This window comes from Lygodium microphyllum, chromosome 5, assembly GCF_053477565.2.
Source record: "Lygodium microphyllum isolate KBCC chromosome 5, Lygodium_microphyllum_v1.1.10, whole genome shotgun sequence".
Classification (NCBI taxonomy): Eukaryota; Viridiplantae; Streptophyta; class Polypodiopsida; order Schizaeales; family Lygodiaceae; genus Lygodium; species Lygodium microphyllum.
In genome coordinates this window covers 77686323-77974680 of record NC_141139.1, presented here as the reverse complement: position 1 = coordinate 77974680, position 288358 = coordinate 77686323, and the positions used below count along the sequence as shown (strand labels likewise).

At 41.8% G+C, this 288358-nt stretch overlaps 1 protein-coding gene, 1 long non-coding RNA gene and 4 other non-coding genes across 6 annotated transcripts; 4 read left to right on the top strand and 2 right to left on the bottom strand.

Annotated features, from left to right (window-relative positions):
* Nucleotides 1-33989: 33989 nt before the first annotated feature.
* TRNAL-CAG (transfer RNA leucine (anticodon CAG)) lies at nt 33990-34069 on the top strand. Its single transcript has one exon. It is a non-coding gene; the product is annotated as a tRNA-Leu (tRNA).
* A 3-nt stretch (nt 34070-34072) lies between these two features.
* Nucleotides 34073-34160, top strand: TRNAY-GUA (transfer RNA tyrosine (anticodon GUA)). The gene is given in 2 exon segments: nt 34073-34109; nt 34125-34160. It is a non-coding gene; the product is annotated as a tRNA-Tyr (tRNA).
* A 47038-nt stretch (nt 34161-81198) lies between these two features.
* Nucleotides 81199-81286, bottom strand: TRNAY-GUA (transfer RNA tyrosine (anticodon GUA)). Its single transcript is given in 2 exon segments — nt 81199-81234; nt 81250-81286. It is a non-coding gene; the product is annotated as a tRNA-Tyr (tRNA).
* Nucleotides 81287-81289: 3 nt separating this feature from the next.
* Nucleotides 81290-81369, bottom strand: TRNAL-CAG (transfer RNA leucine (anticodon CAG)). Its single transcript has one exon. It is a non-coding gene; the product is annotated as a tRNA-Leu (tRNA).
* A 41004-nt stretch (nt 81370-122373) lies between these two features.
* On the top strand, nt 122374-270850 carry LOC148036020 (Galactose oxidase/kelch repeat superfamily protein). Its single transcript, XM_087678035.1, has 20 exons — nt 122374-122558; nt 122662-122748; nt 157424-157492; nt 157579-157711; nt 157856-157902; nt 158063-158149; nt 163772-163833; nt 199968-200010; nt 200110-200190; nt 200553-200669; nt 211304-211409; nt 222848-222911; nt 223093-223135; nt 223254-223502; nt 223643-223804; nt 244457-244588; nt 244765-244917; nt 245007-245093; nt 270105-270173; nt 270263-270850. Exons 1-20 carry the CDS (start codon nt 122424-122426, stop codon nt 270368-270370), a joined length of 2034 nt encoding a protein of 677 aa, XP_087534161.1. The 5' UTR covers nt 122374-122423; the 3' UTR covers nt 270371-270850.
* Nucleotides 164139-164844, top strand: LOC148036021 (uncharacterized). The gene is made up of 3 exons (XR_015690980.1): nt 164139-164183; nt 164346-164548; nt 164644-164844. It is a non-coding gene; the product is annotated as an uncharacterized LOC148036021 (long non-coding RNA).
* Nucleotides 270851-288358: the final 17508 nt, after the last annotated feature.

Sequence of the window (288358 nt, the reverse complement as noted above, 5' to 3'; positions counted from 1 at the left end):
GCACAGAGGCTGAGTACAGGGGTGCAGCAATGGCTGCATGTGAGGTAGCTTGGTTGCATAAGCTACTTTATGATATGCATCAGTCTACAGATGGGCCAGTTGTCATTTATTGTGACAACATGAGTAGTATACACTTGGCAAATAACCCAGTCTATCATGCTAGAACAAAGCACATTGAGGTGCATTATCACTATGTGCGAGAGAGGGTTTTACTAGGTCTTATTGATCTAGTTTATGTCAGCACAGAGGATCAGGTAGCTGACATATTCACGAAGGCATTGGGCACAGAGAAGCTGCGCAAGTTCAGAGACCTGCTTGGTGTGCAGGAATTGGGATTGAGCTCGAGGGGGAGTGTTGAGATATCGAGCTCCACTCGTGATACGCCAGGGTGACCGTTGTGTATTTATGTCACCGACTTGTCAGTTGCAGATGTGGTTGGTACACCGCCCCTGAATAATAGCTACATGATAGCTATCCTTATCTACTCTAGTTCATGGCTCAGTTAGTATGCCACCTTAGTTAGTTGAGTTTGGTTTGAGACCCATATCTAGGGTTCTTCTATTTCTTTGTACTTGAGTTCTTTTGGCTTACACAACTAAGAAGAGGAAAACTGTTTTTTCAACCTCCACCCTTGTGTGTCTTCCCCCATTGTGCAAGCAAGAAAGCTTCAAGCGAGACTCCTTCCTTCTCTCCCACAATCTTGACAGTTATATGGATGAGAATCATCCAGACTATGTATGCAATCTTTGCAAGGCCTTGTATGGGGGCTGAAGCAAGTGCCCTGTGCATGCATGGCATGACATGATTGCAAAATACCTTGTCACCATTGGATTTTGTAGAGCACAGATAGGCTGATCACTCACTCTATGTATGTGAGAGTGATACAGGTCTTGTGATTATTACTATCAATATGTATGATTTAATCATTGCTGATGATAGTGAGACGGAGATTGACCATGTGAAGGGTCTCCTCAAGATTGAATTTAAGACAAAGGATTTGGAAGAGATGTGCTATTTTCTCATCATAGAGATAATCAAGACACCAAAGGGTATATGGTTGTCACAAAGATAGTATGTGTTGGATATGTTAAAGAAGTATGATATGGCTAAGTGCAAGCCTATTTCTTACCTTTAGATGTTAATGATAAGCTTAGTACACATAAGGGTGACTTGATTGAGGATGTCACTATGTATGAAAAGATTGTGGGCAACCTTATCTATTTAAGGAGACCTAAACTACACAATTGGATTGGAGATTTAGTGTATGCAACTTCCACGGAAGCCACATTCGGATGCAATGTGGTGCACATTGCGCTATGTCAAGTCCATATTGGACTATGCCTTTTTCTATAATGTAGGTGTGCCATTGGACTTGCATGGTTACACAGATGTAGATTGGGCTATTTCTGATAGGAGATCTACAAGTGATTTTATGTTTTTCTTTGGAAGTATTGCTAATACTTGGAGCAACAAGAAACAACTGATAGTTGCCTTGTCTAGTACAAAGCCAGAGTATAGAGGTATTGCAATTGCAATATGTAAGGTAGCTTGGTTATCATCTACTATGATAACCTTGGTAGCATTCCATTGGCTAAAAACCCAATGTATCATATGCAAACCACATACATAGAGATCCATTACTATTTCATTCAAGAGTGGATTCTGACATGTGATATTGCCTTGGTTTACATCAACATAGAGGATAAGGTTGTTAACATTTTCACCAAGGCATTGGGAGCTGAGGAGCTTCAATGCTTCAAGACTATGCTTGGAGTTTACGAGCTCATGGTAAGATCAAGGGGGGAGTGTTTAGATATCGAACTCTATATGAGCTTGCATCCACTATGCGTATTGGTGATGTGGTAGGATATTATTCACTGGCATGTTAGGTGACCAACATGAGGATACACAAGTGATTCTACAACTAAACTACACCCACATAGTCCATCCTTGGTTATGACACATTCATTGTGCCACCTCTTTTTCCCTTAGCAGATTCACACTTAGTGATGATTGCATGTACATACATTGTGGCACTTCCATATTAATATTTTATCATGTTTTAGACTTGGTTTTTTTGTATGGAAGAAAACAGAAGGAGAAGAAGAAGATTTCACCCCTATCTCTCTATGTTCTCAAGTCTCCATTGCTTTTGTATGTGTACTCTTGAGTTTTTCACCTCACTTCCCCCTTATTTGTTTTTATGTTTTTCCTATGCTAGTTGAGGTTGTTCAAGATTTTGAGCCTAAAGTTGACAATATTGACACATGCATGACACATGCATGCAATGTGTCATCTTATGGATACTTCGCTGACACAAGTCACACCGCAACACTCAACCGTTATACAAATGGGATTCTAATAGTTTGGATACCATGCATCATTCCTCAGCCCTTTGCTCCCCTAAAGTTTGTTCCTTAGATTCCTTTCCATCCTAGGACTTTCTTCTATTCTTGCCTCTAGGCTTGTTCTTAGCCTTCTACACTTGTTCAAAATTTAGGGGATAAGGGGATGGCCGCCCAAAATTTAGGGTTTTGTATATAAAGTTGAAAAGTGAATGAGAAGCTCATTCTTGTGTGTGGCCAAAAGTGGCTCTCCTCTTCTTCTTCTTCTTCTTGCTTGCTTACTTGAGCTTGTGCTTGAGAGAGGGAGTGTGAGAGTGTGAAGGAGTGAGTGTGTGAGGGTAAGGGATCGGGGAGGAGAAGCTCTCCATCTTCTCCTCTCTTCTTCTCTTCTCTTCTCTTCTCTTCTCTTCTCTTCTCTTCTCTTACTCGCGGCAATGGAGATTGGAGCGTGGAGCTTGAGGATGGATCTTGCTTGAAGCTTGCACTTGGATCGTGGAGCTACCGAAGTGCGCGGGAGAGGAGGTAACTCGATCGGCATAGAGGTAAGCTCACTACACCCATAGATATGGATGGCGCGTCGGCTATGTGAGAGGTAGCCATTAGTGCTTGGCTTGGAACGCTTGAAACAATAAGCGGTCAGTGGGTCTTGGCGGTTGAGTGAAAGCTCCCACAATAGATCATGCAAGGGTTTGAGTCATGTCTATGCCAATTGTTAGTCATGGTGGTTTCACACTTTAATGGTTTTACCTTAGTCATATTAGTTCGATATGTAAGGAAATCCTTAGATGCCTCATGAAGTTGTATGCCTCATGAAATGTAGTTTGTAGACAATTGTAAAAACGTGACATGATGACGTAAACTGGTGTCATTCTCATTTTTGGGCTCTTCTTTGATGTTCACGACCTATGTATGATGGATTTTCATTATTGTACAACAGATTTGATAGTTGGCATCATCATTCATTGTGTTTCTATTCTATTTTTAGCATGTTCTTTATGTTCTATCTCATTCTTCGATTATGAGTGCTGAAGTATATGTTATTACGTCTCTATGTGATTATATTTGAGTTTCTATGAGTTCTTGTGTTAATCCTCAAACGAATAAGGTGAAAAATCTAGAAAATTTATAACAAAAGATAAGGCCAAAGCAAAAGTGAAACAGAAGATGAAGGCACGCTAAGAAAAATATGGAAACACAAGAAGTGTAGAAAAGTTCTAAATCAAGGAGAAAGGTGCACAAGAAAAAGCACAAGTCAATACTTTTGTAAAAGAGTACCGGCTGTCACCCGTGTAAATTGTAAAGGTAGATGGGTGGTAGGAAGGAAGCTAGGAAGATAGAAGGATAATGGGAAAAATGGCCTAGGCCAAGGTCAGCCATGTAAAAAAGGGGATAAGAGGATGACCACCCAAAAGGGATTTAGGATTTTGTATATAAAGTTGAAAAGTAAATGAGAATATCATTCTTGTGTGTGGCCAAAAGTGGCTCTTCTCTTCTTCTTATTCTTCTTGTTCTTGCTTGCTTGAGCTTGTGTTTGAGAGTGTGAGGGAGTGAGTGTATGAGGATGAGGGACTATGGTGGAGAAGCTCTCCATCTTCTCCTATCTTCTTCTCTTCTCTTCTCTTGCTTGCAGCAATGGAGCTTGGAGCGTGGAGCTTGAGGATCGAGATCGCTTGAAGCTTGCACTTGGATTGTGGAGCTACTAGAGTGCTTGGGAGAGGAGGAAACTAGATCTAGCATGGAGGTAAGCTCACTACACTCGTAGAGATAGATAGTGCACCGACTATGTGAGAGGTAGCCATTAGTGCTCAGCTTGAAACACTTGAAACAATAAGTACTCTGTGGGTCTTGGCGGTTTTGCCTCTACATTTTGGTTTCATTTCCATGACCAATAGATTCAAGCCTTGAGTGCTTGCGCACTCCGAATCGAGTATTGAAGTAGGGTTTTTCCCGAATTGGTGCTTGAAGTAGATAGGTAGGAAGCAAGGGAGTTTGAAGAGGTATTCGATCTCCTTAGCAAGTAAGTTTTTGGTTTTTTGGATTTGGAAAAGCATTTTGGAGTAGTGTAGATTTTTTCTTTGTGATTTGGATGCATTAGGGTAGGAAAAAACGGAGAAAATAAAGGAAAACAAGCATTAGGGTTTATGTTATCATAATAGAGCAAGAGGGTTTGATTTGTTTGCCGATTTGCATTTTGGAGATTATTTGCTATTTCACGTATATACAACTCTTCTCCTCTATCCGTAGCTTTGATCTGGAGGTGTGTGCTATGTGTCGTGACCTAAGTTGCAAGATTTGATCAATTCATCGTCGTGTCTACCAAAACTGTGCTGCGTTCGGCCCATCTGAGTGATGGCGATTTTGGGCCAAGTCCCAGAATCGACCCTTGGCCCTCTTGTATTCGGCCATTCGGCCCACCACCATTCAAACGCTTAGGACTCGGCCCGGCTGAATCAACCATTCGGCCCATCTTACTCAAACACTTGAAAATTTGGCCCTCAGCCTAACCCCACTCGGGCAAGCTGACATTTGGCCCATCTGAATTCACCATTTGGACCAACTTTGCATTTGGCCCATTTGACTCAACCCTTGGCCTGGTCGATTCGGCCCACTACTATCAACCATTTGGCCCTCAGACAACCATATTCAGACTGACGGAATTTGACATTTAGACCAATTAAATTCGGCCCTTGGCCATTCCGATAGGCCGAATTAGACATTCGGCCCCTCCAATTCAGACCTACTAGGCTGAATTTGGATTTTTTCAAATTTTAACCTATAGACCTTGAAACCGACCCATAGACCATATAAAGCCAAAAGCACATCATAGATCTATCATTGGGTTGAAATCTAGAGTAAGTAGTTCAAAACATGGCTACGAACAACAGTCCTTCAAACTATGCATAGTATTTAGCATAAGGGCCCCCTCCGCACCCCCCAAGTAGGCCGGAGAGAAAATGTGTGCCGTGACGGGTCCTCCAAATTAGATCCTAGTGTAGTAATGGCTCTACACAAGCATAGATTCTCACTTGCAAAACAACAACCAAAAGCCCATACCCGAACAAAGACAAATAGAAACCTTAGAACCTCAATGAGCCAATCTAGCCAACAAGGGCAAAAAAGGCCACACCACAAAAATATGTATATGTTTCATTCGGACTGCATCTAGTCAAAGCGGAATAGAACAACTTCAAGCTACAACTACGAGGATGACTAGAAATGATAGTCTTGATGATAGATGCACCTTGAACAGCACTGCACATATGACCCAAGACATCAGTGGAGAATCCACATCTAGTTGTGTAGTTGGGGACTCAAGGGCATGTATCAAAAGGCTTGAATTTATAAGCCAAGACCCGAAAGATAAAGACATAGTACAACCTGCTTACCTTAGGGTCAAACTTACCACAAAAAGAGAGCATAGCGTCGATGCTCTCATTGATGAAGGAGATGATTTTAATAACTTGACCTATGAAGCATGAACCCTACTAGGCCAACCAGAGCTCACACCAACTTATGCAACTCTTAGTCCTTATATGGGGGAGGGACACCCACAAGCACTTATAGGGAAGTGCAAAATCCTTGTAACTATTGAAACAGAAAGCTTGCCTATCCTATTCCATGTTCCTCCAAATAGTGCTAATGGTGGAAAGGAAACCCTCCTAGGAAGACCCTTCAAAAGGGCAACAAAGTGTGAGGTCGATTATGTAGCATAGATGATACACTTGACACTATTGGGTGTGAGGATAATCACAACCTTTAGTAAGGGTGAACTCATCAAACCTCGAGGGAAAGATAAGGAACATTTTGACATACCACGCAAGCCTAGTAAAGAGATCAAGGATGTTGAATAGAGAGAACCAGTGAGTGTAATGTGCTTGCCTATCAGTTTTCCAAGCACGTCTTAGCGATCCATCAAGAAATGATTCTAAGCGTCGCTGCCCGGCACTCCCACGGAATGTTCCGAGGTTTGTCGCTTAGGGTCTCCCGAGTCCACCTCGAAACAGAACACTCGTGGACTGAACCTACTAGGATCAACATGAGATCTAGGTTTCTAGGGGTCAAGTCTCCTGACAACATTCTAGCATCAGGTTTTGGATATTCTACTTTATACAGGGATACCCAAGCCAAAGCAGACCTAGGCCACACTTGGTTCAAAGAGAATGGGAAATGAGAGGTATGTGTTGCTCAACCTCTCTGCCCATAGGGCATAGTCCCATTCCGATCCCCTAAAATGGCATGAATCGGGTTCTAGCTTAACCATTCCTAAAGGTCGAACGTCGGTAAAAACTTGTGAGAAGCCTCCCAATTCTCTGGGACCACCCTACTGTAGATGCGCCAAGGCTTTGCCCACCCACTTCCCTTGATAGCTTTAGTTTTCTAATTAGGTCCTATCACATTTATGTGTGACATTCAAAATCAGCTTCCTTAATTAAACCTTTTAGGGAATAGGGTTCGTTTGCGTAAGTTACGTCACAGACACGAATACAGAGCAAGCAGTCCTTTGATAAACAAGTTCAAACAGGTTCCTTAAGTTATCTCAAGTTAATCTTTGTCTCCTGCCCATACAGGAGAATTATATATCCCTTCTGTCCAACAGAAGTCCTGGTCCAAATCACATGGCACCATAATTTCTATCCATTAACTAGAATAAGATCTTCCAACGCCCTAGATGTTGGGCTCACGGCAGTCTACATCTCTATTTCAGACTCGACAAGGGGTATCCAGAGCTCCACTGACCCCAAGCAACCTAGGAGTGAGACACACTTTCCGTGGTTTGCCTTTTCACTACTCGACCTTTGTCCCGTGAATGGAGCAGTGCCCTCTCAGGTTGAAACGCGGCGTGACCTTGCAGATGATCCACCCACATAAAATATCCTTCCTTAATTAATCCCTTTAAGAATCAAGCACAATCAAGGCAATCAGCCCTATTATCATCTTCCAAGATAACATTCATTTATTCCCATGGCAACTTGTCATTACAGACCCCTGCCATGCATTTACCATCAAACACAAGCACTTAGAACTATCATCCAGATCACATTTCAACAATTAGTTTAATGCAAAAGCATTTAGGAAGTTATTTGATCAATCAACAAAACAATGGTATCCTTTTCCAAATATTGCAGGAATAGTCGCGATAACCTTTCCATCACGTATTCGCTCTCCCCCCCTTGGGATCAAGAGCAATTCTATGTAAAAATTACTTAACACACTCTACTTTCGACTAAGGCATATGTTAAGGTTTCAAACACAGTACACGACATACTTTCTATAGGTCACTTACATTGTTCGATAACTCAACATTCTTTCCAAAGAGTAGTGGTATTTACTTTGACTCGGTCTTCTCAATCCCTTAAGCTCTCAACTTTCTTTTGGGGGCCAAAGTTGTATTTGGATGTAGCCCAATCCAAATAGGATTGATAATGTAGCGGTTATCAATCGGAACCCAAGACATTCTTAGTCTTCGGCCTTTATGACCATCGTTTGTGATAACTACACATATCATCAAGATCCCAATGATCTAATAGTTTTGAGATTGTATTTCCTTAGGCTAGATTACCTATAATGCAATCTATCAAGCGCGCAAGCTACAACATACTTTCAGTGTGGGGGAAATACCCATCTATTAATTTCACGACAAGGAGAGTTGACAATACCTTGAAATACTATTATGTTGTGTGTGAGTTGTCGCATAGCCTCTAGATACAATTAACTTCTCTTGATACCCGCACTTTGCAACTTTATCTTTCGAATGTAAGAGATGAATCCTATCCCTTCCCATTACCTATTCTTGTGTGGCATCTAATGTACTTCATGTGGAAATAAAAAACAAGCATCTACTACTTTGGAAAATACATCACTTACGACGGGTACCGCAGTTGGATTGGCAGTGATGTCCTCGCACGAGACTCTGTTGCTCATTGAGGGATTGCCATCCGAGCGCAATAATCTCCACTTGGGTGCCATCCCCGATCTCTTTTCTTTTAGACGGGCTTCACACAGGACTTCCGTGTCTTGTAGTCGATTAGCGAGGGCCAGTTGGGGAGCGAGATGAGCTGGTGGTCGAAGGATAATCACGTAGAAACAAGGTATGGGTCCGTGGCCAACTAGAGAGAAGGAACGTGTGTGTACACCCTCTTTCTCTTTCTCTCTTCCTCCCTCTTTCTCACCTTCTCTCTCTCTCTCTCTCTCTCTCTCTCTCTCTCTCTCTCTCTCTCTCTCTCTCTCTCTCTCTCTCTCTCTCTCTCTCTCTCTCTCTTCTTCTTCTCTCTTCTTCTTCTCCTCTCTCTCTCTCTCCCTCTTCTTCTTCTTCTTCTTCTTCTTCTTCTTCTTCTTCTTCTTCTTCTTCTTCTTCTTCTTCTTCTTCTCCCTGCAACATCCCGGTCCCCCTCTAAGGCTTCCTATCCCCCTTTTCCCTTACGATTGGGGGGGGGGAGGGGAGGGGTTTACATAATGGGGGGAAGAGGTGGTATTATTGGAGGAGCATGGTGGAGTAGTGGTGGTGGTGCCACAGCGGACTGGGACAAGTGGTTTGGAGGGGTGGTGGTCTCGGCGTTATCGTCCTCTTCTTCCGCTTCATCATCATCGGCTCCTTCTCCCACCGTTCTGGCATCATCGTCATCTCCATTCCCTTCTCCCCCCTCGCCATCATCATGCTGACTTCCCCTTGACATCATCCTCCTCTCGCCATCACCATCACTTTCACCACCATCTTTTTCCTTCCTTTCCTACGGCGGATGGGGGAAAGGATAATTAAAAATTTTCTCATAATTAAAAGTTTGGGGGGGACTCCTATGTCCGTGGCGAGACGTTACAGTGAACGAGGCCATGCTTGAAATAAGAAGGTTAGGAGACAATGCCAAGGATAGGCTTTGGACTTACAAATATCATAGAAGACTACAAAAGAATCCCAAGTCTTATAGACGAAGGTATCGATGGAGAGCTAGCATAACGCCACGATGGATATCCAAAATGTTGCTATGTGCTCAAGGGTATTACGCATGTAACCGATGGATTTTACACAAAAATAAATCACTTTTCTTGACATTTTTGACTCACCCATGCTTATGCAGCTCGTTAATTGCTATATCCTAGTGCTTCATTGATGCCAGGAGGCATATTCCACGGTGGATTCCGTGAGGTTTTACGGTGGATTCCGTAAACTTAGATGACCGGGGCTCATACACAAAGAGGATTCTTTGTGCGAGAAGTTGATGGGGACGCCTGTCCTTTTCGGGTGTTTCATTAATTTAGTGTGTACATGGGTGATTCCATAGCGGGTGATTCCGCAAAATGCATATTAAATTAATAAACGTTTATGAGTTTAGAGTGCGCACTCGTAATAAATTAAGGTTAGGATTTATTTCTAACCATTTGATTTATTTATGTAGCTGAAGACTGCTAGGTATTCCCTTTTGTCGGTTTAATTGTATTATTTTACTAACGATTGTGAATGCTTCAGTTGATGTGTAGAGATAGCAGCAGTGGCGGAGGAAAGCATTGGAGTTTAGCGGGTATTCGACATTTGGACTATATTTTGATAGGCGCCACGCCTATATTTTGTTATGTCTATAGAGACATTGATTATTGATTATTATTTTGTATGCGCTTATGCGCCCGGATATGTTATTTCTATTTGGACATTAAGATTGGGCATGCCAGACTCTATGGGCACCGTCCATTAGCTTTATTTTCCTATTTTTGTAGAAAGCAAACTCAAAAGCTAAAAGCTTGTTATATTTTTGTAATTGGGCTATTATTGAGCATGAAGATTGGAAATATACATTAAATACATGCTTTGTGAAGCGCTCACACAAGGCATGGGGGAGATTGAACCCAATTTGTCTCTTGCCTCTTGTCGTGCATGCTTTTACATTGTTATTTGTGCAAAAAGGTAGAGTTCTTTGTTCTTAGGGACCTTCCGGGATTCACCACGTGAGCTATCTGCGACCGATCTGCGCACCAGTGGTATCAGAGAGGAGCAGAGATCAAGAGCTTCCAATCGCTACCAATCTCGGGCGAAGGCGGAGCTCCAGGAACAAACGGGCTCTACAGACAATCTCATCGTGAACCGCCGATACAGGCAGACTTCTGGCGATCAAGAGCCCATGTTTCCACTGTCAGATCGCGAAGGACCAGGCTCTGCAGGCGGAGGACCACGCATTCATCTCCATCAACAAGTTGTTGAAAAACAGTAAGCAAACTATTAATCCTCTTCATTAAAAGCTTAATCTTAAGCTTCTAAGCCTTAAAGAAGCTTGAGAAGCTTCATAATTTGAAATCGTGGCCTCAGAAGACCCCCGAAATTTCCGCATGAAGAAAAAACGGACCCCCCCTCACGAAATCGATGCCGCCTGCTAGTCCTTCCTTAAGCTTCATAAGCTTAAGCTTAATCACTTAAGCTTAAGGCTTTCTGCCAAGTTACACAGGTCAGACAAGTCGGCAAACTCCGGGTCTCGCACTTCTGAAGTTAAGTTCCGCAAGTCGACGGTAATCAAGTTCTGCAAGTTCTACAAGTCGGCCTAAGTTCAGCAAGTCAACAACTCTGCAAGTCTGCTAAGTCTGCAACTCTGCAAGTCAGACTAAATCAGAACTGACTAGTGCTTAAAACTCCTAGAAGACTTGTTCGTATGCAAAAACTCTGAACTGGAAAGTTGTTCGCAGCAAGCTGTTCTACCTATCTACAAGTTCGTTGAAGTACTTTCAGCAAACGGAGACAGAAATATTGCAGAATTTCTGAAAATTGAAGAAGAAATACCCACAAATACATAGCCTTGTAACCCCAAATTTGAGCTACGCTCATCCCGCTAACCTGATTTTGAGAGAGAAAGGTTTGTTGAGTTTTACAGGATGACTACCCCACATATGGATGATCCTATGGCTGAAGACGACCTACCTGAGCCTACCATGGAACAAAAGCTGGATCTAATCATGCTACAATTGGAAGAAGAGCGAAGGGCTAGGCAAGCATTGCAAGCGCAATTGACAAAACTCCAAAGAGAATCCACCGATAAAGAAGAACCACAAGCTGAAGATTTGATTCGCCGTACCATCGACGCCACTCTTGAAGCACAAACCATTCGCAAGGAATCCAAGATAAGTAAACGAAGTTTCAAGTTTCGCACTTTCAATGGCATAAGAGAAGGAAAGACTGTTTTATCATTCATTAGCCAGTTTGATGACTATTTCCATGAGGAAACTTATCCCGAAAAAGATAAAATCAAGTGTGTTACTAATCATCTGATAGACAGAGCATCACTTTGGTGGACTGTAGTCCGCAAGAGCATAGAATGTCCTGCTACTTGGGAAGATTTCAAGAAGAAGTTCATGCAAAATTTCCTTCCACCGCAATTTCATGAGAAGGCTATCAAACAATGGGATCTACTTCAACAGTGAGATCGTGAGCCTATTCCACAGTATACAGAGCGTTTTTGGAATGCACTTCTACAGCTACGCATGCTTGAAGACATACCAGAGACGACACATAAGCGAAAGTATATGTCTGGACTTCTTGGGCATTACTACGCTGAAGTGAACATGTTCAAGCCTGCTACCCTTGAAGACGCCATCTCCTTAGCTCACGACACTGAAGATAAGTTACGCGGAAGAGATCGACGACCACAGCAATTCCAAGCCAACGGTAATTATGGATCTAAATAATTCAATTCCAATTTCAGAAGGTTTAATCCAGGTCGTTTCTCATCACCATCTATCCGCAAGAATTGGCCTAAACCACCTGCATTACCATCCACTGTCAATCCAAATTCTAAGCCTATTCCGCAAGCAAATCCAAATGTACCCAGACTTCCAGCCTTTGCAAATAATGTAACCAAAGCCAAGCCAATAGTATGCTACAAGTGTCACCAGCCAGGGCATCTCGCAGCAAATTGTCATTCAAAGAAGCCATCAGCACATATCAACTACCTTGGAGCTATGGATGAAGTCGAGCATGAGGATATGCCGGATTTCACTGAAGAAGAGGATGATATTACTACTACTTCCGACACTTTACCAAGTATGCCTACATCACATTCATTGTTGACTATGAAATGTATGGTGCATGGAAAAGAAAGAACTATCTTGCATGATGACGGTAGTACCCATGACTTTATTTCAGCAAAATTGGTAAAGGAATTGAAATTGCATACAGTACCTACGCATTATCGCATAAAAGCTGCATTTTTAGGCACTAGGTACAATGGCACACAAGAAGTACAAGATTTAGAAATTCAAATTGGTCCATATATTGAAAGAAGAAATTTCTTAGTTGTCCCATTACAGTCAAGCGACATTATTTTAGGAATGCCATGGAGACACCAGTATAATCCAAATATAGATTATTCCACACACACAATGAATATTAATTTTCAAGGAAAATCTATTACATTATATGGTATGCATGCATCTCATATTTTTCCACTGCTTTCGCATACTCAAGCAAAACGTGCACTACGCAAGAATACTAAATCATATCTCATTTGGGTGAATGAATTGCATGCAAAGGAAAATCATCTGCACCCTAGGCATAAGGAATTTCTTGCATATTTTAAGGACTGTTTTGCAGAAGACCTACCACCAGGTTTACCACCATCACGTCCAGAAGACCATAAGATTGATCTAATACCTGGCACACAACCACCTTGCAAAGCACCATATAGGCACAATCAAATAGAGCAAAAAGAAATCCAGAGTCAAGTTGAAGAATTACTAAATAGAGGCCTAATTCGACGTAGCAGTTCTCCATTCGGTGCACCTGTGCTTCTAGTCAAGAAAAAGAATAATACCTATCGTATGTGTATTGACTACCGAGCATTAAATAAGATCACTGTTAAGAATAGGTATCCTATACCTAGAGTTGATGACCTTATGGACAAACTGCAAGGATCTTCTATATTTAGTAAAATTGATCTTAAGTCTGGATATCATCAGGTGAGGCTAGATAGATCTGACATATTTAAGACTGCATTCAGAACACAGTTTGGCCATTACAAATTCTTAGTTATGCCATTCGGATTAACTAATGCACCTGCTACTTTCAGTAGAATGATGAACCGTATCTTTCTAAAATATCAGTATTGTGTGATTGTTTTCTTTGATGATATTTTAGTGTTCAGTCAAAGTGAAAAAGAGCATTATGAGCATTTATCATTAGTTTTTCAATTACTGAAAGAAAATCAATTGTTTGCAAATCTCGAAAAGAGTGAATTCTTTAAGATAGAAATAGAATATTTAGGTCATATTGTATCAAAAGAAGGAATTAAAGTTGATCCTAAGAAAATTGACGCAATATTGCATTGGCTTGTTCCTAAAAATGTACATGAATTACGCTCATTCCTTGGTCTTGCTAGTTTCTATAGGAAGTTTGTACGTAATTTCTCATTACTTGCTTTACCATTAACCAAACTTCTTAAGAAAGGAATTGTTTATCAATGGACTGAAACTCAGCAGAAATCCTTTGATTTACTAAAACGTGCATTAACCAATGCCCCTATTTTACAATTGCCTGACTTTAATAGACCATTCTTTCTAGTTGTGACCGATGCTAGCGGATCAGGAATAGGAGCCGTATTAATGCAAGACAACCATCCAATAGCATATTCTAGTTCTAAACTAAAACCCTCTGAGCTCAAATATTCCACTTATGACAAAGAACTATTAGCAGTTGTACAAGCATTAAAACAATGGAAGCATTATTTAATGGGTTCAGAATTCATGATAAAGACTGACCAGCAAAGCATTAGACATCTACTTAGCCAACCCCAAATTTCTGACCGTCATATCAAATGGGCCTCCTTCATTCAAAGTTTTCATCCTATCATTCAATACCAACCTGGAAAAGAAAATGTAGTTGCTGATGCATTGAGTAGAAGACCTGCAATTAATAATATTTCCATCATATCTTTTGATTCTTTGATTGCTATGAAAGACACATATCACCAGGATATTACTTTTCATTCTGATTGGCAAAAATTAGTTCAAAATAATTTCATTCCTGTTGATTCATTGTCATATAATGATGGATTTATGTTCTTTGAAAAGAGATTGTGTGTTACTATTCCATTCCGATCTTTTGTTTTGAATGAAATTCATTGTCCCCCATATCAAGGTCATAGAGGTATCATATCTACATTACGCATGTTAACTGAAGATTTTTATTGGTCGCATATGGATGCAGATGTATCTAATTTCGTTTCTGAATGTTTGACTTGTCAAAGAATAAAGAGACATCATGGTAAACAGTATGGATTATTAATGCCTTTATCTATTCCATCTAAACCTTGGGAACATATATCTATGGATTTCATTACTGGTTTACCAAATACTAAATCTAACCATGACATGATTTGGACAATTGTAGATAGATTTAGTAAGCAAGCATATTTCATTGCATGTAAGAAAACTTTAACAGCATCACAAGCAGCACAGTTATTTTTGAAAACTGTTTTTACTAACCATGGATTGCCAAAAGTGATTATTTCAGATCGTGATTCTAGATTTTGTAATAATTTTTGGATTACACTGTTTGCAAATCTGGGCACAAAGATTGATTTCTCATCTGCATTTCATCCCGAAACAAATGGACAAACAGAAGCCACAAATAGTACCATTCTAGATCTTTTACGTGCATACACTATCTCTAAACCTCAGACATGGGATACTCATTTACATTTATTACAGTTTGCATACAACAATACACCGCACACATCTACAAAGAAAGCACCTTTTGAAGTTATTTATGGATATATATTATCTACACCTGTTGCATCTTTGTCTAATAGAATTCAGAGTGCTGATGATATTGCTGTTATGCATAATAGTATTTTTGATGAGGTTAAGGATATGATTGCTAAAGCCCAACAATCATATACCAAACAAGCCAACAAGAAAAGACAAGCCATGAATTTCAAAGTTGATGATTATGTTTGGCTTAGAATAGAAAAGCGTAGACTGCAAAGTGTAGATAGACACCCAGTTGTCAAGTTAGCTCCTAGATTCTATGGACCATTTAAAATTATTCATAAGATTAATGACAATGCCTTCAAGTTAGAATTGCCATCTCATTGGAAAATTCATAATACATTTCACATTAGTTTATTGAGACCATTTAGAGGCCAATTACCTATCCACCCTGTTTACGAAAACCCACCTTTACTAGAAGAAGAGACTGAAATACTTGAACCAGAAGCCATCATAGACACTGACTACATGACCACTAGAACTGGCCGAAGGTATTCTAGATATCTAGTAAAATTTAAGAACCATCCTGTAGAGGAAGCACAATGGATGCACGCTAGAGACTTAAATGCTTTCTCCACTCTGTTAGCTCCACATTGAGCTAATAGCAATTGAGGTCAATTGCTATCCCACCCCGGGGGTATGATGCCAGGAGGCATATTCCACGGTGGATTCCGTGCCACGGTGGATTCCGTGAGGTTTTACGGTGGATTCCGTAAACTTAGATGACCGGGGCTCATACACAAAGAGGATTCTTTGTGCGAGAAGTTGATGGGGACGCCTGTCCTTTTCGGGCGTTTCATTAATTTAGTGTGTACATGGGTGATTCCATAGCGGGTGATTCCGCAAAATGCATATTAAATTAATAAACGTTTATGAGTTTAGAGTGTGCACTCGTAATAAATTAAGGTTAGGATTTATTTCTAACCATTTGATTTATTTATGTAGCTGAAGACTGCTAGGTATTCCCTTTTGTCGGTTTAATTGTATTATTTTACTAACGATTGTGAATGCTTCAGTTGATGTGTAGAGATAGCAGCAGTGGCGGAGGAAAGCATTGGAGTTTAGCGGGTATTCGACATTTGGACTATATTTTGATAGGCGCCACGCCTATATTTTGTTATGTCTATAGAGACATTGATTATTGATTATTATTTTGTATGCGCTTATGCGCCCGGATATGTTATTTCTATTTGGACATTAAGATTGGGCGTGCCAGACTCTATGGGCACCGTCCATTAGCTTTATTTTCCTATTTTTGTAGAAAGCAAACTCAAAAGCTAAAAGCTTGTCATATTTTTGTAATTGGACTATTATTGAGCATGAAGATTGGAAATATACATTAAATACATGCTTTGTGAAGCGCTCACACAAGGCATGGGGGAGATTGAACCCAATTTGTCTCTTGCCTCTTGTCGTGCATGCTTTTACATTGTTATTTGTGCAAAAAGGTAGAGTTCTTTGTTCATGGGGACCTTCCGGGATTCACCACGTGAGCTATCTGCAACCGATCTGCGCACCAGTGGTATCAGAGCGGAGCAAAGATCAAGAGCTTCCAATCGCTACCAATCTCGGGCGAAGGCGGAGCTCCAGGAACAAACGGGCTCTACAGACAATCTCATCGCGAACCGTCGATACAGGCAGACTTCTGGCGATCAAGAACCCATGTTTCCACTGTCAGATCGCGAAGGACCAGGCTCTGCAGGCGGAGGACCACGCATTCATCTCCATCAACAAGTTGTTGAAAAACAGTGAGCAAACTCTTAATCCTCTTCATTAAAAGCTTAATCTTAAGCTTCTAAGCCTTAAAGAAGCTTGAGAAGCTTCATAATTTGAAATCGTGGCCTCAGAAGACCCTCGAAATTTCCGCGTGAAGAAAAAACGGACCCCCCCCCTCACGAAATCGACGCCGCCTGCTAGTCCTTCCTTAAGCTTCATAAGCTTAAGCTTAATCACTTAAGCTTAAGGCTTTCTGCAAGTTACACAGGTCAGACAAGTCGGCAAACTCCGGGTCTCGCACTTCTGAAGTTAAGTTCCGCAAGTCGACGGTAATCAAGTTCTGCAAGTTCTACAAGTCGGCCTAAGTTCAGCAAGTCAACAACTCTGCAAGTCTGCTAAGTCTGCAACTCTGCAAGTCAGACTAAATCAGAACTGACAAGTGCTTAAAACTCCTAGAAGACTTGTTCGTATGCAAAAACTCTGAACTGGAAAGTTGTTCGCAGCAAGCTGTTCTACCTATCTACAAGTTCGTTGAAGTACTTTCAGCAAACGGAGACAGAAATATTGCAGAATTTCTGAAAATTGAAGAAGAAATACCCACAAATACATAGCCTTGTAACCCCAAATTTGAGCTACGCTCATCCCGCTAACCTGATTTTGAGAGAGAAAGGTTTGTTGAGTTTTACAGGATGACTACCCCACATATGGATGATCCTATGGCTGAAGACGACCTACCTGAGCCTACCATGGAACAAAAGCTGGATCTAATCATGCTACAATTGGAAGAAGAGCGAAGGGCTAGGCAAGCATTGCAAGCGCAATTGACAAAACTCCAAAGAGAATCCACCGATAAAGAAGAACCACAAGCTGAAGATTTGATTCGCCGTACCATCGACGCCACTCTTGAAGCACAAACCATTCGCAAGGAATCCAAGATAAGTAAACGAAGTTTCAAGTTTCGCACTTTCAATGGCATAAGAGAAGGAAAGACTGTTTTATCATTCATTAGCCAGTTTGATGACTATTTCCATGAGGAAACTTATCCCGAAAAAGATAAAATCAAGTGTGTTACTAATCATCTGATAGACAGAGCATCACTTTGGTGGACTGTAGTCCGCAAGAGCATAGAATGTCCTGCTACTTGGGAAGATTTCAAGAAGAAGTTCATGCAAAATTTCCTTCCACCGCAATTTCATGAGAAGGCTATCAAACAATGGGATCTACTTCAACAGTGAGATCGTGAGCCTATTCCACAGTATACAGAGCGTTTTTGGAATGCACTTCTACAGCTACGCATGCTTGAAGACATACCAGAGACGACACATAAGCGAAAGTATATGTCTGGACTTCTTGGGCATTACTACGCTGAAGTGAACATGTTCAAGCCTGCTACCCTTAAAGACGCCATCTCCTTAGCTCACGACACTGAAGATAAGTTACGCGGAAGAGATCGACGACCACAGCAATTCCAAGCCAACGGTAATTATGGATCTAAATAATTCAATTCCAATTTCAGAAGGTTTAATCCAGGTCGTTTCTCATCACCATCTATCCGCAAGAATTGGCCTAAACCACCTGCATTACCATCCACTGTCAATCCAAATTCTAAGCCTATTCCGCAAGCAAATCCAAATGTACCCAGACTTCCAGCCTTTGCAAATAATGTAACCAAAGCCAAGCCAATAGTATGCTACAAGTGTCACCAGCCAGGGCATCTCGCAGCAAATTGTCATTCAAAGAAGCCATCAGCACATATCAACTACCTTGGAGCTATGGATGAAGTCGAGCATGAGGATATGCCGGATTTCACTGAAGAAGAGGATGATATTACTACTACTTCCGACACTTTACCAAGTATGCCTACATCACATTCATTGTTGACTATGAAATGTATGGTGCATGGAAAAGAAAGAACTATCTTGCATGATGACGGTAGTACCCATGACTTTATTTCAGCAAAATTGGTAAAGGAATTGAAATTGCATACAGTACCTACGCATTATCGCATAAAAGCTGCATTTTTAGGCACTAGGTACAATGGCACACAAGAAGTACAAGATTTAGAAATTCAAATTGGTCCATATATTGAAAGAAGAAATTTCTTAGTTGTCCCATTACAGTCAAGCGACATTATTTTAGGAATGCCATGGAGACACCAGTATAATCCAAATATAGATTATTCCACACACACAATGAATATTAATTTTCAAGGAAAATCTATTACATTATATGGTATGCATGCATCTCATATTTTTCCACTGCTTTCGCATACTCAAGCAAAACGTGCACTACGCAAGAATACTAAATCATATCTCATTTGGGTGAATGAATTGCATGCAAAGGAAAATCATCTGCACCCTAGGCATAAGGAATTTCTTGCATATTTTAAGGACTGTTTTGCAGAAGACCTACCACCAGGTTTACCACCATCACGTCCAGAAGACCATAAGATTGATCTAATACCTGGCACACAACCACCTTGCAAAGCACCATATAGGCACAATCAAATAGAGCAAAAAGAAATCCAGAGTCAAGTTGAAGAATTACTAAATAGAGGCCTAATTCGACGTAGCAGTTCTCCATTCGGTGCACCTGTGCTTCTAGTCAAGAAAAAGAATAATACCTATCGTATGTGTATTGACTACCGAGCATTAAATAAGATCACTGTTAAGAATAGGTATCCTATACCTAGAGTTGATGACCTTATGGACAAACTGCAAGGATCTTCTATATTTAGTAAAATTGATCTTAAGTCTGGATATCATCAGGTGAGGCTAGATAGATCTGACATATTTAAGACTGCATTCAGAACACAGTTTGGCCATTACAAATTCTTAGTTATGCCATTCGGATTAACTAATGCACCTGCTACTTTCAGTAGAATGATGAACCGTATCTTTCTAAAATATCAGTATTGTGTGATTGTTTTCTTTGATGATATTTTAGTGTTCAGTCAAAGTGAAAAAGAGCATTATGAGCATTTATCATTAGTTTTTCAATTACTGAAAGAAAATCAATTGTTTGCAAATCTCGAAAAGAGTGAATTCTTTAAGATAGAAATAGAATATTTAGGTCATATTGTATCAAAAGAAGGAATTAAAGTTGATCCTAAGAAAATTGACGCAATATTGCATTGGCTTGTTCCTAAAAATGTACATGAATTACGCTCATTCCTTGGTCTTGCTAGTTTCTATAGGAAGTTTGTACGTAATTTCTCATTACTTGCTTTACCATTAACCAAACTTCTTAAGAAAGGAATTGTTTATCAATGGACTGAAACTCAGCAGAAATCCTTTGATTTACTAAAACGTGCATTAACCAATGCCCCTATTTTACAATTGCCTGACTTTAATAGACCATTCTTTCTAGTTGTGACCGATGCTAGCGGATCAGGAATAGGAGCCGTATTAATGCAAGACAACCATCCAATAGCATATTCTAGTTCTAAACTAAAACCCTCTGAGCTCAAATATTCCACTTATGACAAAGAACTATTAGCAGTTGTACAAGCATTAAAACAATGGAAGCATTATTTAATGGGTTCAGAATTCATGATAAAGACTGACCAGCAAAGCATTAGACATCTACTTAGCCAACCCCAAATTTCTGACCGTCATATCAAATGGGCCTCCTTCATTCAAAGTTTTCATCCTATCATTCAATACCAACCTGGAAAAGAAAATGTAGTTGCTGATGCATTGAGTAGAAGACCTGCAATTAATAATATTTCCATCATATCTTTTGATTCTTTGATTGCTATGAAAGACACATATCACCAGGATATTACTTTTCATTCTGATTGGCAAAAATTAGTTCAAAATAATTTCATTCCTGTTGATTCATTGTCATATAATGATGGATTTATGTTCTTTGAAAAGAGATTGTGTGTTACTATTCCATTCCGATCTTTTGTTTTGAATGAAATTCATTGTCCCCCATATCAAGGTCATAGAGGTATCATATCTACATTACGCATGTTAACTGAAGATTTTTATTGGTCGCATATGGATGCAGATGTATCTAATTTCGTTTCTGAATGTTTGACTTGTCAAAGAATAAAGAGACATCATGGTAAACAGTATGGATTATTAATGCCTTTATCTATTCCATCTAAACCTTGGGAACATATATCTATGGATTTCATTACTGGTTTACCAAATACTAAATCTAACCATGACATGATTTGGACAATTGTAGATAGATTTAGTAAGCAAGCATATTTCATTGCATGTAAGAAAACTTTAACAGCATCACAAGCAGCACAGTTATTTTTGAAAACTGTTTTTACTAACCATGGATTGCCAAAAGTGATTATTTCAGATCGTGATTCTAGATTTTGTAATAATTTTTGGATTACACTGTTTGCAAATCTGGGCACAAAGATTGATTTCTCATCTGCATTTCATCCCGAAACAAATGGACAAACAGAAGCCACAAATAGTACCATTCTAGATCTTTTACGTGCATACACTATCTCTAAACCTCAGACATGGGATACTCATTTACATTTATTACAGTTTGCATACAACAATACACCGCACACATCTACAAAGAAAGCACCTTTTGAAGTTATTTATGGATATATATTATCTACACCTGTTGCATCTTTGTCTAATAGAATTCAGAGTGCTGATGATATTGCTGTTATGCATAATAGTATTTTTGATGAGGTTAAGGATATGATTGCTAAAGCCCAACAATCATATACCAAACAAGCCAACAAGAAAAGACAAGCCATGAATTTCAAAGTTGATGATTATGTTTGGCTTAGAATAGAAAAGCGTAGACTGCAAAGTGTAGATAGACACCCAGTTGTCAAGTTAGCTCCTAGATTCTATGGACCATTTAAAATTATTCATAAGATTAATGACAATGCCTTCAAGTTAGAATTGCCATCTCATTGGAAAATTCATAATACATTTCACATTAGTTTATTGAGACCATTTAGAGGCCAATTACCTATCCACCCTGTTTACGAAAACCCACCTTTACTAGAAGAAGAGACTGAAATACTTGAACCAGAAGCCATCATAGACACTGACTACATGACCACTAGAACTGGCCGAAGGTATTCTAGATATCTAGTAAAATTTAAGAACCATCCTGTAGAGGAAGCACAATGGATGCACGCTAGAGACTTAAATGCTTTCTCCACTCTGTTAGCTCCACATTGAGCTAATAGCAATTGAGGTCAATTGCTATCCCACCCCGGGGGTATGATGCCAGGAGGCATATTCCACGGTGGATTCCGTGCCACGGTGGATTCCGTGAGGTTTTACGGTGGATTCCGTAAACTTAGATGACCGGGGCTCATACACAAAGAGGATTCTTTGTGCGAGAAGTTGATGGGGACGCCTGTCCTTTTCGGGCGTTTCATTAATTTAGTGTGTACATGGGTGATTCCATAGCGGGTGATTCCGCAAAATGCATATTAAATTAATAAACGTTTATGAGTTTAGAGTGTGCACTCGTAATAAATTAAGGTTAGGATTTATTTCTAACCATTTGATTTATTTATGTAGCTGAAGACTGCTAGGTATTCCCTTTTGTCGGTTTAATTGTATTATTTTACTAACGATTGTGAATGCTTCAGTTGATGTGTAGAGATAGCAGCAGTGGCGGAGGAAAGCATTGGAGTTTAGCGGGTATTCGACATTTGGACTATATTTTGATAGGCGCCACGCCTATATTTTGTTATGTCTATAGAGACATTGATTATTGATTATTATTTTGTATGCGCTTATGCGCCCGGATATGTTATTTCTATTTGGACATTAAGATTGGGCGTGCCAGACTCTATGGGCACCGTCCATTAGCTTTATTTTCCTATTTTTGTAGAAAGCAAACTCAAAAGCTAAAAGCTTGTCATATTTTTGTAATTGGACTATTATTGAGCATGAAGATTGGAAATATACATTAAATACATGCTTTGTGAAGCGCTCACACAAGGCATGGGGGAGATTGAACCCAATTTGTCTCTTGCCTCTTGTCGTGCATGCTTTTACATTGTTATTTGTGCAAAAAGGTAGAGTTCTTTGTTCATGGGGACCTTCCGGGATTCACCACGTGAGCTATCTGCAACCGATCTGCGCACCAGTGGTATCAGAGCGGAGCAAAGATCAAGAGCTTCCAATCGCTACCAATCTCGGGCGAAGGCGGAGCTCCAGGAACAAACGGGCTCTACAGACAATCTCATCGCGAACCGTCGATACAGGCAGACTTCTGGCGATCAAGAACCCATGTTTCCACTGTCAGATCGCGAAGGACCAGGCTCTGCAGGCGGAGGACCACGCATTCATCTCCATCAACAAGTTGTTGAAAAACAGTGAGCAAACTCTTAATCCTCTTCATTAAAAGCTTAATCTTAAGCTTCTAAGCCTTAAAGAAGCTTGAGAAGCTTCATAATTTGAAATCGTGGCCTCAGAAGACCCTCGAAATTTCCGCGTGAAGAAAAAACGGACCCCCCCCCTCACGAAATCGACGCCGCCTGCTAGTCCTTCCTTAAGCTTCATAAGCTTAAGCTTAATCACTTAAGCTTAAGGCTTTCTGCAAGTTACACAGGTCAGACAAGTCGGCAAACTCCGGGTCTCGCACTTCTGAAGTTAAGTTCCGCAAGTCGACGGTAATCAAGTTCTGCAAGTTCTACAAGTCGGCCTAAGTTCAGCAAGTCAACAACTCTGCAAGTCTGCTAAGTCTGCAACTCTGCAAGTCAGACTAAATCAGAACTGACAAGTGCTTAAAACTCCTAGAAGACTTGTTCGTATGCAAAAACTCTGAACTGGAAAGTTGTTCGCAGCAAGCTGTTCTACCTATCTACAAGTTCGTTGAAGTACTTTCAGCAAACGGAGACAGAAATATTGCAGAATTTCTGAAAATTGAAGAAGAAATACCCACAAATACATAGCCTTGTAACCCCAAATTTGAGCTACGCTCATCCCGCTAACCTGATTTTGAGAGAGAAAGGTTTGTTGAGTTTTACAGGATGACTACCCCACATATGGATGATCCTATGGCTGAAGACGACCTACCTGAGCCTACCATGGAACAAAAGCTGGATCTAATCATGCTACAATTGGAAGAAGAGCGAAGGGCTAGGCAAGCATTGCAAGCGCAATTGACAAAACTCCAAAGAGAATCCACCGATAAAGAAGAACCACAAGCTGAAGATTTGATTCGCCGTACCATCGACGCCACTCTTGAAGCACAAACCATTCGCAAGGAATCCAAGATAAGTAAACGAAGTTTCAAGTTTCGCACTTTCAATGGCATAAGAGAAGGAAAGACTGTTTTATCATTCATTAGCCAGTTTGATGACTATTTCCATGAGGAAACTTATCCCGAAAAAGATAAAATCAAGTGTGTTACTAATCATCTGATAGACAGAGCATCACTTTGGTGGACTGTAGTCCGCAAGAGCATAGAATGTCCTGCTACTTGGGAAGATTTCAAGAAGAAGTTCATGCAAAATTTCCTTCCACCGCAATTTCATGAGAAGGCTATCAAACAATGGGATCTACTTCAACAGTGAGATCGTGAGCCTATTCCACAGTATACAGAGCGTTTTTGGAATGCACTTCTACAGCTACGCATGCTTGAAGACATACCAGAGACGACACATAAGCGAAAGTATATGTCTGGACTTCTTGGGCATTACTACGCTGAAGTGAACATGTTCAAGCCTGCTACCCTTAAAGACGCCATCTCCTTAGCTCACGACACTGAAGATAAGTTACGCGGAAGAGATCGACGACCACAGCAATTCCAAGCCAACGGTAATTATGGATCTAAATAATTCAATTCCAATTTCAGAAGGTTTAATCCAGGTCGTTTCTCATCACCATCTATCCGCAAGAATTGGCCTAAACCACCTGCATTACCATCCACTGTCAATCCAAATTCTAAGCCTATTCCGCAAGCAAATCCAAATGTACCCAGACTTCCAGCCTTTGCAAATAATGTAACCAAAGCCAAGCCAATAGTATGCTACAAGTGTCACCAGCCAGGGCATCTCGCAGCAAATTGTCATTCAAAGAAGCCATCAGCACATATCAACTACCTTGGAGCTATGGATGAAGTCGAGCATGAGGATATGCCGGATTTCACTGAAGAAGAGGATGATATTACTACTACTTCCGACACTTTACCAAGTATGCCTACATCACATTCATTGTTGACTATGAAATGTATGGTGCATGGAAAAGAAAGAACTATCTTGCATGATGACGGTAGTACCCATGACTTTATTTCAGCAAAATTGGTAAAGGAATTGAAATTGCATACAGTACCTACGCATTATCGCATAAAAGCTGCATTTTTAGGCACTAGGTACAATGGCACACAAGAAGTACAAGATTTAGAAATTCAAATTGGTCCATATATTGAAAGAAGAAATTTCTTAGTTGTCCCATTACAGTCAAGCGACATTATTTTAGGAATGCCATGGAGACACCAGTATAATCCAAATATAGATTATTCCACACACACAATGAATATTAATTTTCAAGGAAAATCTATTACATTATATGGTATGCATGCATCTCATATTTTTCCACTGCTTTCGCATACTCAAGCAAAACGTGCACTACGCAAGAATACTAAATCATATCTCATTTGGGTGAATGAATTGCATGCAAAGGAAAATCATCTGCACCCTAGGCATAAGGAATTTCTTGCATATTTTAAGGACTGTTTTGCAGAAGACCTACCACCAGGTTTACCACCATCACGTCCAGAAGACCATAAGATTGATCTAATACCTGGCACACAACCACCTTGCAAAGCACCATATAGGCACAATCAAATAGAGCAAAAAGAAATCCAGAGTCAAGTTGAAGAATTACTAAATAGAGGCCTAATTCGACGTAGCAGTTCTCCATTCGGTGCACCTGTGCTTCTAGTCAAGAAAAAGAATAATACCTATCGTATGTGTATTGACTACCGAGCATTAAATAAGATCACTGTTAAGAATAGGTATCCTATACCTAGAGTTGATGACCTTATGGACAAATTGCAAGGATCTTCTATATTTAGTAAAATTGAGCTTAAGTCTGGATATCATCAGGTGAGGCTAGATAGATCTGACATATTTAAGACTGCATTCAGAACACAGTTTGGCCATTACAAATTCTTAGTTATGCCATTCGGATTAACTAATGCACCTGCTACTTTCAGTAGAATGATGAACCGTATCTTTCTAAAATATCAGTATTGTGTGATTGTTTTCTTTGATGATATTTTAGTGTTCAGTCAAAGTGAAAAAGAGCATTATGAGCATTTATCATTAGTTTTTCAATTACTGAAAGAAAATCAATTGTTTGCAAATCCCGAAAAGAGTGAATTCTTTAAGATAGAAATAGAATATTTAGGTCATATTGTATCAAAAGAAGGAATTAAAGTTGATCCTAAGAAAATTGACGCAATATTGCATTGGCCTGTTTCTAAAAATGTACATGAATTACGCTCATTCCTTGGTCTTGCTAGTTTCTATAGGAAGTTTGTACGTAATTTCTCATTACTTGCTTTACCATTAACCAAACTTCTTAAGAAAGGAATTGTTTATCAATGGACTGAAACTCAGCAGAAATCCTTTGATTTACTAAAACGTGCATTAACCAATGCCCCTATTTTACAATTGCCTGACTTTAATAGACCATTCTTTCTAGTTGTGACCGATGCTAGCGGATCAGGAATAGGAGCCGTATTAATGCAAGACAACCATCCAATAGCATATTCTAGTTCTAAACTAAAACCCTCTGAGCTCAAATATTCCACTTATGACAAAGAACTATTAGCAGTTGTACAAGCATTAAAACAATGGAAGCATTATTTAATGGGTTCAGAATTCATGATAAAGACTGACCAGCAAAGCATTAGACATCTACTTAGCCAACCCCAAATTTCTGACCGTCATATCAAATGGGCCTCCTTCATTCAAAGTTTTCATCCTATCATTCAATACCAACCTGGAAAAGAAAATGTAGTTGCTGATGCATTGAGTAGAAGACCTGCAATTAATAATATTTCCATCATATCTTTTGATTCTTTGATTGCTATGAAAGACACATATCACCAGGATATTACTTTTCATTCTGATTGGCAAAAATTAGTTCAAAATAATTTCATTCCTGTTGATTCATTGTCATATAATGATGGATTTATGTTCTTTGAAAAGAGATTGTGTGTTACTATTCCATTCCGATCTTTTGTTTTGAATGAAATTCATTGTCCCCCATATCAAGGTCATAGAGGTATCATATCTACATTACGCATGTTAACTGAAGATTTTTATTGGTCGCATATGGATGCAGATGTATCTAATTTCGTTTCTGAATGTTTGATTTGTCAAAGAATAAAGAGACATCATGGTAAACAGTATGGATTATTAATGCCTTTATCTATTCCATCTAAACCTTGGGAACATATATCTATGGATTTCATTACTGGTTTACCAAATACTAAATCTAACCATGACATGATTTGGACAATTGTAGATAGATTTAGTAAGCAAGCATATTTCATTGCATGTAAGAAAACTTTAACAGCATCACAAGCAGCACAGTTATTTTTGAAAACTGTTTTTACTAACCATGGATTGCCAAAAGTGATTATTTCAGATCGTGATTCTAGATTTTGTAATAATTTTTGGATTACACTGTTTGCAAATCTAGGCACAAAGATTGATTTCTCATCTGCATTTCATCCCGAAACAAATGGACAAACAGAAGCCACAAATAGTACCATTCTAGATCTTTTACGTGCATACACTATCTCTAAACCTCAGACATGGGATACTCATTTACATTTATTACAGTTTGCATACAACAATACACCGCACACATCTACAAAGAAAGCACCTTTTGAAGTTATTTATGGATATAGATTATCTACACCTGTTGCATCTTTGTCTAATAGAATTCAGAGTGCTGATGATATTGCTGTTATGCATAATAGTATTTTTGATGAGGTTAAGGATATGATTGCTAAAGCCCAACAATCATATACCAAACAAGCTAACAAGAAAAGACAAGCCATGAATTGCAAAAGAAGCCATGAATTCTATCCATCATTCAATTGGAAGTGGTAGAAGCCTAATTTACAACATGACAAGAAATTCATAAAGACCAAAAGAAGTGTAAAAAGCTATCTTACGCATATCCTCAGGCTTAATATGTATCTAATGGTACGCACTTTTCAAATCAATGCTGCTAAAAATGGTTGATCCCTACAATCTATCCATGATATCATGGATCCTAGGGATAAAAAAATGTTTCTTAATTTTGATCTTATTCAACATCCAATAGCCAATACACATACACCATGAACCATCCTTCTTTTGTGCCAAAATCATTGGATAACAATAAGTAGATGAGTTGGTTTAAATCAACCCATTTTCTAATAGCTCATTAACTTGGCTCATAATCTCCTCCTATTGGACCACACTTACCCTATATGAACCGCTTATTAAGAGGGATGCTACCAAAAATAAAATGTATGGCATGACACCCTCAGGTATTTCAAGTGGAATCCATCCTTGAAGTGAAAAATAAAAGAAATCATCATACATTTCCAAAAATGCAATGTCATTCTTATTCAACTAGGCACATTTAATTATCACCTTTATCCTTAGAAAGATTTTACCATTACTTTAGATGTGGTAGAAGCTAATAGAACATAGTTAGATTCCCCTTTCAACTTTACATCTAAAATATGGGTCTTTCCCTTATTCTAAAGAGCAATAACTTTGTCATGAGAGTCCATCAAGGCATACTAAGCGATACAACATAACCTTCTAATGCTTCTAGAATAACTCTTCACTATCCACATAACTCTAAATGTGCAAGCAGAAATTTCTAATGAGATGTGTGACAAGCTCTCCATAGCCCTTGCATGGCACACCAAAATCTCCCATAGGTCCCATCTCACCCTCTTCTCAAACTGAGAAGGCTTCTTAGCTAGCTTCTCATCATCATTTTGGATGACTTAGTGAAGTTTCTTCTAAATAGGCCATATCAGAAAGCCAAAGCTTCTAGTATATCTCGTGCACTATTAAACACTTTAGAGTTCACTCCTTTTCTACTTTCATCATAGTCTTTCACTTTGCCCTTTGCTACAAACTTATCATAAATGAGCAGCTCCAAAAAGGGTACATTTGTTGTATTTACATCATGACTAGTACCATAGAGCATTTGCATAACCAATATTCATTCCATGAGCCTCATATACAATGGGCTTAGTAGATGCATTACCAACTTTGTATCCTAGGCATCATGCCAACATTTCCATACATGGGATTTTGCATTTCACTTAACATACTTGGATTCATTGGGCATTGCATTCCATATATTGATTGATGCATACCAAAAGGATTTGGGCCATACATCCCTAAGGAGGGTCCTTGACCAACCAATTGCATGATGGAAAATAGATCCACCATCAAAGTTTCCTAGGTTTCTCACATTGGCACCTATGCCTTGCTAACCAAAACTCATTGGATTGGCACTACTAGTTTGCCCTTGCATTTGTAGTACTTGCCCTATTGGCATCATTTTCTTTTGATCATTGCACACATTATGTGCATCTAGTGTGGCTACGATGGCTTGTGTTTAGGAACCTCATGTAGTCTTGAATCTATAGAATGTGAATTCTTCTTCTTGCCATTATTGTCCTTTGAAGGCTAATTTCATCACAGGATATTTTAATGGCCCACTTAGTGATTGATACTAAAATTCTACATAGATCTATTGGTCATATAAATGTGCAAGTGGTTGAAAGATAAACAATCACGTGGATTTGTGATAGGCTTGCATACATTTAAAGTGGTAATATGTTGAAAGTCTATGAAGCATGTCAATTTGGGAAATTGACACTACATGTATTCCCTTATGATAAACATGTAAGCATGCCTTTGCTTGATGTTGTATATTTAGATGTGTTGGATCCTACAAATATTGTATCCAAATGTGTAAGTATTGTATAGCCTTCATTGATTACCATAGAAGGAAGGTATAGGTGTGTTTCATGAATGAAAAAAGTGAGGAGTTCTCTCACTTTCAAGATTTTAAGAATTTGCTTAAGAAACAAATAGGTGTGCGGATTAAGTTTCTAAGGTTAGATGGAGGGGAACATTTGTCCAATGAGTTCAATACTTTTCTAAAACAGCATGGAACTGAGATGTAGTAGGTATACTTTGCAATAAAATGATGTTGTTGAAAGGAAAAATAGTGTAATAACCCTAGATCTTTTAAATACATATTTCTTCTCTCCCCCCTCTCCCTCGGGTGTACCCTCCGTACAATTCATCTTGGGCTCATCAATTTTCTTCCAACTCTGTGCAATTGTTTTTCTCTGACTAGACATGATTGAGGACAAGGGATAATTTTAGAAGGCCACATGGGAACTAGGCAAATAGGAAAAAAAAAGTAGATAAGGTTAAAAATGTTATACTAAAATAAAAAGAAGCTCCACATGTTAGGACCCTCAGACATGGCTATCCCATCGAATAAAGCAAGACCTTCCCACGTGGAAGGCCTCTCTTCAACGGCTCAATGCGGGGCCAAACATGGCCAACGATATTAATGTCTTAAACATGTGTAACCAAGTATTTCCATCATTATCCACCTAACACATTCTCAATTAAGAAAGGTGAAACAAAAATAATTAAGTTAATTATAAAAATGTGAAAAAAAATAGATGCATCACTATTAAGTAATTACAAGACTATCTTTCAAAAGTCGATTTTTTAAATCAACATTACAATTGTTAAAGTCATAGGGATCCACACACCTGAAGTTACTTATTCAGTTACTAAAAAAAAAATGCCTTTAACATCATAAATGATGAATTAAACAAATATTAATTTATGTTTCCATTGATTCATAACTTGACTTTTAGTTATTCGTGGGTTGTGACTAAAGAGGGCAACCCATTAGAATAGTGTTTTGGAATTTAATTTTATAATCGGAATAGTTACCGTAGGTGGTCTTGATCATACTTCTATTTTAAGGCTCGTACGTATGCAAGGCCATATCATTGCTATTATTGACCACCTAACCTCTTGTTCTATAAATCATAACCTTATGAATGTCATACTTTTGTATTACATTGTCATTTTAGGAATGGCCATTTCCAATGGGATCATAGAGTGTAGATATAAACTACTTAATTTTCATGATTAGACTCATGCTACATGAAGTGGAAAAATGGTTTTGTCCATCTATCGATTAACTTAAATGAAGCCTAAACATCCTGTAATTATTATCCAATCCTTACAATAGGCATAACTGACAATAAGTCATGATTATTCGTGCATGATAAAGTGTGTACAATAGTAAAAGCATGTATTTCTAGCCAATGGGAAGTAGTAACTATAGAAAAGAATTGAGTAATAAAATTTATTCTTGGCTTATTGTGATCACTAAACTAGAAAAGTGGAGTCTTACAAAAGGTATGAATATCCTTTTATCATTTGAAAAAATAAAATAATATTTGAAAAATGACTAATTAGTTATTTCCTTGAGTTTGAAATTTGATTATAAAAATATATCCAAATTTTTATAAAAACTTTTAGTTATGCCCAGGGTCCTAGCCAAAGAACATGCCAATTATTGGATTGAAGCTACTTCTACAACTATTTATATTATAAATAAGACATTCATTGTGCTATAGTGTATGAGGTGATACTAGAGAACAAGTTTATTGACAAGAAACTAGACTTGTAAGTTGTAATATATTAAAGTGTTTAGATGCATTTCATATGTACATGTGCTTGATGAGTTAAGAATGAAGTTGGACCCAAAGGCTGAAAAGTGTATGTTTGTTGACTATTCCGTGAGGACAAGTTTATTGACAAGAAACTAGACTTGTAATATGTTAAAGTGTTTAGATGCATTTCATATGTACATGTGCGTGATGAGTTAAGAATGAAGTTGGACCCAAAGGCTAAAAAGTGTATGTTTGTTGACTATTCCTTGAGGAAAAGTATTGCATGTGCTATAATTTAGTTATATGTGTTAGGGTAAAAGGCCCTTGGGCTTGCCCGTGTACAATGACTACCCATATTCTTTATTCATATATATGAGATAGTGCAATAAGGCTGTTATATCATTCTTGACAGCACTTACATTGTGTGTGCTCTTCTCTCCTGCATCTTCCTCTTCTCCTTCTCCACTGCCATTGCATCCCCTTCAATTGGTATTAGAGCTTTGGATCAAAGTTTGATCGTGGAGCTTGGCACGGCATTACTTCAACCCGGATTGAAAACCTAGAGCTTGGAGCTTCAATGCCAGCCATGGCTTCTTCCCCTCGAAGTAAGATTTCATCTCCTGTCTCTCCCCGGCCCTCATATGCTCTTTGCAGGTGTTTCTTGGCTTCATTAGGCACCTTGTATGCCCCCATTTGCCCCCTTATCCTCAGACTAACCAGTAGGCCCCACTATAGTAGCTCACTTTTTTTTTGCGCCTGTTTTAAAATCTAGCTCAAAATCCTATTTTTTCTCATATCTCGGGCATTCGAAACTCGATTTAAGCAAGATAAGCGTCTAACTTGGGGTTTTGGCATGCTCCAGACACAATGGCGATGTTGGATCTGACAAATTTTGATCACAGAATTTTTTGTAACAGATCTGAGTTTAATTTACAGCAAGAAAATGTCATGCTCTTAGCTTATGTGATGCTCTTGAGGCTTGGTATTTGATGCCCAGATGCTTTGGGGATGTTTGCCCAATGTTTTGAGATGCTTTGGGACTTGGTTTGAGCTTCCATAGCTTGATTTATGCAGGGATTTACTGCTATACATTGTTTGGGCAGGAAGGTTTTATCAGGGAGGACTTATGCATAATGCTCTTTGTTGACATTCAGGTGTCCTGTTGGATGTATTGATGCTTGGTCATCACGGTTTATGCCCAGATATGCTATTTCAGAGATATTGAGCCTTGATTTGGATACGAACACTTCGTTGTTGGATGGGATTTATGCTACCTTGGTTGATAGGTTATTTTACCTCCAGTTTGTTTATGCCTATGGTCTACGGGTGCTCCCGACTACTCGGGATGATATGCTGATGTATTTGGATGATGCCACTTTGATGTTTATGTTCCCTTCTCTTGTAGAACCTTTCTCTTGCCTTACGTGACACATGTTATAGCAGGACTTATTGATGACATATGAAACTCATACGTGAGAATCGGAAATGTTATGTACTTCAATGACCGATACCTGGACTTATTGAAGACATAATTCCGCATGTTGTAAAATTTGGAGAAAAAGAGGATAAATCTAGAATAGTGCAGTTGTTTGAAGGTATCATTCATGAAGACTATTCGTCACAAATTTGGGAGTATGATGTTGTTTTGATGTTCTATGGATGAGATCTAAAGATTTTCAGGCAATTATGGCAGGAAAAAGGATCAAGTATTAATGTGTAGTGTGCCTTATAGCGCATAAAAATGGGCAAGTATTAATGAAGAAGATGGTAGGGAGACGAGGGTTTGGATAAACAAACATTTGAGTTCTATCGAGGTAGGATTTGTCCTAAAGCGCCTCTCATGCAAAAGTAGGTCATGCATCGAGGAAATTTCAACAGGCTAGTGGCCGTGATCGTGTCAGCGCTCCAACTTGTTCTTGCATCCCTTGGTGGTTGCCTTGGCCCAATTAGACTTGCTGCTGCTGCTGCTGCTCGAGTATAGGAATTGGGTGCATCGGCAGCAAGTTGAATCATTGTTCCCTTTTGCAGTGGGATTAGCGGGAAAGAGTTTCAATAGGAGTCTCTATCTATTCGAGAATCCTCCAATCATTAGGGTTCCATTCTCATCAAAATAGGGGAGAATCTTCTATTTTGCAAATCTATTCAGAAACAAAGAATGAGCCCACAACCTATGTGCTCACTCCTAACGAACATCTCATAGCATTCGCTTCCGAGAGATTAAGCCAGCATTTGAAACCATTCATAACGAGCCACCGTCCGCCGCAGAGAACGCGTGCTTTCATTTCCGAGATGAAGTGAACATGCAATACTTTGCCGAGCAAATGCGCCACACGAGAAAACACAAGAGAGAGAGAGAGAGAGAGAGAGAGCCCTTTCCGGGGGAGGCAGCTCCCGTCTCACAGATACATGCCTTGGAGAGTTGTGTGATGGCGATGGACTCTTTGAGGGGGTGAACGCCAGGCCGTGCCGGTTGCCCGCTTGCATCGCGCAGTCAGGATGGCCGAGCGGTCTAAGGCGCCAGTTTCAGGTACTGGTCCGAAAGGGCGTGGGTTCAAATCCCACTCCTGACAAGCCCGACCTTAGCTCAGTTGGTAGAGCGGAGGACTGTAGTGGTCGAACATTGTAATCCTTAGGTCGCTGGTTCGAATCCGGCAGGTCGGATTGTGCTGCACACCCTTTTCCCCCGGGGCCCTCTCATCACCGTGAAAAACAGTTCAGACAATCCTTCGGAAAACGGTTTTATGTGAAACAACTTGCCATACCCTTGACAATAAATAATCGGTGCCAAGTAAGTTATTAGCAAATTAGTGAGCTCCTGCCAAGTCCTGTTTTAGCCACTTATGCGGCTTTGAGCCGGTTCTGTGGCTCCCACATGGACACATAGGTGCACGTGCACATGGAAGCACGAGAGTGCACAAAAGCCTCACTCGCACATGTACACACGGTCCGATTCTCACTGGTCTCACACACTCGCCCTTATTACTATCACATAGACGTAGGTGCGCCCACCGAGGGAGTAGACAGCCTCGCAACATGCTTCTAGGACATAGCCCAACATGCTTCTAGGACATAGCCCAACTTGCCATACCCTTGACAATAAATAATCGGTGCCAAGTAAGTTATTAGCAAATTAGTGAGCTCCTGCCAAGTCCTGTTTTAGCCACTTATGCGGCTTTGAGCCGGTTCTGTGGCTCCCACATGGACACATAGGTGCACGTGCACATGGAAGCACGAGAGTGCACAAAAGCCTCACTCGCACATGTACACACGGTCCGATTCTCACTGGTCTCACACACTCGCCCTTATTACTATCACATAGACGTAGGTGCGCCCACCGAGGGAGTAGACAGCCTCGCAACATGCTTCTAGGACATAGCCCAACTTCTGTAGGCCATTATGGCCCTACGACTACTTAAGGTCTTCACAAGTGCGCCCACACCTAGGTGCACAACATCCTTCTTTCGTCTCACACGCTTAAGGCAAACACCGTCCCATAGGATAGGGTCGTCATAAGGTCATAAAGTAATGTACGGTGCAACGCGCATTAATACTGGCCTTTAGGCATTTCCCTACACATACACGGTCACTCCTCGTGTTAAGTGCATAGAATAGGAAAACGCGCTCCCCCCCAGACACACGTACCAACCCCTTCGCACCCCATTTCCACTCAGGCAGCACAAGTGCACCTTAGGGCGAGCACATCCTTGCTCACACTTAGCACACATAACCACGTACTGCATCCTTAGCTCAACAAGCACACTTAGAGTCACATCAACTCACGGGCTAGGTTAAAACTCCCTTCCCTTAGTCACTCTTTTGAATCTAGGACCCTAGCTGTACTCACTGTCTCACAACACTAGTAAAACCGTTCACTTTGACCCAGGGCACATTTTGCTGCACACCTCCCAGTCCTAACCTAGCGTGCGCTTAGACACTTAATTGGTACACCCTTAGATTATATGTATCCTACTTCGTAGGCACATTCCTTAAACGCAACCTAGAGCTCAATTAGGCCCTCACAAGCCTCGCACAATAGGAACACACCATCTTCATCTCCTAGGTTAGATTCTACTCTGCCTACGCCACACTGACACCGTAGACTTAGGCACTCAACAATAGGTCCAACTATACCAAACTTGGATTTCTTGCATCCCACTTGGGCAAGCCTCTTGCACATTTCTGTGTACATGCACACTCACTTAGGGCGCTTCACTCTTAGACAACCTACATTCCACTATAGATACGGATAGTTCGCACCTTCGGAATCCCTAGGTCACATAGAGCTTTCATACGTAGGATCTTAGGAGCACTTTTAGTTCCATTTGTTCTTGTAGACATGCCTAGGATTCGTGCACTGCATTTAGGGTCATTGAATCTTTAGAAACACCTATTGGACCAAATCCTATCTTAAGTCCACTACATTTTCTCAAAGCACATTAGGATTAGATGCTAGATTCTCACCTCACCTAGCAATTTAAGGTTTTTTTGGTCACTTTGGATCACATCTCCATTTACATATACACATACTAGCCACCACTGTGCAAGGCTGGAGACTACTACATCAATTTTATGATACCCTCAAGTGTGCATAAGACCAAGGATCAAACTCAAAGATGAAAAATTATGCCAACTACTACAAGCAAGCATAACCGTGAACCATAAGTGCCCAAAGATTAATGTAGTTGGGCCAATACCCCCTATCAAAGATTAATGTAGTTGAGCCAATATCCCCTATCAAAGCCAACTTGCTAGGATCTTAGCATAATTTGAACCAAACTAAAGAGAGCCCACGCACTTCATTGACTAAGAAATATTTAGTAACCTTGAGAGAACATCCATCATCAACACAATTGCTTGCATATTAACACAATCAAATTAGAAAACCAATTACTAAGACCTAGAAAATAGAGTGCCATAAGTTGTCAAGCACAAGTACCTTTAATCTCACAAAAATCGGCTAGATTAAGGAAGCCCAAGGGGTCCACAAATATCAAAATCAAGAACTAAAAACAATTCGAGGATAAGACATGGGACAAACAAGCAACAGAAACTTTTGACACATGGGATGACAAACAAGCAACAGAAACTTTTGACACATGGGATGACCTGAACGTGGCATTTCTCACCAAATTTAGGCGTGAAGGTTTTGAAGAGAGGATGTGAGAGGACTTCATGAACTTAAATCTTAAGTCAGTCCTCTAGAGATCGAGTGGAAGCATATATCTCCAGAATAGAATCTATAATACTAAAGAGATGGACCAACCATAACTTGGATAAAGACATCCAAAAGGTGTCAAGAATCGTGTGTGGTGGGGGAACTTGCTCAAGATGCTGCGCCGAACACACACAGAATGCACAAGGAGAAGCTCACTCAAGAGACAAGAAGAGAGATGGAGGCCAACATCAAAGATGACATCCCTACTCACTCTGAACTTACATGTGACATGGTTATAACAGCAATACCCTTTCTGCTCTAAAGAGTATCCAATAAAGACACATTTTTCTGCCTTGGGATCAAGCTTCTTTCGTAGCTCATCTGGCACATGAACATATGCAACACAGCCAAATACCTTCAAGTGTGATACATCAGCCTTCTTGCCAGTAAAGCATTCTTCAGGAGTCATCCCATTAACTACAGCTGTGGGAGTTCTGTTCATAATATAAACAGCAGTATGAACAGCCTCATACCAAAAATGCTTAGGCATATTCTTTTCAGCCATCAAGGCGCGTGCAACTTATGCATGTTTTTCCTTTCTGCAACCCCATTTTGCTGTGGGGTATACCTGCATGTGAACTGTCTCTTTATCCCATGAGACCTCAGAAAATCACTGAACTCATTCGAGAGGTACTCTCCCCCTCCATCTGACCTCAAGCACTTTACTTTCAAGCATGTTCCTCTTTCAACTGCAGCCTTGAAAGTTCTAAAGTGCTCAAACGCTTCACTATTTTCCTTCATAAAATATACCCACAGCTTTCTAGAACAATCATCAATGAATGTGACAAAGTATGAACTGCCTCCAAGAGATACATTTTGTGTAGACCCCCAAATATCTGTATGCACATCAAGGATGTTTCTGCTTACATCTCTGTCATGTGAAAAGGGTTGTCTTGCATGCTTACTAAACTGACATGCTTCGCATACCTTATAAAATTCTGCAACTCTAAATGTAGGCAAACCTGTAACCAACCCTTTGGACGGCATTAATTTCAGCCTTTGTACATTTGCATGTCCAATGCGTTTGTGCCAAATTTCAATATCTGCAAAAACACTTTTTCCTTTAGCATACATAGCAGCATTCATAGTAGAAATTCCATCGTTCAGAGTAAACATGCGTCCAACTCTACTTCCCTTTGCTACCAACCTGCACTTGTCATTGAAGTCTTCTACAAAGCAGCCCTTTGCATTAAATCTGACTTGCAGCCCTTGCTCTACCATTTGACCGACTGACACCAAGTTCTTTGTAATAGATGGCACATGTAATACATCTGAAAGACTCTTTGTCTTACCATCATGCAAGGATAAGGGAACTTTTCCAATATGTGAAATTGGGTGGCATGAATCATCACCCGTCTGCACATAACCTGTATTTTGCAAATCCTACATCTCTCCAAACCATTCTGCATGGCTGGTCATATGATTGGATGCACCTGAATCAACATACCAAATATCATCATGTGTTCCCTTTCCTGTAACAGCATTCAGTATATGCTGCATAACAAACAGATGTTTATTTTTGTCTTCATTCTGTCGTGAAGATGATGCATAGTTTCCTTGCTGCAAATTACCATTGCGAATATAATCTTTCTTAGCATAACATTGGGCTGCAATATGACCTGTTTTGCTACAGTAGTGACACACAATACCAGAGTTGTTAGAACCTGTGTTCTGCCATCCACCTCTTTCTCTAAAGCTCCCCCTGCCTCTAAAGTTACCATGACCTCCTGAAACCTGCATATCGCCAAATTACTGATTCAATCTGTTTTGCTGGTTGTCACTACCACGTCCTGTACCACGGCCTCTTGAAGAGAACCTGCCATGTCCCCTTCCTAAACTGGAGTAGAAAGCTTGGACCTGTTCACCACTTTTTTCAGATGTCTCACTCTGCATGTTGATCTCTTCAGTGATCATAAGGGAGACCAACTCATCAAAATTTGGAAATGGCTTTCTAACATATACAGAAGTTACAAAAGATTTCCAAGAATTTTCATTGTTAAGTCCACCCAAGGTAGACGACATCAAATCATCATCATTGGACATTGCATCAATCACTGCCAATGCATTTGCAATGCTCAAGGACCTTCAGTGCATACTCATTGATAGCATCTTCCCTTTCTTCAATGTATTCAACTCTTGCTTGAGTTGAATCTTTCGTGCCTTTGTATTTACGGAAAACATACTTTCAAGTATGGTCCAAGCTGCATATGAATTCTCTACATTTCTAATATGTCCCAGCATATTATTGTCAATTACTGCAGATAGCCAATGCATGACCTTTTTGTCTTTTGCATTCCATTCCTTCCGTGCCTTTGTCTCTTTTGCAGTTGGAGGATTACTCACCTCTGGCTCCTTTTCTTCACCTGAAATAAACTCGTAGATGCCTTTTTTAAGAAGGAAGTTTGTGACATGGAACTTCCATGAAGGGTAGTTGTTCTTGTCAAGCTTCTCAATGATGGGGTTTCCACTGTTCTCTGCCATTATCACAAAACTGATATCAAACAGCAAGCAAATCTTCTACAATCTTTCACAACACGTGTACAACACTACACCAAGAAACCTTTTTTACTGATTGCTCAATGGCACATGTAATCTACAACCTGTTTGCAAATAAACCTTATGTTTGCTTCTTGCAAACACCTCAAAAATTACAGATTCGCAATCTGTAACATGCACACCCACTTTCGGTCAATACAGTCGAATCATAGTGTACCCTGAAACTGCTGTCCGCAACCTTGCTGCTCTAAAACGGGGCCTGAAATGACCTCGGATGGCCAAAATCTACAGAATACACAACGCTCTTTGCACACACCAAATCTCACTGCAATCTGATATTTTTTTCTCTATCCTGCTTCTGGTGCCTCCACAGGCATTGTCCAAGAGAAAGAGTGGAAGAATGGAAGAGCTTCTTACCCGTGGCTTGCTTACTCGAACCTTGCTTCTTCTCCTTCACTTCAACCTTCGAAATCAGCCTCTCTCAGTGGCGCGGCTCTGATACCATACCAAGAATCGCGTGGTGGGGGGACTTGCTCAAGATGCTACGCCGAACACACACAGAATGCACAAGGAGAAGCTCACTCAAGAGACAAGAAGAGAGATGGAGGCCAAAACGTTTTCTTGCTGGTTTCTTCTTCTTCTTCTTCCACACACTTTACAATGTACACAAGGTATAGATAAGATACAACATAAAGGAAAGTGGCCTACTAAGTCAAACAATGCATAACCGACTACACTAGTCGACTGGCGCTATAACTATGCCAGCTGTAAATAGGTGTAACAACCTGAATATAATAAGTAATGAGTCAATGGCCATGTGAGATTCATAATGACCACCAACGTGCTAAGTGTAGACGTGTGGACCCATCTAACCAGGCGGTCCATCATCAATGTCCGCATGTATTGAGCTTGTCATCTCAACAAAAGGGAGTTTTTCTTAGAGGCCTACAACTAGAAGCTCATAAGTTTGTAGAGTTCAAGGGATCACTCAACTTGCAAGTTGTAATGAAAGATACAAGACTGTATGATGAAGTTGAAGCAAGGTTAATGCTGAACCGAATCCACACTGGCCATAGACAACAATGCCTCAAATGATGGTTCAACCATAACAACAGTGGCATCAAGCAATTCACCCAATGGCAACTCAACAACAACAATGGAAACCTACTAATTGAACTAACAACCAATAGTCCCAATAGGAGCTTTGAATCAGAATTAGAACAGAGGACTATCTAGACCAACCCAACCAATCTATGTAGTGATTATAGAGACTTTCCAAAATCCTAATGTGAGTACTCCAAGCGAAGACAATTTGAAGGACTATTTGTCCAATTTAGTTGCAAGTATCACGAAAATAGTTGATGGATGTGATTACAGAACAACTGCAGATACTAAAACTAAATACCGCCACCAGTATATCAAATACTACAAGAGGTGAAAGAGATGTGATGTGATTGAACACATAGTACACAATCTATGCTATTGAAACCCTCTAAAGTTGGTATTATCAAGACAATGGAACTATGGCGATCCTTAGAAGAATGAATTTTAATACCTTCAAAACTGAATATCTTTTCCTGTGCAGTGGAATGAAAGTCGAATTTAGAGACTGTGAGAAGAAAGAAGTAGAAGAAATGTTGGCAAGAGATTCCTCTAGAGATTGAAGCCCTTCTAATTTCCTATGAGAAGAAAGAAGCAGAAGAAATGTTGGCAAGAAATTCCTCTAGAGATTGAAGCCCTTCTAATTCCCTTCTGTTGAGTATAGACAAACTGGGTGGAACTAACTCCCTAATGAATGATGCGATCAAGATGCAAGCACTAGAATGAATAGAGATGTACGTGAGACTTTCCAAAATCCTACTACGAGTACTCCAAGAGGAGAAAATTTGAAGGACTATTTTTCCAATTCAATTGCAAGAATCAAGAAAGAGCTGATATATGCGATTCTAGAATAGCTACATACATTGAAGGTGAATACCACTAGTATACCCAATACTATAGGAGGTGGAAGAGATGTGATGCAATCGAACACATGGTGTGAAAAGTGTCATTCGACAAGACATTTAGCCATTGAATGTACCTGAAAATCAACTATCCTTGGAGCTTTCTATTTGTATTGTAAAAGAAAGAACCACACAAATAATATCTGCTCTTTAAAGGAGATGCATGAAAGAAGGAAAAAATATGAGGAAGCAAGATTCAACTTGTTGGGAACCAAGATGACAACCCATGCCTCCAACTTAGTGGAATTGGAAGTTGTTGCAATAACACGTGCTAAGAAAAAGGAACCACTTGTCCAAAAAGAAAACAATCCTTCTACCAAAACTGTGAAGTTCAATCTTCCAATAGAGAAACAAAATAATACAAAATAGAACAGTGCAGTACAAAGCAGTTGAGTGCCATAGAAGAATAAAAACAGTTATAGAGACAAGATCAGATTTCCAAGAGATGGAGGATGCAAAAGTACCCCTAGTAATAGAATAAGTTCAGATATTGCTATTGCTAGAAGAAAGAGAAAAGACGAAAGTGGGTGTTACCCCATTTCCTAGTTAGTTGGAGAAGCCTATGGATCCTATTAAAGAGTATAAATTGATCAAAGAATTAGACATCTTCAAACCAAACCTTACATTGTGACAATTGCTAATCCTATCCCCTAGTTGCCAAAAGAATTTTAAAAGTATATTGACAAGAAGACGAGGCCTAAGGATTGCTCCCACAATTGCCACCAAAGATCAATAGGGTCCCAAAGCCAATAAAAGAAGTGGATGTGACAAACACATTCCTGGATCTCGATACCCCAAAGATTGGTGTTTGGATTGAAGGATGTTTTATTGTAGATACATTGATTGATGGCAACTCATCATCAGTGAACATAATGAAGGATGCGACAATGAAGGATCTAGGCCTGCAAGGCATGTAGGCTACACAGTGGCTTATCAAATTGGCAGACTGGAGTAGAATTAAGCCTTTGGGTATTCTCCCATATGTGAAGACAACACTCATGGGATGAGACTATTAGCTAACCTATATGGTAGTGAAACCAAATTCCTATGCGACCTCATATCCTCTACCTACTAAGAAGACCATGGCTTTTTAAAGCAAGAGCATGAATGGATTGGTTCAAAGGGACCATAACCCTAGGCAAAGGATCCAACAAGGTGATAGTGAAGTTGTATTGCTCGTAAAAAGGTAATGGATCTACCACTATTGATGTCTTATCAAACTAGCCCAATGAAGTTACAGATGGTACATTAGTAGATGAAGAAGTTGTAAAACAGATATTTCCTAAGAAAATAGAGGCACAGCTCCTGATAGTAGTATGTATTATAACCCAAATCCCAAAAGAAGAAAAGTCCTTATTGATGGTTGAATACTTGCTATTTGAACTAGGAATGAGTTCTGAAATCACCTTTGATAGTGAGATAGAGGCATGAATATACTACTCTCTCTATGACATGGCCACAGTAGAGCCAGAGTCAGAAGAAACAGTAGATACTGAAGCAAAGCCAGAAGCAAAAGTAGAAGCAGAAGATACTACATAGAGCTTGTTTTTCTTCTATAGAACCCCTATAGAGGCAAAGCCAAAGTCTGAAGAGGACGAAGATGAAAGTCAATATGAAATTTACAAAAGCAAGGTGGAGGAATCTATTCGGTTTGAAGAGGATACTAACAACGAGGACATCCTAGAGGCTTCAGAAGCTTAAGATCGCATGATGTGGGACAAAATCACTCTATATCTTTTGGAGTCGTAAATGAATCACATTATACATAAAATATCTATAAGAAATGGATTAAGAAAAATAATATTTAGCACTAACTCTTGTCACCTTAATTTACCCTTTTCAAGAAAGGACAATGATGATGTACCTTGCCAACAAGCACCAATTTTGCAGCCCAAATAGAACTCAGATGGTTCCTGTTATGTGATATTCTTGGAGGCATCCTCAAAATATGAGTCCTTGAGTCAAGAAGTAATTAACTCTCCCACAAAATCTGAAACCCCCAAGAGCCCTAAAGAGCTAGGCGAGCCCCAAATACCATTTCAACCTAATTCTTACTTCTGATGCTTATCACTCTAGTTGAGGTTCTTCAGGTGGTCTTTGATAAAGTGAAATCTTTAAGAAATTATCAACATTGGTGGCATTCTTTTGTTCTCCAACTATTGCAAAACCCTAGCTATGGTAGTCATGAACTCTTGAGTTTAAGCTTTAGCTTCTCTCAAAGCTTTTGAATATTTCTCATCATTTCAATCTTGAGATTCATCCTTGTGAAGATTCCTTGAAATTGCAAGGATTGAGTAAAATTGTTTAAGATTCAACCTCAAGAGCTTTCATGGAGTCAAGATTTGGGGGGAAACGGGTTCAAGGCTTCAAACTCAATCTATTGAGGCTTCACAATTACTCTCAAGTATTTAGAGTAGGATTGAAGATTATTTCATCAACATTGAGCAACTTGAGGCCTATTCAAGTATTTGGGAGTATTCAAGTCTTCATCGAGCTACACAAAAGGTACTTCTCATCAATTCTTGATCTCTCATATTAATCCTTTTGATTAGCTCCATCCATTTATTGGAGAGATTAAATAATTGATAAATTTAATTAACTTCAATCCCTTCAATGATCAAATTAGCCTATTCATTGATTGTATTGCTCTCTTGAATCAAAGCAAAGATTTAGAAGCCTACTTTAGCATTAGAGTATTGCATTAATTCCATTCTATTGCATCATATGGAATGAGCCGAATATATATATTTAGTTATGCATATCATATTGATTGATTTGAATAGCATGTCTCTGCCATGTTGAGATTCCCAGCAAAGAAAAAAGGTGGATTATGGAGGAGATAGTGGGACAATAGAGAGGTGACCCTCCCTTGCTATTAAAAATCCTAAAGGTTGCAACTAATCGAAGCGGGGAGAACTCTGTCCACCTCCAAGTGATTCGAAGCCCGTGTAGAGATCTTATCATGCCATTTTATCCCTCACACAAGTACCATGTATGGAGGATTGAATATTCAAGTACTCACGAAGATTCAAGCCTCTTGAAGATCAAAACAAGGTAAACCATAGCTATTACAGGACACTGTAGGATATAAAGATGTGATTACAGATACCATCCTTATCATTAGGGTACATGTCCACATATTATATGTTTCCCACAATTCCTATCCAACTTTCCATGGGTTTTGGTAGCCTTTAGATACACCAATTTTTGTTCCATAAGTGGAAACATGGCACTTATAAGTTGAGACAGGGTATAGGAATGGACAATTCAATCACAAAGATTAGATTGTAAATTTTTTAATTTTAAATTTCTTATCATATGTAGTACTCATCTCAAAGAGGGTGTTGTTTGATTCAATTTGAACTAAAATTTTTGAAAATCAGAGTCTCCTAGCTCAAGTTATAGCCGATTTACTAATAGGGGATCTTGTAGGATTGCACTATTATGGCAGGTCACAAAGGGGAGAATAAGTTCTAGGATAAATATGCCCAACAAATTAGACATATATTATTTGAAAATACATCCCAAGAGAGTCCCAAAGATCCTCAATTATAATAAGGAGGACTTAGCACTCTCAATCATATCATGCATGAACATAAAAATAGACATGCTCATAGGCATGCAGAGCTTTTATCAATTGTTAAGCAAATGGTCTTGGCCAACCATCAAAATAAGTGTTCTATTGAAAAATTCATGGATTTAGGATAAATTGGTAGAGTTAAATATACCAATTATGGCTCAACTTTCTCAATGGATGCAAATGCAAATTGGTACCAAGGATGCAAATGGGTACCAATTATGGCTCAACTTTCTCAATGGATGCAAATGCAAATGGGTACCAAGGATGATAGGGAAAAAAATAAATAAAATAGTGGCCCACCAGTACCACTTCAGTCACCTAATCGTAACATTCAAAGTTAGGGAATTATTAGACAAATAGATTTTTTAAATATTTAATATGAAGTGGGAGAAGCTTCACAAAGGAATGATAATTATTTGAGCAACATAAATAGTGCTAATCCACAAGCTTATGGGTTGAATCCTCAAGTTTCTAGGGGTCCTTTACTATTGGGAAGGTTTCAAATTAATTCTCTGCCAATCATGCAACAAAGTATGCATATAAGAATGCAAAAGTTAATGTCCATATCATACTAGTTTTGGTAGATTTAGAAGATGATAATGATGAGGTAAATACACTTATAGTTGTCACTTAAAACAAGGATATTGAGGAGGATGTTATGCAAGAAGAGCGCAAGAATAGGTTCACTATTGAGATGGAATAAATATCCGAGAGGGATCCATGATAAGACACATGCTGCCACTATTTATTCCATCTCAGTGGATGCTAGGATAGGTTCTAAGAGCCCTAATACACTGTGTATGAAGGGTACCACTCATAACAAGGATGTGTTTGTTCTTATAAATAGCGGTAACATGCATAGTTTTGTGAATAAATTAGTTATAGATAGGTTACAATGTTTTTCCATTGATTTACAATGGCATAGAAGAGTTCATGTAGCTAATGGTGAAGAGGAGATCAACACTCTAATGTATCCATACGTTCCCATACAAATTTATGAAGCAAAGGTAAACATGATTACCTTGGAAATGGTATCCATAGATGTTGTACTTGGGTGTGATTAGTTAATGACCCTATGGATTTATGGCAGCTGCACATGGAGTTTTCCATTCATGGCAACTTATCTATCTATAAGGAATCCCTAGTAAATCTAACTTTTAGCTTATCACTATAAAGAAACTCAAGGAGTATAAGAGGCACTCTCAGATTTCTGTTTTACACTTGAATAAAGAGGTTTAATATTAGTTCGAGAATTTAATTGAGTATCTAGCTTTGAAAGCTCTACTTGAGGAGTATAGGGATTTGTTTGACGTGACTATTTCATTACCTTCAAAGAGAGCAATGGATCACTATATATTTGGAGCCACATTCAAAGCCAGTTAATAAGACACCCTACAAATATTCTAAATGTGAGCACAAAGAAGTGGCCAAGAATATCAAGGAGCTTCTAGAGATGGGGCTCATTAAGTCTATTTCTTCAGCATACACTTCTCCAACCTTGTTAGTGAAGAAGAAAGATGGATCCTTCAGGATGTATATTGATTACATGAATCTAAAAAAGATCACAAAGAATAATAGGTATCCAATTCCCAAGGTAGATGATTTGCTTATTGATGAACTCAAGGAGTCTAGGTTCTTTACCAAAATTGACTTGAGATGAGGATATCAATAGATTTTTATGCGAGAGGGTGATGAAGTTAAAACAACCTTTAGGACTAATAGTGGATTATACCATTTCTTGGTGATACCACTGCTCCAACTACCTTCTAGAGTTTGATGAATAAGTTCTTACAACCTTTCCTCTTTCAGTTTGTCCTTATTTTCTTCAATGACATGTTGATTTATAACAAGACACAATAGAATCATTTGTTACATATGAGGAAATTTTTTATGTATTGAGGCATCACAAACTTTTTTCTAGGGAGAAGAAGTGTTCTTTAATGTAGACACATGGAGTACTTAGGCCATATTGCTGGTGAGAAAGGGATATAGATTGATCTTAAGAAGGTATAGTGTATTGGAGATTAGGAAACACCTACCACCACTACTTCACTTAGAGGATTTCTTGTTCTACCATCCTTCCATAACATATTCATTAAGCATTATATGGTTGTAGCAGTTGCTTTAATTGATAGGTCAAAGAATGAAGCCTTCTTTTGGGATGCACTTGTAAATTTTAGCTTCAACCAATTAAAGGAACTTCTTATTTCTACTCTTATTTTGGTATGTCCAAATTTCTCTAAAGAGTTTACCATATACAGTGTGATACTAGTGGCCATAGCATAGGGGCTATAATGCTACAAAAGCATGGAGATAGACTTTGAGAGCCACAAGCTTACGGATAAGTAGATGGCTATGAATGCCTATAACCAAGAGATGTTGACTATTCTTCATGTGACAAAGAAGTCGCAGCATTATTTATATGGTTGACAATTTAGAGTTCAGAGTGATCAAAGGGTCCTAAAGTACTTCCTTAGTAAACAAATCTCACTCCTAAGCAACATAGGTGGGTAGCTAGCTTGCAAAATTATGATTTTGATATCACTCATACAAGGGGTAAGGACAATGTGATAGATGATTCTCTTTCCAAAATGTGGGCATGTAAGATTTTAGCTATGATTGAGCTACATAGTGATTGGATTGAGGAGTTATAGGAGGCTTACCTTTTACATGATGATCTCAACTATGTATTTTATAAAATATAGTAAGGTCTTATGGAGGAAAGCTCACATTATCAGCTAAAAAATGGCCTAATCTAGTTTAACGGTTGGCAAGATTGTTATCCTATCTACTTCTTCTTTTAGGCTGAAAATTATAAAAGAGTTGTAGTCTTCGCCTTAAGATGGACATTTTGGAGTGTTTAAAACCTATGATAAGATCAACAAAATCTTTCACTAGAAAGAATTGTGGAGAGATATAAAGGATTATGTCATGAAGTGTATGCCTTGTTAGAAAAATAAAGATAGCACCCATAAGCTGGGTGGTTTATTATAGCCATGGCATATCCATGAAGGCGAATGGATATATATTACTATGGATCTCATTATTGGCCTACCTACTACCAAAAAGGGATGAAATAGTATCTATATAGTAGTGGATAGACTCACTAAGGCAACCCATTTTATTCGTACCAAGACAAAATTTACTACTTCACATGTGGCTAGTTCATTCATGGAGCAGATCTTTAGATTAGATGGATTACCGCAAGTAATTGTGTATGATGGGAAAACTGAGTTCATGAGTAAGTTTTGGCAAGCGGCATTCAACTCCATGGATACTACGTTGGCTCCTTCTACAGCCTATCATCCGTAGACTAATGGGCTAGACAGAAGGGTAAATAAGTGATTAAAGACTTACATTTACCATTTTTGGGCTGAGTTTGCTTATAATAACTCCACTCATGCTAGTATTGAAGTTTCACCCTTTGAGGCTATGTATACTTACAAGGTGTCCTTACCCATAGTCATTTTCAGTGTGAGAATATCAATTCTCACAGGAAAGAAGAATGGGAAAGAATGCAATCCCTTCTTTAGCAGTATAAGATGTGTTGAGATTCAAGCTCATAGAATCTGGTTAGTTGTTTATCCTAGTTGAATAAGGAAGTTAAGTCATATTGACTTAACCATGATTAGATATAGGTCTTTTTGTGTGAAGTACACAATTGACTTCTGACTATGTGATGATGGAATGGAATGAACTGAAGGGAGCATGTCTGCTACCCTTTCAGCCTGTGCCTTTGTCTCCATCTCTTTCTCTCTAAACTCTAATATGGTATCAGAGCTAATCCCTCAGCACCTCCTAATGATTTTGAAGACAAAGCAGGAATACCAGATTGCTATCGACTCCCTTTGCCTTTCTTGCCTCTTGATCCACCAACAGGTGGTACCTGCTTTTCGGATGAACCTGGAGCTAATGGGGGAGATGAAAGCCTAGGTTTTATCGTAGGTGGAGGTAGAGCTGCTTGTGATACATGAGTCATTTTTTGTTTCTTACGAGAGGCAACAACAGCAGAGCAGAAGCTGGCGCAGGCTCCAAGATTGAAGGAGTATACATCACACTCATGAGCTCATCTTGCATTCTTTGCTCCTTGATCTAATAATAAGTACCATTCGATTCAATGCCCATTACAAACTCCAAATGTTGTGCTTCTGAAATTCTCAACTCTTTTCGTAGGATTGACATGAGATGTTCTTTGGCCCAAGTAATGACTTCAGATTGAGCACTGAAGGCCTGAAGAATAGCAATATATGCATCTTGCTCCAGTTTACGTAGCTGTTGATCTGCAGTTGATCGTCCATACTGTGGACCACCACCCACCCTTCCATTTTCACTCACTCTTCCAGCTTTGAAGTTTTGACTAGGTTGAGCTGGTGGAAGGTCATCGTCGCTGCTATTTGGGGATTGTGAGAAGTTCAATGCTACAGGTGCTTTGGTTTCCCTAGCTCTCAGCCTTCCACGTGAGAAGTAGCTCTAACCAAGGAAGAAATGTGCCACTTTTCTCTGTGGACTATGAAAATAATTCAGCGTGCCATCACATGTGTAGAAGAAACAAGCTGATTTGATGCTGGATGCTGCAAAAATTAAGGAATCACAAGCTCAGGTGATCAAAGTAATCTAGAAGGAAATGTCTTCTGTAGGGAAAAAAAATCAAATATGCACACTGTATGTATTCTTGGGTGTAGTGGCAGGCGAATCTCAGCACGGCTAGATTAACAATATCTCACCTTAGAGATGTTAAACAATGTAGATTAGATGATCTCAGAACGAGTCCCTTCTCAATTGAAGATTACAGTGTAGCTGTTATAAAAATTTACTGAGATTGCCATTCATCTCTGGGCTAAAGTTGCTGGGATGACAAAATTGTTACAAGACAATGGGAAACAATTGTATAAGCTTGCATGGCAGTAGAGGGATAACTCAGGTATTTGTGCAATCTTAGAACTAGGACTATGTTAAATCATTGTGCTGTCAAGATGGTGTGCACAGCAAAGGATGCCACTGACTAAATAGACAAAGCAACTGATTAGTGTGTTGAGAGAGACCGCGGAACAATTAAAACAGCAAGCAAAGAAAGTAGAAGTAGCATTGGCTGCAAATGCACAAGAAATAGTAGAAGAGGACAAAGAAAATGTAAATTTATATTGATGAAAATGCTCCACATCCAATCAAAGATATTGATACTATCTCTATAGAAAGGTTTTCAGCTCCTCTACTGGACACAATCTTCTGGTTGCAAGACCTAAATACTTGAAGTTATTCAAATTGTAAATGTTGTTCAGCTTGAGAAGCTTGATGCATTGTAACTGCAGTTGAATGGAAATAGAAGCACATGTACTGTCTGAAAATGCAATAGTGGCTATTGTTGCAATTTTATGGTAAAAATTGGTTGCACTATAGGTCACTGAAGTATATTGCATACTAGCATTTTGGGAAATTGGCTGATTTTGTAAAGGTGGAATGTTGTGAGCATTAAATGCTCCGTTTTGAACTGATTTACTACAGTTTTTGCATTGGGACTGACTGTTAATAGTTTGTGGCAAGCATATGTGGCATTGGTGCCTAAAGAGTTAGACAAGCATTGGTGCTTTGCCACATGTTTGAAAGTGTATGATATCGGTGTAAATTAGATTTACTGGGTTTTTTTTTTTTGCAAAGCTGAAGACCTTGAAAATGGAAAACAGAGGAGAGAAGGATAATATCACTCAGATAGTTGGTGAGAAGCTGGACTACAACAATTTCGTTCTATGGAAATTTAGGATATTGGGAGGCTATTGGGACCTAGTTACAGGTCTTGAAGATGAGCCCAAGCTACCGGAGGATAGACCTCCAACACAAGATTAGTTAAAGGTGCACATGACTTGGTTGGAAAAGGTCAGCAAGGTCTTGCATTGGTTGTCATTATATGTGTCAGACACAAAGGCTATGCAAATTGCAGACTATACTTCCCCAAAAGCTACTTGGGACTTATTGACGAAGAATTATGGGCATGTCACTCATGCGAGAAAGACACAACTGAAGCAAAAATTCAGCCACATATCCAGGAATGGAAGGTCTATTGAAGACTATGTCAGTGAGATCAGATCCATTGCAAAACAACTAGGCTCAATTGGAGCTGAAGTTGAGGATGATGATTTGGTGGCTACCACCCTCCATGGACTTGGACAGGAGTATAAGCAATTTGATACTTCCATTTCAATGCATTAGGAGCAGCCTGACTTTGATGAACTTGTAGCACTTCTATTGCATGAAGAAGTGAAAACTTGGACTCAATACAAGTTCCAGTGGGTTTTAAAATAGCAAGGACAGTGTCTTCTACTCCAATCAAAGGGGTAGAGGTGGAAGACGAATACCAAATTTTAGAGGAAGAGGTGCTAGAAATGCATATGGAGCCTGTGGACAACAAGCTACTAGATGGAAAAATAGGCAACCTCAAGTAAATAGAGGTGCCTCAAATTCTCATGGAAGAGGAGGCTATTCATCTAGAGGAAGAGGCACTTGGCAGCAGCCTCAAATGAGTCATGGAAAGCAATCAAGTGCAAATAAGGATTGCCATTATTGTGGCAAATACGAACATGTAGCTAAGGATTGCTACAAGAAGAAGAATGATAAGAGAGCAAGAGGGAAGCAACATGGTAATTATGCTTCTTCTAGTGGTATGCAGGAGGATGACAAGTTGTTTGCTATGCAACAAGTGAAGAAAGGGTTGCCTACACAAGGCAAAGCAAATGATATATGGTATATAGACTCGGGGGCATCTAACCACATGACTCCTCATGGAGAGTGGTTTGACACATTAGTAGAAGGTGCTCATGGATATGTTTGCACAGGGGATGATACGCAGCATGACATTACGCATACATGTATTGTTTCCCTGATGATGCATGGTGACAGGAAAAAGAGTCTCTATGACGTGTTACATGTACCCTCCATAACTAAAAACTTGCTTTCTGTGGGACAAATGGCTAAATAGAATCTACAAGTTAGATTCAATAGAGATGGATGCTACATTGAAGAGTATGGTCAAGGATGCAAACTCATTGTTAAAGGCAAAATAAATGGCAGGATGTTTACATTGGATACGAAAATTCCAACATTGAATGCTGCTATGTACACACATGACAATGCTGCAATAAGGGACATTGAGATATGGCATAAAAGGATCGGTCATGTAAATGTTCAAAAGCTAAAGAATATGCAGCATGAGAAAGTTGTACTTGGGCTTCCTAAGGTTCAAGCATGTGGAATTGGGACATGTATGTCAATCTTGTTGATTTGGGAAGCAATCAAGGCTTCCGTTTATGAAACATATAAGCACTACTACTAGACCATTACAGCTCGTACATTCTAATGCATGGGGATCCTCATAGAATGCATCTCTTGGGGGATCACACTACTATGTGTTATTCATAGATGACTATAGTAGGTACACATGGTTGTATGTGCTAAAGCACAAGAGTGATGTCATGGATGCTTTTCAGGACTTCAAGAGACATGTGGAGAAAGAATTGGTTTGCTAAATCTCATGCTTGAGATCTAATAGTGGTGGAGAATATGTCTCTAAAGACTTTGATCACTTCTTGGCAGCTCATGGGATTAAAAGGAAATTGACATGCAGGTATACACCACAACAAAATGGTGTGGTAGAAAGGAAAAATAAGGTGATCATGAAACCGACAAGAGCCATGTTGAATGAGAAAAGCCTACCAAATGCATATTGGGCCAAGGCTGTAATGAGTGTAGTGTATGTCATGAATCGTACACCAATAGCAGGGATACATGAGGTGACTCCTCAGAGGCTTTATGGGATAAAGTCAATTAGCCATCTTAAGGTTTTTGGATGCTTGGCATATGTACATGTTCCAAATGAAAAGAGGAAGACGCTTGATCCAAAGGTAGAAAAGGCAATCTTTATATCATGTCTATCATGCTAGGACTAAGCACATTGAGGTACACTATCACTTTATCAGAGAAAAAGTGATTGCAGGTGACATTGATTTGGTCCATGTGAGGATAGAAGACCAAGTTGCTGATATCTTTACCAAGTCATTAGGTAAAGATAAGTTTGTACACTTTAGAGAGCTACTTGGAGTGAAGTACCCCACTTGAGCTTGAGGGGGAGTGTTGAGATTCAAGCTCATAGACTCTGGTTAGTTGTTTATCCTAGTTGAATAAGGAGGTTAAGTCATACTGACTTAACCATGGCTAGATCTAGGTCTTTTTTTGTGAAGTACACAGTTGACTTCTCACTGTGATGATGGAATGGAATGAGCTAAAGGGAGCATGTCTGCTACCCTTTCTGCCTGTGCCTTTGTCTCCATCTCTTTCTCTCTGAACTCTAATAAGATGAATCTTAAAAAGGACCCAAGATTAAGTGAAGATGTATATTGATGAGAAGAGTTGAACTTTGGAGTTCCAAGAAGGAGAGCTAGTTTTATTGGTTTTATTGAAAGTACCCAAGTCTCATTACTTTACTTTGAAGGATGGATCCAGTAATAAACTTGCTCACATGTTTTATGGACCCTATAAGATCTTGAAGTGCATTGAAGACTTGGCATATAGATTGGAACTAGCCTCTTCTACTAAGATTCATAATGTGATTCATGCTAGCTAGCTCAAACCCTTTTATGGTAATCAAGTTGAAGTAGTTGATGAGCTACCTCCTATGGATGAAGAAGGTCTTATTCAGTACATCCTTGAGGAGATCATAGGCTAGCATGAGAATAAGCTTCTTTCTTGTTCTATCACTAAGTATTTGATCAAATGGAGAGGATTGCCACTTGGGGAAGCTTGTCGGAGTTTAGATTCTATATTAGATGAGTTTCCCTACCTTTGCGATGCATTTGGTTGAGGCATAGTCAATAGTGGAGCTAGTTATGGAGCATACAAGACTTAGATAGCAGTCTATTTTAGAATAATTTGTATTCCATCTAATTTTTAAAAATATGTCACCTACATAGAGTCAAATCACTATTTAATAACTATGTTTTGACATATGGCACACTTCATTTGGATACTTCTATAAGAAGTTATGATAGACTTTGTTCAATAGGGTCTATTCTTACAATAAGCTATTTATTCATTACATAGCTTATTTCTTGAACATTTAAAGGCTTCAATTCTTTTTTAAGACATCCAAATGGTGTATATGGCAAAGAATTTTCTTAATGTCTTCAATTTAGTCAATAAAACTCAAATTCTTCATTCATTTTCTATAATTTATATAGTTGAAATCAGAGTAATACTTTGTTTCATCCATCCTTCTCAACTATTGTATGTTTTTTTTGGGTGAAAAACTTTGGAAAAGGATGGATTGTAAGAAGCTAGGAAAACATATGTTCTAGTGAGAGATCATTGATACCACCTTGTCACACTAACATAGATATAAAAGGTGTGAGACATGTAATTTTTGTTACATTTTGACAATAATAAAAATACGGTCTCTCATCTCACCTCATGGCTCACAGCTTCCATGGCTTCTTTCTCTTCTTTCCTATCTTTCTGGTCTTTCTCTCTCTTTGTCACTTATTCACTCTCCTCTTTTCTCTCTCCTATGTTCTCATTTCTCTCACCTCTCAGCCCTCTTCTTGACAACTAGAACACACAATCAATGGTCTACCAATTACTAGGTTAGACCGTTATACTTCTAAAAGCCAAAGTTTAGTGTTGGAGTCAAACATCTAATATCATGTAGCCTAAGGAATCATGTGCTCCTAGAGGAATCATGCCCTCAGGATACTTTCAATAGAGAAAATGAGTGTGTTTTGGATACTTGATCATCTATACATGCCAAAAGAAAATATCTACACAAAAACTATATGCCAAAAGTGTTAAAAAGTTTGAGCTATAAGAAGCATTTATGAAAGCTAGAACACAAAATAGAACTAGGAACACCATAATTTGATAGTCGTTTGAGAGACTAACAAAGATAAACTCTACAAACATAACTGAAAAACCAAAATGGAGATTTTGGTATGGTCCTAGTATTTTAAGTGAGATGATTTTGATGGGGAAGAGTCTCATTCTTAGTATGGCCAAATTTTTTGTTGTTAGGATATTTCTTGCAAGAATAATCTTATAATTTGTCCATGTTATAGGGTGCACATAAAATTTAGCATTGATGTTTCCAAGAAGATGCATTGATATCTAATAGCAAGTATTCCCTTGATTGAAATTGCATCTATCCCCTAACAATGCCTATTTTTAGCTAATTGAACAATTGCAACTTTGCCTTCTCCATGATGTTTAGGTTCTTCCTTGACAATGCTTGAACTTCAATGGATTTTGAAAAAAAGTGTTTAATAATCTCATTGTGTTTGCCATGCAATGTACATAGAGAAAAATATTTGGAAAATTTGCTAAGCTTTGTCCCAGATGGGCATGTTTCTAGCCACAACTCTCCACAATAGCACATTGAGCTTTTGGGATGGGGTAGCATTGAAGCCTTTCTTCAATCTTTTCTTCCATCTCATCATCATGGCCCTTGATTCTTTTTTCTTCTAGCTTTATGTTGCATTCAAAATCCACCTACCATTTATTTATTGAAAGTCTCCTCATTTCTTCATGACTAGTGTTAGTTTATCATTGTTGTTTATCCAAAATTTAAAGGGTTCCTTCATGATGTTTAGAGACGATTGAGAAAAACATCCTTCTTTTTCATCAAAACCCGCTATATCCAATCTTCATCCTCTTTGTTTAGCCTAAACCTTGCTACAATCTACTATGTAGATAAAATGTTTTGTTGCCTTTTATTCCATAGGCCATTCCAATAGGCTAGGCCTTTATTTTGCAATTTGTGGCTCAACTTGATATTCTCTCACTAGAATGAACCCTCATTCATAGGTTTGATCATTTAGCTAGATGATTTGGCATAGCAAATTATAGCCCTTATTTTTTACATCCATCTTACTAAAAAAAGCCATTCTATTACTTCCTTCCAAGCATTAACAAGTTGGTGAGTCACTTTAGAGACACCAATCTTGATCGTATGCTCATTGTGGAGTAAATCATCTATCCCTATACAATCAATCCACTACTTTCCAAAGAATTTTGCCTTGGACAACCGTCTAGAAACTAAGATTACCCATAGTTGGCATTGTGTGGAACTTTCTTCAGTATTATGAAAGCTAGGCGGACCACTTTTTCCATGAGGGGCTCAATTCTTGCACCTCCCTTTTGCCCCCTAGTGAGGTTATTTGATCCCATGGGAGCCTAGCATTTGGATTCTCCAAAACTCCACAATGCTTTCCTAAAGAGGTCTTCTATATTACTCATTTGTGTAACCATAATTTAGGGGAAAATCATGGTTGGAAGGACAATGATGGAGGAAAGGATAACCTTGAGCATCATGATTTGATCAATAACTTGAAGGGTGCATCTACTCCAGCTCTAATTGTGGCAATCATTTTCTCAAAAAAGTAATCAAAATATTGAACAAGTTAATTTCTACCATAATGGGAGCCCAAAGTAATGGAAGATTCATCCTTTTCCGATTGCATTCAAGCCTAGAGATTGAATCCATTTTTTGAGTGTCATCCCAATTTCTTTTTACTACTGCTTTAGGCACCAACTTGATTATGCTTCACTTTGTACCTCCAAGAGTGCTCCTTTTGCTTGAATTTTATTCCATATTTGATAGAGACGATCCGAGCACACATCCCAAATGTCCAAGTAGAAATCTATTCGGAAGTCATTTGATCTAGGGGTCTTCTCCTTTTTCCTCAGCTTTATTGTATTGTACAATTCATTACACATGAAAGGTCAATCCAAGAAGACAACCACTTTGCATTAATGCAATTTTGGATGATGCATAATAAGTTTTCTACTCATGTGACAATCATAATCAACTTCAAAATGCCTTTTGACAATGGATGACAAGTCTCTCTTGAAGATAACAAAGGTATCTTACTCATTTGAAATTACATTGCCTTCTTCACCCTCTACCATCACCATAACTTCCCTTCTTTGTTTGCTCTTTAAAGCTAACATGCATACCACAATGGTTCTCCCCCATCAATGAGGAGGATTCCACCCTTAGCTATACCTTGTAACCTACAATTCGAGCAAGCTCCCAATCCCTAAGAGAAGCTTCAACATTTTGCAAGAGATAAAGTAATATATCATCAATAGGGTTAAGCATAAGAGAAAAAGAACATGAATTCTACATTACCAAATTGAATTAATCAATCCTCTCCCCATTCGAGCTTGATTTTTCCCATAGCATTTTGACAAGTTGGTGGCCATCCTCATGCAACTTCCCCAAACAATGACCAAGTCACATTCCCTCCTCACATGGAACCATACTTTTGAAACTCCTTCCAAAATGCTTCTTGTGTTTTACAAAGCTAACTTTTAACTTAAATGCCAAAAATCCCTTGTTACACTTTCTAACACATATTAACCTACATGCAATCAACAAAAGGGCGTTATTTGAGAAACTCATGTCATTAAACATGTGGTGCTTTATGTCAGGTGAAGCCCATGTTGCCTCCCCCATCATGTAAAAGTGATCTTGTTTGGCACCCCATGTCAAATCAATGTGCCTATTGTGCCATGTAATTGACATGCATGACTTGTCACTAAAACTAGAGTAGTGATATCCATGTTCACAAAGACCTCTTTATGCCTCTCTCTATCTCAATCATGTTTCTTGCTCCATGCATGGATTTCCATCATGTTTTAGTTGTAAAACATGATCATGTTCTCATACATGGAGTTCCATCATGTTCTAGTTGTAAAACATGCATGGAGTTCCATCATGTTCTAGTTGTAAAACATGATCATGTTCTCATACATGCCTAAAATATTCATATACTTCCATTTAACTTCTCATTTGTGTGAAGCATTGGGAGCCTTCTTCATGCTTGATCACAACGTTTGGCTTCAATTTTCCTTAGCAAGGACTAGGGCTCCTCCTTACCCCCTTTCAAATGAGTTCAAATAAACCAGTATCTAGATAACTTGAAATTTGAAATGAGCTTAGAGCCAACTTAATTTTTGGTATACTTTCAACATCTATTTTGGCCCCCTTAATGAGGGATCACAACTTTTCTTGTGTCTACTGTGTTCAAAGTCCAAGTACTATGTTACTGTCTCAACCTGGGCACAAAGATTGTGGAAGAAGATTAAGCCACATGCTTGGCATGTACTTATTTTGATAGGGTCTTGAGAGCTATTTTTGCTAGCATGAGGAAACTTAATGAAGTTGCCATAATCTTAGTTATAAACATGCATTTACTGGCTTCAAAAAAAAAGTAGCACATGCATAATAAAAATTAGTACAACAAAATGCATTCGCATGCGACACACACACACACGCATGCACGTGCACGCGCGCACGCACGCACGCACGCACGCACCACACACACACACACACACACACACACACACACACACACACACACACACACACACACACACACACACACACACACACACACACACACACACACACACACACACACACACACACACACACACACACACACACACACACACACACACACACACACACAGTCTATATTATATAAGGTGATGTGTTGATACATTTTTCAAATGTGTAACATATTTTATCTATATAAATTATGTATATGTTAACTAGTATATACAAATATATTCATATGTGTTGATATGATATTTATATATAACATATAAATATTAAGCATATAGATTTGTACAATTTTAATATATACAAACCTATATAGCCATGAAGTGGGGATGTTAAATTCAACATATGAGCATTGCATGTTACAAACTCTTACAATAAAATTACAAAGAGAAAAGATATCTGAGTATCCAAAATAAAAATCTTCCTTTAAGCATGTCATCCAAGAAAAAACTTCTTTAAACATGCCAAATAATTGACATTGGAATTTTTGCAAGTCTACACCAATCACAAGATCCTTAAGACACACATGTCATGTATGTTCACAACTTGAAATATGTCTAGACTTGTTGATAGTGTGGTGAGGCCATTAGTCACCACCTTCACAAGGAGTAGAAGGGACTAACTTCTATGAGAAAATATGGATCTAGAGCATAACACTGATTATGGAGGATGGAAGTCAGTAACAAGACTCATAGTGACATAGACAAGAAGACAAACTATTGCTCAAGTGAATTAGGTTCCAAGATGTAGGCTTGGACTCATAAACACAATCTTGAGCTGACCAAGATAGAGAGATAGAATGAAGGACAAAGTACAAATAACATTGCTTGAAAAGTGAACCAAGTACACATCTTTATAGCTTTTCAGCTTCTCCACTCTCCTCACTGTGCATATGGGATTTTAGGACATCTCTTTCTGGATCATACATCATTTGTTATTTCTCAACATCCCCCCTCAAATGATAAGTCCCTACACTTGCTGGCTTTTTCCCCCACTACATGATAACATGGCCTGAGAGACTAGCTCATAGGTAGCCTAGTGTCGAGTTAAAGTTTGAGACTTTACATCTTTGGAAAGGGTTTTTACAAAGCAAATCCACTATGGGAACAAATTCCTTAGAACAATCTGTCAGAGTTGTTGATGGTAGTGAAAGCATCTTCATTCATGAATTGACTTTGGTGGTGGTCATTCTGCATCTATTGTGCTCTTTTCTTGTGGAAACATTCACTAGCAATATGGCCAGTCTTACCACAATAATGACATATCATCCAAATTTTGTTGTCAGTGTTGAATCCTCGACCTCTTCCCTTGGCTCCAGTAGCTCCTTTGGTGTATAAGGAATTTTCCCTTGAGCTAGTCTCTTTTACATCTTTGCTTTTAAATTTTCTTTCTCCATCAAGCAATGAGTGCTCAATGTCTTTGAGTGAGAGACTGGGAACATTACTTAGTGTTGAAACAAGGTTCTCATACGGTTCATGATTAACACTGGCAAGTAGCACTGGTATTGCCTCATCCTCATCAATCTTATTTTTAAGAGTTGCTAGCTGAGTTTTAAGGCTCTTGAACTTATTGATGTGTATAGTCATAGATGAACTGCCTTTTACATCCAACTTATAAAACTGCATAAGTAATTTTACCTTCAAGTTCTTTGCTTGTGTACCAAAGAGTGTGGAAGGAGCCATTTTTCTTTTTGACTAAGAGAACAGGGGATGCATAGGGGGAAGAACTCGGTTCGATAAAACCCATCTCCAGCAACTCCTTGATTTGCTTTGCAACCTCTTCACGCTCACACTTGGAGAGTCTATAGGGGGGTTTGTTCACTGGCTTGGAATGGGGCTAGCTCTAGGTCAAGTGGGTGGTCCACTTGTCTCTTGGGAGGGAGGGATGTAGACATCTGAAATAAGTCATTATATTCCTCAATAAGGCCTACAAGGCAAAGTCATATGATACTGTGGAGGGCTGATCAGGATTGTCCTTATTTAATTGCAAAACAAAGATCTATGAGCATTTCTTAAACTCCCGTCTGAGTTGCTTTGCTGTAATGAGCTGAAAATCAGCATGATCTCAAACTCCCTCTAGGTGGATAGATTGTCCATGCATCATAAACTCCATGTAAAGCTGAGAGAAATCCATAGCAATTTTCCCCAATTGTTTCAGCCAATCACAGCCCAAGACAATATCAATGGGGCCCATATCTAGGGCAATCAGATCAACCAATGCCACATAATTTTCAGCCAGGCATAAGGGAACTGTGGGACATACATGTGTGCTGATTTCTTCTTCTTCGTTTGCTACTTGGACCTTCAAGGGGTGGTCTAATGCCATAGGAATACATTTCAACCGATCAATGGCTGATTTATTGACAAAACGGTGCGTACTTCCACTATCCAAAAGGATAAAAACATGCTTCCCATTGATACTGCCTTGAATGTGAAGGGGACTGGGGCTACGCGAACCTGTCTAAGCATCCAAGGAGATCGAGAAAAGGGAAATGGGAGGTGGGTGGGATGTTAAATCAAGTATCTGTGAGGGCACACAGTCCGGGTCAAAGGGAAAGCCATCCTCTAGGTCATAGAATTGCTCATGATCAACATCCTCCGTGGGCTCAATTTGGTCAATGGCCAAGTCATCCTCCTCATTGTGCCAATCTTCCATGATATACATGCTATGAACTTTGATCTAAGCTGACTTGTTGGGGCATTTGGATGCATGATTAGCAGTGTACTTATCTCCACATTTAAAGCATAGGCCCTTTTCTTTCCGTTCTTTGACAACATCTGGGGAGATGAACCGTTGACTACTGGATCCATGGGAAGGTGATGCAGTGGACTGTTTATTTTCAACATACCGATTTTCAGCCATAGAGCCCGATGCTATCCCAAAAGTGCCCGTTTTTCTTTCAGCATGGAAGGCGGGGTAAGTGGGTACTTTGGGGCTATTATTAGGAATAGAAGAGCCTCGAAAACCACCTCCATATGGGGCTGATCGTGAAGGGATACGGGGAGGTCCAACACCTTGCTGAAAATGCTCATTCTTATGGTAGTTTTTTGCATATCTCTCAACTAGTTCAATTGCATCAAATAGTGTAGTGGGTTTTTGGGCCATGACATCAGCTGATAGACTCGGTTCCAACCCATAGATGTACTTGTGCAATTTAGCATCGTCACTGATGCTTTCCACATACACGGTCAAGTTCATGAATTGATTGGTGTAGTCGCATACAGTGAGGTTACGTTGGTCAAGAGTATACCATCTTCTTGCCAACCGTTCTTTTTCCACAAGGGACACAAAAACTTGGACCATATGCATTTTGAAATCTTCCCAATCAATGAACTGCTGATTCTCCCGATTGATATAGCGCCACCAAGTGTGGGCAAAACCTTCCAAGTGGAGAGAAGCAAAAAGTATTTTTTGCTCATCAGTGCAGGGGAACTTGGACGTCCATTCTTCCAGGTTAGATGGTGAGGGAGATTGCCCATTATACTTTGTGAGAATGACCTTGTCACACAAATCACAGGGACCATGCTGCCCATGAAATCCTTGTTGTCCATGCATCCCGTGGTGGCCATACATGCCTTGCTGTCCATACATCCCTTGTGGTGCATTTAGCTCATGTTGTCCATTATAGCCAGTTGTCCATGATTGCCAGGCTGGCCATTTGTACCATATTGTCCTTGATGGGGATGATTCATATGTCGTGTATGGGGGCTCCTAGGTAGAGCGGGTGAAATTTGACCCAAGGTAGGGGAAGGCCTCAAGTGAATGTTGCCGGCATGGTGGACAAGGGAATTCAATAGGGGCTCATCATGCATATGAGAGGGTTCCCCGATCTCATAGGTAGAAGGGGAAATTCCCTTATGTTGACAGAGGGTGTGATTAAGAAGGATATACAGGTCTGTTTTAGGCATGTCCTCCCGTATATCACCATGGTAATCTTGTGCTGAGCTTGGTTCCTCATTCATGGAGGTCCGAGAGTCTCTGATCTCCCTCTAGAGTTCCTCTTGGGCCTTGCTTTTGCCTTTCTGGCCAGCCATCTGGATGCAGTCCATAGGACTTGCTGTCAGGTGGTTGGTGACCATATCATTGCGGTGTTCCATATGACGGAGCTCATGTTGACAGAGGGTGTGATTAAGAAGGATATACAGGTCTGTTTTAGGCATGTCCTCCCGTATATCACCATGGTAATCTTGTGCTGAGCTTGGTTCCTCATTCATGGAGGTCCGAGAGTCTCTAATCTCCCTCTAGAGTTCCTCTTGGGCCTTGCTTTTGCCTTTCTGGCCAGCCATCTGGATGCAGTCCATAGGACTTGCTGTCAATAAAAAGGGCGTAACTCTTAGTAGGAAACTTCGATTGCTAAGATTTTGGGCTCAGGTTGGAGGGGACAATGGCCTCTTCGAGGTGAGCTATTAGCCTTTATGATAGAAAATTATCAGAATTTTCTGTAGGGGTTTTACAGTGGCTGCCTTGGAGCGGTCTGCAACCTGTCCACAGTGACCCTAGTGCACAAAAATGGGCATAACTTTCACACCGTAACTCCGATTGGGGAGATTTTTGATTCAAACTGGAGGGAACAAAGCCCTCTTCGAGATGAGCTATAGGGTTTACCCTCAGATTCAGGACAGAATTTTTTGCAATTGGATCTTTGTGACAGTCCTGCAGGACTGTGACCAAAAACAATGTTTATCCCTTAGTGCCAATGTCTGATATGGATAGAGAATAGATCAAGGGGCCTGATCTGACACCTCAATAGCATCTTGAGCATACTAAGCATAATCCCAAGCATCATTGCATACCCATAAACTCTGCCATTCATGCATAAATACATTCACTGCCATACATCTCCATTGACTGCATGTACCTCAAGTGGCATACATGGGTGCCATTATCATTGCAGGGTATTCAAGAGGGATCATTGGGGTAGGGAAGTGTGGCTTATGGAAGTACGTGCACTTGCAAACAAGTATTGGGTTCCGGATCATCAGGAGGTGGGCAAAGTTTCCCCCGCGCCGGATTGTGCACCCCTTCAGGGTCTTAAGTGGTAAGGGAGGGTCCCTTTGTCTTACCACCTCGCCTGGCATCGGCCTTTTTCCTCAGCCAAAGTATACATGGCAAACATTTTTACTTAGCAATCAGCATGAGATGCATTGGAAAGGAGACATTGGGCCTTTTCATGAGATGTAAGGAATGATGAGGCTTGGGGTAGGGGTTACCTTGGCAGTCGAGTGACTCACTGGCTGCTACTTACCCAATTTACAATGGCTAATATTCTTCCAAGATCATAAGACAAAGTAGGGGTTAATGTCAGCCATTACAATGAAATCTCAGGAAGAGGTATGAAGCTTGTATGCAATCTTGAATCTCTCCAACAATGGATTAAGCTCAGCAAGTGGCTAAATTGAGAGATTAAGATCAGAGTGGCATACCTCTTTAATGCTTGTGATGACCGTTGAAGCCCGAAACTGTTGAGATATTGAGTTGCACTCGTGATATGCCAGGGTGACTGTTGTGCATTTATATCACCGACTTGTCAGTTGCAGACGCGGTTGGTACACCGCCCATGAATAATAGCTACATGACAGCTATCCTTATCTACTCTAGTTCGTGGCTCAGTTAGTATGCCACCTTAGTTAGTTGAGTTTGGTTTGATACCCATATATAGGGTTCTTCTATTTCTTTGTATGAGAGTTCTTTTTGGCTTACACAACTAAGAAGAGGAAAACTGTTTTCAGCCTCCATCTCTATGTGTATATTCCCCCATTGTGCAAGCAAGAAAGCTACAAGTGAGACTCCTTGCTTCTCTCCCACAATCTTGACATGGTATCAGAGCCTTGTTCGTGGTAAGGAGCTCAAGAAAGCAAGCCAAGCTCACAGTGTTTTGGTAAGAGGAGCAGTGTTGCTTTCATTTTCTGTTTTGGGAGCAGATCTCTGCAGGTAGCACAACCGAAAGTGCAGGAGTGCATTGTCTTAGGTTGAGACGCCCTTCGCGGTGAAGCAAGAGGGTAGTATATGCTGTGGGTGATGGTTTAAGCCCTCGGCGCCCTTGTTTTTTTGATTTGAGGCCATTTCAGGGCCTATTTTGGAGGCGGAAGTTTTCTGCACGCACTTAGGAAAAGGCCCAGTTTTATGCCGTGCAGCCACTGTTCTACAAGTTGATGAAAAGTTACTGTAGAAATTGCATTGTATACTTGTGTGCAGAGACATTGGGAGTTACAGAATCATCCCTGTTGCATGTTAATGCAAAATCGTCACTAGGAAGTGACTGTGTGGTCAAATACCACTTTCGTCAATTTTGCAGATTTGCCTTTGTGAGGCTGAAGCTGTGTTCTTTGCAGTGACAGAATTTTTTGCAGTGTTCTGTAATGGCGTCTGATTCTCTCTCACAGATTGTCACTAAAAAGCTTGACAAGAACAACTTCCAAGCATGGAAGTTTAGAATGACGAATTTCCTTATGGGAAAAGGATATTGGGAATTTGCAGGAAATGAAAAAGAACCAGTTCTTCCTGATGTTCCCAATCAACAGCAAATGCAGGCATTTAAAGCATGGCATGAGAGAGCCAGGAAAGTTATGTACTGACTGTCTATTAGCATTTCAGACTCTATGATTGTGCATATTCAAGATGCAAGTACGAAAGGAGGCATGGGATACTTTGTCAAAAATGTATAGCACAAATACGCAAGCCAGGAAAATGCAGCTCAAGCAAGAGTTGCACAATGTGCAAAGAGAAAGTATGAGCATCAATGACTACCACATGAAGGTGAAGAAGATTGCAGATGCACTTGCTTCCATTGGGTCGCCAGTGGAAGATGATGATTTAGTCTTAGTGACCTTGAATGGTCTAGGAAAGGATTATGCACAGTTCCGAACATCCATTTCCGTCCGTGAAAGATTTCCTGATTTTGAGGAGTTGATTGCTCTTCTAATTTTTGAGGAGCAGAGAAATGGTGGTGCATCTTCTTCAAGAGGAACTTCAAAAGAAGCTGTCTTCTACTCAAATCTTGGAAGAGGTAGAGGCAGAGGTAGAGGAGGCCGATATGGAGGCCGTGGTAGAAATCAGAATATGCAGCAAACTCAAGAAAACTAGTCCTATGGAGGAGGACGTGGTAACTCTAGAGGCAGGGGGAGCCAAAGAGGTCGTGGTGGATGGCAAAGAGGCCAAAATGCAAACAGTAATGTTGAATGCTACTACTGTGGTAAAATGGGTCATATGGCTAAAGACTGCTATAAAAAGCAGAATGACATCATGAATGGAAAACTGCAACAAGGGAATTATGCATCTTCTAGTAGACAAGATGATGACAGAAATGAGCACTTGTTTATGGTGCAGCACATGAACAATTCTGTGACAAGTGCAGAAGAAAGCAATGATGTATGGTATGTTGACTCAGGTGCATCAAACCACATGACAGGTCATGCAGAATGGATGGAGGATGCAAGGAAAATGGAAAAACCAGGATTTGTGGAGACTGGTGATGATACTGCACATCCTATTATGCAGATTGGAAAAATTCCTTTGTCTATGCAGGATGGGAAAAAGAAATACATGTCCGATGTATTTCATGTCCCAAATATCACCAAGAATCTGGTTTCTATTGGTCAAATGGTTGAGCAGGGCTTGCAGGTCAGATTTAATCCTCATAGATGCTTTGATGAGGATATGAAAAATAAAGGTCGCTTGATAGCAAAAGGAAAGAAGAAGGGCAGAATATTTACATTGGATGCAGACATGCCTGAATTGAGTGCAGCAATGTTTGCACATGGGACCGGTGTAGTTGTAGATATTGATATCTGGCATAAACGCATTGGTCATGTTAATGTACAGTGACTTAAATCAATGCAGGCCCAAAATATTGTTGCAGGATTGCCTAAATTCAAGGTTGCAGAAATGCATAAGGTATGTGAAGCCTGTCAGTTTGGAAAATAGGCAAGGAAACCATTTCCTAGACATGTTCAAGAGAGTGAGAAGCCATTGGAATTAATCCACTCTGATGTGTGGACTACTAAAGTTGCATCTCTTGGAGGCTGTCATTATTTTGTCACTTTTATTGATAACTATAGCAAAAAAGTTTGGGTGTATTTTATGAAAATGAAAAGTGAAGTTTTTGGGCATTTCAAAACTCTTAAAGCTATGGTTGAAAAAGAAACAGGCCTGCAAATAAAATGCCTAAGGTCAGATGGAGGGGGAGAGTACCTCTCAAATGAGTTTGCAAGGTTCCTGCAGGAGCATGGCATAAAGTAGCAATATTCATGCAATCATACCCCACAACAAAATGGAGTTGCAGAAAGGAAAAACAGGCATATTGGAGAGGTATCTCGTGCCATGCTCAACGAAAAAGACTTGCCAGATTTTTATTGGGCTGAAGTAGTTGCTACAACAGTCTACATAATGAGCAGGACTCCCACTGCAGCAATACATGGGATGACTCCAGAGGAGAGGTATACTGGTAGGAAACCAGATATTTCTCATTTGAAAATTTTTGGTTGCATTGCCTATGTACATGTGCCAGATGAGTTGAGATCCAAGTTGGATCCAAAAGCTGAGAAGTGCATCTTTATTGGTTACTCTCTGCAGCAAAAAGGGTATAGATGCTATAACCCTTCTACTCGTAAGTTTACAGTGAGCAGAGATGTTGTTTTTGATGAGATGAGTAGTTGGTATAAACCAGTAAATGTTATTGATGATGTAGATGCACAAAAAGGTAATGCTGCACAGAATTCACAGCAGCAGTCACAAAATATTAGTGGACCTCGAGCGTCCTCTAGCAGTGGTTCACATTCTTCGCCATGGACAGGCAGATTGAGATCAGGAGAATCTTCTCAAAGCAATGTAGATAGTAGTATGCAGGTATCACAAAAAGGAAAAGAGAAGGTAGATCAACCCATGTTTGATGTGAATGCAGGTCACTCTTATGTGGATGGTGAATCCAGTGGCTCAGTACAGAGCATTGATGATGAGTTGGGTATTCCTTCTATTGTTACACCTGGAGTAAGGAAGACCAGGGATGTTTTGAGAGCACCTGGGAGTGAACCTACTTTGCGCAGGTCTACGAGAGCTAGATATCCTGTGGATAGGCTAAAATATGATGGATTTACAGCCATTCACTATGCATATATGGTCAAAGTGATACAGGAACCAGAACCCACTTCTTTTGAGCAAGCCATGGGAAAAGAAAAATGGGAGAAAGTCATGGATGAAGAAATGAATGCCTTGGAAGCAAATGCTACATGGGAATTTGTACCTTTGCCTAAAGGTAAGAATGCAATTGGCTGTAAGTGGGTTTATAAGGTGAAGCACAATGCATATGGTTCTGTGAACAGATACAAGGCAAGATTAGTAGTCAAGGGGTATGCACAAACATATGGCATTGACTATGAAGAAACATTCAATCCGGTTGCAAGAATGGCAACTGTAAGAGCAGTCATTGCTATGGCTGCATCAAAGGGATGGTCTTTACATCAGATGGATGTAAAGAATGCCTTCTTGCATGGTGATTTGCAAGAAGAGGTCTATATGGAGCAGCCACCAGGTTATGTGCATGCTGTTCATCCTGAGTTTGTTTGCAGGTTGAAGAAAGCCTTGTATGGCTTGAAGCAAGCACCTAGAGCATGGTCTGACAAGATAGGACAGTATCTTGTCACTCTTGGCTTTCAGATTTCCAAGGCAGATTTCTCACTTTATGTGAGAAAAACAGAGAAAGGTATTATGCTACTTGTAATTTATGTTGATGATTTGATTATGACAGGTGACAGTGATGAAGATATCCTTCATGTGAAAATGCTATTGAAGCAAAAGTTTGAGATGAAGGATTTGGGAGAGCTGCATTATTTCTTGGGCATTGAGGTGATTAGATCACCAAGTGGGATATAGCTCTTGCAGAGGCAGTATGGATTGGACATGCTGTCCAAATATGGGATGACAGGCTGTAAGCCTATTTCAGTTCCTTTGGAGCAGAATGTGAAGCTGAGCACAAATGCAGGTGAGCTTCTGGAAGACCCTACTATGTACAGACGCATAGTAGGAAGCTTGATTTATATGACTATTACCAGGCCAGATTTGAGCTATGCTGTTGGACTGGTAAGTCAGTTTATGCAGGCTCCAAGGAAACCGCATTTGGATGCGGCTAGATGCATACTCAAGTATGTGAAGTCCACATTGTAGTATGGACTATTTTATGAGACTAGAGTTCAAATACAGTTGCATGGATACACTGATGCTGATTGGACTGGTAGCATTTCTGATAGATGATCTACCAGTGGATATGTGTCCTCTTTTGGGAGTGCTGCAGTCACTTGGAGCAGCAAGAAACAGCCTACAGTTGCCTTGTCCAGCACAGAGGCTGAGTACAGGGGTGCAGCAATGGCTGCATGTGAGGTAGCTTGGTTGCATAAGCTACTTTATGATATGCATCAGTCTACAGATGGGCTAGTTGTCATTTATTGTGACAACATGAGTAGTATACACTTGGCAAATAACCCAATCTATCATGCTAGAACAAAGCACATTGAGGTGCATTATCACTATATGCGGGAGAGGGTTTTACTAGGTCTTATTGATCTAGTTTATGTCAGCACAAAGGATCAGGTAGCTGACATATTTACGAAGGCATTGGACGCAGAGAAGCTGCGCAAGTTCAGAGACCTGCTTGGTGTGTAAGAATTGGGATTGAGCTCGAGGGGGAGTGTTGAGATATTGAGCTCTACTCGTGATATGCCAGGGTGACCGTTGTGCATTTATGTCAGTGACTTTACAGTTCAGATGCGGTTGGTACACCGCCCATGAATAATAGCTACATGATAGCTATCCTTATCTACTCTAGTTCGTGGCTCAGTTAGTATGCCACCTTAGTTAGTTGAGTTTGGTTTGAGACCCATATATAGGGTTCTTCTATTTCTTTGTATGAGAGTTCTTTTTGGCTTACACAACTAAGAAGAGGAAAACTATTTTTAGCCTCCATCTCTGTGTGTGTATTCCCCCATTGTGCAAGCAAGAAAGCTACAAGTGAGACTCCTTCCTTCTCTCCCACAATCTTGACAAAATCATCATGATGCCACTTGCTCCATTGATGAAGTCCGGTTGTTGGTTGGGCATCCATGGAAGAGTGCTTCAGCCTTCAAGTGCTCTTGCTAATGAAGAAGGTTCCCAAGTTTATTCCCGAGCTTGAGCTTCAAGGACGGGAAGCTTCAAGTGAAGCTTTCATGGCTGCCCGTAAAGCTTCCATGTATGCTAAGCTCAATGGCTTCATCCGGGCAAGAGGAATCCTTCACGGGCTGAAGGGGTTGTGGGGTTGAGCTCTCCAAGTCAAAGGAAGCTTCAGTTAGGAGAATCCATGGCTGCCCCAAACTGTTTCAAACAGTCCCAACTGCTGTCCACCATGGGAGTTGATTCCCGGGAGCAAGGATGCCAAAGGGGGAGGACCAAGGAGCTGGAGCAGTTCCCCAGAGTGGTAGGGAGGGGAGGGCAACAAGAGGGGAAGTGGCAAGAGGGCTTGGGGGGAGCAGGATAGCCAGCGCAAAATGCGCCGCAAATTGCAGGGCTGTCCTGTAGGCCTCCTGGACAGCAAATCCCCCTAGTTCACCTCTTGATCTGGAGCTTGGGAGGTCACGGATGAGGTCCCGGGGCTATTTGACGTCGGGAGCACCTTCAGATTAAGTTTCTTGGGATTTCTTTAGGCTGGTAGCCATGGCAGCTTGCAGAAGAAGAGAGAGAAAGAGGGTTGAGGCAAAGAGTAACTAAGGTTTTGCCCTCTTCCAACTCCTGGGACTCTAAACTTGGCCTGAAACCCTTAAAATTTGCATGAAAAAAGTGACGACCTGCTATTTTAATCATTTTACCTCCAGATATGTCTGAGTCTCCAATCATAGCTCCTGCTTGCTCCAAAAAGCTGGAGTTAACTGCATTCCTTCTTGCTGTACATGTACATGTAAGCTGAGTAACTAGGGTTTTTGGGATTTGAAAAGGGAGAAAGGGGAAAGAGGAAAAGGACCAAAGCCTGAAGCTTTGATACCACTTGTAATGAAAGAAGCTGAGGAGAGAGAAAGAGAAGAAAAAGAAGAAGGAAGAAGACTAGAAGAGGAGAGAGAAAGAGAGGAAAGAGGAGAGAAAGGAGAAGGAAGCCATGGAAGTTGGAGATGAAGGTGAAGAGTGTGATCTTGATAATAACTGGTTGCCCTAATCTGGGGCTCTTACACCTTAAATACCCTGGTCAGTGTGACGGGGTGTCTAAACCCTAGTCGGTGTGTATCCCACTTATTACACTGCAAATTTGGTGCTTGTTGGCAAGGTACATCATCATTGTCCTTTCTTGAAAAGGGTAAATTAAGGTGACAAGAGTAAGTGCTAAATATTATTTTTCTTAATCCATTTCTTATAGAGATTTTATGTATAATGTGATTCATTTACGAGTCCAAAGGATATAGAGTGATTTTGTCCCACATCATGCAATCTTCAGCTTCTTCTGAAGCCTCTAGGATGTCCTCGTTGTTAGTATCCTCTTCAAACCGAATAGATTCCTCCACCTTGCTTTTATAATCTTCATCTTGACTTTCATCTTTGTCCTCTTCAGACTTTGGCTTTGCCTCTATAGGGGCTCTGCAGAAGAAAAACAGGCTTTATGTAGTATCTGCTGCTTCTACTTTTGCTTCCGGCTTTGCTTCAAGTATCTACTTTTTCTTCTGACTCTAGCTCTACTGTGGCCATGTCATAGAGAGAGTAGTATATTCATGCCTCTATCTCACTATCAAAGGTGATTTCAGAAGTCATTCGTAGTTCAAATAGCAGGTATTCACCCACCAACAATGACTTTTCTTCTTTTGGGATTTGGGTTATAGTACATACTACTATCAGGAGCTGTGCCTCTAATTTCTTAGGAAAGATCTGTTTTACAACTTCTTCATCTACTAATGTACCATATGTAACTTCGTTGGGCTAGTTTGATAAGACATCAATAGTGGTAGATCCATTACCTTTTTACGAGCAATACAACTTCACTATCACCTTGCTGGATCCTTTGCCTAGGGTTATGGTCCCTTTGAGCCAATCCATTCATGCTCTTGCTTTAAAAAGCCATGGTCTTCTTAGTAGGCATAGGATATGAGGTCGCATAGGAATTTGGTTTCACTACCATATAGGTTAGCTAACAATCTCATCCCATGAATGTTGTCTTCACATATGGGAGAATACCCAAAGGCTTAATTCTACTCCAGTCTGCCAGTTTGATAAGCCACTGTGTAGCCTACATGCCTTGCAGGCCTAGATCCTTCATTGTCGCATCCTTCATTATGTTCACTGATGATGAGTTGCCATCAATCAATCTACAATAAAATATTCTTCAATCCAAACACCAATCTTTGGGGTATCGGGATCCAGGAATGTGTTTGTCACATCCACTTCTTTTATTGGCTTTGGGACCCTATTGATCTTTGGTGGCAATTGTGGGAGCAATCCTTAGGCTTGTCTTCTTGTTAATATACTTTTAAATTTCTTTTGGGGCAACTAGGGGATAGGATTAGCAATTGTCAAAATGTAAGGTTTGGTTTGAAGATGTCTAATTCTTTGATCAATTCATACTCTTTGATAGGATCCATAGGCTTCTCCAACTGACTAGGAAATGGGGTAACACCAACTTTCATCTTTTCTCTTTCTTCTAGCAACAGCAATATCTGAACTTATTCTATTACTAGGGGTACTTTTGCATCCTCCATCTCTTGGAAATCCGATCTTGTCTCTATAACTGTTTTTATTCTTCTATGGCACTCGACTGCTTTGTACTACACTGTTCTATTTTGTATTATTTTGTTTCTTTATTGGAAGATTGAACTTCATAGTTTTGGTAGAAGGATTTTTTTCTTTTTGGACAAGTGGTTCCTTTTTCTTAGCACATGTTATTGCAACAACTTCCAGTTCCACCAAGTTGGAGGCATGGGTTGTCATCTTGGTTTCCAACAAGAAGAATCTTGCTTCCTCATATTTTTTCCTTCTTTCATGCATCTCCTTTAAAGAGCAGATATTCTTTGTGTGGTTCTTTCTTAAACAATACAAATAGAAAGCTCCAAGGATAGTTAATGTTCAGGTACATTCAATGGCTAAATTTCCTATCTAATGACACTTTTCACACCATGTGTTCGATTGCATCACATCTCTTCCACCTCCTATAGTATTGGGTATACTAGTGGTATTCACCTTCAATGTATGTAGCTATTCTATAATCACATCTATCAGCTCTTTCTTGATTCTTCAATTCAATTGGAAGAATAGTCCTTCAAATTTTCTCCTCCTGGAGTACTCGTAGTAGGATTTTGGAAAGTCTCACGTACATCTGTATTCATTCTAGTGCTTGCCTCTTGATTGCATCATTCATTAGGGATCAATAGAAGGGAATTAGAAGGGCTTCAATCTCTAGAGGAATTTCTTGCCAATCTTTCTTCTGCTTCTTTCTTCTCATAGGAAATTAGAAGGGCTTCAATCTCTAGAGGAATCTCTTGCCAACATTTCTTCTAGTTCTTTCTTCTCACAGTCTCTAAATTCGACTTTCATTCCACTGCACAGGAAAAGATATTCAGTTTTGAAGGTATTAAAATTCATTCTTCTAAGGATCGCCATAGTTCCATTGTCTTGATAAGACCAACTTTAGAGGGTTTCAATAGCATAGATTGTGTACTATGTGTTCAATCACATCACATCTCTTTCACCTCTTATAGTATTTGATATGCTGGTGGCGGTATTCAATTTTAGTATCTACAATTGTTCTGTAATCACATCCATCAACTATTTTCGTGATACTTGCAACTAAATTGGACAAATAGTCCTTCAAATTGTCTCCGCTTGGAGTACTCACATTAGGATTTTGGAAAGTCTCTATAATCACTACATAGATTGGTTGGGTTGGTCTGGATAGTCCTCTGTTCTAATTCTGATTCAAAGCTCCTATTGGGACTATTGGTTGTTAGTTCAATTAGTAGGTTTCCATTGTTGTTATTGAGTTGCCATTGGGTGAATTGCTTGATGCCACTGTTGTTGTGGTTGAACCATCATTTGAGGCATTGTTGTCTATGGCCAGTGTGGATTTGGTTCAGCGGCGGCAACCTTGCTTCAACTTCATCATACAGTCTTGTATCTTTCATTACAGCTTGCAAGTTGAGTGATCCCCTCAACTCCACAAACTTATGAACTTCTAGTTATAGGCCTCTAAGAAAAGCTCCCTTTTGTTGAGATGACAAGCTCAACACATGCGGACATTGATGATGGACCGCCTGGTTAGATGGGTCCACACGTCTACACTTAGCACGTCGGTGGTCATTATGACTCTCACATGGCCATTGACTCATTACTTATTATATTCAGGTTGTTACACCTATTTACAGCTGGCATAGTTATAGCGCCAGTCGACTAGTGTAGTCGATTATGCATTGTTTGACTTAGTAGGCCACTTTTCTTTATGTTGTATCTTATCTATACCTTGTGCACATTGTAAAGTGTGTGGAAGAAGAAGAAGAAAAAACCAGCCAGAAGTAGGGTAGAGCAAAAAATATCAAATTGCAGTGAGATTTAGTGTGCGCAAAGAGCGCTGTGTACTCTATAGATTTTGGCCATCCAAGGTCATTTCAGGCCCTGTTTTAGAGCCGCAAGGTTGCGGACAGCAGTTTCAAGGTACACTATGATTCAACTGTATTGACCGAAAGTGGGTGTACAGGTTACAGATTGCGAATCTGTAATTTTTGAGGTGTTTGCAAGAAGCAAACATAAGGTTTATTTGTAAACGGGTTGCAGATTACATGTGCTATTGAGTAGTGAAAAAGGTTGCTTGGTGTAGTGTTGTGCACGTGTTGTGAAAGATTGCAGAAGATTTGCTTGCTGTTTGGTATCAGTTTTGTGATAATGGCAGAGAACAGTGGAAACCCCATCATTGAGAAGCTCGACAAGAACAACTACCCTTCATGGAAGTTCCATGTCACAAACTTCCTTGTTGGAAAAGGCCTCTACGAGTTTGTTTTAGGTGAAGAAAAGGAGCCAGAGGTGAGTGATCCTCCAACTGCAGAAGAGACAAAGGCACAGAAGGAATGGAATGCAAAAGACAAAAAGGTCATGTATTGGTTGTCTGCAGTAATTGACAATAATATGTTGGGACATATTAGAAATGCAGAGAATTCATATGCAACTTGGACCATACTTGAAAGTATCTTTTCCGTAAATACAAAGGCATGAAAGATTCAACTCAAGCAAGAGTTAAATACATTGAAGAAAGGGAAGATGTCTATCAATGAGTATGCACTGAAGGTAAGGAGCATTGCAGATGCCTTGGCAGCGATTGATGCAATGCCCGATGATGATGATTTGATATCGTCTATCTTGGGTGGACTTAACAATGAAAAGGCTTGGAAGTCTTTTGTAACTTTCGTATATGTCAGAAAGCCATTTCCAGATTTCGATGAGTTGGTCTCCCTTATGATCACTGAAGAGATCAACATGCAGAGTGAGACATCTGAAAAAAGTGGTGAACAGGTCCAAGCTTTCTACTCTAGTTTAGGAAGGGGACATGGTAGGTTCTCTTCAAGAGGCCGTGGTACAGGACGTGGTAGTGATAACCAGCAAAATAGATTGAATCAGTAATTTGGCGATATGTAGGTTTCAGGAGGTCATGGTAACTTTAGAGGCAGGGGGAGCTTTAGAGGAAGAGGTGGATGTCAGAACACAGGTTCTAACAACTCTAGTATTGTGTGTCACTACTGTAGCAAAACAGGTCATATTGCAGCCCAATGTTTTGCTAAGAAAGATGATATTCGCAGTGGTAAGTTGCAGCAAGGAAACTATGCATCGTCTTTACGACAGAATGAAGACAAAAATGAACGTCTGTTTGTTATGCAGCATATGCTGAATGCTGTTATAGGAAAGGGAACACATTATGATATTTGGTATGTTGATTTAGGTGCATCCAATCATATGACCAGCCATGCAGAATGGTTTGGAGAGATGCAGGATTTGTAAAATACAAGTTATGTGCAGACGGGTGATGATTCATGCCACCTAATTTCACATATTGAAAAAGTTCCCTTATCCTTGCATGATGGTAAGACAAAGAGTCTTTCAGATGTATTACATGTGCCATCTATTACAAAGAACGTGGTGTCAGTCGGTCAGATGGTAGAACAAGGGCTGCAAGTCAAATTTAATGCAAAGGGATGCTTTGTAGAAGACTTCAATGACAAGTGCAGGTTGGTTGCAAAGGGAAGTAGAGTTGGACGTATGTTTACTCTGGATGATGGAATTCCTACTATGAATGCTGCTATGTATGCTAAAGAAAAAGGTGTTTTTGCAGATATTGAAATTTGGCACAAACGCATTGGACATGCAAATGTACAAAGGCGAAAATTAATGCAGTCCAAAGGGTTGGTTACAGGTTTGCCTACATTTAGAGTTGTAGCATTTCATAAGGTATGCGAAGCATGTTAGTTTGGTAAGCAGGCAAGACAACCCTTTTCACATGACAGAGATGTAAGCAGAAACATCCTTGATGTTGTGCATACAGATATTTGGGGGTCTACACAAAATGTATCTCTTGGAGGCACTTCATACTTTGTCACATTCATTGATGATTGTTCTAGAAAGCTGTGGGTATATTTTATGAAGGAAAAGAGTGAAGCGTTTGAGCACTTTAGAACTTTCAAGGCTGTAGTTGAAAGAGAAACATGCTTGAAAGTAAAGTGCTTGAGGTCAGATGGAGGGGGAGAGTACCTCTCGAATGAGTTTAGTGATTTTCTGAGGTCTCATGGGATAAAGAGACAGTTCACATGCAAGTATACCCCACAGCAAAATGGGGTTGCAGAAAGGAAAAACGAGCATAAGTTGCATGCGCCTTGATGGCTGAAAAGAATATGCCTAAGCATTTTTTGTATGAGGCTGTTCATACTGCTGTTTATATTATGAACAAAACTCCCACAGCTGAAGTTCATGGGATGAATCCTGAAGAATTCTTACTGGCAAGTAGGCTGATGTATCGCACTTGAAGGTATTTGGCTGTGTTGCATATGTTCATGTGCCAGATGAGCTACGGAAGAAGCTTGATCCAAAGGCAGAAAAATGTGTCTTTATTGGATACTCTTTAGAGCAGAAAGGGTATCGTTGTTATAACCATGTCACATGTAAGTTCAGAGTGAGTAGGGATGTCATCTTTGATGAAATGAGCAGGTTATATGCATCTAGTGGTGATGCATTGGATGTTGATGATGATCATGACACTCATGTGCAGGATGAAAAGCAAGAATCACGGACTCTTAGTGGACCAGAGACATCATTTGGTAGTCCATGGTCTGGGAGACTAAGGAGTGGCTCTACATCTTCAGGTGCATCTAGTAGCACTACAGGTAAAGACAAAGGAAAGAATAAAGTGTCAGATGGCATTGATGCAGTTCTTGATGGAGACTCCAGTGGCTCAGAGAGCTTGGATGATGAGCTTGGTATTCCTTCTCTCAGGACACCAGGTGTACAGAGAGCTCATAATAATGTAAAGGCTCCATTGAGTGATCCGGTGGTACGCAGATCTAGCAGGGTCAGATACCTTGTTAAAAGATTTGGTTTTGAGGGTTATGCAGCTCACCATTATGCTTATATGGTGAAACTAGTTGAGGATGTTGAGCCCACTTGTTTTGAGAATGTTGTTGGTCATACTCATTGGGATGCAGCAATGGATGAGGAGATGGCTGCATTAGATGCCAATAAGACTTGGGATCTAGTATCATTGCTGAAGGGCAAGAAAGCTATTGGATGTAAGTGGGTTTATAAGATTAAGCACAATGCAAATGGTTCTATTAGTAGATACAAAGCTAGGCTGGTTGCAAAAGGCTATGCCCAGACATATGGCATAGATCATGAAGAAACCTTCAGTCTAGTTGCTAGGATGGCAACTATCAAATATGTGATTTCTTTGGAAGCAGCCAAAGATTGGAGGTTGCAGCAAATGGATGTGAAGAATGCCTTCTTGCATGGTGATTTGCAGGAAGAAGTGTATATGGATCAACCAGCAGGTTATGAAGATTTAGAGCATCCTACGTATGTGTGCAGGTTGAAGAATGCGCTCTATGGGCTCAAGCAAGCACCTAGAGAATGGTCTGACAAGATCAGAGAGTATCTTGTCAATATTGGCTTTTATATTTCTGATGCTGATCACTCACTTTATGTGAGAAAGGGAGATGCAGGTTTGGTCATCATAGTCATCTATGTGGATGACTTGATTATTACAGGTGATAGTGATAGTGGGATTGCTGAAGTCAAGGACTTTTTGAAGAAGAAGTTTGAGATGAAGGATTTAGGTGAGCTAAGGTACTTGCTTGGCATTGAGGTGATCAGATGTGATGATGATATATAGCTCTCCCAAAGACAGTATGGCTTGGATACGTTGTCCAAGTATGGTATGACAGCATGCAAACCACTTTCAGTCCCGTTGGAGTAGAATGTAAAGTTGAGTGCTGATGTTGGGGATGAGATAGAAGACCCTACTATGTTCAGGAGGATAGTGGGGAGTTTGATCTACATGACCATTACAAGGCCAGACTTGAGCTACGTTGTTGGTCTTGTGAGTCAGTTTATGCAAGTACCTAGAAAGCCACATTTGGATGTAGTCAGACGCATATTGAGATATGTGAAGTCCAAATTACATTATGGACTTTTCTATGAGGCAGGTACAGATGTACAAGTGTTTGGATACACAGATGCAGATTGGGCTGGTAGTATGTCTGATAGAAGATCTACTAGCGGATACATGTTCTCTCTTGGTAGTGCAACAGTTACTTGGAGCAGCAAAAAGCAACCTACAGTTGCTTTGTCGAGTACAGAGGCTAAGTATAGAGGTGCTGCTGCAGCAGCATGTGAGGTAGTATGGCTACAAAATTTATTGGATGATTTAGATGTGCAGGTGGAAGGTCCATTTGTCATTTATTGTGACAACATGAGCAGTATACAGTTGGCTAAGAACACAGTGTTCCATGCCAGAACAAAACATATTGAGGTACACTACCACTTTGTGAGAGAGAAGGTACTAGCAGGTGAGATTGACTTGGTGTATGTCAGCACACAGGATCAGATAGCTGACATCTTCACGAAGGCATTGGGTACAGAGAAGCTTCAAAAGTTTCGAAGCTTACTTGGAGTTGCAGAGATGCAGTTGAGCTTGAGGGGGAGAGTTGAGATTACAAGCTCAACTCATGCGGACATTGACGATGGACTGCCTGGTTAGATGAATCCACATGTCTACACTTAGCACGTCGGTGGTCATTATGACTCTCACATGGCCATTGACTCATTACTTATTATATTCAGGTTGTTACACCTATTTACAACTGGCATAGTTATAGCGCCAGTCGACTAGTGTAGTCGGTTATGCATTGTTTGACTTAGTAGACCACTTTCCTTTATGTTGTATCTTATCTATACCTTGTGCACATTGTAAAGTGTGTGGAAGAAGAAGAAGAAACCAGTAAGAAAATGTTTTGGCCTCCATCTCTCTTCTTGTCTCTTGAGTGAGCTTCTCCTTGTGCATTCTGTGTGTGTTCGGCGCAGCATCTTGAGCAAGTCCCCCCACCACACGCGATTCTTGACACCTTTTGGATGTCTTTATCCAAGTTATGGTTGGTCCATCTCTTTAGTATTATAGATTCTATTCTGGAGATATATGCTTCCACTCGGTCTCTAGAGGACTGACTTAAGATTTAAGTTCATGAAGTCCTCTCACATCCTCTCTTCAAAACCTTCACGCCTAAATTTGGTGAGAAATGCCACGTTCAGGTCATCCCATGTGTCAAAAGTTTATGTTGCTTGTTTGTCATACCATTGAAACGTCCTATCTTTAAAAGTGACGAGGAATATCACCAACCAATGCTTTGGGATTCTGGCATTATTGGCTACGCACGCTACTATAAACTTGCAAGTTGAGTGATCTCCTCAACTCCACAAACTTATGATTGTAGGCCTCTAAGAAAAACTCCCTTCTGGATGTCTTATCCTCGAATTGTTTTTAGTTCTTGATTTTGATATTTGTGGACCCCTTGGGCTTCCTTAATCTAGCCGATTTTTGTGAGATTAAAGGTACTTGTGCTTGACAACTTATGGCACTCTATTTTCTAGGTCTTAGTAATTGGTTTTCTAATTTGATTGTGTTAATATGCAAGCAATTGTGTTGATGATGGATGTTCTCTCAAGGTTACTAAATATTTCTTAGTCAATGAAGTGCGTGGGCTCTCTTTAGTTTGGTTCAAATTATGCTAAGATCCTAGCAAGTTGGCTTTGATAGGGGATATTGGCTCAACTACATTAATCTTTGATAGGGGGTATTGGCCCAACTACATTAATCTTTGGGCACTTATGGTTCACGGTTATGCTTGCTTGTAGTAGTTGGCATAATTTTTCATCTTTGAGTTTGATCCTTGGTCTTATGCACACTTGAGGGTATCATAAAATTGATGTAGTAGTCTCCAGCCTTGCACAGTGGTGGCTAGTATGTGTATATGTAAATGGAGATGTGATCCAAAGTGACCAAAAAAACCTTAAATTGCTAGGTGAGGTGAGAATCTAGCATCTAATCCTAATGTGCTTTGAGAAAATGTAGTGGACTTAAGATAGGATTTGGTCCAATAGGTGTTTCTAAAGATTCAATGACCCTAAATGCAGTGCACGAATCCTAGGCATGTCTACAAGAACAAATGGAACTAAAAGTGCTCCTAAGATCCTACGTATGAAAGCTCTATGTGACCTAGGGATTCCGAAGGTGCGAACTATCCGTATCTATAGTGGAATGTAGGTTGTCTAAGAGTGAAGCGCCCTAAGTGAGTGTGCATGTACACAGAAATGTGCAAGAGGCTTGCCCAAGTGGGATGCAAGAAATCCAAGTTTGGTATAGTTGGACCTATTGTTGAGTGCCTAAGTCTACGGTGTCAGTGTGGCGTAGGCAGAGTAGAATCTAACCTAGGAGATGAAGATGGTGTGTTCCTATTGTGCGAGGCTTGTGAGGGCCTAATTGAGCTCTAGGTTGCGTTTAAGGAATGTGCCTACGAAGTAGGATACATATAATCTAAGGGTGTACCAATTAAGTGTCTAAGCGCACGCTAGGTTAGGACTGGGAGGTGTGCAGCAAAATGTGCCCTGGGTCAAAGTGAACGGTTTTACTAGTGTTGTGAGACAGTGAGTACAGCTAGGGTCCTAGATTCAAAAGAGTGACTAAGGGAAGGGAGTTTTAACCTAGCCCGTGAGTTGATGTGACTCTAAGTGTGCTTGTTGAGCTAAGGATGCAGTACGTGGTTATGTGTGCTAAGTGTGAGCAAGGATGTGCTCGCCCTAAGGTGCACTTGTGCTGCCTGAGTGGAAATGGGGTGCGAAGGGGTTGGTACGTGTGTCTGGGGGGGAGCGCGTTTTCCTATTCTATGCACTTAACACGAGGAGTGACCGTGTATGTGTAGGGAAATGCCTAAAGGCCAGTATTAATGCGCGTTGCACCGTACATTACTTTATGACCTTATGACGACCCTATCCTATGGGACGGTGTTTGCCTTAAGCGTGTGAGACGAAAGAAGGATGTTGTGCACCTAGGTGTGGGCGCACTTGTGAAGACCTTAAGTAGTCGTAGGGCCATAATGGCCTACAGAAGTTGGGCTATGTCCTAGAAGCATGTTGCGAGGCTGTCTACTCCCTCGGTGGGCGCACCTACGTCTATGTGATAGTAATAAGGGCGAGTGTGTGAGACCAGTGAGAATCGGACCGTGTGTACATGTGCGAGTGAGGCTTTTGTGCACTCTCGTGCTTCCATGTGCACGTGCACCTATGTGTCCATGTGGGAGCCACAGAACCGGCTCAAAGCCGCATAAGTGGCTAAAACAGGACTTGGCAGGAGCTCACTAATTTGCTAATAACTTACTTGGCACCGATTATTTATTGTCAAGGGTATGGCAAGTTGTTTCACATAAAACCGTTTTCCGAAGGATTGTCTGAACTGTTTTTCACGGTGATGAGAGGGCCCCGGGGGAAAAGGGTGTGCAGCACAATCCGACCTGCCGGATTCGAACCAGCGACCTAAGGATTACAATGTTCGACCACTACAGTCCTCCGCTCTACCAACTGAGCTAAGGTCGGGCTTGTCAGGAGTGGGATTTGAACCCACGCCCTTTCGGACCAGTACCTGAAACTGGCGCCTTAGACCGCTCGGCCATCCTGACTGCGCGATGCAAGCGGGCAACCGGCACGGCCTGGCGTTCACCCCCTCAAAGAGTCCATCGCCATCACACAACTCTCCAAGGCATGTATCTGTGAGACGGGAGCTGCCTCCCCCGGAAAGGGCTCTCTCTCTCTCTCTCTCTCTCTCTTGTGTTTTCTCGTGTGGCGCATTTGCTCGGCAAAGTATTGCATGTTCACTTCATCTCGGAAATGAAAGCACGCGTTCTCTGCGGCGGACGGTGGCTCGTTATGAATGGTTTCAAATGCTGGCTTAATCTCTCGGAAGCGAATGCTATGAGATGTTCGTTAGGAGTGAGCACATAGGTTGTGGGCTCATTCTTTGTTTCTGAATAGATTTGCAAAATAGAAGATTCTCCCCTATTTTGATGAGAATGGAACCCTAATGATTGGAGGATTCTCGAATAGATAGAGACTCCTATTGAAACTCTTTCCCGCTAATCCCACTGCAAAAGGGAACAATGATTCAACTTGCTGCCGATGCACCCAATTCCTATACTCGAGCAGCAGCAGCAGCAGCAAGTCTAATTGGGCCAAGGCAACCACCAAGGGATGCAAGAACAAGTTGGAGCGCTGACACGATCACGGCCACTAGCCTGTTGAAATTTCCTCGATGCATGACCTACTTTTGCATGAGAGGCGCTTTAGGACAAATCCTACCTCGATAGAACTCAAATGTTTGTTTATCCAAACCCTCGTCTCCCTACCATCTTCTTCATTAATACTTGCCCATTTTTATGCGCTATAAGGCACACTACACATTAATACTTGATCCTTTTTCCTGCCATAATTGCCTGAAAATCTTTAGATCTCATCCATAGAACATCAAAACAACATCATACTCCCAAATTTGTGACGAATAGTCTTCATGAATGATACCTTCAAACAACTGCACTATTCTAGATTTATCCTCTTTTTCTCCAAATTTTACAACATGCGGAATTATGTCTTCAATAAGTCCAGGTATCGGTCATTGAAGTACATAACATTTCCGATTCTCACGTATGAGTTTCATATGTCATCAATAAGTCCTGCTATAACATGTGTCACGTAAGGCAAGAGAAAGGTTCTACAAGAGAAGGGAACATAAACATCAAAGTGGCATCATCCAAATACATCAGCATATCATCCCGAGTAGTCGGGAGCACCCGTAGACCATAGGCATAAACAAACTGGAGGTAAAATAACCTATCAACCAAGGTAGCATAAATCCCATCCAACAACGAAGTGTTCGTATCCAAATCAAGGCTCAATATCTCTGAAATAGCATATCTGGGCATAAACCGTGATGACCAAGCATCAATACATCCAACAGGACACCTGAATGTCAACAAAGAGCATTATGCATAAGTCCTCCCTGATAAAACCTTCCTGCCCAAACAATGTATAGCAGTAAATCCCTGCATAAATCAAGCTATGGAAGCTCAAACCAAGTCCCAAAGCATCTCAAAACATTGGGCAAACATCCCCAAAGCATCTGGGCATCAAATACCAAGCCTCAAGAGCATCACATAAGCTAAGAGCATGACATTTTCTTGCTGTAAATTAAACTCAGATCTGTTACAAAAAATTCTGTGATCAAAATTTGTCAGATCCAACATCGCCATTGTGTCTGGAGCATGCCAAAACCCCAAGTTAGACGCTTATCTTGCTTAAATCGAGTTTCGAATGCCCGAGATATGAGAAAAAATAGGATTTTGAGCTAGATTTTAAAACAGGCGCAAAAAAAAAAGTGAGCTACTATAGTGGGGCCTACTGGTTAGTCTGAGGATAAGGGGGCAAATGGGGGCATACAAGGTGCCTAATGAAGCCAAGAAACACCTGCAAAGAGCATATGAGGGCCGGGGAGAGACAGGAGATGAAATCTTACTTCGAGGGGAAGAAGCCATGGCTGGCATTGAAGCTCCAAGCTCTAGGTTTTCAATCCGGGTTGAAGTAATGCCGTGCCAAGCTCCACGATCAAACTTTGATCCAAAGCTCTAATACCAATTGAAGGGGATGCAATGGCAGTGGAGAAGGAGAAGAGGAAGATGCAGGAGAGAAGAGCACACACAATGTAAGTGCTGTCAAGAATGATATAACAGCCTTATTGCACTATCTCATATATATGAATAAAGAATATGGGTAGTCATTGTACACGGGCAAGCCCAAGGGCCTTTTACCCTAACACATATAACTAAATTATAGCACATGCAATACTTTTCCTCAAGGAATAGTCAACAAACATACACTTTTTAGCCTTTGGGTCCAACTTCATTCTTAACTCATCACGCACATGTACATATGAAATGCATCTAAACACTTTAACATATTACAAGTCTAGTTTCTTGTCAATAAACTTGTCCTCACGGAATAGTCAACAAACATACACTTTTCAGCCTTTGGGTCCAACTTCATTCTTAACTCATCAAGCACATGTACATATGAAATGCATCTAAACACTTTAATATATTACAACTTACAAGTCTAGTTTCTTGTCAATAAACTTGTTCTCTAGTATCACCTCATACACTATAGCACAATGAATGTCTTATTTATAATATAAATAGTTGTAGAAGTAGCTTCAATCCAATAATTGGCATGTTCTTTGGCTAGGACCCTGGGCATAACTAAAAGTTTTTATAAAAATTTGGATATATTTTTATAATCAAATTTCAAACTCAAGGAAATAACTAATTAGTCATTTTTCAAATATTATTTTATTTTTTCAAATGATAAAAGGATATTCATACCTTTTGTAAGACTCCACTTTTCTAGTTTAGTGATCACAATAAGCCAAGAATAAATTTTATTACTCAATTCTTTTCTATAGTTACTACTTCCCATTGGCTAGAAATACATGCTTTTACTATTGTACACACTTTATCATGCACGAATAATCATGAATTATTGTCAGTTATGCCTATTGTAAGGATTGGATAATAATTACAGGATGTTTAGGCTTCATTTAAGTTAATCGATAGATGGACAAAACCATTTTTCCACTTCATGTAGCATGAGTCTAATCATGAAAATTAAGTAGTTTATATCTACACTCTATGATCCCATTGGAAATGGCCATTCCTAAAATGACAATGTAATACAAAAGTATGACATTCATAAGGTTATGATTTATAGAACAAGAGGTTAGGTGGTCAATAATAGCAATGATATGGCCTTGCATACGTACGAGCCTTAAAATAGAAGTATGATCAAGACCACCTACGGTAACTATTCCGATTATAAAATTAAATTCCAAAACACTATTCTAATGGGTTGCCCTCTTTAGTCACAACCCACGAATAACTAAAAGTCAAGTTATGAATCAATGGAAACATAAATTAATATTTGTTTAATTCTTCATTTCTGATGTTAAAGGCATTTATTTTTTTTGAGTAACTGAATAAGTAACTTCAGGTGTGTGGATCCCTATGACTTTAACAATTGTAATGTTGATTTAAAAAACCGACTTTTGAAAGATAGTCTTGTAATTACTTAATAGTGATGCATCTATTTTTTTTCACATTTTTATAATTAACTTAATTATTTTTGTTTCACCTTTCTTAATTGAGAATGTGTTAGGTGGATAATGATGGGAAATACTTGGTTACACATGTTTAAGACATTAATATCGTTGGCCATGTTTGGCCCCGCATTGAGCCGTTGAAGAGAGGCCTTCCACGTGGGAAGGTCTTGCTTTATTCGATGGGATAGCCATGTCTGAGGGTCCTAACATGTGGAGCTTCTTTTTATTTTAGTATAACATTTTTAACCTTATCTACTTTTTTTTTCCTATTTGCCTAGTTCCCATGTGGCCTTCTAAAATTATCCCTTGTCCTCAATCATGTCTAGTCAGAGAAAAACAATTGCACAGAGTTGGAAGGAAATTGATGAGCCCAAGATGAATTGTACGGAGGGTACACCTGAGGGAGAGGGGGGAGAGAAGAAATATGTATTTAAAAGATCTAGGGTTATTACACTATTTTTCCTTTCAACAACATCATTTTATTGCAAAGTATACCTACTACATCTCAGTTCCATGTTGTTTTAGAAAAGTATTGAACTCATTGGACAAATGTTCCCCTCCATCTAACCTTAGAAACTTAATCCGCACACCTATTTGTTTCTTAAGCAAATTCTTAAAATCTTGAAAGTGAGAGAACTCCTCACTTTTTTCATTCATGAAACACACCTATACCTTCCTTCTATGGTAATCAATGAAGGCTATACAATACTTACACATTTGGATACAATATTTGTAGGATCCAACACATCTAAATATACAACATCAAGCAAAGGCATGCTTACATGTTTATCATAAGGGAATACATGTAGTGTCAATTTCCCAAATTGACATGCTTCATAGACTTTCAACATATTACCACTTTAAATGTATGCAAGCCTATCACAAATCCACGTGATTGTTTATCTTTCAACCACTTGCACATTTATATGACCAATAGATCTATGTAGAATTTTAGTATCAATCACTAAGTGGGCCATTAAAATATCCTGTGATGAAATTAGCCTTCAAAGGACAATAATGGCAAGAAGAAGAATTCACATTCTATAGATTCAAGACTACATGAGGTTCCTAAACACAAGCCATCGTAGCCACACTAGATGCACATAATGTGTGCAATGATCAAAAGAAAATGATGCCAATAGGGCAAGTACTACAAATGCAAGGGCAACCTAGTAGTGCCAATCCAATGAGTTTTGGTTAGCAAGGCATAGGTGCCAATGTGAGAAACCTAGGAAACTTTGATGGTGGATCTATTTTCCATCATGCAATTGGTTGGTCAAGGACCCTCCTTAGGGATGTATGGCCCAAATCCTTTTGGTATGCATCAATCAATATATGGAATGCAATGCCCAATGAATCCAAGTATGTTAAGTGAAATGCAAAATCCCATGTATGGAAATGTTGGCATGATGCCTAGGATACAAAGTTGGTAATGCATCTACTAAGCCCATTGTATATGAGGCTCATGGAATGAATATTGGTTATGCAAATGCTCTATGGTACTAGTCATGATGTAAATACAACAAATGTACCCTTTTTGGAGCTGCTCATTTATGATAAGTTTGTAGCAAAGGGCAAAGTGAAAGACTATGATGAAAGTAGAAAAGGAGTGAACTCTAAAGTGTTTAATAGTGCACGAGATATACTAGAAGCTTTGGCTTTCTGATATGGCCTATTTAGAAGAAACTTCACTAAGTCATCCAAAATGATGATGAGAAGCTAGCTAAGAAGCCTTCTCAGTTTGAGAAGAGGGTGAGATGGGACCTATGGGAGATTTTGGTGTGCCATGCAAGGGCTATGGAGAGCTTGTCACACATCTCATTAGAAATTTCTGCTTGCACATTTAGAGTTATGTGGATAGTGAAGAGTTATTCTAGAAGCATTAGAAGGTTATGTTGTATCGCTTAGTATGCCTTGATGGACTCTCATGACAAAGTTATTGCTCTTTAGAATAAGGGAAAGACCCATATTTTAGATGTAAAGTTGAAAGGGGAATCTAACTATGTTCTATTAGCTTCTACCACATCTAAAGTAATGGTAAAATCTTTCTAAGAATAAAGGTGATAATTAAATGTGCCTAGTTGAATAAGAATGACATTGCATTTTTGGAAATGTATGATGATTTCTTTTATTTTTCACTTCAAGGATGGATTCCACTTGAAATACCTGAGGGCGTCATGCCATACATTTTATTTTTGGTAGCATCCCTCTTAATAAGCGGTTCATATAGGGTAAGTGTGGTCCAATAGGAGGAGATTATGAGCCACGTTAATGAGCTATTAGAAAATGGGTTGATTTAAACCAACTCATCTACTTATTGTTATCCAATGATTTTGGCACAAAAGAAGGATGGTTCATGGTGTATGTGTATTGGCTATTGGATGTTGAATAAGATCAAAATTAAGAAACAAATTTTTATCCCTAGGATCCATGATATCATGGATAGATTGTAGGGCTCAACCATTTTCAGCCGCATTGATTTGAAAAGTGCGTACCATTAGATACATATTAAGCCTGAGGATATGCGTAAGATAGCTTTTTACACTTCTTTTGGTCTTTATGAATTTCTTGTCATGTTGTAAATTAGGCTTCTACCACTTCCAATTGAATGATGGATAGAATTATAAATCGCATAGAGATTTTATGGGCACATCCTTTAATGATATGATTGTACATTCAAAGAATGAAGAGAAACATATGAAGCACTAGGATATAGCGATTAATGAGCTGCATAAGCATGGGTGAGTCAAAAATGTCAAGAAAAGTGATTTATTTTTGTGTAAAATCCATCGGTTACATGCGTAATACCCTTGAGCACATAGCAACATTTTGGATATCCATCGTGGCATTATGCTGGCTCTCCATCGATACCTTCGTCTATAAGACTTGGGATTCTTTTGTAGTCTTCTATGATATTTGTAAGTCCAAAGCCTATCCTTGGCATTGTCTCCTGATCTTCTTGTTTCAAGCATGGCCTCATTCACTGTAACGTCCCGCCACGGACATAGGAGTCCCCCCCTAACTTTTAATTATGAGAAAATTTTTAATTATCCTTTCCCCCATCCACCGTAGGAAAGGAAGGAAAAAGATGGTGGTGAAAGTGATGGTGATGGCGAGAGGAGGATGATGTCAAGGGGAAGTCAGCATGATGATGGTGAGGGGGGGAAGGGAACGGAGATGACGATGATACCAGAACGGTGGGAGAAGGAGCCGATGATGATGAAGCGGAAGAAGAGGACGATAACGCCGAGACCACCACCCCTCCAAACCACTTGTCCCAGTCTGTTGTGGCATCACCACCTCTACTCCACCATGCTCCTCCAATAATACCACCTCTTCCCCCCATTATGTAAACCCCTCCCCTCCCCCCACCCCCCCTCCCCCCCCCCCAAATCGTAAGGGAAAAGGGGGATAGGAAGCCTTAGAGGGGGACTGGGATGTTGCATGGAGGAAAGGGAGAAGAAGAAGAAGAAGAAGAAGAAGAAGAAGAGGGAGAGAGAGAGAGAGAGAGGGGAGAAGAAGAGGAGAAGAAGAAGAGAGAAGAAGAAGAGGAGAAGAAGAAGAGAGAAGAAGAAGAGGAGGAGGAGGAGGAGGGAGAGAGAGAGAGAGAGAGAGAGAGAGAGAGAGAGAGAGAGAGAGTGAGAGAGTGAGAAAGAGGGAGGACGAGAGAAAGAGAGAAAGAGAAAGAGGGTGTACACACACGTTCCTTCTCTCTAGTTGGCCACGGACCCATACCTTGTTTCTACGTGATTATCCTTCGACCACCAGCTCATCTCGCTCCCCAATTGGCCCTCGCTAATCGACTACAAGATGCAGAAGTCCTGTGTGAAGCCCGTCTAAAAGAAAAGAGATCAGGGATGGCACCCAAGTGGAGATTATTGCACTCGGATAGCAATCCCTCAATGAGCAACAGAGTCTCGGGCGAGGACATCACTGCCAATCCAACTGCGGTACCAGTCGTAAGTGATGTATTTTCCAAAGTAGTAGATGTTTGTTTTTTATTTCCACATGAAGTACATTAGATGCCACACAAGAATAGGTCATGGGAAGGGATAGGATTCATCTCTTACATTCGAAAGATAAAGTTACAAAGTGCGGGTATCAAGAGAAGTTAATTGTATCTAGAGGCTATGCAACAACTCACACACAGCATAATAGTATTTCAAGGTATTGTCAACTCTCCTTGTCGTGAAATTAATAGATGGGTATTTCCCCCACACTGAAAGTATGTTGTAGCTTGCACGCTTGATAGATTGCATTATAGGTAATCTAGCCGAAGGAAATACAATCTCAAAACTATTAGATCATTGGGATCTTGATGATATGTGTAGTTAACACAAACAATGGTCATAAAGGCCGAAGACTAAGAATGTCTTGGGTTCCGATTGATAACTGCTACATTATCAATTCTATTTGGATTGGGCTACATCCAAATACAAATTTGGCCCCCAAAAGAAAGTAGAGAGCTTAAGGGATTGACAAGACCGAGTCAAATTAAATACCACTACTCTTTGGAAAGAATGTTGAGTTATCGAACAATGTAAGTGACCTATAGAAAGTATGTCGTGTACTATGTTTGAAACCTTAACATATGCCTTAGTCGAAAGAAGAGTGTGAAGTAATTTTTACATAGAATTGCTCTTGATCCCAAGGGGGGGAGAGCGAATACGTGATGGAAAGGTTATCGCGACTATTCCTGCAATATTTGGAAAAGGATATCATTGTTTTGTTGATTGATCAAATAACTTCCTAAATGCTTTTGCATTAAACTAATTGTTGAAATGTGATCTGGATGATAGTTCTAAGTGCTTGTGTTTGATGGTAAATGCATGGCAGGGGTCTGTAATGACAAGTTGCCATGGGAATAAATGAATGTTATCTTGGAAGATGATAATAGGGCCGATTGCCTTGATTGTGCTTGATTCTTAAAGGGATTAATTAAGGAAGGATATTTTATGTGGGTGGATCATCTCCAAGGTCATGCCGCGTTTCAACCCGAGAGGGCACTGCTCCATTCATAGGACGAAGATCAAGTAGTGAAAAGGCAAACCACGGAAAGTGTGTCTCACTTCTAGGTTGCTTGGGGTCAATGGAGCTCTGGATACCCCTTGTCGAGTCTGAAATAGAGATGTAGACTGCTGTGAGCCCAACATCTAGGGCGTTGGAAGATCTTATTCTAGTTAATGGATAGAAATTATGGTGCCATGTGATTTGGACCAGGACTTCTGTTGGACAGAAGGGATATATAATTCTCATGTATGGGCAGGAGACAAAGATTAACTTGAGATAACTTAAGGAACTTGTTTGAACTTGTTTATCAAAGGACTGCTTGCTCTGTATTCGTGTTTGTGAGGTAACTTACGCAAACGAACCATGTTCCCTAAAAGGTTTAATTAAGGAAGATGATTTTGAATGTCACACATAAATGTGATAGGACCTAATTAGAAAACTAAAGCTATCAAGGGAAGTGGGTGGGCAAAGCCCTGGCGCGTCTACAGTAGGGTGGTCCCAGAGAATTGGGAGGCTTCTCACAAGTTTTTACCGATGTTCGACCTTTAGGAATGGTTAAGCTAGAACCTGATTCACACCATTTTAGGGGATCGGAATGGGACTATGCCCTATGGGCAGAGAGGTTGAGCAACACATACCTCTCATTTCCCATTCTCTTTGAACCAAGTGTGGCCTAGGTCTGCTTTGGCTTGGGTATCCTTGCATAAAGTAGGATATCCAAAACCTGATGCTAGAATGTTGTCAGGAGACTTGACCCCTAGAAACCTAGATCTCATGTTGATCCTAGTAGGTTCAGTCGCGAGTGTTCTGTTTCGAGGCGGACTCGGGAGACCCTAAGCGACAAACCCCGGAACATTCCGTGGGAGTGCCGGGCAGCGACGCTTAGAATCATTTCTTGATGGACTGCTAAGATGTGCTTGGAAAGCTGATAGGCAAGCACATTACACTCACTGGTTCTCTCTATTCGATATCCTTGATCTCATTACTAGGCTTGCGTGGTATGTCAAAATGTTCCTTATCTTTCCCTCGAGGTTTGATGAGTTCACCCTTACTAAAGGTTGTGATTATCCTCACACCCAATAGTGTCAAGTGTATCATCTATGCTACATAATCGGCCTCACACTTTGTTGCCCTTTTGAAGGGTCTTCCTAGGAGTGTTTCCTTTCCACCATTAGCACTATTTGGAGGAACATGGAATAGGATAGGCAAGCTTTCTATTTCAATAGTTACAAGGATTTTGCACTTCCCTATAAGTGCTTGTGGGTGTCCCTCCCCCATATAAGGACTAAGAGTTGCATAAGTTGGTGTGAACTCTGGTTGGCTTAGTAGGGTCCATGCTTCATAGATCAAGATATTAAAATCATCTCCTTCATGAATGAGAGCATCGACGCTATACTCTCTTTTTGTGGTAAGTTTGACCCTAAGGTAAGCAGGCTGTACTATGTCTTCATCTTTCGGGTCTTGGCTTATAAATTCAAGCCTTCTGATACATGCCCTTGAGTCCCCAACTACACAACTAGATGTGGATTCTCCACTGATGTCTTGGGTCATATGTGCAGTGCCGTTCAAGGTGCATCTATCATCAAGACTATCATGTCTAGTCATCCTCGTAGTTGTAGCTTAAAGTTGTTCTATTCCGCTTTGACTAGATGCAGTCCGAATGCAACATATACATGTTTTTGTGGTGTGGCCTTTTTTGCCCTTGTTGGCTAGATTGGCCCATTCAGGTTCTAAGGTTTCTATTTGTCTTTGTTCGGGTATGGGCTTTTGATTGTTGTTTTGCAAGTGAGAATCTATGCTTGTGTAGAGCCATTATTACACTAGGATCTAATTTGGAGGACCCGTCACGGCACGCATTTTCTCTCCGGCCTACTTGGGGGGGTGCGGAGGGGGCCCTTATGCTAAATACTATGCACAGTTTGAAGGACTATTGTTTGTAGCCAAGTTTTGAACTACTTACTCTAGATTTCAACCCAATGATAGATCTATGATGTGCTTTTGGCTTTATATGGTCTATGGGTCGGTTTCAAGGTCTATAGGTTAAAATTTGAAAAAATCCAAATTCAGCCTAGTAGGTCTGAATTGCAGGGGACGAATGTGTAATTCGGCCTATCCGAATGGCCAAGGGCCGAATTTAATTAGTCTAAATGTCAAATTCCGTTAGTCTGAATATGGTTGTCTGAGGGCCAAATGGTTGATAGTAGTGGGCCGAATCAACCGGGCCAAGGGTTGAGTCAAATGGGCCAAATGCAAAGTTGGTCCAAATGGTGAATTCAGATGGGCCAAATGTCAGCTTGCCTGAGTGGGGTTGGGCTGAGGGCCAAATTTTCAAGTGTTTGAGTAAGATGGGCCGAATGGTTGATTCAGCCGGGCCGAGTCCTAAGCGTTTGAATGGTGGTGGGCCGAATGGCCGAATACAAGAGGACCAAGGGTCGATTCTGGGACTTGGCCCAAAATCGCCATCACTCAGATGGGCCGAACGCAGCACAGTTTTGGTAGACACGACGATGAATCGATCAAATCTTGCAACTTAGGTCACGACACATAGCACACACCTCCAGATCAAAGCTATGGATAGAGGAGAAGAGTTGTATATACGTGAAATAGCAAATAATCTCCAAAATGCAAATCGGCAAACAAATCAAACCCTCTTGCTCTATTATGATAACATAAACCCTAATGCTTGTTTTCCTTTATTTTCTCCATTTTTTCCTACCCTAATGCATCCAAATCACAAAGAAAAAACCTACACTACTCCAAAATGCTTTTCCAAATCCAAAAAACCAAAAACTTACTTGCTAAGGAGATCGAATACCTCTTCAAACTCCCTTGCTTCCTACCTATCTACTTCAAGCACCAATTCGGGAAAAACCCTACTTCGATACTCGATTCGGAGTGCGCAAGCACTCAAGGCTTGAATCTATTGGTCATGGAAACGAAACCAAAATGTAGAGGCAAAACCGCCAAGACCCACAGAGTACTTATTGTTTCAAGTGTTTCAAGCCGAGCACTAATGGCTACCTCTCACATAGCCGGTGCACTATCTATCTCTACGAGTGTAGTGAGCTTACCTCCATGCTAGATCTAGTTTCCTCCTCTCCCAAGCACTCTAGTAGCTCCACGATCCAAGTGCAAGCTTCAAGCAATCTCGATTCTCAAGCTCCATGCTCCAAGCTCCATTGCTGCAAGCAAGAGAAGAGAAGAGAAGAAGATAGGAGAAGATGGAGAGCTTCTCCACCATAGTCCCTCACCCTCATACACTCACTCTCTCACACTCTCAAACACAAGCTCAAGCAAGCAAGAACAAGAAGAAGAGAAGAGCCACTTTTGGCCACACACAAGAATGATATTCTCATTTACTTTTCAACTTTATATACAAAATCCTAAATCCCTTTTGGGTGGTCATCCTCTTATCCCCTTTTTTACATGGCCGACCGTGGCCTAGGCCATTTTTCCCATTATCCTTCTATCTTCCTAGCTTCCTTCCTACCACCCATCTACCTTTACAATTTGCACGGGTGACAGCCCGTACTCTTTTACAAAAGTATTGACTTGTGCTTTTTCTTGTGCACCTTTCTTCTTGATTTAGAACTTTTTTACACTTCTTGTGTTTCCATATTTTTCTTAGGGTGCCTTCATCTTCTGTTTCACTTTTGCTTTGGCCTTATCTTTTGCTATAAATTTTCTAGATTTTTCACCTTATTCGTCTGAGGATTAACACAAGAACTCATAGAAACTCAAATATAATCACATAGAGACATAATAACATATACTTCAGCACTCATAATCGAAGAATGAGATAGAACACAAAGAACATGCTAAAAATAGAATAGAAACACAATGAATGATGATGCCAACTGTCAAATCTGTTATACAATAATGAAAATCCATCATACATAGGTCATGAACATCAAAGAAGAGCCAAAAAATGAGAATGACACCAGTTTACGTCATCATGTCACGTTTTTACAATTGTTTACAAACTACATTTCATGAGGCATACAACTTCATGAGGCATCTAAGGATTTCCTTACATATCAAACTAATATGACTAAGGTAAAACCATACTAAAGTGAAACCACCACGACTAACAATTGGCATAGACATGACTCAAACCCTTGCATGATCTATTGTGGGAGCTTTCACTCAACTGCCAAGACCCACTGTAACTGCTTATTGTTTTAAGCGTTCCAAGCCGAGCACTAATGGCTACCTCTCACATAGCCAACGCGCCATCCATATCTACGGGTGTAGTGAGCTTATCTCCATGCTGATCGAGTTACCTCCTCTCCTGCGCACTCCGGTAGCTCCACGATCCAAGTGCAAGCTTCAAGCAAGATCCATCCTCAAGCTCCACGCTCCAATCTCCATCGCCGTGAGTAAGAGAAGAGAAGAGAAGAGAAGAGAAGAAGAGAGGAGAAGATGGAGAGCTTCTCCTCCCTGATCCCTCACCCTCACACACTCACTCCCTCACACTCTCACACTCCCTCTCTCAAGCACAAGCTCAAGCAAGCAAGAAGAAGAAGAAGAAGAAGAAGAAGAAGAAGAGAGCCACTTTTGGCCACACACATGAATGAGCTTCTCATTCACTTTTCAACTTTATATACAAAACCCTAAATTTTGGGCGGTCATCCCCTTATCCCCTTTTTTACATGGCCGGCTGTGGCCTAGGCCCTTTTTCCCATTATCCTCCTATCTTTCTAGCTTCCTTCCTACAGCCCGTCTATATTTACAAATTGCACGGGTGAGAGCTCGACGCTCCTTATATTAAATCATGGTGCCCTTGTACTTTTTTACAAAAGTATTGACTTGCACATTTTCTTGTCCACCTTTTTCCTTTATTTAGGACTTTTCCGCACTTCTTGCGTTTCCATATTTTTCTTGGCGCGCCTTTGTCTTCTGTTTCACTTTGCCTTGGCCTTTGTCTTCTGCTTTAGCTTTTTCAGATTTTCCACCTTGTTCATCTAACAGTTAACATTACCCCCCTCCTAGACGAGTGCCAGTCCCATGGCACTCACCGTCGTAGGTAGCAGGCTTTGGCATGCACTGAAGACGTGGGTGGAGGGGATATTGGTGGCTGCCGTGGAGGAGTGTTGGTGGTGGTGTGGAGGAAGGTCGTTGGGGACACGTTGGTGGCCTAGGTAGCTGATGGTAGGGTTGTTGGAGTTGGTGGTAGGGTTGTTCATTGTTGGGGATTGCACTGATGGCTAGCACAAGTATTGGTTTATTGGGGATTCTTGGCGGGCTTGCAGGATGATAAAGGATAAGAGTTCAGAGTTGGGTGTCGATGAAGAGCGAATGACACTTTTGTTGGAGTCTTCAATACCTGCAATTGAAAACCTCTCATAGGTGGTCTCTCCCTAGGGGTAGTGCTAGTTTTCTCTATCATACAAAAGACATAATTCAATTAGTTTGGGAGACAATTCGAACTCTAAGCAAGCTGAGAGTATTGTCCTGCACTCGAGGATCCAAACTGTGTATATATTTTGGTGCAGATATTATATGAGTGCTCATGCATACTTAGATATTACGTAGTTATAAGACCGCGGGCTGGTTTCTCGTAACATTGTGTGGAGGAAGCAAAGTTGTCCATGTTGAGAAGAAGTACACGTGAAGGTGTATGAGACATCCTTTGGGTTGTGACTACACGATGTAGCATAATTGAACACAGGGACACCACACTTTTGATAGCTAGGAGCTATTGGACTTGCTTGATGAGGATGGTATACTTTTCATGGCCATTCGTGCAGTGCTTACCACAATTGATTGCAATGGTATTAAGGTAGAGTGCAAGAGGGAATCGTGCGAATGGGTCAGGTTGACAGGTCTAACCATAGGCGAGACAAGCTCCCTAGGTATGTCTTGACCTTGATGTGCCTTGAACAATTGTGGGCGATGCAAAAGGGCGAGGGGACTAGGGACGAAGCCAGCCGACCAAGGTCACTGGATGTACCTAATTTGAGGACCCCTAGGTGCTGTGATGTGATCATGGGTGCTTTTTATGTTTTCGTTCTTTTCTTTTCTTTTTTTCCTTTTTTGTTTTCTTTTTCGTTTATTTTTATTATTCTTTTTTTTTCTTTATTTCTCCCCCCCTTTTTTTTGGACTTGCCTGAGTACAACCATTGCAATATGTTGAGGCTATCAGCCTTTCAATGGCTTGGGAAATGTCAAGCTTCGAAGGCTCAGGAAATGGATATTACAGTGATGATTGTGCCCTAGCCTCGTTGTTAGAGAAGCAGTTGTTGAGATGGGGAGATACACTTGAGATATTGCAACCCTCTTTGGAACGTGCGATGTTGGTACAATTGTGGTAACAACAACCGTGAGTGCCCGGCATAGAGTGTAACCTGGAAAGAGGAAGTGGTTAAGATCATGCTTTGGGCCATGCGACGTGGGCACTCGCAAGGGTGATTTTTGCTTTCAGTAATGTGGCTTTGTCACGGCTCTTTGTGAGGTTGGTGGTCTTGCAATGACTTGGGCATTGAACACGTTCACACGAAGACCTACATCATCCTGCATCCACTTGTCACTTCATGAGAGTATATGCAAGTCGCATTCATCAAGTACAATGAATAGATGCAATCATGTCAAGATGTTACTTTATCAAAATCCTATGATGCTGATTGCGATGCATATTCAGGTGCTTGTTAAAGACGTGGCATATATTAGCAATAGGTAAGAAAAGTGTATACAAGTGGGGAGCCTGCCCTTTTAACCATTTTCAGACAAAAAGTTATGGGCAGGATGGCCTTTGTTAAGTTGCTTATATATCATAGGGGCTACTCTATTTGCACGAGGCGGGGCGAGTCTGGGTGGTTGGGTAATTGAGGCTCTGCTGGTGAGGGGCTCTTGTAAGGTTGGGCAAGGAAGATGTCGGCCGGGACCTGAATGGTGTAGTCTCTAGCCACAACTATTTCCAGAATGCTTTTGAACAATGCATCAAATTCCTGCTTGTCTCGAGCTGCCCTCTCCTCTTTCGAGCACCTGGTGCCCGAACGTCTGGTGGGGGCCCACACGGCTGGTGTTGCCACACCCCGCGTGCTTCCTTGAGCTTCTATTCTCCTAGCATGGGGATTTTGGTCGGTGTTGCTTGGGGCCTCGTTTCTTTGCATACCTTTTAAGGGTAGGTACGTAGCGTTCTGACGGAGCAGCTTGTACTGCATGCTCCCTTTGATGACAAACAGTGTCCTTACAAGCCAGCTGCACAGGGTGCTCCATGTCGGCTACCATAGGGGGATCTGCAAAATGCGAACCAAGGATTAGGCCTTGAGGCAGGATAAAACTATTCACATGGAAGGGATTATACAGTGGGTTATCAAGCACATATGACGAGAAGGGGGAGGCGAGGCATGTAGTGTTTGTTGTAGAAGGATGGTCCCCATGATGATGTTCATTTTGCCTCCAGCCATTAGCAGATCTTGGCTCATGCTAAGTTGCGTGGACTAGTTGTCATGGAGTGGGGTAGGGCTCATCGTCAGAAGGATAGACCGGAAAGGGGGAAAGGTGTATAGAAAGGGATGGTACCCCACGTACACCATCAGAGATGTTGGTTAGGGCTTCCTATGGCGGTAATGAGGGTTGCATGCCCTCCAGTTGGAGGTGGGAATGGTCACACGACTTCTAAATATGTGATGAGAGGAGGACTTGAGGAGCTTAGCCTGTCAAATCCAACTCTTCTCCCTGCGCTTGACTATCATTGCTTGTGTGTGTTGATATTGTCTATACAGGGTCACCCAGAAATCATTGTTTATTTATATACATATTTACTAATCCATGTCACTTCACGAGGATAAAAGCAAATTGTAGGACTCCACATTGTACTGAAGTGTGGCACACGCATCTAGTACTCGTGGCAGCTTACTCAATACCGATAGATATTTTGCAACATCGAGTAGCATGGAACCTTGTCCGAGTCTACTGGCAACATGTAACTCCTCCTCAATGAGAACCTTATCAGACAAAGAGTTCTCTTGGCTAGTTTCAGCTAAGTCCGCACCCCGAATGGCAATTAGCACTCAAAAGGAAGTTGGCGCCACGTAGGTTGGGTCTCTTTGAGACCGCCATTTGGCCAATTGCTCCTCTAAGACTATCATAATCTGGGCTCCTAGTTCGGCCACTGCAACACAGTTTTTAAACCAACATTTTTCCAATTGACTTCGACCCTCTAATTGTCACTTTAGTTGCTTTATCTCTAAGGGATTTGGTTGGCAGAGCACATCATTGAATGTTACAGTTAAGCGTAGTTTGTCAGCTTCCTCGTCAGAGATGAGTCGCATGCGTTCATGCAAGAGCCTGTCATAGTGCTCATTAAGATGTTCTTGCTCTTCCCAAGATAGGAAAAATGGCAAGTATTCTCCAAGTTGCTCCTTAGGGAATGCGCCCATGTCCGCAAGGACATAGACACATGCGAACACCTTGTGCTTAGCATCCAACTCAGTTAAGCATTCTGCGACACTTCTATGTTCAACGAGGGCTTGCTCGGTTGCTATCTCATGTAAGGTTCTAGGAGTTTGGCTAGGCTTTAGCATAGCAAAGGGCTCATGCTTAGATGAGAAAGATTGGTCAATGTTAGGATTGCTTATGCTCTCAGGGTTTCCATGTTTCTCCTGAGGCTTTGTTATTGCGTCATGGTTCTACTTGGATGTGACGGGTATAAATTTGTCACCCTGTTGTGACAGCATTGTATCCACTCTTGATTGGTCAATGCGAGTTCTATTGTCGGTGGATTGAGTGTTGAAAGCAACCATTGATGTAATCGGCTGCTTTGATTTTTCAGAGCACATGGATGTATCTAAGGTTTCACCGCTATCAGGAGAGACATCAATGGGTTCATTGGTGGATGGACTCAATGCTTTATTCGTCAGCTCTCCAACACTCTTGGTCTCAATGTTCTTGGGGTCCACAACCACCTGTATGGGGTCCACAACCACCTGTAACTGCTGCTGTTTTCGTTGTTTTCTCCTCGTTTTCTTGGTTAGTGAAGGTGCATAACTTAATGACTCAGGATCCTGAACTAGGTTAGCTGTTGATGTGCTTAGTTGGGCCTCAGCATTCTCTTTCTCCAGTGTGTCCTCATGGGACATAGCCGCGGCTTGTTGAATAGCCTTGCTAGGTTGTGAGGGTACAACTGTCTCTCTTTTTGAAGAGTCTAGCTCTTCATCCAATTCCCTTTTGTTTAACTCATCTAGCCTAGGCTTTAGGTGCTTTGGAAGTGCTAGAGTTATCAAGGAAGTTGGTTGCGACACCTCCTCCACAGGTGAACTACTAAGGACACATTCTGCAAGGGGCATTGTCACAGCCAAGGGTTGTGACTGCTGTGATCCCAGATTGGAAGTAGTAGCAGCTATTTCAGTGGACTGGCTACTGCTTGTAGATTGCAGTGTCAAGTCCCTAGGGCGGTCAGAAGTGGTCGTGTCTTTTGTTGCCCTTGAGCATTCACTTGTGTAGATCGAGCATGAGTTGGTCTAGTCACATTAGGTTGCACAGGCATATCCTTGGGCCGAGACCTACGGATGGTGTTCTATCCCACCTCTTGGACATTTGGAAGCTTAGATGGAGATAGAGATTGGGATTGAGCAGCCACCCTTGACGACTGCTGTTGTGCTTTCTGTGTCTGTTTGGGAAAAGAGGGTGTAGGAGATCTAGGACTCTTAGGTGGATGTGGCACCGGCTTAATGATTTGCTCGAGGCTATTTGACAATTGTGCCATTTTCTTTGTTAAGCAATTAGCCTTCTCACGAGCAACGTTGTGCCTCTAGTGCTCATTATCCTCTTGGAAAGTCAAAAGCTCCTTGAGCACTAATGGTCTTTGTGCACGCTCAATGGTTACATATGACATCTGCTTATTAAGCATGCTAGGCTGAGGCTCTTTCTTTCGAACACTCATGTTTGGTTTCTTGCCTCGAGACTTGGAGTTTCTCTTAGATTTTCTCCTGTGCTTCATTGCTTTTGATGCAATCTGGTCTTCAGCTGATAGAGGTGGTTTAGCAGTGGGTTTTGGTACCCAAATCCATCAGTTACTGGCATAATACCCTTGAGCACATAGCAACGCTTTGGATATCCATCTCGGCGTTGTATTGGCTCTCCATCGATGGCTTCGTGTATAAGACTTGGGCTTCTTTTGGGGTCTTCTATGATATTTGTAAGTCCAAAGCCTGTCCTTGGCATTGTCTCTTAACCTTCTTGTTTCAAGCATAGCCTCACTCACTGGTTCTCGTTGTTGGACCTGTGCTTGTATCAACTCTTCCAACAAGTCCTTGCTCTCGTTAGTAAGCTTGACTGTTATGTCAACACCTTCCTTGCCTTTCCCTCGAGGTTCGATGAGGTCACCCTTGCTAAAGGTTGTGACTATCCTCACACTTGGTAGCATCAGGTGTATCCTCTGTGCTACATAGTCGGTCTTACACTTGGTCGCCCTTTTGAAGGGTCTTCCTAGGAGGGTTTCCTTACAGTAATTAGCACTATTTGGAGGAACATGAAATAGGATAGACAAGCTTTCAGTTTCAATTGTCGCAAGGATTTTGCACTTCCTTATGAGTGCTTGTGGGTGTCCCCCATAAGGGCTAAGAGTTGCATTAGTCGGTGTGAGCTCTGGTTGGCCTAGTAGGGTCCATGCTTCATAGGTCAAGATATTGAAATCTGCTCCTTTATCAATCAGAGCATCGATGGTGTGCTCTCTTTTCGTGGTGATTTTGACCCTAAGATAAGTAGGTGGTACTGTCTTTGTCTTCCGGGTCCTGGCTTGTAAATTTAAGCCTTCTGACAAATGCCATTGAGTTCCCAATTGCACGACTAGATGTGGATTCTCCACTGGTGTCTTGGATCTTCAGTGCAATGCTATTCAAGGAGCATCTATGTCAGGACTGTCATATCTAGTAATTTTCGTTGTTGTAGCTTGATGTTGTTGCTTTCTGCTTTGACTAGACGCAGTCCGAATGCAACACGTATGTGTTTTTGCAATGTGGCTTTTTTTCCCTTGTTGGCTAGATTGGCCCATTGAGGTTCTAGGGTCTCTGTTTGTCTCTGTTCGGGTATGGGCTTTTGGTTGCTTTTTTGCGAGTGAGAATCCATGCTCGTGTAGAGCCATTACTACACTAGGGTCCAATTTGGAGGACCTGTCACGGCACGCATTTTCTCTCCAACCTACTTGGGGGAGATGTGAAGGGGGAAAAGCCCCCTCTGTGGGGGTCTAAGGGGGGCAGTCCCCCTCGGCCCGTAGGGCCGTTACGGTAAATGCCATGCGCAATTTGAAGGACCGTTTTTATCAAGTTTTGAACTACTTGCTCTAGATTTCAGCCCAGTGATAGATCTATGAGGTGGTCTCTCGGCCAGTTTCAGGGTCTACTGGTTAAAATTTGAAAAAATCTAACTTTGGCCTAACAGGTCCGAATTACAGGGTCCGAGTGCTCGATTCGGCCCATCCGAGGGCTGAGTAGGAAGGGCCGGATGTAACTGGTCCAAATGTCTAATTTGGACAGTCCGAGTTTGGTTATCCGAGGGCCGAGTCAGGTGGACCAAATCAAGTGGGCCAAGTCAAGTGGGCCGAGGGCCGAATTTCAAAGTTGGTCCGAATGCTCAATTCGGACGGGCCGAGTGAAAGACGTCCGAGTGTAGTGGGCTGAATGGTCTGAGGGCCGAGTAGCCGAGTGGGCCGAGTCAGGTGGGCCAAGTCAAATGGTCCGAGTGTAGTGGGCTGAGGGCCGATTCTGGGACTCGACCCAGAATCATCGTCACTCGGACTAGCCGAACACAACGCGACTCTGACCAGCGCAATGAGAATGAAATCCGATTTCGACGACGAAACAAGATAAATCACTCGAATCACACAATTCAGGTCACGACCTATCACACACCTCCAAATCAAAGCTATGGATGGAGGGGAAGAGTTATATATACCTGGAATAGCCAATAAACTCCAAAATGCAAATCGGCCACCGAATCAAACCCTCATGCCCTGTTATGACAGCAAAAACCTTGATGCTTGTTTTTCTTCTTTTTCTTTGTTTTTTCCTACCCTGCTGCACCCAAATCACAAAGCAAATAACTACTCTACTCCAACATGATTTTCCAAATTCAAAAAACCAAAAACCTACTTGTTAAGGAGATCAAATACCTCTTCAAACTCCCTTGCTTCCTACCTATCTACCTCAAGCATCGATTCAGGGAAAACCCTTACTTCGATGCTCGATTCGAAGCGAGCAAGCACTCAAGGCTTGAATCTATTTGTCTTGGCAACGAAACCAAAATGTGGGAGCTTTCACTCAACTGCCAAGACCCAAGACCGCTTATTGTTTCAAGCGTTCCAAGCCGAGCACTAATGGCTACCTCTCACATAGCCGACGTGCCATCCATATCTACGGGTGTAGTGAGCTTACCTCCATGTCAATCGAGTTACCTCCTCTCCCGCGCACTTTGATAGCTCCACGATCCAAGTGCAAGCTCCATCCTCAAGCTCCATGCTCCAAGCTCCATCACCGCGAGCAAGACAAGAGAAGAGAAGAGAAGAGAAGAAGAGAGGAGAAGATGGAGAGCTTCTCCTCCCCGGTCCCTCACCCTCACACACTCACTCTCTCACTCTCTCACACTCCCTCTCTCAAGCACAAGCTCAAGCAAGCAAGAAGAAGAAGAAGAAGAGGAGAGCCACTTTTGGCCACACACAAGAATGAGCTTCTCATTCACTTTTCAACTTTATATACAAAACCCTAAATCCCTTTTGGGCGATCATCCCCTTATCCCTTTTTTACATGGTCGGCCATGGCCTAGGCCCTTTTTCCCATTGTCCTCCTATCTTCCTAGCTTCCTTCCTACCACCCGTCTACATTTACAAATTGCACAGGTGAGAGCCCGGTGCTCCTTAAATTAAATCATGGTGCCCTTGCGTTTTTTTACAAAAGTATTAACTTGCGCCTTTCCTTGTGCGTCTTTTTCCTTTATTTAGGACTTTTCTGCACTTCTTGCGTTTCCATATTTTTCTTGGCCCGCCTTTGTCTTCCGTTTCAGTTTGCCTTGGCCTTTGTCTTCTGCTTTAGCTTTTCCAAATTTTCCACCTTGTTCATCTAACGGTTAACATCTATGGTGTCAAATGCCTTATTCAAAAATTGTCTATGATACTCATCCTGCATCCCATGAATTTTCTCTTTAAGAGGTTTTTTTCATGAATAAATGCTTCCATATTTTCAAACACAAATGATTGTTATAATATTGCATAGGGTTGAGAAAGAGTGAGAGAATAATAAATAGCCTTATGAGGCACACCTTGCCTTGCAAAAAGAGTTCATTTTCATCATCTTCAATCTCAGATGCAACATTAATTGTATGAACAACTAATGGACAATACTTGGGTTTCAATACCACTTGACAAATGGTAGATAACTTAACATCCTTACCACCATGAGGAATGATTGCCATATATCTAAACCCCAATTTTGCTTTAGCTTGGCTAATCTAAAGCAAGGTCTTCCCCGCAGCATGTTATATGAATCCCCTGAACCTTCCATACGGAGAACGACAAAGCTTACCTTGAACTTTAGCCCTGCCACTCGAATAAGTTTATTCTTTAGTATCCCTAATGGTTGAAGTCTCCATTGATTTTCCATTTTAACTTGAAATAGTGCTGCTATATGTCCTTGCAATTTATGTGCCAAATACAACTCTTCAGGTAGAATATAAACTCTTGAACCTCCATCTAGTAGTACATCATCAAACTTACTACCCAAGTATTCAACTTCAATAGTTGGAACTTTGTAATCTACCACCTCCAACTATGTGGGGATCATCGCTTGACATTCTGAGATCTATCCACTATCCATAGCATAATGTTTACACACTTTATCTTAATTTAATATAATCTTTCCTATGAGCTTTTCCTTAAATTTTGGAATCAACTCAAGGATTTGTTCCAAAGTTAGCTGTAATGAAAATTTAGCTAATGTAGCAAATAATGCATGAGAACCCTAAAATTAATCATATGAATCCAAACTTTGGTGTTGGTCACTAGATTGCATTCCTATTAGTGGCATATCATGTTGGTTTTCCTCATACAACAATTGACTTCTCCAGCCTTTTCTTGGTGTTAATCTTATGCTTGACTTTAGCCTTACTGATGGCTAAAATTGATGTTTCCTTCTAACAATCTTCCACAACTATATAGTTTGAGCAATCACAGCTTACCTGCAACTCTAACCCATGGTTAACTACATTTAAAACACCCTTCCTTGGCACCTATTTTTGAAAAACTTCTTGAACTTGCTACTCCAGATGTTGCCCTACTACATGGCCCTCTATGACTTTTGCAAGTATCTCAACAAGGACAACTATTGCAGGTGCCAAAGGTAGTTGTCCATAAGGTAGTCCTGGCAGTTGCATTTCTTGCTACTCTCTAGTTTTCATTCCCCTTTCAGCCCTATGGCATACCCATAACTCGCAGTTAAGTCCTCACATGTGTCCCTTCCTACCACAATAGTAGCAAGGCCCTCATTGTCACTACAGACCATTATTCCACTTACATGGCTGATCATTTCCCCATTGCTTAGGTGGTTGACCCTTTCTTCCAAAGCCTATGAATCCTTGTTGCTATGCCATCTCAGGTGCAAGTTGGTTTACCGATGCTGTTGGAGATGCTATTTGTTGTCTCTTGAAGTCTGCACCATTGGGTTGTACCAACATTCTCTAGCCTCATGGCTCACCTTCTAACATATGTTGCATGACTTCACATTCCTAGGAGTAGTCATAACTCTCATTTCCAACCATTGTTTCTTTGTTTTCTTCTCTAACCTTTTTTCCAAGGCTATTTTTTCCTCTTGTTCCTTCCCCTTCTTCTTATCCCTAGAAGAACTCTTATCCGTCTTGGATTTCTGTTTATGCCTCTTCTATTGTTGTCTACTCCGATCATCATCTGAGTCGCTTAATTCAGTGCCTAACTCAGAACTTGATGAGGTATCCTCTTCACCTACAAAGTTGGAGCCTAAGATGGACGCAATTATCAATGCATTAATACCATGCCTGAGTCTCGTGATGATTCGCGACATATTTTATGAAAGCTTTGGCATGGACTACAATAACATCCATGCATGTGTCAATGATTTCATGTTGTTCCAGGGAGAGTATGAGACTATGGAAACATATCTAAAGTGTGATGCTCATAGGTATCAACAAGACTTGCAAGGGCAAACCATCCCTCATATACATCACATGTTTCGTACGTCGGGCTTGGCGAGCTTGACAACATGGAATGCGCAAAATAGATACATAGATGGAGTCCAACGAATATCAGTGGATTCACGTGCATGGAGCCACATTGACTCTACCTTTCCAAGCTTTGCACGAGAGCCAAGGAAACTTCGGCTCGGTCTAGCTATGGATGGCGTGAACCCATTCAGTCTCTGCTCAACATCTTAAAGTGTGTGGCTTGTAGTCCTTATTAACTACAACATCCCACCATGGCTTTCTATGAAGAAAGGGCACCTGATCCTTAGCTTGCTCGTTCATGGCTACTATATAAAGTCAAGAATATAGACGTCTATCTCCGTTCATTAGTCGATGAGCTCAAGAGGGGGTCGTCGTGGAAGATATAAGCAAGTGCGATGGTTGACAATCCTCCAATATACAAGCCATTATCATATGGACCATGCATGACTTTTCAGGATTCGAGGAGTGCTCAGGTAAGTAGGCTTCCATTCTCATTGGCAATATCTATCATGGCTCGTTCAAGTTTATATTCACAAGATATAGGTGTTGGGACAAGTCTGGTTACCACAGGTTATCATGCACGTCCATCATGTGGACCACAGTTAGACTCCCAAAGTTCACAAACCATGAAGAAGATGGTATATCAAGGACACGTCGCTTTCTTGCCGGAGAGTCATGAACTAAGGGAAGGTTTTCTTGGACGATCTCTAGTACGAATGAATGCCCAAAGCTGGTACAAGCTGAAAATGGTCCACATAGAGTCACATCCAAACGGAATGTGACGATTCTCAGTTTTCTACAAGTTGCCGTAATGGACCCACTTACAGATCAACCATTTGCTAGATCCCATGCATATTTTCAAGAATGTGAGCAGCTTACTATGAAACCACATCATAGCAAAGAGAGACACTATAGGGGCATGAATGGATTTGAAGAAGGTAGGCAAGATGAAGGTGCTTTGGCCGCATCCACAGTCGAGTATTGATGGTTTCTTACAACTACCTCGTGCTCCTTGGGTTTTTTTCACTAAAAAAGAGCGCTTTGTGAAGTAAATTATCATGTCTATCCGCACTCTGACGAGTATGATGCGTTCTCTCAAATCCGCGTTTTCTAAAGATGACCAATTATCATGGCTAAAATCCCATGATTAGCATAAGATATATGAGGTTTGTACTAGGAATGGATTGTAATTGGCCTGTGTATTTTACTATTTGGAGTGTATTCGTTTGTAATGCTTCTTCATTTATGGCAGTTTGTACTACCGATCGCAATCACAAGATGTCTCACTCCAGAAATACACGGGGCGATTTTCAAGTTGTCAAATTTAGCGCAATGGATCTCACAAAAGAAGATCACGATATCCTCTATTGAATCCACGAGGCGGGGAGTAGTGGAGACGGTCTGCCTCTTTGAGAAGTATCTGCCCACAAGCATGCTCACGATACAAACCCACCTCCTAGTGCATCTTGTAGATGAAGTGGAGATTGCAGGACCTGTCCATATGCGATGGATATTCTTCTTGGAGCACTTCATGAAAACCCTGAAAAGCTTTGCGCGATAACGAGCTCGCTAGAAGATAGCATGGCTAAAGGCTGGTTGGTGTTCGAGGCGTTAGTGCATATCTCACAGTGGTTACCAATGGTGGATTTAGACAACAGTATGCTATGGTCGGTGAAGGATGATGATAGACTGACCGGAGATGTGGTGGTTGAAAATGGGGTAGAAAAAAGGATGGATGGTGCAATGGAGGAGAAAGTGAATCACTTTTTTATGTTGCACCATGCCTCCATGGAGACGTGGCTCACTAGGTACAAGCCAAGCCAGGAAAGATCAGAAAGAAGTGTGATCCGAATTTTGGCGTAGTGCGTGCCATCGACTGATTCGATATCCCGAGAGCATGGAGGAGATGCCGCAGTTTATGTCTATATGATGGTTGCATGGAGCTTTGATCATAGCCTCTCGCGAAAGGGTGGAGGTCTCTATTGAGAAGTGGGAATTCTCGAGGGGATGTAGTCCAAAGGTGACCACATGTTTTATAAGCTGTTATATCTAGATTTTATATGTGACAACTAATTAACCATTTCAATGTATAGTACAAAATATGCAATGCGGCATGGTTGCACGGACGACATTTTCACATGGAGTGTATCGACAAAATGCGCTCCACAATGGATTGTGGTATCATGGCAAAGTTTGAGCAAGAGAGTTAACAACGATCCATGGATCCAAACACCATTATAGAGGAGATAAAGTATTTTGGGAACTTGCAAAGTATTATCACGGTGAATTACCATAGCTTTTCCATGATCCTATTGGATGTGCAATGGTTCAAAGTGGTACTGGAAGGAGCCGGGGCAATTGTTCAACGAGGTCCATCTAAATTTCTCGAAATAGATTCTGAAAAAAGATGGACGAATTTGCGTGACACATTTGTATTGCCGGCCCATTGTGAACGAGTGCATAAACTCATGTTTTTAAAAATTTTATTACGACATGATATATGTCACAAATGTTAAATCTCTCTTGTATGTGATTTTGAATATGTAATTTTCTATCCAAACCCCCGACAACCTCAATGGTGGTATGTTGTATCTTCAGCTCCCCAAAGTACGAGAGTATATGATGAAAGCAATGTTCCTAGCATAGATGATGACAGTATGCAGATAGAGGGATCGATATTGCAAGGGATGGAGGCCGCCCAAAGCTTGGAGCATGTAGAGGAGGCAGAATCGGATAACAATGATGGAAAGACAAGAGGCCAAGAATACTTTGAGAACGAGGTGGACTCATCCTTTTGTGGTGACCTTTCTATCAACCTTCTAGTGTATACGGAGTTGTGTCAAGAGATTGATATGGGACCACAGGCTACGTCATACTTGGAGCATCCACCTACTCAATTCGTTGATGAATCGCTTATAAGGATGCTCTAGAATATGCATTTTAAGTAAGATCATTTTTTTAGAGTTATATTATCGTGCTTTGCTTAAATCTTTATATTGATTATGCTAACATCAATTTTTGTCTGTACAGGTGACCTTTGTGGATATTTTGATAGCACAATGAGGCAAGGGATGAGCGACGAGGAGCTACAAGAGATCTTCACATGTATGTCTCCAAATCAGATGGCTCAATTCATAGATATGGCAGACCAGGAGTTATCTCATACACCATCAGACCGTTCTGTTAGATCTACATTGGCATGCTCTGATGCTTCAGTTTCTAATAAACAAGATCGACACTGCAAACTTGGGTCGGACAAAGGGAGTGATTTTTTTAGAGTTATATTAGCGTGCTTTGCTTGAATCTTTATATTGATTATGCTAACATCAATTTTTGTATGTGCAAGTGACCTTTATGGATATTTGGATAGCACAATGAGTCAAGGGATGAGTGATGAGGAGCTACAAGAGATCTTCACATGTATGTCTCCAAATCAGATGGCTCAATTCAGAGATATGGCGGACCAGGAGCTGTCTCAGACACCGTTCAGCCATTCCGCTAGATCTACTTTGGCATGCTTTGATGCTTTAGTTTCTAGTAGACGAGATTGACACTCCAGACTTAGGCCCGGACAGAGGGAGTGGTTCTCGGGGATGCTGCAAAGACGTGTATGCAATGAGCCCGTGGTCGGCTCAAGATGCAGGTGCTACTCCTCGTTCTTGTGAAAGTTCAAGAGAGGATGACTCATATGGTTGTTGTGGAGGTACCAACGCAGTGTCTGCATCTCGTCGTTCTACTAGAGTTGCACCACCTATGGGATTTTTCACACGTGTGGGGACGTCTACTCCAGTCACTCCAGCTTTTGCTCAGCCATCCACAGGTGGCACCCCTATGGGTGCTACTCTAAGAGATACCACCCCCGTGGATACACCAGATGTATAGGGGTCTCCTAGATATACCCAGGAGCGTGGTCGCAGGTGGGAGATGACACATCTTAGACATACCCCAGAGGAGTATGAATACCTTGTAAATGACAGGACAAGAGCCATCATCATGAATGATGAGGGGAGGAGGGTGATGGCTTCTATGAGAGAGTTGTGCCAACAAGTTTTTCAGCACAACGTCTTTGATCATTGAAAAATCATACATGAGGAGTTTCCTTACATGAGGACTAGGTAGTAGCATCCTTACATGAGGAGTTTCCGGTACCCACCGCAGCAGATAGGTTTTTCACATGCTAGATGATAAAGTGCATGTGTACATACGTGTCACACAGACGATCGGACGCATGCAAGGCACTTAAGAGTGGGGCCTTAAAGCCTGAGTGGCTAGATGCAGATGACTTGTGCCGACTCAGGGAGGAGGCTACAGATTCTCCAGGACATTGGAGACAGCAGCACGAGGCAACGAGGGTATGAATGGAGGCAGGAGTGGTTCATCATCTTGGGAGTGGTGACCACAAGACTTATCTGGATAACTTTATAAGTTTTCCTTTTATTTTTCTCACTTATTTTTTTGCAATATTGCTTGTGTTACTAACAATCGTATTTCTAACAGCTGTAATTTGTTTTCTTTATAGCACTCCATTACAAATTGCGATCCCACCGGCCTAGAGACTCAATATGTAAAGAGACACGGTCTCACTGCATTGATCAATAGATTGTATGCACACGGCGGGCCAGTAAGTCACTCGTCTTTCTTATCCGTAATTACTAATTTTAATTAAAATGCATTATTGTATGGTGGAGCGATGTGTAGTTGTTTCTTTTTTTACAGAGTCCGTTCGATGCTCCTTTGTGGCGGGACGAGCTTTCGGATAGCGAGGATCTATAGCTCACGCTTGGATCCATGGAGTGCACATCCTCTTCTTTTTTGGTCCTGTGAATTATGTAGGCATTGTATCCTCCCATGATTCCATGAGCGCTTTCATTAAGCAATCTTGTATTTATTTTATGTATCAATTTTGTGAATTCAAGTACACTTTGCCTTCATTTTGACGACCATTGTACACCTTACTACAACCTTTTTGTATGGCCCAAATACAACACATAGTGCTACATATGGTGGGGCAGCAAGCTGCCTTGCCAAAAATAAAAAATAAAAAAAATCTATATAACCGTCGCTATTAGCTTGCAAATTTACTACACACATTGCTATTTGCGTCGCTATGTGCGTTGCAAATGCAACACAAATAGCAACGCCGATAGCGATGGTTCTATGGCATCGCTAATACCGACATGTTTAGCGACGATGGGGATTTTTTTTTTTGTGAACATTTTTGTTGCTTTGAACATCAGTATGAGGCCTATATCTTGTAGTGCTCATTTGGTAAAAAAGAATATGAGTGAATATCAATTATGTGTTGATTGCCAATTATTAAATAAAATAACATAGCATAGTGTCTATCCCATGCTATGAATAAATGCCTTAATTGATGAGTTAGGATAATCAAAATACTTTACTTATTTAGACTTAGGATCATGGTATTGGCAAATCCTAATACATAAGAAGGATAGGGAAAAAACAACCTTTCGCACATTAAAAGGCTTATACTAATTTAAAGTAAGAGCTTTTGGACGTTTTAATGGTCCAAGTTCATTTCAATGGCTAGTTGATAGATTGTTTGCTCACCTCATTTGCTAAGAAAGTGTTAATTGTTTACTTAGATGATATCCTTGTTCATACTAAGACATGGGATGAACATTTAAGGGTAATACATGAAGTATTGATAATACTTGAGAGATTTAATCTTAAATTGCAACTAAAAACGTGTAAATGGGATCAAACTAAAGTAAAATTTCCAAGATTCATAATCTTGAGTGAAGCTATTCAAAGTTATCCAAAAAAGATACTTTTAAAAATAGACACTTTAATGTTGGAATTGGAGTGATATTGCTACTACAAGATAACCTTAATAAATGGAGACCAAATTGTTTTATTAACCGCTCTCTTACAAAAACAAAAGGACTATCGTGGTAGAGAGAAATCTAAGTCTTATAGGCAATCATGCAGTAAGTCCCATGGTTCTAAGTTTTCTCTTACTTGTCATTATTGTGGGCCATAGGGTCACATAAGGCCACAATGTTATAAAATGTGTGATGATAAGTGTGAGAAAGAAAAAGGAAAAGTGTAAGATAATGCCAATTTAGTGAAATTATTCCAAAGTCCTCTATCAAGATTGAGGAGATATTGAAGGACAATTTTGACGATTTCATTGTTGTAGCTTCTTCACTTGATGCTACTAGGTTGACTTATGCTCAATCTTCTTACTCTCAGTGTTGGCTTTTTTATTCGAGGGCTTTATCTCACGTTACCTTACATCATCATTGGTTGTCTACCTATTGTACTATTACAGATTTGGTTAGACTAGGAGATGACATTGCATTGGACATTATTGGCATAGGTGGTGAGATTGCAATTTGGTACTAGTGCCCATTTATTTTGTATCATGTAGGCCATTGTCCCAGCTTTTAGCTAAAAGCATGATCTCTGCAGGATAGTTGGATGATGAGAAGTATCATGTCTCTTTTTGTGATTATACATGGAAGATTACTCGTGATAGTCTTCTTTTTTCTCAAGGTTCCAGGGTTGGCCGCCTCTATTACTTGTATTTGGATCTATTAAACATGTTTTGGTTGTGACCAATCTTCCATATGTATCTCTTTGACATCGGTGTCTTGGACATATGTCTTTGAAAGGGATGAAAGTCATGACTTGTTTAGAGTATCTCCCACCCCTTGACAACTCTCATTTTGGTTCATGTGATTATTGTTTATATGGGAATTATATGGAAAGTAGAATGTAACTCTCATAAAAAGTTTGGCCCTATATGCATGCATGAGCCTTTGTCTCTTATTCATATGGATATTTGTGGTCCCATACCTTGTTAGTCATGGGATGGTGCTAAGTACTTTATCATGTTGATTGATTACTATTCACATAAAGTTTGGGCATATCCTATTATGCTGAAACTAGAGGTGTTAGCTACATTTTAGTGCTTTCTTGCTATGGTTGAGAAACATTCTAGGGTATAGGTTGAAATACCCAAGGTCTGACAATGGGGTTGAATATCTCTCTAAGGCTTTTAAGTAGTTTTGTGATGGGAGGATATTAAGCATTAGTTGATTGCCCCTTACACCCCACCCCAAAATGGTGTTAGAGAGTGCATGCGTAGGACTATTCAAAAAAGAGTTAAGAGTATTCTTAGTCAAGTCGGCTTACCATAGTACTTTTAGGTTGAGGCAGTACTACTACAATTCATCTAATTAATAGATCCCATAGATTACTCTAGGTGGTAGAGTTGGAGAGTAGGTATGTCTGGTAAATCTGCCTTGTGTGCACACTTGCAAGTCTTTGGATGTGAGGCTTTTTGCCATATTCCCAAACACAAATGCAACAAGATGGATTCAAAAACTATCAAATGTTTCTTCTTTGGATATGGTGATCTAGGTGAGATGGGCTATCGCCTTTGGCATCCCCAAGCTTAAAAGGTTATTTACAACCATGATGTTGTGTCTCTCCTCACTTAGGCACATTCACCTTTAAGTGGAGGTTGTTGGGGGTTAAAGGTTGCTTGTGCCTAGTTGCCTGCATTTGCTATACACTTAGTGCTCACACACTTGTATATTACAGGTGGCGGCCACCCATCACTATCACTTTATTCTTTATTCTTTACATGACAATAGAATAAGGGAAGGAAGGATATACATTGTGACTATTGGAGTTCCCACATACCATATTGCTTTTTTTCATTTGAACCTTCATAGCTCTTGCTTCTGCTTGTGCTTCCACTCTTGCTCCACCTTTCAATTTTCCAGTAACCCATTGACTACAAAAGCTTGTAGAACTATCCTATAAACTTATATGGGTCATTCCTTGTTGTGTGATTGCCTAGATATTTGGCAATGTTGGTATTTTTGAGGTAGGTTCCTTATTTTGTATGCTAGCTTCTAGTCGAGAAAATACATAGGCAATTAATATAGAAGTGACATCTATATGGGTTCTATTAGGTAGGAGGTGTCATTGAAAAGGCTAGTGATTTTGACCATGTTTTCTAGGCATTCCTATGTTGATTATAAGATGTCTTAATCCATCCAAATCATCCTTATTCTTCTTATTTACTTTTCTTTTTAAACATGAGAAGCCTTTTGATAGCATCTTTAGTGGTGGTTCTAAGATATATTATATTGTCTCCAAGTTCTTGGAGTGTCTGACCATGTTTTCTAGGCATTCCTATGTTGATTATAAGATGTCTTAATCCATCCAAATCATCCTTATTCTTCTTATTTACTTTTCTTTTTAAACATGAGAAGCCTTTTGATAGCATCTTTAGTGGTGGTTCTAAGATATATTATATTGTCTCCAAGTTCTTGGAGTGTCTCTCCCTTGGTGCGAACTGAACTAATTTCCTGTAATCTATCCAAGGTTGCCTTCATGTTGTCATGAACACTCTTAGTATTCCAAGAGGTCGTCATCCTTCCTAAACCTAGATGCTTGAGGTCAATCAAGATTTCTACATAGCTAATGAGCCTATGGAGATTCTTGCTCTTGGGCCAATGTTGATGTGCAAAAAGGAGCCACCACAAGGTCCTAATGTTTCGAGGTGGGGTTGGTGTTAGAGCCTAGGCCATTCAATTCTTTTCCCATGGTTCAAGTCCTATTTGACTTGATTGATCATTTTTGGCTTCAAATTACTTCTAGGTCAATTGCAATATACTTTTACAAAGTGTTCAATAAAGAGATCCTTGAGCAATATGAATGAGGCTTTTTTGGTGGCATAAAGCCCACGAACAAGATTCACCCCTATTCTTTTAGGCACAATTCGAATTCTTGTGCCTGCTTAGCATCATCCATAAGGTTGTTAACCTCATAGGCTTGCTCGAACTATCCAACAAAGCTATAAGGGTTGTCTCACTAGCTTGATTTTTATCCAATATCTTGGCTGTAAGAGGGATCTTTGCTTAATCCTTAGTTATTAGTGTGTTCCCCATCTTGATCAAAAGGGTTTGAGTGATGTGCACTCCTACTTGAAGTATGTTCATGTAGTCAAACACATGTCATTGCATAATATGTGATGACAAACCTTTTAAGGATCCTGGAACTTTTAACATTCAACAACATCATTTGTATGCGACTTGTTTGTGCTTACATGGTTGTAAGTTGCTTTCTTGTAGCATTCTTGATGTCCATTAACTAACAATATTTGTCCCTTGGCCTTACAACTTTATGAGCTTCCATTCCATGACTTAGAGGTCATACTCAAGATGTTGAAGTCAACAGTATGTTGGAAGGTGCCAATGGTAGCTTGGAAGTCATCCAAGGCTCCTCTCAAATTTTTGGTTCTTTCCAGCATGCTAAGTATTGTACATATGATCTTGATATCAATTGGCCTGTAAGGAGTAGGGTCTCTTCTTGCAATAGAAGTTAGGAGCTCATGTCCACTTCTCAATTTCATGCACCTACACATGAGATTTTTGAGTCCTAGGTCTTTTCTCTTAGTTGACAAGTGTCTAGTTTTCTAATTTGTCGTTTTTGCTCCTCTAAAGCTATTATATGTTGCTCTATCCAATTTTATTGATTTGCCCGATAGTATCCACTTAATTTCCTTGAGTAATGAATTTCAAATTATGTTTAAGTTTGTTTAACTGCATGGTGCATAAACATGGTTTCTCTCTTCCCAAACAAGTTGCGGTTTCACAACACCTCTTGAACAAATATCACTCAAGCTAGTGTCATTTTAATATTTAGTTTTAATGATCTTGGTTAATTTTGATAGTGGATTCTCTTTTGTCTCTCTTAGTTATTGTGATTTGGCCTTTTGGTTTATGTTCAATCCTCAAAGTTTCACCCTCTTTGTTTAAGTATGTCCCTTCTCATTTAGTTTATGGTTGTGATTCACATGTGTTAGTTGTGTACATAGGAACTAGTATGCACAAGGGTGTGCATATATGTGTATGCGCGATGATGTGTAGATATGTATACACCTCGGTGTTGTATCTAAACAATGGTCTATGGAGGTGTAACAATGTATATGCAAATGCCCATGTGTGGGTCATGTGTTCGGTGGGTGTGCTAGGAAGGCATGATAGTGCATGTGCACATGCATGTGTACATGTGTTGAATCTACAATGCACTAAATGTGTGGATGTAGGTGTAGTATGCTACAAATTTTGTGCTAATTTGTGGGTTGGATTGTGTTGAATGTTTTGTGTACAAGAGTGTTTATGCCTATTTTCAAGCTGGTGCACAAGGGTGCACTAGTGCACGTTGTCGTGTCACTACGCGGACACATTGTGAAAAACTCTAGAGTGCATCATCATTTGGCTTTCTTATTGACCTAGAGAGTCAATGCCATATTAGTGATTAGCGTTAGTGTCCGTAGTGTGGATGGTTGATCCCTTTTTCTAGCATTTCTTTAATTACTTTTTCAATTATTTCATTTTCTTTAAGTGAACATCTACGTTGTGCCATTTTAATTGGTGGGTCGTTTAGTGTGTTGATATGATGTTCAATTGGAGCAAAAGTAATTGAGGGTGAGGTAGAGAGTGTTACTTTTTTGTATTTTTAAAGTATAGTATTTATATCCATTACCTTTGTTTCTAAGAGTATTATTTGACAGCAATAAACTTCTAACACAATTGTTGGCATTTCGATTTCCAACCACTTTCCTCTAGGTAATTGTAGCTTCTTTGTCATGAAGTCTGCATTTCCTTTACCTTGTAAAATGCATACATTTTAGCATACTCTTCCCGAATAAACATTACAAAGCTTCAAAACTTGCTAAGTGGGGAGTGCTACTATAGGGATTGTGGGATTCTAGTTAACTATAATTGCCACTTTATTCTAGATTTGTATACCGATGTAGAAAAAATATTCATTATAGGATTCTCTTCTCTAGTGAAATGCTACAATGCTCTCAAAACTTGTAGAGCTTCAAGGGTTGTAAAATTTAAATTATGTGTATCTTCTTCCATCTCAAGATGAGTAGCTAAACAATAAGGGTCCTTCCCATTTGACTCAAAAATTAGTTTGAAATGTAGAATTCAACTACTAACATTCCCTTATCAAGGTCCTTTCTCCTCAATTTCATATCGAGCCGTTCCCTCCTTCTCAAAAGGTGTTTCTCATAGTAATCCATTGTTTGTTGCCTATCCAACTATAGCATATGCAATTTCAGTCCTCTATCAACTTCCAACCTTACCTGATCCTTGTCAATTCTTGAACTAGCTTCTTCCTAAAATCAGGACCTTGACCTGTTACCATTTCCAATGGTATCCCAAACCTATAGCATATATCCTTCATAAAACATTAGACTACATCCACTTTCTAACATCTTTTAGTAGCTTTTGCTTCAGGCCATTTGGTCATGTTATCAACAATAGTAAGGATATGATACTTTCTTGTTTTAGTTTCTAACAAATGTCCGATGAAATCCAAACCCCATTTCTCAAATGGCCCATAGGCAATAACAACTTTAGCAGGTCTTGGAATCAACACCCTCTTAGCAAATGATTGACAAGCATGGCAACTTATACACTAGTGAGTAACATCAACGCTCAAACTAGGCCAAGTAAGTCTTGTTAGCATGAATTTTTATTTTGGTTAGCTCAAATCCAAATTGATCTCCACATTCTTCTTCATGATGACAAGAAGATAAACAAACAGGAATCTCAGAGTTTTCCAATACTCTTCTTGATAAATTATCAGCCTCTCTCATATACAATTGGTTGTTTATATGTGTGTATGGCTTGGCCTTTTTAGCAATTGCATACCTTTTACCCTTATCAACTAAAGATTTCAACTTGCCATTTTTTAGAAATTCTTCAATCAAATGAGGGCTTTCCCTACATTCATATGTAGGGTTGTTTACCTTCATGGTGGTGACAACATAATTTGAAATAGTATTTTTATCCAACTCATGACCTCTAATGTTAATTTATCTACTAATATGACATATTTCAAATTTGGGCAATTGCCTAACTAGCCCGTTTATCTTAAACAACCAGTTCCTCAAAACTTCTTTGTTAACTTTCTAGACATTTTGAACTGCCTAACAACTAACATAGCATACCCTTTTGCCACTACCTTTCTATACTCCAACTAAATACATTGTTTTAAACCATCATGTAAACTTGCATAGTCAACCTTATTATTGCTTTATATTTCCTTGCTTTCTCAACTTCTTAAAAATACATCTTCACCTTTAGCATTCAAAATGGAAAATCCCAAATGTCCCTTTTTTAGCATTCTTCTATTGCTACCATTAAGAAACAAAGTGGCATCTATATCCTCCATTTCCTCATGAATTTGAGGATATGGAATCAACTTTTGCTTTATAGCTACACTTTCAACAAGCTCTTTATAGGTCAAAATGTTAGCTAAATTAGCTCTCACATAACCTCTTTTAGATAAGTAAATTTGAATTCTGGTAAAACCAACAACCATCTAGTTACCCTCAAGGCATTTTTAGTAGATGTAAAACCTACAATAGTAATTGGGAACTAGTGAGTACTACTAATGGTTTTTGAATCAGATTTTCACCTTTTAACTATGTGTACCAGTATCTAGTCTAACAACTCTTCTTCCATCCAACACTTTTTGGTTGCTCCAATAGATCTCCTCAGTAAAAGAAAAGTCGCATCCCTTCCATTTTTGCATCAAAATAGCTATGATAACATTCTTTCCAATGTTGCTGCCAATGAGAAAAGGTTCATCCCAATTTGCAAGCATAAGATTTGGCAAAATACTCAACTTCTCCTTTATTTGTAAGAATCATCCTCTTCAAATTGTGTCCACACTAAAGGATATTTTTGAACTACTTTTTGTAAAGGATACACATATTCAAGTAGCATATGAAAAGACCTTGACAGATACCTCTGTTTTTTAACAAAGCTCATTAACTATTTTACAGGTTTTGGAGCATCCATTAGAAGCAAAGCCTCAACTTTACTAGGTTTCGGTAAAATGCCATTAGGAGACACTTCATGACCCAAGAGTATCACTTTACCTCTTGCTATCTTGCATTTGTTAGGATTTAGTTGTTCCCCATGTTGATCTAGTTTGTTAAAAACCTTATGAAGATTTTCATCATGCAAATCTCTAGAGCATTATATATGCAAAAATCATCCATAAACACTCACAAGTATTTCCCAATAAAAGCAGTGAATACTCAACTAACCCATATTTGAAAACTAGCATATTAATTCATGAAATCAAAAGGCATTACCTTGTAACAAAAACATCCCCAAGGAGTAATGAATGTTTTCTTGATCCTCCTCTACTATTATGATTTGGAAGTATCCAAAATACATATCACATACACTATGAAGCTCATGACCTACTACTTGATCCCAAATATAATCCTGAAATGAAAGAGGATAGGAATCCCTTTTTATCATAGCATTAAGAGACTTAAAATCAACATGTACTTTCCATTTTCCATTCTTCATTGGTTTAATTACAATAGGAAATAGCCGTTTGCATCATCAATGGGGCAAATAAACCTTGCATCCAATAGTTTTTGAACATCAACAAATTTGTAAACTTTAGCTTTGAGTATGCTTTCTTAAATGTTACCAAGTCTTCTTAGCTTCCAAGCTACTAGGTTATATACTTCTTTCAATTTGATGCGATGCACACTACTATTGGTACCTCTCAACTGATAATATTCATCAACAAATAGCTTTGTATATTTTTGAAAGATGCCTGAATGTTTAGCTCTATCACCACGAGTCAAGTCATTTCCCAACATATTCATCTGCTTATGTAATCCAAGATTCATTTATTGCTAACACTCACACATTTCTTGCTGCAAGTCATTCATTCCCTACTACATGTTATGTGTTTCTCACACAGGATTATTTGATTTTTGCTGTTTTTTTGGACCTTGAATTGACAACCCAAAAAGGTCAATGTCTCTAGAAAGTAAACTAGTTTCCCATTCTCTATCTTCTTCATCAATGTTGCTAGAACTTTCTGAGGTGCTGGTCTTATCTCTTTCAATATCACTTTCATGTCCATCTTGAATGATAGATCCTATTTTCATATTAAAAATCACCCTCTTATGAGTAGATTTGTCCAAATAGAGTTCCAATTGCGCTCTATACCAATTTTGTCTAGATCTCAAGACAATCAACCATGGTTACCCCAAAATGAGAGAATATGCCCCTAGCTTTGCAGGCATAATAGAAAAGTCTAAGCATGACCTCTAGCCTCCAATATTAATCTCCAACTTTTCAATAACTCGCAAACACTTTACCTTTGACCAACTAGCCATTCTAACCTTAAGCATTGATTTTTCTGTCATTTTAGATGCATTTGCAGCATTATCTCTTAAGTGATTACATAGACTTGTGCACCACCATCTACATAAACTTGATCAACTTTCCTTCCATATATCCATGTATCTGTAATAGGTATGATATCTTTCCAATTTGACAGGGATACAACCCCCACATGCTTAGCTCTAGTCCTCCCTTTTTTGATACTAACTAGCCCATGCCATTATCTCCTCAAGAATGAACTCATTTGTATCATGATAAACTTATTTGCATCCTCATCTTTAGTGATATATTTCCAATTTGACAGGGATACAACCCCCACATGCTCAGTTCTAGTCCTCCCTTTTTTAATACTAGCTAGCCCATGCCATTATCTCCTCAAGAATGAACTCATTTGTATCATGATAAACTTATTTGCATCCTCATCTTTAGTACTAGAAAAATGTTCATATCAAATCCTATCCATACTCGAGTTTGTGTACAAGTTGGTTTTCAAACCTTACACATTCCAATTGATATGATCAACGAGAGATCCTCAGTGGGGCAACAAATCTATGCTATGTGAATTGGGTGGTTGGCCTCTATCAACTCCCAAGCCAACACCATAGGAAAAAAGCTGAGAATCTTCTTAACAAAAGCTTTCTAATTAGCACCAGAGAAGGAAAAACAAGGTTCCCTACATCACTTTCTTTCCATCAAGAGCTCAATCTATCCTTATAATAACACAAATATTTAGATATATTGGTCTCCTTATTTTTAGGAGTGGACATGCTACAGGGAATTATCATTGTAGGTAGTGCGGGGTTGTGAAAAATGTAAGATTATGGGTAGCAACCCACCTCTTTTATTCTAATTATGTATTTAGAATAAAAATGCTTAAATTTCAACATGCTCTTTCTCGTATAAACATTACAAAGCTTTGAAACTTGCCATAGAGTGGTGGGATTGCAGTTGCAACTAAAATGTGGGTTCTAATAGAATGAATGTGCAAAAAATGAAAGAAGTGGTAAGGGGACAAGGAATGCATGCAACTAAAAATACAAGATTTGCAAGGATTCAAATAAGAATGAGAACTACTTCGAGTTCTTTAGACTTTAGATATATTGAGACCAATATGAATGAGTTGATAGAATTGCATATGGGTTTATGCACACGTGTTGATCATGCACTTGCCATGTACTCAGCAGAGCTACATGAACAAGCTAAAGATTTGTATGGTGTTGTGTGTGAGATGATAAAGCACACCTAGACTATTCTTTAGCAAGTCTCGACCGATTTGGATGGTGAAGTAAGGGTACATTCGACAATTGTACATACATTTTAATATACTCTTCCCTAATAAAATGCTACAAAGCTCTCAAAACTAGGGATTTAGATTATGCAAGTCTGAAACATAGTCACGTGAAAACGTATTTCATTCCTAGAGAGATCAACAATTTTGTTACTTCTATTGCTGTAAATTCTTTAAAACTTCCCATTGACTCAAGTTGTATATTCAGCCTTCAACGATAGTACACGATCTTTACAATATGCTAATCCTTCAATCACCAAGAGCTCTTGTTTTCCTTCTCTAATTGATGAGAAAACTCTGATATGTGACATGCACCACAACACAAAGTGAAACAACTCTTTTGCTATCTCTTTTGTCAACAATAACACCTTCGATAAAAGACTGCACTCATCATGTTTCCTATGGTAGGAGAAAGGGAAAGAGAGGTTGAAAGAAAACCCTCGGTATTGTAGTCAGAGAATAGAGGAATTCCAGCAGCAGACTTCATCCCATGATTTCATTCTTAAACCCAGCACCATCAGCTTTAAAAACCACACAAGCTTTAATTACCTACAGTAGGTCTCTTCTCCTCTCAATGTGTTTTTTTCACTTCTCTTGTGTCTCCCATATCTTTCCCTTATTATTAAGATTCACCTCCCATGCCAAGTGGTAAAGATGTTGTTAAACACTTAACAACTCCACTTGGGATTCCAAATACCACTTCAAGACCACAAATCCTATCAGCAAGGCTATACTTCAAAACTAATTGACCAAAACACACGGCGAATATGCAAGCTAGCACTTAATACTCCCATCAATTAATGCGACTCCCATAATGGGTAAGCATTGAAAAGTCAAGTGAACAACATTTACACTACTTGTCTAGTTTGCTCGCATGTGGTGACATGTCCATGGTTAAGCATTTTCACATACCAATGTTAGTATATCCTTGGTATGGAGACACAAGAATGCCTCTAGATCTACGCGGTGGTCAAGTGGTTGGTTTGTTTGAACATTAGCTTGATTTAATTGACTAGCTAATAATGACAATAAAGCTTGATTAGTGTTGCTTACTTGAATCATGAGTGTATTCAAAGACAATATGAGTTGTTATTGAATAGCCACATTATTTCCTTCTTGTATTCTCTTATTGAAACCCTCCATTTCCATCTTCTTCTTGTTAGTTCTTATTTATTTTTTAGGTTAACAATAATGAACCTCTATCAGTGTACTATATATGTACATTTTTAACTCCATGTACAAATGGTATAGATAGTCTAATGTTAAATTATTATAGCTTAAGTTATAATATGAAATGTATATAGCTCATTAAAAATACTAAAAACATTTAATCATAACTTAGTCACATTTTGTTGACGATATCATCAGTGCCTACATGTCACGCGCCAGTGTGTGTAGTGCTAAGGTCATCGATTTGATGATGGTGGCTAACACATGTGCTCTCTCCTGTAATGTTGCATTTTTTCTTTCGTGTCAAGTCTCTGGATGACGGCTTTGGTCTAAAGTGGCATGCACTGTGCAAACAACTTTGGTGGCAACATAGTTGGGAGGCCACTAGATATCCCCTTTACTACTTCGAGGTGGGTGACCTCCTATGGTGTGTGCCAGAGTACAACTAAACACAATTAGCGAACATTTCTAAGGCCTAGTTTAATTCGGCGTGATTTGATACAAATTTGATTCAAAATACTGAAATTAGAGAGGGAGGAGGGCGGGGGGTTTCGGGAGACTTGGTTGGCGAGAAGGCCCTTATAAATATTTCTACTCATTTTTTCAACCTCCTCCTTCGTCATCGTATTCTTCTTCTTCGAGAGCGAGCTAGCTTCCATGGGGGGTAAGAAGCAGAAGAAGCCTGGTAAGGGCAAGGAGAAGACCGAGCGAAAGACAGCTAAGGCAGCAGAGAAGCGTGCCCGTCGGGATGACAAGAAGCTCAACGAGGAGGACGACATTGACGCAATCCTCGTATGCTGCTCCATCCACTCTACTTGCAATCTTGGCAAATGTGATCCATTACCAGCCATTGCGTCCTCTTGCTTATTTGTATCCCTTCTTCTCTGCGTTTTAGGCGAGTATCCAAAAGGAGGCCGCCAAGAAGGTAGCAGTGCAGGTCGATGATAATGTGCCTGCGCCTTCGCCTCGTTGCAATTGCACGGTACTAATGTTCTTTTTCTCGATTTCGGATTACTTGTGCACATTTCCTCGATCCATGGATTCTGTACGATGCAGTCAAATTACTAAAGATCAAACAAGAGAACTCCAGCCATTCAACTCAGTGCCATAGCTACTTGGCCGGAAATTTGAAGTGCGCTCCGCATGTTAAGTAGGGCAATGGGGCCAATTATGAAACGCATGCCAAAAAGCAAAACACATTGGGCTAGTAATGTTTAAAAAAAGGGAATATGCTGAGAGTCTTGCTTAGGTGTCACCCATTGATTTGCTAAAAAGTGTCACATTATTGGCTCGCAAGCGTACCACTGTCTTCATAAATCCCCAAAAATTATATCTTTCGAATTGTGTAAAATATTTTACAAATAAAAACATCAATATTAGACTCAATCAAATTGCCTTGATGTTGCCTACAAATATAAATGTCAATGTTAGACTCGTTCAATTTTTCTTAATGTCTCATATATGCTCATATATTCAGACATTTAGAAAAATGCAAAATCTGGAATATCCCCAAAAATATTACTTTCTCATTAGGTGTTCTATTGTTGGCCCCCTTACCCTGTACAGAACAATCAAATGTTAGACACTCAGCTTCAAAAGGGGAGCTTGATGAGTTCTCAATAGTACGTATGATTGGGTGTCAACTATTTAACAAGAAAATACTGTTGCTGCTAGAAATAATTCATATTGCATGCAAACTTGATATTGTCCATTGGAACTCATGAATCAAGAATGCAACACAAGTTTAGATCATACAAGGGCTGACATTGATCAAAGGGGGCTTATGAAAATGGGAGCTTGAAACTAGAGAAGAGAAAAAGCTGAAAATTTTGATGCTTCCATGAGCTGGAAGTTTTCTACCTTTGCAATGCTTTGCATCCCAAATTGATGATTACTTTGAAGTTCCTTCTCATCATTGTACTACGTACACAATCTTATGAACAAATAGTGTTCTCATCACAAAAAGGAGACTTGGACTGTTGTCGATCCTCCTTGTCACTAGAAGATGATTGGCATGAAGTGGGTTTTTTGTGCTAAGTACAAAGGTAGATGGTACTTTGGACAATTATCAGACTTGCTCAGTGGTGCAAGGTTTCCATAAATATGAAAGCATTAACTGTGAGGAGACTTTTGCACCTATTGCTTGCTTGACATCTATTTGCCTCCTTCTAGCTTTTTGGCTGCCCATCATAAGTGGCCTTTGTATCAAATGGAAGTAAAAAGCACCTTTTTGGATGGTATTTTGGGAGAAGAACTGTATATGGATTAGCCACTTGGCTTTGCTATCCTTGGCTATGAGGATAAGGCGTTTCACTTGAAGAAAACCCTTTATGGGCTGAAATAAGCTTCATGGGCCTAGTATCACAGGATTGATTTGTGCATTAAGGACTAGTCTTTCCATCCCTCTCCTTATGATCCGAACTTGCACATAGTTCAAGTTTTGGAGGGGGTTTGTTACATTGTGCTTTATGTCGATGACGTGATCATTATGTGTTCGCATACTTCCATGATACAATCCAGTAAGCCACAACTTTCCTTTACTTTTGAGATGATTTACCTTGGTTGGTTGTCCTACCTTTTTGGGCATGGAGGTTGCTCCACATTTAGACGGTATTTTGTATCATAGCAAAAGTATGCCTTGTAGTTGGTTAATTAACACTTTTGTGACGATGCTAGATCAATGGCTGCCCCATTTGATTTGATACTTAAACTAATCGAGGATCTGAATTATGGATGCTACACCCCATGATGAGACTTGTTAATGGGAAGTTGTTTTGACTCACGAATTTCCGACCTGACCTTGCATATTATACATCCATCCTTTCATAGTATTTTACTGTACCTTGTGCATCTCATTTGGAGTATTGCTTTGCGTGTCTTGAGATATGGGTACTTATATGTATAGTTGCATTTCAGCTTTGGATTGAGTTTTGCAAGGATTAACAGATTTTTGATTGGGCTAGAGACCCCAATATACCCAAAAGTGCCATGGTGGTTTTATGTTCTCTCTTGGATCAACTCATGTTTCTTGGTCTAGCCACAAGCAATCCACCATTATGGCATCTTGAATGGAAGCGGAGTATAGAGCTATGATGCCACTTATGAGGCCATCTACCTTTAGTCCCTTCTCATTGAGATGCACTTTCATTCTAACTCATTGACCCAATCTTCATTGATAATCAAAATGCCATTGCCATTGTAGGAAACCCAATTGTATCCCCCAAGACAAGACATGTGGTTCTCCGATGTGTAGGTTGAGTTGGGGAGTATTCAGCTCCTATTTGTTTTATTTGCAGAGAATCATATTGATCTCATCACGAAGGCGGTCAACTAACCAATGCTCCAAATGCTTGCATGATGGCATGGGTATAGGTCCTCTTTCCTTGGCATTGAGTTGGTTGTAGGTTTGACTCTTCTTCCACCATCGGCATCAACATGGTAGGAGAAGGATTGCCTTTTTTCCATTGTACTTTTGGGGTCTCATTTATCATTCGTGTATACTTATTCATGGATGCGTAGTGCGTATGTTTGTGTATCTCCACCTCGATGATGTCACTGTGCTATACACTTGGAGTCAGTAGAAGTTAACATGATCTCTTCTCGAATCCAACTTGTAATCTGCGATCAAAAGTATCTACATGTGTGCTAGAAGTTAGGTATATACACTGTGTAGGAAAACTGTCCGATTGCATAGCTATGAGGTGTTCGACTATTGATGTGGCAACTTCAATTGTATGACCACCTGCCACGTGGCAGACTTGTTACAATTGCTCACATGGGACTTGTCATAAATGCAACGATTGATTAGATTGCCACATGGCATATCTAGCTTGCTCTAACTTTGACCAATTGCTCTTGAATGCTTGTCTGACAAGAAAATGCATGAACTCTGCTTAATTTGACACATTCTTGTTGACATTGTCTAAGGGATGATCATAAGCGTAACACCCCCTCTGAGATCTTGAATGCGGCATGAGGTGAGGGATTTGGAATGGTGTCGAAGTAAAGCCTAAGGAAGTGCCTTTTGTTGAGAAACCCTTCACCCTTCACCTGCAGTTTGCATTTTTGCATTTTTGCGTTTTGCGTTTAGGGTTTGCAGCCCCAAAAAAGGGCGCCATCCTAGACCAATTGTGCCTATTTATAGGCCACTCTCTCATTCATTCCTCACGGTTGATTCATTCAGTTCGTTGCCTCTTCTCTCCAGCCTCTCCATTACCCTCACACCCCTTCAGGAGGACATTGTGGTTCGTGGTTTGTGGTTGTCTTCATCATCTTCCTTGTGCTACGGCAACCTTGTTCCCTTGTATCACATTCACTCCATGATTCGGATCTTTATCATTCCATTCATCAGAGTTTCTTCTCTCTTCTCTTCTCTTCTCCATGTTTGCTAAGTTCACTCCGTGTTTCTCCCCGCCAACCCTACTATCTCACTGGTACGTCATTTTTTGACATGGTATCAGAGTTAGATCTGCTCAAACAGCGGCAAAGATTCTCCACTCCAATGAAGGCAAAGATCGGTGGCAGATTTGGCATCCATTTCTCTTCTTCTTCCGTTGCATCAAAATCTTGTTTTTGCAAGTTTCAGGTGTTTTTAGCTTGCTGCCTACACCCCGTTCGCGGAGTACATCTCAGTCGAAGCTGTCCATTGCTGTCTTTATCAATTGGCGCTTGATTTTCAACCCAGGCGATTGCTGTGCTTGTGCAAACCTGCTGTCGTACAGCTTGCCATGTCATCACAGTCATGTTGTCTGCGTTTTTAGTCTCTCTCCCGTTGCCTACGTTTTTAGTCTTTCTCCCTTGCACGTTGTCGTGCTTGCGTTTTTAGTCTCTCACCTGCTGCCTACGGCCCTACAGGCTGTCGTGCTTGCGTTTTTAGTCTTTCTCTCTTCTCACCTGCATTTTTCTACTGGTTGCAATCTTTTATTGCTGGTCGCATTCTCCTCCCACTTGCAACTCATTTCTAGCCCTTCCACTACCCTCCCACCCCTTAAGGCGGACATTGCGGTTCGTGCTTCACACTGCCCTCACACCCCTTGAGGCAGACATTGCGGTTAATGGTTCGTGACTGATCTCTTCCACCTCTTCCTTCTTTAGCAAGGCACACTGGTACCCATGGTTACCAACAGATGTCTAGATTACTGGGTGCTCCTATTGTGGCATCACCGGACACACCACCGATGCTTGCCGACTTTGACCTTTGCTCCCCATCCCCCCGGAGTACATGCATCTTTCACCAGACACTCCTTGTGCCACCTCTCCTTTTTGGGCCACAGAGATCGTTCTGTATCGGCTATCAGAGTACTATGCTCAAGGCAATAAGACGCATCCGATACGCACTAAGTTCTTTCGAGCACATGGAGGATCGATTGGTGCTACGACCTCTTGGAGATCGTCGCAATGCTTCGACAGTCTTCTCCCACTTCTACCTATTTTCGGGTACAGTGGCTACCACGGCCCGTGGTTCTACAGTCCACTCCATTGAGAGACAGTGATTGTTTGGTATTGTCTCCTCATTAGTCTGCTCCTTCGAGAGACAGTGGTTGCTCGACTCCTTTCTCTTCTTCGGCTACCCAGTTTGCTTCACTGAGAGACAGCAATTGTTGCCTACCACTTGCTCATTCTGAGCCCCAACCTTCCCCACCCTTGACTACTCAGGTTCGAGAGGCTACCTCTAGGAGCTCTTTAGTACCCCAGATACTTTCTTTGGCACAACTGGCAGTACTTCCTTCGTCATTAGACATTTCAGAGTTCGTGATCCATGGGTTTTTGGATTCCCTATCTACTTCAGAGGGGGATGTTATCTCTTTGCCCTCAGAGTCTCAGAAGTGGAGCAGCGGTGGAAGCATAAACATGTGCTGAAATAAACTGCTGAAACACGAGACAAAAAGAGAAGAAAAGAACATGATACAGATGAGAACTCAGATGTATGCACGGGAAATGGAATCCATATATTTGAACACGAGACAGTTGCATACAACAGTGAGTCACTGGCTGCGTGGGCACTGGCACTGGCACTGGCACTGGCTCCTCTCTCCACAGAGTCTGCAGATGGTGAAGATGATGATACTGACTGAGAAGGAGCCACTGAGTATAAATAGGCTGAAAAGTGGGGAGCAATAAATGCTGGTCGGCCAGCATTAATGTTGGCCGATTGGTGCATAAAATGCTCCATTGGCATAAAATGCCACACCAGAAAAATACCTAAAATACCTAATAAAAATGCCCAGCCCAGATCAAGCTCAGACTCACACATGAGCTGACAAATACTCTACTAACACCCTCTCTCAGATCATGAGTGATGTGATACAATACAATAGTACAATGAAAAGGGATCAGAAACTATACAACATAGAACCACCAAGTAGAACCATGGATACCCAAGCAGTGGGTGATCAAGCCACCACCAAGGTTCCTCGGAGAGAACCTGATGTCGATGTCGATCGTACCAAACACCTGAAAATAGAGAAGATCATAGCATGTCTCTGTGTCCATCACCAATGTCTCGTAGTAGCATACAAGACCATCCTGTCAAAAATGCCCCTGAACATAGGTGACCATGGATTCCCCGCATTTGGCCAGACTGCCAAAGTGTCCCGTCATGTGAGCTCCAGACGAAAGCCTCCCGCTCTCTGTCAGATAACCAGCTCATCATGAACTTGGATGTCAATCCCAGCTCTAGGATTTGAGTCCGCCAGATTGAAGTCGATGCGTCAGGGACGTCCCTCTCTGGAACTTGTGCACCTGTATAAAAATATAGATGAGGTGCGGCTGCCCCCTCTGAACACCCGCTCACACTCCCTCTCTGGCACAAGAGAGTCGTGAGGGATGACCTCATCACCACCACTAGAAAGCAATCGAGGAAGGGACCACCAAGCCCTTCCCGCGATCCGAAGAAGAGCATCCCTTCCGCGCCTTGGACTTCACCTTGGTCGGAGGATTTGAGTCGGAGTTTGATGAAGGAGAGGACTCATCGGTAGAGTCAACAGCCCGCTTCGTCTTCTGCTCCTTCTTCCTGGAAGCCGCTAACGTCTTGCAGTCCTTCTGCAAATGTTCCTTCTTGCCACAGTGGTAACATTGGGCCTTCGACTTCTTCTTCCCGTTACCCCTCTCTGAAGCTACATAAGCCTCGCCTCCATAATGTGCCGGAAGCCGCCCCTGTAATCTCAAGGATGTCTCATGCTCAAGAAGCATCGAGGTTATATGTGTAAAACTGACAGGAGTCGAGGATGTCTGCGCCCGCAAAGCATTGGCCACTCCATCAAACTCCGGGGGGAGCTTGTAGAGGACCGTCCCGACGAGATGCGCCTCGGGAAGAGCATATTGCATGTGCCGAAGTTGGTCCTGTACCTGCGTAACACGAAGAAGAAAAGACTGAATAGTATCTTTCGACTCAAACTTCATATGCTGGAGCTGGCCATAAAGTGTGACTGTCCGCATGGTGGAAGGTGCCTCGTACATCTGCTGCAACTTCTGCCATACTTCAAGAGATGTCCTATAGGAGGTAACCGCCGGTAAGACCGCTTTAGAAATACACCGAAGCAACGCCCAGTAAGCACGTGCATCGTCCGAGTCCCATGTGAGCACCGCTTCCTCATGGTTGTCCTCATCAAAGTCCTCAGGAAGAGGAAAAGGACGGAGAGGTCGAGGAATAGCTCCACAGACGATGTACCATAACTGCTTCTGCACAAACCAAGCTTTCATGACAGCACTTCATGTGAGATAATCAGGGCCATGTAACTTATCATCAGTGGAAGTGCACGGAGGAGCCATATGGATGGTAGAGAGGAAACACAGCCAAAACACAAGCACAGACTGCAGAAAATGAGAGTTCACATGCAATAGAACCCAAAATCTGACCAATAGAAGACAAAATCTGCTGCAGAAAGTCAAAAAATTCAGTCAAAAACTGCCAAAAACAGCAAGAACGGCCTGAAGTAACAGTCACCCAGCCATGAGAGATGCTGAATCAGCAAAACGCAGGCTGTAAACTGCAGGAAAAACAGGTAGGAAACTGTCGCCAGCAGCTGCTGATGGAAAACGCAGGCAGCAGAGGGTGCGGAGGCAGCAGGCGATGACAAAACTGCAAAAAACGCAGGCTGAAACAGCCCCAAAACAGGTCGTCTGTCTGCGACAGCAGTCGTCTGATCAGCAGGGGTACAAAACAGTCCTGAAATCAGCAAGAAAACACAGCAGGAGCATAGATCCTGAAATCTGATACCATGTCAGAAGTGGAGCAGCGGTGGAAGCATAAACATGTGCTGAAATAAATTGCTGAAACACAAGACAAATAGAGAAAAGAAAAGAACACGATACAGATGAGAACTCAGATGTATGCACGGGAAATGGAATCCATATATCTGAACACGAGACAGTCGCATACAACAGTGAGTCATTGGCTGCGTGGGCACTGGCACTGGCATTGGCTCCTCTCTCCACAGAGTCTACAGATGGTGAAGATGATGATACTAACTGAGGAGGAGCCACTGAGTATAAATAGGCTGAAAAGTGGGGAGCAATAAATGCTGGTCGGCTGCTGGCCGATTGGTGCATAAAATGCTCCACTGGCATAAAATGCCACACCAAAAAAATACCTAAAATATCTAATAAAAATGCCTAGCCCAGATCAAGCTCAGACTCACACATGAGCTGACAAATACTCTGCTAACACAGAGGGGGCATCTACTTCTTCTACTTCAGTGGGGGCCCCTCCACCTCCCACCTTAGAGGAGGAACCTACTCCACATGAAGTTCTTTACCCATCCTCTATTTTCTTGGGGTGACTGTCTTCGACAAGTTCTCTCTTCTACTGATACCTAGGATCTTTAGGTATTACCTAGATCGGGACCTTGAAGGTTCGGCCGTGACTTGGTGACGAGGCTTGCGTATTCCTTTGAGCATGGATGCACGGAGCTAGTGGCTTCTCTTCCGAGGTTGTATTTCGGGTTCTCTAGTTCACTTTGTCTATTGGCCTTTACTGTAGGTTTCCTTTTCGGTGGAAATCTTGGATTTTAGGGATCCTCTACATCTTCTTCCTCCCCTTCTCTTCTTGCCTTGGTCACTTGGTCAGCATGGAGCCACTTCCCGAGATCGAGTACGGGCATATCCTTATGGTTCTCGGCATCACACAAAGTTCGACATTCCTCCTATGCATTGCATGTTTTCATCATCTTCATACTAGGACTCTTGGGCAAGTGAACAATTTTCCCAGGAGGGATGCTATCCAAGTGGCACCTGCTGCATGAGCATTCTTCAACCCTTCACCCTTCAGCTGCAGTTTGCGTTTTTGCATTTCTGCGTTTTGCGTTTAGGGTTTGTAGCCTAAAAAAAAAGGCGCCATCCTAGACTGACTGTGCCTATTTATAGGCCACTCTCTCATTCATTCCTCATGGTTGATTCATTCAATCTGTCACCTCTTCTCTCCAGTCTCTCCACTATCCTCACACCCCTTCAGGAGGACATTGCGGTTCGTGGTTCGTGGCTATCTTCATTATCTTCCTTGTGCTACGACACCCTTTTCCTTTGTATCACATTCACTCCATGATTCAGATCTTCATCATTCCATTCATCAGAGTTTTTTCTCTTTTCTCTTCTCTTCTCCATGTTTGCCGAGTTCACTCTGTGTTCCTTCTTGCCAACCCTATTGTCTCGCTGGTACGTCATCTTTTGACACCTTCATAAAAAAAATTTGCAAGATTGTCCTCTGTCTTGTAGTACTCCACATCTATGGTCCCATCCAAAAGCTTCTCCCAAATGAAGTGGTATTGTATCTCTATGTGCTTCGTGCGAGCATGGAACATGGGGTTCCATGCCAAGGCAATGCAAGTCTCATTGTTGCACCGAAGAGTAATAGTTTCCCTGGCTGAGGGCAGCCAAGCTTCTCCAACCACCTCCGAAGCTGCACTATCTCACATGTGGTAGAAGACGCCGCCTGATACTCCACCTTTGTCGAAGATAAGGCAATCGTGGGTTGCTTCTTACTGCTCCAAGAGGAAACAACACGTGCATCCAAGGTAAAGTAATAACCTATTGTGGACCTCCTGTGGTCCATATCGCTAGTGCAATCTGAATTGCTTCAATGTGTAAGCACAAGATCTGAACCATCTATACCTGTTGGATACAAGATCTCGAGATTGGGGTCCCCCTTAGGAATTGTAAAATCCACGAAGCCGCAGGCCAATGCACTTGGTGAGGTGTAGTCATGAACCCGGCCAACAAATCTATAGCATAACACAAATCAAGACGAGTGTTGAGAAGCCAAATGAGGGATCCAATAAGCTGCCTGTAATGGGTAGCATCCACCAAAGGTGAATCAATATGGGTTGTGGCCTTTTAGTTCGGATCCATAGAAGTCGATAGGGACTTGCATCCCTCCAACTCAAATGTAGTCAAGAGCACTTGTACATACCACTACTGGGAGATGAAGATCCCCAATTGAGTCCGATAGATTTCATGCCCTAAGAAGAAATGGAGAAGGCCTATGTTTGTTATCTTGAACTTCTCATTAAGTGTTGCCATGGTTGCCTTAACCATCTGTATATGATCACCTATCAAAATTGAGTCATCCACATAGAGCACAAACAAAGCACATGCCCCCTTGAAAACGTGGACATAAAGCTGTGGATCAATTGTGGAGCACCAATACCTCAATTGCTGCTTGAGGAACGAGTCGATCTTCTCATTCCAAGCACGGGAGCCTGTTTGAGCCTTGAGGCCATAAAGGGCCTTCTTTAACCTATAGATTTGTCCATTTGATGATGAAAAACTAGGAGGTTGCTTAACATAGATCTCCTCCTTCTTATCACCATTGAGGAAGGTAGACTTTACATCAAGTTGATAAACCGTCCATCTCCTATGGTTGGCTAAGGAAAGAACAACTCTAATGGTAGCCATTTGAGTTGTAGGTGCAAAGGTGTCATGGAAATCCACCCATGGTTGTTGTGTAAAACCCTTTGCAATGAGCCACTCCTTGTGCTTATCCAAAGTACCATCACTGTGATGTTTGGTCTCGAAGTGCCATTTGATACCAATCACCTTCCTATGAATAGGCTAAGGTACAAGATTCCAAGTGCCATTTTGCTCAATAGCATCCAACTTTTGCTCCATAGCCTTCTTTCAATGCGGTGATCAAACAATAGTTAGAACGAACGAGCTCGATGGAATGTGTCTGGTTCCTCTGAGAACGCTGTAGACCACCCTGCGGCAGCCACTCCTCAAGGACCCCCTCAGTCCCTGCATCATGGAGTGTATCATGGGCCAGAGGAGGAGGAGGCCAATTTGCTCCTCATTGCTCTCCATCTATTGAAGTCCTTGGAATATCCATCGGCAGTGGTTCAAATGGGGTGATTGATGATGAAGTAGAATCCTTATTTGAAGAATAACCATCCCCAAGAGCCACAGGATCCAAGGGAACAGCCTGTGGTGCGATCCCCAAGGACAGGGTGCTTCTCACCCCCCTTCGAAGTTGGAATCTCCACAAATCGCACATCATGACTTGTGTACTCATAGACTCCATTCTCCTCATAACCTTAGAAAGCACTTTTCTTGAGCCATGCTCAAGAATTCGGAAAGAATTTGTATCAAACTCAACCAAGAGGCTAAGAGCACAAATCTTTTGTATGGAAAGCAAATGGTAACCCGAACCTGGCACATAAAGCATCTCAGAAGTATGAGTACCACAGCGTCTGTTTGGAATCAGATGCATATCACCCCTACCCTATATGGAAACAAAAGAGCTATCTCCTATGAGAATTTCCCCCTGCGAAGGCTGCAAATGGGCAAGACTTGCAGAAGAAGGGGTTATGTGCAAAGAGGCAACACTATTAACAATCCATCCATGAGGGTGTGGGGCTATCAACATAGCATCAGAAGCTTGTGGGGTCAATACTTGAACCACCTTCAAATGCCTCCGCTCCGAAATCCTTTGAAGCCTTCTCCTTCTTGGTGTCCTTATCCTTGTCAAGGCAATCCTTCTTTCAGTGACCTATCTTGCTAGAGATGTGACAAGTTGATTCCTTCTCTTTGTCCTTCATTGATTTGTCGTCCTTCTTCTTGTTGTTGTCCTTCCCCTTCTTTTGAGAGGACTGACTTGTTAAGGCCTTCGACTTGGAAGCATTCTGCGCTTTAACTTGTTCCTCTTGGTCCAAGACAATAGGAACCAACTCTTGCCACTAAAGAGTTGACTCTTGCCATGAAGCAATCAAGGTGGAGTAAAAAGCACCAAACCGAAGGGGTAATTGTGAAAGAAGAGTTATTTCCATGTCTTCGGATGTGATTACTCTTCCTGCATTCTGAGCCTGCATTTGAAGTTGCCATAGCTTGTTCACATGCTCTTGCATAGAAGATGACTTCTTAGAGTTCAACATCCTCACTTGCACCTCCAAAGACATCCATTTCATAATGGTCATTCGGTTGTACAACTGATCGAGACTCTAGCCATATGTCCCTAGCCACCATTAAGAACTTAACATGGAGAATCATGGCTGTAGTACGTGAAATGAAGAGAAATGAGTGGATACGAGCATTTAGTTTGTCCAATGCGCATGAGCCTTTGCCTAATCCGCACGATCATTTGCAGAAAGTTTGGACCTGTCTCTCGATGCAAGAGGGTCAATGGCCTTTGTAACAAGCTTTGACAAGTCATAGGACTCCAAGATGGCAAGCGTCATAATGTGCCAGAGGCGGTAGCTCTCACCATCGAGCTTCTGATCTAATGGAAGAGCCGGTAGGATGGGCACCTTCCGATCCATAATTGCATGAAACTCCATGTAGGCCTCAAAAAACATCTTCACTTGCTATGCTTGCAAAACACAAGTAGCCCCCTTTGATTGTAGAATGTAGCCTGCTAGGGTTCTTCTTTGCTCATCCTACACCTTCTTCACTTCCCGAAGGTGATGAAAAGGTAAAATCTGCAATTGAAGAGTCAAAACGTAGTCCTCCTCCTTCTTGAACAGCAAAAATCCGCAGCAAAATCAGCAACTTTGCTCTTTTTCTGCACGTCCACCCTCACCTCAGCCTTGTTCCGATGTGCAGCCCTCCTGCTCGCCCTCAGATGCTGAAAACGCAGCCTTGTGTTGCACTGAAAACTCCTCTTCAAGTCTGCCCACGATCAATCAGTTTGCTCTGATAGCGTGTTAGAGTGCAATGGTGCGGAAGCGTATGACTGACACTGAGAGATAGAGCGAACACACAGAGAGAGAGAGAGAGAGAGAGAGAGAGAGAGAGAGAGAGAGAGAGAGAGAGAGAGAGAGAGAGAGAGAGAGAGAGAGAGAGAGAGACGCGACAAGAGGAAGCGATGGCGGAGAGAGAGACGCGACAAGAGGGAGCGATGGCGGAGAGAGAGAATGGCGCACTGGTCGTTGTCTGACAGCCACACCCTGCCGACAGCTATCTGACCTGCGGGGCCTGCTCGTCACTGTCGCCCGTCCGCCTGTCACCGTTGCCCGCCCGCCCTGCGTCTTGGGGTCCTTGCCGTCGCCACCCGACCTGGGCCCCGCTGTCCGCCACTAGCCGTTCCGCTCGCCACAGGAGCGTGCGGGACAGGCTGCGTGTTCTTCCTCGCCTGCGGCTGGGGCCTTCGACACCCAGTGCTTGCTCCGCCCACGCCGCCTGCTGCGACTAGGGTTTCGCCCAGTTGTCTGTCCCGTTGTGGCTGCAGCCCGCCTACGCCCGTCTACCGTGCCCAGGATTTCGCCTCGCTGCCAACGCCCTGCTGTTCGCGCTTTTGCCACGGCCTGGCCTACCCCCATCAGCCGACACCGGAATCTGCAAAGCAGTTGCCGTCCTCGCTGGGCCCTGCTTGATGGCGGCTATGTGACCTGCCCCTTCACCTTTGTTGTCATCCCGTCTTAGCTCAGGTAACAGATCAAGTGTGACAGAGCAAGGTAAGCAAGGTACGCAGATTTCTTCTTCGCCTCGGCATGAATCAATAGTTTGTAACAGAAGAGAGAAGCATGGCTGGCCTGGATATGGCTTTTATCGACCAAACGGTGGCAGCCCTTGGTCCGGATTCGGATACAGAGGAACCAGAGGATATGGTTCCTTGTACAGAGGAGATGTCTCCGGCTCCTGACTTTCAGCCTGCGGGCAAGCGTTCCAAGCATATGCCCGAAGAGACAATGGGTCATCAGGAACGTTCGTATGCTCAGGTTGCCTCTGACTCTGTGGATTCTCAGGACATTGATTGGGAACATTTGCTGGAGTTTGCCAACACTCTGCTTGGCGAGTATGTCCAGCATAATCATGAAGCTTTTTTGGATTCTGGAACTGAAGATGTTTTGGAAGCCACGGTGGACCCGAAAACTGTCTTGCGTTCTTTTTCGGTGTTTTATGAACGGGCGGTTATTCTCTTCTTCACTGGCAGGATTCCAGTGCTTTTCCATATTCGCCAGTGGCTGCACCATTTACTACAGGGAGAGTGTGTTGAGGAAATTTTTGTTGGGCCCTGAGGCTTCTATGAGGTGCTGTTGAAATCTGAAACGCATCGAGCTGATCTGCTGTCTAAACTACCTTTGTTCTTTGATTGCCGTTTGGTCCATGTTGTGCCATGGCGCCCGATGGCAGACTTTCAGCGCCTGCTCCAACGTGAATGCCCGCTGTGGGTTGAAGTGGAAAATTGCCCGGCTGTCTATTGGCCTTTGTTAAAGGATGCCATGGCCGCTGTGGGAATTGTGCTAGTGCCCCCAAGCTTAAGGACCATGAATCGCAACCGTTTATGTATGTCATGGGACACTGCTAGGAAAAGGCCTGCTTGGCTTCGTATTAATTGCTCTGGTATGCATCCTTTGCACTTTCGTTGAAATGGGCAAACTTTGCAGGACACTGTTTTTCATGTGGACAATTGGGGCATTTTATGGCTGAATGCCTAGAGAAGCAACCGGCGTCAGATGTTGAGCATGCTATGCTGCCTATGGAAGACATGGTCCTTGATGCTCCATCACAGGATGCAACCCAGCCTCCTAAAGTTCTAGATAAAGGTAAACATCTGGTTTCGGGTTTGGATTCCCACGGCACTGACTGGGTAGAGGCACGTTCCAAAAAAGGTAAAAAGGTTGATGCTGGCCTGGCCGCTCCTAGGCCTAATGTTTCACAAGATTCCATGTGCACGTATATGCGCAGGAAAGAAATGTCGTCTTCTGAGCATGCTGCGCGTACTATGGTTTCTTCTGCTCCCCGTAACCAGTCTACCAGGACAGTCTATACCGTCGGGCCAAAGGGTCCACCCGCTAAGCTGGCTTTTGATTCGTGAGGGAATGTGATTACACCATGGGATTGTCGTTATCCCCGTTCCATCCCCAAGACAGTGGATATTTCGTCTACCTCTAAAGCTGGCCGTCAGAACTCTTTTGTTGTGTTAGCAGATTTTTTGGATGAGGGTGTCCTTGATATTCTTGCAGAAAAGGTTAAATCGACGCAAGTGGTGCCTCGTTCCTGATCTTCTCTTTGCATATACATGAAGATAGCCACGTGGAATGTGCGAGGTATTTGTTCTCGCCATAAACAACATGCCATGTGGACTATATTACATGAGAATCAGTGGGATGTCTTGTGTGCAGTAGAGCACAAGAGTCATAGTGAAGCTAGAAAAGTGGTGGATTGCTATGGTTTTCGTCTGTTTTATGCGGGGACACACGCCTGGCATTATTCTGGTGTGCTTATGATTGTGCATGAGAAATATCAACTGGTTCTTATTAAAATGATGTACATGGCCGCTTTGTGGTGGTTGAAGTTTTATTTGAAGGAGAGATCTTCTGCTTGCTGGGCCTATATGCTCCGAATGACCCTTTACCCCGCCGGGATCTTTGGAATACCTTGAAGACCTCCTTGTCACTTGGCAGACGAGGTTTTTTGATGGGAGATTTTAATATGTGTGTTGATTCTTCGCAGTCCACTTCAGGGCATTCGGTGATGGACGCTCCAGAAAGTCGAGTATGGCATGACTTTGCTCTTGCTGTACTTAAGCAAGACCTGTGGTCCTGGCTACACCCTTCTGCTACGGGGTTTACCTTTCACTCGACGCAGTATGCAACTACATGGTCGCGATTGGATCGCATGTACATTATGCAGGATGATGATTTTCTTCCTGAGATGCTGGAAATGACAGTCTTGCAGCAATATGCCTTGTCGGACCATTTCCCTCTCCAGCTTGAGATGCTTGCACAGCCCATTGCTCCTTTTATGAAATTGCTGGATAGACTCCCTTTACGTTTCAACTTCTCTTATTTGAAGCATCCACTCTTTCAAGGTTATATGCATCAAGTGATCGATAGATTCTTATTGGATTTCGCCTCGGAGGACACTGCTTCCTTTGAACGATTGCTCTCAAATGTGCAGCGGGTTGCTCGACAATATGGGATCCACCATGCCTCTCTTTACCGGCGGCGTCGACATGCAGCGGAGGACTTATTGGCTTTGGTTCGCTCGCTGCTGGTGGACACTCCAGATGATGAATTTCTGCTGTCACTAGCAATGCGTTTGACTAACTTGATTAAAGAGTTTCAGTTGAAATCCTATCAGAAGGCCAAATTGCACAATTTGATTGAGAATTTACAAGATAGTGCTTGTCAAACTCATAAGTTCTTTCGCGCCTTGCATGCCTCTCCTGCTCGAGAAAATATGACTAGGCTCCAGAATTCAGAAGGTCAAATGGTCACTGACCCTCAGATCATTGTCACTATGTGCAGGAATTACTTCCTAGATCTTCTTGGTTCTTCTCAGCCACCTTCTGAGCAGGTTGCGCATGCACGTTCAGTCTTCTATGATATGGTCCGCTATCAGGTTCCACATGAGATGCAAACTACTTTGGAGACAGATATTTGTGAGGAGGAGGTTATGGATGTTTTGTTGCACCTGCCTAAGGATAAGAATCCCGGTTGGGATGGCCTCACCAATGAATTCTTTGAGAGTTCCGCTACCCAACTGGTGAAGCCATTGACGGCTATGTTTCAGCAAGTTTGGGAAACGGGGTTCATGCCTTCCTCATGGAAAAATGGGCTTATCAAATTGCTTCCAAAGGTTCCTTCGCCGTCACTATTGCAACATTGGAGACCAATCTCGTTGATGGGCTCGATGTATAAAATCTTTTCCAAAGTATTGGCGAATCGGCTCCACAAGCATCTTCCAGCCATTGTGCATCCTCTCCAATATGGTTTCATTAAGGGTCGTAACATTCTGCATAATATCTTAAATGTACAAATGGCGATTGACTATGCAAGGCACTCTAATCAGGAAGTGGTATTGGTCCAATTGGACCTAGAAAAGGCTTTTGACTACTTAGACTGGTCCTTCGTTGCAGAACTCATGTCTACCATGGGCTTTGGCACTCGGATGTCCCGCTTGATCTACACCATTAGTGCTGCGGCTTCTTCGTGAGTTATGCTAAATGGTGGTGTTACAACACCCTTTGTCCTTGCACGCTCTGTGAGACAGGGTTGTCTTCTAAGCCCTCTCTTTTTTGCCCTGGCGACTCATCCGATTCATTCGATGTTATCCTCCATGGTAGCTTCTGCTCAATTGGCCGGATTGTCTCTTCCTTTTGGTCAGCACTTCATTAGTCAATCGTTGGCTGATGACAGCTTTATGATTCTACATGCAGACAAGGACAATATTTGCAAAGCATTAGATGTTTGGATGCTCTTTGGTCAAGCGTCTGGTCTACGTATCAATACTTCCAAATCAGCTATTCTCAGTTGCACGGAGCCCGATTTACAGTCACTGGGCTAGCAGGGCCAGGTTATTCCTCGTGGTTCCATTGTTAGGCATCTTGGGTACCTTTTGGGGGTTGATGTTCGGCCAAAACAACTGCTACAGTGGATTTCACAGAAATTGGCAGCGAAGTTTCTTTATTGGAAGTCGCAAGCTTGGCCCTTCCATGTTCGCCTCAAAGTGGCTCAGATAATTATGCTGCCAATGCTTACATATTTCTTGCCATTGCTGCCCTGGACTCCTACCACTTTGAATGCTCTCACGCGGCCCATTCGTTTCATGTTATGGAAGAAGGATTCATTGCAGGCAGGTATTTCGTGGATTTCGTGGTCGCATACATGTACTCCCAAGCGTCTGGACGGGGGGGCCATTTTGGATGTGGAAACTCATATGCTGGCTATTCGTTGGTCCCTTTTTCATGCCATGTGTGTGGAGCATCACCCGTGGGCCATGATAGCCCGTTATTTTCTTGAGGACCATGGGCTTCTGCATGGTAATACACAGATTAGAAGCTCCTGGTGGCATGTTCTTAATGCAGACGCTCAATTTTTGAGTCCTTGTTCATCCCTGTTTGTTCACTTGGTTGGCTCCTGGCAATTGGTTCTCCAGAAGGCTAGTTGGCATCCAGCGGAGGCCCGCTTACATACTAACTCTTTTCAATTGGAATTGTTGGCAGCCTCAAGATTACTTTCATGGGAAGGCAAATAGGAGCTCCGGCCAAAATTTGATCGTGTGGCCCGTTTGGGATTGACTTCTGTTGCAGATGCCACCCTTGCCAGTCGTAATGTTTTCATATCCTTTCGTACTGCCAGGCGACTTTTCCGAATCCCTCGGGAATACCACAATCTGTGGGAACAGCTTTTGTTAGTCCTCCAGAGCAGGCAACCCTTTCCTGCCCTTGCTGTGGATCGCCCTTGGCAGGATTGGGTCTTGGCAGGCCGGTTGAATTTGGAAAAGGCCTCGGCTAACCAGGTGTACCATCTTCTGATTAAAGATCATCAATGGCTGGTCACTAAAGCCAATACGGTATGGGGGCTGTGGAAATCTCAGTCATGGTGGAAGGCAACTGTGATGGAGGGCTGGGTGAACAAGACTCCTTTCAAATGCAAGGTCTTTCTTTGGAGGATAATGATTGGTGGTCTTCCTCTTGCCTCGGCCCTTTCCAAGCGTCGAATCTCTAATGGCAATTGTTTCTTCTGCACCACTACTGTGGAATCGGCCCGTCATCGATTTATCTCTTGCCCTATTGCGAAGAAAATCTGGTCGTTTTTGTCAGCGGTTTGGCGACCTGTGGTTGGTTTCTCAATGAGCCCTTTCAATTGGGTTTTTATATGCCCAAAATACCCCACACGGGCACAGTTGCATATGAAGATCTTGTTCCATTTTCTTAGATATTGGGGATGCTAGCACAACTGGACCACTCGGAATGCCTTTCTTTTTGATTCGGCATCTAATGTTCCCAGACACATTGCCAGGCTTAAAGGCCTTTTGCTTTGGCAGATAGATCTCCTTCGGCACTCTGACTTGCTCCCTCGGGAAGACTTACTTCCTTGGCATTTGGCAATTTCCACTGTGTCTTTGCCATGACTTGTGTACCTCTGTCCGGGTTTTGTACTGACAGTTGACACACGCTGGTTTACAGCCATCGTGTATCTTGTAATCATGTAAACTTGTATCTTTTTTCGTAATTAATACAATTACCTTTTACGAAAAAGAGAGAGAGAGAGAGAGAGAGAGAGAGAGAGAGAGAGAGAGAGAGATGCAGATTTGCAATATGAAGATTTCTGAATAAGGAATACTGATATGTACACAGGCACAGTGCATATGTCTGTATCTCCACCTCGATGATGTCACCCTGTTGTAAACCTCGAAGTCTGCAGGAGTCAGCATGATCTCTGTCTGAATCCAGTCCGTAATCTGTGATCAGAAGTATTTGAATGTGTGCTGAAAGTCAGGTATATATAGGCCCAAAATCTGGTACAAGTCGGCTGCATTAGTGATTAAACGCAGCTGATTGTGCAGGAAAACTGTCCAATTGCTGATGTGGCATCTCCAGCTGTACAACCACGTGCCACATGGCAGACCTGCTGCAACTGCATACACAGGACCTGTCATAAATGCGATGATTGATCAGATTGCCATGTGGCATATCCAGCTCGCTCTCACTCTGACAAATTGCTCTCGAATGCTTGTCTAACAAGAAAATGCATGAACTCTGCCTAATTTGACACATGCCTATCCAAGGGATTATCATAACTATAACACTATGAAGAGAAGACCACACTTAGATTACTGTTTGAAGCACATTTGTCGGGAAGAACACAGATTTTCTGCATTGTTTGAGCCTTCTACCAAGCGTGCCGGATACTAAAACTCCCGTTTGCAAGATTAGCTGATTTTCCCTCCTTTGGGAATTGTGACACCAAAACACAATTTTTTCTAGTGTATTTGCAGGTTTCTGGAGATGGATGTGTATATGCAGGTGTTTAGAGATGGATTATACCAGTTCAAATTTTTGACAATTTCGAAGAGAAGCCAATCCATCCTTCTCCTGATAGGAAGTCACACAAGTCAGAAGACTGCAAAGAGCGAAGCAAAGATTGACATTGAAAGCCTTGTTCTCACTCTGTTTCGTTGAGAAGATCGCCTCCTCCCCCCCTACCTCTCTCCATATTTTCCGCAGGGCCTGTATCTCCAGCCCTCGCATAGCCGTGATGGCATCTCCTGTTCAAGTGCTCATGTTTCCTTCCTTATCAAATGAAGATCACCTTGATTGGTTCAACTACTCCCTTTGGTCATGTAAAGTGGAGTGCATCCTTGATGCCTATGATATTTGGATTTTGTTACCACCTCTATTCTCTGTCCAATGGAGGATCCCTACATTGGCTCTACGATGGGCCAAGTTGTTCTATGGAATTAGCTCAACTCTAGAGTGTGGTTTTTCCTTTTCATGAGCTTTTAGGATTTTGTCCTTGTCCATGTGTGTAGACTTCAAATTGTAGTGGAAGTGTGGACAAAGTTAGCCTCTCTCTACCACCAAAAATTTCAGAGCTCAATAAATGTGGAAGCGTATGGACAAGACTGAAAGACAATGCTGAAAGACAATGAACACACGAGAAAGGGAGAGAAAAGAGATAGAACACAGAAATCTACAATCAACAAATGCTGAAATGAAGAGGGTAGATGTACAAGGGCTGTCGATGTATCTCCTCGTGCCGAATCTCTCCCACCAACACATGAAAACCAAATGAGGAGGGCAAGCTGAAAAGTGCCTGTACATATCACAAAAAGAAAGCAAAAAATATGCAGGTCGGCCTGCAAAATTGGTTGACTAGCAAGTGGCCACAATAAATGCAGCCAATTGGCTGCACCCAGCCCCAAAAAATTGCGATCTGGCCACAACGTGCCATGTGGCATTGCTCTTGCTTGGAATCCATTGCCCAAATAATTGACAGGAAATGCATAAGTTCCTTAAAGAGAACTGACTGCACCAATTGTATTTGGAGAAATGCTAGTCCAGGGGATGACTAATCTGTAACAGCCCCTCTCAGATCTTGGGTGTGGCATAAGGCTTAGAAATCTGGAGTGCTACTGAAGAACAATGTGAGGTAGCGCCTTCGTAAACAATTCAGCCAGGTTATCCTCTGTCTTGCACTAAACCACATCAATAGTCTCATCCAAGATCTTCTTTTGAATGAAATGGTAGTAAAGCTCAATATGCTTCACCCTAGCTTGAAACATTGGGTTTTGTGCCAAAGCAATGTAACTCTCATTGTTGCAATGAAGGGTTGTAGGACATGTTAAAGCACTCCTAGCAATCTCTAAAGCCATACTAACTCACATGTGGTAGAAGACATCGCTATATACTCCACCTTTGTGGAAGAAAGGGCAACAGTAGGCTGCTCCTTGCTACTCCATGAGATAACACTTGCACCCAAAGTAAAGCAATCTCCTGTCGTTGACTATTGTTGGTTAACATTGTTGGCCTACATTGTCGACATAATCTGAATCCGTTCGGCTTGTAAGAACCAAAGGTGAATCTTCATTACTTGCTCAATAATGAATACCGAGATCAAGGTGTTGAGAAACCATTTGTTTAGTTCACAAACTTCATTTAGGGTTTCACATTGATAGCCCCAAAAAGGGCTAGTGTCCACATTTTTGGTCATTTTGCTTGTGGGCGCTTACTCAATGGTGTGCCACTCTAGACAGCTTATGCCTATAAATAGGTCGTCACTTCATTCATTCTTAACCTCACTTTAGTCATTCTTCACCCGTCTTCCTTCGTTACTCAGACACTCTTCCCTCTCCACTCCACTGCTACCCATACCCCTATTGGAGGACATCGTAGTTTGTAGTCCCCTTTCCTTTTCTCCTTTAGATGCCATGTTTTCCATCATTAGGTCTTGCATTTGGAGCTCTTCCAGCCTAGCATCAGCATTTGCAATATTGGTATCAGCTTTTCATCTCCTTGGCGTCAGTCTCCACTAGTTGGTGTCATCTTACAGTTTGTGTTTGCTGCATTCGGAGGCTCTCCACTAGTAGGTGCCAGCTCTCATCAACCTCACATCTTCATGTGATTTGTGTTTTGCATTTGGAGGCCTTCCCTTAGCCTGGCGTCAACTCTCACCACTTGGTGTTAGTTTCCTCCCATTTGGTGTTAGCATCCACACACTAGGTGTAAACATCTAGGCTGTCATCATTTGCGTTTGGCAGCTCACAGACTTTTCACATTTGTGTTTGCTACCTAGGCCACTCCTTGGCATCTTAGGAATGCGGTTTGCTCTCTCGACAACTAGTGATCATTTTCTTTATCTTCGACAACATCAAAGGATTATAATTTGCTCCCTCGATAGCTCTCCTTTACCTTCTAGTGATTACTTTGATAGCCCATTGCTCGGAGAACTATGTTTCACTCCCTTCATTGTGTAGATTCTCCACAGGTGTTGTTGCTTGATTTAGACAAGACAATGCAGTCGTCTTCTGAGCTTCGGTTGCGTTGCATCAGCTTTTCTTCTCATAGCATGATTCAGTGCATCATCATCGTGTTTTTCTTGTGTTTGTGAGTTTCTCTTCTCTCTCAATGTTTGCGGTACACACTTTGTGTCTCTCCCTGCAAACCCTATTGTCTCTCTAGTCTCTTTGTCATTTTTTGACACGGGGGTTCCTCTCAGGAACTACGAAATTCTCAGCAGTCTTTTAATGTACCATCTTGGGTTCACTCATGAATCCAATCAACAAACCTATAGAAAAGCACACATCAATTCGAGTGTTAAGAAGCCAAATCAAGGATCTAGTCAATTGCCTGTAGGGAGAAGCATTCGGTGCTGGTGTATCTACATGGGTTGTAGCATTCCAATTTAGATCCATAGAAGTAGAAATGGCCTTACATCCCTCTATCTCAAATGTGACCAAAAGCTCTTGCACATACTGTTGCTAGAAGATGAAAATCTCGCTCGGAGTTTGCTAAATCTCATGGCCTAAAAAGAAATGGAGAAGGTTCATATCCATCATCTCGAATGCCTTGTGGAGTGCCTACTTCGTTTCCTTGATCTTTTGGGCATGGTCACCTATCAAAATAAGATCATCCACACAAAGCATGAACAACGCATGCCCTCCATCTAAGGTGTAGATATACAATCAAAGATAAAAAAAGGAATGTCGATACCTTGAGGAATGAGTCTATTTTCTCTTTCAAGCACGCGGAGCTTGTTTGAGGCCATAAAGAGCCTTCTTGAACTTGTATACCTGCCCATCTGATGAGGAAAAGCTAGGAGGTTGCTCAAGATAGATCTCCTTCTTCAAATCACCATTTAGGAAGGTAGACTTCACATGAAGGCGATAAACTGGTCATCTCCTATGGCTGGCTAAGGCAAGAATGGCTCTAATGGTAGCCATCCAAGCTATAGATGCAAAGGTGTCATGGAAATCCACCCTTGGCTGATGTGCAAAGTCTGTTGCCACGAGTTGCGTCTTGTGCTTATCCAGAGTACCATCACAATGATATTTGGTATTGAAGATCCATTTTACACCAATCACCTTTCTACGGATAGGCCTAGGTATAAGATTCCAAGTGTCATTTTTCTCAATAGCATCCAACTCTTGCTCCATAGCCTTCTCCCAATGCTGTGACTGCAAAGCCTTCTTCACAGAGGTGGGCTCCCTATCCTGCATGGCATGGGCTATCAAATAATAGTCAGTGCAAACAAGCTCGGTGGTGTGTGCTTGGCTCCTAGGAGACCGTCAAGGACCATCCTACAGTTGCCACTAGTTAGGGACTCCCTTAATCCCCGAATCACGGAGTGTGTCTCGAGCCCAAGGAGGAGGAGGTCAATACTCGCCTTGCCGCTCTCCATCTGCCAAAGTCTCTAGAATATCCATCGAGGCTGATGCAATGGATGAATCTAGTGGTGAAGCAATCTCCTCCTACATTGAGGGTGGAGCCTCAATAGGTAAGAGCTTTGACGGCACTAGAGCAGGTGCCCAATTGTCACCTGGATCTCCAAGAATGGGATTTTTAACACCCTCCTTTGGACGTTGGAGACCTTACGAACTGAACATCTCAACTTGTGTACACCTCCTGAGAAGTGGGATCATAAATCTTGTATCCTTGGGATTGCGAGCTATATCCCACTATCACTTGTCTCTTGGAAGTCGGCTGAAACTTGTTCTCTTTTTCTTTGGGATGTGAACATAGGCATCTCACCCGAACACCTTGAAATAAGAGACATCTGGTTTCTGTCCAAAATAAGCTTCAAAAGGGGCCATATTAACCACGTTGGAAGTAGGGGATCGATCAAGGATTTGGATAGTGGTAGCCATTGCTTCGGCCCAAAGACACCGAGGTGTCTGTAGATGCTCTATTATAGTCCATCCCATCTCGATCACATTGCGATTCTTCTGCTCCAATATGCCATTCTCTTGAGGGGTATTTGTGTTGGGTAACTCTTGGTGAATGCCACTATTTGCACAAAAATGAGTTAGCTCGCGGAAGACGAAATCCCCTCCCTTGTTGAAATGCAGGGTCTTGAGTTTCTTGCCAGATCTGTTCTCTTCAAAGATCAACCAATCCTTAAAATGTGAGAATGCTTTGGACTTCAAGGCCAAGAAATAGACCCATGTCATCTTGCTAAAATCATCAATAATTAGCATAAAATACAAACTCCCTTGAAGGGACCCTATCCTCATGGGTCCACATAAGTTTGTCAAAACAGGCTTCAAGGGCTCCTTAGCCTATTGGGAAGCATTGTTGGGAATAACATCTCTATGCTGCGTGCTACGAATACAAGGGACATGGTGGATGGCTCACCCCAATCTTTAGCAACCCATCTACTAGCTGACCAGGAGTTGTCTTTCAAAAGTACTCATAGTTGAGGTAGCCAAACCAAGCGTGCCAAAGCTTGGTTTGAGTCTATGAAGAAGGAAGAAGAGAAGAAAGGACAGAAGATGACCGCATCTTGTAGACTTCATTTCCCTCATGTTCTATAGGAGTCCTTATCAAATTTGACTGTCAAACCAAGAGCACAAATTTGTGCACTGAAAGGAGATGATACCCTAGACTTGGTGCATAGAGCACTTGTGATGTGCGGGCACTGCTTTGCTCATCCAAAATTAGTTGCATATTACCCTTTCCTTTGATGTGGCGAGACAAGTCATTGGAAGAAAGATTGCCCCGACAAGGACAAGAAGAACACCAAGAAGGACAAGACTACAAAGGATTCAAGGGTGGTGACTACTCCTTCATCGGCCACCTTCCTCCATTTGGAGGTAACAGAGGATGTTTCTTCGATGGCCACTAATGCAATGATGGTGGCCCCACAGTCTTGTGAGTGGATTGTGGACAATGGGGCTTCGTGCCACATGACTACTTCAAAAGAAGCAATTTACCCATGCATGCATCGGGCCACCATCTTGTGAGTGGATTGAGGACAATGGGGCTTCCTGCCACATGACTACTTCAGAAGAAGCAATTTACCCATGCATGCATCGGGCTACCGTCCTGTGAGTGGATTGTGGACAATGGGGCTTCCTGCCACATGACTACTTCAGAAGAGGCAATTTACCTATGCATTTCGCAATCCACTCACAAGACTGTGGGGCCACCGTCATTGCATTAGTGGCCATCGAAGGAACATCCTTTGTTACCTCCAAATGGAGGAAGGTGGCGGATGAAGGAGTAGTCACCGCCCTTGAGTCCTTTGTAGTCTTGGTGTTCTTCTTGTCCTTGTCAGGGCAATCTTTCTTCCAATGACCTGTCTTGCCACATGTGTGACAAGTAGACTCCTTGTCTTTGTCTTGTTTGGACGTATTGTCCTTGTTGTTGTTGTTGTTGTTGTTGGTCCCCTTTTGTTGGGAAGATTGATTGGTCAAAGTCTCCAACTTAGGAGCGTTTTGACCTTTGGGTTGTTCCTTTTGGTCCAAGACCACAGGAACCAACTCCTCCCACTTAAGGGTCTTTGTCCGCTTTGAAGTAATCAAGGCGGAATAGAATGCACTGAATTGGAGTGGTAACTTAGAAAGAAGAGTTATCGCCATGCCTCAAGGTAATCTATTGTCTTGAGTTTTGGACATGCATTTGCAATTGCTGAAGCTTATTGACATGCATATAAGAAAACTTGTTCGAACTCAAAGTCCTCATGTGAACCTCCAAAGACACTCGCTTCATCACGGTCATGTTAGCAGAGTATTTGTCAGCTCATGTGTGAGTCTGAGCTTGATTTGGGCTGGGCATTTTTATTAGGTATTTTAGGTTTTTTTCTGGTGTGGCATTTTATGCCAGTGGAGCATTTTTATGCACCAGTCGGCCAGCATTAATGCTGTCCGACCAGCATTATTGCTCCCCACTTTTTCAGCCTATTTATACTCAGTGCTCCTCCTCAATCAGTATCATCATTATCATCATCTTCACCATCTGCAGACTCTGTGGAGAGAGGAGCCAGAGCCAGTGCCAGTGCCAGTGCCCACTCAGCCAGTGACTCACTATTGTATGCGATTGTCTCGTGTTCAGATATATGGATTCCATTTCCCGTGCATACATCTGAGTTCTCATTTGTATCGTGTTCTTTTCTTTTCTCTTTTTGTCTTGTGTTTCAGCAGTTTATTTCAGCACATGTTTATGCTTCCACCGCTGCTCCACTTCTGAGAGGGGTGACCAGAAGAAGAAGTCGAAGGCCCAGTGTTACCACTGTGGCAAGAAGGGACATTTGCGGAAGGACTGCAAGAAGTTAGCGGCTTCCAGGAAGAAGGAGCAGAAGACGAAGCGGGATGTTGACTCTACCGATGAGTTCTCTCCTTCATCTGACTCCGACTCCGACTCCGATCCTCCGACCAAGGTGAAGTCGAAGGCGCGGAAGGGATCCTCTTCTTCGGATCGTGGGAAGGGCTTGGTGGCCCCTTCCTCGGCTGCTTTCGAGTGGTGATGATGAGGTCATCCCTCACGACTCTCTTGTGCCAGAGAGGGAGTGTGAGTGGGTGTTCAGATGGGGCAGCTGCGCCTCATCTATACTTTTATACAGGTGCACAGGTTCCAGAGAGGGACGTCCCTGACGCATCGACTTCAGTCTGGCGGAATCAAATCCTGGAGCTGGGATTGACATCCAGGCTCATGTTGAGCTGGTTATCTAATAGAGAGCGGGAGGCTTTCGTATGGAGCTCACATAAGGGGACACTTTGGCGGTGGCCAAAGGCCGGGAATCCATGGTCACCTATGTTCAGGGGCATTTTTGACAGGATGGTCTTGTATGCTACTGCGAGACATTGGTGATGGACACAGAGACATTCTATGATCTTCTCTATTTTCAGGTGTTTGGTACGATCGACATCGACATCAGGTTCTCTCCGAGGCACCTTGGTGGTGGCTTGATCACCCATTGCTTGGGTATCCACGGTTCTACTTGGTGGTTCTATGTTGTATAGTTTCTGATCCCTTTTCATTGTACTATTGTATTGTATCAGATTACTCATGATCTGAGAGAGGGTGTTAGCAGAGTATTTGTCAGCTCATGTGTGAGTCTGAGCTTGATCTGGGCTGGGCATTTTTATTAGGTATTTTAGGTTTTTTTTTTGGTGTGGCATTTTATGCCAGTGGAGCATTTTTATGCACCAGTCGGCCAACATTAATGCTGTCCGACCAGCATTATTGCTCCCCACTTTTTCAGCCTATTTATACTCAGTGCTCCTCCTCAGTTAGTATCATCATTATCATCATCTTCACCATCTGTAGACTCTGTGGAGAGAGGAGCCAGAGCCAGTGCTAGTGCCCACGCAGCCAGTGACTCACTGTTGTATGCGACTGTCTCGTGTTCAGATATATGGATTCCATTTCCCGTGCATACATCTGAGTTCTCATCTGTATCATGTTCTTTTCTTTTCTCTTTTTGTCTTGTGTTTCAGCAGTTTATTTCAGCGCATGTTTATGCTTCCACCGCTGCTCCACTTCTGACAGGTCATCCAATTGTATATTTGATCTAGGTCTAGCCATATCTCCCGAGCCATGATCAAGGTGAGCAATGACAGTCAGAGTGCAAGAGAGAAGAGGAAAGAACAAATGTGGGCATTCAATTTGTCCCTATGTGCCTATGCTTGCATCAACTCAACTTTCTCATCTGTAGAAAGCTTGGAGGCATCATGGGCTGTAGGATAGTCTATAGCCTCGGCCACGAGCTCCGGCAAATCATAAGACTCTAAGATGGCAAGCATGATTATGTGCCAAATGTAGTAATTCTCCCCGTCAAGCTTTTGATTTAAAGGAAGACTTGGCAACACGGGGACCTTATGGTCCATAATAGCTTGAAACTTCGCATCAATTTTGATCGACATTGTATATGGAATGACTTGCACAAAAACAAGGGCAGCCCCCTTCTTCTGTGCGCACGGTGCCTGTGCCTACTAGGCTTCTTTTGCTCGTCCTCAAAGAGTTTCACTCCTCAAAGGGATGAAAACTCAAAATTTGCAAAAAAAGGTTGAAAATGCAGCCTTTCCTCGTTCACAAACAGCAAGGACTTGCAAGAAACAACAACTTCACTCCCTCTCTGTGTTGTACCTGCTCAATTAAGCCTTCGTAGGTTGTAAACATAAACTTTTGTTGTGAAGAATCCTCCTGATCATGTTTGTCCTTTTTTTACAAAAAAACCAAACTTGCACTACAAGGGAATGGGATGAGACGGATGGCCATTTGCAATGCAAAATAGCGGTGTTGCCATATATATCACTATATATATTGCTATTAGCCTTATAAATTTTGATTTGTGATGTTAATAGTGATGCTTTTTCAACGCATACAATGATGCATATAGCGATGCTGCTTTGAGAAAGAAAAGCACGCTGAAAATCCTAGCATGTGGAAGCATAAGGACAAGACTGAAAGACAATGAACATGAGAGAAATGATGTCAGAGTGCAGTGAATGCAGAAGCATATGGACAAGACTCAAAGACAATGAACATGAGAGAAAGGGGGAGAGAAAAGAGATAGAAGAATGCATAAATCTGCAGTCAGTGAATGTTGGAATGAAGAGGGTGTTGAGAAACCCTTTACCCTTCACCCACAGTTTGCGTATTTGCGTTTCTGCGTTTTGCGTTTTGCGTTTTGCGTTTAGGGTTTGTAGCCCCAAAAAGGGGTGCCATCCTAAACTGACTATGCTTATTTATAGGCCACTCTCTCATTCATTCCTCACGGCTGATTCATTATGTCTGTCACCTTTTCTCTCCAGCCTCTCCACTACCCTCACACCTCTTAAGGAAGACATTGCGGTTCGTGGTTCGTGGCTGTCTTCATCATCTTCCTTGTGCTACGGCAACCTTGTTCCCTTGTATCACATTCACTCCATGATTCGGAACTTTATCATTCCATTAATCAGAGTTTCTTCTTTCTTCTATTCTCTTCTCTATGTTTGCCGAGTTCACTTCGTATTCATCCTCGCAAACCCGATTGTCTCGTTGGTACGTCATCTTCTGACATGGTATCAGAGTTGGATTTGCTCAAACAACGGCAAAGATCCTCCACTCTAGTGAAGGCAAAGACCGGTAGCCGGTTCGGCATCCACTTCTCTTCTTCTTTCGTTGCATCAAAATCTCGTTTTTGCAGTTTTCAGGTGTTTCAGCTTGTTGCCCACACCCCAAATGGGGAGGACATCGCGGTTCAAGCTGGCCATTGCTGTCTACAACAGTTTGGCGCCTGTTTTCAGCCTATCGCACAGTGTTTGGAGCTGATTTTAGCATATTGACTGTTGTTGTTGGTTTTTCCTACGTTTTTAGTATTTCTCTCACATATTGCCTACGTTTTTAGTCTCTCTCTCTCTCTCGCAGGCTATCTTACTTGCGTTTTTAGTCTTTCTCTCTCCTGTTGCGTGCGTTTTTAGTTTTTCTCTCTCCTCACTTGCGTTTTTCTATTGGTTGCAACCTCTTACTGCTGGTCATATTCTCCTGCCACTGGCAGCTCACTTTCAGTCCTTTTACCCCTTGAGGCGGACATTGCGGTTCGTGCTTCACATTGCCCTCACACCCCTTGAGGTGGACATTGCGGTTCGTGGTTCATGGTGGCTGACCTCTTCCTTCTTCAGCAAGGCACGTTGGTATCCATGGCTTCTTTACCAATAGATTTCCAAACTATTGGGTGCTCCTACTGTGGCATCATCGAACACACCACCGATGCTTGCCGACTTCGACCTTTGCTCCCCATCCCCCCGGAGTATATGCGTCTTTCACCAGGCACTCCTTGTGCCACCTCTCCTTTCTGGGCCACAGAGATCGTTCTGCATCGGCTATCAAAGTACTATGCTCAAGGCAATAAGACGCATCCGATGCATACTAAGTCCTTTCGAGCACATGGAAGATCGATTGGTGCTACAACCTCTTGGAGATCGTCGCAATGCCGGCGGTAGTCTTCTCCCACCTATTTTCGGGTACAGTGGCTACCATGGCCCGCGGTTCTGTAGTCCACTCCATCGAGAGACAGTGATTGTTTAATATTGTCTCCTCGTCAGTTTGCTCCTTTGAGAGACAATGGCTGCTCGACTCCTTCCTCTTCTTTAGCTACCTAGTCTGCTCCACTAAGAGACAACGATTGTTGTCCACCTCTTGCTCATTCTAAGCCCCACCCTTTCCCACCCTTGACTACTCAGGTTCGAGAGGCTACCTCTGGGAGCTCTTCGGCACCCTAGATATTTTCTTCGAGATAACCGGTAGCACTTTCTTCGTCATCAAACATTTCGGAGTCCGTGATCCATGAGTTTTTGGATTCCCTATCTACTTTAGAGGGAGCTTCAGAGGGGGATGTTATTTCTTTGCCCTCAGAGGGGGCATCTATTTCTTCTTTGACTTCAACGGGGGCCCCTCCACCTCCCACCTTAGAGGGGGAACCTACTCCACATAAAGTTCTTCACCTATCGTCTACTTTCTTGGGGTGGTTGTCTTCGTCCAGTCATCTCTTCTATTGATACCCAGGATCTTCAGGTAGCACCTAGATCGGGACCTCAGAGGTTCAGCCGCGACTTGGTGACGAGGCCTTCGTATTCCTTCCAGCATGGATGCATGTAGCTAGTGGCTTCTCTCTCGAGGTTGAGTTTCGAGTTTTCCAGTTCACTCTGTCTAGTGTTCTTTACTGCCGGTTCCCTTTTAGGTGGAAATCTTGGATCTTAGGGATCCTTTACCTCCTATGCATTGCATGATTTCATCATCTTTGTACTAGGGCGCTTGGGCAAGTAAACAATTTTCCCATGAGGAACACGGTTCAAGTGGCACCTGTTGCATGAGCATTCTTCAGCATGTAGCACTGCATCTCCACCTCCCTCTTCTCTTGTTCCATTTTTTGGGCTTGAGAGGGGGTGTTGAGAAACCCTTTACCCTTTACCCACAGTTTGTGTTTTTGCGTTTCTGCGTTTTGCGTTTAGGGTTTCCGTTTACGGTTTGTAGCTCCAAAAAGGGGCGCCATCCTAGACTGACTATGCCTAATTATAGGCCACTCTCTCATTCATTCCTCACGGTTGATTCATTTAGTCCGTCACCTCTTCTCTCTAGCCTCTCAACTACCCTCACACCCCTTCATGAGGACATTGCAGTTTGTGGTTCGTGGCTGTCTTCATCATCTTCCTTGTGCTACGGCATCCTCATTCACTCCATGATTCGGAACTTCATCATTCCATTCATCAGAGTTTCTTCTCTCTTCTCTTCTCTTCTCCATGTTTGCCGAGTTCACTCTGTATTCGTCCTTGTAGACCCTACTGTCTCGCTGGTACGCCATCTTCTGACAGAGGGCAGATGTACAAGGGCTGTTGATGTATCTCCTTGAGTTGAATCTCTCCCACCAACACTTGAAAACCAAGTAAGGAGGGCAAGCAAGGAAGTGCCTATAAATAGCACAGAAAGAAAGTAAAGAATATGCAGATCGGCCTAAACTGGCTGAGGCCACAATAAATGCAGCTGATTGGCTGTATTCAGCCCTAAAAAACTGCAATCTGTGGCCATAGCCTACCACATGGCATTGCTCTTGCCCGTACATTGTGACTGTTGGAAATGCCCAAATAACTAACATGAAATGTATAAATGCCTCCAAGAGAATTGATTACACCAATTCTATCTTGAGAAATGCTAGTCCAGGGGATGACTTATCTCTAACACAAAAGACCTTTGCCCACTGTATCACCCTAGAGAAGAAACTTTGGATGCTCTCAGTTGATGATTCTCTTTCTATTTAGGAGTACATCAACCAAATAAGGGGCATGTAGAATGAGCTTGCATTCTTAGGTTGAACAATAACTTCAAAGAATATAGGGATGATCCGCCTCACTCATTGACCCTCTTCCAAGTAAGATGTTTTCTGCACGAGCCTATTGATCTCCAAGGTGCAGGAGACTATTCTTTGGGAGGAGTTAGCACAGCTTGTTTTAGAGCATGAAGAGCACCTTAAGGAGATTGATAGCCAATGGATATGGCTTTACGAAAGCTTTTATTAAAGGTTCGGGAGGGGGGCAACAAGAAGGACGTAAAGGCCAAGAAGAAGAAGAAGAAGAAGAAGAAGAAAAAGAAGCATGTTCAACATTCAGAGTCTTTCTTGGGTTTTGACACAAATTTAGAGAAGTCTAAATTCCCATACTGTGGGAAGGGCACTCATCCCAAGGAGAAGTGTTGGATGAAATACCCTCACCTTCGTCCTAGAGCAAAGGATGGCACTAAAACATCTAAGCCCTCCTCTACCCCTTCACTAGCTGTTACTAGTGAGTTTGTGCTCCTCATATGCATGAGATGCAGGAGCCATTTTTAGCGGTTGCTTGGTTTTCAGAGAAGCCTTGGCTTATTGATAGTGGTGCTTTGAGTTATGTGACTCCTCCAGGAGATTTTTTGCAGGATCTTTGTTTATTTGAGGCTACAATCAATATTGGTGACATCTCATTGGTGTTTATTAGTGGTGTTGGCACTTCGCCTTCCCTTGTGCTCCCCATCCCTTTCAAAGGAGGATGATATTGGTGATGCGGTTGTGGATTCCTTGGCCCTTGGTGTTTTAGAGGGGGGGTTTCTAGGATCACAAGGAGCTTCTTCATTGACAGACTACATCGATAAACTTCATTGACTAGGGCACTTTTGTCACCCTTGGATCCATCCCATCTTCTTTGGCTTGCAACCACATCCAGGATTTGAAGGGGTGTTAGTAGTCATGTTTGTCATGCATTGTTGTCTCGTGCTTTTGAGCCTTAGTTTGAGTCAAATGAGGATATTAGGAGCTTTGACATTCAATTTGTCATGTGTTTTGGTGGAGGAGGTAGCTCTTTCTAGAGCTTGCATTTCTTTTCCAGTTGGTTTTAGGTGTGTTCACATTGGTTGCTTAGTTTTTACCTCCCCCCCCACATTCCTTTTTCAATGAGTGGAGGTTGTATTCACATCTTTTTTTAATGGCGATCAGCTCATACTATAGTTAGCTGATTGCATTTTCTCCATTATATGCAGTCGACCGAATTTTTTGCACACCTACACAACAGTTGGCCAGCTTTTGGGTTATTTGGCTCTGTATAGGTTGGCCTCTTAGTTGTTTGGTCATTATGTCTTGCAGGCTTCAGCACACTCCGACGCACAGGGACCCTTCTTTGTCTTCTGGTGTTGCCATCCGTCATTAGCCTGATCTAGTGCCCTCACCAATGCCTTGGGATGCATGCAGGAATTGATAAGTCCTCATTGTATTCAGCTGTCTTTTAGAGTTCAGTGTAGACTTTCTTCTTCCATTCTCTTCTTTCATTGCAGTCTCTGTCCTCCCTTCTATCTCGGTATTCGTGTTTCCTCTTCTGTTACACTCTCACAGTATGATGCCTTAGTCACTTTGGGGTTAGATCTCTTGGACGAGTTGTGCTCTGCAGTCCCTCTTGGCTCGAGTTCTTGGGGCGGTGTTAAGCTAAAAAAGGTTAATTAGCTTGATCCCCTTTTTCATCCCATTGAAAGTGCCACTCAAGTGTGCTTGGTTGCCATCCTAGATGGTTGTCTTATGTGTCTATGAATAGGGATTTTCCTAGCCAATTTGCACACCTTGCAACCATTATTGTATAGTTGCTACACTCTCACCCTTACTGTCAACCTGTTGTGAGCCAGCTGCCACCATCTAGGCAGCTGTGCTGTGCAGTCCAATACTCTGCCCTATTGCCACATAGCTGTTGCCTAGCAGCTGGTTTGCTGCCACGACCTGTTTTACCTGCTTGCTACTTGTTTTTAGTTGCTGATTTTAAAGGATTAGATAGCAGAAAAACTCTAATAAAATATAGGTGACAACATTTAATGTATAATTTGATTCATGCGATTGCTGTTTGGGCATTTTTAATGCAAGAAAATCATGATTTCTTTTGCTCTCCTCTCCTTTATGTGTGTGTGTGTGTGAGCGCGTTCGTGTCTCCCCCCTCCATGGTAATCAAAGCCTCATCAGTGAATTTGAAGCATTTCAGTGGTGGTGAGTTTATTGATTATAGAATTAATCTCAATAGAAAGTAGGGTCCACCAGTTGTCTTGCGATGTGTGCCAGGAAATCTCAGCCATGCTTGAAGGATTGTGGCAGTCAAATTGAATATTTATAGCATATTTGAAGAGATCTTGGGATTTACAGTGAAGGTGACCTGCATGCAAATTTTGGAGACCCAATTTGGCTCCCCGAACATTCAAAATCAAGGGACAAATTGAGGATTAATGGTGCTGGCCACAATTTTAGGCTGGGAATAGGTGTTGGTCATTGTTTTGAGATTGGAAATTAGAGATTCCTCTCCTACTGTTTCTCCCATCTTGACAAATGTATGTGCAATTTGGCAGTGGGAACTAGAGATTTGAACTTCAGATTTGAATCTGATGTGTTACTGATTGGGGATTTCCTAATGATAGTTTGAAACTGACAAGGTTTATGGTTTGCATGGCTGCATTGGGATGCACATTGAATATAATGATTTGCAGGTTGCTTGAGCATCATACCACTCTTAATTTTTATTACCTCGATTTTTGTTTGCTTTGTCAATGTAGCCTGCAGATGGAAAATGTTATGCCTCAATGGTTGGGACATTTTCTAGGCAGGGGTCTTGGTTGTGTATTATTGAACTCCACATGTTATTGTCTCATAGTTACTGGAACCCCATATTCGATTTGCCGCATTCTCTCTCTCTTAATACTTCATCTGAATTAAAGTTGATGAATTGTGCTTGGTAATTTTAAAGTGGGAACGTGGACACTTCGTTAAGCTCATCAGTATGTGCTTTCATTTCTATTGAACCAAGCTTATGTTATACAGTTTCAACTTTAATAATCTCACCAAATAAGCATTATTATTTGACTTAGGAATCTCCTAGTTTTTAATTATTTTCTTGTTTACAGCAAGAAACAGGATCAATTGCTCTGAGAATTGCAAGATGAAAATGTTCTACCTGTTACTTGTATTTTGGTTACTCGTTAAACCTTGTGAAGGTCAAATGTTTATATATTATTTTCTTGGTTGCCTCACCAGTTAACGGTCAATCCCATGAAGGACACAGAAGTAATATTACATGGAGGTGAATATTACAATGGGGATAAGGTAATGGATAACCTAATTGCTGGGGTTTGTTCCTTGTATGGAAGTTATGGAGGTTCTAACTGGTCTTTGAATTGTTGTCTTTTTAGACATTTGTTTATGGTGATCTTTACAGGTACAATACAGAAAAGAGTGAATGGAAGCTCATTTCTAGTCCTAATAGTCCTCCACCTCGCAGCGCCCATCAAGCTGTTGCTTGGAAAAATTCGGTCTTTGTTTTTGGTGAGAGTTGTTGCAAATATTTCCTGGAAGGTTTCTATACAATTAAAATTGTGTCAACTGTATTTTGAGTAGCTTATCTATTTGGCACATCTGTTAAAAAATCAAACAGATGAAACATATTCACATTCATGCGTTATTCTTCAGGTGGTGAATTTACATCTCCCAACCAAGAAAGGTTTCATCACTATAAGGTATGCAGGAGCAAAGGGCTAAAGTGGGACTCTAAATCGAATTGGCAGATTAATTAGCTGGCTGATTGTGATGACAATGGTGATCATGGAGCTAGTACAGTTTTGAGCTGAAACTTCACATTCAATTAATAACTGCTTGAATAATCAGCTATCTTGACAGGATCTTTGGAGATTTGATTTAATTACGAATTCTTGGGAACAATTGCCACTCAAGGGATGTCCAAGTCCTCGATCTGGGCATAGAATGGTGAGCTTATTTTTATCCTAAGTTTTGTTTTGAGTGAACAGTGAAAACAGGACATTTTTCGATAATTAGAATAGAAATGGGACAGGATTTATTAATGATGAGATCTAGAGCACGCGTCTCGTGTAGTAGTCAATCAATCTAGTAAATATTTTCAGATGTCTATAATTTAGGAACTATGACAAGGGTTTGCAGTGAAGAGGACAGTTTTAACTTTAAACCATCTCAATATTTCAGTAAATGGGGCTGAAGAAGAGGCGGAGGAAATTGACAGCCCTGGTGGAGGATACTCCTGGGGACCATGGTCATATTGTATAAGGAAACTTCCAGGGCTCTAGGTAGCTTAAAAAGTGTGATGATGCTGATGGCACTTATCTGAGCCTTGAGGTTACCACCTGATGGTATGCATAAGGTCAGCCCAGATCTGAGAACAGAAGTTTGCTATCAATGCTGTCATGCCTGAAATGTCTCAAAATTCATATATAATCTCTCTTTCCGTTCAGTGCAGCTCTGTAAAGAGTCTGGTACAAGTTGCCTGTGCTGCATTTGGGAACATTGCTAATCCAAGCACGGCAGTCTCATTCTATGACCCTTGGATGCTGTTGGTCTCTTTGGACTTGTTACATTCAGCCCTTAACATGCTGTTTGCATCCCATTGTTATTTGTACCAGATGGGTCTGTGTTGCTGATATATTGGCCTTACCATAAAAACACTAGTAGGTGGGGCTGGGTATTTGTGGGTGTATCATGCGATTAGTCTTTGTTGGGGTAAAAGGCCCTTGGGCCTGCCCGTGTACAGTGACCGCCCATATTCTTTATTCATATATATATATATGATAGTGCAGTAAGGCTGTCATAACATTGTTGACAACATCTACATTTTGTGTACTCTTCTTTTCCGCGTCTCCTGCATCTCTTTCAACTGGTATTAGAGCAGGTCCTTTGCGAGCGCTTCCCTGCCTTCCCCGGCATCTACACGAGGTATGAGAGCTTGCTTCTCACTCAGTTCTCAGCCATTCTTTGACATGAACAGCAGGGTTTCATAAAGAGGCAGCCATAGCTTCCATCATTGAAGCTTGTTCTCTTCACCTCTTGCTTGGACTTGTCCTAGGCTTGTGTAGGTCTATTGTAGGCCTTCATTGGGCTCTTGCTTATCCTCTATCCACCTTGATTTGGCCCCTCAAGTATGGCAGTATGCTTACGTTTTATTTGTGCCTGTTTGTAAAAATGGCTAAAAAATCACTCTTTTTGTTATATCTTGGGCATCCGGAACTCGATTTAGGCAAGGTAAGAGTCTAAGTTGGGGTTTTGGCACGCTCCGGACACGATGGTGATGCCAGATTTGCCAAATTCTGATGACAGAATATTTTGCAACAGATTTCAGGTCTGAGACAACATGTATTTGTATGCCTATAGCTTATGTGATGCTTCTACTGATGTTTATTGATACCGGATCACTTGTGGATGTTATGCCTTTTATGTGAGATGCATTTGGAGCTGGTTTAGCTCAGCCGTTGATTGTTTTGAACAGTCCCAGATCTGTCCAAAACAGGGCAGCCTCTTGTCATTACTTTTTATGTTCATGCTATATGGTCTTTTGATATCCGATTATGCCCGGTTGGTGTCTACATGTCTGGGAATGTATGGCTATGGTTTGCCTATGGATTTGAGCTTGGATTGAGCACTGATTTGCTCAGTTTACAAATGTTATATGTTGCTGGAAACTTCAGGGCTGAAGCTATTTATGCTACAGTTGGGTTATGCCTATTGGTCACGGGGTGCTCCCGGCTACTCGGTATAATGTCATGATGTATTTGGACTATGTCACATATCTTGTTTATGCTCCAGAATGCCTTTGAGCTGAGATTAGAGCTCGATTTGGATTTGACTGTCACTTCTTTGCAGCTGGCATTTCATCTATGACATGGTTTATGCCTAGGCTACCCAGTATGGTTTATGATGTCTTGGTGAATGCTTTATGCTTTGGTTGTGGATGACAGTTGTTTGAGCTCGTCTCGACATTCATTTGAGTATTCCCTTGAGCAGTTGGACATTGACTTGGCTTTTTTCGTTATGACTTGGCTTTTTCCGTTACGACCTTGGATGCTATATGAGATTTGATGCTTTGATTATGGATCTTGGCTATTACTTAGATACACTTACAAGTATTGAGCAGTGAACTGCTCCCTTGTTTTGGCAGATACCTATTGAGTTGTGATTGCTCATTTGCATTTGATATGCGGGATACTTACTGATCAGTGGACTTGGATAGTGCTTGGGATTTACAGTTATGGCTATCTTGCTTCTCTGTTGTATGACATCTATGCTATTTGGGCTACTATTGCTCGTGTATGTTAGGGAGCAGTTGATCTTTATGGCCACCTATGTATGCATATGGTCTGTTGCTATGTATTTTACCAAGCCTCTTACTTGGATACTTTTACACAGATATTTGGGCTTTTATTGGAGCTTGATTCTTGCAGGTTTATTTGCCACCTGCCGTTTTTGATTGGACATGTATGTTAGTACATCGTATGAGACACTGCAAAGTTATGTATACTCCTATGTTTCGGGGATGCTTATGTATTTATGGCTCCAAGGCATGCTTTTGCTTTTATGGCTGCGAGCTACAGTGGTTGGATATGTCATGCTTTTGTCTGCTACGCTTGTTCGCGTGGGAGCTTTTGCATCCGTGGTTGATGCCTTTGTGTTCTCCCCTTCTGGTTTGGATGAGTCTCCTTTGCAGTATGTTATGATGACTTTTAACTCTTCTAGTCATGCAGACAGTCCTCTTGATGAGCCTATTCTCTGTGATGAGTGTTCCCCTGATTCTTTGAGCTCCTTAGATGTATTGGACAGCTCTACTCATGCTATTATAGAGCATTGTTCTCTTTTACAAGTTTTATAGGTTCTATTTGCTTTCATTGAGGAAAGACAGGGCATGTGAAGCGTAAGTGCTTCAAGTGGATTAGAGAGCAGAAAAGATTGCGCCGTACTAGACATGAGAGCAGAGTCAGGGATACAGTAGGTAAGACCACCGTTGATAGTGGTATGGTACATGTAGTTACCCATGATGATGCAGCTCAGCTTAGACTCTTGGCATCGTGTTACCTTGCAGATTACTTACTCAGTGATACGGCCTATACCTTTGATTGACTTTTAGACAGTATGACATCTTGTCATGTTACTCCGCATAGAGCTTGGTTCTCTCCTTACAGAGAGGTTGACGGATGTATTTCTTTGGGCCTTGAGCAGGATTGTCATGTTATTGGTACAGGGGATATACACTTGGCTTTGCCAAATGGGTCTTCTCTTATGGTCCGTGATGTCTTGCATATACTTATGCTCAGTAAGAGTCTGATCTCTGTTAGTCAGTTGCATGGTGTAAGATATTATGTCTCTTTTGGGGATACTTCATGGAAAATCCGTCGTGGTTGCTTGGTATTGGCCAGAGGTGCTAGATATTGGCAGTGATTATGTAGTGCATGTCTCTCATGTGGGAGATTCTATGGTTGCAGTTACGCAGATACCACATGCATTGTTATAGCATTGTTGCCTAGGCCATGTACGAAACAGTGAGATGCTTTATGTAATATGGGCGTATTGCTTGCTCTTTCCCATGCTACTTGCTCTCATTGTACTCATGGTCTGTGCAGAGTCTCTTTGGCTTATGGCGATCGTGTGAGGTATGCTCCTCTAGATCTAGTCCATGTTGCAGTATATGGACCTATGCCTTCCCAGTCACTTGGTGGAGCGTCGTATTTTGTGACCTTTATGGATCATGCTACCCATCGTGTTTGGGCTTATCCTTTGGTACGGATTGAGAATGCTGTAATCTGTTACTATGCTTGACAGGTTTATGGATTCTGCTGGTAGCAAGCCTAGATGCTTGCAGATGGATTATGAGAGTCATGCTATCTCTCCCAGCTTACGGATCTCTTGTTAGTAATATGGCATTGATTTTTGATGCCCACGGTATTATGAGATTGCTCATGGCATGTGCCTGACTTTACAGGCAAAGGTTGCTTCTATGCTTACCATAGCTAGGTTGTCTTATGGCTTTTGGGTTGAGGCCCTTATGACGGCAGTCTACTTGGGTAATTGGACATCGTGTTTCTCTTTGGATGTTATTACTCCACATGAGGCATGGAGTGGCATGAGACCCTTCTATGATCACTTGAAGATGTTTGGTTGCCAGGCATCTGTCAGTATGCCACATGAGCCTATGTCATGCATATTTATACTCCTTGGTTTTGGGATTTAGATGCCCGGCAGGTTCTATGCAGCCGTCATGCTGTCTTTTATGAGACGCAGACACCTCTCAGGCCTCTTGATGCGCGTTCAGTGCACTTTATGGCTTATTTTACAGCCGTATATCAGTCTTCCGCTTTGCTGAGGCTGCATATTGTCTTGAGATTCCGTTTGACTTGTGTCCGGGATGCTGGCTCTCTTTCAATGATTGACCTTGGAGAGTCTGTATGCTCTCCATTGTCTTTTATGCGCTGCGTTGATGCTATGCGTGACTCTGATGCTTTACAGCTGTGCACTTATGAGTTGTGTTGCTTGCTTCATGGGAAGTAGACATGGATTGCTCTATTGTCTAGAGCTATGGGATCGCTTATTTCCTAGATGTCATGGACTCAGGGATGCTTGACTCTTCTTGTGAGGAGGTTCCCACCACTTATTGCATAGCTTGCTTTCCAATTGGGCGTTGGGTGAGATGTCATGATTCCTCATCCTGTTTCTTTTCTTTTGCTTTGTTTTTTCACTCCCTGGCCCATTGGCCTTTTAGTGGGAGGTTGTTGGGGTAAAAGGCCCTTGGGCCTGTCGGTGTACAACGACTGCCCATATTCTTTATATATATATATATATATATATATATATATATATATATATGAAAGTGCAATAAGGCTATCATAACATTGTTGACAGCACTTACATTGTGTGTGCTCTTCTCTCCCACGTCTCCTGCATCCCTTTCAGTCTTCTCCAACACCTTTGAAAGTGTGAAATTGAATGTCTTTATGATATGTTTCTCGCTTCAAGGGTATAGTATTTGTAGAGTCTAGATGACGTTAGGATGGCTTTGAGAAGTATTTTGGGTTGAGCTGTTGTAATTTTGGTGTGTGGTAGATTTAGAGACCACCCTAGCTAAGTCTATGCATCCTATGGGGTCTGAATGGTGCTGATTGTGGACAAGTATTTGAACAACTGCTGAAGGTTGCCTGCATTGACCTAGATAGGGGCAGGTACCTTACAAATCTGCATCAAGGATGTTATATTGCCTACTAAATGTTGTCTATTGTCATCAAGGAATGTTTGCCAAAGTTACAAGTGGCCTGTTACGGTAGCACTTATTTTAGACCCGTCATAACAAGTTTCTTTTCGGGAAGTTTTATTCTTGGGAGGGGCACATATTTGATTTTCTGGGAAAGTCCTATTTTTATACTAATCTCTAGCACAGTTCACATAATGAGGCTTTTTTAGAGAAGCTATTTTTTATGAGGGTACACCATTTTTAGTGTTAGTTTACTTGTCTAACCTTTTATTTTCTTAGTAGTAAACAATCTCATGGCCCAATTGAAAAATAAACTCTGCTCTTAAACAGTTATGGATATATTGCAGGTTCTTTATAAGCATAAAATTATTCTATTTGGTGGCTTCTATGATACACTTCGAGAAGTCAGGTACATTTTTGGAAGGGTTTGGTTTTTGTGATTAGATTGAAACAGCCTGTTTGTGTTGTGACTTCCAAGCTGGGCTATATGTGCTGTATTCTTTGTCATTGCAAGCCATTAAGGTTGGTTATTGAGATTTTACTTTGGACAACCTTCTCCATTAATGGACTTAGAAATTCATCTTTATATGCTGAATTGACTTCTCACTTTAATCAAGTTATTGCGTTGGAGCCCTTGAGGCTACAGGAAGCAAGTTGGTTTACTTGCCAAAAAGTTAAAAGAACATCTGACTCATCCATGATGCAAGAGCTGAGATGCAGCTTGCAGCTGTCATTGGACCTGTTTGCAGACTTGGACATGTAAACAAATGATATGGCAAGCACAGAGAAAACACAAAAATGTACGACAACATGTAGAAGACTCTCTGTAGAATGCTGAATGGAAATGAATGATACAACTGGGTTTGGGGGCGGGGGGGGGGGGGGGGGGCGCTTGAACCCTCGAGTCAAGAACTGGAGTAGAGGTGTCATACTCGAGAAGGATCCCGATACACAGCAGCAGCAGCAGCAGCAGCCACTGGTGGCTTTGACATTCTCGGAAGGAGAGGGCAGAAGAAAACACAAATATTCAGCGGAGGAAATGCAGTTGTTATGACATTGGCAGCATGTATGGGCAGCTGGAATGTAGATAACAGCAGGGTACCTTGCTGTATAGCAAAATACAGGTGAGAAATGATGATCTAAAGGGCTGGAAAATGACTAGCAGCAGCTGATGACAGTATAGACAGCAAAATACAGATGTCTGATGACTCTTCTGCAGGTTGCTTGGCTGGATCTGAAGGTAAAGAGCAAAGACAGCCTGTCTACCAGCTCCCAGGTGTGACCAGCCCCCAGAACACAAGCTGTAGAAGGTTGTGGAAGGCTGCTGGACAACAGTCTGATGTGTCCTCCATTGGTGATCGTGTCCTCAAGATGGGCAGTAGCTCTGGACGGGGTGCGGGCAACAGTGTGAGGAGAGAGGTCTAATGGCTGAGGGTTGAGTGGGTGAATGATCAAGGATAAGTATGCACAAAGAACTGGCTCTATTGATAGAGGATTTTGGTGCATTTTTCCTAGTGCTAAAAGATAAGTCCATTTTATTTAGGTACTGAGCAAAAAATGCTTTTTGGGGCTGTTTTAAGGAGGACTAACTTGTGATTAATGCATTGTAACATATTAGTGCAAACCCTAATATCCCCCCTTAGGTTCAAGAAGATTGTGTTCCAAAGAGAGGAGTAAGTCTGAGTAAATCCTGTCTCCACTCTCTTTTATAACTGAAGTGTCTCTCCCCAAATAAACCAAGAAATACAAGAAGAACACGATGATGATGCACTGAATCATGCTATGCGAAGAAAAGTTGATACAACAGAGCCAAAGCTTAGAAGATAAGTGCACTACCTTGCTTGAATCCGGCAGTACCTGTGGGAAATGTGCTCAGTTAAGGGAGCGAAACATAGTCCTCCGAGCAGTGGGCTATTGATATTGAAGTAATTACTTTAAGGTGAAGGACAACTGTTGAGGGAGTGAACCACAGTCCTTTGATGCCGTCAAAGATGTGAAAGATGATCACCAACTGTCGAGGGAGCGAACCATAGTCCTTTGATATAGAGGAGTGACTTGGGTAGTAAAATGCAAATCCCAGAGTATCAAAGCTGTCAAACGCAGGGAGACTTGTCTAAATGCTAACGCTTCAAGTGGATAATGATGATGCGAGATGATGGAAGATGAGCTAGGCTACAAAAACGTAGGTCCCAATAGCCTCTATGAATGACAAACGAGTGACGCTAGGTGATCAAGGAGGAGTTAGGCTACAAAAACGCAGGTCCCAGCAGCCCCTGTGATAGACGAGTGATACCAAGTGATGGAGGAGGAGCCAAGTGGCAAAAACGCATGTCCCAGTAGCCCTTGTGATAGAGGAGTAATGAAATCACTGACACTACATGATGGAGATTGCTGCCAGAGGCTATGAATGACAAACGAGTGACGCTAGGTGATCAAGGAGGAGTTAGGCTACAAAAACGCAGGTCCCAGCAGCCCCTGTGATAGACGAGTGATACCAAGTGATGGAGGAGGAGCCAAGTGGCAAAAACGCATGTCCCAGTAGCCCTTGTGATAGAGGAGTAATGAAATCACTGACACTACATGATGGAGATTGCTGCCAGAGGCTAGGATGTTGATGCTAGGCAAGGAGAAGGCCTCTAGACTGAAAAACGTAGGTGAAGGTGGAGCTTGATGGAGAAGGGTGGTGCTGCCAAGAAAATGATGGTGACATCAAGTGGAAGATGCTCCAAACGCAAGGCCTGATGAAGGAACAGCGCGCCCAAAGCAGAAGAGGAAGGGTGAAGGCACCCACGAGCCACGAATGGCAATGTTCTCTTGAAGGGGTGTGAGGATAGCGGAAGAGGCTAGTAAGAGAAGGGAAGGGTGTCTAATAATAGAGGAAGAGGGGTGAAGAATGATTGAAGAGTAGTAGGGTGGTGAAGAATGAATGAAGTGGTTGCCTATTTATAGGCATAAGTTGTCTAGGGTGGCGCACCACTGTGTGGGCGTCCATTGAAAAGGTAGCCAAAATGTGAACACTAGCCCTTTTTGGGGCTATCAGTGTAAAACCCTAAGTAAAGTGTGTAAACTGAAGAAGTGGTTTCTCAACACAAACAATAAATCCATTCTCAAAGGTGCAGGAAGTGCCTTTAATAACACTCCATATTTGTCCCTAGAGGGAGTGGTATTTGAATCTAGGTCTTTTCTATCTCAATCCTATCATCCTTGATAACTAAATTCAGCTTAGATCAGCTAAGGAGTGTGGGGCAATTGAAGCTATAGTCAAAATGAGGGAGTTGGCCAATGTCCAACCCATGCAAGCTCATTGAAGTGACCGTTTGTGAACACCAACATTTCCTTTCACTTGCCATAGCTAGCTGTTTGGAGGAGGTCAATGCCAATCAAGGATATCTTTTCTACACAAGCTCCCATAATCGATGTAAGAAGGTCACAACTTTGAAGAGTATCTCCACAACCATAGGTGCTCCCTCCACCTCTGCGGGAAGATATGCTACGGTTTGCACTAAGAAAGCATAGAAAGAATGGCCACGACTAAAACACAAAGACCCAGATAGTGACACACACAATTCAAATGCAAAATGCAAATGCAAATTGATGAAGGAAAGAATGTACAATATGCTCAAGGGGAGAGCTGTCCAATAGCTGGTAGCTCTCGTGGGAGCGGATTGAGGGAGGTGTCGGTGTGTGGTCCATTGGAGATGGATCACGAGTGTTGTAACCACTAGTTGGAGTAGCGACTGATGAAGAAAAGTGCTGAAAACACAAAAATGACCTATTGAAGATGATGACAACTGATCATTAGCAACAGTGGAAGGTTGGGCAACAACTAAGACCATGTAGCAGTAGTTGTTGGGGGTTGGACAACTAGTGGTGGAGGGCTGATGGCTGAAACCTACAGGCTACAAGACAAGGATGGGGCTGAATGGTGGGTAGCTTGTCTATTTATAAATGCAGAAGGATCCTCCCAAACTAGGGTTTTGCACGTGGGACACAGAAACTCTCTAGAATCACTCCTAATTTAATGGAACTTTTGGTAATTTATTGTTTTGGGGCTGTTTTAAAGAGCCAATTAATTAGAAGATCAGCAATCGCGCAACGAGATAATATGCTAAATGAAATGGAAATACTTTTTAGGGAGCTTATTAAAAAAGAATGTAATGTGATCATCATTTGACTTTAGGGAGCTCAGCGAATAACCACCTTTATTCGGCCAACTTGACTTTCAGATCATCCCCTTTCTTAATAGAAAACTCGTGAAGCTCAAAGATGAGATTGATATGTTGAGTGCGATATCGTGTCATATAGCAGTCAATGAGATGATTTCAATGCTTAGATGTGAGGGGGAAATATTATAGCTGAGAGTGGAACTCAGGAAGCAACCCTGTGCATAAGCTCAACATTGGTTGTGACATTGCAGGCTCTCCATTGATAGATGTGCTGAGGGTGAGCCACTGGTGTTGAGAAATAACAAATCCTGTATGCTCCAGGAAGACTCAGGAAGCAAACCTGTGCATAAGCTCAACATTGGTTGTGACATTGTAGGCTCTCCATTGACAGATGTGCTGAGGGTGAGCCACTCGTGTTGAGAAATAACAAATGATGTATGCTCCAGGAAGAGATGTCCTGAATCCCATATGCATAGTGAGGAGAGTGGAACAACCCAACTTGGGAATTAATCCTAGAGTGCCCACCATGCATGTGGAAAGTGTGCCCAGTGGATCCAAATATGGGCATGGATTGACTTTGCATGGGGTTGGTGACCGCATGAGTAGCCCATGAACAAGAGATTAGGGATACATGGAGCAGAAGATGGAAATCCCTACGTAGGAGTAACCCATAAATGTGTGACAATGCATCATAAGCAAAGGATGAAAATCCTTGTACTTGGAAGGTTGATGAATAGGGAGGTGAGGGTTTGAGGGTAGTGAGGGGGATGCCCATCACAGCGGTCCCAGGGTGAAAAGAAGTGCTCAATTGTGGGTGTAGGTAAGGCATAGTGTTAAAGGGTGGCTTTTCCCCTAACGATGTACCATAGCACAAAGAGGTAGTGAAATGAGGATAGATAGAATATCGTGTGGAGAAAGTGCTAGGAGCGGAGATGGAGGATCCAAGTCCTAGTGTATTGGATGTTGAAGTGAAGTGGAATTCGAGGTTTTGGAATGAAGAAGAGAGGAAATGGAGGTGTGGATCAGAAGAGGGTGGGTGGAAATGCTCTCTTGAGAGTTTGATGGGTTGGCTAATGCTTTACGGGCTCAGACGCCATTGACACTCTTCAGTTTTCTACAGAGTCATCGATGCTACTTGAGCATGATACGTCTTTGCGTTTACTGGGGAGGCTTTCATCACAGTTTGGTGGTTCTAGGGAAGCCTTTAGAGCTTTAGAGAGGGGTGTTAGGAGGAAGAACTTGAAGGCCCGGTGTTATCACTGTGGGAAGAAGGGCCATTTATGCAAGGATTGCAAAGAGTTAGCGGCACGGAGGAGGAAGAAGCAAAAGCAGTAGTAGCAGGATACAGACTCCTCCGTCGAGTCATTTGCCTTCTTTCGACTCCAACTTCGATCCTCCGACCAAGGCCAAGGCCAAGACACGGAAAGGATCATCTTCTTCAGGTCAAGGGAAGGGCTTGGCAGCCCCTTGTTTTGCTCTCTAGTACAAGTGATGCGGTCATCCTTGATGACTCTCCAGTGCTAGAGAGGGAGTGTGAGAGGGCGGTGAGGTGGGGCTGGTGATTGTCATCTATACTAGTATATAGGTGTACATGTTCTCGAGAGGGACTTTTGTGATGCATCAATCAAAGTTTGGCAGGTTCAAGTCTTGGAGTTGGGCTTGTCATTTAGGTTCATGATGGGCTGTTACTTGATAGAGAATGGGATTGGCCGAGCTCACTTAAGGGGACACTTTGATAGTCCTGGTCAAAGGGGGGGGGGGGGGAATCCATGGTGACGTATGTTCAGAGGCATTTTTGATAGGATGGTCTTGCATGCTATTGCGCAACATTGTTGAGAGACAGAGATCTATTATGACTCCTCTCTATTTTTCAGGAGCTAGTATAATCGACATCGACATCAAGTTTGCTCTGAGAGGCACCTTGGTGGTGGCTTGATCACCCACTACTTGGATGTCCATGGTTCTAGTTTGGTGCTTCTTTGTTGTATGGACTATGATTCGACTTTATCATTGTATTGTATCAAATCACCCATTATCTAAGAGAGGATGTTAGCAGTCTAGACAGCTCGTGTGAGTTTGTGGGCATGGCTAGGTTACATAGGTATTTTTTTATGGTCATGTTTGTTTGGGCATTTTATGCTGGTCTTTTAGCATTAAATGCTGGTCGACCTGTTGCCATTTATGGCATATTTTTGTCCTATTTATTTTGGGGCTCCCTCCACTCTTTCATATCATCACCATAGATTTTGTTGGAGAGAGGGAGCCAATGCCTACAACCAGTGACTCATTGTTGTATGTGTCATTCTCATTGTTTGGCATATGGATTCCATTTCCCGAGTATTCTCCTATGTTCTCTTCTTTGTGGTGTTCTTTGTTTTTCTCTTCTATCCTTATGTCAAGAGTTTATTACAACGCCTATTTATGCTTCCATTGTTGCATCCCCTTTTGACACTACTGTCTCTATCATATCCACGTAAGTGACCTTCGCTTGTGTGCCTTTTGGGATAATGTTGATGGGCTCTCCCAAATCTATGAACGGGACGACCTTTCTTTACCGTGCTAATAAAACATTTGTTTCTAGAATGAAATATTTTTCATGCTTTGGAGAGAGATTCTCTCCCATCAAGGGGGGAGGCCACCAATCCTTATCTCTCTCTCGTTACCTTCCTCTCATTCTCCTTAATTATTGACGTATTCTAGAATGAAATCTTTTTCATGCTTTGGAGCAAGATTCTCTCCCATCGAGAGGGGAGGCCACCAATCCTTCTCTCTCTCTTGTTACCTTCCTCTCATTCTCCTTAATTACCGACATAACCTCTTCACAAAAATGTGTTTGAATCATATGAATTCACATTCTGTATTTGGTTAGCCAATTTTGCTTGTGGTGACTTTGTTATGGGTTCTTCCTTTGCTTTCTATTGTTCGTTCTTCATGCCTTGCAACTATTTTTGCAGTTCTTTGATGTGTTCCCCTTTCTTGATCATTTCTTGTTTCATTGCTGCCAACTCCCCTTGAACTTTTTTAAACTCTTGCAAGAGATAAGACTCCCATGGCAAAGGCTTTGTTGTTGGTGGGGTGGGGGACCAAAGGTATTTGGAGACTGATTGTTGTAGCAAATGTCTTCTTTTTCTCCATTCGTATTTATGTTGAGACCCAATGGGAAAGTTGTCAGGATGTGTAGATTCCCAAGGGGTTCCCCTTCTTTGCATTGGGGTTTGCTTAGACAGACCCTACAGGATAGCCAAAAAAGCTATGCGAGGGTAATAGGATTAGGGTGGGGGGCATCAAGATTCATCTTGTGTCCTTTTGCTAAGAAAATTTGGGCCTTGCTTTTTGACATTTGGCCTGCTGTGGTAGGGGCTACGATACACCCTTTTGATTGGGTTTTTGGCAAGGCTAAACATCATGGTCTTATACAACCTCAAATAAAGATTCCATTTTACTTTTGAAGATTTTGTGATTGTTAGCATATTTGGGTCACTCGCAATGCATTCATTTTTGATATTGCCTCAGGCATCTGGCATCATGTTGTGAAGCTCAAGAGACTTCTTCAATGTGGCAGCTTGATCTTATTTAGCATGTTGATATCTTCACTAGAGATGAATTATTACCTTGGTGTCAGGTGGTCTCTTCAGTGATATTGCCGTCTTTTTGTACTTTAGTCATGTGTTTTTGTACTAATGAGATTGTTCTCACACCATCCCTTCTCCAGAGATGTCCCCTTGGTCCTTTGTTGTTGGTGACTCATTCCATATTCTCCCTATCAGATAAGGTGGCGAGTGATAGTGAAATTGTAGGTTTGGTTCTTCTTAGTGTATGGTAGTTTTGAAATGTGTTTCATTAGCAGCATTGAAACATGAACCATCTGAGTTGTGTGAAATGTTTCATTGTAATACGAAACCCCTTGAGTGAAAGCTAAGTGAAACATGATTTTTAAATGGAAAAAAATTATTTTCTCTTGCTTCTTGGGGGTTTTTGTCACTTTATATATAGTATACCATCCTTATTGGTCTTGCATACCCAAAAAAAGACATCTTTTATTGACATGAAATGTTTTATATGGTATAGATGTGTAGTTGGAACTCATTGTTTATTAAAAAACTCTCTCATATGTATTATTTGTTGGAAAATCACCTCCAACTATGGAGGAGAGAAAAGAGAGACAATGAGTGTGTTGAAGCAAAAGAGTATAGTGTACTTGCTGAATTGAAAGAATAAGAATGAAAGATACAAGATAGGTCTAAGATAGACCTAGCTTTAACTCAACTAGAGTTAACAGACTCTAACTCTAAGAGTGGTGATACAACTTATAATTTCAGTTGTGTTCACACTAAGAACTGAAAAAGAACTAAAGACTAAAACATTGGACACTGCCCATAGAATTGGCAAATTCTAACACCCCCTTGCAGTGTCAATGTGGTAAAGTACATGAATGATCAATCACCAAAGGGTAGCAAGTTTAAGGACTTGCAAAAAGCGTCAAACTTCTCATGACGTAGTTCCTTGGTGAAAAGGTCTGCAACATTTTTTTATGTAGGAATATACATCAAGCTGATCTTTCTTGCATAGCATCTCTCTCTCACATAATGGTAATGCATCTCAATACGTTTCGTGTGAGCATGAAACATAGGATCTCGTGCCACTGCAATAGCACTTTGACTGTGAAAAAGAATGGGTGTAGGACCATCCAATGGTAAATGTGGATCAGCAAACACTTTGCGTAACCATACACATTCCACTATTGTTGTGAAAGCTACCATGTACTAAGTCTCAAAGGACGAGGTAGCCACTGTAGGCTATTTCTTGCTTAGCCATGAAATGCATTAACGGCCCAGAAAGAAACAATGTCCACTAGTAAATTGCCTGGTATTTGCATCACCAGCCCAATCTGAATCATTGTAAGCCTGTAATTGCAAGTCTCCCCCCCGGGAAATAATAATGCATGTGATTGAGTACCTTGCAAGTATCTGAAGATCCGCTTAACAGCTTGCCAATGTATAGTTCGTGGGCTAGGCATATACTTGCTCACCTGAGATATTGCATATTGAATGCCAGGGCGTGTGTTGCAAAGATAAGATCAGACGTCTCTTCACCATCATGCATAGAGCTCTTTAAGCTTGGCTCCATAGGAGTGCACATAGTTTGCAAACTTCCATATTAAAACTCTGTAACAACTTATCCACATACTGTGACTCTGACATGATACCATGTTGATTTTGGGTGAACTAAATCCCCAAATAATGGTGTAGACAGCCCATATTTGACATAGTAAATGCATGTTTTAATTCAGCCTTGAAATCTGCAATTTTTGCTTGTGAAGGTCCAATGAGCAGCATGTCATTTGCATAAAGAATGATAATTAGCAAGGCCCCTCTCTTCATTCTTAATGTATAGAGTGGGAGCAGGTGGACTATTTTTGAACCCTTCGCTTGCTAAACATGCATCAATTTTAGAGTACCATGCACGAGGAGCCTGTTTGAGATCATAAAGAGCTTTGTTTAGCTTGTATACCATGTGCTCTTTTCCCTTAACCACATACCGTGGAGGTTGTGACAAACATCCTCATGCAAATTCCCATTCAAGAATGTTGTCTTAATGTCCAACTGATGTACCTTCCAACCATAATGTGCAGCCATAGCAATTACACATCTCACCATACTTGTACGGGATGATGTAGGAGCAAAAGTCTCTTCATAATCTGCGCCCTTCTTTTGTGCATAGCCTTTTGCTCCCAACCATGCTTTGTACTTGTCAATGGTACCATCAGCCTTGCGTTGAGTTTAAAAACCCATTTTGGGCCAATGGCTTGCCTTCTTGCCAAGTGGTAAATCCACAAGATCCCATGTAGATTTAGTGATAATAGAGTCTAACTCATCTTGCATGGCTTGCATCCAATGTGCATCTTGTTGAGTTTTCATCCAAGGAAGTAGGTGTTAGAGATTGTCATCCCCTGACAAATAATCATATGCATTTGCAAGCAGTTTTATGTGGTGGAGCAGGCAAGATATCCAGGTGGCAGATTTCTGTGCAGTCGCAGCAGGTAGGACACATGGCATCTGGTCGTACAGCAGGTGACGTCAAGAGGTAACAGTTATCGCAGGTGCCACATGGCACTGCAGGTGTAGTTGGCCAGTTTCTGTGCATTTGGCTGCATTTAGTGCAGCCCACATGCATTATTTTTAACATTTCTTTTGGGCTATTTATTTTGCCTAGCCTCCACAAACTTTCAATTATTTTGATTACAGGTTTCGAGATTGCTGATCGTGGAGATTGCTTTGAGGTTCACAAATTGTGAGATCTTCGAGGTGGAGACATACATAGACATACACTTTGCGCTAGTCTACATATCTGCTTCCTTATACGCCCGTGTACATATTTGCTTATACAACATTCTTCATTGCAGATTTTTTGTGTTCCACTGTCTCTTTCTCTTTCTCTCTCTCTTCTCTCTTTGTTCACTCTTTGTCTTCGTCATACGCTTCCGTACCGCTTCACTCCTATATGGTATTAGAGCATTGAAGGACAGACTAAGGGTGACTAACATGAAGAGGATATTTTAGTGCAACACAAGGTTGTGTTTTCAGCATTCAAGGGTGAGTAGGAGGGCCACGTATCAAAACAAGGCTGAGGCGAGTGTGGGCATGCGAGAAAGGAATAGAGTTGCTGAAGGTATTGTAGTGACTGGGAGCACGAAGATTGAGACAGTGAGTGGCTGTTAGCGTGGGGAGAAACAAAGAGTAGAGAGTGAGCATGTTTTGTGTGGGTACAATGACGAGTGTACCACTTTAGGTTTTAATATATATATATATATATATATATATATATATATATATATATATGTATGTATGTATGTATGTATGTATGTATGTATGTATGTATGTATGTATGTATATACATATATATACATATGTATATATGTATATATGTATATATATATGTATGTATATATATGTATATGTATATATGTATATATATATGTATGTATATATATGTATATGTATATATGTATATATATACATATATGTATATATATATATGCATATATATGTATATGTATATATGTGTGTGTGTGTGTGTATACATATATATACATCTATATGTATATATGTATATATATGTATATGTATATATGTATATATGTATATATATGTATATGTATATATGTATATATGTATATATATGTATATATATCTATATATATATGTATATATGTATATATATGTATATATGTATATATATGTATATATCTGTATATATGTATATATGTATATATGTATATACATATATACATATATCTACATATATACATATGTAGATATATATGTAGATATATGTAGATATATGTATATATGTATATATGTATATATGTATGTACTAAAATATATATGTAGACATACATACATACATACATACATACATACATACATACATACATACATACATATATATATATATATATATATATATATATATATAAAGTACAAGTGCTAAGGGTGTGTTTACACCCGAGCACATTAAAAGGCACGAGGGCCTTTATTCCAACAATCTCCCACCTAAAGGCAACGTGCCTTAAGAGGAGAAAAAAATCATCTAAGTTTAGGTACGTACAAAGCCGAAATACATATATCTATCCAACTCCCGTCATCTGTCAGGAATGAGCAAACCTTCTGTTGGAAGACCCTTCGTGAGAAGGTTTGCAGGATTATCATCTGTATGCACTTTGACAAGCTCAATGCTCTTGCTGTCAAGTACATCTCTAATGAAGCGGTACTTCACCTGTATGTGCTTTGTCTTCGCATGAAAGATGGGATTCCATGTTGAGAAACCCTTCACTCTTCACGTGTAGTTTGCGTTTTTGCGTTTTGCATATAGGGTTTGCAGCCCCAAAAAGGGGCGTCATCCTAGACTGACTATGTCTATTTAGAGGCCACTCTCTCATTCATTCCTTATGGTTGATTTATTCATTCCGTCACCTCTTCTCTCCAGCCTCTTCATTGCCCTCACACCCCTTTAGGAGGACATTGCGGTTCGTGGTTCGTGGCTATCTTCATCGTCTTTCTTGTGCTACGGCACCCTTGTTCCCTTGTATCACATTCACTCCATGATTCAGAACTTCATCATTCCATTCATTAGAGTTTCTTCTCTTTTCTCTTCTCTTCTCCATGTTTGCCGAGTTCGCTCCGTGTTTCTCTCCGCAAACCCTATTCTCTCGTTGGTACATCATCTTTTGACATGGTATTAGAGCCAAATCTGCTGAAGATCCTCCACTCTAGTGAAGGAAAAGACCGGTGGCGGGTTCGGCATTCACTTCTTTTCTTCTTCCGTTGCATCAAAATCTCGTTTTTGCAGATTTCAGGTGTTTCATTTGCTGCTCATACCCCGTTCGCAGAGGATATTTAGCCGAAGCTGTCCATTGCTGTCTCCATCAGTTGGTGCCTGATTTTCACCCCTCTTCACGCAGTTTGGAGTTGATTCCAGCCAGGCGACTATTGTTCCTGTGCAGACCTGTTGCGGTACAGCCTGCCATATCATCACAGTCCTGTTGCCTGCGTTTTTAGTCTTTCTCTCTCCTGCAAGCTGTCGTGCTTGCATTTTTAGTCTTTCTCTCTAGATAGCTTGCGTTTTTAGTCTTTCTCTCACCTGCTTCATGCGTTTTTATTGTTTATCTCTCCTCACTTGCGTTTTTCTATTGGTTGCAACCTCTTACTGTTGGTCACATCCTCCTTCCATTGCCAGCTCACTTTCAGTCCTTCCACTATCCTCCCACTCCTTGAGGCGGACATTGCGGTTCGTGCTTCACATTGTCCTCACACTCCTTGAGGCGGACATTGCGGTTCGTGGTTCATGGTGGCTGACCTCTTTCTTCTTTAGCAAGGCACACTGGTATCCATGGCTTCTTTACCAACAAATGTCCAGACTACTGGGTGCTCCTATTGTGGCATCACGGGACACACCACCAATGCTTGACAACTTCGACCTTTGCTCCCCACCCCTCCGGAGTATATGCGTCTTTCACCAGGCACTCCTTGTGTCACCTCTCTTTTTTGGGCCACAGAGATTGTTTTACATCGGCTATCAGAGTACTATGCTCAAGGCAATAAGACGCATCCGATACGCACTAAGTCCTTTCCAGCACATGGAGGATCGATTTGCGCTACGACCTTCTGGAGATCGTCGCGATGCCAGCGGCAGTGTTCTCCCACCTATTTTTGGGTACAATGGCTACCACGGTCCGCGGTTTTGAAGTCCACTCTATCGAGAGATAGTGATTGTTTGATATTGTCTCCTCATCAGTCTGCTTCTTGAAGAGACAATGGTTGCTCAATTCCTTTCTCTTCTTCAGCTACCCAGTCCGTTCCACTGAGAGACAGCGACTGTTGTCCCCTCATTGCTCAGTTTGAGCACCAGCTTTCATCCTCGCCTACTTAGGTTCGAGAGGCTACCTCGGGGAGCTCTTTGGCATCCCAAATACCTTCTTCAGCACGACCGGTGGCACTTCCTTCGTCTTTAGACATTTCGGAGTCCGTGATCCATGATTTTTTGGATTCCCTATCTACTTCAGAAAGGGATTTAGAGGGGGATGTTATCTCTTTGCTCTCGGAGGGGGCATCTACTTCTTCTTCGACTTCAGCGGGGGCCTCTCCATCTTCCACCTCAGAGGGGGAACCTACTCCACATGAAGTTGTTCACCCATCCTCTACTTTCTTGGGGTCGCTGTCTTCGACTAGTCATCTCTTCTACTGATACCCAGGATCTTTAGGTACCACCTAGATCGGGACCTCAGAGGTTCAGCTGTGACTTGGTGATGAGGCCTTCATATTCCTTTCAGCATGGATGCACGGAGCTAGTGGCTTCTTTTCCGAGGTTATGTTTCGGGTTCTCCAGCCTCTCCATTGCCCTCACACCCCTTCAGGAGGACATTGCGGTTCATGGTTTGTGGCTGTCTTCATCATCTTCTGTGTGCTACGGCACCCTTGTTCCCTTGTATCACATTCACTCCATGATTCAGAACATCATTCCATTCATCAGAGTTTCTTCTCTCTTCTCTTCTCTTCTCCATGTTTGCCGAGTTCACTCCGTGTTCCTCCTTCGTAAACCCTACTATCTTGCTGGTACGTCATCTTTTGACATTCCGTACTAGCATGATAGCACTTTGACTGTCACAATGGATAAGAGGTAACTCTGTAATGCTAAGCTCTCCCACTAGACGTGAAAACCATAAAGCGTCCTTACATGCCTCAGTGGGATCCACATACTCTGCCTCTGTAGTAGACAATGCAACACACTTTTGTAGCTTGGAGATCCAAGAGATTGCTCCTTGTGTGAAGGTAAACACATACCCAGAAGTGGATTTTCTGCAATCCGCATGACCAGCATAGCTGTATCCGTAAAGGCAACAAAAGATGCCTTTTGCTTTCCAAAGCAGATTCATAACTTCTTTGTGCCTTTGAGATATCTCATAATACCTTTCACTGCTTCCCAATGCTTTACCAGGGTTTGCCATAGCATACATCAAATTGCCAATAGGTGAAGCATATGGTATCTTGGCTATTTCAGCCTTCTCATCATCAAATGTAGGCCTGTCCTTTGCACTGATTTTCACACATGGAGGCAATGGAACCCCAATTATTTCCCCCTCCCTCCATATTGAAACACTGTAAAACTTTGAAGATATACTCCTATGAGATAGATAGAGTAATCCTTTCAACCTATCTCTGAGTATTCGCATGTCAAGAATGCGATTTGTATCACCAAGTTCCTTCATGTTAAAGCTGCTATGAAGACTTTGCTTCAATGAGTCCAAGGCATGAGTATCTTTGCCAGCAATCAGCATGTCATCTACATACAAAGCCAAGATAATCAAGTTGCCATATGGTATCTTCTTGCTGTACAAGCAGTGATCCACTTGACTTCTATGGAAACCTTGAGACTGCATAAATGTATCAAACTTATAATAGCATTCTGTTGGTGCTTGTTTCAGCCCATACAGGCTCCTTTTAAGTTTACATATACCATCTTCTCTTTCCCTTTTTCCACAAACCCTTTAGGCTGTTGCATATATATGTCTTTATGCAAATCACCATGTAAGAATAGTCTTTACATCCATCTGTATGAGCTCCATATCTTCAGCTGCAACCAAGCCCAAAATGGTTCTCCATGTAGTCATTTTGACTAGAGAAGAGAAGATCTCATCAAAGTTAATTCCATGTTCTTGCTTGTATCCCTTCACAACCAATCTTGCTTTGTACTTTGGTGAGGAACCAGAAGTGACCTTCATCTTGTAAACCCATTTGCATGGAAGTGTTTTTTGCCCTTTGGGCAACTGCACCAAGTTCCAAGTTTCATTTTTCTCAAGAGATTTCATTTCTGACAACATGGCTTTATACCATTTCTTGCTGTTTTGTCTGTCCATTGCTTCCTTGAAGCAATACGGTTCACCACAGTCTGTCAACATGATATAATCAGCCACATTGTTTGCTCCAGGAATGAATCTATCAGGTCGTCTAGTAGCCCTAGATGATCTCCTAACTCAATGATCATTGTTTGCTGGCTGTTGAGCATTTTCAGCTTGCTGTCCTAGCATTTCAACCTGCAAATCAGCATTAACAGCTTGCTGTCCTGGCTGTTCTTGGAGATGTAGCGGCTCATTATCATGGGCAATAGCTGGCTAATCATTTCCAGCATTATTTTCTGCATTTACAGGTTCATTTGCAGTAGGTATTTGCTGCTGTACAGCGGGCACATTTTGCTGCCCAAAAGGTATATCTTCCAGGAATACAACCCTTCAGACCTCCTCAGTCTTTTTAGGCTATTTATGCATGGAATATTCCCGGAAGATAACATCATTGCTAGGTACTACTTTCCTTTTCTCGGAATCCCATAATCTATATTCCATTTCACCCTCGTCACCATATCCTAGGAAAATGCATTTATAGGACTTTGGCTCAACTTTGCTGCGTTTTTCTTTATGAATGTGCACAAAAGCCTCACAGCCAAACACTTTTAGGTGAACATATGAAGGTTGCTTGCTCGACCACGCTTCTTGGGAACTCATCCCATACTCTCATTACTTGACAAGTTGGCAGCTCAAGGTGAGATAGTTGACTTAACTCTTCCCGGCGGTGACCAGCTTGTGGGCCAATCTTTGGCATATGATTCTTCTATGTTCCTTAAGGCGGACCACATTAATGTTAATTGGGCAATGGTGGCCTGGAATCTTTTTGCTTTGGCATATCGGTTCTTCACATTAATACTCAAAAATCCACCCTTCTCTCCTGTACGGAGAATGATCTGTAGGCCTTGGGTTGGAATGGAATTGTGATCACAAGGGGTAATATAACTAGACACTTGGGATATCCTATTGGTGTGGAGGTTGCCCCCCGAGCCTTGCTAGATTGGATGGCCTCCCGAATTCATGACAGGTTCATGTATTGAAAATCCCAAAGTTGGCCACTACATGTTAGACTAAAAGTGGCTCAATGCATTATGATCACTATGATCTTATTTTTTTTGCCATTGCTTCCTTGGACTAAGAAGTCCATTTTGGATTTGGAAATCGTTTGGGCCAGGTATGGATTGTTTGGGGCAGGTATGGATCTCCTGGCAGCATGTGACCACTCTGAAAAGGATGGGGGGTGTAGCTTTGCTAGATGTCAATTTGCATATGGCCGCTTTGAGGCTATCCCTGTTGCAGGTCTATGTATTTAGTGTCATCCTTGGCCAGACATTACCAAATTCTTCATAGAAAAGGTTGGCATCTCTCATGGTAGCACGGTTATTCATGCTTCCTGGTGGCATGCGCTTAATTCTACGAGGCCTTTAAAGGTCTCCCAGTCTTTTCTCCTTTCTCATTTAATAGCTTCCTGGCAGGAGATGCTTCATTTTGCAGTTTGGCGTCCCTCGGATATTCGTAAAGAGGAAAATTCGTTGCAAGGAGAAATACTGGCTTCCTCAAGGTTCTTGGATTGGCCACAAAAAGATTTGCAGTGAGATATGTTCAATTAGATGGCTAGGTTGGGGTTGAAGACAGTCCATGATGGTGTTATTCTTGGGCAGCCCCGTCTTTATTCCTTTAGGCGTATTCGTCAATACTTTAGGGTGCCTCGTGGATACAGGGACATTTGGTTGTCCATACAGGACAGTCTTGAGAGGTTCTTTCCTTTGCCTGCGTTATAGCCATTGGATCTTTGGCACGACTGGATGTTTGTGCTTCCTGATGATTTTGGGAAAAGGTCGGCTAATCAGATATATCATTAGATGGTGGAAGCCAAGAGATGGGTCATGGGGAAAGTGAATTGGTTTATGGCATGGTAGGGACAATAAAAAGAAGTGGCAGGAAAGATTTATCTAGCTTTGGAAGTCTAAGGTCTTGTACTAGGGAAAAGTGTTCATGTGGCGGCTGCTCATTGGGGGTCTTTCAACGGGAGAAGTGCTTCGTGGCCGAAAGATCTTTGTTGGGCGTTGTGCTTTCTGCACTACGTGTGATGAGACATTGCTTCATCTCTTTGTCTCTTGCCTTGTTGCACGATAGATTTGGAATTTCATTTCCCGTGTGCGGTCCTCGGTGACTCAGCACCGCCTATTAGTTTGTTCATGGATTATGGGAAATATGTCCTCTATGCCCTCTTTGAGTTCAGATTGTTCTTGCCTATTTCATTTCCTTAGATGGACAACCCTGTGGCATATATGGCGTACTCACAATGCCTTTATTTTTGATTCAGCATCGGGCATCCATGGGCACGTGGCCCGTGTGCGTGGAATAGTGTTATGGCAAATCTCTTCTATGATGTCAACGGACCTGGTGCTTCTGGATATTGCTGCTCCTTGGTTGGCTCTACTCCAGGTGTTCCTTTTGTGTGATCTATTAGTACTGTTCATGGAATAGGTTGTTCTGGTTGTTTTGAGAGCTTGCAGGCCTCATGTAAATATTAGTTACACTGAGAGTGAGAGAGACAGAGTATGCTGACCTGATGGTTTGATGTGATAGAAAGTAAGAGATACAGAGAGAATGTTGACCTGATGGTTTGATGTAAGTATTCACCATCTAATTCAATTATCTTCACGAGAAGGAGAGAGAGAGAGAGAGAGAGAGAGAGAGAGAGAGAGAGAGAGAGAGAGAGAACACAGATTTGATTTACAAAAAAAAAAGAACACAGATTTGCAATATGAAGAATACTGAATAAGGAATGCAGATATGTACATGGATGTAGTGCTGACGTTTGCGTATCTACACCTCTATGATGTCACCCTGTTGTATGTGTCAAAGTCTGCAGCAGTCAACACAATCCCTGTCTGAATCCAACCTGTAATCTACAATCAGAAGTCTCTGAATGTGGGCTGGAAGTCAGGTATATATAGGCCTGAAATCTGGTCAAGGTCAGTTGCATTAAATGCAGCTGACTATGTAGGAAAACTCTCTGACAGCATAGCTGCCACATGCCATCTTGTTTGATTGCTGATGTGGCATCCTGCTCGACTGCTGATATGGCATCTTGTTCGATGGCTGTCACATGTGCCAAACTGTCTTGTGCTGCCATGTGGCATTCCAGCAATAAATGCGGTAATTATACAGGTTGTACAAATTGCAGTACACAAACTTGACAAATTGCTCTCGAATGCACGGACACGTGTGTCCAGGGGATGACCAGGTGACCATATCTCTAACACCCCTCAGATCTTGGACACGACATGAGGCTTAGGGATCTGGAATGCTGGCGGAGTAAAGCCCGAGGAAGCGCCTTTGTAAACAAATCTGCAAGATTGTTTTTTGTCTTGCAATACTCCACATCTATGGTCCCATCCACAGGCTTCTCTCGAATGGAGTGGTGTTGTATCTCTATGTGCTTCGTCCGAGGATAGAATACGGGGTTCCGTGCCAAGGCAATGCAACTCATTGTTGTACCGAAAAGTAGTAGGACTTGGCTTAGGGCAGCCAAGCTCCTCCAATAACCTTCGAAGCCAAATTGTCTTGCATGTGTTAGAAGATGCCGCCCGATACTCTGCCGTGTTCAAGATAAGTTAAGCATGGGTTGCTTCTTATTGCTCCACGAAACAACACTTGCACCCAGGGTAAAGCAATAACTTGTTGTGGATCTCTTGTGGTCCACATCGCTAGCCCAATCTGAATCCCTCCAACGGCTAAGCACAAGATTTGAACCATTTGGACCCGTGGGATACAAGATCGCGAGATCAAGGTCCCCCTTTGGAATTGTAAAATCCACAAAGTAGCCTGCCAATGTACCTTGTGAGGTGTAATCATGAACTTGGCCAACAAATCTACGGGATAACACAAATCAAGATGAGTGTCGAGAAGCCAAATCAAGGACCCAACCAATAAGCTGCCGATAGGTAGCATTTGCCAAAGGTGAATCAACATGGGCTGTGGCTTTCTAGTTTGGATCCATAGTAGTTGATAGGAACTTACAGCCCTCCATCTCAAACATAGTCAAGAGCTCCTGCACATACTACTGCTGGGAGAGGAAGATTCCCAGTTGAGATTGATAGATCTCATTCTCTAAAAAGAAATGGAGAAGGCCCATGTCGATCATCTCGAATTTCTCGTGAAGTGTTGCCTTGGTTGCCTTGACCATTTGTACATGATCACTTGTCAAAATCAAGTCATCCACATAGAGCACAAACAAAGCACGTGCCCCCTTTGGAATGTGGACATAAAGTTGTGGATTGTGTGTGGAACGCCGATACCTCAATCACTATTGGAGGAACGAGTCGATCTTCTCATTCCAAGCATAGGAAGCCTGTTTGAGACCATAGAGGGCCTTCTTTAACTTGTAGACCTGTCCATTTGATGAGGAAAAACCACGAGGTTGCTCAACATAGATATCCTTCTTCAAATCACCATTGAGGAAGGTAGACTTTACATCAAGTTGATAAACTGGTCATCTCGTATGGTTGGCTAAGGCAAGAATAGCTCTAATGGTAGCCAAACGAGCTATAGGTGCAAAGGTGTCATGGAAATCCAACCCTAGCCATTGTGTAAAACTCTTTGTAATGAGCCGTGCCTCGCGCTCATCCAGAGTACCATCACTGTGATATTTGATGTTGAAGACCCATTTGACATCAATCACCTTCCTATGAACAGTTCGAGACACAAGATTCCAAGTGCCATTCCACTCAATAGCATCGAACTCTTGCTCCATAGCCTTCTTCCAATGCGGTGATTGCAGAGCCTCCTTCACAGAGCTAGGCTCCCTATCCTACATAAGATGGGTCATCAAACAATAGTTAGAACAAACAAGCTCGGTGAAATGTGCCTGGTTCCTTTGAGAATGCCGTGGGCCATTTTGCGGGCTTCCACTTCTCAGGGACCTCTTGAGTCCTCGCATCATGGAGTGTATCACGGGCCCATTGAGGAGGAGGCCGGACCTATCCTCGTTGGTCTCCATTTGCTGAAGTCCTGGAACATCCATCAGCGTTGGCTCAAGTAGGGGGGATCGGTGGTGCAGTAGAATTCTCATTTGAATAATAAGCATCCCCAAGAGACACAAGCTCCAAGGGAACAATCTCTAGTGCCCAGCTATCTTCGAGATCTCCAAGTACAAGGTGCTTCTCTTCACCCTTGTCTAAAGCTGGAACCTCCACAAATCGCATATCATGACTCATGTAGACATTTTGCTTAACAGGATCATGCAAGTGGTAGCCTTGGGATGGCGAGCAATAACCCACAAATACACGTTTCTTCGAACCCACTTCAAATTTGTTCCTTTGAATCTTTGGGATATGAACATAAGCATTACATCCAAAGATCTTGAAATAAGAAACGTGTGGCTTGGCTCTAAAATAAGCCTCATAAGGAGCCATACCGACCACGACCGAAGTGGGTGGCCAATTGAGGATGTGGATAGTAGTAGCCACAACCTTGGCCCATAGACATTTGGGTGTTTGATGAAGCTCCATCATGGTGCGAGCCATCTCGATCACACTCTTGTTCTTCCGCTCCAATATGCCGTTCTCTTGAGGTGTGTTTTTGTTTGCAAACTCTTGGTGAATACCACAATTTGCACATATTCTAGCAAACTCATTAGAGACGAACTCTCTTCCCTTGTTTGACGGCAAGGTCTTCAGCTTTTGGCTTGATTGGTTCTCCTCAAAGAGCAACCAATCCTTGAAGGTTGAGAAGGTCTCTGACTTTAGTGTCAAGAAGTATGCCCATGTCATCTTGCTAAAATCGTCAACAACGAGCATGAAATACAAACCCCCCTTAAGGGACTCTATTCTTATAGATCCATAAAGATCTGTAGAAACAAGCTCCAAGGCTGTTGAAGATTGCCTCGAAGCCTTGCTGCGAATGGCATCACGATGTTGTTTGCCACAAATGCAGGATACACAAGGCTACAGGCTCAACACAATGTCTGTGGACAATCTGTGCCCTAGACGCCTACTAAAGGCAGTCATAATTCAAGTGGCTAAACCGAGCATGCCAAAGCTCGGACTATGTCTGTGAAGTAAGAAGAGGAGAAGTCCAGGTAGAAGGAGACCTCAACTTGTAGACTCCATTGTCCTCATAACCTGTAGAAAGGACCTTTCTGGAGCCATGCTCAAGAATCTTGAAAGAATCTGTATCAAAATCAACCAACAGGGCAAGAGCACAAATCTTGTCCATGGAAAGCAAATGGTAACCGAAACTTCGCACATAAAGCACCTCAGAACAATGAGTACCACCGCATTCATTTGGATCCAGTTGCATGCCACCCCTACCTTGCATGGAAATAGAAGAGCTATCTCCTATGAGAATTTGCCCATATAAAGGCCGTAAATGGGCAACACCTGCAGAAGAAGGGGTCGTGTCTTGAGAGGCACCATTGTCAACATTCCATTCACGAGGTGTGGGGCCATCAACGCAGCATCAAAAGTCTTCGGGGTCAATGCTTGAATCACCTCCAAATGGAGAAAAGTAGCTGATGAGGGAGCAACTACTGCTTCGGAATCCTTTGAAGCCTTCTCCTTCTTGGTGTCCTTCTTATCCTTGTTGGGGCAATCCTTCTTCTAGTGACCTGTCTTGCTACAGATGTGAGAAGTATATTTCTTCTCTTTGTCCTTCTTTGGTTTGTTGTTGTTTTTCTTCTTGTTGTCCTTCCCCTTCTTATGAGAGGATTGACTTGTCAAGGCCTCTGACTTGGAAGCATTCTGCCCTGTCAATTGTTCCTCTTGGTCCAAGACCATAGGAACCAACTCCTCCCGTTGAAGAGTGGACTCTCGCCTTGAAGCAAACAAGGCAAACTAAAAGCACCAAACCTAGGGGGTAATTGTGAAAGAAGAGTTATCGCCATGTCTTCGGATGTAATCACCTTTCCTACATTTTGAACCTACATTTAAAGTTGCCGTAGTTTCTTCACATTCTCCCACGTAGAAGATGACTTGTTGAAGTTCAACGTCCTTATCTGCATCTCCAAAGACACTCGTTTCACAATGGTCATTTGGTTATACAATTGACAGAGCTCCAGCCATACGTCCCTAGCCATGGTCAAGTGCTTAATATGGACAATCATGGCTGCAGTACATGAAAGGAAGAGAAATGAGCAGATGTGAGCATTCAATTTGTCCCAACATGCCCGAGTCTTTGCCAAATCTGCACGATCATCTACAAAAAGTTTGGACTCGTGTCTTGATGCAAGATGGTCAATGGCCTCCGTAACAAGCTCGACCAAAGCATACGACTCCAAGACGGCAAGCGTTAGTATGCGCTAGACGTAGTAGTTTTCGCCATCTAGTTTCTAATCTGATGGAAGAGCCATTAGGACGGATCCATGATCGCTTAAAACTCAGTGTCGGCCTTAGAAGACATCTTGATGTGTTGTGCTTGCAAAAACACAAAAGCAGCCCTCTTCGATTGTAGAATGCAGCCTGCTAGGGCTCTTGTCCACTTGTCACACACCTCCTTCACCTGCCAGAGGCGATGAAAAGGTAAAATGTGCAATTGAAGACTCAAAACGTAGCCTTCCTCCTTCTCGAGCAGCAAAAACCTGCAATAGCCTTTCCTGTACGTCCACGCTCATCTCAGCTTTGTTCCGATGTGCAGCCCTCTTGCTTGCTCCTGAATGCTAAAAACACAGCCTTGTGTCATGCTGAAAACTCCTCTTTTGGTTTGCTCGCGATTAGTCACTCTTTGCACTGCCCTGATACCATGTTAGAGTGCTGTGGTGGAGAAGCGTATGATTTTGAGAGAGAGAGAGAGAGAGAGAGAGAGAGAGAGAGAGAGAGAGAGAGAGGACTCCTTACATGCAGGTATTTGATGGATCTCTTGGTCGTATGCATGCTCCCCTAAACGCATGGGTGGTGGGGCTATTTTGGATGCCGAAACTCATATGCTGACATTTCGTTGGTCTCTTTTTCATGCCATGTGCGTGGATCATTACCCGTGGGTCTTGATAGCCCGTTATTTTCTTGAGAATCATAGGCTTGTGCATGGTAATACTCAAATTCGGAGCTCGTGGTGGCATGTTCTTAATGCAGACTCTCGGTTTTCTAGTCCTTCATCATCCCTGCTTGCTCATTTGGTATGTTCCTGGAAATTGATTCTCCAGAAGGCTCAATGGCATCCAGCCGAGGATCGATTAGCTACTAACTCTTTTCAACAGGAACTATTGGCAGCCTTGCGATTACTTTCATGGGAAGGCAAACATGGCTCAGACCAAAATTTAATCGTATGGCACGTTTGGGCTTGACTTCAGTTTTGCAGATGCCACTCTTGCTAGTCGCAATGTGTTGATATCGTTTCGCACAGCCAGAAGGCGCTTCAGGATTCCTCATGGATACCGTGATTTATGGGGACAACTTTTGATGGTGCTCCAAAGCAGACAACCCTTTCCTGCCCTTTCTTTGAATCGTCCCTGGCAGGACTGGGACCTTGCAGGTTGCCTGAATTTGGAAAAGGCCTCAGCTAACCAGGTGTATCATCTTCTGATTAACGATCATCAATGGTTGGTTACTAAAGCCAATACTGTATGGGGATTGCGTAAATACTGTATTGGGTTTTTACGCGGTCCAAATACCCCACACTGGCTCAGTCACATATGAAGATCTTGTTTCGCTTTCTTAGATACTGGGGCTGTTGGCACAATTGGATCATTCGGAATGCTTTTCTTTTTGATTGAGCCTACAATGTTCAGGGACATATTGCTAGGCTTAAAGGCCTATTGCATTGGCAGATAGATCTCATTCGACACTCTGACTTACTTCCTCGGGAGGACTTACTTCCCTGGCATATGGCCATTTCCTCTCTGTCGTTGCCATGACTTTTTGTAATTCTGTTGGAGTTTAGTTCTTTAGTGAGCCAGAGAGATTACACGCGATGGCTTAGAGCCATCGTGTATCTTGTAACCATGTAAACTTGTACCTTTTTTCGTAATTAATACAATTACCTTTTACGGAGGAGAGAGAGAGAGAGAGAGAGAGAGAGAGAGAGAGAGAGAGGAGCACGGAGAGAGAGAGAGAGAAGGGAACGACGATGGCGCGGAACGTGACGGGGAGCGCGAACGCGATGTCGTCGCCTGGTCGCCTCGCGCGGTCGTCGGCTGCCTGATCCGCGCTCGTCCTGCGTGTCGGGGACCCTGCCGTCGCCATCTGACGTGGGAGCCGTTGCCTGTCCGCCGCCTTTCGACTTGCTACAGCGTCCGTGCCTGCGCCTCTGCCTTCTATTACCACTTGCGTCTACGCCTGGCACTCTCCAAATCGTCTTGCGCCCCGCCTTCTTGCGACTGTGCTACGTGGCAGATTGGAGGTAACGACAGCACGGCCCTGTCCCCCGCTGACACCCTAGTCGTCCTGCAGTCGTGTGGGATCTGTGTTTCCACAGGCCTGCGGCAGTCACAGTTCAGGAGCGGCAGTGCCTGAGGAGGATCTTTGTCCTCCTTCCTTCCTGTGGCAGGTGACTGAACGACTGCGAGAGCCAAAAGCCAGTTCACAGCTACTGCACCTGTGCACAAAATTTTCATATAGGGCCTGAAGAACGGAGTCCAGCTCCTGTAAACCCTAAACCTGGCGGTTGTCAGAGAGGCGGCATCCTGAACAGCGTGCCCACTGATCTATATAAAGAAGGCGAGAGAGAGAGAGAGAGAGAGAGAGAGAGAGAGAGAGAGAGAGAGAGAGAGAGAGAGTTCGTCCTCTGTGTGAAGACAGCAGTATGGCTGGCCTGGATTTGGATTTTCTTGATCGGACGGTGGCAGCCCTTGGCCCTGATTCCGATGCAGAGGAGCCGGAAGATATGGTGCCATGCACGGAGGAATTGCCGCCAAGTTCTGAACAGCCGCCTGCCGGCAAACGCTCCAAGCCTACGCCTGATGAGCCCATGAGTCCTCCGGAACGCTCCTATGCGCAAGTGGCCTCTGATCCGGTGGATTCGCAGGAAATCGACTGGGAGCATTTGCTGGACTTCGCCAATACTCTGCTTGGCGATTATGTCCAGCATAATACCGAATCTTTTTCTGTTGCGGGAACGGATGATGTGCTGGAAGCCACGGTGGACCCCAAATCCGTCTTGCGATCCTTCTCGGTGTTCTATGACCGTGCAGTTATTCTTTTCTTCACTGGGAGGATCCCAATGCTTTCGCATATTCGCCAGTGGTTGCACCATCTTTTGCAAGGGGAGTCGGTTGAGGAGATTTTCCTTGGACCTCGCGGGTTTTATGAGGTCCTGCTGAAATCGGAAACGCATCGCGCTGAGCTCCTGTCCAAGTTGCCGCTATTCTTTGATCGCCGCCTGGTTCATGTTGTGCCATGGCGCCCCATGGCCGACTTCCAGCGTCTGCTTCAACGCGAATGCCCGGTGTGGGTAGAGGTGGAAAACTGTCCGGCGGTCTATTGGCCCATGTTGAAGGATGCGATGGCAGTTGTGGGAACAGTGTTGGTTCCCCCAAGCCTCAGGGCGATGAACCGCAACCGTTTATGCATGCTATGGGACACGGCCAGGAAAAGGCCTGCTTGGCTTCGCCTCAATTGTTCGGGCATGCATCCTTTGTATTTTCGCTTAAAATGGGGCAACTTTGCGGGCCACTGCTTTTCATGTGGTAAATTGGGGCATTTCATGGCCGAATGCCCTGAAAAGCAATCGTCTTCGGATGATGCGCAGGTTGTGCTGCCCAAGGACGACATGCTGCTTGATGCCACGCCCTAGGAAGCCCTTCAGTCTCCTCATGTCATGGACAAAGGCAAACAACAGGTCCGAAGTGTGGATTCCCGTCGTACTGACTGGATTGAGGCACGTCCTCAAAAAGGTAAAAACTTGGATACAGGCCTGGCGGATCCTGGGCCTCCCGCTTCCCAGGATTCCGTGCGCACGTATACGCGCCGGAAAGAAATGGCCACTTCACAGCAGGCTCCGCGTCCTAGGGCCCCGTCGGGCCCCCGCAATCAGGCTCCAAGGAGAGCCTATACCGACGGCCCCAGAGGCCCACTTGCCAAGCTGGCGTTCGATGCCAAAGGAAATGTTATTACACCCTGGGATCGGCGTTATCCCCGCCCCTCTCCCAAGGCAGTGGATTGCCCTTCTACCTCCAACGCAGGTCGCCAGAATTCTTTTGCAGTATTGGCTGATTTTCTGGATGAGGGTGTCCTGGATGCTCTCGCGGAAAAGGTGAAATCGAGGCAGCAGGTGCCTCGTTCCTGACTTCCTTCTTTGAGGATACATGAAGATAGCCACGTGGAATGTGCGAGGCATTTGCTCTCGCCATAAGCAACATGCCATGTGGACCGTCTTGCATGAGAACCAGTGGGATGTATTGTGTGCAGTTGAGCACAAAAGTCACGGTGAAGCAGGAAAAGTGATGGATTGTCATGGATTCCGCCTGTTTTATGCAGGGACCCATGCTACGCACTATTCGGGCGTGCTGATGATTGTCCATGAGAAATATCAGCCTGTCCTTGTTAAAAATGATGTGCAGGGCCGCTTTCTGGTGATCGAAGTCTTATTTGAAGGTGAGATTTTATGGCTGTTGGGCCTCTATGCTCCGAACGATCCCGCATCCCGGCGGAATCTTTGGTCCACTTTGCAGGGCTCCATGTCACTCGGCCGAAGGGGATTCTTGATGGGAGATTTCAATATGTGTGTCGACTCTTCTCAGTCCACTTCAGGGCATTCGGTAATGGATATGCCGGAAAGCCGGGTGTGGAGTTCTTTTGCTTTGCATGTGCTCAAGCAAGATCTTTGGTCGTGGCTTCACCCTTCTTTTTCAGGGTTTACGTTTCATTCCGCACAATATGCAACTACCTGGTCGCGGCTGGACAGAATGTATATCATGCAGGGCGATGACTTTCTTCCCGACATGCTGGAAATGAAGGTCTTGCGGCAATATGCGTTGTCGGACCATTTCCCCCTCCAGCTTGAGATGCAGGCACACTCTATTGCACCTTTTGTGCAATTCCTGGATAGGCTCCCCTTACGTTTCAACTCCTCTTATCTGAAGCATTCAGTTTTCCAGGGCTATATGCAGCAGTTGATTGAGAGGTTCTTATTGGACTTCGCCTCTGAGGGCTGGCCTTCATTTGCACGGCTGCTCTCTAATGTGCAGCGGGTTGCTCGCCAGTATGGGATCCATCATGCCTCGCTTTGCCGCCAACGTCGACATGCAGCCGAAGACTTACTGGCCTTGGTCCGTTCCTTGCTCCTGGATTCCCCTGATGATGATTTTCTGCTGTCTCTGGAGAGGCGGTTGGCCCATCTTATTCAAGTGTTTCAGTTGAAATCTTATCAACAGGCCAAGCTGCACAACTTGATGGACACAATGCAAGATAGCTCCTGTTAGTCTCATAAGTTCTTTCGCGCCTTGCATGCATCTCCGCCCCGCGAAAATATGACCAGACTCCAGGATTCAGAAGGTCGCATGGTCACGGATCCGCAGACCATTGTCACTATGTGCAGAAACTATTTTATGGATCTTCTTGGTTCCTCTTCCTCGCCTTCTAGCCAGGTTACGCATGCCCGTGCGGTCTTCTATCATCTGGTCCGCCAGCAGGTTCCAGTTGATATGCAAGCCGCTTTGGAGACGGATATTTGCGAGGACGAGGTTATGGATGTTTTGTTGCACCTGCCGAATGATAAAAGCCCTGGCTGGGATGGTCTCACTAATGAATTCTTTCAGACCTCGGCCACGCAGTTGGCGAAGCCATTGGTGGCCATGTTTCAGCAGGTGTGGGAAACGGGGGTCATGCCCTCCTCATGGAAAGAAGGCCTTATCAAACTAATTCCAAAGGTCCCTTCGCCGTCAAAGTTGCAACACTGGCGACCAATCTCGTTGATGGGCTCCATGTACAAAATCTACTCCAAAGTGCTGGCGAATCGGCTCCACAAGCACCTTCCAGCTATTGTGCATCCTCTCCAATATGGTTTCATTAAGGGCCGCAACATTCTGCATAATATCTTAAATGTGCAAATGGCCATTGACTATGCGCGGCACTCCGGTTAGGAAGTGGTATTGATCCAATTGGACTTGGAAAAGGCATTTGATTATGTGGACTGGTCTTTCATTGCAGACCTCATGTCGGCTATGGGCTTTGGTACCCGAATGTCCCGATTGATCTACACCATTAGTACTGAGGCTTCCTCCAGAGTTATGCTTAATGGTGGAGTTACAGAGCCATTTGTCCTTGCACGCTCGGTCCGACAGGGTTGTCCTTTGAGCCCTCTCTTCTTTGCCCTGGCGACTCACCCGGTCCTTTCAATGTTATCCTCCATGGCAGCCTCTGCCCAGCTGGCCGGTCTGTCTCTTCCGTTGGGTCAGCACTTCGTTAGCCAATCTTTGGCGGATGACACCTTTATGATTTTGCAGGCGGACAGGGACAACATTCGAAGGGCATTAGATGTTTGGACACTCTTTGGTCAGGCCTCTGGGCTTCGCATCAATGCCCTTAAGTCAGCCCTTCTCAGTTGTACGGAGCCTGATTTGCAGTCCTTAGGCTGGCAAGGCCGGGTGGTTTCCCGTGGCTCCATTGTCAGGCATCTTGGATACCCATGGGGGGTGGATGTACGGCCAAAAGCCCTGCTGGAGTGGATTTCACAAAAATTGGCAGCAAAGTTTATGTATTGGAAGTCGCAAGCGTGGCCATTCCATGTCCGCCTCAAAGTGGCCCAGACAATCATGCTTCCAATGCTAACGTATTTCCTGCCATTGTTGCCATGGACTCCTACTACTTTTAAGGCCCTCACTCAGCCCATCCGTTTCATGCTATGGAAGAAGGACTCACTGCAGGCTGGCATTTCCTGGATTTCTTGGTCACACGCATGTACCCCTAAGCGCATGGGTGGCGGAGCGATTTTGGATGCACACACTCATATGTTAGCTCTCCGTTGGTCCCTTTTTCGTGCCATGTGTGTGGATCACCACCCTTGGTCCATCATAGCCCGTTATTTTCTTGAGGACAGCGGGCTCCGCCATGGCAACACACGGCTTCGGGCTTCCTGGTGGCATGTCCTTAATGCTGACTCTCGTGTTTCCAGTCCCTCTTCCTCGTTGTTACTGCACTTGGTCGCCTCTTGGAAAGTAGTGCTCCAAAAGGCCCGCTGGCACCCAGTGGGGGACCGCTTGCAGACTAATTCCTTTCAGCTGGAATTGTTGGCAGTATCGAGACTCCTTTCATGGGAGGATAAACATCAACTCAGACCAAGATTTAATCGCATGGCCCGTTTAGGTGTGATGTCGGTTGCGGATGCTACCCTTGCTACTCGCAATGTCCTCGTCTCATTTCGGACTGCTCGACGACTCTTTAAGATCCCGCGTGGATACCGTGATTTGTGGGAGCTGCTTTCGTCGAAGCTTCAGGGTCGGCAACCCTTTCCTGCCTTGACGGTGGATCGCCCTTGGCAGGATTGGGATCTTGCAGGCCGCCTGAGTCTGGAAAAGGCCTCCACTAATCAGGTGTATCATCTTCTTGTTCAAGATCACCAATGGCTGGGAGAGAAAGCTAACACTGTTTGGGGACTGCGGAAATCGCTGTCATGGTGGCACAAAACGCTGATGGAGGGCTGGCAAAATAAGACACCTTTCAAATGCAAGGTTTTTCTTTGGCGGGTAATGATTGGTGGTCTTCCTCTGGCCTCGGCCCTTGCCAAGCGTCGCATCTCGAATGGCAATTGTTTCTTCTGTACCACACCGGCGGAATCGGCCCGACATCGTTTTCTCTCTTGCCCGCTCGCCAAGAATATCTGGTCACTCTTGTCGCACATTTGGCGCGCGGTGGTGGGATCCTCGCTAACTCCTTTCGATTGGGTTTTTGTGCGCCCGATGTATTCCGCACCGCCACAGTTGCATGAGAAGATCTTATTTCACTTTTTCAGATATTGGGGATGTTGGCACATTTGGACAACGCGCAATGCTTTTCTCTTTGATTCGGCCTCTAATGTACCCCGACATATTGCCAGGCTTAAAGGGCTCTTGCATTGGCAGCTGGATATCATCCGACACTCCGACTTGCTCCCTCGACAGGATTTGCATCCGTGGCATATGGCAATTGCCTCTGGGTCGTTGCCATGATTGGTGTAACTTTTTCAGTGCATTACTACGAGGCTTCCCCACACGTTGGCCTAGGGCCCTCGTGTATCTTGTAATCAGAAAAAAGAGAGAGAGAGAGAGAAAGAGAAAACCTCTTCACATGATGGCTTTGTGTCATCATGTATCTTGTAATCCAGTATTTTTTTCGTAATTAATATAATTACCTTTTACGAAAAAGAGAGAGAGAGAGAGAGAGAGAGAGAGAGAGAGAGAGAGAGAGAGAGAGAGAGAGAGGGTGTAATCTTGAATTTTTTTCGTAATTAATACAATTACCTTTTACGAAAAAAAAAGAGGGGAAGGGAGGGAGGAGTTGGTGTCCTTGCCGTCGCGGACTTGCGCGTTGTTGCTGCCGCTTGCCATCGTTTGGGCCTGTGCGTCTCTGCTGTCACTTAGACCTGCGCGTGCCGTGCCACCGGAACGGACCTACGTCAGTCGCTTGCCCCGTTACTTCACGCCACGTTGTAGACGCTCATCGGATTCGACCACCTTGCTAGCCTGCGGTCCTCCTGTTCCTGCTCCTCCCGATTTGCACAGGCGTTGCAAACCCTAATCTCTCTTGTTTTTGACAATGATAGCAAATGTGAGGTCACGGCGAGGTATTCTGTACCTATTGCCCCGCTACACATCAGCCCTGCGTCCTGCAGCCTGAGGGCACCACACTGTGTATGCTGCTGTGTCGAGAAGTGAGAGAGACGTAATTTCTCAGGACGTGATTGTGTCCTTGCACAGATCTGAGTGCTTAGCGCCTACACACAGAGAGAGAGAGAGAGAGAGAGAGAGAGAGAGAGAGAGAGAGAGAGAGAGAGAGAGAGAGAGAGAGAGAGAGAGACACACACACACACACACACACATACACTTGTGGTCTTCAAGCTTGCAATAAGTGAGACAAAGCAGTTCATGCTTAGCATCTAGGTTAGTGATGGAGAATCTGCAGGAGACAAATGGTAACGATGTGGCCTTTCTCGACCAGCATTTAGGGAATGGAAATAACCAAATTTTGTTGGATTCAGACAGTGATTCATTAGCGGAGGATTCCTGGTCAGTTGGCAGAAGGGGATGAGACAGGTAAACGTCAGAAGATGTCGGTTGAAGATCCGCTATTATGCCCCCTAAATTTGCCTCAGCCAGAGGTCCAGGCTGATGGGTCTCTTCAGTTCATGCTGGCCACTGCCAATCATCTTATGTTCGATTATATTCATGCTAATGAGAGTAAAGCTAACTCTTTTCTGGAAGGGGATCATGTAGATGTAGTTATGGCAACAGATTTGGTTCTATAGCAGATTGCTGCCTTCCATGAGAGAGCACCCATCTTTTATTTTATAGGAAGGACTCCCTTGATCGCAAGGATTCGTACCTGGCTGCTGTCTATGCTTGTAAATGTTCAACAGTGCCAAGAAGATGCTACAGGGCATGTGCAGGCCCCTCTTGTTGAAGAGACTTATGATGGTCCTAAGGGGTTTTTTGAGGTGCTTTTTCGCTCCTCGGAAGTGCGTTCATTCATCATGTAGCGCATCCCTTTGTTTTTGGATGGGCAATTGGTTCACATGGTCCCTTGGAGGCCCATGGCCGAGTTTCAGGAGGTGCTGAGGCAGGCATGCCCTATTTGGGTGGAGGTGGTCGATTTCCCTACGCATCTTTGGAGACTCCTCCCTTTGGTCTTGAGAACCTTAGGCGACGTGTTGGTAGAGCCTCGCGTGGCTTCCCGCAATCGGAACAGGGCATGTATGCTTTGGGACACAGGAAAACCTCGCTCGACCTTTGGGACATAGGAAAACCTCGCTCGACCAAAATTCATTTTCAGGTTCCAGGACTCCAAACCTTGGTTTATGAATTGAAATGGGGTACTTTTGCAGGACACTGTTTCCGATGCATCCATTTGGGCCATTTTATTTCGGAATGTGACAAAAATCTGAAGGTTTTGCAGCGATCTATAGATTCAGACATGGATATGTAAGATCACCATCCTCCCCACATACATCAGCAGCTTCAAGATGATCCTCAGGTGCCTCCCCAACATGGTCGTGATGAAGGTAAAAAGGAGGTTCCTCAAGTGGGCCCTAAGCATACTTCCCTTCCGGTCGACCGGAATGTGTCTTCTCGGGAAGATTCTCGGGTATGGGTGGTTAGACGTAATTCAAGACAAGCATCTTGTTTGGCTCGTGCCCATCCATCTCCATACCCTATCACTCAGACCTTTCAACCTAGAGGTAGGGGGTTTTATATGAACCCTTAATCTTCACGTGCTTCGACCAGGGATGATTAAAGGAATCCCAATTCTGCTTTGCGCTTTGATATGCAAGGGCGGCTTGTGCCTCCTAGGGATGTTTTTCATGCACAGCAACATTAGTTTTCTTCTCGTGCTTTGATTGCTGGTTTGCAAAGGGCGGACCTTGTAGATGTAATCCGAAGCAAGATGGAAAGATTCAAGGCAGCCAAAGCTATAGATATAAAGAGAAAGGAAAAGCGGTGGTTCAATAGTTTTCTCATTTCCAATTTATTATGAGAATTGCTTTGTGGAATGTGAAAGGTATCTCTTCGCGTAGTAAGCAGTATCAGTTATGGAAAGTTGTGTTTCTTGGAAAGTGGGATATATTTTGTGCGGTGGAGCATAAACAACATGCTTTGGCTGGATCCTCCTATGTTTATAAGGATTATGTTGGTTTTTTTCAGTGGTTGAGCTCCATATAAATCTCGAGTTATGTTGACTGTCAAATCCTGCTTGCAGCCATCGCTGGTTTCTCAAGATCCTCGAGGTCGATTTGTAATTTTGGAGATACTGTATGAGGGAGAGGGTTTGTGGTTGGTGGGTGTGTATGCTCCTTCCACGGTAAGGGAGCGTCGTCAACTTTGGGATGTCATGGGCGACTTTAATGCATGTCTATCTGCGGATCAGGCTACTTCTCTGCACTCGGTTATGGATGGTCTTGAGCGACAGGCTTGGGATGCCCTTGCAGCTGGATCTTTAAAGCAAGACATGTGGTCCTGGATGTATCTATCACAATTTGGTTATACCTATCGATCTTTGCAACATCCTAACACCTGGGCTAGATTGGATTGGATATATATTTGTTACAGTGATTCCTTTCTTCCTGCAGTTATTGACATGTGGGTGGAACGACAACATGTCTTATTTGATCACTACCCTTTGGTCTTGGAAATGATCCATAGACTTGGTTATGTATTTAAGGCTCTTCTTGCTCGATTGCCACTTCATTTTAATCAATCTTTTCTGCAATAGAATCAGTTTTTGGAATATGTTTAGCAACTGATCGCTTCCTTTAGCTTGAAGGTCCTATCTGGAGGAAGGGATGCATGGTTTGTTTTTAGGGACAATGCCCGACAATTATCCCATTAGTATGGTATTCAGCATGCTTCCTCTTCACGAGCTGAATTGCGGAATGCCCAATCTTTCTTGGCCCACTCCTTGTCTTTAAGTCAATCAGGGGATTCTAATGATGAATTGATCACATGCATTGAATGGTTGAAAGGCAGGGTTTATTCTCTTCAAGAAGCCTACAGCCATTGTATCCATGGCATGACTAGAAGTTTGTGATTTTGGATGATTTTGAGAAGAGGTTTGCTAACCAGATATACCATCAGATGGTGGAGGCCAAGAGATGGGTCACTACAAAGGTGAATAAATTATGGCATATTAGGGACGACAAAAAGAAGTGGCAGGAAAGATTCCTTCAGCTTTGGAAGTCTAAGGTTCCCTATCAAGGAAAAGTCTTCTTGTGGAGACTGCTGATTGGTGGTCTTCCAACTGGAGAGGTGCTGCGTGCCTGAAAGATCTGTGCTAGTCGTTGTGTATTTTGCACTACATGTGATGAAACATTGCTTCATCTTTTTGCCTCTTGTCCAGTAGCACAACAGATCTGGTGTTTTATTTCTAGCGTTTGGCTCTCAGCGACTCAGCTCCAGATAACAGCCCGGTCATGAATTATGGGAAATCTGCCCTCCGTGCCTTCTTTGCATTCTGATTATTCCTGCCTGTTCCAGTTCCTTAGATGGACTGCCTTATGGCATATTTGGCGAACTCGGAATGCCTTTCTTTTTGATTCGGTCTCGGGTATCCATGGCCATGTGGCCCGTATTCGAGGTTTAATGCTATGGCAGATTTCTTCTATGATATCAGCTGACCTGGTTCTTCTTGACATTGCTGCCCATTGGCTGGCCATTGTTCGCTCTACACCAGCAGTGTGATTTTCTCCTTGTGTCATAGTTGTAATAGTCTTTTGTCACTTAACTTGAGGACCTCATGGTCTGATGTAAGAGAATATAAACACAGAGAGAGAGAGAGAGAGAGAGAGAGTTTCTCGGATGACCTGATGGTCTGATGTAACAGAAAGTAAGAGATACAGAGAGATTGCTGACCTGATGGTCTGATGTAAATATTTACTACTTAATTCAATTATCTTCACGAAGAGAGAGAGAGAGAGAGAGAGAGAGAGAGAGAGAGAGAGAGAGAGAGAGAAAGACAGAAGAACACAGATCTGCCATATGAAGAATGCTGAATAAGGAATGCAGATATGTACATGGGTGTACTGCGTATGTCTGTGTATCTCCGCCTCGATGATGTCACCCTGCTGTACACCTCAAAGTCTGCAGTAGTCAGCATGAGCTCTGCCCGAATCCAGCCTGTAATCCGCAATCAGAAGTATCTGAATGTGCGATGGAAGTCAGGTATATATAGGCCCAAAATCTGGTACAGGTCGGCTGCATTAAATGCAGCCAACTGTGCATGAAAACTGTCCGACTGCTCAGGTGCCACATGTCATCCTGTCCGACTGCTGGTGTGGCATCCTGCCCGACTGCTGATGTGGGATCTTGTCCGACTGTCTGTCACACGTGTGAATCTGTCCTGTGCTGCCACGTGGCACTCCAGCAATAAATGCGATGACTTTACAGGCTGTATAAACTGCAATACACAAAGTTTGACAAATCTCTCTGGAATGCATGGACACATGCTTGTCTATGGGATGACCAGATGACCATATCTCTAATGCCCTTGGGGGTGAATGCTTTGTCTATGAAGTTGCTTGAATGGTTCTCCACACGTATTGCTGACAAGTTTGTCTATTGGAAATCATAGGCATGGCCTTTTATCTATGTCTTAAAGTGGCTCAGAGAAGTGTGATGCCAATGATTTCATAGTGTTTGCCATTGCTTCCTAGATCGAAGTCCAGTTTGCAGCAAATCGCTCAGTGTGTTTACTCTATCCAATTTGGCATTTCTTGGCATCTTGTTGGTATCGAAATGCTGATCACTTTATAAGCTAATTCTCCACAAGCTGAATTGCTTGCTGTTTCAAAACTTGTTTCATGGGAAGGCAAATAAAGCTAAAGCCATGTTGAATAGAATGGCAAGGCTTGGGTTGATTACTATTTCTGGCGTGCTTGTGCTTGCACGACCCATTGTGATGTCCTTCTGGTCAGTTTAAAGTTTTTTTTCTTGTTCCCAGAGGCTTCTGCTACTAGTTCATTGCCAGTTTGTATAATGAACTTGAATCGAGGTTAACTACTTTGCACTCTTTTCCCTTGTAAAAATTAAATTAAATTCATTGCCATTTGCTATAATGAGCCGGAATTGAGGTCAATCACTTTGCACTCTTTAGCTCTTTGAAATTACACTCTAGTCCTGAGCCATTGGAGTCTCAAGGGAACTTATGAAACATACTGATTTCGCATGATAACAGAGTCTGTAATAAGACATATTAATGATTTGCTTCAACGACAAACTAAAAAGGAAGCGGCTCTTCAATCTTATTAGAATTGTTTTAAGACATGGACTTACTATATAAAGTTGGATGATGTGAGAATGGAGCTCTTTGACCTTCTATAAGGATCTTTTAATCCTGTTTGTGTCTAACATGACTGCAGGTACTACAATGACTTGCATGTCCTCGATCTTGATGATTACAAGGTCTGCCCTTGTGGTCTCTTATGTTTCCTATTTCTTCACCTTTTTACTTTTATGAGTATTACGGAAGTTTTTCTTTCAATGTTCTCCTTTTATTCTCAGTGGCAGGAAATAAAACCCAAGCTAGGTTCACCTTGGCCATCCCCCAGAAGCGGTTTCCAGTTAGTAGTTCATCTTGATGAGGTAGAAGGAAGCACCTTTTTGATAATCTACGATGGTTTCATGTGCACTGCATAAACCTTGCAGATGGAAAGAACATAGAGATTTTCTTTTTTTCAGATTTGAAGAGAAGTAGCAAACTTTGATCTTCCCTTGTAATTTATTTGGTTGGACCATTTGGTGAGTGAGTGCACACAGTACAAGACAACTAAAGCAATGTGACCTTCCTGTGTCATGAACTGATTTTGGAAATTTGATGATGAAGCACTCTGCATGTAAATTTCGGCAGTTTCTGCAGAATGCCACCAAAATGAATTAATTAAATTTAGGTGCTAGGGTGTCCCACTTTGAAGGAAATGGATATCAAAGATTTGTTTTCTGTGCAGGTGTTTCTGTACGGTGGTTATTTCAAAGACCCTACTCCTGACAAAGAAGCAGCTGAAAAAGGTGTTGTACATGCTGACATGTGGATGCTTGATCCTCGTAGTTGGGAATGGAGCAAGGTCATTTCTTCCTCGACTTGAGATGTATAAGCAAAAAGTGCAGATTGTTCATCCGATTAGGACTGTTCAGATTCCTTTGTCTTAAGCTTGGGGACAAGTTCATATGCCCCCCCTGAAAAAAAGCACATTCAATGTAGGGACATGTGAACTTTCACAGCAGTTCTATTTAGCTTATCTGCCTCTGCTTTTTGGTCATTCTAGGTGTTGCAACTAAAGTAGACAAGTGGTCAGAAGTAGTTGTTGATTAATACGTATCCTTGTCGAATAGCTTATATGTTTATCTGCAACATTATTTTAAATAATGAAACTCCTACATTCGTCTGAGGAATGAACAAATGGAATACAGAGGTTTTCGATACATGTCCGTTTATTGGAAAGCAGTGTCATGTACTGGGTGGTCTCTATCTTTATAACTTAATTAATGCATGCTCTTTCTGTGGTAGTTTCATATTCTATGTTTATGCTACTTGTAGGGTTGTATGTTTGTTAACTTTGATAGCTCATGCTCTTTGCTTTCTGGGGTAGTTTCATATTCTATGTTTATGCTACTTGTAGGGTTGTATGTTTGTTAACTTTGGTAGCTCATGCTCTCTGCTTTGTGCAAAGGTGAGAGAATATAAGCTGCAACCTGTTTGTACCCTGTAGCTTAAGGGCTTTGGTACCAACTTTGATTTCATTTGCATTTGAAGCATTTCCTTTTCTTTCTCATTCTAGAACTACACCTGAAAGTGCAGCTTAGATTAGGTTGTCTGCTGCAGTTTATTGACCATCCAACCCTCTGGAACCTTAATGCAGTCTCATGAGTTATCTGTGAGTGATGGAGGATCAAAGTTCAGCTGAGAATACGTAGTTGACAATGGAGAGTGAGAGAGAGAAGACACAACACGACTCCGAATGCAATAACCAAGAGTGTAATCAAAGTACAAAGTACAACCCTTAAACCTTAGGGTTGTTAATGTGTGTTCACACCTGAAAGATGTAAAACATGGTAAGTGCCTAAATTGTGTATCATAAGCACATAAAATAGAAGATAATATAATTGGGGGAGAAAACCTCTCATAATGAGAGTAAAAAGTGCCCCAATGTCCTATTATAGATCATTGACACTCCTTTGTGAGCGTAGGTGTGAGTCAAAACCATGAAACCCCCTTGGAGTGAAAAGTGATTAGCATACAAGGATCATTCAACAGGGGAGATCAAATTTATAGCATTGCGAAATGCTTCAAATTTGTCATGAGGAAGAGCTTTGGTGAAGATGTTTGCCACATTATTGGTGGTGGGACAGTAGACAAGGCTGATATCTTTTGCATGTAGCCTCTCTTTGACAAAGTGATAGTGCATCTCTACGTGTTTCATGCGTGCATGAAACACTGGATTCTGTGCCATTGCAATGGCACTGTGATTGTCAGTAAACAAAGGAGTAGGCTCCGTGACAGATACATCAAGATCAGCCAATAACGGCTTAGCCGTACACATTCAACTCTGGTAGTGAAAGCTGCCTTCTAAGACAATGTGGCAACAATGGATTGTTTCTTGCTAAGCCAAGAGATGCAAGATGAGCCAAGAAAGAAATGGTTTCCACTTGTAGAATGACGTGAATCAAAATCACCAGCTCAATCTGAATCAATGTAAGCATGTAATTGCAGTGGTTTCCCCTTGGCATAAAGCAGTCCAAGAGTCCTAGTACCCTACAAGTAATGAAAAACACGCTTCACAGCTTGCCATTGTGACATCCATGGGTTGTGCATGTATTTGCTTAGGGCTGAAATTGCAAATTGAATATCTGGCCTTCTGTTGCATAAATTAATGAGACATCCAATTGCTGGAGCGTATATATGGATGTCAAACAAATCATTGTCATTAAGCAAGGATAGCTTAAGTCCAGTCTCCATCGGTGTGCTAACTGGCTTGCAATCTTGTGAGAAAACTTCTCAGGGAGTCTACCGATATATCCAGATTGTGATAATCCAATACCTCCAGCATCATGGATAAACTGAATGCGCAAATAGTAATGCAAAGGCCCCAAATTTGACATTTCAAAAGTTTGCTGCAAAGTTTTCTTGAATGCTGAAATCTGATTAGCATGTGTCCCTGTGAGCAGAAGATCAGCTACATACAGACATATGACCAGCAAGGATCCCCCCTCTTTGCATACGTAAAGAGTAGACTCCGATGGGCCATTGATGAACCCTTGGCTGAGTAAAAATGCACAAATTTTTGCATTACCAAGCTTGGGGAGTTTGCTTTAAATTGCACAAAGCATTTTTTAGCTTACATGCCAAGTGTTCGGATCCCTCAACTGCAAAACCAATGGGCTGTTGTATATACACTTCTTCTTGAAGTTCCCCATGTAAAAATGCAGTCTTAATATCAAGTTGGTGCACAGTCCAACCATGATGGGCAGCCAAAGCAACCATGGATCGAATGGTAGTCATATTGGATGTAGGAGCAAACTTCTCATAGTCAATGCCCTTCTTTTGCGTGTAGCCTTTGGCCACAACCTTGGCTTTATACTTATCAATGGATCCATCCGCTTTTCTTTTCAGCTTATAGAGTCACTTTGTACCAATGGCTTTCTTTCCAACAGGCAATGTTGCTAAATCCCATGTTTCATTCTTTATGATAGAATCAAATTCAGCTTGCATTGCTGCCGTCCAATGCACACTTTGTTGTGCATCCTTAAAACATTCAGGCTCCTCATCATGAAGTGTGTATGCTGCCATAACAAACTCCATTGTATTAGCATGATCATGCAGATGGGCTTGTCTTCTAGTATGACCAGCAATAGGACCATCCAAATGACTATCATTCATAGTCTGCAAGTACCATTTAGGCATCTACCTAGCTTCTTGGTCAAATTGAGCATCTTGTTGAATATTTAAATCAGCCATAGGCTGAATTTTTGCATTGCTCAATGGAGCAACTGGTTGAACATTTTGTTCATTTATTGAAACTTCAGTTTTATCACTAATAGAAATGGGTAGTAGCCCTTCAAACACATCATTTGCAACCTAATATGTATCAAAACCAGCAAGGGATACTTCTAATTTTTCATTGAAAATCATATCCCTACTGATAAAGAATTTCTTGGAAATAGGATCATATAGTCTATATCCTTTGCTCTCATTGTTGTACCCTACAAAAATGCAGTTGACAGCCTTGTTGTCCAACTTCTTTCTTAGTACTTTGGAAATATGAGCATACGCAAGACACCCAAAAGTACACAAATGGCCAACTGAAGGTTTCCAATTGTTCCAAGCCTCAAAAGGCCTAACATTTTTTAATGCCTTGGCAGGGCACCTATTTAAAACATGAGAAGCATACATAATTGCTTCCATCCAAAAGCCATGTGGCAAACTCTTAGCTTTCAGCATACATTTGGCCATCTACATGATTGATCGATTCTTTTGTTTTGCAACCCCCTTTTGTTGTGGAGTATATGTAGTAGTATACTGATGGACAATGCCTTTCTGGTTCAAAAAATTATTGAGAAAGGAAGACATGTATTCCCCCCCTCGGTCTGAATGGAGAGTCTTAATCTTGCAGCTAGATTGATTTTCAGCAAGTGCAATGAAAGGCAAAAATGCATCATACTTTTTCACCAATGAGTAGACCCAACAAAAACGAGTAAAGTCATCAATGACGGTTACAAAATAATAACATCCACCCAATGACTTTGTCTACATAGGTCCACATACATCTGGATATACAATCTGTAATTTGGTGATTGCCTTAAAAGCAACGTCACGAGGAAAAGAGAATCGATGCATTTTTCCCAAAATGCATCCCTCACAAATATGTACAGAGGCTATAACATCCACCCCACTGTTCTTTCTTGTTTGCTCTTCTTCTAGGAGCAAACTAACCAATGGAAGAAAAGTAAGTGGTCATGGAGAGATTTTCATGGTGAGATTTAGGGTCGTATGAAAGGCCAAATAAGAGGGCGGCTAAGAATTCAAAGTAGTAGAGATCAACTATACATTTGAATAATACTCATCTACATTCATTAATTGCTCATATAGGTCTTGAATTTTGTTAAGATGATCCTGCATGCCATCATCTTCATCCATCTTTACATTCTCAAGCTCTCTCTTCAAGAAAGAGATGCATGTCTCATTTTTTCCGGCAAACATCTGCTCAAGTGTGAGCCATGCTTCTCGTGAAGAAGCTGCAGATTGTATGTGTGGGATTATAGACTGCTGAATCGCCAATGCAATCAATGACAATGCTTAAGCATCCCATGTATTCGAAGCCTTTTGTGTTGTTGATCTTTGGGGAAGTGCCCGAGTTGGAGCGGGCCTTTGACCACATTCTCCTGGAGTAGGTGTTGCAAGAGCTAGGACTCCAAGATGGACTTCTTCACACTAACATAATCCCATCCGTCCAATCTATCCTCCTTGGATACATATGTGAATACGTCACTCTATCTGTGATTGGCCATAGTAAATGCCACTATTTCAAAAAGCACAAGAGCAAGAGCCAAAGCTGGAACAACTTTGAAATCTGGAAATTCCTAGAAATTACAGCATGCACCACGCTTTACTTGACAAATCTGTGTTACACTCTATCAAGATTGTCCAATGTACACACTGTTCAACGCACAAACAATGCTCAGCAACACAACCAATGCAAAAGCCCCAAAATTTTGTTGTCCAAAATGCACAATTTCAGTCTATTTTAGACTGAACTTGTAGTACATGTGTTTCTATCTGCAGTAAATTGAAAGGCCCCAAAATTTATGGCCCATTTTCCAAGAAATCTCTGCAATAACTGTGTCCAATGTGCAAGACATGAGATTGCCTAGGCAAAAAGAAGCCCCTTGCTGAAATTCAAAATTTTGAATTATAGAGATAGAGAAGACATAGCACAACTCCAATGCAATAACCAAGAGTGTAATCAAAGTACAAAGTACAACCCTTAAACCTTAGGGTTGTTAATGTGTGTTCACACTTGAAAGGTGTAAAACACGATAAGTGCTTGAATTGTGTAACATAAGCACATAAAATAAAAGATAATATAAGTGGGGAAAAAACCTCTCGTAAGGAGAGTAAAAAGTGCCATGGTGTCCTTTTGCAGATCATCGACACTCCTCTGTCAATGTAGACGTGAGTCAAATGCAACATTATCAAAGCTACTTTACCTCATGTTGAAAATAATGAGGATAATCTCAATGAAGCAATAGATGATGTTCATTCTTTCTCTTGGCCATGAGCAGTCAGTCGCCAAAGAGAGTGATTCCCTCTCAATGAAGAATATATATGCTTGCTTTTGTTTGACATTGAGTTAATCCGTTGTTTATATATACACAACTTGTGAGATCATGGTATAAGAATTACCTTGATATAGGGAGATGTTAAGTACTTGTAGCTTTTTTTGGGTTGGAAGAGTGCTTTTAGAATGAATAAGGCTTATGGATTTTTGGGTAGGCTAAGGTATCTGTATCCTAGAGCTCCTATGAGAGCATTGAGTAGAGGGGAGCCTTAGCTACCATTCTTGTTATTTGATTGAAGATCAGTGTACAAAATTTTTTATAAATATGAAATCAACTTATGTTGTGCATGTAGAAAAATATAGCAACTAGTCTATCAGATAATTGAGATCCTATCCCTCTCATGTTCTCAATGGTCCCTCTATCTTGTGTCAAATATAGAGGAAACATCGGAATTTTATTGCATAGATTTATGAAATAAAAACTTGCACTTGAATGTATGAACAAGTGGGAGGGACATGCGCAAGAGATTTTGATACCCCTTATCATGCTCTATGATCAAAAATTTGTACAAGTCTAAACAAAAATCAAAATTTGAAGACGAGATGAATTTACTAGAATGTGAATGATAGATGATCATTGTAAAGAGTGAGATTGCATGGGAACCAGTGGAAAATACCCGGTTACACTGACGAGGTATAAAAGGTGTAAAGGGACTTAGTTAGGGCATCCTCAAATTATCAGTCGCTTTACCTTCTCCAAGCTTACATGGCTTCTCCTTTCTTCTCTCTCTTCTTGCCTTTCTCTCTCCTTCTGTAGACTCTCTATCCTATTCTCTCATTCTCTCTCCTCTTTGCCTAGTTGGAGTGTTGATACTATTACTGCTTTATATAGGCGATATTGTACCTATATTTGACTCACCTGAGGGACTATATAGATACTTGGATGCATTATCAGATTTTTGTACAATGATTATAATGAAGAGGATTGGAGATCTGGAAGAGAGGAGAGCACGAAAGAAAGAGTATATTAACGTCTCTAAAAGGCAATGTGGCCTATAAGGCCAAAGCAATATATACAATGTGTTGGGGGTAAAGACGCCTCTAACTAGCCGTCCGTGTATTATTATAGTGACAGTATCCACCACTGCATACTCCAGGTGGCGGGCGCCCGTCATCATCACTTTATTCTTTATTCTTTTAGTGACAGTTTGAATATAGGAAGGCCTGGTCACACATTGTGACTGTTGGAGTTTCCATTTGTGTCTCTCTTTTTGCTCTTGCTCTTCGCCATAACTCACTTCCAAGCAAGCTTCGATCCTTCTTGCCTTTCAACTGGTATTAGAGCTTGGCTTCTTGACTTTCCTAGCTTGGTTTGTGGCATTCTCAGCTTCTATTTAAATACCTACAGCAGTGGGTCTCCTTCCGGAAGCCATAGCCAATCTTTCCGAGCTTCCGTCACTCCTCGGCTTCCCAAGTACCTTCCTGGCCTATTGAGGCATCCTCAGGGCATTGCTACAGAGGTATCGAAGTATCTTTTCAGTGCTTTTATTCAGTTCTCAGGTTGCAGTCAATCAGGGCAGCCGTAGCTCAAACCCTTGGAGCTTGTAACTTGCTCCCCTTGCATTTGGGCACTTGAGGCTTGTTGTGTACCTCCTTGGGCACCCCCTGGAGCCTCTAATCATTGCCATTGAGGCCACGTGGATGTACAACAACATATGAACACATAAGCAAATTTGTGTCATTTTTTGGTTGATTCATGGACAACATGACACAATAGCACACCTACTCCTTAGTGATGGCTATGCCATGCTTCTTCGGGCTTGGCAATGCACTTGGCTATGGTCTCTAACATGTGTTGAAGCCTCCTTGATCATTTGCATCAGATTTGGGTCTGATCTCTACATTCCCAGGACTGTTTACAGCAATCCCATAGTTATGTTATGTAGAAGTAACATTGGCATCTAATGCTATGCTTGTTTGGACACTTCTACTTAACCGGTTTGGTACCTATTGATGCCCGATTGTTTGGGGGATGCAAGGAACATGTTATGCCATCATTTTGGATTGATTTTCTTGCTGAAAATACTCAGTTTTAACAGTAAATCTTTGCTGTACTAGAGCAGGCTGAAGCTATCTTACATGCCTTTGGTTATGCCTATTGGTTTCGAGCTATGTCTTTGGGATATGCAATGAAGTATTGACATTCCAGGTACGACATCAAGCTTGTCTTTGGTTCCAAATCTTCATTTGAGCTTGAGCTCGGCTTTGGAATGTGTTTGATGGACCGTCTTGGATGTACATATGGCATGTATTTTACCTATGTCTGACCGGTTTTGACATACTTGGCCTATGCCACTACTACATGCTAGTTACATTGTTTGGAGCTGATTGCTACTAGAGCCTTGTCTTGGCTTGCGTTTGGATTTTTGAAACGTACTTGGGATATTTCTTGGCTTGCTAGAGTTGTATTTGGGATATAGTTGATGCCTATGGATGCTATAATTGGAGGCTACAGAGCTTATATGCTCATGATGTCTTATTGATGCTTGGTCTTGGATCTTTCGTCATTGGTGCTATCATATGCCTTTCTTGAGCTTCTTGGCTTGATCCATATGGCTTTTGTGCCAGTGGGAGCATCTTTGGATGCTTGACAGACATTGAGTAGGTGGTTTATGCTATTGAGCCTTGAGTCTTCTAAGACTGGGATCTTCTTCACTTGGATGTTGCATGGTTGATATGCCGTGGTTGGCATACATGTACTTGGGCTGATTTGGACTTTGCACTCCCTGAGTATACACCTTGTGTCAGGTCTTGCCAGTGTTGTGTACATTTTGCCCTATTACACAAGGGGTGTGCCGATTTACTGACGGATTCATTTGACGTGCTTAGGTGTTTGCTCGATGTCCATATGACTGCCACATGCTGATTTATGTCTGCTTGATGCTGGTTATGCTTTGACAATTAGTGGTTGCCTTGGTGCATTTATTTTGCCTACAGTTCACTCTCATTGTTTCTGGCTATAATTTATTACAGCAAGCAGTTATGCATGGACTGACGTGCAATTTTCATGCTGAATCATCCTCATTTTATGTACTTTTGATGGTACTCGGTGGGCAGCATCATTAGTTATCAGTTCGTGGTCATTTTGCCTTGGTTTTGGTGGTATTTTAGCTGTTAACAGCAGAAAACAGCAAGCAGTTTTGAACTGTCTGCACCATTTTGGACTTCAGTATAGCATCTTCTTCCACTGACAATGCTATCTTCAACATCACTAAGCTTGATGGTACGAATTATGCCTATTGGAAGAGCCAAGTTTGGCAGGTATTGGTGCAGAAATTGTAGATAAAGCCACTAAGGATGCATGGCGAGTAGCTTGAAACTATGACTGATGACGAATGGGATGAGCTTGATGAGTTATGCAAGTCCACCCTCATCTTGTCTCACATTGAACTGGTACATTACAATGTGGTTGAGGAAGCACAGAGTGCTTGGCAGCTTGGGGATAAAATCAAGAATCTCTATGACAAGAAAAGTCCAGCAAGTTAGATGTATTGATTGAAGCAACTTATGGACTTACGCATGAAGGAGAATATGACGATGTCTGCTCATTTGAGCAAGTTCCATGCTATCCTCCATCTCTTTGTTAATATTCACTATAGTATAGCTAGGTCTCAGAAGCTTCATTAGCACCATAGCTACCACATCAAGTATGATTTAAAAACAGAGAAAGAGCTAGCTCTTGCCTTAGCCTAAACCATTTCTAGAGTTTCTAGTCCCAACTCAAACCACATTCCAAGAGCTCTCTAGAACAGAACAAGTTAAGAGGTTGTTTCTAGGCCTCTTTCTTTCTAGGTGCCATAGCTACATTAGACTAATTTTGCAAAATAGCTTAGGGTTCACACCACACTGAGGCATATCATTGTCTGAATCTTTGTGTTTTAGTTGTGGTCGTACTTTCTGTGTTTCCTCAGTGCAAACCCTAGCATATATTCACAACATGCACCTACAGAGATGGTGCCATGAGTAACAAGATGAGGACACTTGGTGCTGCCGAGGATAGAAGGGAGAATAGAAACATAAAGAATGGTAGGGGGGTAGGAGGCTGGTCATGGTTTCTAGCATGGCCCACTTCATGATCTTGCCAATCTTTGTGATGATCCACTCGATCCACACGATCGTGATGGTCTTTGTATCAACTCTCTTAATCTTAGTGGTTGTAATATGGGTCTTCATAACCAAGGCCATCCCTTATGTGGTCCTCATGGTCGATGTCATATTGATGTTCCACTTGATCTTGCCAATCATACTGTTTGGCTATCCATGTCCTTCAAAAACCTGTGAAAAACACAAAGAAATGCTGCTTTTTGATGTAAACGGGATCTAGGAGGTTGAATGGCTTTCTAGAAAGGCTGAGAGAAGAACATAGCCTCCTGTAGTAGGGTCTTCGGAGCTGAGAAGGCGACACAATCGCCAGAATGGGTGTGTTTTGAGGTTGTTCAGGAGTCAGATGACCAGGGAAGGTTGAAAACACTGCAATCGGACGTCAATCACAGCAATCTGATAAAGTCTGCTCTTCAAGACAGCTCCAGTTTCTCTCCTTTGGCAATGATACTGTTGCAAAGTGAGCAACATAAGCAAATAACGAACAGTGAGGGAGAAGGGAAGCTGAGAAACAGAGAAAGAAGGAAGAGAAAGAGACCCTGAATAGCCAAATCAACTTTCTAAATGAGTCACCAATTGCTCATTCATCAAAATTCGAATTTGATTAATGGCCAATTAATTAATGGCTAATTAATCATGAGTGAGCTTTTCACTAGATGAAACTTAAAGCACCGGGCCTGCTTTACAACTTAAATGAGTTGCTTATGGGCTAGAACTTTCAAATGATTATTAAACCTAAGGCACAAACTTCAACTTAATGAATGTTTCGCATTGATGATTACCTTGTTTCTTTTGCCCCTTGTACCATATAGCATGGACACTTGTCCACTGCATGTACCAATGCCAAATCCTTCACTGCAGTTGCAATGTTCCCCGTGTCAAGAGCTAGGGGAACCAAGATTAAAGTTCATTTTAATTGAATCATTAAGTTTATCTCTTGTTCTAGTGACATTCATTATGTATTGAAGGCGTTGGATATCTAGTTTGCTACGTGATGTAATAGTTACATTATCTCTTGAAGGTGTTGGATATATAGTTTTCTACTTGATGCAATAGTTACATGTGATTCTGATTGGGAAACCTGTTCCATTTTCTTGAAAATGAGGGATGGTGCAGGCATATTGAGCCAGTGGCATCTATTGTGCCTTGTTTTGCTTAGATAAGTATACAAATGTTTTGACTGACGGTGCTTCTATTGATTTCTCAAAACAAGTCTTAGAACGTGCACTGGATTATCAAAGATGTATTGTTGGGTATTGCAGGTCAAAAAGCTTGGAATTCCTCCTGGTCCTCGAGCAGGATTTTCCTTGTGCACTCATAAGAAAAGAGCTATCTTCTTTGGAGGGGTAGTGGATTCAGAAGAGCAAGGTATAATACTGTTTTGATCTGAAATTTGCAACTGCTTCAAAAGATAAGAAAAAATTACCTTTTAGGCTGTTTCATTTGTTTACCACTTGTGGCTGGTTTGCAAAATTGAAATAGAAAAATAAGATGATCAACGAGCTCTTCAGTATACATGTTCTTACAGTTTCTCTCCTCCTTTAGCACTCAGAGTGACCCTATAATCTTTTCTATTTTCTGCAGAGTGTATGATGATCTTTGTTATGTCCTAGAGAGTCACTGTTGTAGATGTGCCCGGTAAATCAATCTCACAACTACATCTTGCTGCCCAATACCAAGCAATAAATCTGCAATCAGCTCCCATTTGTGGCTGTTATGGCCCTTTCAGCAAATAGTCAGCTAAAAGTGCGCCATTGACTGTATATAGACCCTAGCCTTAATGTATCATGTATCAGGACCTAACCATAATGTATTATGGTGGTAGGGTGAGAGAGAAAAGTGTACGATGTGCATAGTGTGGAACCTAAGTGAAACTAGGATTCTATCTGGATGAAAATTTGGAAACAAATATTTCTTGACTGCAAATAGTATTTGGAGGCATGCTGACTGCAAATATGACTGCTCAAACATGAAGGCATGAGATAATGACATTACGAAATTTAACAAGGGAGGTCAAACTTAAATTAAAACCCTTTTTTAAAAAATTGAAAAGCTGCATGTTTTTGGTCTCACTTCAAAAACACTATGTTTGTACAATAAATAGTTTAATGTGTTTTTCTGCCTGTCTTGGCAGTTTGCATGTAACAACTTGCAGGAAGAAATAGGCGTATTGCAGTTTGGGGTGATGGGGCTGCTGCTTAATGCCATCTAGCATCCTAGTAGGTCAATGTAGTAGATACTTTGCTGATAGAGTACAACACACTGTTCTGCTGGAAGAGTTGTTGGCTGACTCTAGGAAGCAAGCTGTAGTACAGATTCTGAATATCTCGGGAGAGTGGAGAACCATTGTTAGCAGATCTAGAACAACTAGCTGGTTTGTGGTGCTAAGTTTTTACAGATTTGGGACACCTGGTTGTCCTTTATTTTATCAAAGCATGCCACACTGCCAATTGAGGGCTAGCATTGTCATGCTAGATATAAGTACTAGACCCTAGTTGATTATGCCCATCTTGGGGGTGTTGTCTTTTCTGAATTCTAGTACCATATTTTTTTTCATGCAACTTGGAATGGATGATGCCAGCACTAAGCATGGCCTTTATCCCATCCATCAACATGAATTATGTGTGGCATATTGTTGATCACACCCACAATTCTAGCCCTCTCCTCCACGTTGGGCACCATATCAAGATCTCGTTTGAAGTCCATCGTTGGCTTGTGTGGACAAATTAAAGTAGATAGATCTCGGAAGGGATACCATGGTTTTGGGCTAATTTGGGGTTGGTGTTGTGACCAGGTTGGAGTTATGGTAAGTAGGAGCATTCTAGCTCCCTTGTGTTCCTCGGGTTTTCAGATTTCTGTGATTGGATGGGCTCAGTGGTGGTAGTGTTCCTCAATCCACTTTGTTGGGTGAGAGGTTAGGCTTGGGAATCTTGCTCAAAGGACTCTCTCTCTTGGAAATAGCAACATAAACTATCATAGTCTTAATCGTACCATGGAAGATCATTCTAAGGGTTCTCCGTACTGCATGCCTACAGAATCCCATAATTAGCACATGGCATTGCTACTGACTTCTCTAGAGTCAAGGTCATTGTTGATTTTCCACCACCGACAAACTATAAGGGAGTTGTGCTTCCTAGGACACATAGCGTACTATCGACAATTCATTCTAAACTATGTATTGATTGCTAGACCCCTTTACAAATTGTTGATTGTATTTGAGTGGACCGAGGAATGCTAGCGCGCTTAAGAGGAACTAAAGAATGCTCTTATGACCACACCAATGCTCCCAAGTTCCTATTTGTACAAACAGTAAGTCTCTATTAACCTTGCTTGCAACTTGTCCATTAGGAAGCTCTATCTTCACGGCATCTATCTTCGTTTGGTGCTAGGTTACCAATCTATACCCTGGATGTATCTTCTCTCTTTGGAGTATTGCAACTGAGGCTTTAATTACTGTGCGCGCATGGGAGAGTCATGGAAGTTCTATAACTTTGGATGCAATCTGACCTGCTCTAAATGCAATCGTGAAACTGATGAGTCTTCAAGCCAAGGCCATAGCCAACAGATCCTTAAGTCTTTCTGTGTTGCCTTTGTTATACCATTTATCAATGAGAAAAAGCTCACCTTCCGCCTGTTGTAGTGCAAGTGACCACACTCAGCTCATCATTCACTGCCTTATCCTCATCGTCAAAAGAGATTGAGATCCCCACCAGCGACCGCTCATGCCACTGAGTTCTTGCTGACATATGTTGAGGTTTGGGGCTAAGTTGTTATGATGTACTTATCTACTCTCTATAGGGGTCTTTGTACTTTGTATTTTACCCAGTGGATTTTCTCTTACATGTTATCAATATAATTTTCTTTTCTTTGGAAGAAAAAGAAAGGATTGAGGCCAACTTACTCTTAGGAGTGAGCATGATGTATGATAACCCCTTAATCTCAAGGTCTCTCACTTCATATTAGAAACTATTGAAGGTGAAGATGCTTGCCAATTATATGCTATCATGGAGGAATATTTGCTCTTCAACACAACAATGCATGCCATGCACTTCAAAACAGAAGGTCCAATTGGCACATTCAAATCTAGGTTTTTGGCAACAATGTGGTATCGGCTATGGTGATGCTCTTGGTTTCTTGGTATAACATCTTTTAGCTTACTCATTGCTATTACTACTTACTACAAGCAACCTCTTTAATTACAACTGATGTAAGTTCGTGCACCTAAATTCATAGTCTTACCCCAAGTTGATTTAGAGCGCTCTTAGGATAGCCTTGTTAGGACTAGATATGGAGATAGTTGCTTGGGATTCAATTACCAGGGTCGATGATGTATGGGCCTGAGATTGGATCATGAAGGATGTTTTGGACATTGAGAGAGGTCCTTCTTGTTGCAATGCCCACATGAGCAAAAAATGAAGCGTAATGAATGCTAAAAATAATGATATAATGTGCTTAGAGGGCCCTTGAAACATTCTTCAAAGAGGTAAGGACATCAAGTCCTTTTTGGCGCTCCTGTTGTCATGTTCGTTGTGCTCCAACCCCTACCATTGTGTCAGCTCCCCTCGCCTCTGTCCCGCGACTCCTTGGTCGCCTCCGCCCTTGCTCAACCCCTCTCCCTTGCTTGATGCCCCTGGGCGACTCCTCCCCTTGCTCGACGCCGCCTCCACCCTTGCGCGACGTCTCATAGTGTGGCCTTTGCCCCCCGGCCTAAACTTGGCTTGTCCTCTCGCCCGAGGAGCTATTTTCCCGCCTTGACCCCTCCGCCTCCACCGTATGTGTCTACGCCTTTTCTCGTACAGAGGCCTAGCTCTGTCCGACAGGCCTAACACATGCGTTTGCCTGTTGCGAGCTGGCTTATAGCGGTGTCCAACACCACCCCCACCGTGTAAAAAGAAAATTTCCCCCCGCCCCCCAGTAGCGCAATAGCGTGAGTGGTAGGTCCTCAACAGGGACGTGCAATGGAAACCTCTGGTTAGACACCGGTGCATTCTATGAGTTCCCCCCAATCAAATACCTTGTGCGTCGTCCTCTCTGAGGAATAGCTCTTAGCAGTCCATGCCACAGAGCTGGAGCTTAAAGAAACAATGATCTTTGGTCAGGTAGTAGGACACCCCCTATCCAAGGCTCAGCTTTGGCATTGGCTTCACTCCACGTTGGGCATTAGCACATTGCAAATTGTGGAGGCGGTCCTAATGGGTCAAGGGATCTTCATGGTACGACTCACCTCGGTAGATGCAGCACGGGAGCTACTGGCTAGCTCACCCTATGCCTCCACGAAGGGGGTCATACATATGGTTCCCTAGTATAGTGGCTTCACGATGGAGACATTTGCGCTCCACAACAGATTCCTTAGACACCCGATCACCCTACTCTTCCGCGGATTGGCGACAGAGTATGGCCAGCTTGTGGAAGACTTTGGATGGCTCTTTAGCACTGTTCTTCCTACCTCTTTCGCAGACGTAGTGACAGCCACAAGAGTCCCAAAGGTACGGATGGCAGCGAAAGAGACAAAGAGTAGCACAATGGAAACCTCTGGTCGGACACCGGTGCATTCTACGAGTGCCCCCCAATCAAATACCTTGCGCGTCGCTCTCTCTGAGGAACAGCTCTTAGCAGTTCGTGCCATAGAGCTGGAGCTTAAAGAAACAATGATCTTTGGTCAGGTAGTAGGACTCTTCCCATCCAAGGCCCAGCTTCGAGATTGGCTTCACTCCACATTGCGTATCGGCATAGTGCAGATTGTGGATGCAGTCCTAATAGGTCAAGGGATCTTCATGGTATGACTCACCTTAGCATACGCAGCACGGGAGCTACTTACTAGCTCACCCTATGTCTCCACAAAGGGGGTCATACATATGGTTCCTTGGTACAGTGGCTTCATAGTGGAGGCATCCTACTCTTCCCCGGATTGGCGATAGAGTATCGCCAACTTGTGGAAGACTTTGGACGGCTCTTCAACACTCTCCTTTCCGCCTCTTTCGTGGGCGCAGTGACAACCAGAGGAGTCCCAAAGGTACAGGTGGCAGTGAAAGAGACAGAATATACCGTAGTTTTTAGAGATTGAGGCAAGTGGACACTCCAGGCAGTAGGTCATCGTGACTGTGCAGCGAGGGCATTGCTTGCGTTGCCATGACTTTGGGCACTTGGCAGTAGAGTGCACGCGCTTCGGAGCTAAGGCGGCTTTGTTGATAGGTCCACAGGTAGACGTGGACGGCTTCACACAGGTTGAGAGATGACAGAGAGGGAGACGGCAGGGGGGCCGCAGGCAGCCCCTCAGACAACCACGACAGTAGGGAGCAAGAGGGCGAGCGTCGCCTCCCTGGTAGAGCGTCGGGCAGCCCCCCCCCCCCCCGCGCGGCCCGCCCAAAAGGAGGCGAGGAGCCCCATATGTTGACATTATCCACTCACCAGCAGTCTAGGCCCCCCTTCCCTCGCCACACAACCACTAGCTCATCCGTCCATGCCGCCCGTCACACTTTCCTGAGACAGGTGGAACTGCTATCACAGGAGTTTTTCCCCAGTGGGCCGTAGTGTTACCTAAGAGTTGCAGAGCGCAGAGAGTTCCCACTACCCTTGGAGGTGGGAATCTTCATGGTATGCAATTCAAGGAGCGGCAAGGTCCATCTACTAGCACCATCGGATGGACCAAACTATGTCTTCTTCCTTAAGACCTCTCACATGGGAGATTGGACGAAGACTCAGATAGAGGAGGAGGTGAAGAGCTAGGTGGTAGACCACATCTCCCAGTGGATTGGAGTAGGTGGACTGATTCTTTTTTCCCAACAGTGGCCAGGGTGCATGATGGACATTAACTGGTGGGCTGGGGCCGAGGTCCCACATCTGAGCATTATCTTTTGAGCCCCTCCGTAGTGGAGAGCGCTGATGGATGTGATCCAGTGGCCCTTGGCATAGGCGGCCTGTTTCTACCAGTGTACAGAGTCTCGCCTTTCAGCGTGGTTGATAGATGCCCTGGTGGTACCACCAGGCATATGCATCACCCCCATGGTCTGATCGAGGGCTACCATGGGGGAATGGAGTTCACTGTCCGAGCCAGCAGCAAAGTGTATCCGCATGCCTCATGGCTACTCTTCATTAGTAGCTTCCACATCGAACATATGCTTGTTTGGTCAAACACAGGTTTCCCTATGAGCTTACATCTTGTATTCTCGAATGTGAATAGCCTCCACTATAGAGGAGCACGTGGTTCCAAGAAGCTGATTGTTCGGTAGGAGGTGTAGCATGGGTTTCCGGACGAATCGACATCTTATTGTTACAAGTAAGCTCACTCCCGCCCAGGCCCAGTGGGTAGGGAAGGTACTCTTGAGCGGCTCACACACTTACTGGGAGCATGCCATTGGTGCCCACGGCAGGAGTGGAGGCATGTGCACTTCATTGGCCCGAGTCTCACCACTTGCATACGAGACCACGGGACAATAGTGGTAGGGAGGGTTCTATGGATCAAATTGGATATTGGGGACTCGTGCCTTGGTGTCCTCAATGTCTATGCCCACACTGAGGTGAGGGCAGGTAGCAGGTTTCTAGGTGATCGTAGCAGGACTCCCAGAGGTGGACTCTTCGATTGTTGGAGGGAACTTCAACAACTTGGAGGCTCTAGAGGACCAGCAAGGCAGAGGCAGAAACTTCCAGGGTATGGTTGGGGAGGACCAGGAGGCATGGGAGGTCTTTCTACTACTGGCAGTAGGAGCACACGATACTTGGAGAGACCTTGCCTTCCACAGGAGGGAGAGGTCACTGGACTACTCTTGGGGATACAGGTGGCTAGGTGGAGTCCTGTTAGAGTGGTTGGATAGGTTTTTTGTGGGAGAGTGGGGAAGCTCTCGTGGAGGCCAGGTAGGGTAGCTGGCGGCGGGCACCACGTTGTCCGATCACTGCCCGGTTCTCGTAACACTCGATTCCCCAGCATGTGCCTACACACACGACCTGGTCGGATCCTTGGCTTGATGTATAGGAGGGAGGAGGTGAAGAGACAAATTGAGTAGATCTTGACTAGGGAGTGGGGCATGAGGGACTAGATCGTAGAGGAGATTGCAGAGGTCCCAGTCGAGTTGAGCAGTATCTGCTAGGAAGCAGCCCTACAAGCCAGGCAGTAGAGCTAGGAAAAGAGGAGAGAGCACTCCGGCAGGACCTCGCATCCACACAGAGATTACTACAGGAGGCACCAGGGGATCCCACCCTCCGCATAGGAGATGCGCGTGCGAGTAGCCATCGCTGGTCTAGAGGACAGGCACTCGGAGTTCTCATTCCGTACCGCAACAGCCTTTTGGACACGGAAGGGGAACACGATGTGCAGGGAGTTTTTCGAGGCGCACCAGCTCCGCACCTTAGGAGAGCACATATGTAGCCTTCGGTATCAGAATGGAAGTACTCGTTCTAGCCCAAACGAGGTGATGGAGATTGCTATCAACTACTGTAGACGCCTTTTCTAGCAGGAGATAGCCTCAACTAGAGGACAAAGATGTAGACAGCAGGTCTGGGATCACATCCCATCCCTCATCACAGAGGAGATGCGATGCTCGCTCTTGGCCCCCTTCACAAAGAAGGAACTAGAGGAGGCCTTCCATACATAGGATGGGCAGAAATGCCCTTTCTAAGGCCTTCTTCATTACCTATTGGGAGGTGGTGAAGGACCCCCTGGTGCTGGCCTTTCAAGAGATTTTCACTTCTGGACAAATGCCAAGGAGTCTCTGGGCTGGCCTCGTCAATCTCCTCCCCAAAGGGGGAGACTGGTTGTAGCTATCCCAGTGGAGATCGATCACTTTATTGTTAGTAGCCTATAAGGCACTAGCAAAGATGATTGGTAGAGGGACTCCGCCCTGTGTTTTCAAACATCATTCATGACACACAGACAGGCTTTGTCCAGGATAGGAGCATCTTGGACAATGTGTTCACTTTCTTTGAGGCGATAGAGTGGGCTCAACACAATGGGCAGGGATTCGCCGTACTACTCCTGGATTTCGAGAAAGCCTATGACACGATGGATTGGGAGTTTCTAGAGGGCACCATGTTGAGGTTGGGCTTCCTGCAGGCATGGATCTGCGGAGTTTCCGCACTTTACAGATCAGCCACCAGTAGGGTTCTCGTAGGTGGTAGGCGAGGGGAGGAGTTTCGGTTGGAGAGATCGGCCTGACAGGGATCCCTGGCCTCGTACCACCTATGAGAACCCTACATAGGTGGTAGGAGAGGACGATGATTTGATGTTGGAGAGAGTGAGATTGGCGCTCGAGGTGTTTTGTATTGCAGCGGGAGCGAAAATCAATTGGCAAAAGTTGGTTGGATTTCTTACAGACCCAAACTCTAGCACGGAGTGGGGCGTCCACTTGGGATTTAGATGGGTGTGTAGAGGGTAGACTGTCCGCTACTTAGGGTTCTAGGTGGGACTCGAAATCACTCTCGCCCAGCAGTTTCTTCCAGTCCTTGACTCTATTCGAAGGAAGCTGATCTACTGGAGTACTGCTTGCCTTTCCCTAGCAGGCCGAGCTGGTTAACTAGGTTCTTCTGGCGACGGGTTGGTACATCGTTGTGTGTTGGTGCTTCGTTTCATCCTGCATAGTTCAGTTTCACTGCCTAGTGCGGAATTTCCTTTGGTCTTGGTTAGGTGGTTCCAGGGATTCTTGGGCCAAGGTAGCATGGGCGACCATCATCCGGCATATTGGTCAGAGGGAGGGCTTGGGATCATAGACTCAGAGTATTAGAGTATGGTCCTCTTGGGCAAGCTAGTAGTCTGCCGCCTCACACCAAGAGGGCAGACTTGGAAGGTCCTACTGTAGGAGGGTCTCTAGGATCTCTAGGATCGTAGACCAAGGCTTGGCGGTGAGTGAAGGTCGTCCTTGAGATGGATCTTTACAATGGCACAAATCTGCGCCACCTCTCCCAGATCCCCCTTCCTATGCAGCTTGCTTCGTGTGTGGCAAGGCCTCTATAATGCCCTAATTCAGAGCCCCTTAGGTTGCCAAGAGGAGATAGACCGTCAGCCAATGATCTGGAAACCCGAGGTCAAAGATCAGGACAGGGTATAGATTGGAGAGTGCCCCCACATCCAGTGGGTTGGTTGGGAGGCTGCGCGGCTCGTACCACACTAGGACATGGTGAGAGGTGTACAGGATGGTGAACGAGGAGGTGTTACAGAGAGCATCAGGCTGTCAAAGAGGAGTTGAGTTGAGGAGAAGAGAGATAGACACAACAATTCCTTAGGAGTGGCTTGCCTCCCTGATATGGGAGCCGGGTATGGGCCGCTAGGTTTTCACCAGTAGGTATCCCCCTACAGGTGGCAAGTAGAGTGGGCGGTGCTCCACACGGGGCTTTCTTCATCGTGCAGGAGGGGGGGCGTTTGGCCCTTGACAGAGGGCAGCAAGATGAGGGGATAGCTGTCCTTTCATGGAGGAGGATTCGGGTGGTTGGCCTTTAGAGGAAGACATGGCGGCTGAACCCTTTTGTCTTCTGGGAGGAGCTTAGGGAGTGGCAGCTTTGGATATGGGAGGACATGCCACCTGATGAGCTGGAGTGGGATCCGAGAGAGTGGCTATGGCCGGCCACTACGGTCGCCAAGAAGCCACCAAGGTTCGTGGAGTACATAGCCAGGATTGGTAGACACGTATCGATGTAGGAGGATATGGATTGGGCATTGTCACACAGCAGGCACTGGGCGGAGGACAACATCACGAAGGCTTTCCAACAGACCTTTTGGCGTTGCCTATGGGATAGTTGGAGGCTAAGGAGGGTATCATATTTCTTATGGCTAGTGGCACATGGAGGCCTAGTAGTGGGAAGTTGGCTAGCTCAGATGCAGGAGGGAGGCTATAAGCGCTGCACAGAGCAGCCTCTGGAAACTCCAAAGCATTTGCCTTTGGTTGTGTGAGGTAGCGCAACTCGTGTGGAGAGGAGCATGCTGCATCCTTTGCCATATAGCACCTAGCCTTGGATGTATCTCATGGGGAGCTTTTTGCTGGCAGGCAGTCAGCCAGGGCCGTCACCTTCTGTACTCCGAGATGCAGGACACGATATTCATTATTGAGGCAAGATCATGTGCTGTGGTCGGGTTGGAGGCTCTACCCATCCGCCAGGTACTGGAGCCCATAGCAGATCGCTTTGAGGTATGGGAGATAATAGGGAGTCTTATTGGATGGCATATTTGGACGGCATAGTGTCAGGAGGCTTTTGGCGGAGAGAGACTTTTAGCACAGGCAACCTTAGTAGAGCTCTGGACCTTTATCATCCACTCCCTCCGCAGCCAATGGGACTAGGTGTAGGGCGAGTCTAGAGCTCGTCAAGAGCTATGTTTCCATTTCATGTGCACTTGGGGCAGCCAGGACCTGTTTTTCGTATTGCAGGCATGCAGCCCCAGATGGCCACACACACACACACACCCACAACCCCCCCCCCCCCCCCCCCCCCCCCCAATGGCTTCTCGCCCCCATCCCCCCTAGACCGCCCTGAGAGGCTTGTACATTTGATATATCTGTGACTTTGCATCAGCTCCAGCTAGTCTGTTGAGCAAGAGCACTTCCTTGTATTTGGGGTTTTTTCTGAAGTAATACAATTAGCCACACTTCATTTGCGAAAAATAAGAGATTTAGAAGAAAGCGATGAACTGGAGAGTGAAATCATGAGAAAAGGTTAACCCAAGGCAGTCCCTGCATGACCTATTATGTGTACCAGCAGTAAGGTTGCTGAGAGGTGAGAACTGTAAGGGTGGATGATGAAAGTGTCCAAAGTGTGCTATTACAATGAAGGGCTTCCTTTATGTATGCACACATGACTTAGTAACATAGATTGTTGTACACGGCAGAAAAGAACCTCGGTGAACAAATCCTCTTTTAAAAGAAAAGAGCCTTAAAGAACCTTGATACTTATTTTTGTGGCACTAGATACTGTAAATACATCTTATGTGACCTCAGTTGATCAGTATACGCCAATCGGAAGTCCATATCCAGTAAAAACCATTCGACTGTTAGTGCTGTTCCATGCCACAGTCCTCTGCTTTATCCTATGTCCAGCTAGGGCTCAATCTTGGAAAAGGAGTTGAAGCTGCTCACAGTCAGACCTAGTCAAATTTGATTTGCCCTCAAGTGCACATTCTAGAATACACAAAAGAATCCCACCATTTACTGCATGGGATGGTGAAGATCAAGGGCACTTCAGGTTCTAATATTGTGCCAGCTGGAACATCATCATCTTGGGAATCATCGTTTAGGAAACCTGGATCATCTTGATTATATTGTTGTAAATTCCATATTTGGCTGGATGGGGAAGTTGATTGGCAAGACCACCCATCAACAGAAGAAAAAATTGATTACAAGAGCTTTCGTTGCTCTCTTCCAACCTACAAAATCTGTATAATTAATATTAACTATCAAGGTTGTGATCTGAACATCCATCATGGTTAAGAGCTCTTAAGGCACCTTTGAGTTGGGAAACTTGGGATTCAGGGTCTAAATGTGAAGCTGTTGCCAAAGAACTAAAGTATAAAACCCAGTTGACAATTTTGTAGGTGTCATCAAAAAACATGTATATAACTGTGTATATACAGTTTTACTAGTATTCTGATCAAGTTATTTAGCAAAGCATTGATGTTACCAAGGATGTTAGCACCACAAAAAATGTATCAGAAATATGGGGAAACACTTGGAGTGTGGACTATCAACATTACCAAGTGAAGCGCTATGTAACAATTGTTTTCAATGCAGCTATTCTTTGCACCTTTAGAAGTGTGGCAGTTATTTATTTGAAGATAAGTATGTGTAATATCAGGGCCAATCTAACTCTTCTGATAATGGCATTCCTTGCAGGGGATTTACTGAATAGCACCTTCCTGAATGAATTGTATGCTTTTCAAATGGATAATCGTCGCTGGTCTCTCTCTCTCTCTCTCTCTCTCTCTGTCTCCCTCTCTCTCTCTACTGTACGTTGATTTTGTTAATTCACATATTGGATGAGTTTCTTGCTCTGTTAGTTTTTGGTAAACTCCTGGCAGGACATGATGTAATTGAAGTTGCTCTGTTTAAAAAGCCTTAAGGCCCTTCTTATTTTCTAGGTATCCTTTAGAACTACGGAAAGGTAAACAGCCAAAACAGAAGGTACATAATTTGGAATGACTTATACATCGAGTTCTTTCTATCACAGCTATTTTGAACGAGGTTTGATATTTGGGTCAATAAGGTTTAACATTACAGCTTCGTTTTCCAAGTCTTGCAGGGTAGAACAAAAATGAGCATTAATGTAGAGGAGGAACCTGATGAATCTGAAATTAAAGCTGACAGTCTGGATCCATCACTTTCAAACAAAGAGAATGAGCATGTTGTTCCATACTGTAGCCTCATGGAACAAGTGGCTGGAACAAGATTGGATGATGATAATATGCATATTGACAGTCAGACTGTCAATAGAGATCTTAAAGCTACATCCACTGATAATTCTATACCATCAACCTCAGCTGTCAATCAGGTAAAGTACAGATCACAATGAGATGCACTGTGGCAAGTATTTTGAGATTCATCACACCTTCTTGAAGTACCACTAACGTTTTGTGTTCTGCTAGATTTTTCTTAATGATGTTTGTAATTTTTGGGTGTGTGTTTTGTTAGGTGATCAGACCATGTGGACGGATTAATGCTTGTATGGTTGTTGGCAAAGATACATTGTATTTGTATGGTGGTATGATGGAAGCTGGAGATCAGGAGGTGACATTGGATGATCTTTTTTCATTGGACCTCAATAAACTAGATGAATGGAGATGCTTAATAGAGGTACTGCTGGATATATATATTTGGTGATCTTTATTAGCAGTCGTGATTGGTTCTGTTTGATTGATGTTTAGTTGTTCTATTGGTGTCTCTCAAGGAAGAACAAACTAGTGGGTGTTTCTCCCATACAAGAAATTATGCAAAAGTAGCATATTGTGGGCAGCCAGGTTGCAGAGTAGGGGAATCTAGATTGTCATGTTTAACCAAAGCTTCACTGCTTGCCAAAAGGTCCGACCCAAGCAGGAAAGCTCAAGACCCTTTGTTCATTTTGACCTGAGCTGTGATGAAATCTAGATGGACATAGCTAATGATCATGAGGTGTGACTGTGCGAGGATCTGCACCTCTCTACAGAATAGTAGAGCAGTCAATTGGCTTGATTCCAGGGACTTATTGCAACTGCATATGAGCTGCATACACTAATTTTATAGGTTAAACTGCAAAGGGGAAAATTTCTTCTCGCATCCCTAGTTTCATCTCCTTAAGTAGTCTCAAGTTTGGGAGAGAGTCATTGAGAAGATGATTGGAGGAATATATTAGGGTAGAAGTTCATTGGGGCACCTCTAGCTCTTGACATGGTGGCCATTGCACAAGCAGTGAAAGCTTTGACATTGAGCATGTAGTGGACAAGTATATAGGCTATGTGGTATAAGAGCAAGGTGAAACGAACAAGGTGCTATGTGAAACTTTCATTAAATTGAAAGTTTGCACCTTAGAATTGAGTTACATTGAAAGTTTTACCCAGTAAGCAGCTCACTTAGGGCAGTTAAGTTACTAAGGTGGTTCTAAGCTTAAGTTTGGTCCAATGAGGAGCTCACTTATGATTAATGATCAACTCATTTATTAGCCCTTAGTAAAAAACGTGATGTGATTAAGGAGTAGTTGGTTATTCATTTGGAAACTTGATCTCTTTCTCTCTCTTTGTCTTATATTTTTGGACTAGCCCAAGTTCGTAGAGCTGTAGCAACAAAAGGAGATACAAGCTTGCTACATCAAAACACATTCAAGTTCATGGGCACACTACAAATAGTACACATTAAAAACAACGGGTAAATTTCAGTCTGAGTACATTTCAAAACACGATAAAAATTGCATTAATCAACAAACGTATGGCATTTCAAAACACGAGTAAACGTGTGTTCACTTTTGCCAGAAATTGCGATTTAAGTTCGTGGGCACACTATAGATAGTACATATTAAAAACAACGGGTAAATTTCAGTCTGAGTACATTTCAAAACACGATAAAAATTGCATTAATCAACAAATGTATGGCATTTCAAAACACGAGTAAACGTGAGTTCACTTTGCCAAAGATTTCGAGGTAACTAGTCCGAACCACAACAACAAGCTCATTTCATAGACCATTGATAAAGCACAAAAGAATATAAATTCAGTATAACTAAGTGGAAAGACTCTATATCTTTGAGATGGAAGCAAATGGCTGCTTCTTGTTCTCAGAGTACTCCATGAGACAACAACTTTAAGGGCTTTGCTCATAGCTCGCTTTCTCTCTCTCTCTCTCTCTCTCTCTCTCTCTCATTCTTCTTTCTTTCTCTATATGTGTGTCTGTGTCTCTATATATTTGCTTTCCTTTGTTTGTTTATCCTAAGTTTTTACCTAGGGGATAGCAACACTTTGGGTCACAACCGGATTACAAGGATTGGTGTCTCATACTGCCAGCCCATACCATCCCTATGTACGGATGTGTCGGTCGATGGGTCAAGATTCCAAAAGTGGTGATCACAGAATGATGTGCACAATAGGGTCTTAAGTCCTATAAATAGGACTTGACTACTTTGATCTCGAAGTATCCTTAGTGTCTTTGCACTAAGTCACTTCATGACCACAGTGTCCAATGCTATTAGGATCTATCCATATATCCAAGGATATAACACTCTCCTCCTTATGAATGATTGTTGTCCTTAGTAATATCCTCAGCAACAAAGAAGTGGGAAAAACGACTCTTCAAGGAACGTAATGACTCTTGAGTAGTCTCTATCTTCGGGTGGTTTTCCACTTGCCAAATATTCAGGATAAACAATTCGATAGGATTGTTTAGTCTTATAGTTGAGAATTAATTCACATTCAAGTGGAATATATTGAGTAGTGGATAATCTAATTTTTAATTTTTGAAAATTGTTTGCTAGAAATGGTAGTGAACTTAGGGTCTTAGTCATTAACTATTTCATCTAGCAAACCATAAATTTTGTAAAGATAGTCAACAACGAGATTGGTCAACTTATGACTTTTCGTAGTCATCTTTGTGGGAATGGATCAAGCCTTTTTATTTCAATCAATCGACCATAGCCTGATTGCGTCATCAATGTGATTTGTATGGGATAATTATACTACAAAATTCATATAAACACTACACTTTTTATTGGAAATTTGCAAAGGATGTAACATTTCCAGTCGTTTGTGTTGTTCATCTTTGTTAAGTTAAACTACGATCACTTACACAAGTAAGACTTAACCAAAGTCTTGATATGTGGCCAATAAAATTAGCGAGTAATTAAGGCTAAAGTCTGATGTATGCCAAGATATTCCGCACTCGGTGTGTTATGATACTCATATAAAAATATTTTGCAGATCTTGATCGTCACTAAGCATAGACACTTTGCCTTGTTTAAAAGTAATCCATTACAAATGGAATACTTTTTTGCCATCTTTATCTTACTAGTCACCTTTCAGTCATCTGGACCACCAAAGCTTCTTGGGACACTAGGTCTCTCTTGAACTAATTGCCAAATCTTATCAAAGTGAAGATAATTTTGGCAATTTGAGAGAGAGAGAGAGAGAGAGAGAGAGAGAGAGAGAGAGAGAGAGAGAGAGAGAGAGAGAGAGAGAAATCAATTGAAATTTGAAAAAGGACAAGGTATTAACATCAAGGATAGAACTAAAAGTGTAGGCAATGATATTAGTTGTATCCTTTTGATAAAGAATCTCGAGGTCAAATTCTTGCATAAGCCCTACCCATCTCGCCTTATGGCCACAGAGATTGGCTAATCACAAGTGTATTTTAGTGAATGGTGAGTCTCATACAAATAATGACACTAAATTTTAGGTGCATGGGTTGCTTTTCTTGAGTGGTGTAAGTGTTTGACTATCTGTGAGCTTACGATTCTTACATGTGACATGTCAACGGTCCTAATAAAGAACAACATCATAGCATAATTACTCACATTTGTATAAACCTCAAAAGGTTTATTCAGATTGATAATCTGCAACATTGGTGTAGTAGTAACGAGCCGTTTCAATATTTGAAAACATTGATGAAGCTCACTAGTTGAATGAAATGGTGGGGTAACGTTTTTTTTTGCTTTGGATATTGTTAAGCAAATATGTTAAGGGCTCAACAATGTGAGCATAGTCCTTTATGAACTTTCAGAACAATCAAGTACAACTCTAACAAGATTTTAGTTTCGTTATGGTTCTTAGAATGGGCAAATCAAACCTTTTGAATATCAATACAAATGCCATCAATGGAGAAGACATTCATGCGAAAATTTGCAAACAATTGCTCTCGTCTTATGAGACATGAGAAGATATGCAAGTGGTTTGCATACTTCTCTATAAATAAATATGTCGTCGAGGAAAATAACTATTTAAGGGATTCCTCTACTTGTCATAGAGGGAGTACATTCATAAAGTCCTTGAGCGCTTCCACATGTAGGACGTGCAGCCTATTGGCTTTCCATTGCTTTCTTATGTGAAGGTATCACAGATCAATTGTCCGCAGACAGATGAGCAGAGGGTCGAGATGGCCAAGATTCCCTATGCTTCCGGAGTGGATAGTCTTATGTATACCATGGGAGCTTTCCAGGAGCAGGTGATAGCAGTCCAAGGTTCTTCTGGTGTAGATGATAGTCTACAAGAAGGGGCAATAGTCTGTCTGGTTGTCCTAAGCTATAGGTTACAACTTCCATGGCTGTTTGAGCAGGGCAGCAATAATTTTTTAGTGTTTCTCGTGATGAAACTCTAAAATTTCTCTCTCTATAGCATTCTCTTTCATGTCCCAGCTTTTTTACAGCCTTGCTCCAAAGATTATAACATTGAGATTACCAGAGGCTAAGAAATTTCAGATTTCTCTAGTGTAAACCAAAATCTGTAATAGAAATTAGGGTTTAGTAGCTGCTTTGGGTAGACTGTCGAAAATTGGAAGCTCCAAGACTTGGATTCAACAAGGTGAAGTTATTTTCAGTAGAGTTCAAGTGGAGGGACTAACAAATCAATGAATTCGGGGCGTTGACCATCTCCATCCAAGCAGGTGAAGGCCAATTGATTGTTTAAATCACGGGGCAAATGAGATTGAAGACTTGTTGGTTATTTTGGAGAGCAAGGGGAGTTGAAATATCAAAAGGGATTGGGAAAAGCCTATTGTATATCAACTTCTTCAATTAAGCTAAGGAAATATCGAAAGGGGCACCAGTTTTGGGGCCAACAAAGTTTTTGTTGTCTAAGATTATGAGTTGATTTGCATTTCTCAGTTCTGTAATAAATGTTACTGCTGTAACTAAGTTGTTATTAGGGAATTACTACCTATCCACGGAAGGAAGGTTGGTTTTAGTCTATACGTCAGGCGAAACACAGTTTTGGGGACATTCTTTGAAGCTATCTGTATTTGATGGTAGTTGGAGCTAAGATCAATTTTTGTGAAATATTGGGCATCAGAAAGTGGATCTATAAGGTTATCTATCCAAGGCAACATATATTTTTTCTTAACGATCATCTTATTGAGACCTTTGTAATCAACATAGAAGTACATTGTATCATCTATCTTTTTTGCAAGGACATGTGCACCCCATAGAGATTTATTAGATTCAGCAAACCCCTTATCTAGGTAGTCGTGAAGTTGTCTAGCTCTCGTGTTCTTCTCTTTCAGGCTAAATCGATAAGGTTGTTGAGAAATAAGACGGCTATTGGGCAACGTCTTGATCCTATGGTCTAATATAGTGCAAGAGAGCCAAAGTCCGTTGGGTAATTTGGACGGAAAGACATCAACGTACTCGTGTAGAATTAGATCGAAGTATTTAATTCTATATGAATTTACATCATCAATATTATTATTGAGAGAAATTGACCTATATTGGAAGATAGACGATTGAACTTTTTCAATAAAACAAACATAACTAACAACATATGCATCAACAAAACGTCTACTAAATTCTAAAGATGATATCATATGTATATTAATTTCAGTGATCTTGAATGGTGTAACCCTCGATCACATGAGAGTGAGCATTGAGTTCAAAAAACAGATGAGTTTTATAATCAATATACAAAGATAAATATTTATAAAAAAATCATGGCATGCTAATAATGACATTGATATGGTCAAAACTCATCAATCGGAAGTCCACAAGCTCATAGTGTTGTTGGATCGAAAGATCGAGCCTCGGCACCATTTGATCCTTGCAATCCATGGTTGGTCCTCCACATAATAGATATGATATGCTTGGTAAGGGGGTGTCATGTGGAGTTGAAGTTTATGCAGTAATCAAGAAAAAGGAAATTTATGAGAGGACCCATTATCGAAGAAAATTGTAACTGTTGAGGCATTAATACAACCAATGACTTTCCAAAGGTCATGCAGACCAAACACAATTTTATTTGTGGACCCATCATTACAACTAATCGTATTAACAAAGTAATCTTTTGGTAAAAATTCAGAAGAAATATGTGGAGCTTCTATAGTATTTACCAAAGACTTTGAAGTACGCTTTGCCTTTTTGTTTTGAGAACACTCTTTTTTAATGCGAAAGAGCCTTGTTTGATCGGTAGATAAAGCAACGGATCCTTAGAGTGACCCTCACTACGAGTTGCTTTGTGCTTACGATCCTTCTTCTTGGGCAACTCTAAATGTGATTGATGAGTTGCTGTTGGGAAAGAAAGATTATGAAGATGTAGACAATTCGATGGGCCCCGCTTGTCGATTGGTTGTCTCTACTCAGCCAAAGTATTATGAAATTTTTTGGTGTGTTTGTAGACATTTTCTTGTGAATGCAATGGATTGTGGAGCACCTCATTTTGGTAGTTTGATAGCAATTCCAAAAGACAACACATATAGAGTAATGCTTGAGGATCATCCAAAGCCTTCCTTTTGTGAACAAAATCTTTCCAAGGTCTTCTTTTCCATGTTGAGCTCAAATAATTTGTGAAAATTTTGAGTCCCATTATTGGTTATGAATCACTTTCAAAAAACGGATTGAAAAATTACGCATGTTTTTAGCTTGGGGTATAGCCGGCCACCAAGCATATGCCATCCCTTGTAACATAGTTTGTATTTGTCTAATACGTTGAGTGTCATTGAATTGATATAAATTAAAATAAGTTGTCTATTTGGCTAGCCATGAATCAATGTTGGTCTTGTCACATTTCTTCTTCTCCGCTTAAAGGCATTTGGTTGAAATTGAAGAGACAACATCCTCATTGTTGTGACACAAATGGAAAAGCAATTGCCATTGCATATCTTTAATTTGAGCTTGGAGAATTTCCACTAGTGACGTATCTCCATTAGATTTCATGGAAGAAGATCCATCGAGACGTTGCTCATGTGTGTGTGAGCTTGGGAGAAGCGAGACAGCATCCTGTATGTGTTGAGGTTTCGTGGGCAGCAACCGGTGTATCAAGAGAGTCCATGAGAAAGTCATGGTGTCGATTAAGAGAAAGAAGTATAGAGAGTGAAGAAGGTTTAGAGAGATGGAGAGATGCGAGAGTCCAAAGATGAGAGTGTGTGAGAGAGGAGAGTAGAGCATTACATAAAAGATCTGTATGAAATGTAGAATTGAGTCGTGTTTAAAAAAGAAAGCGGGTCTAGTTAACGAGAATGCTCAAGGGGGTAGTTTGAATAGTGCCTTAGACATTGAAATAAATTGGGAGAAAATGAACATTTAAAACGATCTTTCACAATCCTCCCAATTTAGCCAAACTATGTGGACACCCCTTTAATTGACACGCCAACTTAATCGATGGTTACCACTTGACAAATAAGTGCCAAAATACCCCCTTTCTAGACAACTAGTTGTCGTAGCTGTTGGATAGGATAGGTGAAGCTGCTCACTTAAATGCTTCCTAGCAAGCACCTTGCTCTATGTGCAACCAACTCACTCTTATGAAGCAAACTAGATCTTTGGAAGGAACCAATATGTGGATGGCAGATGAGCTCACACCCACCCAGCTCAAGAACATGAAGCAAGAATTGGCTAAAGTACATGAAGCCCGAAACCATGGAAAATGGGCTGTCTATAGAAGTGGTCAAGCTGTCATTGTAGAATTCTGGACACCCAAGGTAGAAGTGAAGTGACCATCTTAAAATGTTCAGAGGGATATTTTGACATAGTATATCCCTATTTTCTAATGATAGATGACCTTAAAGCTTAATTTTATGTTTATGTTACTTTTATTTTCCAATTAATTTTTTGACACCTGATTTAAAATGTACAAACGATGATTGATGTAGCTGATTTTGTTATTTAGGTCAATTTTGGCCTCCACAGGACGTTAATATATCTAACTTTCTTTCTTTCTCTCTGTTTGTGTGTGTGTGTGTGTGAATTTGTGAGCACATAAATATACTGCACTGGATATTACCAAAAAAAAAAAAGAGTGTGTGTGTGTGTGAATTTTGGTCTCCATAGGACGTTAATATATCTATTTCTTTTTTCATGAAGATAATTGAATTAAATGGCAATATTTACATCATATCATCAGGTTAGCTAAGAAAAATAGAACAAACACAAATCAAGGCGAAAGGCCTCTAGGACCATAACATAGAAATATCACACAGAAAGGACATCCGAAGTGGAGCGAACAATATCAAGCCAAGGAGCGACAATGTCAGGAAGAACCAAGTCAGTGATTTGATTGCAAGGTGGACATAGAAGGCATCCTTCCCATAATGCACGAACGAGCTGATATCCGTTGCTGAGTCACTGAGAACCATACACGGGAAATAAAACTCCAAATCTATTGAGCTATGGGGCAATATATGAAGAGATGAAGCAATGTCTCATCGCATGTAGTGCAAAATACACAATGACCACGAGAAATCTTACGAGCATGCAACACATCCCTATTTGGAAGGCCCCCAATAAGCAACCTCCATATGAAAACTTTACCTTGATAAGGAATCTTAGACTTCCAAAGTTGGAGAAATCTTTCATGCTACTTCTTTTTGCTGACCCCAATATGCCATATTTAATTGGTCTTTGTGACCCATCTCTTGACCTCGACATCTTATGATAGATGTGATTAGCTGATTTGTTCTCGAAATCATCAAGTAGCACAAACATCCAATCCCGCCAAGGAGACTAGAGCTATAAAGCAAGCAATGAAGAGTACCTCAGAAGCTGCTCCTATAAGGATGACTAAATGTCAGGATAGCCACGAGGCACCCGAAAGTACTGACAAATGGATCGAAAAGAATAAAGATGGGGCTACCTAGGAAGGACACTAACATGGAATGTTTGCAATCCTAAGCGAGCCATCCGATTAAACTTATCTCGTTGCAAGTTTATATATATCTCTTTCCTTTTTTTTGTGAAGATAATTGAATCAAGTAGTAAATATTTACATTAGACCATCAGGTCAATATAGAAATAACAGACATGAAGGAAATTCTACGAAGACTCTAACACAGAAAAGTCACATAGAAAGAACAGCTGGTGTGGAGCAAACAATGTCCAGCCAGGGAGCAATGATGTCAGGAAGAACCAAATCAGCAGACACCATAGAAGAGATCTACCACAACACTAAACCACGAATACGGGCCACATGACCATGAATGCCTGAAACTGAATAAAAAATGAAGGCATTCCGAGTATGCCACATGTCCATCTAAGGAAATGGAAATGGCAAGAATAATCTGAGCGCAAAGAGGTCATAGAATTCATCTTCCCCATAATCCATGAACGAGTTGATATTCGATGTTGAGTCGCCGAGAGCCACACACGGGAAACAAAAATCCAAATCTGTATTGCAATAGGGCAGGAGACAAAGAGATGAAGCAGCGCCTAATCACATGTAGTGCAGAATATACATCGACCAACAGAGATCTTGCAAGCACGCAGCACATCCTTAGTAGGGGGAGCCCCAATAAGCAGCCTCCACATGAACACTTTGCCATGATACGGAACCTTAGATTTCTAGAGCTGGAAAAATCTATCCTGCCACTTTTTTTTGCTATCCCAAATATGCCATACTTTATTAGCCTTACTCGTGACCCATCTCTTGGTCTCCACCGTCTGATGATATGTCTGATTAGCTAACCTTTTCTCGAAATCTTTTGAAATCACAAACATCCAATCACGCCAGGGAGACAATGGTTGGAACGCAGGCAAAGGACTGAACCTCGAAAGTTTATCCTGTATGGCTGACCAAATATCGTGATATTCTCTAGGCACCTGAAAATGCTGACGAATATGCCGAAAATAATAAAGATGGGCTGCCTAGGAATGACACCATCACGAACTGTCTGCAACCCCAAATGAGCCATCCGATTGAACTTGTCTCGCTGCAGATCTTTATCAAGCCAATCTAACAACTTGGAGGTAGCCAATACTTCACCTTGCAAGGAATTCTCCTCCTTACGAAAATCAGGAGGGTGCCAAACTGCAAAGCTTAACATTGCCTGGCAAGATGTGATTATAAGAGAAAGGAGAAAAGATTGGGAGATCTTAATAGATTTTGTGGAATTAAGCACATGCCACCAAGAAGCATGAATAACCGTGCTACCATGAGAAATGCATGTCATTTCTATAATTTTTTTTGCAATATTTGTCTAGGGATGACTTTCTACACATAATGCCTGGAGAAGAGCTAATCTCAAAGCAACCATATGAAAATTAACATCTAAAAGAGCTGCTTCCCCCATTCTTTTAGGTGTAGTCACATGCTGCCACGAAATCCACACCTGTCCCAAGCGATTGCCTTTCTTTTTCCATAACATGAATTGGATAGGCTGAACCAATTCCAAAAGAGACTTCTTGGTCCAAGGAAGCAATGGCAGGAAGAATGAAATCATGGTGATCATAATGCATTGTGCAACTTTAAGTCTCACATGGAGAGGCTAGCCTTGAGATTTCAAGTACATAAACCAATCATGCATACGGGATGCCATCAAATCCAACAAGGCACGGGGAGCTACCTCCACACCAATAGGATATCCCAAGTATTTGGTTATATTTCCCTTAGGAATCACAATACCATGCTAGTCCAAAGCCCGCAAATCATTTTTCGTACAAGAGAGCCGTGTAGATATCTAAGTATTAATATGAAGTCCAGATGCCATAGCAAAAAGATTCCACGCAACTATTGCCCGATTAACATTCGTGCGATTAGTCTTAAGGAACATAAAGGAATCATCTGTCAAAGATTGACCCACAATTTGGGCCCCATTGGGAAGAGACAAACCAACAATCTCACGTTGATCGATCAATTTATCCAACAATGAGAGCACCGGGTGAGTGACTAAAGCAAACAACAAAGGGATGAGAGAGTAGCCTTGCCAAAGAGACCGAGATAAGGCAATTTCATCAGTGATCCCTCCATTAAGTGCAATATGAGCCATTGCCCCTTGACTAATAGTGTCCACAAGAGAAACCAGACGTGGCCCAAAACCCATTGTGAACATTAGTTGCCTCAAAAAGGACTAGCTTACATGATCAAATGCCTTTTAAATATCAAGCTGAAGCATAACAACTTGCTAGCTTGAAGCTTTTGCATAGTAAATTCCCAGTTGAACATTCAGAATGTTGTGCATTTTTTTCCGGCCCTTGATAAAACCGTATGGACGTGGATGAACCAAATGGGAAATACTTTCTGCAATCTGTTGGCAGTGATTTTGGAGAAGATTTTATATAAAGAACCCATAACAGAGATGGGTCTCCATTGTTTCAAAGAGGTTGGAGAAGAAACCTTAGACAATAACTGAATGATTGCATTCTTCTAGTCTGAAGGCATGACATTAGAATTCCACACTTGTTGGCAGAGGCGAGCCAACAGATCCTTAAGGTGTTCAACATGGGCTGAAAACAACTCATTAGGAAGCCCATCCCAACCATGGCTTTTCCTTCGAGGCAAGTGGGACAACATCTCTCCCACTTCATCCTCCGAAATATTAGCCTCCATTAAATCAACCCGTTTTGGTAGAACCTGGTTACTAACCAGATCACAAATATATCTGCGGGCAGAGTGAACAACATCAGAAAAAGAATCTCTTGCAGGCCTAACAATGATTTATAAAAACTGAGACACACCACACCACCCCCCCGCCCCCCTCCCCCCTCGTAATTATAGTATATCAAATGACTAAAAGAGTACATAAGTCACACAAGCAAATGAGTATAAAAGTCACGACAAAGAAGTAGCTGAATTTGCCGTATGCCAAGAAACCAAGTCCTCATGGAAATAAGATCAGTGTGCTGAATAAGATCCAGCTGCCAATGTGGGAGATTCTTTAGCCTAGTAAGATGTCTTTGAATACTAGAAGCGGAATAAAAAACAAAAGCGTTTACGGTGATCCAATTGTTCCAATAGCTCCAAAATCAAGAAAACAAAACAAAATACTCATATATGGTTGTGCGAGAGTAGGGTTTTTTGGCCTAGCAAAGACCTAATTAAAAGGGCCTAGGGATGTGCCAACCACAACCCTTCAAATATTAGACAAGAGGGTCTAGATTTTGTAGGCCAAAGAGCATGAGAGAAATCGGTGGTGAGAGGATTCCGCATTGATGAGATAGAAAAAACAATTGCCATTGAAGATTCAGCATTTTGGAAGGGTGGAGGCAAAGGAAAGCCCACCAACGATCACATGCCAAAGGAGGACTTTACGTTTATGCAGAGTCTTGTTGAGGCAACCCTCTAGAACAATGGTTTCCGCCAAATGTGAGATTTATGCAAGCCCTTAACAGTATTGGCCTAATAACTAGCCAATGGTGATCTTTAATCATAAGATGATATACTTGGTTAGCTGAAGCCTTTTGAGGATTGAGGTGTAAGATCACAATCTTGCCATGGACAATTAGAATTAAGGGAAGGGAAGGGCTTCCTAGGCTGCAATACCATCAAAAGATAGTCCCACAGATCTTGATATCGAGGGATCCAAAACAGCTTCCTGTTAATACGCAAAGACATCACCCAACTGTGACTCACTAGAGTAGCACTAAGAACAAAAAACAAGCCTAGACGAGCTGCAGTAGCTCTTGAGGATTGTGTTTAGCTCCCTTGGTTGTTGTCCTTTATTGCTTCTGTATTCGAGGGATTGCGTTTTGCTCTCTTCAGAGTGCACATTCCTTTGAGATATTGCCTCATGATTAGCTAGGAAAGTAGAATCATCTCAGAGCTTCACTCCGTTGTATCAACTCATTCATTCAACATAATTTAATGATTATCACTCTCCATTCTTCTTCTTTTTCTTATGTGTTTTTGAGTTTCTTTGCCACAGTGTTTGCTATATACTTTGTATTTCTCCTTGCAAACCCTACCATTGGTTTTACATGTGGAATCGGTAACACTTTCTGATTCCAAAAAATTTATATTCTATTGTATTTATAGACATTAAACGACTTCATACGGCTTATGCCATATGGAAAAAGTTGATGGACACTTTATGAAAATACAACTCTAGTAAATCAAGTGCATCTCATGCGCAAGCTTGTAAACATGGACTTGGATGAGTCTAAGCCAGTATTGGAGCATTTAAGTGCTTTCATAGGGATTTTGAGTAAGTTGGAAAGACTCTAGTTTATAGCCTTTCAATGATAAATTGAAGGCTATTTTTTTGTTGATAACTTTGCTTGATCGCTTGGAGTCTTTGGTTGTTTCACTAGGCAACAACCCTGCTTTAACCTTTGATGGTGTTAGAGGCTCTATTCTCAATGAGGAGATTAGAAGAAAGTCCACTGGAGAAATTAGTCTATCATCTTAGAGGCAGGTTAGAAAAGAGGGGTAATGGAAGTAATAAAGGCAAACAGAGGAGTAAAAGCAAGGGCAAACAATAGGATGTTGTGTGTTGTCAATGTGGATGCAAAGGGTATAAAAAGCCTAATTGTCGGCACTGCAAGAAAGAGCAAGAAAAAAAGAAACAACAAGGAAAGAAAAAAAAGGATGACAAGAAAGATGATGACATCTCTCTCTCAAAAGAAGTTGCATCTAGTGTGGTCGTTGAAGAGCTCTTTGACACTGGAGAGATACTTGTTGCAGCCTCATGTAATGATGTAGATGCTATGGCAGCAATAGGTGATATGCAGATCATTAAAAATGAGGTAATTGATGCCTTATTTTCAGCTCGTGATGGGCTGTCCCAATCGTGGATAGTGGACAACGGTGCCTCTTTCCATGTTACTCTCTCTTTGGAGTCATTTTTCGGATACATTGCAGGTTGCCTAGGCAAGGTTTACTTGGGCAACAATTATGCATGTGAGATAGAGGGTGTAGGTACCATTCACTTGGTCCTTGAAAATGGCCAAGACCTGATTTTGTAGGATGTTAGATATATACATGCTGGCATAAAGAGATGTCTACTGTCAGTTGGGCAGCTTGATGCTAGAGGGTATTTTACTATCTTTGGTGATGGATCTTGGAAGATCCACAAAGGCTCTATGCTGATTGTTAAAGGTAGTAAAAAGGGAACTTTATACTATTTGCATTGTAAAGCATTACCTGGTAAGTTATTGGCTGTGGTTAAAGTTCATTCATAGATGGAACTTTGGCACAAAAGACTTGGCCATATGAGCCATAGAGGCCTTGAGGTTCTCTCCTCTTTAGGGGGATTTGATGTAAAAGTCTTTGGTCTCAACTTTTGTAATAATTGCATATATGGAAAACATGTGAAGTCTCCTTATTACTCTGGTGTTATAAGTCCAATGCTCGACTTAGTACACTCTGATGTGTGCACTATGCCTATTAATTCACATGGGGGTGTACGGTACTTTATCATTTTTATTGATGATTTCAATAAAAAGTCATGGGTGCATGTGTTAAAGAGCAAAAAGGAAGTGTTGGATGCCTTTAAAAGGTTTTATGCTTTTGTTGCCACACAAAAAGGGCTTAAGTTAAAAGCTATAAGAATGGATAATGGGGGGAGTATGTTTCTAATGAGCTCAAAAAGTTTTGTGAGATGCATGGCATTAAGAGGGAGTTGATAGCCCCTTACAATCCTACATCAAATGGCATGGTTGAAAGATATAATCTCACACTTTGTGAGAGAGTTAGATGCATGCTGTCCATAGCTAATCTTCCGTAGCAGTTTTGGGGAGAGGCTCTTAAAACTACAGTTCATGTGTGCAATCGTCGCTCTTCCAATGGTGCATTGGAAAATGGCATTCCTAAAGAGGTTTGGTCTAGCAAACCTACTTCATATGACCATTTGGGTGTCTTTGGTTGTGATGCTTTTGTTCAAATTCTTTTAAATCAAAGGACTAAAATAGACATGAAATCCATCAAGGGCATCTTCATGGGATATGGAGATGAGGGAGAGATGGGTTATAGAGTTTGGTTTCCTCAAGATAGTAAGATAGTACATAGTCGAGATGTAGTATTTAATGAGGCAAAGTTGAAAAATGCTACATAGTGATCTTGACAAAAAGGTGGTCAAATTTCAACATGAACAGCCAACCATTCAGCAACCATTAGTTGAAGATTCTGCCCCTTTTGATGCTGAAAATGAGTAGCAAGCTATTGTGCTACAGCTAGAATATAATTGACAGAAAATAGATGCACATGATGGAATAGGACAGCAGGAAGAACATGCTGAAAACAGGTTATAGCAGCAAGAAAATGCTGAAAATCAGTCACTAGGTGATAGTGTGCATATTCTTGAGGATGTAGGTCCATTGCCTATCAATACAGATCATTGGGTAAGAAGGTCTACACGTGTCAGAAGGCAGCCACAGAGGTTTCAGCCATATTTGGACTGCATTTTATTGATTGATGAAGGTGAGCCTTTGACATTTAGAGAGGCAAGGTCATATGAAAAGAAGAGAAAGTGGGAGCTTGCTATGCAAGAAGAGATAAAGTCTCTGTATGCGAATAACACATGGAAGCTTGTACCTTTGCCTAAGGATAGGAAAGCTAATCCTAATAAATGGATTTATAAGGTGAAATAAAATGATGGGAAGCCCAAATAAAAGGCACATTTGGTTGCTAAGGGCTATATACAGAAGGAAGGCATAGACTTCCAAGAGGTTTTCCCACTGGTGGTAAAGATGACTATGCTTCCTATTTTGTGTGCTCTCATTGTGGTGACTTGGATGAAGAGCTGTACATGAAACAGTCCGAAGGTTTTACTATTCCAGGGAAAGATCATTTAGTCTGTAAGCTAAAACACAATTTCTATGGGTTGAAATGAGCCCCTAGACAATGATATAAAAAGTTCGATAGTTTTATGCTTAGCCATGGATTCAAACGCAGTCATGCTGAATACTGCTTATACACTAAGAGGGTTGATGATGGAAGCCTTATTGTGTTGGTCTTATATGTGGATGAGATGTTGATTGCATGAAAGCATAAGAGTACTCTATATGCTCTACAAAGACAGTTGAATTCAATCTTCTCAATGAAAGATTTGGGAGCATTTGAACACATTTTGGGCATGTGCATTAAAAGAGATAGAGTGCAGCACTTCTTGTTTTTCTCACAAGACAAATACATCAGCAAAGTACTAGATAGATTTAATATGGTTGATGTTAAGCCTCGTGGTGTGTTGTTACCACCACGTACAAAGCTTAGCAAAGTCGATTGTCCAAAAGATGATGCCGTTGCTACTGCTATGAAGGACATACCTTATGCATGAGCTTGTGGTTCTTTGATGTACGCCATGGTTGCAACTCGTCGTGTCATTGCTCATGCAGTGGGAGTTGTTAGTAGATTATAACCTGGGCAAAACCACATTGGGAAGTAGTGAAATGTATCTTTAGATACTTAAACGGTACATAAGACAAGTGTATATGCTATGGAGGGTATACCAGAGTTGCAATGCCTTTATCCTTATCTTGGCTTTGTGAAGATGTACCTTCCCCTAGGTAACCCTTTTCATAATGATCTTCATGGCCACACTTGGTACACAAAAAGACATAATCCTTTCTCTTCTATTCATTTGGGCAAAACCTAGCCACATGGCTAGGTTGCTCACATCTCCCACAAACCACACTTGTTTCTATGTTATTATTCCTTTTAAAATTAGGATTTCTATACGATGAAGGTCTCCTCTCATTTCCAAAATATCCTCCTCGTCCTTGGTTGACACTAGAAAATCTATTAGTAGGTATGTCTTTACTTTGGGTGGTGGGGCTATTTCTTGGTATTCAAGGCTATAGAAAATTGTAGCAATGAGTATTACAGAGGCTGAATATATTTCAGCCACAGAAGCTTCTAAGGAAGCTATTTGGCTTGGCCGTTTGGTCAAGGATTTTGGTCTTTCTTCACATACTCCAGTGCTTAGTTGTGATAGCCAGAGTGAAGTATATCTAGCTAAGATTGCCATGTTCCATGCATGTACCAAATACATAGATGTTTGGTATCACTTCATTCGACAGGTCTTGGATGATGGTCTTCTCACACTAACTAATGTTAAAACCCAAGATAACCTTGTAGCAGATGTTCTCACTAAGAGTCTTGCAAAGGCTCAGCATGAGCATCGCATTCGATTAGTGGGAGTTGGCTAGCTTAAGGGTATCACTTCGGGCCTTTAAGTAGGAGGTTGTTGGGTGTAAAGTCCTATTAATCTCCATGTGTATAAACTTACGAGTATGAATACACATATAAATATATTTTTATTCTTTGTGTACCGTTGTCGTGCCATTACGTGGACACAGTGTGAAAAACTCTTGAGTGCATCATCATCTGACTTTCTTATTGATGTAGAGAGTTAATGTGAACCGAGTCATTAGTGCTAGTGTCCGTGGCATGGACGGTTCAAAAATACTAGATTTTTAGATAATTTTAGCATATTTTCAATATTTTGGATATTATTTATTGTAAAAATCCTAAAAAGTTAGGAAAGCTTCTAGATTAGGATGGTATGCAAAAAGCAAGTTGCTTTTTCAGCCAATTTTGGATTTTTCATAAAAATGAAAGATTTTGAAGTGAAAGGAGGAGTTAACCGGGAGATTCTGGAGTAGGTGTCCTGGAGTTTTACCCCCCTTTTGAAGCCAACGGAGCCATCAGATTTGGGTTCCAAGCAGTAGAGAGGAAGCTGCCGCTTGGATGCACGTTTTTGGTCTACAAGGGAGCTCCAGGAGATCTAATGCTTGGAGATTGCTGCTGAGTAGTGCCAGACAAGGGATTTCAGGTTCTACAATACATATTGATTCGATTCATTGTGCTTTGTCTTTATCGTGTTTACCTTTTGTCTATTTTTTTTCTTCTCTTCCATCTCCTATCTCTACTTCTATCTCTGATCCTCGGTGGATACGACCTTTTGACAAAAACCCCTCCGGCATTGTAACACACTGGTACACTCATCATGGATTCCCTCACTCTCTCTTAGCTCTACTCATGCTCCATTCGTGTCTTGCACTTTGTTGCACTTTGACACAATACTGGGCAATAGGGTATCGAAGTAATGCTGAGTTGTGAAGAAAAGGACAATCAATTGTAGAGGGAGTGAAACATAGCTATGTTGAAATGAAGGATATGTTCAAATCTTTGAGATGGTTGTTGTAAAGTCAACTACCGGTGGGTGACAACCCTTCAGGAGTGAAGAAAACACAAAAACAAAGGTATATGATGTAGGGTTGATAAAGAGGTGTAGTCTAATGATGATGCCGGGTGAGAAGGGCTCACGCTAGATGATGTAAGTTGCAAAATGCTAGGTGGATATGATGTAGAAGCCACAAACCGATGTTCTCCTCGCGGGGTGTGAATGGCAGTGGTGGAGAGGATAGAAAAAGGAGAGAAGAATATGGAAGAGAATGACAACGTGTTGTAGGATGAATGAGGGAAGTTAGTGTCGTATTTATAGGTGGCGCCTTGACTCTCTCAACGGGCATCCCAAAAGCCTTTTTGGGGCTGTAAATGGAAACCAAAAATAGGAATGGAGGGGGAAAAATGTATTAAATGACTTGTTTTCTCAATAGGGCTATCTTGAATGTAGAAACTCACATGGTTGCTCTTCGTTGGCCTCTCTTTCATGCTATGTGCAGCACTGATTGACACCCCTTGGTTTCTTATTACTTGTTCCTTCCTAGGAGATTGGGGTGTGGTGTGCGGTAATATGAGCATTCAAGGCTCTTGGTGGCATATTCTTAATGTTGATGCCCCTTTCTCATCATCTTCCTCTAGAGCTGCATTTTGTGCATATATGGTATGTTTTGTACAATACTATATCATACATTTGTTTCGTATAGTATTGTACGGTTTGCGTGCGTTCAAAATGTATTTATTAAAAAAGACATTGAAAATGTTTGTTGATGCATTTTTTGGGGTTGTTACACATTCAAACTTCTCTCCTTTTACATTCCTTGCTCTTTCATACTCCTTTCTCTTCTCTTCTCCCTCACCTGAGTGCTCATAAAGAGGCAGCCCCCCTCCCCTCGCCTGACCAGAGAAATCAGCCTCCATCTTCAACAATTTGCCTCTCTTTAGCTCAACTGTCAAGCCATTATCTCCTTCAATCACCCTACTCTCTCTCTCCGTCTCCGTCTCCTTCTTTCTCTCCCTTTTACTCATCTTCTCTTCCTTCTACCCCTAGGGCTTATCCCTCTTGCTCTGCCTCTCTCTCTCTCTCTCTCTCTCTCTCTCTCTCTCTCTCTCTCACCTTCTCTTCCTCTCCTCTCCCTCTCCCTCTCCCTCTCCCTCTCCCTCTCTCTCACTTTCAAGTTTCATTCATACATATTACATTCTTTTCCTCTTCCTCTCCCTTTCCCAAATCCCTCTCCTCATTTCTCCTCATTGTTCTCCACAATGCCTAGGCCTCTTCATGATCTATCTTTAAGTTGCACATTTTATGTGTGTAGGCTGATTTTACATATTATGCTATATGTAAAACATCCAGGGCATTGAACTAGGTACAACCTATAGATCTTAGGTATCAATAGGTGAGATGACAACGTGATGCCAACCACCCCTTTGAAGGGAAGAGGAAGAAGGAAATGAATTTTCGCCAAGATGTGTGAAGGGTCGCATGATGGGTAGGGACCCCCTCTAAAACTGGAGGGAGTAAAGGTTGATGATGACAATCTCTGCTAGAGTGATTGTTCTTGCCATAGGAGCACCCAGTGGTTCATGATTTTGTCTTCGGAGAAGCCATAGCACTGGTGTCCCCCAAATGGCACAAGGAAAATAAAGTTTTTCGATTGTGAGAGTGTTGCCCTTCCAACAAGCTCGCTTCATCTTCATTGATAAAGAGGATCTTTAGCTCTATGAGCACCTTGAAACTCAGAAACAGAGAAGAAGAAGAAGAGTGAAGAATGATAATCGTTGAATCATACTGAATGAATGAAGCTGATAGAGTGGAGCAAATGTTGGAGTGCCTTCGCGTTAAGTTACTTGATGATGGCAATGATTGATGCTACTAGCACCCATCTGGATGTCCAAGGATATAACATTAATGAAGTCGCCTTCAGCTGTTGCAGAATCTTTGGGATAGGTTGTGGCAGGCTGGATATCTTGTTGCAGCACTCCAGACAACCCAACGAATTGAGATATGCTCATGTAGGGGTGTGGACAACAGTGGAGAGTTCTAAGGAACAATGATCTGATGAAGAATGAAATTGAGAGTATTAAAAATGCCCACAACATGTCCTATATATAGGGGGTTATGGAGCATTTGTCCTAGTGTGTGAAATAATTACCAATAAATATGAATAAAGCCTGTAACATGGACGGTTTTTGGGGACGGAAATGAGTCCTCAAGTTGATTTTTTGTGGCATAATTAGCACTAAGTGACATGTGGGACAATAGCTTGAGTCATGGAGTGGACAGCAACATTTGGATATGAGAATTTTTAGGGGAGTTGCTCCTTCCGAAATGCTGGTCAAAATTTGATCTTGATTCTCGCAGCAGGCTTCACATAGTTACAATGGACCAAGAGGCACTGCTACATATGGGACCTGATTGTCAGTGTTATTTCTTGCTTGATTTGACTACAAGATTTTGTCATTCAATTGTTTTGGATGTCATTTCTCTAGCAAAGGCTCTCCAGGATCTGGAAAGAAATTATTCACTCTTTCTGCAGGAGATTGGAGAGTGTGCAAGGTAACTCTGAGTCAGTTTTTCCATTTTGGGTGGCATATGATTTGGCATTACTGCCAACTGGACCGGCTATTGACTCAGTCCTTGTATTAGCTTTCCTATTCTGTAATGTATATTTCTTGACCTATACATGGCTTATTTTGTTTTTTGGCCTTGGAAATTTTTTTCCGAGGGGTTTTTAGCATTTTTCTCCTTTTTTTTGCCTGTGTGGCACAGGGGGCCTGCAGGTGTTTTTTTTGGGGGGGGGGGTACACACGAAGGCTGCAAGGTTGATTAATTTTGGGATTTATGGTGAAATATGACCATTTACTTTAAGAAATCTGGTCTTTCCAAATCCTCACAGTAACTTCTCTATGCAATGTAGTCTTTACACACTCATCATATAAATGCATACATAGTATCTAGCTGTCTCTTTTTCAATAGCTCTGTAAAGTATTAGGCTCACCGATGGTTCCATTGTCACAGGCATCAAAAGCTGAGTGGGTGGAACCTAGTGATGAGGATGATGATGAAGATGATGATAACACAGACACTGAAAACGGTCTAGATAGTGATGATGAAAAAAGTGACATTGAGATGGATGAGGAGTCTGAACAGGTTTGTGAAAGTTCCTTTTCAGAACATCGCACGAGTATGCTCCCTAGTTTACCAGTTGGATTAGTGTGCCTTATTACTAATAGCTGTCTGATTCTTTGAATCTTGTTCTGTTTGTAAATGCAAAGAGAATGCTAATTACTCTCTGGTTTGCATGTCCTACCATCTTGGATACATAGCCAGAAGGAAAATCAAAAGTTTTAACTGCAGCAGAAGAAACAGCAGCTCTTTTCAGAGGAGAAGGAAAGAAAATGTCACGTAAAGATAGGAAAATGAAGATAGAGAAGCTACGTGCTGAGCTTGGACTCGCAGACTTGCAACGCACTCCAAAGGTCTGTTTACTTGCAGGAGGTGTTCTTGTAGTTTTCACGGGTTTAGTAGAACACAAAATGTAGCTTATATCATCCCAATCATTATTCAGGCTGGGGAAACTTTGAGAGACTTCTTTTCACGGACAAGTATGTACTGGCAAATGGCAGCTTATGAGCATACACAGCATACTGGGAAGGTAACTTTCAACCTCTTCATTACAAAGCTCATTCATCGGTTCTCAATCAGAATTGCACCTCAAGAGAGCTGAATTTTCATTCTTTTAAAAGGTTTTTGCTGTCTTTCATTGTTAGAAAGTTGCATATGGAGCATTATATCTTCTTTAGTTCATCCTGGATAGGGGGTAACTTAATGGGCTAGTAAATTGGAGTGACTAAAAAGCCACGGGAAAAGCTGATACTCATATGTCTTTCACCTTCTTCAGGCAGGATAAGGTTTTATGAGAAATGAATGAAGGATCGCATTCACGCCATGTTCAATTACAGAGAGCATTTTTAGCAGGAGTGGATCAATAGGAATATTTGAAATATGGAATGATTTAAGATTGGGGTTTCACCTGTTCTCTCTTGTAAATATGATAAGCTTTTCTGAGAGACTAGTGAAAGATATTGTTCATGATATTTTTTAAGTATAGATTGCATTTCCACCCGGAATTAAGATTATAAGAGTTAAAATGGACTGATAGAGGCTATCTTGTTGTTAGAGGATGGTTCCTAGGACAATCGACAGGAAAGGTGTTGTGTTTGGATCAGGAGTCTTTCTGAACTCCAAGCAAGATTTTCTGAGCAAACTTAATAACTGAGGGAAACTTTAAAACTGTATGATTGAAGCTTTGAGTCAGGTGGATCTTGGACTTAACTAGAAGTGCCAACACAAGAGAAGCTTTTTGCCAATCTTCATGATGTGTCACTTAGGTTTAGGGCATATATTTCATCCACTTAGGTATAGGCTTTGGATATGATCACTTAAGGTTTAGGGAAAATATGATCTACTTAGCTGTAGGCTTAGGACTGGACCATGAGTTTGGTGGCAACACTCACCTCGACTCCTTTCCCCCACATCTTTCTATCGAAAAACCAAGTCTGAAAGTATCTAGAAAGGAAATGACAGAATGAGGCACATTTAGACACAGCTTTTTGAGGTTAAAAATGGGAAGATAATACATTCCTTCCACACTAAGGACTAACTCAACTTCCTTCCACACTAAAGACAAACTCAACAAAGGTCTGCATATCCTAGGAACCACAGGCACCTTCATAATAGTACCCAAGTTTGATAACAAAGGGCATAAATTAGAGTAAAATTCCTCACTTCTCACCCAAATAGGATATTCTTATGGAAGGATAGCATGAACCATCCAAAAACATTAGGACTATACTTCATAATGAGTTAGAGAATTCTACCAAACGTGTGAATTCATCCAAATAGGAGTCCAGTTGTGAAGTCTCACCCTATGTCTAGAGGGCTGTCCTTCCGTTTAGGAATGTGCAAGTACACATTTGGGTTCAGGAAGAGGACATGCAAAAGCATATTAACAACTCATATGGCATATGACCAACTTTATCATACTATTTTTATCCAAGTATCAATGGTTGTTGGATGCCATGTTATCATAACAGTTACTAGAGATAGCCAAGTGGTTCAGTATTTTGTATAGATGAATCTCACTTAGCTTATCTAATTCATCCTTTTACCAGTTTGGCATGAGTCTAATTCATTGAATATCTTTGTTGTTGAATCGGTTTCAATTTGTCATATTAACTCAGTGCTGGTGGAAGGGAGGATCTATTTCAAAAAACTGGTCCCTGCACTCAAAAACACACTATTTGATAGTCTTTCATGTCAAATTACCTTCAGAAAACAGATCATCAAAGAGGGTCTCATATAAGAGCATAGATGGGAAGAAAGTAACCTAGAAGAGGTTGCATCGGTGTGGCCTGTCAAGTTGTTTTTGTTTTTTGTTTTTTGTTTTTTTTTGGGGGTTGGGGGGGGGTGTTTTGCTAGGGGTGTTGGTAGGACCTCCTTGCATGTGGGCATGCCCTCCCTAGATACATCACTATGTGCACTTTGAGCTCTTTGTGTTGATGCATCGCTAGCCACTCAAACATGTGGAATACAAGCTTACATACAAAAAAGGAAAAGGGGGCGGCGGGGAGCTTTAAGAGGCCGTGGGGAGGAAGGGGAGAATAGGCCTCATTGATTTTCTTGTATCTATATAGCAATTAATCATGGCCCAATTAGATTCTCAATGTGAAGGTCAAACTTGATCATGCATGGGTATCTATATAGAAAATGGTATTAGTACTGAAACATTTGCATAAGATCCTCAATATGAAGGTAGGACTTCAGCATGCATGGGTATCTATATAGGAATTGGTCATGGCACAATTAGATATAGAGAAAGTTGATTAGGAATTGGTCATGGCACAATTAGATATAGAGAAAGTTGATGATCATGTCAGTTGGTGTTAATAATGTTAGTTGGCCGTTGCTGTTGGATGACTAATGTCGTTAGTAAACTTATTGAGGGTATGTTGGAAAAATTCAGAATTATGGAGATCGAACTCAGCACAAATAATATTGAGAAATCAACAAATTATTGTGTGACATCAATGATAGAAAGAATGCACAAGAATTGGACTACAAGCAATTTTTTTCCTCTGATCTTCATTCATCTTCATCTAATATGAAAATTACATTGCATTTACGTCCTATTTTCAATTAATTAAATAATGTCCCTTATCATCATAGTAAGGTTATTTACCCTTTGGGTAACTTTCACCAAGTATATAATGCTTGAGCAATATGGGTATAAATCAATAAGGTTTTAATAAATACAATAAATTGCCACAATAAAATCCATTCAAAAGAATCATTACATCTTGTTGATGATGAAGAAAATGCTTGATCATTAAATCCTTCAATTTTCTCTAGTTAATGATCAGCTTGTTTTCTATGACGCCCATCATAGATTTGAAAAACTCAAACTTAGCTTTGCCAAGTGGCTTGGTGAGAATATTTGCAACTAGTGTGACGAGCATAGATCCAGACTTTAATACCCAAGCAATAGTGCGACGAGCATAGATCATGTCAAATTCCTTTCACAAGGTTGCCTTAGTTTGTTGAATATGCTCATCCACATAATTAAGAATCAGAATAATATCATCTCCTTGTGCCAAATATAGAGATTGGGATAAAAAACACTATGAGTGAGACCTGTTTTGAAAAGATAAGAATTGGTTCTTAAATACCAATCTCTAGGAGCTTGCATGAGTCCATATAGAGTCTTTGTGGATTTGCACACCCAAGATTCTTTGCCTTTTACAATATACCCCTCTGGTTGTGCCACATACACCACCTCATCAAGATAGCCATTAAGAAAATCACATCCATTTGACAAATATCCCATCCATAATAGTGTGCAATTGCTAAAGCAGCCCCAATAGTATTCGTTTTGACAAATGAAGAAAAAGTTTGGACTCTCATCGATGTCAGTACCTTGATTTTGGATGTATCGCTTTGTAACCAGCCTAGCCTTGTGTTTTTCCACACTTCCCTTGACTTTGAACTTTAGCTCATACAACCATTTAGTGCCCGTTGTTTGCTTGCCCTTTGGTAAAGGTAGTAGCTTCAACGCATTGTTCTTTATAATCCACTTATACTCTCCATCCAAAAACTTGGGCTCTTCATTAGATTAAACTTTAGACATCAAAGCAAAATTGACATACCTCTTTGACTTTGTTTCATGTAACACTCTTTGGGTAGATTGCCCATCACTTTCAGTTTGCTAATCAACTTTGTTGTCTTCAGTAGTCTTCAAATACCATTTTTGGAAGACTTTTTCCCTCCTTTGGAGGTGGCACTAATTGAATATTTGTTGATGTAATTTGAGGTGTTAATTCCATTGGATTGCTGCCATTCCAAGTTTGTTAGGGGTTGAGAGAGGCTAAGAATCGAGTCGGCGAAGCAATGGCGGATCTGGCTCTCCCTTGACCAAGTGACGTGCGTCCTGCGTTGTGGGAGACCTCAGACCTGCGCGCGGTTCATTCTACCTTGATGTCAACATTGAGCCATGCCCTTGACTTTTTGCCCTCCCAACTTGTAAGTACCCTGCCAACCTGCACAGCCTACTAGTGTGCGACCTATCGTTCTAGATTGCCTTGCTGAGAGAGAGAGAGAGAGAGAGAGAGAGAGAGAGCCGTTGCCTGTTCGCTTTACCTGTGCCCCGTTGACGCCTGGACCTGCTCCCTGTTGACGCCTGGACCTGCGCCGTCGCCTGCTGCACACCAGGTCGCCTGGACCTGCGTCGTCGCCTGCTGCACACCAGGACGCCTGCACACTAGGTCGCCTGTTGCACACTAGGTCGCCTGCAAAGAGCATCTTGTGGTGATACGCCTGGAGAGAGAGAGAGCGGGAGAGAGAGAGGGTCAGTCCTGCTTCGAGATCAGATTGTGATATACGATGGTTGGTTTGGATCTGGATTTCATAGACCAAACGGTGGCAGCACTTGGCCCGGATTTTGATGCTGAGGAACCTGAGGATATGATTTCGTGCAACGAAGAGATGCCCCCTGGTCCCGACATCCAGCCTGCGGGTAAACGTACCAAGCATACTTCGGAAGAGATCGGTGTTCATCAGGATCGTTCTTATGCTCAGGTTGCTTCGGATTCTGTGGACTCTCAGGATGTTGATTGGGAGTATTTGCTGGAATTTGCCAACACTTTTCTTGGCGATTATGTTCAACATAATCAGGAAGTCTTTTCTGACTCTGCACCTGATGATGTTCTGGATCCACTGGCGTCACGTTTCCTGCGCGCGACATCCGCCTGAAGAGAGAGCCGTTGCCTGTTCGCTTTACCTGCGCCCCGTTGACGCATGGACCTGCGCCATCGCCTGCTGCACACCAGGTCGCCTGGACCTGCGTCGTCGCCTGCTGCACACCAGGACGCCTGGACCTGCGCTGTCGCCTGTTGCACACTAGGTCGCCTGGACCTGCGCCACCTATCCCAAAACCCGGTACGCTCTCGCTATTGTCCCGTCTGCCCTACGTAAGGTCTGCTGCCGGTGGGTGCCTGCAAAGAGCATCTTGTGGTGATACGCGTGGAGAGAGAGAGAGAGCGGGAGAGAGAGAGGGTCAGTCCTGCTTCGAGATCAGATCGTGATATACGATGGTTGGTTTGGATCTGGATTTCATAGACCAAACGGTGGCAGCACTTGGCCCGGATTCTGATGCTGAGGAACCTGAGGATATGATTCCGTGCAACGAAGAGATGCCCCTTGGTCCCGACATCCAGCCTGCGGGTAAACGTACCAAGCATACTTCGGAAGAGATCGGTGTTCATCAGGATCGTTCTTATGCTCAGGTTGCTTCGGATTCTGTGGACTCTCAGGATGTTGATTGGGAGTATTTGTTGGAATTTGCCAACACTTTGCTTGGCGATTATGTTCAACATAATCAGGAAGTCTTTTCTGACTCTGCACCTGATGATGTTCTGGATCCACTGGCGTCACGTTTCCTGCGCGCGACATCCGCCTGAAGAGAGAGCCGTTGCCTGTTCGCTTTACCTGCGCCCCGTTGACGCCTGGACTTGCGCCGTCGCCTGCTGCACACCAGGTCGCCTGGATCTGCGTCGTCGCCTGCTGCACACCAGGACGCCTGGACTTGCGTTGTCGCCTGTTGCACACTAGGTCGCCTGGACTTGCACCACCTATCCCGAAACCCGGTACGCTCTCGCTGTTGTCCCGTCTGCCCTACGTAAGGTCTGCTGCCGGTGGGTGCCTGCAAAGAGCATCTTGTGGTGATACGCGTGGAGAGAGAGAGAGCGGGAGAGAGAGAGGGTCAGTCCTGCTTCGAGATCAAAGCGTGATATACGATGGCTGGTTTGGATTTGGATTTCATAGACCAAACGGTGGCAGCACTTGGCCCGGATTCTGATGCTGAGGAACCTGAGAATATGATTCCGTGCAACGAAGAGATGCCCCCTGGTCCCGACATCCAGCCTGCGGGTAAACGTACCAAGCATACTTCGGAAGAGATCGGTGTTCATCAGGATCGTTCTTATGCTCAGGTTGCTTCGGATTCTGTGGACTCTGAGGATGTTGATTGGGAGCATTTGCTGGAATTTGCCAACACTTTGCTTGGCGATTATGTTCAACATAATCAGGAAGTCTTTTCTGACTCTGCACTTGATGATGTTCTGGAAGCCACTGTGGACCCAAAAACTGTCCTACGTTCCTTTTCGGTGTTTTATGATCGCGCTGTGATACTCTTCTTCACTGGTCGAATCCCGCTGCTTTCCCGTATTCGCCAGTGGCTGCACAGTCTGCTACAAGGGGAATGTGTTGAAGAGATTTTTGTTGGGTCCCAAGGTTTTTTTTTTAGGTCCTGTTGAAATCGGAGACGCACCGTGCTGCTCTCCTGTCTAAACTGCCTTTGTTTTTTGATCGCCGGTTGGTTCATGTGGTTCCATGGCGCCCAATGGTAGATTTTCAGCGTCTGCTGCAACGTGAATGCCCTGTGTGGGTAGAAGTGGAAAATTGTTCGGCTGTTTATTGGCCACTATTGAAGGATGCTATGGCCGCTGCGGGCACTGTTCTGGTCCCTCCCAGTCTCAGGGCTGTGAATCGCAACCGCTTGTGTATGTTATGGGACACTGCAAGAAAAAGGCCTGCTTGGTTACGCCTCAATTGCTCTGGCATGCATCCGTTACACTTTCGTTTGAAATGGGGCAATTTTGCAGGACATTGCTTTTCCTGTGGACAGTTGGGGCATTTTATGGCCGAATGCCCGGAACAGCAACACATTTCAGATGTTGGCCATGTTGCGTCGCCCATGGAAGATATGGTGTGTGATGCTCCGTCGCTGGATACTATCCACCAGCCCCAAGTTCTCGCCAAAGGTAAACAACAGGTTTCGGGTTTGGATTCCCGTGCCACTGATTGGGTTGAAGTACGTGCAAAAAAAGGCAACAGGGTTGTTGCTGGCATGGAGAATACTGTGCCTACTACCTCACAAGATTCCATGCGTACATATATGCGCAGGAAGGAAATGTTGTCTTTCGAGCGCTCTGCTCCTGCTATAGTTTCCTTTGCCCCCCGTCCTCAGCGCGCCAGGAAAATGTATTCGGATCGTCCAAAGGGTCCCCCTGCTAAGCTGGCTTTTGATACCAGAGGCAACATCATTACCCTGTGGGACCGTCGTTATCCCCGTTTCAACCCCAAGCCAACAGATATGCCGTCTACTTCCAAATCTGGTCCTCAGAACTCTTTTGCGGTGTTGGCGGATTTCTTGGACGAGGGAGTCCTGGACATTCTCGCTGACAAAGTCAAATCGAGGCAAGCTGTGCCTCGTACCTGATTTTGTTTTGAATACACATGAAAATAGCCACGTGGAATGTGCGAGGAATTTGTTCTCGACACAAGCAACATGCCATGTGGACTGTATTGTATGAGAATCAGTGGGATGTCCTGTGCGCTGTTGAGCACAAGAGTCACAGTGAAGCCGGAAAAGTTGTGGATTGCCATGGCTTTCGTTTGTTTTATGCAAGGACACAGGCCATGCATTATTCGGGTGTGCTCATGATTGTACATGTCCAATATCAGCCTGTTCTTATTAAAAATGATGTTCATGGCCGCTTTTTGGTGATTGAAATTTTATTCGAAGGGGAAATCTTATGGTTACTTGGCCTCTATGCTCCGAATGATTCGTTATCTCGTCGGGAGCTTTGGCAAACTTTGCAGACCTCCTTGTCACTTGGCAGACGGGGCTTCTTCATGGGGGATTTCAATATGTGTGTTGATTCTTCCCAGTCCACATCGGAGCATTCGGTAATGGATGCGCCGGAAAGTCGTATGTGGCATGAGTTGGCTCTTGCTATTCTTAAGCAGGATCTTTGGTCCTGGCTGCACCTGTCTTCTACAGGGTTTACTTTCCATTCTGCCCAGTATGCAACATGGTCACGATTGGACCGTATATATATCATGCAGAATGATGATTTTCTTCCCGAGATGCTCGAAATAAAAGTGTTGCAGCAATATGCCTTGTCGGACCATTTCCCTCTGCAGCTCGAGCTGCTTGCACAACCCATTGCACATTTCAAGCAATTTCTGGAGAGACTCCCTTTGCATTTCAACTCGTCTTACTTGAAGCATGCAATCTTTCAGGGCTATATGCAGCAATTGATTGACAGATTCTTCTTGGACTTCTCCTCTCAGGGCATTGCGTCATTTGAAAGATTGCTCTCTAATGTGCAGCGGGTTGCTCGGCAGTATGGGATCTATCATGCCTCTCTTTGTCGGCGGCGTCGCCAGGCAGCAGAGGACCTGCTGGTTTTGGTTCGTTCTCTGCTGGTGGACACTTCGGATGATGCATTTCTGCTCGCACTGGCCATGCGGCTGGCTGATCTTATTAAAGAATTCCAGTTGAAATCATATCAGCAGGCCAAACTGCAACATCTGACGGAGACTTTGCAAGATAGTGCATGTCAGACCCATAAGTTCTTTCGAGCTCTCCACGCCTCTCCTGTTAGAGAGAATATGACTAGACTCGAGGATGCTGAAGGCCACCTTATCCTGGATCGGCAAACTATTGTGCATATGTGCAGGAATTATTTCCGTGACCTTCTCGGTTCCACTTCTCCACCTTCAGCCCAAATTAATCAGGCCCGTTCGGTTTTTTTATGACCTGGTCCGCAATCAGCTTCCGCAGGACATGCAAGCTACTATGGAGTCAGATATTTGTGAGGCAGAGGTTATGGACGTCTTGTTACACTTGCCCAAGGATAAAAGTCCGGGTTGGGATGGTCTCACCAATGAGTTCTTTGAAGCTTTTGCTACCCAACTGGCGAAACCATTGCAGGCTTTGTTTCAGCAGGTGTGGGAAACGGGGATCATGCCTTCCTCATGGAAAGAAGGACTTATTAAACTGCTTCCAAAAGTTCCTTCGCCATCTAAGTTGACATAGTGGCGCCCAATTTCTTTGATGGGTTCAATGTACAAAATCTTTTCCAAAGTAATGGCGAATCGGCTCCATAAGCATCTCCCTGCCATTGTGCACCCTCTACAATATGGTTTCATTAAGGGCCGAAATATTCTGCACAATGTATTGAATGCTCAACTGGCAATTGATTATGCAAGGCATTCTAATCAGGAGGTAGTACTGATTCAACTGGACCTGGAAAAGGCTTTTGACTATCTGGACTGGTCTTTCGTTGGTGAACTTATGTCTGCTATGGGCTTTGGTGCTCGGATGTCTCGTCTAATCTACACCATTAGCAATGCAGCGTCTTCGCGAGTCATGCTGAACGGAGGTGTTACTGAGCCATTTGTCCTTGCCCGCTCTGTCAGACAAGGGTACCCTTTGAGCCCTCTATTCTTTGCCCTTGCGATACATCCAGTTCTTTCGATGTTATCTCATATGGCAGCCTCTTCTCAGTTGGCCGGAGTGTCGCTTCCTACAGGACAGCACTTCATTAGCCAATCCCTGGCGGATGATAGTTTTATGATTTTGCGTGCGGACAAGGATAACCTTCGAAAAGCATTGGATGTTTGGGGTCTCTTTGGTCAGGTGTCCGGTCTTCGTATCAATGTGCTCAAATCAGCCATTCTCAGCTGCACGGAGTCGGATTTGCAGTCTTTGGACTGGCAGGGTCTGGTTGTTCCTCGTGGCTCCATTGTCAGGCACCTTGGGTACCCTTTGGGTGTTGATGTTCCCCCAAAGCAGCTTCTGCAGTGGATTTCTCAGAAAATGGTGGATAAGTTTATGTATTGGAAGTCTCAAGCCTGGCCCTTCCATGTTCGCCTCAAAGTAGCCCAGACAATTATGTTGCCAATGCTCACATATTTCTTGCCATTGTTGCCTTGGATTGCTACGACTCTGAATGCTCTTACTCAGTCTATTCGTTTCATGCTATGGAAGAAGGACTCATTGCATGCAGGTATTTCCTGGATCTCTTGGTCGCATGCGTGCACCTTCAAACGCATGGGTGGCGGAGCTATTTTAGATGCCCAAACTCACATGCAGGCACTCCGTTGGTCTCTTTTCCGTGCCATGTGCTCGGATCATCATCCATGGGTCGATATAGCCCGTTATTTCCTTGAGGGCCATGGCCTTCTGCATGGCAATACCCAAATCCAGAGTTCTTGGTGGCATGTTCTTAATGCTGATTTGCGGTTCTCCAGTTCTTCTTGGTCGCTGCTTACTCATTTGGTATGTTCTTGGAAACAGGTCCTCCAAAAGGCTCAGTGGCATCCAACGGAGGATCGCTTAGCTACTAACTCTTTTCAATTGGAATTGCTGACAGTCTCGCGTTTACTTTCATGGGAAGGTAAACATGAGCTTAGACCACAATTCAACCGGATGGCACGTTTGGGCTTGTCTTCAGTTGCGGATGCCACCCTTGCCAGTCGCAATGTGCTTATATCGTTTCGTACAGCTAGGAGGCTTTTCAGGATCCCTCGTGGATATAGGCCTTTATGGGAACAGCTTTTGAGGGTGCTCCAGAGCCAACAGCCCTTTCCTGCCCTTGCTTCGGATCATCCTTGGCAGGATTGGGACCTACAAGGCCGGCTGACTTTAAGCAAAGCTTCTGCTAACCAAGTGTATCATCTTCTGATTAAAGATCATCAATGGCTAGTTACTAAAGCGAATGCTTTATGGGGATTGCGTAAATCCCGGTCATGATGGAGGGCGACTGTGATGGAGGGCTGGTTGAACAAGACACCCTTCAAATATAAAGTCTTTCTTTGGAGAGTGATGATTGGTGGTCTTCCGCTTGCTTCAGCTCTTTCCAAGCGACGAATCTCCAATGGCAACTGTTTCTTTTGCACCACTAGTGTGGAATCCGCCCGCCACCGATTTATTTCTTGCCCCATCGCTAAGAAAGTCTGGTTATTTTTGTCGGCTGTTTGGCAAGGGGTGGTTGGTTTCACCGTGTGTCCCTTTGATTGGGTTTTCGGGCAGCCCAAATACCCCACTCCGGCACAACCACATATGAAGCTCATGTATCATTTTCTTCGATATTGGGGCTGTTGGCATAACTGGACCATGCGGAATGCTTTTCTTTTTGACTCCGCCGATAATGTTCAGCGGCATATTGCGAGGCTTAAGGGCCTCTTGTATTGGCAGTTAGATCTTCTCCAGCATTCTGATTTGCTCTCTAGGGAGGACTTACGTCCCTGGCATATGGCAATTTCCTCTGCGTCTTTGCCATGACGTTGCAACTTGTAGTACTTAGAACCTCTTCACATGATGGCTTAGATTGTCGTCATGTATCTTGTAATCAAGTAATCTTGCACTTTTTTCGTAATTAATACAATTACCTTTTACGAGAGAGAGAGAGAGAGAGAGAGAGAGAGAGAGAGAGAGAGAGAGAGAGAGAGAGAGAGAGAGAGAGAGAGAGAGAGAGAGAGAGAGCACGTTGTCGGACCAAGGCACCGTGGGTCCTTGCTTCTATGCGCTCGTCTAGCTCATTTTAATCTGCTCGTGCCCTGCCTTGCCTACGAACAACCTTCGCCTTGTATTGAGTGTCCTTCTTTCCTATGCTGCCCTGCTCTGTGACAGTCTAAGAGAGAGAGAGAAAGAGCGTGAAGGCCACTTCAGACAGCCTGCTTAATAGCGAACTGTCAGTTCGTAGTTCCAAGTCCTGTGCAGAGAGCCTGCAGCACATCTTGAGGGTTTTGCACAGAGTGAGAGAGAGAAATGAAATGAAATAAAATGATATATTAACGTCTACAAAAGGCCAAAGTGACCTATGAGACCATGAGTTACAATCATGTGTATAATGGTACAACTGTTTGTGCAAAATATGTAGCCAAAGCAAAATAAGAAAGGAAACTAACTATGACTGTATAAAACATAGAGCTCTATCTAGTAACAATGAGCTCCAAATGGTACAATCTCATGTGGGTATGGAGGGCCTAGCTCTATCTCGAGCAATAATCTCTTGTATCTGCCTATGAAGGTGTCGTGGGTGTCTGTGTCGTCGAGGCCTAGGACGTCTCAATCGGCTAAGCTGAATGGCTCGATCCATCAGAACTCCTTGTCTGTGTGTGGACTGTGGCGGTGAGAGAGGCTCTCGTGTGGACTGTGGCTGTAACTATATTGAAGTCTTTTGAGTCTCCTTTGCAAAGAAGTCTATGAGCTGCCTCTGTGAAGGGCCTCGGTGTCCTAGAGCAGTTTTACTCCTGAGGCGCATGTCACGAAGCCGTCGTATCTCAAGAGGAAAGAGGCCAAGGCATCGCTGATTGGTAAAATCCATGACTCTGGATAGTGATCCAAATCCGTCTCTAAAGAGACAGTGGAAACGACCACGGACCTCATAATACGCTGGGCAACAGTAGATATAATGCTCCTTTGTCTTTGGCTCTAATTGGCATATTTGACATATGCGCTTCTCTGGTGGGATGGATCGATATCTGCGAGTCTCAATCTCTAGCTAATGTGAGGAGGTGCACAACTGGCCAATAGTATATTTGATCCCATGGGAAAGGTGGGTGTCCATGTATCTTGGACGAACATCATCTGTAGTATGAAGGAAATGCTCTCGGTAGAAAGCCATCTTTGTTCCTAGCTCCTGCCCTGGCATCAACCATGTCCGCCTCATATCCAACCGGGTAAGATCCATCTTGATGATCTTGCGAATCTCTAATCTGGTCAGATCAAGAGATGGTGCATCAAGGGAGTACTGGAAGGGGGTAACTTGTCCATGCTAAAGCCATGCAGCTCAAACCAGGCCGACATCTGTGCATACCAACATGAAGTATCACCCTCTCTGGCAAGCTGCTTGGAGGACTTAAGGGCCAACCGTGCATATCTGTGTCTCGGTAAGTCCCATAGGCTATGTATATATGCGATCGATCGGGTGAGGGCCTCTACCACAATCGGTGTAGTTGCTAGCTCGGCTCTGATGATCTCATGTGGCATTGAGGCCTTATATCTGATCATCCTGGATATCATGGGCACTAGGGGTTTCTCCATTGACCTCCATCCATCCCGTCATAAGTGCGCCCTGATCTGCTACGACAGTCAAGACTGGTCCCCCATATTCGTACTCCATAAAGTAGTAGTGGATGTGACTAGTGTATCGAAGAGCCATAGCTTGGTGCGGGGTTCTTGGAATTACACCTGTGAGCACATCCTCTCCAAACCACCTAGTACTGTGTATCTGCGAGTTAGTCTAGTGTATGTTGCCTCTTGCATAGAAAAGGTGGGCCCTGCGAATAAGACTCCCAGGTATGTATAAGAATCCACATACTCCAGCTCCTCAGATCCATATGTGAATTTAGGTGCTGATCTCCTGACTCACTGTGGTGTAGTATTAAATACCATCACCTTGGTTTTACCAAGGTTCACTGAAAGCCCACTGTGCAAAGTATAGGAGTGTAATGCATCCAAGTGTCTCTGTAGACCCTAGAGAGTCAGCTATCAATACAATGTCATCTGCATACAATAGGAGAGGTATCCAAGTGCTAGCTAGTGAAGCTCCTCTATCTCCTTCTTGTGAAATATAATCAGCAATCCCATCAATGTAGTCAAAGGCTTTGTTGAAGTCTACAAAGCAACGGTAGGTCCGTCGGGCATGGGCCCTTCCCTCAATGATCGCTCTGAGTGTGAGGATGTGATCCAATGTGAAGAAGCCTCTCCTAAAGCTAGCCTGTCCGTGTGCTCTAAGACCCCACATATGTGCCCACTTGCTTAACTCATGCTCAAGGACGGAAGCATATAACTTGGCAAGCATGATAGTCTGATAGTTACTGGGTAGAGTACGGTCCCCTAACTTGAGGAAAGGCACAATAGTGTTCGTGCTCCAACTTTTTGGTAGGCCTTCACACATGGCTCTCTTAAATATGTAAGCTAGGAATCCTGCCAACCAAATCTCTAGCATGGATCAAGTGCTCGGCTACCAATCCATCATGATCTTGTGCCTTTCCTTTGCTAAGTCTGTCAATGGCCTCTCAGACCCTACTTTCTGTAAAGAAAGTGGTGGTCTCTAGACAAGGCTCAAGTGGGTTAGGAAGAGGTGGTTGACCCTCCACAGTATAAAGACTAGTTGCATATTCCTCCCATACAACGGTGGACGTAATAGGTGTGGTCGAGCAATGCTCTCTGAAAAACCTCCAAGCCTCTCTAGAGTGCTGGCTCAAGAATAACTGATATAGGTCTTGCTCTATGTGTGGGCCAAGAATGTTCTCTTCTTCCATCGTGTGAGGCATCTAAAGAGTATCTGTGCTTGTCTGTGGGTAGTGGACCCCAACGCTATCTCTCTCTATAGCCGTGCTCTGGTCTCACGGTACTCATGATCATACCAGTTGTTCTGAGGTGTCGCCTCGATGGAGGCTCTTTGTGTGGGTCGTGAGTGTGGGAAGACTACACCTGTAGCGATGTGTAGGGCCTCATTGTTTTGTTGAGTCAGCTCTTGTAATGGAACGTCAAGGTCTGCATCATGTAACAATCTAAGGATCTCCGCCTCATATATATCCTCTGTCTCTGTGGAAAAGAGGTATCTTGGCTGTTGGTGACTTCCATGATGGGTCTGCGTGTCAGTGAATTGGAGGTTGATGGTGAATGATAGGTAGGCATGATCCATTGCAACTTCGAGAAGGCGTGGGGATACTGAGAGGTCTTGGATGTGAGATATTAGCATCGGTGGGGCAAGAACATAGTCTACTATGTTGGCACCGTGTCAGTGAGGATAACATGTGAAGGTGCCTAATAGGGGGTATCTAGCCCTGCCATTGAGAATGGCCAACCTGTGTGGTGTGCCCATCTCCACAAGGTATCTCCCATATTTGATGACTTCCCCCATATTTTGAGATGTCCTCTCCAGCTGTAGCTCTGACACATCCTTCTCCTGTAGCATCTCCTCAGATGCATCAAAGAAAGACACCTGATGGGAGGTTGTCCTGGCATTAAAGTCTCCTAGTAAGATAACCTCTCCCTCCTTCGAGAACTCCCAAATATCCTCATCCAAAGCCACATATGGTGATTGCCCCTTGGGTGGAGCGTATCGGGACGACATAGGGAGGAAATAGCATATGGCAACATACAAAGTGCGTTCCTCACCACGCACTCTCACCCACATGTATCTGGTTTGCTCATCTCTGTGGACTACCTAGATCATTTGTTGTAGCTCCTCCCTGAATAACACTGCCACTCCTCCCGACCCGCGATTACTGTGGTCTATGCGTGTCTCCTTCCTGCAAGCTCACTCCCACCTATAGCTTGTCACCTGTGGAAGTGTCGTATGTGGTCCCTGATGCCTCTTTGAGTAGAACGCTATATCTCTCCCTCTGAATGTCTCCTCAAAATTTCCCACATCCAATCGGAGGGCTCCATTGGAGTTCCAAACTGCCACTGTAAGGCTGGTCCCATAGGTCTCACACCGTCATTTGTGGCGCCTCTCCATGACTACCACTCTCCCTCCTCTGTACAAGGTGAGTTTGCCCTCCTCCATGGCTGCCTTAATTTTTGACATGCACTCCCTCACGTGGGCTAGTTCGGTTGGTGTGAGATCGTCACCCAAAAACACACCGGTCCCCTTCAATGTATGGTGTTGCGCTAGGAAGTCTCTTCTAGCCTCCATGGTGGGGAAGCGGAGAATGAGTGCATGATCTTTTGAGCTCTCCCCTTCTGTGCTTTTCTTGCCCACTCTCCAAGCGGAGAAATGCGTGGCTTTCTTAATATTCATTAACGTGTATAGCACCTTGGTGTCCTCATCTACTTTTTCATGCATCTTCAGCCCCGTCACCAGAACATGGAGTGCTCTCATTTTCCTTTTTTGTTCCTCCTCCAATGTGTCATTGATTATGGTTATTGTAGGTGCGTGTGCTAGGTGTTTTCCCTTTGCAATTTGAATCCATTGCTCCGTCTCCTCTACTTGCTGTTGGGTTTTCTTGAGCATCTCTATCCAAGAAAGAGCCTCCTTCGTCATTTCCTCTTTTTTTTGGAGTTGTTGTACTTCCCCTTTGATGCGGGTGAGCTCCTTGGTTATGTCAGGTTGAATTTCTCCTTCCTCTAGCTTGGGGCTGAGGTGAATGTCAGTCAGTAGCTGCCTAAGTGATTGAATCTCCCCATCTTGGGCTTCTATCTTCAATTCCAGCTTTTCAATCTTATCGTTCAGTTGCTTGTTCACTATGCTCAGTCCGTTGTCATACTCCTTGACTTTGTTAATGGCATTGGTAATCATCTGCTCTATCTGGACCTTCTCCATTTTGCGGGTGAACTCCGTCTTTTTGTGTTGGGCCTGCGGGGGAGCTCGATTCAGAGTTCAAAATAGAGGATAACCATTTCAGTGTATGTGAGAAACAACCATTTCATGATAGGTTTATTGTCTGCAACAGGAGGGACTGTGGGACTAGGAGATGGCAGCAAGGAACTGGGGGCTGCAGAGGTGGTGGGTGGGGGGCTGATGGATGGCAGGAGAGGCTTGCGTTAGGTGGCACAGATAAAGGAGGCGACGAAAGGCTGAGGTGGTGCAGGTGACGAGGGGTTGCGGGATGGCCAGGGATCTAATGGCGGGGCCGACGGGTAGGAGTTGGCTAGCAGGCACTGTCGGTAGAATGGGATCACGTCTTGACGTGGAGTTGTTGGACGAAAACGACCTGTCCTATCGCATGTGTCCAGTTGACGTGGCCTGAGAGAGAGAGAGAGAGAGAGAGAGAGAGAGAGAGAGAGAGAGAGAGAGAGAGAGAGAGAGAGAGAGAGAGAGAGAGAGAGAGAGAGAGACTTTTGGGATTGGAATCTGCTTCTTCTGCAATGGCAAATTTGCAGGAATCTAATGGTATCGATATGGCCTTTCTTAATTAGCAGATCGGGCAGGGGAATGACAAAGATTTGGCTAACTCTCGGATGGTGATTTGTTGGTTGATGAACCCGGGCCGTTGCTGGATAGTGAAGAGATGGGCAAACGTCGTAGGATGTCGGTTGAAGAAGCGGCCCTTCGGCCCGAATTTGCCTCAGCCTGAGATTCATGTTTCGTGTCTGCAACCTAATGGGTCTTTATAGTTCATGCTGGCCACTGCCAATCACCTTATGTCGGATTATGTTCACTGTAATGAGGATAAAGCTAACAGATTACCGGATGGGGATCAAGTAGTTGCAATCATGGGAACCGATCTGGTTCTAGAACAGATAGCTGCTTTCCATGAGAGGGCAGCCATATTTTATTTTACTAGGACTCCTTTGATCACCATAATTCGTGCTTGGCTGCAATCTATGCTTGTCAGTTTTGAACAGTGCCCAGATGATGCTTTAGGGCGTATGCAGGTTCGCCTGGTTGAAGAGTTTTATGATGGCCTGAAGGGGTTCTTTGAGGTTCTTTTTCGTTCTGTGGAAGTACGAGCTCTTGTTATGCAACATATTTCTTTGTTTATGGATGGGCAGCTAGTTCATGTGGTCCCGTGGAGGCCCATGGCAGAATTTTAGGACATGCTGTGACAGGCATGTCCTATTTGGGTAGAGGTGGTGGATTTTCTTGCACATATTTGGAGACTCCTCCCTATGGTACTGAGAACCCTTGGTGAGGTTTTGGTGGAACCTCAGCTAGCTTCCCGCAATAGGATCAGGGCATGTATGCTGTGGGATACATGCAAACCTCGCTTGACAAAAATTCGTTTTGAAGTTCGAGGCTTACAAACGTGGGTGTATGAGTTGAAATGGGGTACTTTTGCAGGACACTGTTTCAGATGCGGCCAGTTGGGCCATTTTGTTTTGGAACGCGACAAAAATACGGAGGTAGTGCAAGGCCCTATGGATCAAGATATGGAAATGACCACCCTTAGCAGATGATTCAGCAAACAGTACTTGATCCAGAGCTACTTCCCCAACAAGGTCGTGAGAGGAAGGCAAGAAGAATGATTCTCACGAGGGTGGGGAGTGTCCTTCGATTGTGGTTGGGCGGAATGTGTCTCCTTGGGAGGATTCTTGGGTTATTGTGGTTCGTCATAATGCTAGGCAAGATTCTTGATTGAATGTTCCCCATCCTTCGCCGCCCCCAATCACTCAAACCTTCCAACAGAGAGGTAAGGGGTTTTATATGAAACCTTAATCTTTGCATACTTTGGCAGTGGAAGATAGAAGGACTTCTGATTCAGCCTTGCAATTCGATGCTCGTGGAAGGCTTGTGTCTCCTCAGGACGTTTTTTGCTCCTAGCAACTGCAGTTTCCTTTCTGAGTTTCGATTGTAGGTTTGCAAAAGGCAGATCTTGTAGATGTTATACGTACTGAAATGGAGAGATTACAGGCTACCAAGGCTATTGATGTAAAAGGGAAACGGAAAGTGATGGTTCAGTAGTTTTTCTTATTTTCTGATTGATCATGAAACTTGCTTTATGGAATGTGAAAGGTATTTGTTCGGGCAACAAGCAGTATCGGTTGTGGAAAATTGTGCCTATCGAAAATTGGGATGTTTTTTGTGCTGTGGAGCACAAACAACATTCTTTGGCTAGATCTTATGTGTATAAGGATTATGCGGTCTTTTTTAGTGGTCGGGCTCCACATAAATTGGGAGTTATGTTGGCTGTCAAATCCTCCCTGCAACCAACATTGGTTTCTCAAGATACGTGCGGCTAATTTCTGATCCTGGAAATATGTTATGAGGGGGAGGTTTTGTGGATTGTAGGTGTGTATGCTCCTTCTAATGCAAGGGATCGTCGTCAGCTCTGGGATGTCCTGCATTGCCTTGCCTTGGCTCGTCAAGGGTTTGTTATGGGTGATTTTAATGCCTGTGTTTTTGCAGATCAGGCGACCTCTCCGCATTTGGTTATGGATAGTCTTGAGCGACAGGCTTGGGATGCTCTTGCAGCGGCATCTTTGAAACAGGACATGTGGTCCTGGTTGTATCCATCACAAGCCGGATATACTTATCGCTCTTTTCAACATCCAAATACTTGGACCAGACTGGATACGATCTACTTCTACCAAAGTGACTCCTTTCTTCCCGTAGTCATTGATATGTGGGTGGAAAGACAACATGTTCTGTTAGATCATTACCCTTTGGTCCTGGAAATGAGCCACATACCTGTTCATGCATTCAAGGCTCTCCTTGCCCATTTGCCTCTTCGGTTTAATCAATCTTTTTTGTAGCAAAATCAGTTTTTGGAAGGTGTTCAGCAACCGATAGCTTCTTTTAGCTTGAAGGCTCTATCTAGAGGGATGGAAGCATGTGCGGTTTTTAGGGATAATGCACAAGCGTTATCTCGAGAATATGGTATTCAGCATGCTTCCTCATTTCGAGCTGAATTGCAACATGCTCAAGCTTTATTAGCTCATTCCTTGTCTCTGTGTCAGACTGAGGATTCCGATGATGACTTGCTCACTTGCATTGAATGGTTGAAAGGCAGGGTCCAATCTCTTTAGGAAGAGGAATATGCAAAATACAAACTATTAGCCAAAGCCGAAGCTTTAAATGATAACAATTGTCAAACTCATCAATTTTTTGCTTGTCTGCATTAGAAATATGCCCAAGAAAATATTGTGCACTTAAAGGATGGGCAAGGTGATATGGTGACTGATCTTGCCTCCATTATTCGGATGACTGTTGACTTTTATAGGGTCTTGTTGGGTCTGCAAGAGATTCTTTCAGATGTTGTTCTCTTTGCTCGAATATACATTTGTGACCTGGTTAGTAATCAGGTCAAACTAGAGTGGGTGAATTTAATGGAGGCCAATATTTCTGAAGAGGAAGTAGAAGAAGTGCTGTCTCACTTGCCTCGAAGGAAAAGTCCAGGTTGGAATGGGCTTCCTAATGAGCTGTTTTCAGCCCATGTGCAACTGCTTAAGGACTCACTAACTCCATTGTGTCAGCAGGTGTGGAACTCTGGTATGATGCCTTCAGATTGGAAGATTGCAGTCATTAGGTTGTTGCCCCAGGTTCCCTCTCCAACCTCTTTCAAACAATGGAGACCCATTTCAGTCATGGGATCGTTATATAAAATCTTCTCCAAGATTATTACCAACTTATTGCAGAAAGTATTTTTGCACCTTATTCATCCACGTCAATACGGTTTCATTAAAGGTCCGAATATAATGCACAACATTTTGAATGTTCAGTTGGGAATCGATTATACCAAAGCTTCTAGCCAACAGGTTGTTATGCTTCAACTGGATATTGAGAAGGCATTTGATCATGTTAGTTGGTCATTTTTGCGGCAATTAATGTCTACAATGGGTTTTGGGCCTCGTATGATTTCTCTAGTTGATACCATCAGTGAGGGTGCTGTGGCCTATATTGCTCTTAATGGAGGGATTACGGAGGAAATTGCCTTATCTCAGTCTCTTCGGTAAGGCTGTCCAGTCAGCCCCTTGCTGTTTGCTTTGGTAACTCACTCGATGCTCTCATTATTGGATAAGTTGGCAGCTCAAGGTGAGATAGTTGGCTTATCTCTTCCTGGCGGTGATCAATTGGTGGGCCAATCTTGGGCAAATGATTCTTTTATGTTCCTCAAGGAGGATCATATTAATGTCAATTGGGCAATGGTGGCTTGGAACCTTTTTGCTTTGGCATCGGGTCTTCACATTAATACTCAGAAATCCATCCTTCTCTCTTGTACGCAGAATGATTTGCAAGCCTTGGGATGGAATGGAATTGTGATTCCAAGGGGCAATATAACTAGACACTTGGGATATCCTATTGGTGTGGAGGTTGCTCCTCGTGCCTTGTTGGATTGGATGGCATCCCGAATTCATGACAAGTTCATGTACTGGAAATTTGGCCTTTACATGTTAGGCTAAAAGTGGCTCAATGCATTATGATTAATATGATTTCATTCTTTCTGCCATTGCTGCCCTAGACTAAGAAGTCCCTTTTGGATTTGGTCCAGCCTATCAGATTTATGCTGTGGAAAAAGAAAGGCAATTGTTTGGGGCAAGTATGGATCTCCTGGTAGCATGTGACCACTCCGAAAAGGATGGGGGGTGCAGCTTTGTTGGATGTTAATTTGCATATGGCCGCGTTGAGGCTGTCCCTTTTGCATAGTCTATGTATTCAGTGTCATCCTTGGTCAGATATTGCCAAATTCTTCATAGAAAAGGTTGGCATCTCTCATGGAAGCACGGTTATGCTTCCCGATGGCATGCACTTAATTCTACGAGGCCTATAAAGGTCTCCCAGTTTTTTCTTCTTTCTCATTTAATTGCTCCCTGGCGGGAGATGCTTCGTTTTGCAATCTGGTGTTCTCCGGATATTCATAAGGAGGAAAATTCGTTGCAAGGAGAAATACTGGCTTCTTCAAGGTTGTTGGATTGGCAGCGAGACAAGTTTAATCGGATGGCTAGGTTAGGGTTAAAGATAGGCTATGATGGTGTTATTCTTGGGCAGCCCCGCCTTTGTTCTTTTAGGCGTATTCATCAATACTTTGGGGTGCCTTGTGGATATAGGGACATTTGGTTATTAATACAAGATTGTCTTGAGAGGTTCTCTTCTTTGCTTGCGTTACAACCCTTGCATCCATGGTGTGATTGGATGTTTGTGCTTCCTGATGACTTTCAGAAAAGGTCAGCTATTTAGATATATCATCAGATGGTGGAAGCTAAGAGATGGGTCATGGGGAAGGTTAATAAGTTTTGGCATCTCAAGGATAGCAAAAAGAAGTGGCGGGAAAGATTTATCCAGCTTTGGAAATCTAAGGTTCCGTATCAGGATAAAGTGTTCATGTGGAGGATGCTTATTGGGGGTCTTTCAATAGGAGAAGTGCTCCGTGCTCGAAAGATCTCTGCAGGGTGTTGTGTTTTTTGAACTACATGCGATGAGACATTGCTTCATCTCTTTGTCTCTTGCCCTATTGTGCGACAGATCTGGAATTTCATTTCTTGTGTGTGGTTCTCAATGACCCAACACCGCATACCAATTCGTTCATGGATTATGGGAAATATGTCCTCTTTGCCTTCAGATTGTTCTTGCCTATTTCATTTCCTTAGATGGACAGCCCTGTGGCATATATGGCGTACTCGCAATGCCTTTATTTTTGATTCAGTATCGGGCATCCATTGGCATGTGGCCTGTGTGCGTGGATTGGTGTTATGGAAAATCTCTTCTATGATGTCAGCTGACCTGGTCCTTCCAAATATTGCTGCTTCGTGGCTGGCGATTGTTTGCTCTACTCCAGCTGCTCCTGTGTGATTTATTAGAATTGGTCATGTAATAGGTTGTTTTGAGAGCCTGCATGCCTCATGTAAAATTCTAGAGAGAGAGTGTGAGAGTGACTGAGTATTCTGACTTGATGGTCTGATGTAATAGCATGTAAGAGATACAGAGAGAATGTTGACCTGATGGTTTGATGTAAATATTTAAGTAGATGTAACAGAAAGTAAGAGATAGAGAGAGAATGGTGACCTGATGGTTTGATGTAAATATTTACTACTTAATTCAATTATCTTCACGAAAAAAAGAAGAGAGAGAGAGGCTGGAGTTGCAATGAGGAGGCCATAGCAGCCCCTATAGAAGCAAGGAGTAGCAAGCGACATCGCTAGAGGTCCCAGGAGCAGCCAGCAATAGCAGTTTTGGGTTGATGACAGCTATCTTGGAGCTTCGAGATTGTAGACGGTAGTAGATTAGGCACTTCTGATTAGGACATCAGGAAATTTGAAGAGTTTCCTGTGATGAAATTTTGAATTTTCTCTCTATAGCACTATCTCCCTTGTTCTAGCCTAGTCTTAACATATCTCAGCAATTGTCAGCCATTAGAATTAGATTTCGGCCAAATTTGGTGGATAGTAGAGAGATTATTGTTGTAGACCCTAATTTACAGCATAATTAGGGTTTACAGTCAACTTGAGATCCGTGCCAAAAGATTGAAGGTTTAGTACATTGAAATTCACAGTTGGAATTGAAGCAAGTGCCAAGGATTTCAGAAGCCAGCCCATCCTAATTAGATTCAAGGCTAAATTTGACCCACCAATGGTCACTTAAAGGTCAATACCCAAGCAAACCAAGGTGTAAATTGGTTGGAAGGCTTGCTAGTCATTTGTGACAGCAAGGGGCTATTAGATAAGGAAGGAGATTGAAGGAATCTCAAGTGCATTTCATCCAATTCCATTTCAAGCTAAATAAATAATGCAAAGGGACACCAATTTTGGGGCCAACAAGCTGTCCATTGTCCAACATTAAATTGCGCATTTCTATTTAGGTTATTTAATTACTTGTTGTAATTATTGACTAGTCAAGTCATTACCACCCTCTTCAAGAAAGAAGGTTGGTTTCACAATACTTCTAAATATACACAAGTGAGCCTCAGTTGGCTTCATACTTAAAACACTTCATAAGAAGTCGTATCTTCTAAAACCTTGGTTGGAGATCGATTTAGAAGATACATGGCTGTTTGGACAACTTCAGCTGAAAATTTTACACTCAAGTTTTTAGTCTTCAACATACTATGGGCACTCTCACAAAGCGTTCTTTTTCTTCTTTTAGGAACACTATTTTGGTTGGGGGGTATTTTCTATTGTACGTTTATGATATGAATGTCCTGTTTCCTATAAAACTCATCAAATGCTTTAGAGTTGTATTTCCCTCCTCTACAGTCTTTAAAACTCATCAAATGTTTAAGAGGATAGTAGGGAGTCTAATTTACATGACTATCACAAGGCCAAACTTGAGTTCTGCCGTTGGCCTTGTCAGTCAATTTATGCAAATGCTTAGAAAGCCCCATTTGGATGCAATTAGATGCATATTGAGATATGTGAAGTTCACTATGCAAAATGGATTTTTTAATGAGATAGGTAAGGATATACAAGTATTTGGATATATAGATGCAAATTGGGCTGGTAACATGTTTGATAGAAGATCTACCAACAGATTCATGTTTTCCCTTGGTAGTGCAATTGCTACATGGAGTAACAAAAAACAACCTATAGTTGCTTTATTGAGTATAGAGGCTAAGTATAGAGGTGCTGCTATGGCAGCATGTGAGATAGTATGGTTGCAAAAGTTATTGGGTGATTTGGATGTGCAGGGAGAGTGAAAGCTTGACCGCTAAGATTGAAGTGGCGCTTAGAGATAGAGATGAGAATGCTTGCATATTTGGTGTGGAAGGATGGAGGGGAGGAGCACCTTTTAGGCTAGAGAAAAGTGTGGGAGAAGAGAGGGATCCAAGGTGGAAGAAGAGAGAACACTGTGGAAGAAAAGGGCACATGTTGAGATGTCTCTGCAAATGGATCTCTCCAGGCCCACTCCCCAAGGGCCACTATGGTTGCTGAAGTGGCCTCCTCGTGTATGCATGACCTAGAGAAGCCCAATCCCTAGCTCTACTTGCACACACACTGATCTACATGTATCTCGCTTCTACATTTCTATGCACCACATGGACCACATCTTGGAGCCCTTCTATGAACAGAACAGTTACATAGCCTAACTCCCTCGTCCCTCCAAGCCTATTGGGCTAAGGTTGATATGTACTTTTTTATCTCTATCCATGTACATTAGATAATCTGTCGCCCACGTACTAGTATGTCTCTATGTATATAGCAATGCTCAATTTCTTGAATGTGTCCTGAAAGTACTGCATCCAACCTCGAAGCTCCATTACAATTGCAAACTGTCATATGTAAGACACATTGTCATGCACACACACTTCGCAATGATCACTTGTCCATCATGATAAACAACTTACTTTCCCTCTTTCCTTGCCTCAAGGATGCATGGCATGTCCTCTCTCTTGTGTGCCAATAGGAGCAAGGTCCTCTTTTAAGAATATCATTTTCCCTTTTGAGTGCTTTCTTGTGTGTTATGAAGGCTTTCTTCTTATTTGTATCTGCAAATTTTAGAACTAGTATTTTCCAGAAAAGCGTCTTTCATTGAGTCTTTTGAACTCTGCTAATCGTTCTGTTGAAGCATTGCCATTCCATCATTCTTAGACAACCCTTCTAAGTCTGGGCACAAGGAATGCTACAGGCATAATTGGGTTGTTCGCAGAGACTAAAGTGAACAGTTTTCTTTAGCAGTCCAGTAAGCCTGGCTGTTTAGGGCCACGAATCAACACAACGAGTATGACGATTAAAGGGTTATTGTGAGCTAAACATGACTCTGGAGTCAAAAGAATAATCTTTTGTTTGCTTATTGGGTGGTGGAGACGGGTTCATTAAAGTGGAGAAGTGGGTAAATCTGCTACTGATTCATCATGTATACTTGTAATGCTAGATCTCTTCTCATAATGTTAACAATTTTGTGGGATCCCTGTGGAAACGGAATATTGTCAGGAACTCCGCAAGGATGGATTTGACCTCGCAGAAGGACGATACAGGGAGCTAAAGCCAGTGTTGGACGAGGTGAGTGAGTATCGTATGCATCTTGACTTGCTGTAAGGCGGAAGGACAAGTAGATTTCTTAAAGCATGGTTGTCCGGTTTTTCCAACAGCTTGCAAAACTGGAAACCGAGCAGAAGGCGGAAGAGGAGGAGGATGCTCGCACTCTGAAAGCCAAGAAGGCTAAAGAGAAAGCTCGGCAGTCAAGTGGGCGTGGATGAACTTTATCTGAAGTCTTGGAGGCAGATAGTCAAATGATGATAGAGTTGTGCATCCGCCTGGTAGAGATTCAAGTAGCCTAAACAGCTCAAGTGGCTCGTCCGAGTGTGTGTGAAGGAAGCCCCCCCTGAGTGGGCAGACATCCCAACTGCATGGAAGGGAGGGCGGCTTGTAAGGCTTTTGTCCACCATCCTTTGCAAAGGTGTTTGTTGGGCAATCTCAAAGGTTGCAAAACTATGGTTGTCCATCCTTGGTTGCAAATGCCTTTTTGTCTCTTTGGATTTTGATGATGCACCATCTATCTAAAAGAAAATTGCAATAGCATTTATGCATAGACTTTGATCCTTTTGACTCATGAAATGCACATGTATAAGGTCATGCCATTACAGTTATCATATTCCTTCATAAATGATTATTGCATTGGGTAGGATATCCGGTACTTATTAAATGTCTTTATAGCTTGATGCTTTTTCGTGCAAGCTTTTGATTCACTATAATATTGTCTTATTAGAATATGTGCCTTTATGGCTTTAAGAATCAAGTAATTGCCTTTATTACCAAAGTTTTAGCTAGTTTGATAAATCATATCTAGTCATATAACATATAGATAGAATACGCTGATGTATATATTAGTAATGTCTAGTGGATGGGAATACATTCTTTAATATTACCACAATTGTTTAGGGAGTAATGAATTCTCTTCCAATTGATTAGGAGCTAGTGTATATCATAAATAATTGGTTTCACATGGAAGCCTCAAGTGTTAATTAGAAATAACGTATGCTTTGGTATAGCAATTACAATCTGTAGGATTTATTAAGACTGCATCTTTTGGTCGATTGAGAGATCTAAATGACCATTGTGTAAATGAATTTGTGCAATAATTCACAAACTACATCAAGAAACAGTTGTTTTGCTCATTGCTCAATCTTTGAATGTTTATCATGAGTTGACCTACAAATTTGGTATTGTGAGTGTTGATGAGTTATGTTGGAGCTTCCTTAGCTTTTGTATTTTTAACTAGCTCTATTTGGCAAGCTTTACCTTAAACATTATTTTGAGCTTTGGTTGTACATGAGATTTGCTAGAACTTTTAATACTTCAAGGTCTATTTACAATACTTTAAAGATCATCTTGAGATTGTGTGTATCTTAGACCACACATGATGCTATAACACACACAAATCAATTTCGGCCCATACTGGAATCATTTTTGGAAGCTTTATTTGCGCAAGCAATTTTCATCTGCCATCTCAACTTTCTTATCTTATAGCGTAAACTTCTTATCAAGTGTTGCACTTTTTTTTAATGCATGTATTCTTCCATCCATATTTTGGGAGTTACCTAAAGTAGATTCTTGAATATAAGCCATAGTAGTGTCTTTGAAGGGAACTTTCAAAACCTTCCCTCATTTAAAAATAGGTGCAATGACTTTGTCTTCTTCCCAAAAAATTGTAAGGAATTTTGGTAGAGTTTTAGAACCCTTATACAATGTTCTCCCCATTTTAAGGTTTAAAGTCAAAAGTTGATTGAATTTCTAAATTAGCTAGTTACCTAGTGAGTGGTCAAGTGTTGAGATAGAGCAACACTCAAGAGATGGAATAATTGGAGCAAGTAAGCTAATGTTTTCATTTTCTATTAAAGGATGTGGGGTAATTCCACAATGGAAATCCTCTTCACAACCATTATAAATGCTTCTAGCCGCACAGAAACCTTGTTTCCTATTAGAGCATGTGTTGGGATTGTGTCAAATGAGTAAGAAAAGCATGTTAGCAATATCGTGCATGCTTCATAACAACTAATTTGAGACACGTTTGTCCACAACTAATTTAAGGCACATGCCTACCCACAATTCTTGAATAAGGCATAGCTTGCGAATGTCTCTATTTATGGAGTGGCTAGCTCTTATGTCTACTAACGCTTGTAGAATAAATATAATGAGAACCATCGAATTTTGCCAAATATGAGCTAATGGTATCTCATCTTTCTTTTTAAAGTATTTTGTTAGGGAGAAGACCATAAAGTTCTCACTCATATTTCAATGGTAGTACATCCTCTCCCTTTTCAAGTATGTTCTTAGAAATATGACAATTTCCATAGTTATTTGAGCATAGCCATATGTTGGGGGTTATTTGTTAACATAGTTAGTCTTTGTCTTATTATGCTTGCTATACAAGAGTACTAGGTCTTGGTCCATTTCTTTATTGTTCAACTTGTTGATTGAAATCACCTTTTTTATTTGACTTTCTCAAATTACATGCCTTCAAAGTCTTCCTCCACCTTGTCTTATCCAAGTTTATAAGCTTCTTAACATACTTGAAAGGGCTTGCTTGCCACCAGTAAAACAATATACGATAGTCATAAGATGGGCACTAGATATTCCCTAGGCATCATTGTCTTAAGCATCTAGAATTGTATTTTATGGTAGTATCATAAGGACAAAGAGTGACAATAAGCCTATTTTCTTTATCCCTTGTTTGGCATCAATAGATCGATTTCAAATGTTTGATTTTCATCTAGACTTGCTAATCATGAAGGGTGAGTTAGTGCCTTTTCTCTATCAATTTTGATTTGCTAAATAAAGGGGTTATGAAAGAATTACATATTCATACTCCAATGGGAAATATTTTGGCTTGAAACACTATGATTGAAACATAATTAAGAAAACTCCAATTTATCCTTTACCTAATGAATGGGTGTGCCTTCAAGACTAATTTGGATTTTTAATGGTCTTTCAATAGCTTGGGTGTTAAATAGCTCACACAACCTTGTTTATTCTCTTGGCTTGTCGGTTGGACTAAGGACAAAAAAGGCAAGAAACTTGTAGATTTCCTAGAGGGGTTTGAATACTACCTATTCAAAAACATGCCTATCATGATCACTAACCACATCAAGGATAGCCAAAGAGACAAAATGTGCTAGTGCAAAAGCTTGGTTGTTTTCTAGGCATCATTTTTTAAAAATTATTTGGTCTCAACACATTTAGACACATCGATAGCAACCAAAATATCTCTTCCATGGGCTTGACAATTGGTCTAACATTCAATATATAGGCCCTTTTTTAAAATTGGTGCAATGAGATGGTTCATTGACCTTTTTGATTGCTATGATCACAACCCACTTAGTCATATTATTAGTAGCAAGTGCAATACGTTTTGCCTTGTATGGAGATTTTGTGACAAGGTTAGTGTGATGTGCCATACATAGTGGTGTCTCCTTTTCGTAGACAACATAGTGTGTTTTCTTGTATGAGCTACCAAAGGCTAGCTTGCAAATGATAGGACGTCGTGTGATAATAAACAATGTCCTTATGAGTTTCTTTAAATATGTCAACCTGCCTAATAATCTTGAAGCGTTGTATGACTTGGTTAGAAGGCTAAGTAGCAATGAATTGCAAAGATATTTCCTTGTAAATCATTTTTCTCAACTTTAGTTCTTTTTCATTGTATTAATGGAAACCCTTGATAAGCCAATGACATGTTTTACACTCTAGTCATCCAAAATAATGTGGCAAACATGTGCATTTTATTGTAATATTTGGGGATCTAGAGCACTCTTGTTCTCGAGTTCCCTTATTTTTTCTTAGAAATTGAAGATGGCACATTTTATCATGATTACTCACATTTACCATTGCTTTTGTTCTTCATGAATTTTGTTTGGGATACTCCTAGAATCGTTTTAAATCTAGAGAGCTAAAGTTATACCTTTAGCTACAATTGTGGCAAACAAGACTAGGCCTTGCCACTTGAGTGCAAGTGGATGTAAGTGAAACAACTAGTGGGTTGTGTCTACAAGTGCAAAGATAAAGTGTGTCAGTATCATAGTAGGTGTTGCAGAAGTGATCGATAGGTCAAAATGGGTAAACAAAGTAGGAACAATACTTAGTAAGAGTTGAAACAAAGACAAGTGTCCTCTCTATTTTAAAAGAAACACAACAAAGAAATTTATTAGGGACTGAAACTATATTGCCAACAACTATGATCAAAATTGAATGTTAGAGCCACATTATAACAAGTGGTATTTGTGCCACTCCATGTCAGCAAGACTGTGGGCAAGATCTTGTAAGAAATAAGACTAGAAGAGTGGGATGGCTAATACTTTGTTGTCTTGATGGACTAGTGTCCACTTGATTGTATTTCTCCCTTTGCACGTCTCCATGAACTCTAGACAAAGATGACTAGACAAATCTCTTGAAGTAAATCTTTGGTGCTCATGAGTGGGCTATAAGTATAATCAATTGGTTAGAAGATAGGGTAAGAAGAAGTGCATTGAAAGAAGGCTATTGAAGTCATGCTTACACAATGTATGTTGGAGGTTAGGATAAAGTACATTTGAAAAAGGCTATTAAAGTCATGCTTGCACAATGTAATTTGCAGCTAGTCCACCCCCTAGCTCTCATCCAAAATCCTTGAAAAAAAAGCATAAGAGCAGTTAGAGTCAATGTTTATCACATGAAGTTGTCTCTATGCACAAATTGAGAGTATTAGTTTGGTAAAGGTCTCTATGCACAAATTGAGAGGTCTAAACATGTTTTTTGGAACTCTAACACTCACAAATCATTTGTGCACATAGGCATATATATAAGCAAGTGAGATTAATAATAAAATATAAGTAGTTCTGACATGTTTTTTTGGTATGGCTATGCAAGCACTTGTGCAATTGAGTATGCATAGAGTTTCTCAAAAGAAAGGAAGTATTTCAAAGAACATCAAAAGTAAAGAAACTAAGGTGAGAGGTGTCCACAAAACTAACTTGGGTCAGCAATGAAGGACTATGTGCGTAAGCAAGTGACTTGAATAAAATGAAAGTGATCCTTGTATTTTTGTTTACTATGGTTGTGCAAGCACTTATGTATTTGGGTATGCATATAGGTTTTATAATGCAATGAAGGCTGTAATTCAAAGGGCATGAGATAGAAAATAACAGAGGTCGAAGCTGTCCACAAACTAACTTGGATCAACAAGTAATATTGTGTTTTTTAGAATGGTGATTGCACATAGAATGCTACTACCTAAAGGTCCAATAATCTCTACTGGTTCTATTTAGACTAAAGTTGAGTGTTGTACATTACTAGCTAGAAATGTGCATGTTGGTTGCAAATGAAGATAATCGCTTATGATGTACCACAATATCAATAAAATAACATTGAATCATATATGCCATGAACTTCTTGTTCATTATTCATTTGCAAGCTTGCACTTCCTTGTATAAGTCCCTAGTTTGATAACAATATCATGAAACACTAGAACTAATAGTTGCATGTTAGGGACAATAATCTAGCACGTATTGGTATTGAGCATGGAATATTGAAGTTATCATAAACATGATGGAACTTGTACGTGAGAGGTTAGGAATTCCTTGGACTTTAATGACTTATAATATAGCTAGATAATGGACCTTGTACATGAGAGGTTAGGAATTTCCATGGACTTTAATGACCTATAATATAGCTAGAGTTATTGACTCATATATGGGTGAACTTGTTGTTCACTTTTGCAAGTCATAACAATATATGTTCTTGTTATCATAATATTTTACTTTCTGATGTAAGTTCCTATTTTGATGAAAATATCATGATACACTTGTGTTAATAAGTGCATGTTAGGGACAACAACATATCGAAACTTGGTCCTAGTCACAGGAAATTGAAGTGATCATATTTTACATAAGAATAATGGAACTTGCATATGAGAGGTTAGGATTATCTATGGATTTCAATGACTTATAATATAGCTAAATGCAGTGAAGAAAAATGTGAATTATACATGTAAAGTTTGGACTCCATGAGGATAAATCTATAATCGTATGTGTGTTTGAATTTGTAGTTGGTGAGGTCTATGTATCACATATCTGGGATTATGATGTTTGGTTGGAGTTCTATGAATAAATGTTCACATTAACATGGACATATAGTCAAAACACAATTTAGATAGTTTAGGATATTGAGATGTTCATTTGTTCACATTACTTTTTTCAATCATTGTTTATGTAACCATGTTCAATATTGGTGATAGAAATTATGTTTAAGTATTACAATCTGGGTTATCTAATGATGTTTGGAGTTCATTGTTGATTCTTTTTTGTTTCTAAGTAGGAGAGTGATCACTCCACATATATTCAAGCCTCCACCATGTACTAAAAATAATTTTACTTGAATTGAATCAAACATAAAGAAATGGAGATGCATATAAGGAAATTGAGAGAAATAGACAAGAGGAAGAGCATGATATAACAATCTTCCCCCATTCATGAGTGATCACCTTCCTCATGCATGTATTGTGTATTCCAAAATCTTTTATGCTGAAAATTGGATGTTGTATCCACCTTATGCTTCTTTGTATGAATTGCCTTGCCTTTCCTAATATCTAAATCCAATTTTAGATTCTAAGTCATATTTTGTCTTAATAAATCAATGCCTAGATAAGGGTATAGAATGAAGGTTATATAAAAATATCAAATAGTCCTGCACATAAGTACATTAATACATAATACATTTTAAATCAATAGTATCCAAAATATTATTTTCATGCACCAAAGCACTCCCTTGGTAAATATAAAAATCACAAAATCTTTGTCTCTGTCTCTCCAACCACTTATGATCTACTCATCACCAAAGAAACAACATATTAAATTCTCAACCATCCATCTTGCATAATGTTGTTGGTGCTACATGTATACACTACATGTATATGTGTGCAACAAGTCATTATTATGTGATGATCAATTAGAATAAAAATCCACAATATAAATCTACTAATTAGATCCACCTTTTTTAATCAAAGGAAAACTAAATTAATTATCATAAGAGCCTATACATGACAACATCAATTCATTCAAGGGGCCATTGTGTACTTCGTTGAGTAGTTTAGATCCTTAAAAGCAACTCAACTGTGTATGCAAGTGCTAGGTTACTAGCAAATTGCTTAGAAAATAACAATTAGGAATCACAAAACACGAAAATCCCCCTAGTTGCAAAGGAGTTTGATAAGGATCAAGCCAAAGATGACCTTATAACTTTGTTGAGCATTTCAAGTGCATGAAGCTAATGTTTCACAACCTCAAACAAATAGCTCTTAACTTTTGTTCTTACTATGTAGAGGTGGCAAACTTGGTTTACTAGCTTAGATTTTGTAGAGAGATCTGACTTGTCAACCTTAAATGATTGCTTCATCAAGGGACTTGTAGAAGTAAGTTTTGGGGACAATTGCATAGTCTCACTTATCAACACAAAGCAAGGACTAGTAAAGAATATTATGCATTGAGAATTAGAAGGCAATTTAAATGAATACCAAATTTTGAGATACCAACTTTTAAGAAGGCTATTTTAGAATTATTCATCATTGAGATAGACTTCAAGAGGAGAGACTCTATGGGGCTATTGATAGCACTTGAACCTAGACCACAACAACCACAAAGAATTTTTTAGGAAGTGATCCGACTTGATGATTTTCATAGGGAAAGAACTGCGGATAGGCCTCACACAACCCTATTAGCACAAGCAAAGTAGATAGAAGAAGCAAAAGAGCTTAACGTCCTGTAAGAAACAAATGAATCCGCTAGTAGTTCATGGTTAGGGAGCTCAACTAGCATTGCCAACCTCACCTAATATCAATTCCCCAAGCATCCCTAGGCCACCTAGCCTTCACGTTATTGCATCCTCCAAGTGACATTTTGGCCAACTATGTGAAAGAGCTAGTAGAGGATTGATCATACACCAACGCCTATGTCACATACAACAAAGAGGATGGATCATACACCAATGCTTATGTCACATACAACAAAGAGGGAAATTTATGCTTGATGGAATATTGATCCATCCTAGTTAAGGGAGAGGCATGTGACATCCTCTCACGAGGAGACCTCTTGTTGGATCTGTGATAAACTTAACCACATATCCTCAACATGCTCTGAGAAACAAGACGTAGAAAATAAGGATAATCATAAATGTATTGAGTGAAAGGCTTCAATAAGAAAATACATGCTACTTTCAATTTCATTGCTTTTATTGAGAATGGTGGTGATTGCATAAGGTATGAGTCCTTAATTTAGTGCCCCTTAATGCCATTATGTAAGAAGGTAGGGATAAACCTACAACACCCCTTAAGGATGGATGACTTACCTATAGGAAATAAGGATTCTAAGAAAGGAGCTAAAAGAAGAGCTATAATGAGTGAAAGAACAACCACTTTGTTTTCAAGGCATGGTAGACCAACTATATGGAGTTGAATGATACACCCATCAAAGGCTTTTACATTTCAAAATAACCTAAACCTTTTCAAGAATTGTAGAAAATAGGCAAGGTTAACGAGTGGTTGAAGAAAGAAGATGATAAACTCAAGCCTTTAGCTAAGGAGGCTTTAAGAAGTGCTCAAGGCTTGAGGAGCACAAAGACTAGAACTCGTAAATTAGTTTTATAAGAGTTGGATCTCTTATTGAATCATTGGCTATTCTTGAATAGCAAGAATAGCTAATGAGTTCATTATACCAAAGTCACCATATACTTAGGAGAAAAAGATACACCAAATTTGTAGAGGTAGACGTGAGAATCATTTTGAAATTGGTCTCATACTTAACAATGGTCAATAACCATACTCGTAAGTGTATTGCTAAAGGAAAATCAAGTCATTTAGAGGAGCTTTAAGGCATGGATTGAAGGAGACACAAAAAATATGGTAAAAGTAAATAGAGCACAAGAGTGCGGCCACTAGCTTAACCACTCAATGTGTGTCCATACACCTAGTCATGCACCAAGAGCCTTAGCTTCTAGCACCTTATAGGAAGGGGTGGAGCATCATGTAATACTTCTAGTGATAGCCCTAGCAGATTCAAAGAGTCAAGGCATAATAGATATGGGAGCGAGGTAAGCATAGTCAACTTCAAAATAATTAAGGCATGGGGGAATCCAAAATTAGAAGGGTTCACTTTAACTCAACAATCATTAATGGTTCAAAGTTCAAACCTATAGGTGTTCTAAAGGATCGACATGCCAAGATTCTAGGTGTGCATTTCTAAATTACTTTTTCATCATGAAATGGTTGATGATTATGTATGCCCCTAGGTAGACCATGGATGAGAAACACTTGACCAATAGAAGATTTTTGGAAACAAAATTGAGGTAGTGAGAGTCTAAACAAAGGCATGGAAGAGCACTTGTGTGGACCTAGATGAAATAGTTCTCATTGGATTTGAGGACTATACCCCATCCCATAACATGATCTATAGATATATACTAACCTAAAGACCACCAAGACTTGATGCATATCCTTGCAATACTAGAATACTAGTTTATAGAGTGAAGATGAGTTCAAAGCTACAAGCTACATGGATACTACTAGAAACCTTAAGAATAGGTAACAAAGAGTACCAATCAAATCATATAACCATTAGTGAGGAAACCCATCAAGAGAGTGAGGTAGATAGCATCATTTTCCTTATGTTGAATTCCCTCAATAACCTATGAAAGGAAATGCCTTACAAATCCCAAGAAAAATAAATGAGCTAAGTCCAAGCATTGTAGATATTGAGATAAAGACTTAGAGAAAATGCCCTAGCAAACCTATGACCATTGGAAAACCACCTAGAGGTCAAAATGTGGGAGTGTATAAGGATTCATGACCTTAAGTTTTAATAAATTGCATTATCATGGAAGACATGGATATAGAAAGATTGTCAACTTACGTAGCTAAGACCTTGAGCACCTATGAGACAACATCTTAGGATACTTACCTAGGACTCAAAAATCTCATGTGTAGGTGCATGAAATTGAGAAGTGGACATGAGCTCCTAACTCCTATTGCAAGAAGAGACCCTACTCCTTACAGGACAATTGATATCAAGATCATATGTACAATACTTAGCATGTTGGAAAGAACCAAAAATTTGAGAGGAGCCTTGGATGACTTCCAAGCTACCATTGGCACCTTCCAACATACTGTTGACTTCAACATCTTGAGTATGACATCTAAGTCATGGAATGGAAGCTCATAAAGTTGTAAGGCCAAGGGACAAATATTGTTAGTTAATGGACATCAAGAATGATACAAGAAAGCAACTTACAACCATGTAAGCACAAATAAGTCGCATACAAATGATGTTGTTGAATGTTAAAAGTTCCAGGATCCTTAAAAGGTTTGTCATCACATATTATGCAATGACATGTGTTTGACTACATGAACATACTTCAAGTAGGAGTGCACATCACTCAAACCCTTTTGATCAAGATGGGGAACACACTAATAACTAAGGATTAAGCAAAGATCCCTCTTACAGCCAAGATATTGGATAAAAATCAAGCTAGTGAGACAACCCTTATAGCTTTGTTGGATAGTTCGAGCAAGCCTACGAGGCTAACAACCTTATGGATGATGCTAAGCAGGCACAAGAATTCGAATTGTGCCTAAAAGAATAGGGGTGAATCTTGTTCATGGGCTTTATGCCACCAAAAAAGGCTCATTCATATTGCTCAAGGATCTCTTTATTGAACACTTTGTAAAAGTATATTGCAATTGACCTAGAAGTAATTTGAAGCCAAAAATGATCAATCAAGTCAAATAGGACTTGAACCATGGGAAAAGAATTGAATGGCCTAGGCTCTAACACCAACCCCACCTCGAAACATTAGGACCTTGTGGTGGCTCCTTTTTGCACATCAACATTGGCCCAAGAGCAAGAATCTCCATAGGCTCATTAGCTATGTAGAAATCTTGATTGACCTCAAGCATCTAGGTTTAGGAAGGATGACGACCTCTTGGAATACTAAGAGTGTTCATGACAACATGAAGGTAACCTTGGATAGATTACAGGAAATTAGTTCAGTTCGCACCAAGGGAGAGACACTCCAAGAACTTGGAGACAATATAATATATCTTAGAACCACCACTAAAGATGCTATCAAAAGGCTTCTCATGTTTAAAAAGAAAAGTAAATAAGAAGAATAAGGATGATTTGGATGGATTAAGACATCTTATAATCAACATAGGAATGCCTAGAAAACATGGTCAAAATCACTAGCCTTTTCAATGACACCTCCTACCTAATAGAACCCATATAGATGTCACTTCTATATTAATTGCCTATGTATTTTCTCGACTAGAAGCTAGCATACAAAATAAGGAACCTACCTCAAAAATACCAACATTGCCAAATATCTAGGCAATCACACAACAAGGAATGACCCATATAAGTTTATAGGATAGTTCTACAAGCTTTTGTAGCCAATGGGTTAGTGGAAAATTGAAAGGTGGAGCAAGAGTGGAAGCACAAGCAGAAGCAAGAGCTATGAAGGTTCAAATGAAAAAAAGCAATATGGTATGTGGGAACTCCAATAGTCACAATGTATATCCTTCCTTCCCTTATTCTATTGTCATGTAAAGAATAAAGAATAAAGTGATAGTGATGGGTGGCCGCCACCTATAATATAGAAGTGTGTGAGCACTAAGTGTATAGCAAATGCAGGCAACTAGGCACAAGCAACCTTTAACCCCCAACAACCTCCACTTAAAGGTGAATGTGCCTAAGTGAGGAGAAAAGAAGAAAAAAAGAAGTGACAAAGTACAAGGTGTGCATATAAGTACAGCATGATGAGGAATAAACATCATCTCATCCTACGCCCATCATCTTCCTAAGGAAGGTATATCGTTCCACTAGGACATTTTAGTGAGCAAAGCACCAACATTCTTGTTAATTGAGATCTTGACAAGCTCAAGGGACTTGTCCTTTACCACCTCTCTAATGAAGTGATAGCACATCTCAATGTTCCTGGTCTTTTCATGGAAGATCGCAGTCATAGTAATACCAAGATTTACCTTTGCCTCCTTACAAGCCTCAATGGAGTGCAATGTACTCAGCCTTGGTAGTAGATAAGGCCATGCATTTCTACATGCTAGATATCCAAGAAATAGCACCCCCAACAAATGTCAAGACATAGCCAAAAGTGGACTTCCTACTATTTGTATGTCCTACATAATATGAGTGAGTGTAGCCCATGACTCTAGTATGCTTGCCACCATACCAAATGCACATATCTACAGTGCCCTTAAGGTATCATATGATATCCTTCATGGTGTCTCAATGTTATCCGCTAGGTGTCATCATATCACGAATCACAACTCCCACTAGGTGTCACTATATAACAAGTCACAACTCCTATTGCAAATGCTATGTCATGTCTAATGGCCATCATGGCATATATCAAGTTGCCCACTCTGAATACATATGAGATATTTGCCATCTCGGCTGTCTCATCATCTAACTGGGGATAATATACATGACTAACCTTCACATGAGAAGGCAATGTGTAGCCAATAGGCTTACAATCCTACATATGGAACCATTCAAGAACTTTACGAGTGTACTTCTTCTATGACAAGTAGAGAAGCCCCTTGGAGCGATTGCACGTAATGTGCATACCAAGTATGTGAGAAGCATACCTCATGTTTGACTATCCCATCTACACATAGCCTCCTCATAAGTAAGAGCTTCACCAAAATCTATCACCATAACATAATGCATAAACGGCTCAAAATGATTAGGAGGATGTGAGGCTCTAGTGGAGCATCTCAAGACTTGTTATGGGGCCTAGATGGTCTTTCCTATCTATCCAACATCAAGATCTTACACAACAAGCAGTTCTTGAGCCACATCAACAATTGTAGTAAACTATCTAACTGGGGCTACTTGTACTTTATTAGGAGGCTTCTCTTGAAAAATCACCCAATATACATGCTCAGGTTGCTTATACATCTTATCTTTATGAGACACAACATCATGGTTGTAAATAACCTTTTAAGCTTGGGGATGCCAAAGGCGATAGCCCATCTCACCTAGATCACCATATCCAAAGAAGATACATTTGATAGTTTTTGAATCCATCTTGTTGCATTTGTGTTTGGGAATATGACAAAAAGCCTCACATCCAAAGACTTGCAAGTGTGCACACAAGGCAGATTTACCAGACATACCTACTCTCCAACTCTACCACCTAGAGTAATGTATGGGATCTATTAATTAGATGAATTGTAGTAGTACTGCCTCAACCTAAAAGTACTATGGTAAGCCGACTTGACTAAGAATACTCTTAACTCTTTTTTGAATAGTCCTACGCATGCACTCTCTAACACCATTTTGGGGTGGGGTGTAAGGGGCAATCAACTAATGCTTAATATCCTCCCATCACAAAACTACTTAAAAGCCTTAGAGAGATATTCAACCCCATTGTCAGACCTTGGGTATTTCAACCTATACCCTAGAATGTTTCTCAACCATAGCAAGAAAGCACTAAAATGTAGCTAACACCTCTAGTTTCAGCATAATAGGATATGCCCAAACTTTATGTGAATAGTAATCAATCAACATGATAAAGTACTTAGCACCATCCCATGACTAACAAGGTATGGGACCACAAATATCCATATGAATAAGAGACAAAGGCTCATGCATGCATATAGGGCCAAACTTTTTATGAGAGTTACATGTCTACTTTCCATATAATTCCCATATAAACAATAATCACATGAACCAAAATGAGAGTTGTCAAGGGGTGGGAGATACTCTAAACAAGTCATGACTTTCATCCCTTTCAAAGACATATGTCCAATACACCGATGTCAAAGAGATACATATGGAAGATTGGTCACAACCAAAACATGTTTAATAGATCCAAATAGAAGTAAGGGATAGAGGCGGCCAACCCTGGAACCTTGAGAAAAAAGAAGACTATCACGAGTAATCTTCCATGTATAATCACAAAAAGAGACATGATACTTCTCATCATCCAACTATCCTGCAGAGATCATGCTTTTAGCTAAAAGCTGGGACAATGGCCTACATGATACAAAATAAACGGGCACTAGTACCAAATTGCAATCTCACCACCTATGCCAATAATGTCCAATGCAATGTCATCTCCTAGTCTAACCAAATCTGTAATAGTACAATAGGTAGACAACCAATGATGATGTAAGGTAACGTGAGATAAAGCCCTCGAATAAAAAAGCCAACATTGAGAGTAAGAAGATTGAGCATAAGTCAACCTAGTAGCATCAAGTGAAGAAGCTACAACAATGAAATCGTCAAAATTGTCCTTCAATATCTCCTCAATCTTGATAGAGGACTTTGGAATAATTTCACTAAATTGGCATTATCTTACACTTTTCCTTTTTCTTTCTCACACTTATCATCACACATTTTATAACATTGTGGCCTTATGTGACCCTACGGCCCACAATAATGACAAGTAAGAGAAAACTTAGAACCATGGGACTTACTGCATGATTGCCTATAAGACTTAGATTTCTCTCTACCACGATAGTCCTTTTGTTTTTGTAAGAGAGCGGTTAATAAAACAATTTGGTCTCCATTTATTAAGATTATCTTGTAGTAGCAATATCACTCCAATTCCAACATTAAAGTGTCTATTTTTAAAAGAAAATGTTATCTTGTTGTAGCAATATTGCTCCAATCCCAACATTGGAAGCGTCTATTTTTAAAAGAAAAGGTTCTTCAAAACTAGGATAATTTAATGCTATTGCTTTGAAAATTAGATCTTTTAATGATTCAAACACTTGTTTCCAAGAGTTGAACCATTTGAACTTTTGTTTCTTTTTCAACAACTTACGCAATGGAATTAAATATTAAACAAAGCCAAGGTCATTTGCAATTGATTGTTACCATAAACTTAACCATCTTAATAGGGGTGTTAGAGCAAGAATCAAACCCTCATTGACTTTAACTCATGGAATCCTTGGATCAAGTGGAGGACATAATCAACATATTAGATCATGTCCCTCTCTTAGATGTGGGCGTCCAAGAAATCAAGCTTTAATTGGAAGATGAAACCTCTTTTCACACATTCAAGTCCAAAGACAATAGTAGCAAGAGTAATGTTAAGATCCCATGTCCTAGAAGGGAAACAAGGTCTTGTAGAGCCTTGTTTGTTCACTTTGTAAGTAGCTAAAGATAAGGAGAGAAAGGTCAACCACAAGTAATGAACAAGAAAAGGCTCCAAGTCTCCCCAAATGTTTTAAAAGGAAAGAAATTGAGTGATAGTCATGTTGGGGGCAAAGATAGAATTGACAACAAGAAAATTGGTGCAAGACCCACACAATATGAAGGAGGTAGACATAAAAAAGGAGAGAGAATCTCCCAGACATATCTATATAGCCAAAAATTTTGTGAAGTAGCATTATAAATTATCCATAGGATGCAAGACTAGGGCAACCAAGATAGGTTGAGACAAAAGTGCCACAACTACGTGGTCACCCTACAAACAACAAGATAGACAACTGGAATAGCATATGCTCAAGTTAAGTAGGTATTGGGATGATCTACAAGAGTCTCTAGACCATCATAGAAATATAATGTCTCTTGATTACGTTATGGTTATAGATTGCGGATAGCCTTCATGTAATATGATGATGCTATGACCAAGAATGATAGTCACAAGTGGAAGAAGGCTATGCAATCAAAGATGGATTCCTTGCTTAAAAATGCCACTTCGGAGTTGGTTCCTTTGCCTAAGGGAAATAATTCATTACCATGCAAATGGGTTTATAAGTTGAAAATGTCTCTACGTGATGTATTATTGAAGTATAAGAGGCAAGATCGGTAGCCAAGAAAGTTAAGCGAGAGAAGGGTATAGACTTTGATGAGATCTTGTCACAAATATCCAAGATGACCACTCCTCATATTGTGCACATATTAGTTTCCAAAGGAACACATGGAACTTGTACAAATGGACAATAACATATAGATCTCTTGCAATGATATTTGCATGAGTAATTATATATGCAACAAATAGAAGGCTTTATTGTGCAAGGTAAGGAACAAGTGGTATATAAGCTCAACATGAGCTTATATGGATTGTATCAAGGTCCAATCAAATGGCATCATAATTATGATGCTTTCATGAGGTCTCAAGGGTATATGAGGAGGAAGACAAATTATTATCTATACATACAAAAAGCTATGGGTGGTATCCTTATGATATCAATTATTTATGTGGATGACATGCTTATTATGGGGGAGTCACTTGTATTGAAGAAAATATTGTAGCAAGAAAGATTTGACATGAAGGACTTGGGGAATTCAATCATATTCTTGGCTTGCAAATTATAAGACATATATATAAGAAGGTTCTCCTTGTGTCTCAAAAGGAGTACATTGAGAAGGTACCTAAGTGTTTCATTGTAGAGAGGGGAAAGGATATCAATGATTTGTTGCATCCATATTTTTAAGTCGTCCAAGAGAGAAAAACCCTAAGTTAGATGAGAAGAAAGCTTAAATGGACAAGATAACTTAAGCATCCACTATTGGTAGCTTGATGGATGCTATGGTAGCTACACATCATCCAGACATTGCTTATGTAGTGGAAATGGTTTAGCAAGTTTATGGCAAACCTTGGAAAGAATTGGGAAGCAATGAAGAGTATCATAATTATGGCACTAGAGGTATGTGAATTTTCTTTGGAAGGAAGGCTGCATCTATCCTTAGGTATGAAGATGTTGATTTTTCAAGGAATGTGGACTCTACGAAGTTTATGATATGTTTTTTATTCACATTTAGAGCACGTGCAATGCCACGGGTTTCTCAATTATAGCCATGTAATGCCTTCTCTAACACTAAGGCCAAATATGTTGCTTCCATTGAGGCCTACAAGAAAGCTATGTGGAAAAGATGGAATCTGTAGAGAACACTAAGAATATGTGAAAAAAACTACAATAAAGTATACATTGTCACACCAACAAGCATATTCTTAAGCTTTTGATAGCATCACACAAGAAAAATAGGAACAAAGGAAACAAATTCATGTAGTATCATAATACAATTCTCCCACAGTAACATCTTCAACAAAACATATGATCTTGTTCTAAAAACAACTCATCCACATGCTGATATGAGTTGAAAATAATCTAATAATATTGCAAAAGTTGTCTTCAACAATGCATTCATTATTATTTTGTCTCACAATCTCTGAACCTCTCACAGATACAATAGATTGATTATAAAAATGATTCTCTTACTCTTTATCACTCTCTCACATGTTCTTGAATATGGAGCTACCCTCCAAAGGATATACGTGATCTAAAGATGCACTAGAGGCACTATGGTGTCCCTTCAAAGTGAACTACCACCATTGTCACTCAAGTCTTCAATTATCACTTTCTTCAATCAAACTAGGTAAGAAGAGCTCCAATTCCCCTATTTCCAAAAAAGAAAAACATTCCCAAGCTATTAACCCATCATATAGAACCTACACATATAGAAGGCTAAAGAAGCCTACATGAGCTCACAAAAGCTACAGAAGGCAAATAGAAAGCAATAAACCAGATAGTTTTAAAAAGACCCATATCAACCAATCAAAAGCCACCCAAATAGTCTCAAATCATAACCAAAATATTATTCCATAGTCATGAAGCTTCAAATAGAAGGCAAAAAGTGCTTTAAAAATCTCGTATAAGCAATCAAAACCCAACATCTATCAAAAGAAGTTCAAAAAAATCCAAATTCATCCTAACACTCTCAAAACCATAATCAAAGACTCAAACTCTTCATAAGCATGCATCAAATAGGCAATAAAGCTCCAAAAAATAACAAAACACAACAAAAAAAATCAATCACTTTAAGCATATAACATATCCACACTTAGCTAGGGAGTGCCCTCACAACATTGGAAAGAGGTAACATAGAGAACCCTTACAGTTAGTCATCTTTCTATCTTGACTTTATTAACTCCAAAGTGAACACCACTAAAGATAAAACCCAAATCATATCTTTAAGAGAACATGGATCTAAGAAAAGAATGACAAGAAAAGATAATGATTTATTAACTAGTCAATCATGAAGAAAATGACAGAACACACATTTAAAGGATATAAGAGTTTTCCATGGTATGTCCATCTTCAAAACAACAGACAGATCTTGTTTTTAATGGAATCACTATAATTAGTGTGATTTGCAAATGGAATCTTCAACTTGCATGATCCTCTAGACTAT

Coding starts and splice junctions, on each gene's coding strand:
- LOC148036020 (XM_087678035.1), top strand. CDS start 122,424: ATGGGGGGTAAGAAGCAGAAGAAGCCTGGTAAGGGCAAGGAGAAGACC. Junction 157,493..157,578: donor AATATTACAATGGGGATAAG/GTAATGGATAAC, acceptor TTGTCTTTTTAG/ACATTTGTTTATGGTGATCT. Junction 222,912..223,092: donor CAAATGGATAATCGTCGCTG/GTCTCTCTCTCT, acceptor CTTATTTTCTAG/GTATCCTTTAGAACTACGGA.